Source organism: Bos indicus x Bos taurus, chromosome 9 (assembly GCF_003369695.1).
Source record: "Bos indicus x Bos taurus breed Angus x Brahman F1 hybrid chromosome 9, Bos_hybrid_MaternalHap_v2.0, whole genome shotgun sequence".
Classification (NCBI taxonomy): Eukaryota; Metazoa; Chordata; class Mammalia; order Artiodactyla; family Bovidae; genus Bos; species Bos indicus x Bos taurus.
Window position 1 is genome coordinate 50,279,659 of NC_040084.1, and position 235,276 is coordinate 50,514,934.

The 235,276-nt window shown below is 38.7% G+C and overlaps 6 protein-coding genes, 1 non-coding gene and 1 pseudogene across 18 annotated transcripts; 4 read left to right on the plus strand and 4 right to left on the minus strand.

Annotated features, from left to right (window-relative positions):
• Window positions 1-13,933: 13,933 nt before the first annotated feature.
• On the minus strand, window positions 13,934-22,441 carry PRDM13 (PR/SET domain 13). The gene is made up of 4 exons (XM_027552162.1): window positions 22,298-22,441; window positions 20,635-20,766; window positions 20,254-20,374; window positions 13,934-16,425 (listed from the first exon to the last, which is right to left on the minus strand). The coding sequence occupies exons 1-4, from the start codon at window positions 22,439-22,441 to the stop codon at window positions 14,699-14,701; spliced, it is 2,124 nt and encodes a 707-aa protein (XP_027407963.1). The 3' UTR covers window positions 13,934-14,698.
• Window positions 22,442-46,976: 24,535 nt separating this feature from the next.
• LOC113898800 lies at window positions 46,977-47,228 on the minus strand (annotated as a pseudogene).
• Window positions 47,229-48,663: 1,435 nt separating this feature from the next.
• On the minus strand, window positions 48,664-48,767 carry LOC113898942. The gene has a single exon (XR_003512797.1). It is a non-coding gene; the product is annotated as a U6 spliceosomal RNA (small nuclear RNA).
• A 12,470-nt stretch (window positions 48,768-61,237) lies between these two features.
• CCNC (cyclin C) lies at window positions 61,238-87,174 on the plus strand. 2 transcript variants are annotated; one of them, XM_027551341.1, is made up of 12 exons: window positions 61,238-61,495; window positions 68,151-68,257; window positions 69,068-69,152; window positions 69,342-69,411; window positions 71,428-71,479; window positions 76,953-77,008; window positions 77,745-77,780; window positions 78,488-78,579; window positions 79,249-79,316; window positions 83,258-83,337; window positions 84,407-84,525; window positions 85,352-85,800. In XM_027551341.1, exons 1-12 carry the CDS (start codon window positions 61,464-61,466, stop codon window positions 85,404-85,406), a joined length of 852 nt encoding a protein of 283 aa, XP_027407142.1. In that variant the 5' UTR covers window positions 61,238-61,463; the 3' UTR covers window positions 85,407-85,800. The 2 variants fall into 2 exon arrangements, with proteins under 2 accessions (XP_027407142.1, XP_027407141.1); XM_027551340.1 differs by lacking the exon at window positions 85,352-85,800 and adding an exon at window positions 85,966-87,174 and having other exon boundaries at window positions 61,247-61,495.
• Window positions 69,073-99,816, minus strand: TSTD3 (thiosulfate sulfurtransferase like domain containing 3). Of its 2 annotated transcripts, none has more exons than XM_027551343.1 (6): window positions 99,785-99,816; window positions 98,168-98,232; window positions 95,260-95,470; window positions 92,719-92,892; window positions 92,462-92,621; window positions 69,073-69,487 (listed from the first exon to the last, which is right to left on the minus strand). In XM_027551343.1, the coding sequence occupies exons 3-6, from the start codon at window positions 95,330-95,332 to the stop codon at window positions 69,484-69,486; spliced, it is 411 nt and encodes a 136-aa protein (XP_027407144.1). In that variant the 5' UTR covers window positions 95,333-95,470; window positions 98,168-98,232; window positions 99,785-99,816; the 3' UTR covers window positions 69,073-69,483. The 2 variants fall into 2 exon arrangements, with proteins under 2 accessions (XP_027407144.1, XP_027407143.1); XM_027551342.1 differs by lacking the exon at window positions 69,073-69,487 and adding an exon at window positions 91,809-92,153 and having other exon boundaries at window positions 99,785-99,800.
• Window positions 99,817-99,929: 113 nt separating this feature from the next.
• USP45 (ubiquitin specific peptidase 45) lies at window positions 99,930-158,623 on the plus strand. Of its 5 annotated transcripts, none has more exons than XM_027551344.1 (18): window positions 99,930-99,992; window positions 104,579-104,688; window positions 108,046-108,218; window positions 110,313-110,416; window positions 111,423-111,523; window positions 123,934-124,076; window positions 124,692-124,787; window positions 127,209-127,339; window positions 128,616-128,703; window positions 138,128-138,209; window positions 140,098-140,189; window positions 141,962-142,018; window positions 142,350-142,493; window positions 143,795-144,467; window positions 146,257-146,354; window positions 149,575-149,661; window positions 153,376-153,529; window positions 154,382-158,623. In XM_027551344.1, exons 2-18 carry the CDS (start codon window positions 104,589-104,591, stop codon window positions 154,510-154,512), a joined length of 2,454 nt encoding a protein of 817 aa, XP_027407145.1. In that variant the 5' UTR covers window positions 99,930-99,992; window positions 104,579-104,588; the 3' UTR covers window positions 154,513-158,623. The 5 variants fall into 5 exon arrangements, with proteins under 5 accessions (XP_027407145.1, XP_027407146.1, XP_027407147.1 ...); XM_027551345.1 differs by having other exon boundaries at window positions 108,049-108,218; window positions 154,382-155,360; XM_027551346.1 differs by lacking the exon at window positions 154,382-158,623 and adding an exon at window positions 153,637-153,730.
• Window positions 158,624-163,606: 4,983 nt separating this feature from the next.
• On the plus strand, window positions 163,607-192,410 carry PNISR (PNN interacting serine and arginine rich protein). 6 transcript variants are annotated; one of them, XM_027551351.1, is made up of 13 exons: window positions 163,612-163,724; window positions 172,870-172,950; window positions 175,093-175,211; window positions 176,859-177,047; window positions 177,279-178,629; window positions 180,103-180,274; window positions 181,360-181,550; window positions 183,946-184,083; window positions 185,426-185,525; window positions 186,255-186,308; window positions 187,387-187,557; window positions 188,829-189,915; window positions 190,162-192,410. In XM_027551351.1, exons 5-13 carry the CDS (start codon window positions 178,414-178,416, stop codon window positions 190,190-190,192), a joined length of 2,160 nt encoding a protein of 719 aa, XP_027407152.1. In that variant the 5' UTR covers window positions 163,612-163,724; window positions 172,870-172,950; window positions 175,093-175,211; window positions 176,859-177,047; window positions 177,279-178,413; the 3' UTR covers window positions 190,193-192,410. The 6 variants fall into 6 exon arrangements, 5 of the variants coding, with proteins under 5 accessions (XP_027407154.1, XP_027407152.1, XP_027407150.1 ...); XM_027551349.1 differs by having other exon boundaries at window positions 178,406-178,629; XM_027551352.1 differs by having other exon boundaries at window positions 175,097-175,211.
• Window positions 192,411-194,377: 1,967 nt separating this feature from the next.
• On the plus strand, window positions 194,378-219,412 carry COQ3 (coenzyme Q3, methyltransferase). Its single transcript, XM_027551354.1, has 7 exons — window positions 194,378-194,700; window positions 204,432-204,558; window positions 206,089-206,241; window positions 208,546-208,645; window positions 213,383-213,625; window positions 216,824-216,983; window positions 218,259-219,412. The coding sequence occupies exons 1-7, from the start codon at window positions 194,592-194,594 to the stop codon at window positions 218,477-218,479; spliced, it is 1,113 nt and encodes a 370-aa protein (XP_027407155.1). The 5' UTR covers window positions 194,378-194,591; the 3' UTR covers window positions 218,480-219,412.
• Window positions 219,413-235,276: the final 15,864 nt, after the last annotated feature.

The following is a 235,276-nucleotide window of genomic DNA, read 5'->3' on the forward strand; positions in this document are numbered from 1 at the left end:
CCATATAGATTTCCACTGGTTTGCCCATATTCTGTTTTCCTGCTCTAGGTCTGAAGGGCAGAGAACACAGGCAGCTGGTTTCCAGAGCACTGTGCTCCCCATCTGAGGAAGGCCTGGGCGACGACATGTCACAGAACAGCTGCCTCTAGTCTCCCCAACCAGCCAGGAGTAAGCTGAGCAGAACAAACCCAGGAAAAAAAAAACCTCGACTTTTCATGCAAGGACAAAAGGTGGTTATTAGGCATACCAGGAAGCTTCTTTTATAGCTGGTAATTACATATAAATTGGGGACATATAACAAGAAAAAATCATTTCCCTCTTCATTTACTTAAAAATGTGATTTCTGCAGTCATTATATAATTACTGGTATTTTTCAGTAACATTATTAGGAATAAACGGGCTACTGTTTCTGAAATTATCATAAAGATAAAAATACTGAAACTTCCTTATGAAAACTGGTTGTCGAGTAGGTGGAAAGCAGAAAATGGTCCAGTTCTCTAAAACAGAAAACTGAACTTTCTTCTATGACAAAAGGGATCAATCTGCCATTTTTCATCTTTAAAAAAGCAATTCCTCCTATTTCTCACATATTCACCCAAGCCCTCCATCTTGCCTAATTCCACCCACAAACTTCCTATTCTCTTTTACTGCTGATCTGTTAGAAAAACTTCCCTAGGCCTTAGCATCCCTCTGTTTCATGCTTTCTGGACTACATGGTAGTCAAGAAAATAGGAAACAGGGCTTCCCTAGTGGCTCAGTGGTAAAGAATCCGCCTATCAATGAGGGAGACGTAGGTTTGGTCCCTGGTCCAGGAAGGCCACAGAGCAAGTAAGCCCATGTGCCACAACTACCAAGTCTGTGCTCTAGAGCCCAGGAACCACAATTGAATGCACGTGCCGCAACTACTGAAGCCCCCGCACCCTAGAGCCTGTGCTTCACAACAAGAAAAGCCACAGAAACGAGAAGCCCACGCATAACTAGAGAACAGTATACCTCCTCCCTTGCTGGAGGTATCAGACACTAAGGCCAGAAAAGGGGAGAATATTTTCATTGAGTCAACCTTTCAGCTCTTCTCAAATCACACCACACAAACATAAAAAGTATGCCAAGGCATAAAGCATGACACTGTTTATAGCTGTCATTACTTCAAAAGTTTACAGCTTTCCAGGAGAAAGGAAGAAGGGGGGAAATCTCCCTCTGGGTCCAGGCTATTTCTCAAAGCAGAATCAGGATTACAACAGCCAGCTTACAGCTGTGCCAAGAATTAAGCCATAGCTCCTAGGAGAAGTGTGAGTGAATTGACTAATGCTACAGAGACCAGAGGTTGAAAAGGTAACACAACAAATACCAAATGCAGAAGTAACGATAGAACTAGAAAACCACAATTCTGCACCCCCAATGAAGGAACAGATCTAAGCAAGTTTCATCAATGGCTGCTAAAACCATTAGTTGAGATGACCACATCTAAATCCAATCATCAATTTTCACATCACTAGAAATGGGACACACATACTCCACAATTCCTTAATAAAATAAGATGTAGCATCACCTATGAATTATTCTTGCTCCCTTCCCCAAATAAAAACCCTGAGCCCTAATCTAATCATTCCTCTAGCTGTAACCTCCAGAAAATGTGAAGGGTAAAGGAATGTGTTAAATCACATCGTGGGGAAACAATCTGAAGAAGGCAAATTGAGAATGTGGGCAAAGGACAAATGACCTGATTTCTTCAACAAATGAAAGTGGTAGGGTGGGTGTGAGAAAGAGAGAGGGAGAGCTGTTATAATAGGACTTTAAAAACATACGTCAGTGCAATGAGTAGACCTGTTCAGATCCCAGTTCAAATATTGGTTTTCATTGTTAAGTCTTTAAGTAGTGTCTGACTCTTTTGTGACCCATGGACTAGGGGATACTCCTCACCCAGGAATCAAACCCACATCGTCTGCATTGGCAAGTGGATTCTTTACCACTGGGAAGCCCAATTCAAACATACTCAAATATATTCAACCTTAAAAAGACATCTTTCAGAAAACTTGATAAATTTGAACATGGACTGGGTATTAGATGATACTATGGGAAAACTGAAAATTCTGGTGGGTGCTGAGTATTAATGGGCTTTCTAGATGGCGCTAGTGGTAAAAAAAATCCACCTGCCAATGCAGGAGACCCAGTAGACACGCATTCAGTTCATGGGTTGGGAGGATCCCTTGGAGAAGGAAATGGCAACCCACTCCAGTATTCTTGCCTGGAAAATCCCATAGAGAGAGGAGCCTAGCGGGCTATAGCCCATGAGGTCAAAAAAGTGTCGGACACGACTGAGCAACTAAACAACAATGACAGAGTATTAACAGGTGAGATGACACAATGCTTGGAATTTAAAATAGTAAAAGCAAAAGCAAATGAAACAAGGTTGGTAAAACACTGGTGGGGGGTGCTCAATTTTCTGTTCTCTCAACTTTGGGAATATTTAGAAAACTTCCATAGTAAAATGTTTTTTGGTTGTTTGGTGTTTTTTAAGTTAATGAGCATTCATGTACAGTAGTCATAATAGGTAGTCGTATCCCTCCTCCTCATTTTTTTAAGGCCTGATTTAATTCAGAAGATCCAGATAAGCAAAGGAAGAGACAGTTCTTTGCACAAATCATAAAGAAGGTAAATTGGCAGCTCAGCCAGGTGTTTAGAAGCCAGCAGCAGCAAGCAGAATAGGGAGGGTTGTGTGAAACTTTGGGATCTTCCACAACTGGCTTGACAAAGACAATGTTCCCAAGTTCCCCACCCTGAGCACAGACCTGCTGGCCAGTTTCCCACTCCTCAATGCCAGCTGGCTGCAAGGGTCTCAGAGCCTGTGCCCCCGGCTCCCAGGAGCAGAGGGCAGGAAAAAAGAGGCGGCTCTACTTGCAGATGGAGTCGACCATCTCTGAGCCAGCTGGCCTCCTCCTAGAGCTCCACACAGAGAGGCCCTAGGGGCTGATGCTCCTCACCCCAAGCCTGCCAGCCTGCAGACACTCACTGCCACGGTACCAGGGGCCTGGGACCCAGCCACTCTCCGCCCACAGTGAACAATTCTACGGAATGGAGCAGACTGATCAAGTTATTTATTCCTAAAAAAGAAAATGTAAATTGGGAAAATGAATGTGTCTAAGTACTAGATATTAAGGAATAGTTAAATTTGCTTGATATGATAGTACAACTATGGAGGAAAATAATCTTGGTGCCCACTAAACTATGAAGGGGTAATATGTCATGATAACTCTAATGGACTTTAAAATACTTCAGCAATGAAAAATGCCAACATGTTAACAATTACTAAATATTAATAACATCATAGAACTAGACTTAAAGTAAAATTATGAAAGGCAGCATGGTGCATGTGAGAATATGCGAAAGCCTACCACAACTACTTTCACATTTTATGTATTACTTCCAGTCTTTAATCTAAAAAAATGTATATTCTGGAATAACTGCAATCATAATTGTATTCAGCTTTTTCCAGTTAATATTTTCATAGAGTTTTCCACTGTGTTATCTTAATAATTATTTTTAACATCACTTCATAATGTGCCATAATACTGATATTCCCCTAAATAAAACTATACCTTGTTTACGGCCATATCACCCTGAACCTGCCAGGTCTCATCTAAATAGCCATATCTTAATTTTTAATACTTCACTGTTTTTTTCTATAGGATTTATTGCTGCAGTGAAAAACCATGTGCATACAGCTTTATGCTTTTGTTAAAATGTTTCTCTAGAATAAATCCTCAGAAATGTGAGTTCTGAGCCTATATATATATAGCCCTGGAAAATTATCCATGTTGCTGGACAGATGACTTTAGACCATTCGGCAAAATGTATTTGCATCGATTTCAGAAGATTACTATTGTTTTCTTAAATTTAAGGATCTTTTCATGTGCATGTCTTTGATTTCTATGAAAAAGAATATGTTCGTACATCTCTGTTTACCAGAAGCTTGGTTAATATATGCCATTTAGCCATTGGAACCATGAAGCTTTCTCATAAATTTCAATGAGCTATTTATATACTGCTATTACCCTTTGTTATTGGGAAAACTAATATCTTCCTTGGATGACAGCTGTGTTCTTTATTTAATTTTGATATTCAAATGCATCAGGCTTTATTTCTCAACAAAACAGAGTATCTCTAAGATCATCTTGACCTAAACTGCATTTGCCAAAAGCCCACTGACAGTGTGATACTACTGAACACTTTGTAACTGACCTACCAGGAGTACACTTGACTCTCACTCTTGCTTACAAAATCCTCCCAATGGTACCTCCTAACTATTCAACGCGATCCTCTCCTCTCCATCCCTGTAACCAAAGTACCACATCATATGTCACCTGAAATGTTGACTACAACTGCCTCCTAGCTGGTCTCTCTGCCTTCAACACAAATAAATGTCTTGCAATACAAACTGTTTGTCCACATGGCTTACATCTTCCAGAGACCCTCCCTTTATGGCCCCTGCACAACTGTTGGATCTCTCAAAAACAATTAGTAAATATTCTTTGAATATTTACCCGTGCTAAGCACTTTGCAAACAGTACTTCAATTAACATTCACAAGAATGCCTTAAATACAATACCATTGTTCCCATTTTACAGATGAGTATGCCAAGGCATATAGAAGTAACATCATTTGACTAAGTTCCCACAATTGGGAAGATGCAGAGCCAGTATTATAAACGGTGGTGGTGGTGGAGGTCAGTCGCTCAGTTGTGTCCTGCTCTTGGCGACCCCATGGACAGCAGCACACCAAGTTTCCCTGTCCTTCACCAACTCCCGGAGTTTACTCAAACTCATGTTCATTGAGTCGGTGATGTCATCCAACCATCTTGCCCTCTGTCATCCCCTTCTCCTCCTGCCTTCAATCTTTCCCAGCATCAGGGTCTTTTCTAGAGTCTGCTCTTCGCTGACTCATATGCTGAGACATATAGAAGTGACATCATTTGACCAAGTTTGCACAACTGGGAAGATGCAGAGCCAGGATTATAAACATAGCTCTGCCTAACTCCCAAGCCCAGAAATATCGTCTTAACCACTGTGCCACACTTCCTCAGAGATAGATCCTCACCTTTCAGCAGACTGTGTGCTTGCCACTCTGCCCACCAGCAGCACAGAACTGCCTCGAATTTCTCTCATACATCTGTGCTGCTTCTCCACTCAGTCTCTTCCCTCAAGCTATCCTGTCTGCTGGAAATGTCCTTCCATCTCTCTTGACACTTGCCCTGTATGACTCCTACCCATCTTTTAAGACTCAGTTCAGATGTCACCTCCTCTGAGCAGCTTTTCCCTATTTTAACTCCTTCCCCACCCTTCCCCTCTTCTTTATCTGACCAAAGAGGTATCCTTCTTCTGTGCTTATCTCCATCATTACACCCAGCACATTGTGTTGTCAATATCTGTTCCCATGTTTGCTTCCTCCACTAGACCACAAGCAGCTGGAGACCATCTGAACCATCCTGCGACCCCAGCCAGTACAATGCCCGGCATGTAGCAGGCCCTCGGTGCTTCAGCACAGTGTCCAGAAGACTGAGAAATTCAAAGAGCATTTAATCAATTAGTTCTTGAATTCTTGCTGAATATCTAAGTATTGTACCAGGGATATTATAAATGCAAATAACATATTTCATGTGCAATATGACAAAATAACTAAGTGACCAAAAAGTCCCACAAACTATCTGCTGTGGAAATTCAAGGAGGAAAAGACCACCTTGGGAGGGGACAGTCAGAGAAAACTACAGAGAACAAGAGAGATTTTAAATGAGGGCTGAAAGATGAATGAGGCTCAGAAAGCAAAGCCACAGAGCAATCATCTAAGTCTAATGTTTGAGGAAATGTCTAGGCTGAGGACCATGGCAAGCGATGAGAGTCAAAGATGAATAGATGCTCTTCTTCCTCTTGATCTTGTAAATTCATCTTTGTAAATTCAGCCATTCCCTTATCTAAGTGCAAGATGCCAGATTTAAGTTTTATTCCCAAGCACTTAGCCTTCCAATGATAAGCATCTCAGAACTCTCGGATTACATCCTAGGACAGAAAATCATGGAAATGTTTCTATATAAATTAAAAACCTAGAGACTGTTAGATCATGAAATGCATAATAATGATAAAATGTCAGAAACATGTGCAATCCCAGGTAATGAATTCAATGACTATCCTAAGGTCACAGAGGTCTTCCTACAAAATTCATGTCATTCTGTTTACATCAAACACAGAAAACTCATTTACAAGTGAATGTCATTTTTATCTTTGTTCCATGGCCAAGTGCATCTCATTTGCATTCGTTTGTTTCCTTGCTGGAGTGCCTGCCACTGTTCCACAGCTGGTACGGGTTGTGCTCTGTACCTGCTACTTACCATAGACCCACACTCCAATCACCCAGTTACAGATCTGAGTCATAATCCCAAAGCTGGTTCTGCATAAGGTATTTTTAAGTAATACATATCATAGGGAAATCAAAACTTGATGTAGTATAGATAGAAAAGAACTTTAAAGATTCAAATACATGCACCCACAAACATATGCTTCCATGTTAGTCTAGGATTAGGATTTCCCTGTTGCCTGGCCTAAAGAAGTACAGTCCTATAGCTGAGTCTCCCTAAGGATTCTTTGCCAAGTTCCCAAGAGAACACAAGAATGGGGTGGAGGCCCCATTTTTATCTCCCTTTGCACAATATGGTCAAGAGGTAAAAGTGCTCTGAGTTTTCTAACCACAGAGAAAGGGAACAAGCTGAGCAGTCAGCCAGTCATCCATATCCTAGTGGTTGGTCTGGTTCAGATACTATCCTGGCCAGCTCAGTCTTCACTGACGGCCTCCCCACTATAATCAGAGTAGTGACACCTTCTGAAAAATAATCTGGTCCCACCTACAGAATCACTTAGTACAAGTTATTCATTGAATCATTCTTTATAGAAAACAACGCATTTGTCCATCAACAGAACAACGGTTAAATAATCTATGTATGTTTACATTCTAGAATACTACACAGTAGAAAAGGAAAGAGAATGAGGAAGCTCTCTTTGGACTGTTATGGAACTACATCCAGAGTATATTCTTAGAGGAAAAAAAAATCCAAAAGGTACACGGGAAAAAACTCCAGCTTAAGAAAGGGAGGAAAATAAAAATGCATCCATTTTTGGGTGTTTATATTTATAAAATAAACACTGGAAGTATACAAGAAACTAAAATAAATGTTTATGTAGTAAAGATCCAGAATTTGTACTTTCTGAAACTCACAGTCTTTTTTTTTTTTTTTTTGTCGGGGGACCACTTTAAGAAAAGACAAAATTAGATACAAGTCTTAGAACAAGCTTGCTCCAGGGAGCTTCATAATAAATCTTCCCCTGAAATGACTTCTAGAACTGGAGTGTACAGAAATGAGGGAGGACTAAGAGGTCTAAATATAAACCTGTTTATACCTATTTATCTTTGAACATGTGAACATATCATCCATTTAAAAAGCAAAATTAACATTTTAAAAAATACCTATATCCAGGCTTCAGTCATTCAAAGTCTCACTCCTTCTTCACCTCCTTCATTATTTCCCAATCTTCTTGTTCTAGTTTGGCTTCATTGTGCTGCCTTGCATCTACTGAGATTCTGCCTCAGCCTGGCCCTTTCCAGATGGTAACGTACCTGGCATTCTATTTTGATTGCGCCCTTGTGTTTCTCTCTTTCTGATCACCCTTGGCTCTACCATCAGTAGAGCAGCTTCAAGGAAGCCCAGTTCCACCCCTGCACCCTGCATGGTGGCCCAAACTCCCAGGAATCCAGCCTGCTGCTCATGAAAAGAGTTTGAAAATTGACTGAACTACACCACAGGTAATCAGTCCCAAGGGATGCTATGACACTGGGGGAAATTTTTAGGTATTTACTCAGGAATTGGGTGCTTCTCTGGCAGTACACAATTTGTCCTGAAATACTCAACAGAATAAACTATCATATCTTCCTTTTTAGGGTCCTCAGGATAACAGGTGGGCCACTCTACACTCATCCCTAGACACACATCTTTGTGTTTAATAAGACAAAGTCAGGCTAGACTAAACTGAGCCCAGACTTATATTTGCCAAAATTCAAATAATTTCAAGTATATAATGAGGCAAAGATGGTCACTAACTTAACTCTGGTTCCAGCTTAAAAAGTCTAGGAACCATTGTTCTTTCAGTCCACCTCATCACTGTCCTGTAAAACATTCACTTGATCCAGTTATAAAGTATTCAGACTGAATTTCTGAACACTTCCTATGGCAGATGATAGTGTTTTAAAGAGGATATATAGTATGTTAAGAGTCAGGCTTGGATTTGACAAGCCTAGGAATGAATTCTGGAACTATTTCTAGCTGGCTAGCTGGCTGAGCAACATAAACTTCATTTCCCTTATCTGTAAAGTAGGTTGTTACAAAGATTAGATGAGACAGTGAAGATTTAATAAACTGAGTTATGTCCCAAAAATACACTCAAGGCAAAGCTAATTTTTTTCTCACTTTATAAGAACATTGGCCAGTATGTGTAACAGGACGTTCCAAACTATCAAGTTACATCAATATCAGTAATATACACTTTGATTTTGGAAACAAACCCAAGATGCAATATATATACAAGCACCTATAGATGCAAAGTTAGTACCCTGAATTCATGCTGAATTCACATTTCAGCATGTTAGCTTTAAATAATTAAGAAAGCCTACCCTATGAAACCCCTCATGGATTTTCTTTTCTCTGTGTCTTCTTGGTTGTTAGGGCCTTTCTTTCTCCAGCTTTCTGAAAATCACAAATAAACTTATAAAATACGACATCCTGTATTGACTCATTTCTCATTGGACTGACTTTTAGCATACCTGAAAGCATTTTGTTGCTCACAGATGTGTTCTGCTATGGTTCAATGCACTCAAGTAAGCTTAAACCTGACCTGGTCATGTCTCATTTTACCTTAAGGTGATAATTCAGGAATCAACTGCTCAGTGTCAAGTACAGAATCTTATCTTTCTGCCTGTTGTCAGGGATATTAAAAAAAAAAAAGATTAAAAATTATCTTTGACCTTCACCATGTTTTTATGTAAAGCCATCTGCTATTGCATCTCTCCTCACTGTATCTCCTGTCACATAAAACATTTCCACCTAAGGCTTTCTACTCAAATCACTGGAATTGAGTGCCTCCCATTCAAATACAACTTGCCATGGAACATTGGATCTTATATCATTCTCTACTTAAACTAACCTCCAGGAACATTACTGTACTGCCAACATCAAAAATAGGAAATAGTATAGGAAACCATCTCCTACAATACTGAATTATGCACAAGTGTATGTGGATAACAAAAAGAGAGAGAGAGAGAATATTCATGATATTTAGATATTGACTATATTTTATTTTTAATAAAGTTTCCTCTATGTGAAAACGTTCCTTTCAATCTATTTCATTCGAATCACCAAAAAAAAAAAAAACAAAACCCTCTTTTATGCTATCACATATTCTTTAACCAATTTGTGCTTTAATTTTTATTTACATGAAACGCTTAAAACGGAAATCATTAAAACATATTAAAATAAAATCGGTGTCTTTAAAAGGTTTACACGCATACACAGAATCTACCCCCTCTTGATCCCTTTTTGAAGGGCCCTCGTATCGTTTGCAAGCCAAAGGCATTGACAAGTTGTCTGTCGTACATCGGTTACACCTAATTTGAATTAAACTACAGTCGCAGATGACAGAAGCGCTCCTTTCATCTTTTGTAGGAAGGTCACCCAGCGCAGAACGAGCGCCACGCTCCTTCTGGAACTAAACACGTTGGCCCCGCCGTCTGTTGAGTCCTCCCTTCACAACCCACACCTGGGTGGCCAAGGGTCACGTCTGACCTCCCAATGGCGCCAACGCCTCTGCACTCTTCCCTTTGAGGAAGCAGCAGATGGCAAGGGCGCGCAGCGCTGGTGCCGCAGCTCTCAGCCACAGCGGGCCAGGACCACCGAAACAAGGACTAGTCCGGCGCCTGGAACTCTCTCGGTCGCCTGCTGGATGCCACGGGGGTGCCTCATCTCTCTGGCTTCCGGGCTCTCGAAATGTACACCGAAACGTGGCGAGACTCCCACACTTCTGCCCGGAACCCAGCCCCGGAAACCCTCGTTTCCAGGGAAAACTAAGCTGCAAGCAACACACGCAGAATGACACCTCGACACTCACCCAAGTGATACGGTCCCTGGGCCTGGGGTTCTCGCGAGGCAGCCCCTACCCCGAGCTTCGCGCGCGATCAGCCCGCCACCAATAGCGACCCCAGCTCCAAGGGATGAGCCAATGGGAGCGCTCGAACTCAACGGGAGTAGCCAATCACCGCCCTCTCGGCTCTGGAACCCCGCAGCCAGTTCTACTACTGTTCCTCCAGCTCCCCGGAACTGCAGTTCTAAACTGGAAGACCACCGCCGTCCACCTTCCTCCATCAGAGTCTGCTGCTGCTGCTGCTAAGTCGCTTCAGGCGTGCCCGACTCTGTGCGACCCCATAGACGGCAGCCCACCAGGATCCCCCGTCCCTGGGATTCTCCAGGCAAGAACACTGGAGTGGATTGCCATTTCCTTCTCCTCCATCAGAGTCTAGTCAGTAAATAAACTTTCCCTAGAGTAGGGCCTTAGGAAGTTGCAGCTCCTGCTGTATGCTCCGTATAGGCAGGACCTCATCTCTTGTGCATTCTTCTGCTAAAATTCATGGCTCACCTCAAGCACAACCAAGCTTTCCAAAAATTAGTGAAAAATGAGCATTCTTCTTCCCGTTCACGTAACCGCTATGAACCATTTAAACCGGTGTCTGAATTCAAAATAGAAAGATGAATTAATAAGGAGCTTGAAGAAATTTCTCTTCAGCAAAAGTGTGAAAGGCCTTTATTTACTGAAGTTGGCAAGTATTTGTCTGGGGCTAGAAGTGAACCCAAGAGAGCGAGTGCCCTGCAGAAAAATGCTGATGAAAGGGCGTCTCCCCTTATCTCATTCGTTGATGTCTTCGAAATGAAACCACGAAGAGTTGTTGCTGCTGCTGCTGCTAAGTCACTTCAGTCGTGTCCGACTCTGTGCAACCCCATAGATGGCTAGAGGTTTGTCAATACTGTTTGAGAGCTCACTGCGTGTCAGCCTTGATTCTAAAAGCAGTTTACCTAAATTAACTCTCATTCAGTCTTCACAACGACTTTATTGCTTATTTCAACCTGTTTTACAGATGAGGAAATTGAGAAAGATTGGCCCAAGATGTCCAGCAAGTGAGAAGCGGCAGCAAGCCTACAACCTATGTATGGATGATTTATTCAGTTAGCAAAACATTTTAATGTCCAAATTAACTAGGCCTAAACAACCCAGAGTCTTTCACTTCTAAGAGGTATGAATTCTATTTTAAAAAATCTTTTGGTACAAAACATTCAGTTAAAATCTCAGAAACTTCCAGTGTCCTTAGTGTAATTTTCACAGTTAGCTGCGGTCATCAGGATGAGGATTGAGGGTTGGGGTGGTGAGAGTGGAGAGAAAGAGATAAAAGACTGAAAGAAGTAACCTGAGAAACACTAAGACGACTAAGCCACTTAAAATTAGTAGTGGCTTTACTGATTGGATGTCACCAATTTGATTTCATCATTAAAATAAATAATTGCATTAATTATGTATGATAGTGTGCACACATATGGACAGATATATAGGTTATCTGAGGTAACCTATGGAGAATTACGAATGATCTATGATTAAGAGTTTTTTTAATCTATGTTCAATTTTCATTTTTATATTGGAATTTATTTTAATAACATCAGTTAGTAAAGAGGAAAGTGGAAGTCTGGAAATTGTTTTATTAAGTATTTATCAATTCTAAAATGTGTTTCCTTTCCAAACTATTTTTTTTAAGGCTATTTCACACAGAACAAGTTGTAGAACTTAGTAATGAGCTAGGTAATTGGTGAAGGAAACATGGCTTTTATAGCAGATAAAAATTCCTATGTCTCAAATCTGGGCAACCTTTCTCAATTTCCTTGAGGACTTACACAACCTGATTTCAGAAAATTTTGCAGTATTTCTGTATAAGTGTGGATTTGGTTTTAAGCTTTGCTTCAGAGGGCAGGACCACCAAGTAGGCAGTGATAAGCAGATGAACTAGCAGATGCTTGGGTTCACTTCCAGTTCTGTGTGGCAGGGCCATCACTAAACCTGGTAGCTCTGCAGAAAAGAAAGAATTTGCAAATAGCATAAGAATCCTTAATAAATAGTAGTATCATTGCCACCATATGTAAATGTTAATCCACGCATTTTTTTGGTTCCTCTTTGGGCTTTCTTTTACAAAGCAAAACATTTTCAGGTCAGCTGACACTTAAGTGAGATAGTGTGAAACTTAAGTGAAAATCACTTAAGTGAAAGTCACTTAAGCTGACACTTAAGTGAAAGTTCAGTGTGTCTGACTCTGTGACCTCATGGACTATACAGACTATGGCATTCTCTAGGCCAGAATACTGGAGTGGGTAGCCTTTCCCTTCTCCAGGGGATCTTCCCAACCCAGGGATTGAACCCAGGTCTCCCACATTGTGGCAGATTCTATACCATCTGAGCCATAAGGGAAGCCCAAGAATATTGGAGTGGGTAGCCTATCCCTTCTCCAGCGGATCTTTTTGACCCAGGGATTGAACCAGGGTTTCCTGCATTGCAGGCAGATTCTTTACCAACTGAGCTATCAGGGAAGCCCAGCTGACACTAAAAAAAAGCTTGTAATTCGAAGCATAAATTTTCCCATAGAAGAATTTTTTTTTGCTGATCACAACGCGCAGAACTTATATGCCCTTCATCTCCCAGCCATGCCTCCTGCTGTGATGGGTTAGAAAAAGTCCCTGCCAGCCACCCAGTGATTGAGGCTGCGTTCCCAAATGGAAGACTGCAGGTTGAAGACTGCCAAAGTACTAGGATGCAGAAAATAAAGCACATTTTTAACTGAGTTAAATCATCAAGGTCATATCCAAGACCCTTTGGTGACCCACTAGAATTTTCCTGCCAATCTCAGGGAGGAGCGCTGCAGACCGGGGCTCTTAGGGTACCTACCCTTAGCCAAGGGGTGTGACTAATCCTCCTCTTCCTACATAACTGCAGTGAAACCCCAGAGAGCATGTGGAGAAAGGAATGGGAGGTAGGGGAGAAGGTGTTTTCCAGTTTTAGCCCACAAAATTATATTCTTTATGATATCCTTCCATTAGTTAGCATTAATTTTGTATAACCATAAATAAAGTCACTGCTCCAAGTTTGCCTAATTATGGGCCTCCCAGTAGTGACCTTGAAGAGTATTATTTCCTCTTCTGTAAAATGGGACCCATTCAGACAGCAGGAGATTGTTGAAAGATGTACTTCGGATAGGGGGAACCTGGGAACCTACATAAAACAAATAGATCAGCCCTTCCAATAAAATAGATCCTTCTTTAATATTTGTTGAATGAATATGAAAATGTACGAATCATAAAAAGCACTATTCAAGTTTCCTTTTTTTGCTTTTGAGGTTCTGTCAAAATGGTACATAACAAAAAATAGTGATTCTAAGGTTGCACAGTTCTTTTTGATGAGGAATATTGTGTGTGGGTGTGTTTTTTCTTGAAGGTCATTAGCTTCTTTCCATAAAGATGAAAACACAGCATGATTAACAATGGTTTCAGCAAACAATTATTTTGCCTGCTATCTGGGAGCCTGTGAAATGCACGTATTGAAAATGATGTTTCCCTATTATAACAGTACTTATAATTTATTTCATGAATAATCAAAGTATTCATGTCCCCTGATTTATTGTATTATGGAGTCGCCTCAAAAACCACTTTCAAATTAAATTATTTCATTAAAAGATCTGCTGAACCTGCCAAGTGAACAAACTCTTGTTTTTAATCTTTATTTTTATTAAAGATTGCACAAACTGGAACCAAGACCAAAATACTGAATCCACTTTACATCATTCATTATAAAACAACATACATCACATTTGTTCTCTACCAAATAGGGCATTTTCTTTAAAATTATATATTGCGTGCTCTCAAGACTCATGCTTTAGATATTTTACATTTGTCATCATTCTCTTATAAATAATTGCAACTTGACCAATTTGTACACCTGCTACCACTATATATTCATTGCGTCAAGGCGGAGTCTTTGACACGAGAACAGATGAAATGGAAACAAGTGTTTGGATGTCACATCTACCGAATTGCGGCTACTATTTTGCCTATGCAGTGAAATGCTAATGTAAAATACACACAAAAAAACGTCGTTTCAAAAGGCACAATTTTCTTCACAAAAAAAGAACAATTTAAAAATACGCGGCAGTTAAAATCGACGCCCTCGAGGGCGCTGTGGCTTCCCATTCATGTGATCTTAAACCTGGAGAGCCAACCACCTGGGTTGGCGAAAGGGTAGCCTATTCGCGGTGCTCAGGGGCCTGGAGTGTGCTGGAACCCGCCGCCCTGGGGATGCTCGAAAGGCAAAATTTCTTTAAGACGCCTCTAAACCTTTGCTCAGACTTTCAGCTTCTGACCTGGGACCGCTCACTGTTCCAAATCTGGCGGGCGACCAAAACCAAACCGGTTTTGTCCGCCGGGTCTTTCTCACCACCAGCAGCTCCTCTTCTCCCACAGCAGAAGCCCCTCTTCTCTCTGTCCACGCCCCCACACTCCCCGCCTTCCCTGAAAGACACGTTACTAGTCGCGCTCGCCACCGCCCCCGGCCTCGGGGTCGCTCTGGTCGTCGGTGAAGCAGACGTCCACGTCGCTGTCGTTGTCGCTCTTGGGCTCTCCCGGCTCCGGGGGATAGTGAGGCTCGGCGCCCGGGCCGTCGGACGCCTTGGGGAGCAGGTTCTGGCCGGGGTGGCGAGACTTGACGTGGCGCTCCAGGTCCCGGCGGCGCACCAGCACCTTGCCGCAGAACTCGCAGCGGTATGGCGTGTTGCCCTCGGCATGCAGCCGGATGTGCTTGTTGAGATTGCTGGGGTCGCCGAAGGGCCGCAGGCACACTTTGCACTTGAGCGGCTTGTAGCCCGTGTGCGTCCGCATGTGGATCTTGAGCCCGTACTTGCGCGAGTACAGCTTGCCGCAGTAGAGGCACAGGTGACCCGTCTTGGGCTTGCCCGCGCCGCTGCCGCCCCCGCTGCCGCCTCCCCCGGCGCCGCCAGCGGCCACGACGGCCGGGGGCAGCGTCCCCGCGTCCAGGCGGCTGCGGCCTTTCCCGGCTGCCATCTCCGACAACTGCTGCGTGTGCATGGCGATCTCTCGGTCAATGCTAGCCAGGGAGCCCAGCTCGGCCGGGCTCAGAGCGGCCGCCGCCGCGGGCCCACTGAAGTAAGAGATGGACTCCGGATACTTGAGCAGCCCGCCGAAGTGCAGTTTGAGCGGGTAATAAGCGGCGGCGGCTGGTGAGCCGTACAGGAGCTCCCCGTTGTAGACGGTAAAGGCCGGCATGACGGCCGGCAGGTGGCTGCACTCGCCACCCGGGTAGCCTTTGAGGCCGCCCGCGTCGAGGGGTGGCAGCGAGCAGCGCTCGAGGGGCAGCCCGGCTGCCGGGGGCAGCTGCGCATAACGCACTCCTGGTACGTCGGCGGCGGCGGGCGGGGCGCGCTCCACGTGCTTGAAGGCGGACGCCTCTTCCGGGGGCCCGGAGAGCAGAGGGAAGCCGCGCAGAGCGCCAGAGCAGGGCAGGCCAGGAGGCGGCGGCGGGTCCCCCGCGAGTAGGCACTTGGGATGGTGATGGTGGTGCGCATGGTGGTGATGGTGGTGGCCAGCGCCGCCAGCCGCCGGGTTCTCCCCGCTTCTCGGGTGTCCGCCTGCCCGTCCCCCACCCAGCAGCCTGCTTAAAGCCAGGCCGGCCCCGGGTTTGCCGCCGCCCTCGTCCCGGTAGGGGTCGCCGTGCGCGGCGGCGGCTGCCCTGGCCAAGCCAGTAGGCTTGAAAGCCGAGCGCACGCCCGGGTAGAAAGCGAGGCCGCCGCCCCCCGCTGGGGAACCGCCCACGATGCCAAGGAAGTGGCCGTGTCCTCGGGCGGGACCACTCATGTCCAGAGCGCGGTCCGGCTGCTCCTTTCCCTTCTTGGACGGCCCCCACTTGGCCAGGGTCGGTGACGTGGCGGAGGGCGCGGAGGAGGCCTCGCGCTTGATGCTCTCCCGCGCTCCGCAAGCCTGAGGGGCCGGTGGGACCTGCGGGTGCGGTCGAAGAGTGCTCGCCGGGGCGGCCGCAGCGAAATCTGATGCCGGGGGTTTCGGGGAAAGGCGAAGGCCATCCGCGGCCGGGGCAGCGCCTTGGCGAGCCGCGTGCTCGTGGTGCAGGTAGGCGCGGCCCCCGCCGCTGCTGAGCACGCAGTGGAAACGTAGATGTGCTTTAAGGCTGTTGGGATATCTAAACGTCCTCCAGCAGTACCAGCAAATGTAGCGCTCCTCCCCTGGGCGAGAAACAGTGAAAAGGAGACCCGGTGAGAAGCAAACAAGCGAGAGAAAGAAAGCGCCAGCGCGCCGAAGGCAGAGCCCAGGTTTTGACCAGAGGTATGGGGTGAAGCATAAGTTTTCTTGGGTACCGGCGAATAAGTGAGTTCGGTAGACCCATTGTAGCAAGGACGCCGAGAAGCCCCAAAAGGCCAACTTTGTCAGCATCTGCATTCTCTGGGACTACTCAGAGACCGAGAGGTGTGACCTGGGCCTTTCCAACGAAGACTTTCTCCGGGCCATCCGAGCATATCTTCATTGGAAGGGCAGTGCTCAGGGAGGCTGGCTTGAAAGAGCCGGGGAAGAGCCGAGAGCAGCTGTTGCTTTAAATCAAGTGTGGGGCTGTGCTTTGCCTGCGCCCATCTGTTGGTGTTTGCAGAATAGGTGGCGTATGTCAAGGAGTTTGGATAAACTGAACAAAGGCCAATCTAATGGTCGTGAGCGCCTCATTACCAGGCGAGACAATATCCTGTATGTATGGGCCATATGTAATCATTCCTTTTCACAGAACAATGTCTTTTATGTCCACTACCCACCCTCCCCAACGCCTCCCAGTCTTAAACACTTTGCTTGAGATTTTCCTGGAGCGTGACCAACTGAAGGACCACATCGGGACTATGATTTGCTATTCTTCAAAATTATTTGCATCTTTATTTCCTCTTTAACCCCATTTAATTTGATGGGAGAAAAGAAAAAGTCTTAGGTCTTCATATTCTAAAAACAGAAGGATTATATGCATTGTCTTGTCATTTGTTCCACCTGGTTATTAATTAACTCTTAGATAGCTGCACAAATCCAAGCTTAGTAAAATTCTTGGAAAATATCAATGTATGTGCGTGTGTGTGTGTGTGTGTGAGAGAGAGAGAATAATATAGATACTCAGCTTTCGAAAAGTACACGGTTCTCTGTCAGGGACTACACACATGCTTTTGGCATCAAACCTTGTGTGTTTAATACTATTAACATTAGTTGTTTAATTTTGCTAGGGTCTGGGAACACAGTCAAAAGACATGTGTATGAAACAGATTTTGATCACATGGTAGAAGTTAATTTTCACTTTAAAACGTCATGTTATATCGCTTCCGAGAAAGCAAGCTTGTAGTGGGGTTTCTTCTTAAATGTTGTGGTTGATTGATAATACTTGGATTATTGATTATTGGTTTATTAATAACCAATTATTATTGATAATAATTGGTTGATTGAAGGGAAGGATGTCCATAAGAAAGAAGTTAGTTGAGCCACAAGAAAGTGTACAAAGTAAACATCAGTTTCATTAAATGTAATGGGAAAGTTAAATTTTTCCTCCTTGCACACCAGCAGCTTAAACTTCTGAAACATTACTACAGAAACAACAATGGGAGAAATTTTCAGATATGCCTCTCTTCATGTATTTCACTCCTGAATCTGGATAAAGCAAGTCATCCTTCCTTCCAGATAACTAAGGTGGAAGTTCAAGGAGCAGATTATTGTAGCTGAAGTTAAGGTACAGCAGAAAGAAAACGGAGAAAGGAAGATGATTTGCCTATGTGACCTATCCTCATTGTTTATGGAAGACAGATAAAAGTCATTCCAATGATTTCAATGATAAAAATCATGTCTGTTGTACTGAACAGCCATGTAAAATAAGTCTTCATAGAGAGGGAAGACTTTCTCAGTTCTCTTGGTGGGTGTGTTGATTTAATATCTTAAGTAACCTCCTTTCTGCTAAGTTCAGAACCTCCCTCTCGTCACCCCTTTTTAAAGAGGGCGTTTTCAGAGGCTACCCCAAAGTGACTCAGCTCTGTTCCTAAAACAAAGAGTCAGTATTTTCCTTAATCTTACTATGGAATTGAAACCCACTAGGGTTAGCCAATATTGGAAGAATTGCAGCCATCTCTACTTATTTCTTCCTCTTTTCAGGGTTTAAGCCAATGTATGTTTTGTTTCATTATGTGTTTTTAGTTTATCCTAATGAGTTGATCTGTTCTCTTGATTCTGAAATCCAACCTGTGCCAAACATATCAACACACCTTGTAAGTGATTTTGCCTCCTCTCTCAGATGCATCTCCAAGGTTATCAAGATTTCAAGCATCTGAAAGCTGGAGAAATCAGGGTTCAAAATAACCTACAGATTCCCCAAAAGGGAAATGGTGTCTGTTCTGACATCTGTGACCATATGATGTTTATAGGCTCTATTGACTGAAATGAAAACATGAGGGCCACCACTCAAACAAATTGCTTTTGTACTATTTGAGAGTGTCTAAGAAAGGGTGTCCTTTGCAAAAATTCCTGGCCCCCAAAGGCCAGTAGTCCTTGGAATTGTTCTATAGTGACAGATTTGAGAGTTCTCCACTATGGGGCTTTTGTCATGTTTCTCTCTTACTGGAAGAAGTTGACAAGAGAATGTAATATAATGTGATAGAAGGAAAAATCTAGGGAAACTTTTATGAATACTGTACATACAGGCGATGGCACCCCCACTCCAGTACTCTTGCCTGGAAAATCCCATGGACTGAGGAGCTTGGTGGGCTGCAGTCCATGGGGTCGCTAAGAATCGGACACGACTGAGCGACTTCACTTTCACTTTTCACTTTCATGCATTGGAGAAGGAAATGGCAACCCACTCCAGTGTTCTTGCCTGGAGAATCCCAGGGACGGGGGAGCCTGGTGGGCTGCCATCTATGGAGTCGCACAGAGTTGGACACAACTGAAGCGACTTAGCAGCAGACTTAGCAGCAACAGTACATACAGGTCTACCCACAAAATCAATAGAATTAATTTACAGAGGACAAGGATACTCTGAAGTGAAGTGATTCATCATTTTGAATTAATTTCATTCTGTCTTATTCATGAAGTGTTTCTTAAATCCCACACTTGTATTAAGTTCTTTAACTCTGTTTCTAAAGGAATGAGATTAAGCAGGTGATTCAGGAGAATGTGTCAAAATATTTCACAGCATCTGTGATGTTGACTTTAAATATAACTATGTCTTTAGAAGAAATTACAAACTAAAACAACTGGTGAAGAAAAAAGAAAATCACAGAAGCATTGTGCAATAAAAGGGAGTCTGGAGATCTTAACTATTTTAGCACCTTCCAGCTTTTTTCCACAGAAAGTGTTTCTCAGTGTCCTAGAGGAGGTTTGAAACTGTTTCTTTCTTTAGTTACTTGCTGCACCTTAATTTGCATGAATCCGCTCTGGGCTTTGGAAGGGATCAAATAAATCTGAGAAGAAACTGGGATACATCCCAGTTTCGATTCAAGTAGGGAGAGGGAAATGAATAAATACCATTTAAACGGAAGGGCCTCAGTACCTGCCAACTGACCAGCTGTAAGTACCATAATGCTTCTAAAACTCTGTAGAAATACATTACTCTCCTCCAAACCCGATGAAGAGATCCCCATCACCTTCTAAAAGCATTCCAGGTTTGAGTTACATTTTTTGGAGCTCATGATGTAGTTACCCTTATAATATGTTAAGGCATCTTTATGGATTCTTAAGTAAGTAAATAATTGTCTCTTTGGATATGCTATCGGAAAGGACGACCCGCATGAAATTTATGAGTATTTTTTCCCTGACATCAAGAGCGAGATTACTATGGTCTGTTAGCATTTACTGTTGATTTAAAGGCAGTAGTGGTGACGTCGCCTCTGCCCATTCCGACTGGGAGTATGAATTCAGTTTTACACAGAGCAAGAAAAAGGCCTTTCAGGTCTAGGGTTGCCCGCCCCCCCGCCCAAAGACCAGAGGAGGAGGACTGGACTCTCACCCACCCGCGCTGGCCCTGGGGGCTCTCTTAGCGGCGGTACCTTTCTCGTCGTGCGTTGGAGTAGCAATGATGGGTATGTCGAACCACTGCGCCAAGGAGTTGGAATACCACACGGTCAGCTCCTCCCCTGGCTGGACGTCTCGCAGTGCTCGATAGAAGATCTGGGACGCAAGGAACAGGACAGCTTGCAGTCATTTCCTGGGTAACTGGTCAAAAAACAACTGAGAAGAAAGACTGCATTCCCAGCCCCGACGCTGTGTGACGCTGGAAAAACTATTATGGGGAAAATAATAGTATCTACCTTATAGGGTTGTTGGGATGTTTAAACGAGACCTCTAGCTGAAGTGCTTTGCTCTTAACATCAGTGACAGTTTGGTAGATAGAATTGGCGGGGGGGGGGGGGGGGGGGAGCCCACAGTACCTGTCCTCCGGGTAAGTCTGCAATAGCTTCCAGAGTCTGTTCCTGGGGGTTCCTGGCTGCTCGGATTAACCCTATCCACTCCAGGGGGGAGCCCCCCGACTCGTCCACCAGCTCCCCTCTCACCATGCGCACCTGCAACACAAGCAGTGGTCGTTCTCCCCGGTGCCACGGCCAGACCCGCAACTGGAGGGAAAGGGTATCCCCCCACCACCCGACGTAGGAATGGTTGCGTTCGCTTTGGCCAGACCGCCGTGCACTGCTGGGAGGAGGGTTAAGTCCTTAGGACCCTTGCTTGGGGGAGGGAGGAAAAGGGGAGGCTGGCTAGTATAACAGTTCCCCGTCTTGTTCCACCTTGACAGCGCGAGTGAAAGCATTCCGCCCGAGCGAGTCACATATACCCTGGGCGCACCTCGTACCCAGAAGTTTCTCACCCCGACCCTAGCTCTACTGAGAGCAGTCCTGATGCCAGGCAAGAGACGTTTCACAATCAATCCCTGGACACAGGGCATCCCGGGCCTCCTTTCGTGTCTCCTCATTCCCGCGGCACCGCACCCAAGTGCGGAGATGCCTGCAAGCCCCGCGGCGAAAGTGTCTGAACAAAGCGGCCGCGGGCTGACTGGTCATTTAAAAGCAATTAAAGCGCGTTTAAAGCAGAAGGCGTGGTTGGCGACGAGCTAGGCTTTACTCCGCCGGGAAGAGGATGATTGCGAGAAGAACCAGGTACTGGTCCGGCCGGCGAGCCCCCGAGCAGCGCCCTTCAAGAAAGCTGTAGTCCCGGGTCCTCTTCCCAGTTCCCCCTCCCCAAGTCACCGGACTTCTGTCTTCATTCCCGGTCGCAGTTGACCGACCGTCCCGCTGGGACGCCTCAGGGCGGCCGGCCGGGCGGGAGCCTGTTAGTACCCCTCTCAGGTCAGGGGTCGCGACGCTGTTTGGGAAGTCGGAGCTGGCAGGTTGACCCTGAAGCCTCCCATCTGCGATCCTAGCCCCTCCGAGCCCGGCTACAATCGCCGGGCCCAGGTGACCCCTGGGTGGACGTTCCTGGTCCTCGGAACCGGCGTCAGAGTCACTGCCTGGCGCATCCTCTCTCTACCCGCCCCAAATCCACAAGCAGACATCCGCAGAAGGAAACACCTGGGGAGGTTCTAGGAACTAAGAGTGTCCAAGGATAAAATTTTCGGAGACGATGAGATTAAATTATCTGAAGCTAAATTTAAGCCTCAAATTAGCTTATTGAAGGGCAGAAGATTAAAAAAAGAAAAAGTCCTCAACGCATGTGTGTTGTATAAAAGAGAAAAGGCACGTTTGCCAAGAGAGGCTGGATAGGGCGGGGAGGAGGGTTGGGGGGGTTGCGCCTCTGCGACAGAGACCCCAGCGCTCCGGGGAAATCGGGAGTTCCTAGTGGTCCCAGCACGTAAAGACCCTACTGCACCCCACCCAGGGGCTGTCCCCTCTCAGCCATATCTTCTCCCCTAGCCTGGCCCAAGTCCAGCTCTTGGTTAACGCGACTTGTGGGAAATGATCGGAGTCCCCTTCCACCTGGCAGAATTGGCAGGTAACGGCTCAGTCACCCGTTTCCTCCCCTAACCCTATCCACCCCTTTCCTAGGCTGGAAAGAAGGGGAGACGAACGAGCGGCAGAGAGCGGAGGTCGGACTGGCTAATACCTTTTTCTTGGGCCCGGGTTCCCTGCGATCTGACAGGTACTTGCCCAGCTTGAAGGTTCCGGGCACCGGCCCGAGGCGCAGGCCGGCTGGGATGCAGCAGTCGGCACTCACGCTGGTGGCCGGAGCGCGGGCAGCTCCGTGCATTGCTGCCGCCGCCCCCAGGCAGGCGCTCGGGTGCGCGGCGTCCTCGGCAGGGCACGAGTGACAGAGCCGGAGCCGCGCGCGAGCGGGCGAGCTGCGCCCCGACGTGCGTCCTGCACCCGCAGAGTGACGCGGCCGGGCATGCACTGCGCCTTTTCAATCTGGGCGTGCGCCTTTTGGCACCGCGAGCGGAAGGGCGCGGAGTTTGGTGAGAGAGTTGCGCTGCGGAGCAGCTGCAGAGTCCCACCCGAGAGGGTCACATGGAGTGGTTCCCTCAGCCCCCTGCATAATCGAGGCCTCTGAATGGCTGGCGCACAATGGTCCAGGCGACCTTCCCATTCCTAAAAATCCAATTTGTCAAGGGCGAAGAAAAGGCGCTGGTGAATCAAAGGTCCGGCGGGACCATTAATCCTCAGCATGGGGTATTGTCCTCGAGACAGTTACGATATTTTAAGTGACAAATCCACTGTATAATTTCTCCATAAATTTTACTTCCTTTTATTGTTCGCCGACAAACCAGTTTTGGGAAATAAGTGACTACTTTAAGTCTACTTGGCTGATTCCTTTGAGCCTTGGTCTACTTCAAAGATTTTTAATTCTCTACCCTTTGGCTTTATTGTAAAGGAGATTAAACAAAGAGATGGGGACTGTTTGGAGGACTTGTTAACTTCTATTGATTTCTGGCGTGTGCCATACAGAAATTAGGCAGGTACTTGATGGGAAAACACCAGAAAATACCTACACTTTTTAAATAACGGCCATATTACCATTTCAGGGGATTGGGTTCAGGCCAGTCGTCTATTTAGAACCACTTTATCGTTCCCTCTGTCCAGTTTGAAGAGTCCGAACTAGTTTTGGGAGACGACGTCAGTTGCACCTTTGCTCCCCGGTGGCCCCCAGGCTTGCCCTTTCTCTGGAGAATGGGAAGAGGCCGTGGGACTAGACGTGGGGATCGCGTGCCCTGACTACACCCGAGGATTGAAGAAGGGTTCTGCTGGCTGGGTTTTTAATCATTTCTCCCCTGCAGGCCAAACGAAGACTCAAGCCCTGAACGCTTTTAAGTTTAAAACGAGGACGAATTTCTTGGGGCGAATTTCCCCAGAACCAACAAGCCAGACATTTCTTTTAAAGGCACTCTAGCAAAGGTCACAGGAAAGGGGCGCGAGGTGGGCGTTAATAACAGTGCATGCGGGCTCAGTCGCTTGGTCGTGTCTGACTCTTTGCAATCCCATGGACCATAGCCTCCAACCCACCCCCAACCCAGGCTCCTCTGTCCATGGAATTCTCCAGGCAAGAATACTGGAGTAGATAGCCATTCACTTCTCCAGGAGATCTTCCTCACCCAGGGATCGAACCCGCCTCTCCTGCATTACTTCGCAGTTCAACCAGAATGTTCCTCCTTTTCTTTTAGAGAAGCCTCCGATTTGTGTGGGGACAATTACCGTATTATTGTCGAATGATAGCCGAGTGATTGAGCTCATTAGATATTTGTGACAGTTCTGCCGGCACCTGCGGGGTGCTAATCATCCTGAGCACTGCTCCCCGAACGCAATGCCCAGGAGTCGGTATTCCAAAGAGGAACCTGAGTGACTCTGTGCTCCGGCCTGCTGTTGGAGGCCCAACCTCTGCGCAGATGCAGGAGGACTCCCCGCTGTCGCCACGCCGAAATCTCCACTCGGCTCTGCCGGCCGAACATGTGTTTCTTAGGCCACTGGTGGGGATATTTGTGATTAACAGCAGCAGCAGGACGCAAGGTGGCGACACCTGTAACTTAGCAGTTCGTCCCACCAGGCCCTACCTGCGGGACCCTTCGTTGGAGATCTGCGTTCGCAGTACTGGACAAGGTCAAGAGACTCAGGCTCATGCAGTCTGTGCTCCGTCACTCAAGGTTCGAGGAAACTTCGGGAAGTTGCTTCAGAGCCTCAGTCTCGTAATCCGTAAAATGGGAATAATGATGCAGCCTCTTGGTTTCCATTCTGCAATTCACTAGGGTTTATGTGAAGGTCAACAGCAGTGATCTGTAGAGTGAATAAATTTAGGGCGTTCCAAAATTCGCGGCTCCAAGCCAAGTCAAGGGTCTTAAGTGTAAGTATCACAAGTCTGGAGAGGTGGTGAAACACGGATGACCGCTAGGTGGCAACCCCAAGGCCAGTGTAGACGCTGCAGCTGGGACGGAAAAGAGGCAGTAGGCGGATCCGAGCGACCATACGCTGCGGTTCCTCTATCCCTGCAGCCACACGGTGCCCAGGGCTCCTTTCTAAGGGAACTGCCGCTGATTTTTTATTCTTAACCCTCCAATTGCCCCCTCTTCGGGCCGCGAAGGCTGGCCGCGACAGAGAGGAGGGAGCCTTTGATCCAGGGGCCCATGAATGGCAAAAGTCAGGGGAGGGGAGGAGAAGAGGAAGCGGCTCCGAAGAGCGGAGGGCAATAAATTTAAGCCATGAACATGTCCCTCTAACCTCTGGCCTGGCGACTCCGGGATGACACCCAGTTTAAATTACCAGTACTGTGAGCGGGAAGGGGCGAGCGCGGGGCCTGGGTTCGGGGCTCCTCCCCGGCCCTCCTTAATGAGTGAAAAAGCGTGAACGACACGCGAACAATTTTATCAATAGAACCATGTAAAGGCCGACTGTGAGGAAAGTTATTTATTAATATAGCCAATTGTGGCTGGTTCCCAGCCCCGCGAGAAGAAAGAGACTGCGCCAGAGGCATTCAAACCCGCTCGCCCAGTTTTATTCTGTCCTGTGGCTCAGAGTTGAAGTTCCCCAAGTGAAATAAATTGTCCACAAAGGAGGAAAGGAACACATTTTCTTTTATTTTTCCTCCCCTAAAAAGCAAGGGTGAAACCAATCTAATGTGCCCAGTGGAGCAAGATGGGCCGTGAAAGGCTGGGTGTTAAAAGTAAAAGCGGGCTGTGCAGCAAATGGGATGGAAAATTAAATGAAATTAAATAGCTTGAACGGCCGTATTGTCCCTTATTAAAAAGACACATTAATTACATGGTCTCAGCCTTATTCAAAGACAATGTTGAGACTCAATCAAAACATTCCACTCGGCTTTTTTATGGACTGAAAATGGGCGTCCAGAGGCCCCGTTAAAGCGAAATTCCTTCTACGCCGAGGTGCGGGACCAGGCAGGTTTGTGGGCGGCCCCGCTCGCTGCCCACCGCGGAACTGCGCGGCCAACACCTTAGTCCCGGTAACAGGTTGCCCCTAATCAGGCGTGGGCGCCGGAGAGCAGCGGCCCTCCAGCCACGGCACCAGCCCACCCCGAGCCGAGCCCCACCGCGCCGCGGTGCTCTGCCGGGCAGCACTAGGGGGCGGCCCCGCCCGCGCCTGGTGGCGTCGGAGCGCCGGGCTGGATACGCTGCCCGCGCCGCGCACGTGTAACCCGGCTCCACTCCGCTTCTAGGGAAAGAGCCCCAGCAAGACTTCGCGCTGAGCTGGGGTCTCCGCGGCTCAAAGCCCTGGTGCCTCAGATCCTAGTGGGGCCCAGGTGGCTACTCCCCGTTCACCGCGGGCCTTGACCTTGAGGCCCCGGGTGGTGGGGAGTCACCAACGCCACCACCCTTTCGGTGCGCAGAGTCCCGAAACCCCGGGATGGAGGGAGGGGCGCGGGGTCCAGGATCGCTGGCGAGACCGCGGCGAGGCAGAGGCCTGGGGACTCCGCCGAGCTGGGGCCAGAGGTGACACGGGGCGCGGCCCCCGAGGGTGTCCGCACCGGCCGGGTGGGCGGGTCAGTGCGGACCAGCTGCGCTGCCCCCGAGGCGCGGGTGGGACATTAAGGCCGGGTCTGAATAGCGCGGCGGAGACGGGCTCTGGGAACGCCACCAGATGACACGCCAGCGACTGGGCCATTTTCCCCTAATTGCGAGGCCGGTGGGTGCGCAGCGGCCGGAGACTCCAAACGCGCGCCGAGGACGCAGCCCGGACGCCGCTGGTGGGTTTTGTGGTGCCTTTTTTGTTGTGTTTTAAGTCCTTCATTGGAAGCGGCTCAATAAAAGTATTCAGAGTTCCTCTCAAGTTGCCTTTTAACCGGAGTTCCCCCAACTTATTTCTTGGTTCTTTCGGTTGACATGGTGCAAAGAAAAGTCAGCGAGCGTGTTGCTGAATTGCAATGTCTCGGGGCACCTCCACATTCAACGCTCCTCTGCCGGCCGCTGCCGAATGAGCCCGCACTCAATTCGATTTTCCTTGCTGTTGGACACATTTAGGAGCGCCTCTATTTGTGAAGTTCATTTCTAGGCAAATGTATTCAAGAGCTGATGGGAATGAATAGGACCGTGTGTCAGCCGCCCCTAATTGGGATTAAAGCACTTAGGAGCATATGCAGAGAGTGACAGAAATTCTCAGGTTGCATTGTGTTCAGACTTCCACCCGCTTGGACACTCCTCCTCCAAGGGAGATTTATAAAGCTTGCAGGGAGAAACTGAGGAAAGAAAAGCGAAACGGAAAAGAGACGGGCTAATGGCTCAGGATGGGGCTGTGGTTCAGCAAGTGGTGGTGACAGCTTCTGAGAAAAGATGTTGGGGATAATTGAACGCGGGCGGGGGAGCGGGTCTGAACTCTTTAATCAGAAAGGCGGAGAGTTAAAAGGCGAAATAAAGATGTTCTTGAGATTCCCAGACGGTTTTTCTCCCCCTCCCCACCCCCCTTGAAGAGCTCGGCTTTCTTTCTCTTAATTTCTGCCTCCCATCCCCACCGCCAAAGAACATACCCTCTCTTGGGGCAATAATAAGAACAATTTGGTATTTGAATTGGGGAGAAAAAGTCAAAAGAAACAAAAGTATCTTCTTGTGTATGTTAAAGAGAACTTCACACCCAAATAACTTCACACACACTCCTTCCCTGAGGAGCAGGGAAGCCAGAAATGACATATGAAAACTGAAGAATAGTAAGGGGAACACAGATTATCTGGATTTCCTTGTTTGTTTCTAAGCTTGGGGCCAAATGGAGACGTCTCACTTTTGGTGTCATTTTGGTACCATAAGAATGTATTTCCCACCTCCCTTCAATTGGAATGTATTTTGAGATTTAATTCTGTTTTAAAATCTACATGCAGCAAGAGAAAAAAGAGGAAGAGAAAAGGCAGTTGATGTGTGGATCTGGAGAAGGAATAATATAACCAGTGTTTTTTGTAGTAAATTTCTATTCAAAATTGGTTCCCAGACTGAGTGTATCTAGAGACACTTCCCCCTCCTTGCCTGATGGGAAGGTGAGTTCTCCAATGACAAGGAGGATTTTAGGTCAGAGAAGATGACCATGTGACAGATGGACAATCCCCATTGGTGAGCCATGAGTCAAACATTTTTTTCTCTCTTCAGTTCCTCCACGGGCCTAAAGCCTTCCTTTCTTCCCAATCAAGCCTACCTCCTGAAGAAAAAAACATGTAAATCTATATTCAGGAAGCACAGAATTTTCCTTTAACCCATGATCCAGTTGTGCATATGGGGCGGGGCGGGGGTGGGGGGAGGGGGGAAGCTGCATAGCAGGCACTGTGTAATTCCTAGGACAACCTGTGAGCATGGAAGTTCATTAAATGGCCATTATGATAGCAATAGAAATAGAACAATTAAAAAAGAAACACCCAGCTGAATGTCACAACTAAGAATCAAGTTCAGGTTCATAACCAGCATCTCTGAATAACAATTAGTAGATTCACTAGTAGGAGTAGCATCCTGTGTACTCTCCTAATTCACCAGTAGGTATGTGTTTGTCCAGTTGAAAAGTCAATTTCATCACTCATCTTATTCATGCTTGTGCTATTATGTCCATGACCAAATGATGATATGTTTTAGCTTCCTGAAAGCATGTTTGAATTTTATAGTAGGGACTTTACATTCAGAAAAGCTTTCCAAATAGATATATGATCACAACATAAAAAATTAGGTGCAGTTACAAAAGTACGTTTTTATACATACATACACAATATTTTCTTAAACAGTTTTATTGAGGTATAATTTACTTACCATACAATTCACCCATTTTAAACTGTACAATTCAATGTTGATAGGTTTTATTTATTTATTTTTAGTATATTCACAGGATTTTGCAGCCATCACCAACAGTCTGATTTTAGAATATTTTTATCTCCTTTCCCCAGAAGAAAGCCTATACCCACTTGCTATCACTCCCCATATGTTCCCAAACTCCCTAGTTATAGGCAAGCATCAGTGCATTTTCTATCTCTAAAAGTTTGCTTACACTGCACATTATATATAGATTGAACCATACAATACATGGTCTTTTGCAACTGAATTCTTTCACTTAGCATAATTTATCAAGGTTCATCCATGCTGTAGCATATGTCAGTATCTCATTTATTATTGTGGATGGATAATCTTTTATTGCATAGATATCATATTTTGTTTATCCATTTATCAGCTAATAGACCTTTAGTTTGCTTCTACCTTGCTATTATGTATAATGCCACTGGGAACATTTGCACACAACTTTCTGTGTGCATATATATTTTCACTTATTTTGGATGCATACTCATGAGTGAAATTGCTGGGTCTGTATTAAACTGTTTGAACAACAGTCAAACTGCTTTCCAAAGTGCTGCACCATTTTACATCCTACCAGTGGTTTACGAGTGTTTAAGTTTCTTCATTTCCTCCAACATTTCTTATTATCTGCCTTTTTTTCTTCGTTTTTTACTATACCCATCTTAGCAGGGGTGAGAATCTCATTGTAATCTTATCTACATTTATCTAATGACTAAATGGCTAATGCCCAAGCATCTTTTCCTACCCTTCCTGCAATTTGTTTATCTTCTTTGGAGAAATGTTTATTCAAATCTTTTCCACATTGTTAACTTTCCTGTCTTTTTATTATTGAGCACAGATACATTTTTATAACTTTTAAAATACTCAACAAAAAAACAAGCTATTAAGTTTAACCATCATAACACCACTATGAGGTAGATTTTATTATTTATCTTTTACCAATGAGAAATGTTCAGAGGGGTTAGTAAGCTTGCTTAGAGTCACACAGCAAATAATAGAATTCCTCTCACACCTTCTGAGAACCAAGCCCAGGCTATTTTCACCTGACCACATTATATTCAGAACTTTTAACTGACTTCACATATCTTCACATGCTCCTTTTGTGAGATGTCCTAGTGGTTGAGAGAGTGGGCTCTAGAGGCAGACTGCCTGGATTCAAATCCTACCTCTGATAGTTACTACCCATGTGACCTTTAGCAAAGGTAACCTTTCTATTCTTCAGTTTCTTCATCTGTAAAATATGCATAATAAGCAGACCTTCTTCATAGGATTGTTGAGAGGATTATGAGATGTTGATGAAAAGTGTTTAGCATTAGAACTCAGGACAGAGGATATACTCAAGAATGTGAGTTATTAATATTTTTGATACCTATGCTTACCATTCACTGAGTCCTATGATAATGTATTGTACTACTAGGCTGGAAATTGTACATGATAAGTTAAATGGAGCAGGATTTTTGACACCAAGGACCACTTGCTAAGGCAGTCACATAAGATATAGTCATGTGTGTCTCAGGGCAACAAATAATTCATGAGGGGAAGCCTCATTTTATAGACACATTCTAGCTAACAAATGAAGGAAGAGTTCAAGAATTCAAATATTATGGCAACCCTTCATAGAATAATAGATGAAGTCAGTGATCTTCAGTGATGACTAGCATCACAAAGAGCAAGCCTCTGAATGGAAATACACAACACTGCCCATGAAATAGACTTGTCAAAACAAGCAAGCAAACAAAACTGAACCTGAATCTGATTCCTCCGATAATAGGAAATAGGACAGATGAACTTGATAAACAAACCCATGAGGATACAGTCAGAGAAACAGACAGACTGTGGAACCCTCTACTGGACAAACAACCTGTGTCACAAGTAGGTTGCAGGGGGGAGTAGGAAAGAGAGGGGAAAGCAAAAGATTTAAAGAGGCTTAAAGGATGTCGTGGTTTTAAAATATGTGCACAGATTCTTTGACAATCCTCCCCTCTAAAGGTGGAGCCTTGAGTGTGAGTCAGACTTAGTGATTGGTCACGAAGTTGCAAATGTGTGATTTTTGAGACTAGGCCATAAAAGGCATCGAAGAGTCCACCCTGATAATTCTAGAACTGATTAGATATTTAATGATAATTAAATAATGTTAACTACAAGAGGAATAATTGTGATTATTAATAATATAATTGTAATTGTAGTATAATTTTTAATCCTTATCTTTCAGAAATACACGCTGAAATATTTAAAGATTTAACACGACGTCTAGGGTTTGCTTCAAGTAATTCTAAGGTGGGGGGCCGCGGGTACAGGTATAGATCAGGGTTTCTCAGCCTCAGAGCTATTGACCTTCTACATGACAATTCTTTGCTGTGGGAGCCATCCTGTGCATTGTAGGACATTTAGCATCATCCCTGACCTCTACCCACTAGACGACCAATAGAACCCCTCCCCTAATTATGACACCAGACATTGCCAAAATGTCTGACAATGTCTAAGGGTAAAAATCACCTCCAGTGGAGAACCACTGAGTATGTTGAAACAAAATTGGCCATAAACTGATAGTTGTTGGATTTGAGTGATAGAAGCATGGAGTTGATTACACTATTCTCTCTACTTTTCTATGTGCTGAAAATTTACCAAATGTTATTTTAAAATAAGACTAGGACTTCCCTGGTGGTCCAGTGGTTAAGACTCCGCACTTCCATTGCAGGTTTGATCCCTGATTAGAGAACTAAGATCCCACATGTCGCCTGGCTCAGCCAAAAAATAAGCAAATAAATGAGTAATAAAATAAGATTTAACTTTTAAAAAATAGTAGGGCAGAATAGATCTGAAGCAAGCAATAGGTATGAATATGTTGCTTATATCCCACTGAAATGCATGAAAAAAAAATAGATTCTTCTGTGACTTTTCAAGAAGCTATATGAGGCTTGCTTCTTCTTAAAAGGTCACAGAACAAAGAACCTTTTTTTTTTTTTCATGGATTTCAGTGGGATATAACAAAGGATGGAGAAGGCAATGGCACCCCACTCCAGTACTCTTGCCTGGAAAATCCCGTGGATGGAGGAGCCTGGTAGGCTGCAGTCCATGGGGTCTCTAAGAGTCGGACACGACTGAGCGACTTCACTTTCACTTTTCACTTTCATGCATTGGAGAAGGAAATGGCAACCCACTCCAGTGTTCTTGCCTGGAGAATCCCAGGGACGGCAGAGCCTGGTGGGCTCACATCTATGGGGTCACACAGAGTCGGACACGACTGAAGTGAGTTAGCATAGCATAGCATAGCATAACAAGGGATGGGGCTTCCCTGGTGGCTCAGACAGTAAAGAATCCACCTGCAATCTGGGAGAGCTGGATTCAGTCCCTGGGTTGGCAAGATCCCATGGAGGAGGGCATGACAACCCACTCCCGTATTCTTGCCTGGAGAATCCCCATAGACAGAGGAGCCTGGTGGGCTAGCTACAGTCCATGGGATCGCAAAGAGTCAGACACGACTAAGCAACTAAGCACAGCACAGCACAAGGGACATGTCAGAGGGAATGTGTTGAGTTACAGAGTCTGTGATCTAAACGGCCATTTGGAATCTTCACAGCTACAGTGGTACCCCACCAGGCCTAAGGAGTCCACAGGCACAGCGTCCAAAGCTCTCACAATCAGAAATGCTAATCCGGTGGCATTAAATAAAGCTTGCTCTCCTTTTCTCAGTTGTAAACAGAAACCACCAAACATGCTCTGCTCTTAAGTCAGTTATAAATGGCCTACATTTATTGCATTTGTACAAATAGCTTCCTTTAAAAGAAATCAGTAAAGTTAGTCTACATCCATCCTTGACATTTCAAATCCTGCAGTTCTGTTTTGGAGACCAATAGAAGAGGAGGCAGCAGTGAGGAGCAGAGTCTTCTGTATTACTGCTGAGTTTGGGGTTCTGTGCCCCTGACTTGATGCCCCTGACTTAAGACATACATTCCTCAGGGAGGGTTCTTATGTATTGTTATGTGTTAAATTGTGCCTGTCAAAGTTCATACATTGAAGTTCTAACCCCTAGTACCTTATCTGGAGATAGGGAATTTACAGAAATAATCAAGTTAAAATGAGGCCATTAGGGTGGGCTCTAACCCAATATGACTAGTGTCCTTATAAGAAAATGAAATTTGGTCACAGACAGAAATATAGGGAAAACATATGAACATAAAGACAACTGTCTATTAACACAAGCCAAAGAATTAAGACCTGAAAAAAGAATGGAGCCACAAAGTAGGATATTCCCATCACAGGTCTTAATAGATTCTGGTAGCCAAAAATTGTAATAATAATATGCAATTTCACTATATTACCTTATTTATTGTAGTAAAGTTTCCTATTTGCCTCCCAAGTATCAATTTTCTCCATCTTCTAACAGAACTCTAATTATATCACATTTCAGTTGGTTACATTGCTATGGCAGCAAGGCTGTGTATCCCAGCTTTTTTGTAGCTGCTGCTGCTGCTGCTAAGTCACTTCAGTCGTGTCCGACTCTGTGTAACCCCATAGACGGTAGCCCACTAGGCTCCCCCATCTCTGGGATTCTCCAGGCAAGAACACTAGAGTGGGTTGCCAGTTCCTTCTCCAATGCGTGAAGGTGAAAAGTGAAAGTGAAGTCGCTCAGTCGTGTCCGACTCTTTGACACCCCATGGACTGCAGCCTACCAGGCTCCTCTGTCCATGGGATTTTCCAGGCAAGAGTACTGGAGTGGGGTGCCATTGCCTTCTCCGTTTTTGTAGCTAGATCTGGTTAATGTGATACAAGCAGAGTGCTGTCTGAGACTAAGAAGACAACTCAGTTCCCTTTGCCTTTCTCCATTCCTGAGTGCAGACGCGATGGCTGGCACTACAATAGGCTTTTTGTCTATGAAATGACCCTGGGTATGGAAGCCATATTAAAAAGCAAAGACATCACTTTGCTGACAACAGTTCATTTAGTCAAAGCTATGGTTTTTGCAGTAGTCATGCAGGGATGTGAGTTAGACCATAAGATGACCGATTGCCAAATTGATGCTTTCCAACTGTGGTGCTGGAGAAAACTCTTGAGAATCTCTTGGACAGCAAGAAGATCAAACCAGTCAATCTTAAAGGAAATCAACCCTGAATATTCATTGGAAGGACTGATGCTGAAGTTGAGGCTCCAATACTTCGGCCACCTGATGCCAAGAGCTGCCTCACTGGAAAAGACCCTGATGCTGGGAAAGACTGAATGCAAGAGGAGAAGTGGGTGGCAGAGGATGAGATGGTTAGAAAGCATCACTGGACATGAATTTGAGAAAACTCTGGGAGATAATGAAGGACAGGGAAGCCTGGTGTGCTGAAGTTCATGGGGATGCAAAGAGTTGGACACAACTTAGCAATTGGACAACAATGGCAACTTTTAGTTTTTTAAGAAACCTCCGTACTGATTTTCATAGTGGCTGCACCAATGTTGATTCCCACCAACAGTGGAGGAGGGTTCCCTTTTATCTGCACCCTCTCCAGCATTTATTGTTTGTAGACTTTTTAATGATGGCCACTCTGATTGGTGTGAAGTGGTACCTCATGGTAGTTTTGAACTGCATTTCTCTAATAATTAGTGATGTTGAGCATATTTTCATGTGCCTATTGATCATCTGTATGTCTTCTCTGGAGAAATATCTATTTAGGTCTTCTGACCTTTTTCATTGGGTTGTTTGTTTTTTGTGTATTGAGTTGTATGTGCTGTTTGAAGATTCTGGCGATTAAGCCCTTGTCAGTTGCATTGTTTGTAAATATTTTCTCCCAGTCCCTATGTTGTCCTTTCTTTTTGTTTAGTTTCCTTTCTGTGCAAACACTTGTCAGTTTGATTAGGCCCAATTTGTTTCTTTTTGCTTTTATTTCTATTGCCTTGTGAGACCCAGTGGTCAAGTTCTTTGGAGAATGCTAATCCCTCCAAATCCCAGGAACTGGAATTTGTTTATACCAAATCTTTATGTGAGTCGAGATTAGCTTAAAACAAATATGAGAGTTTGTTTTCTCTTACTGGGATTGGTTTAGAACTGTGCATGTGAAACAATTCTGGCCAAAATTACATGAGGGTAAGTTTTCTAGAGATATACAGGAAAGGTTTATATTGATCTCGGAAAGGGTGTACAAAAGGAAAGTAAGAGTGAGAATGTTAGTTGCTCAGTCGTGTCTGACTTTTGTCACCCCATGGACTGTAGGTTGCCAGGCTCCTCTGTCTATGGGATTTCCCAGGCAAGAATACTGGAGTGGGTTGCAATTTCCTTCTCCAGGGGATCTTCCTGACCCAGGCACTGAACCCAGGTCTGCACTGCAGGCAGACTCTTCACCATCTGAGCCACTAGGGAAGCCCCCCATTAATTCTGTCTTTGAATATGCAAGGATGAGATTCTCACATATTCTAGATTGTTACTAGAATAGTAACAATCAATCATGAGGAACAAACCAGAGGACAGAAATCAACATACTAATGAGACTAGACACTTGTCATTGAGCCATTCTGAGGCATTGAATTAACCAATCTTACAGTGGCTCAGATAGTAAAAAATCTGCTGGCAGTGCAGAAGACCCGGGTTCAATCCCTGGGTCAAGAAGATTACATGGAAAAGGGAATGGTAACCCACTCCAGTATTCTTGCCTGGAGAATGTCATGGACAGAAGAGCCTGGCAGGCTACAGTCTATGGTGTCACAAAGAGTTGGACACAACTGAACAACTAACACTTTCACTTTCACAGCAGTTCTGTCTTTAGATAAATAAATCATATCTGAAATTATAAGTGCTATGAAAGAAAATAAAGCAAAGCAAATGGTAAAAAGATTTATGAAGGAAGATGCTGCTGCTGTGTTGCTTCAGTCGTGTCCGACTCTGTGCAACCCCATAGATGGCAGCCCACCAGGCTCCCCGTCCCTGGGATTCTCCAGGCAAGAACACTGGAGTGGGTTGCCATTTCCTTCTCCAATGCATGAAAGTGAAAAGTGAAAGTGAAGTCGCTCACTTGTGTCCAACCCTTAGCGACCGCATGGACTGCAGCCCACCAGGCTCCTCCGTCCATGGGATTTTCCAGGCAAGATAATGGAGTGGAGTGCCATTGCCTTCTCCAAGGAAGATGCTAGTTTATATGAAATGGCTAGGAAAGGTCTGTCGGATAAGATGATTTTTGAGACTCAAAGGAAGTAACAGAGAAGGCCATGTGAGATATCTGGGGGATGTGCAAAGGCCCTGAGGTAGAGGTGTGCCTAGTAATCTGTAGGTACAGTGAGGAGGGCAGCGTGACTGGAACACAGTGTGTGAGGAGAAGGTGGTAGGAGATGAGATTAGAGAGAAAATAATGGGGCCTATTCATCGAGGGCCTTTTGAATCATTTTAAGGACTGTGTTTTTTTTCCTTCTGATGATATGGGTAATCATTATAGAATTTTGAACAGGGGTGTGACACAATTGGAATTTTACTTTAGAAGAATCACACTGGCTACAATATGGACAACAAAGTAAAGGGGAAAAGGTAAAGTAGAGACCATTTATGAGACTAACAATATCCGGGGAGAGATGATGGTGGTTTGGACCGGGATGGTAGTGATGATAAGGAAAGGCAAACTTAGGGAGATGTTTCCAAGGCACAGCCACCCAGATTGGATTGGGATGTGAAAGAAAAAGAAATCAAGGGTATCTCCTAGGTTTGGGGCATAATCAAATGGTTAGGATGGATTTGTTATTTACTAAGATGACAAAGACTGAAGAAGCAGCAACTAGGGGAAACACAAGTTTGTATTAAATTTGAGACATCTATTAGCATCCAAATGGAGAAATTCATAAGAAAGTTGAAATATATGAATTTACAATTTAGAGAAGCAGTCAAGCTGGAGATGTAAATTGGGAAGTCATCAGTATATGTATGTATACATGTATGTATACTCTGTCATGACTATATATATAGCCATGATAATGGACGAGCTTATTAAAGGAATGAGTATATACAGAGATGAAAATCCAAAGACTGATCAATGGGGCATTTCAACTTCAGAAGTCAAAGAGGTGAGGAGGAAACAGCAGAGAAAACTGAAGGAGCAACCCATGAAATAGGAGAACTAAAAGAGAAGTGTCCTGGAAGTCAAGTGAAGTTTCTAGAAAATGGAATTATGATCTCTGTCAAATGCTGCTGAGAGATCAGGTAAGCTAAGGATTTAGAAGTTGACCACTAGATGTGGCAACATGGTGGTCAGTGCTGACTTTTCCAGGAAAAGTTTCCATTGGACTGATGAGGGTGAAAATCTGATGGGGTGGGGTTCAAAAAAGGATGGGAGAAGAGGAAGTAGGGACAGCAACTATAAGCTACTTTTAGAATGATTCTTGCTATAAAGGGAATCAGAGAAATATGGTAGTAACTGGAAGAGAATATGGGATCAAAGACTTTTTAATGGTTGGAAGATACTAGAGTCGGAGAAGGCAATGGCACCCCACTCCAGTACTCTTGCCTGGAAAATCCCATGGATGGAGGAGCCTGGTGGGCTGCAGTCCATGGGGTCGCTAAGGGTTGGACACGACTGAACGACTTCACTTTCACTTTTCACTTTCATGCATTGGAGAAGGAAATGGCAACCCACTCCAGTGTTCTTGCCTGAAGAATCCCAGGGACAGGGGAGCCTGGTGGGCTGCCATCTATGGGGTCACACAGAGTCGGACATGACTGAAGTGACTTAGCAGCAGTAGCAGCAGATACGATGCTAATAATTTGCAAATGAGGAAATATTAATGGTGCAAGAAAAAGGAGGGGACAACTGCTGAGTTAATTGAGTTAAATCAGAATGGTTGATAATATATCCCTGAAAACTTGTAGTGTATTGGGAGATAGGCTCAACAATTCAATCTCTAATGCTATTCTACCTCACCAGGCTTCTTTTTATGCTTGTGCTCAGTTGCTCAGTCTTGTCTGATTCTTTGTGTCCCTGTGGACTATAGCTCATCAGGCTCCACTGTCCATGGGATTTTCCAGGCAAGAATACTGGAGTGGGTTGCCATTTCTAGTGTAGGTTAAAAGGGAAAAGGTGACAGAAGCAATGTCCCCCTTTCATCTTGGTCCTCTCAGGCCTCTTCTTGGAAGTCAGAGGGGTTGACCCTATCACCTGTAGTCCCTCTGCTGCAGGCAGGGAGGCCTGCAGGACCGGCTTGGCCCACCAGCTCTCCTGCAAGCAGCCTTGGGGGCCCAGAAATTGGGGAAACCAGGATCTAAATGGGGTTTTAGATGTATTCATATAATGAGTTTTTTTAAATATTTATTTCTTTGGCTGCACTGGGTCATAGTCGGGGCACTCAGGATCTTCAATCTTCATTGTGGTTTGACGGCTCTTAGCTGTGGCATGTGGGATCTAGTTTTCTAACCAGGGATCAAACTCAGGCCCCCTGCCTGGGGAGCTCAGAATCTTAGACAATGGACCACCAGGGAAGTCCCAATATAAAGAGTTTGATTCTGGGTCTGAAACCAAGATAGTTTATGGTCTAGTTTGAATTCATCATTTCCTCTGAGTAATCATTAATTTTTCTCCCAAATCTTGCTGAATCCCCAACCTTTAACACAGCTTTACAAAAACACTGCCATTACTTAGTTATTAGGCAACTCCTAAAAACCATTTGTATTGTGGTTCATGAAGCCGAGGATCTCAGAACCAAAAAGACATCTAGGGCTTCCAGGTCCCAATCTTCATATACCTTTATAAAGTAAAATCTGTGCGTGCGTGTGTGTGTGTGTGTGTGTGTGTGTGTGTAATGAAACAAATAGGTCTCTTCTAGGTTCTAGGTTACTGAATTAAATAAAATCCCACAAGATATCTTGAATTTATACTTACTGGAACAGGTGGCCATCTGAGACATACAGATTCTTACTTATGTTCCCTTCTTCATTTCTCTACTCTCAGTTCAGCTCAGCTCAGTCACTCAGTTGTGTCCGACTCTTTGCGACCCCATGAACAGCAGCACACCAGGCCTCCCTGTCCATCACCAACTGCCGGAGTCCACCCAAACCCATGTCCATTGAGTCAGTGATGCCATCCAACCATCTCATCCTCTGTCATCCCCTTCTCCTCCTGCCCTCAATCTTTCCCAGCATCACGGTCTTTTCAAATGAGTCAGCGGTGGCCAAAGTAGTGGAGTTTCAGGTTCAACGTCAGTCTTTCCAATGAACACCCAGGACTGATCTCCTTTAGGATGAACTGGTTGGATCTCCTTGCAGTCCAAGGGACTCTCAAGAGTCTTCTCCAACACCACAGTTCAAAAGCATCAATTCTTTGGCACTCAGCTTTCTTTATAGTCCAACTCTCACATCCATACATGACCACTGGAAAAAACCATAGCCTTGACTAGATGGACCTTTGTTGACAAAGTAATGTCTCTACTATATGCTGTCTAGGTTGGTCATAACTTTCCTTCCAAGGGGCAAGCGTCTTTTAATTTCATGGCTGCAGTCACCATCTGCAGTGATTTTGGAGCCCAGAAAAATAAAACCAGCCACTGTTTCTACTGTTTACCCATCTATTTGCCATGAAGTGATGGGACCAGAGGCCATGATCTTAGTTTTCAGAATGTTGAGCCAACATCTTTAAGCCAACTTTTTCACTCTCCTCTTTCACTTTCATCAAGAGGCTTTTTAATTCTTCTTCACTTTCTGCCCTAAGGGTGGTGTCATCTGCATATCTGAGGTTATTGATATTTCTCCCAGTAATCTTGATTCCAGCTTGTGCTTCTTCCAGCCCAGCATTTCTCATGATGTTCCTCTACTCTAGTTACATCTAATCTTCTTTGGTCTCAATATTTTATGGTCCAAAAGAGATACTTCCTTTCTCATTATAACATATAAATTATACCAAAAATGGGGGAACCCCATGCAAAGTCACTTTAAAGTCATGAAGGAGTAGGCATAAATTCAGGGAAGGTTATTATATCCAATAATATCCTTCTGTAGAAACACCTCAAAATCTTGGCATGTTTAAGAGAAAAAAAAAAAGGCTTAACTTGAAAACAACTGAAATATCTAAAGAGTTATAAAAAGTGAGCAAATGTTTATTTAATAATAAGAATACTGAAGATACAAGCTACATTTTCTTGAATTTTATTCCATTTTAAGGAACCATAGCTACTCAGTCAAGACTAAATGACCCAGATATCCAAAATTGTTTTTTGAATTATTCTTGTTTAATGGCTGGATAGTATTACCCTCAAAATTCTAATTCTGAATATTTTACATAATGAAGATGATGAGGATGGAGAATTTACTAAACTCCATATATTTACAGAGAAAGTAAATTCAGTATGTGTATACTGAATTTGACCTCTGAAACCATTCTTACCTCTTTCATACTGTCTATATAATGAAGAATGAATTTTCAAGGCTTCTTTGTTATTAGAATGGAAGGCCAAGGAGATAACATATGAAAAAGAAGAGTAAATATTGTTTGATCTCAGGAAGAAAGTTATACCCTCTTCCCAGCTGAAAAAAAAATCTGTGAACTAAGGATGGTTGTGATTTATTCAAAGTACTAACCTATTCTCAGCACCCAAGACAATAAACATGGGAGAAAATGAAAATTAAGAATGTTATCAATTTATTAATAAGTTTATTACCAAATAAACTTAAGACTAAAGATATTTGGATCTGTCTAACTGAAATATTCATTTTAAAAGAAGGTATTTGCAGAACATGGTGTTACTTAGAAGAGGAAAGACCTTTTATTCTCAGCATGGTAAACTTATTCTTTCAAAACACATTTTGGGTTAGGCAGTACTTTCTGTTTTGCTTGGTAGAATTGTTCCATGTGAAATCAAGGAAGGTTTAGCTTAAATATATAAATTTTAAAGAACCCATGTTTCAACTATTGAAAAGTCCCACCCTAAGGAAAGTTTCTGCCCAGCTTTTTAAGCATAGGCAGTTAGACTCCATATCAAATGATAAAGAAATGTGGGGTGTTTGAATAAGTTAACAATATCTGTAATCTAAATGTGAGATGTGGGTATTTTGCTTTGCTGCTTCTTCTTGCAATTTGGGCAAGATATTTGAAATAGAAGAAAGAAAATTGCTGGGAGAAGATATATGAAGGGGGACCAGTTTCTATTTGCTGTTTTAACTAATTTTTCTAACTAATATTTCCCCTCCTGTGCTTGCAACTAATTTACCTTTAAGCATTGGTTGGTCTTTTAAAAACTGGTTACAAACTGTGACAAAATTGCAAGTCTTAGAAAATATTAATACATTCAGTCAATTCTACATTCTGGGGATAACAAACGTTGCAGTGAATGCTGGAATCTTAAAAAGATTTTTCTTTCTGGAGCAATGCTTTTAGCCGGATTTCCGGTGACTAAATGGGTCATCTCCAACAAGAAATGATTGATTGCTCGGGGCATGAGATTCTATTCTATTCCATCAAAGTGACGTTCAGGTGCAGAAAGCTCCACACATGTGACAAACAGAAGTGAGAAAGGAATGAAATGTGAGACACCATCGATCTCCCCATGTGGTCCTTCAGCCCCCTGGAAAAACTGACCTCCGGCGTCGCAGAAGCCCAGCAGAGAGAGCAACATTGGGGATCTTTGAGGGTTCGGCCGAGGCCTGCCCCCTGCCGCCGAGGAAGGACGTCCCAAGCGCTGGTGACCCGAAGAGCTCCACGGGACAGCCGGACTCAGGCGCAGAAGAGCGCGAGGTCTGGCCTCTGCCCTACGGCCGGCGCCCCGGGGATAAGGAGGGCCCGCGTCTCCTGAGGGCTTGGAAGCGTCGGGACACTGGATTCCTTTGGCTCTCCTCCTGGGATTGGACCCACTGGCGAGCCAGGCTGTTTTCCTGTGCAGACGGAGAGAAAAGGCTCCCCCTAGACCTCGTGGGACCTATACCTCTCTTTTCCCGTGGATGTCTCATGCCGCCCTCACACCTTCTTAGTGGTGGGCTTGCGTCGCGGTGGCCCGGGAACTACGAGCTCTTGGAAAGCAGGACGCGTGACCACGAAGTGCCGGGTTCCTGGAGCTGCGGGTAGAGGGCGGGCGGAGCAGGGCGGCTGGTCTAGCTGGCCGATTCTCTCCCTGCGTGAACTTCTCCAGATGCTCGCGCCCCACGTCCTGCTCCGCGCCGGGGCCCCACCTTCTCCCTAGCCTCGAGCGCCGCTAACCTGCAGGATGCAGGGCAAAGCTAGCCGGGCCTTGGGGCCCCAAGGCCGTGCAGCTCAAGGAAAGCTCAAAGAGGTTAGGGGCTGGGGCGGGGGAGGGTACGTGGGTACCAAAATCGGAGCGAGGCCGGGGCAGCCATGACTGTACTGGGCTGGCATGGGACTCCCAAGGCAGGAAGCCTTTTATAATAATTCCTTTAAATGCTTTTTACTGATAAAGACATACATGATAATAAAAGAGAAGGAGGAGCTCACATTTGTCAGCCAAAGTTAGAGTAACCAGCCTTTTGGCCTGAGCATCCTAGGTTAAGTCTTGCATCATCGTCCATGACAGGTAATGAGCACTTACTGTGCGGCAGCTCTACTGATGCTTGACACGCATCATGCTAAGCCCACGCAGGCCCTTCAAAGGTGATCTTTCCCCCACGTTTTCAGGAACACTGCAAGGTAACTGTTACATAGATGGTTTTCAAAAAGTCTGGAGAGCTTAGTGACCATTACAAAGGCATGATCTCGCACAGAAAAAGGTTATACAATTCCACCTGCATGTCTGGAGTCAGATCTAGGTTTTGAAACTTAGGGAAAAAATGGACCAAAGTCAAAGGCTTGGTGCTGCCTGTGGAAAGACCAGGAAGACTCCAAAGGCCATTTCTATCATGATTATTGTTCACTTAAAAAAAAAAAAAAAAAAAAGCTTGAAAATTATTTCCATTTAGTCAAAGAATTACAACTACAGCTGAATAAACCCGTAGTTTATTTCATATCCTAAGGAAAAATACAGAAAATCCGTCAAACAGTGATTGTGAAAGGTAATGAGTGGTTTCCTGTGCCGGTAGTGAGTAGCCAGCATGGGTCTGTGTATTGGAAAGCACAAGAAAGCATGCTTAACAAGAAGGAAGACTTTACTTTCGGAAATGTTTGTAGGTGAAAATGTTGAAATTGTGAGATGAAGTCTAGCATTATCCTCAAGGAAGACACGGAACAAGAGGATACAGATGCAATAATATTCCCCGTGTAAGTTTAACTCTTCTTCTAGTAATCCTGCCTCCCACCCCCACCCCCAAATTCACTACACTACAGTGGCAGCTGACAGTGTTTGGGGTTGTCAGGCAGAGGTAATCGAGCTTCAGAGCTCTTTGCTTAAATAAAAATTGATTAGTAGATTCCCGAGGGTCCGAGGATGGGCACCTTGGCAAAAAGCTGGGAGGAGAGGGAGACTCGCACACTACCCAGCTTTCCGCTGCTTCTACTGCTTTTACTGTCGCCCTGCCAGCTCCAACGCGGCAGCCGCACTCCCATCTCCAGAGCTCCTGCAGCTGTTGCAGGGTTTAAGACAGGAGGAATTTCAAGTCCCTGAGCACTGAGAGTTTCCCTGGCTCCAGCTAAACCTGGCTGGGAGAGAAACAACACAGCCGCAATTTGACCCTGCCCGAACCGAAGTGAAAGCACATCTTGCAACCACCACCACCCCCATCCCCCTCCCCCAACACACACACACGGTTCTCGTTAGGGGAAGATGCAGGAGCTGCCCTACAGGCTGCGCCCCACACACTTCCCCCGGCTGGGGCAGGTGAAGTCTCAGTGAAGAATTTGGAGATTGTTGCGACCCCGCTGCTGTTCTGGCCCGCAGCCGGCGGATGGGGGCGTATCGCTCCCTGGAGTCCCGCAGGCCTGAGCCGCAGCTGGGCCGACGCTGGGAAGACAGGTGTGTGCTGTCCAACCCCGGAGCACCGGGAAGCGTCTGGGAACGAGATAGGAATGCCCGGGGGCTAGTCCGTCGGGAGGAATCATCTGGCATTCAAACAGCTCCCGGGTCTGTTGCTGCAGATTGGTCCGCGCCGCGGGACCCAGAGGAGAGCCAGGCCAGACCCGGCAGACGGGCAGGCCACCCAGCGCCGCCTGGCGCAGGTCTCAGCCCGGCGTTCCTTCCCTCTACTAGGCAGAACACTTAGCGCGTCTGTTTTTGTTCTCTAGTGTGGGCCTCCCCAGGAACCGCAATGCGGTCCTTACCTCCCTTTTCTCAGCTCCTGGAGCGGTACCCGGCACACAGAAGTTCAGTAAAATAATGGTTCATTCATTTAACAAGTATTTGTTGAGCGCCCACTATGTGTCGATGTGCCAATTAAGGATACAGAAGTGAACAACACAGACAAGGCATCTGGCCTTAGCAAGGTTATTTCCAGTTGGTCGAATTAATGAAAAAAGGATCAAGTATCAAGAGCAGCTGCAGCAAAGATTCTGCCTCTGAACAGCCTTTCCATTGATCACCTCAAAAAGGACAGGAAAGGAAAACAGGACAAAAGAGATAAAACTAGAACCATCCCCTCCCTCTTAGGGTGTCTAGGGATGATTGAAGAGATCTTCTTGAATGTATTCTGTGGGCAAATTAACCTACTTTCTTGTATTTAGTGCTAAGGTCTTTATCTTTGCCTCCTCCAGAACTTATATATTGAAACCTAATGACCAATGTGATGGGTGGAGCCTTAAGAAAGTGGTAGGTCATAAGGGTGGAGCTCTCCTGAATGGGGTTGGTGCTCTTATAAAAGACACTCCAGAGACCACCTTCCCCTTCTGCCATGTGAAGACAGAGAAAAACTGCCTATGACCCAAGAAAAGGGTTCTCAACAGACATAATTCTGTCTGTAGTCTTGATCATGGACTTCTCAGTTTCTAGAACTGCAAGAAGTAAATGTTCTGTTTTTAGGCCACCCAGTTTATGGTATTTTGTTACAGCAGCCCAAATGGACTAAGAATTTCAGTATATTTTCCATACTGAAGACAGAGCTCTGTCTTTAAGTTTTAAACAAAATCTATCATTTTAGTCTCAAGGAAGAAAACTCAAAGAAGACAAAGAATAAATAAGGTGAATAAAAAGGGAGATGAGTATTCAAGCAGTCCAATGATTAGAAACAAACAAAAAGAATGGTGGGGTTAATTTACACCAAGTCTCATTTTCCCTTCTCACAAAGAAATATTTTGAATTTAAGTCATGTGAACTAGGGGCTTCCCTGGTGGCTCAGACAGTACAAAATCTGCCTGCAGTGCAGGAAACCAGGGTTCAATCCCTGGGTCTGGAAGATCTGGAGAAAGGAATGGCTACCCACTCCAGTATTCTTGCTTGGAGAATTCCATGGACAGAGGAGTCTGGCGGGCTACAGTCCATGGGCTCGCAGAGTCGGATGCAACTGAGCAACTAACACACACATGTGAACTATCCACTGTTTGTTTTTTTTTAAACATAAATCAAGATCTGCCAAGTAAAGGAATTAGAATCATAAAATAAGTACATCCTGATAAGCTTGCCCTGAAGGGCAAGTCATTATTTAATAATACTCAGTACTCTTCTCCCTCTTAAGCTTCTTTAGCTTTGAAAAGACCTGCTGGTCTGTGTTCTGTGTGTAAGTCTTATTTATAAAGGAGACTGAGTGACAACACGGAGAGGTCAGTGCCACTGTAAGAAAAGTTTAACGTTTCTCACAATTCCCCTAGAAACAAAAGGGACAGCTCATCACACAGCCACAGAACAAACACCAGATTTTGATCATGAAGCAAAGGCAGGAGTGTGCAATATATTTAGGCCAGACTTTTTATTAGGGTTCCTATGGGAAAGGTAAGGCCGGGCAGCATGAACAATTTAGGAATGGCTAGTTTGAAGAGTGTCCTTGAGTTTTAGGCTATAGCTGAAACGGGAGAAAGCATTTCAGGACACAGCCAAGCATAGGCTTTTCTGTGTTGGCACAGAAAGAATTCAGCAAGAGGCAGTGACAGGTAAGGAAAAAGTTTAGTAGTGTAGGGAAGCATGTGAGATTTACAAGCAGGCAGGTGAGGGAGTGCTGCCCAAGAGCTTAGTGGGCTACAGTTTTACAGTCAAAGGAAAAATGAGGAGGTGGAGAAGACCAGCTTGCTCATTCTTAAGTAGATATCACGCTCCATCATTAGTTCCCCCTCCACATCAGGTGGGGAAGTGTTCTTGTCCCTACATGGTCAAAATGGGGACTGTCATGGCACAATCAAAATAAGCAAAAAAGTGGTGACATATACTAAAATATGGTAAGTCATCTCAGGTTTCCATATAATGTATTTTTGTTTTTAGTGTATGCAGAGGAGCACGTCCTAGGAATCATTAACTTACTGCCCTTGCTGGGCAGGATATGGGTCTCATTCCACCATTGTTTTATTGCTTTGGGCCATAACTTATGGTTCCCTGGCATGGTTTTGTTAAGCAAACATGCTTTCTTGAGTGATCCTTAACTTACGGGGGTCTATCATACATTTTTTTCTTTTTCAAAAATAATATTTACTTATTTACCTATTTGGCTGTGCTGGGTCTTAGTTCCAGCACGTATTATAGATCTTCAGTTGCAGCATGTGGAATCTTTAGTTGCAGCATGCAAACTCTTAGTGATGGCATGTAAGATCTACTTCCCTGAACAGGGATCAAACCTAGGCTTTCTGCTTTGGGAATTCAGAGTCTTAGCCACTGGACCACCAGGGAAGTCCCATCCCATACTTTTTTCTTTACTTATGTTTCCCCAGTGGGATTACTTATTGAATTGCTGTACTTTGTCCCTTTATTCTGTTCCTATGATGTGGTGGTCCTTATTGCCTGGCACCTAACCCTGTGGTGATTAAGGCAGAGGAATATGGGCCAGATAGCAAAGGTATGATGGCTCTGGATTCATCAGTTTATATATCAAGGGCATACATCTTGTTGGATCCTTTGCACTCCCTAAGAATTAGCTAGCCCTGATGGAACAGTCTTTCCACAGCCACAAAGATTATGTAAGATGTCAAAATGTCATACAGAAAAATTTTAAATATGATTAACGCAACTGGGGTAAGAAGAAGGGGCAGAAGTTTCCTGTGGTCTTTTGAACAGTTTGCCCCTGTGATCTGGGCAGCATACTTTCTTCTCTTTGGTGCCAGAAAATTACTTTGGAAACTGATTGGTTTGGGTGAAGGAGAGATGGAATCAAATGATAAATGCCAAAGAATAGGTTCAGAGAAGTAGAATCCAATGAAAGGATGAAATTATCAGCCAGACTTATGGTGGGCTGTTGAGCTAGGTTTACACCATAATCAATTCAGTCAGTATAGCAGAGGTTAAATGGACTTCTTGAGCTTAGAATTTGAGACTGTAAAGCCTTTCATTTGTTCAACAAATCATGTTTTCCAAAGATCACCTCCATATGTTGTCCGACATTGGAAAGCAGGCCCAGCTGGTATTGTTGTTCTGACTTTACTTGTATTTTTCATGGTAAAGACTGCTTTATTGATGGCAGTTAGTTCAAGTCAATAAATACTGATCCCCAAAGAACCCAGTTGTGTATCAGATTTACTGGTCCACAGACAGCTAAATGGAATTGAACCAAATGATTGCTGCGAAGATAAACTGAAGTCAATCCTGCTTTTTGGGAAGTGAAACCACAGCCAGCTGATATATGGCACATGCTGTTCCACCAACTGTAAGAACCATGGTGGCTCTATACAGGAGGGCATCAGCTATCCTACCCTTCAGATGCACTGGAATTCCATTATCCTCCTGAAACAGCTTTTGTTTTGCTGGAACCTTATTTTCAAACTGCCTGCGTAAAGCAGTACTTATGGTCCTCTTAGTAATCTGATGGGGAGACAGAAGATTCCATAGCATCTTGGCTCAGCTACTACTCACCAACCGTGACAACTGACCACCGAGAACCATTATTCTGACTTTGAAGCTGAGCCTCAGACAAGTAATTTGTCCAAGGCCACGTAGTAACTAGTGAATAGAAGAGCCCTTGTTAACATCTGGGTCTATTGCTCTATTCAGTGCTCTGCCCACTATTCATGAACAGTATAGTTCTGTTTCAACAAGGTCATTTAAAAATTAATCATAAGTATTTATTGAGGAATCATTAGTAAAGTGTTCAGTACTGTGTGAGGGCCTGTGGGAGTGTGATATTTGCTGGTCCTTAGATTGCCGGGAGAAATATCAATAACCTCAGATATGCAGATGACACCACCCTTATGGCAGAAAATGAAGAGAAACTAAAAAGCCTCTTGATGAAAGTGAAAGTGGAGAGTGAAAAAGTTGGCTTAAAGCTCAACATTCAGAAAATGAAGATTATGGCATCCAGTCCCATCACTTCATGGCAAATAGATGGGGAACCAGTGTCAGACTTTATTTTTCTGGGCTCCAAAATCACTGCAGATGGTCACTGCAGCCATGAAATTAAAAGATGCTTACTCCTTGGAAGGAAAGTTATGACCAACCTAGATAGCATAATCAAAAGCAGAGACATTACTTTGCCAACAAAGGTCCGTCTGGTCAAGGCTATGGTTTTTCCAGTGGTCATGTATGGATATGAGTGTTGGACTGTGAAGAAGGCTGAGCGCCAAAGAATTGATGCTTTTGAACTGTGGTGTTAGACTCTTGAGAGTCCCTTGGACTGCAAGGAGATCCAACCAATCCATTCTGAAGGAGATCAGCCCTGGGATTTCTTTGGAAGGAATGATGCTGAGGCTGAAACTCCAGTACTTTGGCCACCTCATGCGAAGAGTTGACTCATTGGAAAAGACTCTGATGCTGGGAGGGATTGGGGGCAGGAGGAGAAGGGGACGACAGAGGATGAGATGGCTGGATGGCATCACTGACTCGATGGACGTGAGTCTGAGTGAACTCCGGGAGTTGGTGAAGGACAGGGAGGCCTGGCGTGCTGCAATTCATGGGGTCGCAAAGAGTCGGACACGACTGAGCAACTGAATTGAACTGAACTGAATATGTTCAATGTTGACAAGTACTTGGTTTGTCCCTTCATGGCACTATTGATACAATACAGAAGTCATACCCACTCCAGACATGCAGACTGGTGTTGCCTTCTGGCTCCACCATACTACATTTATAGACCTGAGCTGGTTGTTTAACTTTTCAGCCTATTTATTTATCCATAAAAAGAGCCTAATGATACCACTTAATAGTCATGTCAATAGGATTAGGTAAAATATATACATGTAATTATTATTAACTATAGTTTTGGGTAGCTGAATTTGATTTCACGAGATAGAAGATCAAGAATTGATTACCCAGCAGTTGAATGGGATTTTTTTTTAAAATGTGAATATTCACAAATTTTCATGTTATCCTTGCACAGGGACCATGCTAATCTCTATATCATTCCAATTTTAGTATATGTGCTGCTGAAGCAAGCACTAAATAAGGATTTCTGTATTAAAAATTGTGCATTTAGAAGACTGCTCATATTAAAAATGTTTCTAATCATTATTAAATGTACAATGTGTAATGAGAGAGCATTAGAGTATGAACTCACCAAATTCAAGTATTTTACAATATTGTGTTAATTTCTACTGAACAAAAACAACACATGTATATATATGTGTGTCTTAGTCGCTCAGTTGTGTCTGACTTTTTGCGACCCCATGGACTGTAGCCCACCAGGTTCCTCTGTCCATGGCATTCTCCAGACAAGAATACTGGAGTTCATAGCCATTCCCTTCTCCAGGGGATCTTTCTGACCCAGGTATCGAACTTGGGTCTCCTGCATTGCAGGTAGATTCTTTCTTGTCTGAGCCACCAAGGAAGCCCTATATACATACACCTATATATATTATTTTAAAATATTTGTTTATATTTTTATTTATTTATATAAATATATTTTATATTCTTTTCCACTATGATTTATCACAAGGAAAACTTTTAAATCAGATTATACAAGGCATTTTTCTTACTGGCCATGGATCCCTGAATCTCTTGCCCCCAGTGTTGCCTTAATCATCTCTTATTAAATAAATAGCTCCCATAAGATCATTTAAAGTTTTTCACTATGCTCTGTATTCCATGATTTCCTCCCTTGTATCACATTAGAGAGGAAAAAGAAAAAGTAAAATACAGTAATGTTTTTCTTTCTCCATTTTTTCCTATCCCCATTTATCCATTGGTTTATAATTAACATAAAAATCATTTTTCAAGTTCAGTTCCAGAGGATGAGATGATTGGATGGCATCAGCAACTCAATGGACATAAGTTTGAGCAAACTCCAGGAGACAGTGAATGACAGGGAAGCCTGGCATGCTGTAGTCCATGAGGTCATAAAAAAGTCAGACACGACTTAGCGACTGAATAACAACAAAGTTCAGTTCCAACCATTTTTCTAAGTTGCAAATTTAAAGAGATCATGCTATTTCCCCCCTTTTCAGCATTTTAAAGTCTTTGAAAAGTTTTGAGGCTGTTTCCTCAAAGAATATATAAAAAGTATAATTTATGCTTCCTGATTTCAACTCACAGATAGTTTTTATTCAATTTTCTGAGAAGAACAAATAAAATCAGTGTGGTTTAATGTGATGGAAGTGTCTAGCTGAGAATTTCAACAACAGAACTTATTTTGGAGAGCTTCCCAGAGCAAATAACACTTCAGAGAGTCAGTACCAGATTGGCCATTTCCTCTTGCCCTGGGACACCCTGTGCTTATAGAGCATGCTTACCATATTTTGTCCTAATCCTTCTTCTCTCTCCTTTTCAGTTAGGATGATCTTGTCCGTGGGTATTAGAAGTGGCAACTGAAAGTTATTTAAACAATAAAGGGACATTATTTCCACATAACAGGAAGTCTGGAGGCAGTTTTTTGAGGGTGGGTTAATTCCACAATGAACCAGTTTTTTCCCCGTCTTTTAGTTTTGTCATCCTTGTCCTTATAATCATAACACACCCCTCTCACCACATATATCACAGACAGAAGTTTCTCAGACTTGGCACTGTTGGCACTTTGGGATGGATAATTCAGTGTTTTTGCATGTACAGCATCGCAGGATATTTAACAGCATCCCTGGCCTCTACCTAATAGATGCCCTTAGCACCCACCTCATAGTTGTGACAAGCAAAAACGTCTGCTGTTGCTGCTAAGCCGCTTCAGTCGTGTCCGACTCTGTGCGACCCCATAGATGGCAGCCCACCAGGCTCCTCCGTCCACGGGATTTCCTAGTTAAGAGTGCTGGAGTGTTTGCTGTGGGTTTGTCATATATAGCTTTTATTATGTTGAGGTATGTTCCTTCTATTCCTGCTTTCTGGAGAGTTTTTATCATAAATGGATGTTGAATTTTGTCAAAGGCTTTCTCTGCATCTATTGAGATAATCATATAGTTTTTATTTTTCAATTTGTTAATGTGGTGTATTACATTGATTGATTTGCGGATATTGAAGAATCCTTGCATCCCTGGGATAAAGCCCACTTGGTCATGGTGTATGATTTTTTTAATGTGTTGTTGGATTCTGATTGCTAGAATTTTGTTAAGGATTTTTGCATCTATGTTCATCAGTGATATTGGCCTGTAGTTTTCTTTTTTTGTGGGATCTTTGTCAGGTTTTGGTTATTAGGGTGATGGTGGCCTCATAGAATGAGTTTGGAAATTTACCTTCCTCTGCAATTTTCTGGAAGAGTTTGAGTAGGATAGGTGTTAGCTCTTCTCTAAATTTTTGGTAGAATTCAGCTGTGAAGCCGTCTGGACCTGGGCTTTTGTTTGCTGGAAGATTTTTTATTACAGTTTCAATTTCCGTGCTTGTGATGGGTCTATTAAGATTTTCTATTTCTTCCTGGTCCAGTTTTGGAAAGTTGTACTTTTCTAAGAATTTGTCCATTTCTTCCATGTTGTCCATTTTATTGGCATATAATTGCTGTTAGTAGTCTCTTATGATCCTTGGTATTTCTGTGTTGTCTGTTGTGATCTCTCCATTTTCATTTCTAATTTTATTGATTTGATTTTTCTCCCTTTGTTTCTTGATGAGTCTGGCTAATGGTTTGTCAATTTTATGTATCCTTTCAAAGAACTAGCTTTTGGCTTTGTTGATTTTTGCTATGGTCTCTTTTGTTTCTTTTGCATTTATTTCTGCTCTAATTTTTAAGATTTCTTTCCTTCTACTAACCCTGGGGTTCTTCATTTCTTCCTTTTCTAGTTGCTTTAGGTGTAGAGCTAGGTTATTTATTTGACTTTTTTCTTGTTTCTTGAGGTATGCCTGTATTGCTATGAACTTTCCCCTGAGGACTGCTTTTACAGTGTCCCACGGGTTTTGGGTTGTTGTGTTTTCATTTTCATTTGTTTCTATGCAAATTTTGATTTCTTTTTTGATTTCTTCTGTGATTTGTTGGTTATTCAGCAGCGTGTTGTTCAGCCTCCATATGTTGGAATTTTTAATAGTTTTTCTCCTGTTATTGAGATCTAATCTTACTGCATTGTGGTCAGAAAAGATGCTTGGATGATTTCAATTTTTTTGAATTTACCAAGGCTAGATTATGACCCAGGATGTGATCTATCCTGGAGAAGGTTCCATGTGCACTTGAAAAAAGGTGAAATTCATTGGAAAAGAAGAAGTAAAACTCTCACTGTTTGCAGATGACATGATCCTCTACATAGAAAACCCTAAAGACTCCACCAGAAAATTACTAGAACTAATCAATGATTATAGTAAAGTTGCAGGATATAAAATCAACACACAGAAATCCCTTGCATTCCTATACACTAATAATGAGAAAACAGAGAAATTAAGGAAACAATTCCATTCACCATTGCAACTAAAAGAATAAAATACTTAGCAATATATCTACCTAAAGAAACTAAAGACCTATGTATAGAAAACTATAAAACACTGGTGAAAGAAATCAAAGAGGACACTAATAGATGGAGAAATATACCATGTTCATGGATTGGAAGAATCAATATAGTGAAAATTAATATACTACCCAAAGCAATTTATAGATTCAATGCAATCCCTATCAAGCTACCAACGGTATTCTTCACAGAGCTAGAACAAATAATTTCACAATTTGTATGGAAATACAAAAAACCTCGAATAGCCAAAGCGATCTTGAGAAAGAAGAATGGAACTGGAGGAATCAACCTGCCTGACTTCAGGCTCTACTACAAAGCCACAGTCATCAAGACAGTATGGTACTGGCACAAAGACAGAAATATAGATCAATGGAACAAAATAGAAAGCCCAGAGATAAATCCACGCACATATGGACACCTTATCTTTGACAAAGGAGGCGAGAATATACAATGGATTAAAGACAATCTCTTTAACAAGTGGTGCTGGGAAAGCTGGTCAACCACTTGTAAAAGAATGAAACTAGACCACTTTCTAACACCATACACAAAAATAAACTCAAAATGGATTAAAGATCTAAATGTAAGACCAGAAACTATAAAACTCCTAGAGGAGAACATGGGCAAAACACTCTCCGACATACATCACAGCAGGATCTTCTATGACCCACCTCCAAGAATATTGGAAACAAAAGCAAAAATAAACAATTGGGACCTAATTAAACTTAAAAGCTTCAGCACAACAAAGGAAACTATAAGCAAGGTGAAAAGACAGCCTTCATAATGGGAGAAAATAATAGCAAATGAAGCAACTGACAAACAACTAATCTCAAAAATATACAAGCAACCCCTACAGCTCAATTCCAGAAAAATAAATGACCCAATCAAAAAATGGGCCAAAGAACTAAATAGACATTTCTCCAAAGAAGACATACAGATGGCTAACAAACACATGAAAAGATGCTCAACACACTCATTATCAGAGAAATGCAAATCAAAACCACTATGAGGTACCATTTCACGCCAGTCAGAATGGCTGCGATCCAAAAGTCTACAAGTAATAAATGCTGGAGAGGATGTGGAGAAAAGGGAACCCTCTTACACTGTTGGTGGGAATGCAAACTAGTACAGCCACTATGGAGAACAGTGTGGAGATTCCTTAAAAAACTGGAAATAGAACTGCCTTATGATCCAGCAATCCCACTGCTGGGCACACACACTGAGGAAACCAGAATTGAAAGAGACATGTGTACCCCAATGTTCATCACAGCACTGTTTATAATAGCCAGGACATGGAAGCAACCTAGATGTCCATCAGCAGATGAATGGATAAGAAAGCTATGGTACATATACACAATGGAGTATTACTCAGCCATTAAAAAGAATACATTTGAATCGGTTCTAATGAGGTGGATGAAACTGGAGCCTATTATACAGAGTGAAGTAAGCCAGAAAGAAAGACACCGATACAGTATACTAACGCATATATATGGAATTTAGAAAGATGCTAACAATAACCCTGTATATGAGACACCAAAAGAGACACTGATGTATAGAACAGTCTTTTGGACTCTGTGGGAGAGGGAGAGGGTGAGATGATTTGGGAGAATGGCATTGAAATATGTATAATATCATATATGAAACGAGTCGCCAGTCCAGGTTCGATGCACAATACTGGATGCTTGGGGCTGGTGCACTGGGATGACCCAGAGGGATGGTATGGGGAGGGAGGAGGGAGGAAGGTTCAGGATGAGGAACACATGTATGCCTGTGGCGGATTCATGTCGATATATGGCAGAACCAATACAATATTGTAAAGTTTAAAAATAAAATAAAATTAAATTAAAAAAAAAAGAGTGCTGGAGTGGGGTGCCATTGCCTTCTCCGATATAATGAGCTAAACAGAGTTAAACAGAGTTAATTCTCTGATCTCTAACTCTAATTCATTACCATAGAGTTCAGTCTATCCTTTCTCTGTTGATTATCTGTAACTTCTTTATTTGATAGTAAGAAATCTGGCTCCTATTAGCTACTATCCATTTACTTATTTGTTCAACCTCAGCATACATGCAAAGCATATTCAGAATTGTTAGCCAATATTCTTATGAAAAATGAATGTACAAACCAGAGTACAATGTTTCTACAGTTCTTTTTGGTTTTAACTTTACCGTCTCCAGTGGAGTACATTTTTAGTCAGAATGTTAATACAGAAAGAGAGCCCACAAAAATTTTTGCCCAAGAATCCATATCTTAGCAGTAGCCTTGTTCTATCTCACTAATCCCATTACAACTTTGTGTGCATATTCTTCCAGTATTTCCTTGTTCGAACTTAAATACATATACAGTCATATAAATACATGTATATGTACATTAGTTCTACAGAAGATTTTGGTCTGGAAGTAAAGCTTGAGAAATACAATGTTTTAGGAACCCTCCTGATCCCAATCCCCGCCACAAGTAAACTCTAAAACAGTCAAGGTTAAGGATCATCCCCTTAGCCAGTCATGGTAATTCTAATCAGAACTGCCCCTAGCTGTATGGTGTGGAATCCCTGAAAAATATTTTTTGTGTGTGTGACCTGTACATATATGAATAAACCAGAATAGCAATGATGAATGAAATAGAGTGGAAGCTAAATTCAAAGTTCACGATGTAAAGAAAAGCTGAAGAGCACAAAAATTACAGTGAGCAGAGACTATGAAGTAGACACAGAATGGGGGGAACTACACAGGCTAGCCAAAAACAAGAAAACATACAGAAAGAAGTATGCCTCCATGAAAAGATGCTCAAGTTTGCTAATTATTAGAGAAACTACTGCAATGAAGTACCACCTCACACCAATCAGAATGGCCATCATTAAAATGTCTACAAATAAAATATGCTGGAAAGGGTGTGAAGAAAAGGGAACCCTCCTACACTGTTGGTGGGAATGTACGTTGGTGAAGCCATGATGGAAAACAGTACAGAGGGTCCTCAGAAAACTGAAAATAGAATTACCATATGACCCAGCAATCCCACTCCTTGGCATATATCCAGACAAAATTTTAAAAGATACAATTTAAAAAATTTAAAAAGATACAGGCACTCCTATGTTCATAGCAGCACTATTCACAACAGCCAAGATGCGGAAACAACCTAAATGTCCATCAACAGATAAATGGATGAAGAAGATGTGGTCCATATTTACAATGGAGTACTACTCAGCCATAAAAAGAATAAAATATCTGCAGCAACATGGTTGCAACTAGAGACTGTCATGTTAAGTGATGTAAGTCAGAGAAAGACAAACACTATATGATATCACTTATATGTGGAATCTAAAATATAACACAAATGAACCTATCTATGAAACAGAAACAGATTCTGTTGCCAAGGGGGATGGAGCTGGGGAGGAGGATTTAGTGGGAGGTTGGGGTTAGCAGATGAAAGCTATTACATATAGAGTGGACAAATAACATGGTCCTACTGTATAGCAGAGGGAAATATATTCAATATCCTATAATAAACCATAATGGAAAAGTATTTTTTAAAAAAGAAGGTATGTATATGTATAACTAAATCACTCTGCTGTACAGCAGAAATTAACATAAATTGTAAATCACCTATATTTCAACTTTTTAAGCAAGTCTAAAATGAAACCTAGTTCAAAAAGATAATTAAAAAAAGAAGTATGCCTCAATCTTGCATAGTTTTCTAGTTACAGTTATATTGTCAATTCATGTGTCTTTGTATTGTGAACTGTACATTTCTGAAAGGAACATTAGCAATCAAAAGAGTCTAATTAAAACACACAAATTTGAAAAAAGAATGAATGAAAAGATTCATTCATTGAAGGAAATTAGCCAGTGTTCCAGGAGTAAAGGATGTGATGGGAGCAATTAGGAGAGCCTTTCAGTCCACAGCCAGACTGTGAGATCCATTCTGAGTATGAGTTTGGAAAATATATTAAAGTCAGATTTCAATCATTTGGGAAGATTACTGAGACAGATGGATTTCTTCAGAGTCTTACAATCTGGCTTTTATTCTCACAGATTCAAAAACCTGAGCTGCCAGTCTACCAAGTCTAGACCATCTCTTAGGTGTGGAAACACATTAACCAAACACACAGGAATTCATATGTTAAAAAGCCAGTATAAATTTGTTAATCTATGAGGATAATAATAATTGCCAAATTGACTAAATACTTTTGTTCATTATTCAGAGCATTATGTTTCTATAGGCAAATCCATGTGAAAAGCCAAATTATTACTGGAGGATTACTTAGTAAGTACACAGTTAAAAATCAGTAGGAGCCAGGGCTATTAAGCTATATCACTCTGAAGCATCACTTGCATTCTAAGACCATATCTGTTGAAGAGCCTCAATACTTAAGTCCGTGAGCCAGAGCCATTGAATAATTGGAAGGCATTACAGAAGTCAGAATAGCGCACCCCATCCAAAGATGTCCACATCCTAATCCTCAACACCTGTGAATAAGTTAGGTCTAGGGTCCTCCACCCCATGTTATGAACCAGGCACACAATAGGAGGTGAGTGGGTGGGCCAGCGATCAAATCTTGAGTTTCAGGGCAAAGGAAAATTGAGTCTGAAGATGGAGTTGAGGTTGCTAATAGGTTGAAATTAAAATAAAGAATCCAGCTTATTCAGCTGCACCCAACGTAGTAATCACAGAGTATTTTAAATGCAGAAAAGGGAGGCAGAAGAGTCACTGTCAGAGTGATGCTATGTGAGTTAATTGGCCATTGCTGGCTTTGAAAATGAAAGGGGGCTGTAAGCCAAGGGATGTGGGCAACCTTTAGAAGTTGGAAAAGACAAGAAAAAATTCTCCTCTAGAGCTTTTTAGGCAGGAACACAGTCCTGGGGACTCTGTGACTTTAGCCTCAGTGAGAGACCCATGAATTCAGGACTTCTGACCATCAGAACTGTAAAATAGTAAATGTGTGCTGTTTCACATCACCAAATTTATGGTCATTTGTTATAGCAATAGTAAACTCAAACACACACCTTGCCAAATTTGATCTTTCTGATCTCCATTTATATATTTCAGAAATTTCCCTTCCTTAAATACCGTCTTTCTTAAGCAAAATAATACAGTAACTTGGTGTAAACTTTTAGTTAAAATCACAGTTCAGACAGGCTTCTGTAATTGGTTCACGCTGCCTAGGCTTAGGATGTTTATTATTTAGACATTTTTTTGTTCTGGAGGATATTCTTGGGAATGTTCTGTTTCTTGGTCCTGGGTGTAGGGTAAGGGAGTTAGAGAAGGGGAGGTTCGGAAAAAGGATACCAGCACTTTACAGGAACAGATCACCTTTAATAAGGCGAGAAGGGGCAGCAGTCAGATTAGTGAGCTACTGTACTAACCCAAGAAAAGAGTAAATGTATACAGGCTGCTGCTGCTGCTAAGTCACTTCAGTTGTGTCCGACTCTGTGCAACCCCACAGATAGCAGCCCACCAGGCTCCTCCATCCCAGGGATTCTCCAGGCAAGAACACTGGAGTGGGTTGCCATTTCCTTCTCCAGTGCATGAAAGTGAAAATTGAAAGTGAAGTTGGACACGCTCAGTCGTGTCCAACTCTTCGTGACCACATGGACTGCAGCCTACCAGGCTCCTCTATCCATGGGATTTTCCAGGCAAGAACACTGGAGTGGGTTGCCATTTCCTTCTCCAATATACAGGCATATATGTGGAAATCTACTGTCTTAAGGGGGCCTGTTCTTCTCCAAGGTTGTTCAGAGTTCTCTCTTAAATGTCTGGGGCAAGGAATTCTGGAGATTGGCCAGAGGCTGGTACCAGCTGGGAGCTGGGCATAATCAACCTTTCTGTAAATTTTTTTTCTTTTGGTGTGAGTTCTTTGTTTTGCATAGAATGGTGGGGAGGACCCAGAGGGGAGTTTTGAGCTGTGTAACTTTCCTTCACTGGGAATCTTCAGACTGATTTAATATCAGTGAGTTCAAATTATATGTGTAGTAAGGACTGAGAAAGAATATTCCTAAACTTATAAAGGAAGTTTAAGTATCAGAGGAAAAAAAAATGCCAGCAAACTACATGGCTCATTACCTTTTGCATCCAGATAAGCTGAGGTATTTAGACATTTTAACAGCTTTTGAAATTTGCTGCATTCCACCAGAGATATCCTAAACTAGTTTTTCAATTCAGTTCAGTCGCTCAGTCGTGTCCAACTCCTTGCAACCCCATGAATCACAGCACACCAGGCCTCCCTGTCCATCACCAACTCCTGGAGTTCACTCAAACTCATGTCCATTGAGTCAGTGATGCCATCCAGCCATCTCATCCTCTGTCATCCCCTTCTCCTCCTGCCCTCAATCCCTCCCAGCATCAGGGTCTTTTCCAATGAGTCAACTCTTCGCATGAGGTGGCCAAAGTATTGGAGTTTCAGCTTCAGCATCAGTCCTTCCAATGAACACCCAGGACTGATCTCCTTTAGGATGGACTGGTTGGATCTCCTTGCAGTCCAAGGGACTCTCAAGAGTCTTCTCCAACACCACAGTTCAAAAGCATCAATTCTTTGGTGCTCAGCTTTCTTCACAGTCCAACTTTCACATCCATACGTGACCACTGGAAAAACCATAGGCTTGACTAGATGGACCTTTGTTGGCAAAGTAATATCTCTGCTTTTCAATATACTACCTAGGTTGGTCATAACTTTCCTTTCAAGGAGTAAGCGTCTTTTAATTTCATGGCTGCAATCACCATCTGCACCATTTGATTTTGACCAAAATCAAATCCCTTATGATTATACAGTGGAAGTGAAAAATAGATTTAAGGGACTATATCTGATAGACAGAGTGCCTGATGAACTATGGACAGAGGTTCGTGACATTGTACAGGAGACAGGGATCAAGACCGTCCCCATGGAAAAGAAATGCAAAAAAGCAAAATGGCTGTCTGGGGAGGCCTTACAAATAGCTGTGAAAAGAAGAGAAGCGAAAAGCAAAGGAGAAAAGGAAAGATATATGCATCTGAATGCAGAGTTCTAAAGAATAGCAAGGAGAGATAAGAAAGCCTTAGCAATCAATGCAAAGAAATAGAGGAAAACAACAGAATGGGAAAGACTAGAGATCTCTTTGAAAATTAGAGATACCAAGGGAACATTTCATGCAAAGATGGGCTCGATAAAGGACAGAAATGGTATGGACCTAACAGAAGCAGAAGATATTAAGAAGAGGTGCCAAGAAAACACAGAAGAACTGTACAAAAAAGATCTTCACGACTCAGATAATCACGATGGTGTGATCACTCACCTAGAGCCAGACATCCTGGAATGTGAAGTCAAGTGGGTCTTAGAAAGCATCTCTACAAACAAAGCTAGCGGAGGTAATGGAATTCCAGTTGAGCTCTTTCAGATCCTGAAAGATGATGCTATGAAAGTGCTGCACTCAATATGCCAGCAAATTTGGAAAACTCAGCAGTGGTCACAGGACTGGAAAAGGTCAGTTTTCATTCCAATCCCTAAGAAATGCAATGCCAAAGAATGCTCAAACTACTGCACAATTGCACTCATCTCACATGCTAGTAAAGTAATGCTCAAAATTCTCCAAGCCAGGCTTCAGCAGTACATGAACTGTGAACTTCCAGATGTTCAAGCTGGTTTTAGAAAGGCAGAGGAACCAGAGATCAAATTGCCAACATCCGCTGGATCATGGAAAAAGCAAGAGAGTTCCAGAGAAACAACTATTTCTGCTTTATTGACTATGCCAAAGCCTTTGACTGTGTGGATCACCACAAACTGTGGAAAATTCTGAAAGAGATGGGAATACCAGATCACCTGACCTACCTGTCTCTTGAGAAACCTATATGCAGGTCAGGAAGCAACAGTTAGAACTGGACATGGAACAACAGACTGGTTCCAAATAGGAAAATGAGTATGTCAAGGCTGTATATTGTCACCTTGCTTATTTAACTTCTATGCAGAGTACATCATGAGAAACGCTGGGCTGGAAGAAGCACAGGCTGGAATCAAGATTGCACGGAGAAATATCAATAACCTCAGATATGCAGATGATACCACCCTTATGGCAGAAAGTGAAGAAGAACTAAAGAGCCTCTTGATTAAAGTGAAAGAGGAGAGTGAAAAAGTTGGTTTAAAGCTCAACATTCAGAAAACGAAAATCATGGCATCTGGTCCCATCACTTCATGGCAAATAGATGGGGAAAGAGTGGAAACTAGTTTTTGGTTCAAGCCAATTCAATTTAACCTACATTTATGGGGTCCCTCAAAGATGATTTACCCTTGAACTAATGAAGCCTAAGCTGTATGCCCCTTACTTGCATGGCCACTGAGAAAACTGAGGGATGCTGGACATTTAGACGCTGGAGTTCTGGGTAGGAAGCAGAAACCAGGTTGCACACAGCAAGTATTTCTATGTGGTATTCTGGTAAACTGCCTAAAAGTTCACAGAAGGAAGGGACCTGAGTCTCCTAGCCTCTAATCGTACCTCTTTTTGCATTGTTTCGCAGTCACTTCATTCCAAAAGAACTCCATTAAGAACCTATTTGGCTTGGTAGGTTTTGAGGCCAAGTGAAACTGTCGTGTCCGACTCCTTGCGATCCCGTGGACTATACAGTCCATAGAATTCTCCGGGCCAGAATACTGGAGTGGGTAGCCTTTCCCTTCTCCAGGGGATCTTCCAAACACAGGGATCGAACCCAGGTCTCCCGCATTGCGGCTGGCTCCGTTACCAGCTGAGTCACAAGGGAAGCCCTTTGAGGCCAAAATTAACTTTATTTCTCTTTCCAAACACAGAAGAAAGAACAGAAGTCAGGAAGTCGTATACTTTAATACAAAGCCACTGTGCTGCTTCGGAAGCCTGTAAGATGGAGTAACGTTAACCCGAACAAGGCACGGTTTCGCTATCCCAACCCTTCTCCGTCAGTCGGAATTACCACAGACGCCCGAGCCGCGCGGGCTCTAGGCCGGAAATGACGAAAAACTCTCGCGATACTCTCCCAACTGCCGCGAGACTTCGTGAGAGTCAGTTCCCGTCTTCTTTCTCAGTGTGCGCAAGAGCTATCTCCTCCCCGCCTCCTTCCTCCGCTACGGCGGGGCGGGCCGGAACTTTTGTCCGTAGGAACTGGTTTATACTGCACAGTGTTGCCGGCCGGCGTCAAGGAGAATAGGGTGCTATCTTCTTCCTCTCACCGTCGCCGCCGCGGAGCGGAGCTGAGTCTATCAGATCAAGGAGCGCGGTGACCGGGAGTGTTGGGTCTATGGTCGCTCCTCGCGCCGCTCCGCCGGCTGGTGCTTTTTTATCAGGGCAAGCTGTGTTCCATGGCAGGGAACTTTTGGCAGAGCTCCCACTAGTAAGTGACTTTCCTTTTTCTCCGGTCCTGGCTCTTGGAGGTGCTGGGTGTACGGGGCCTGCGACTCCTTTTGGCCTGGATCTCGGCCCCTGTCCGGAGCGCTGCGGAGGCTCCCGGGAGGCGGCGGCCGGAGGCGGGATGTGCTTTTTCTTCGGCGACTCCCGTCACCGCGCCCCCTTGGCCGGGTTTCGGAGTGGTAGAAATTTTCTTGGCGGCGGTGGGTAAAGAGGGATTGCGTCTCCGGGGAAAGAAGGTTCGAGAGTTTTAGCTTCTGATTTTTGGTTTAGCTAGGCCGAGGTTGGGGGCAGGGGAGAGGCGGGGCTGGAGAGGGTTGGGATATGGGATGGGCACAGGTATGGGAAATGTGACACAGTTCAGAACTGTGAGGCTGGCTTCTCAGGACAGTTGTGGTTCGCTCTCGCCTGATATTTGTAAAGTAGGTTGGCATCAGTAGTCTTGTCATTTTTCTTCTGTGTTGAGCGGATTAATATTACTCCAGGGAAAGGAGGGAGTCAGGCTTGTTTCTGCTCATGAACCGCATTCTGCCACTGTCTTTAAGCCTATATGGTATTTATGTTTGTAAGATATAGATCAAGTGCTCTCAACATTTGTCCATTTTGTTAGTCTGTGTCTCTTGTTTTGTTTTAAAAGTGTATTTTCTAGAGACTTTACCAATATCTTTAACGTGTTTTCATGAATAAGTTTTTGTTGACGTCTGTACCGTGGAATAACTAGAGTAATATTGAAAACATTTCTCCCTAAATACATTTGTGTAAGCAGATAGGACGATAGTGGTGGGACTAATTGAACTTTGGGTAGGCTATACAGTGTATAGTTGAAAGACGAACAGAACCTGATGGTATCTTAGTGTAAATAGTTTTTCGTGCCAAGAGAGCATAAGTAACTAAATTTTGAGTGTGAGGATGGATTCCTATATTATTCAATTGGTATTTTAGCAGTTTGCACTAGAAAAAAGAAACAATGGGCTTTAAAACCTACTTTCAGAAAAGCAGGTTTTCTTGCTATAAGTGGTTCTCTGGAGATGAAAGGCTATAGAAGCTTTACGATCATATTTAATTTGCACTGTGTTCACTGACTGAAATATTTGCTTGGGCAAAATTAAAATTTGGGAAATTTCGGTAGTGAAGCAGTAGTATTCTGGTAAACTTTGAAAGAAGCTGAAAAACTTGACAGATAGCCAGCTCTTGTTTATCAGAAGTTACAGCCCTTTTTCAACTTAAAAAAAAAGAAGTTCGACCCTTTGATAAGTCTTTTCATTATGCTTTCATTTACTGTTGGCTTATTAAAAGGGGGGCAGGATCTATTTTATAAAATCAATTCACTTTTTCACTTTTCAAATATAAAATTATTATAATGTTAAATGTGCTGTTTTGAAAACTATCCTTGCCTCCCTATTCAAATAGTCCTGAAGGAAGGGGCCACTTTATCTTACTCAGATCCCTTGGGAATCATGGAGTCCCTGATCTTTATCTTACTCAGATCCCTTGGGAATCATGGAGTCCCTGATCTGCAAAAGGTAACAAATATGAAAGACAAGACAGTCAATTCAGGAAAAACAAAAACATGAAAGCCACTGTTTTAGGTGATTTTGGTGAAAGAGGAAGATTGATATGAGTTTTCATGGCTTTAAATTGCCCTTTAACGTTAACTGCTGCCAGCAGCAGTTAAAAAATGGATAACATTGCTGCTATCAGCATGGCAGTTTTTTTTTTTCCTTAGTAACACAGGAAATAATGGTGAATCATGTGTAATTTTAAATTTGAGAATATGTGGTGTTAACTGGTGAAGAAAAACTTGAAAATAGTTGTTTGTGGAATTTATCTTTTTAAATATTTGAAATGACTGTGGAGAAGAAATTGATGATTTTGAAACAGAGACACTGGTAGTATTTTTCAGGAAGTTAAGTAGAACATGATACATTCTTTGACCATGGTGCAGTAAAACTAGAAGGACACTAGACATTTGCTGGTTGACTGAAATAATGAACAGGTAACAAAAAATAAAAGTACAAAACCAACTCTGGATATTTTATTGTATCAAAGAGAACATTTAAAATACAGTTACATATTATCTAGGAAATGGTATAACGAGATTAATATATATTCGTGTCTATGGAATGTGGCCAAAGCCAAATTTATAAGAAAGTTAACATCTTGAATAACTGAAAAAGAATAAAAATTATATATTTTACTTCAGAATATTAAAAAGGAAACAGTGAAATAAATCTAAGAAAAAAACAGGCATAATAAAGGTAACACTGATATTGAAAAGGAAAAAACAGTCAAATTATAAAAGCTGCCTCTTTGGAAGGGAAAACCAAAACAGTAGACTAAACTATGCTGCTGAATTTAGGGGAAAAGGAATGATCAGTTCAGTCCCTCAGTCGTGTCCGACTCTTTGTGACCCCATGGGCTATAGCACTACTAGGGTTCCCTGTCCATCACCAACTCCTGGAGCTTGCTCAAACTCATGTCCATCTAGTCGGTGATGCAGAAATACAGAATTATGTATGAGAAAAGTAAGTAATCACAGATGTACCTTTGGGTTATCTCCATTTTCAAAGTAAATTGTAAAGCCAGAACAAAGTTATCAGAGAGCTACTTCTTTAAAAATTGCTCCAGGCCCACATTATTTCATAGGTAAATTTTTACCCACTTTCAAGAGGATCTGCCATTAAAGTTGTTCCAATTCACATGAAAAGTTTTCCAGTTCTCTTGAGGCCATGGTAACACAGATAAAAATCTAGCAAATGTAGCACCAACAATGGTCACTTTCAAATATTGATATAAATGTAAATTACTATCAGAGTCCCACATTACATTACAAGTATAAAAAATGACACTGGTTTTATTGTAGAAATTAGTCAATATTAGGAAATCTGTTAGTAAACAGTGAAGGCATTAAAAAGACACCTAATAAAATTCATTCTTTTCTTTTTCCAACATTCATTCTTGAGTAAAGCTCTTACTAAAAGAGAAATGGGATGGTAATGTCGTGAATACATATCAGAGCATTAATGGTGAAACATTAGGAGATATATAATGGTGAAACATTAGAAAAATTAGGATGCCTCTTTAAGGTTGGTCTGAATATGCTACTACTAATGTAATTAGTAGGATGCTCGTGCTTGTACGTAGTGACTTCAGTCGTGACTCTTTGCGACCCCATGGACTGTAGCCTGCCAAGCTTCTCTGTCCATGAGATTGTCCATGGACAGTTCATTCATTCTTCAAGAATACTGGAATGGGTTGCCATGCCCTTCTCCAGGGGATCTTCCGCCACTCAGGGATGGAACCTGGGTCTCCTGAGTGTTCTGCATTGCAGGTGGATTCTTTACTCCTGAGCCACTGGGGAGGCCCAATTAGTAGGATAATGAAACATGACAAAATTATAAATACAAGGAGATAAAATTAACCAGAAAATTTAATTAATTGAAACATTATTAGAAATAATAAAGGTTTGATAAAATGACCAGTTAACAAAATTTAAAAATTGAAAACTTTTTTTAATGTTGATGGAAAAAAATAATTTACAGTGTAACAAAGTATAAACTATTCAAAAATAAATTTAAATGTGGAAGACCTATAGAAGTAGAACATAAAGATTTTAATAAATGAAGTTTGAATGCTATCATTGTAAGGGCATAATTTCTCCCTAATTGACCTTTAAATATAATGCAGTCCCAAACAAAATTTTGTATGAATTTCCTTTTTGGGGACGTGATATAATGATTCTAAAGTTTGTGTTTTAGAATAATATATAATTATAATAGAACTGCCAGAAATTTTCTAAAGAATAGTAGCAAGAGGTTTTTTCCATACCAGATTTTAATTACTTGATTTTGTATGTTTTAAATTTGGAGAAGTGACTGACAACCCATTCCAGTATTCTTGCGTGGAGAGCCCCATGGACAGAGGAGCCTGGTGGGCTACACAGTCCATGGGGTTGCAAAGAGTCAGACATGACTGGGCAACTAAGCATATATGTTTTAAAATAACATGGCTTCCCCTGTGGCTCAGAGGGTAAAGAATCCACCAGCAATGCAGGAGACAGGAGATGCGGGTTCAATCCCTGAGTTGGGAAGATCCTTTGGAGGAGGAAATGGCATCCCACTCCAGTATTCTTGCCTGAAAAATCCCATGGACAGAGGAGCCTATCAGGCTAAAATCCATGGATTGCAAAGTCAGAAATGACTGAATGACTAAGCACAATGCATAAGAACAAGAAAAACAAATTAAAAATAAGAAATTATAAAGAAGATCCAAATATGATGATAGAATTATACACTGTGAAATTCTGATGACATTTGAATAACCATTTAACAAAACATTTAGTGGGATCCTTGCTTTATACCCCATATCAGTTTCCAGATGGATCACAAAAACTGAAAGAAAAAAGCCTTAGGGATATTAGAAAATATGTGGAAATGATGTTGAAGCTGAAACTCCAGTACTTTGGCCACCTGATGCGAAGGGGTGACTCATTTGAAAAGACCTGGATCCTGGGAAAGATTGAGGGTGGGAAGAGAAGGGGACGACAGAAGATGAGATGGTTGGATGGCATCACCGACTCAGTGGACATGAGTTTGGGTAAACTCTGGGAGTTGGTGATGGACAGGGAGGCCTGGTGTTCTACAGTTCACGGGGTTGCAAAGAGTTGGACATGACTGAGCGACTGAACTGAACTGGAAATTTTTTTGTAAGTCATTTTGTGTCAGGGAAGGCCTTCCCATGTGTGACAAACATAAAATCAAAGTAAAATGTAAATAAATTTGAATAAATACATGATTCAAATTTCTGTATCACAAATCATTAAATACTGAGAAATCATGTATTGGGGAATGTATAGAGCATATTTGACAAAGAAATGATTTTTTAATCCATAATATACAAATTTTAGATCATAAGACTATCTGAATCATAAAAAAGATGACCATACTATTAGAAAAATGGTCATGTAAGAATTCAGTTCAGTTCAGTCGCTCAGTTTTAGAATTACAGTGTACCAAAGAACTTTATTAAAACAATAAAGGTTTTACCTTAGAAGTAAATTTAAATAAAATAGTGAAATGCTAATTTGCCTTAAAATTGTAAATTATTTAAAACATAGGTAGTGGGAAGAAAGGACAACAGAAGACTGTCTAAAGGATGCCTGGACTCCTTATTATCTCAGGACTCTAATACTCTTAACAGCCGTCCAGTGCTGGGGATTCCAGTGGACTGTATCTCTGTGAAAAACACAATTTTGCCTTTTTGTAATTGTTTGAGAAAGTTGGAAGTTTAATTAGCTTTCCAACCAAACAAATTTCTGCATTTGAGTCTTAACCATATTTAAGTGTTAATGTGGCTTCAAAGAAGTTATTGATTCTGAAGTAGTGGGTTTTGATTGAGTTGACTGTTTTAAAAAAACTGTTTGGATTTTAATTGTGATGCAAACATTTGGTTTGGTACAGACATTATTTCCACTCTGGTGGATAAGCTCAAGAAAGGTCATATCCCAAACTAGTTGTGTATAAAATTTGCTTGATTATAGTAGGAACAGCTTGTTTTGAATAGGTATCTTACCTAGCAATATCTTAAGCACATTTCTTCCCTTAAAATTAACTGTTAATTCTCTCTGTAGATCAACAAAGTTAAAAGGCCCAAGTATTTTTTTTTTTAAATACTGTGTAATGAACTATTAAAAGATTTTAAAACTTAAAAAAAAAAAAAAAGGTAGTAACCTGTTGGGTCAAGTATTTCATGACACACTCATGTCACTCGTGTGAATGGAAACTGCTGTGGGAGGCAAGCCGACAACGCATATCAAAATTACCAGCAAAACTGACCCATTAGTTCTACTTTTAAGAAGTTGTTCCATATATTAATCAGATATACAAGGGTGAATTACAGATGTTCATTAAAGCATTACTTGTAATAGTGAAAAAAATAACTTACATGCCTATCAATAAGGATTAACAAAATAATGATCCATCATAATAACATGCATCAGTTTAAAGGGATGCTGAATAACAAATTCACTGACATAAAACTTTCAAGACACACTGAGTGACAAAAGCATGTTGTAGAGTATTTTGTGGGATCATGTCAATTGCCTTGTCTATTTACAAATAGACTAGGCAGGAGGAGGAGACTACTGGTAAAATAAATTCTGAAGCAGCTTTTAACATGAATGGAATTTGTGAAGTAGGATACTCTAGTTACTCATGAACAACTGAGAAAAGATATACTTCAAATCTTAGGCACCATCAATTGGTATCAAATAATTTCTGTGTCACTAAGAAAGTGTAGATATTACTGCCTATTAAAATGCTAGGCATCACTGAAGATGCATCTTGATCTCAGTCTTAGGATCAATGAAACACACCAGAATAGTGACGAGGTTGGGGTGGGGAGAGACAGATCAATAGACTGAGAAGGAAGGAATAAAACAGCCGATTTTTTTAGGGCATATTTACATTTATTAGTGAGATCATTCTCAGTGTCAATGTTCCGAGAAATGTGAAAAACTGTATTTAAAGGTTACATGTATTCTGTACTTCTCACAATATTAGCAGCCTGTTCAATCTTAGAATATTTTATATAACTTTGTTAGTGAATTTTCTATAGAATGTCTGAATCTTTGCCTTTTTTAGCTTACAATGGATTTTGGATAAACAAGATCTGTTGAAGGAACGCCAGAAAGATTTAAAGTTTCTCTCGGAAGAAGAGTATTGGAAATTACAGATATTTTTTACAAATGGTAAACTTTTCTTTTAATTGGTTGAAATGGTGCGGTTGGTTACCTCTGAATTAAATGTTTTTCTGTAGTAATTTGTGATGTACTGTTTTAGTCCCTATTTTATACTTTTATTTGCATGTATGTTCTTTTTTATAATTTATATATCATTTTAAAAGTGATTTAAAGTCTTTTGTGAATTTTACATGTTAGAGACCCTCAAGACAGCCCAAAAGTATTAATTTCCCAAAGCTTTTATAATGTATCATTAAACTTAAGATTGGCTAAATCATTTGAGGATAAATGATTATTTGGATTGGCATCCTGTATTGGTCATTCCTATCTTACAGGTGTGCTTTAGGATTTAGAGTCAGAAGATCCTTGTTCTGCCACATGATAGCTTTGTCACAGAATCTTTATTACTCTCTGTCCACTTTCATTGCAATACTACCTCTCTGTTGTTTTGAGGATTCATTTTGGGTTTTTTATCAGCTTTATTAAGTAGTTGTTATAATGCTGATCGGTGTCTAATAATATGAAAAGCATTGAAAATGCTTAGCAGGTAGAAGGGAAATAATCATTCAGTCTCCTTGATTCAAGAATAGTTTTTACTGTGAGACAATTTCTGTTTTTTTGTTATTGTTTATGTGGATCTATGTATTTTTAAACAAATTTGCAGCCCTAGTACTAGACCACTGTGATCCAAGTAGAGCTGTACAGCATGTATAGGTTTTTCTCTGTGTTAAAATGAATATAGTCATCATTTAACCACATAGAAACTATTGTTAAATGTTAATTATATCAGAAATACATTTAACTTTATTTCTCTTTTAGTTATCCAAGCATTAGGTGAACATCTTAAATTAAGACAACAAGTTATTGCCACTGCTACGGTCTATTTCAAGAGATTCTATGCAAGGTAGGGATGTGTTATTTTGGAAATATTTTATGCGTATTTTAAACCCTTATCTAATGTTGATGACCTTGTATAAGTGAATCATGTGTTTGCCAGAGTTATTCTTTTTTCTCATATAAATATTTTCTATATGAAATGTTTTCGTATATGTTTTCTGTATGAATGACATTTAACTATTTAATCATATTTTAGGTATTCTCTGAAAAGTATAGATCCTGTATTAATGGCTCCTACATGTGTGTTTTTGGCATCCAAAGTAGAGGTATGAATTCCTTTTCTGTTCTTCATCAAAGTACAGTCAACGTATATTGGTTCATCTGTTCCAGTTTTCACATTACCTGTGTAAAAATAATAACAGATGGCGATTTATATAAAATATTGAAATTTGTACAGGATCAAAGAAATATCTTTGGCCTCTAAGACATTTGTTGTTTGGCACTAAGGAGTATTGCATAGATGGTACAGCTTGTCCACTGTAAGCTGAGAATGTTTTCCCTTTTCCTCTGCATGCTTCCTGTGTTCTGCTGGCTTCCCTTCTTGCCTCCTGATTGGCTGCCTAGTGGGCTGTGGAAAAGCAAGTGGGAAAGCAAGCACTGGGGAGGTTATAGCTATTATATGCTTTCCAGCAAAGAATGGTTTGGGTGAGGGAAAGAGAAAGATGGGAACTTTCAGCTAAGACCAAATCTCTGTTTACCTTACTTAACCTTTACAGTATTTTTGAGAGAGCTCAGCTAAAATCCAGACAACAAAGCAGATATAATTAACTGGTCTTTATAATAATCCATTGTAATCTTTAGTAATATGAATCCTTTATATTATGTTTCTATTTTTAGATGCTGTGTTTAGAATAGTAATTGTATTTCTGAATACTGAATGGAATTTAATTGTAAGTGGTAATTTAAGGAGGTAGAACCAACTTTGTTTTTAAGTTCTTTAATGGAAAAGAAGGTGTTTATAAAAGGCCTGTGTTATGGGGTGGCTTGTCCAAATATTACCATGTAATTGTATGTATCTGAAGGACAACCAGTATGGGAAACCAAGACAAAAATCTTTATAAACTTCTTGTAGATTAACTTAGAGTTTTAATTTGTCTTCTTTGTTAGATATCTTTTGTTACATGATTTACTGAATAGAACTCTTATAATTTACTAAGTGAAAGTATTTGCTTGAAGAATTTTGGGTAGAATTATCCTGGAAGATGATGTATTCTTTCATATTTGGTTATAGCATTTTAAAAAAATCTTTTAACTTTGACCAAATCTTTCTGTGTTTTATCCAGTTGTGTGAAAACTATATTGAAATGTCATTTAAGAAAATGTCTGAGCCGTTTAAATTTCAGTTTCATTTATTATGGCTTGAAGTTTATATGAAATATAAATATATACTACAGGCATACATGGGTTCAAACACAATTAGATAAGGATGTAGGTTGAAGGTTTTTGGACAGGCTCTAGTAATTAGTTTCTTTTTTTGACTAAGGAACCAATTCTTGATTTTTCAGTTTTAAAATGAAGCTTTGGGAAAATCCCTGGTGGTCCAGTGGTTTGGACTCCATACTGTCACTGCCGAGGGCCTGGGTTGGATCCCTGGTCAGGGAACTAAGATCCCGCAGGCTGTACTGTGCAGCCAGAAAAAAAAAGAATACAACCTTTTAACTTTATAAGGTTAGCTACAAATTAATTAAGACTATGTAAGGTAGATCACCTCATAAATTTGTTATTTTTACAGCAGTGGTATGTTAAGTTCAAAGAAGAAATAGGAACTGATGTCCAAAGCCTTAATGCCATACCATGGAAATGAATTTGAGTACAGAAAACTGGCACTGTCACTTGAGGGCTTGGTTTCTACTTTGGTGGTGTGGTGGTTTATTTGCTAAGTCCTGTCTGCCTCTTGCAACCTCGTGGACTGTAGCCTGTCAGGCTCCTCCGTCCATAGGATTCTCCAGGCAAGAATCCTGGAGTGGGTTGCCATTTCCTTCTCCACGGGATCTTCCCGACCCAGGAATCGAACCCGGGTCTCCTGCATTGCAGGCAGATGATTTACCAACTGAGCTATCTACTTTGGTACCTTCCAATAATAATAAATTATAAAATTACTTAAGCATTTGTGTTTACAGTAATTTTAAGGAAAGGTCATAAATTTAGATATTTAAGAACATCATTCTTTTGCAAACATCGGAGAAACATAGGAAATACTCTGTTTTAATAGACTTCAGATATACTTAGGTTCATTGGGTTACTGTGTACTTATTTAGTCTCATTTACTTTTCTTTGTCTAGGAATTTGGAGTAGTTTCAAATACAAGATTGATTGCTGCTGCTACTTCTGTATGTAAGTGCAAAAATTATATCCTGCTTTAAAATTGTAATTCTGAAGAAGGCTCCATAGGACATAGATGTTTTGCAGTTTATGAGAGCTATGAGAGATTAGTTTGGTCTGTTAAATCTCTTGAGGTGAGGTTATTACTTTGACTACTAAAAATGGATAGTTACTATTGATCAAAAAACATCAGTTCTATGGCTCTTAATTTTGTAATTAGGGTAAAGAAAATTTTTGTTTTTCAATTTTATTATACTTTATTGCTCCATAATGACTAGCTATTGTGTTACTCTTGTGGGTGAAGTAAACTATTTCTTCAGCAATTGTAATTACGTCTTTGATGGAGATATGTATTTTTCCTCCATATGGAAAAATACGGTGCAGGAAAATATGCTGACTCTTTAGTCCTAGAGCTGATTCTAAGCACCAGTTTGGGTCTAGGCAGCAGCTATGTAACTTTGAGCAAGTTGTTTTACCTTTTGGACTTAGTCTTTTATCTAAAAAGATGGGGTTTATCTACCTGTGAATGATGGAATTAAAGGAAATAACACTGTAAAGTACTGTACACAAGGTAATAACAATATTATCTTATGCTCCGTCTTCCTAGGTTAAGCCAAAAGATATCGCCTAACAAAAGATAATTTTTTTTTTTCCTCCTGTGATCTTACACAGAAGAGACAGAAGGTGTTTTAAGTTTATGAGCCAAGGTTTCATATTATGGGGTCATTCCCCTTTCTGAAAAGAGTGTATTAATAAAATTGAATCTTTATCATGTCATGTCTTATTTTGAGGATAGAAGAGTAATAATCAGTGTTGCCATAGAATTTAATATACCAAATGTATCCCAGTGATGAAGTATTAAATTGTCATCTGGAAAATCAGTATTATTAAAAAATTGAAAAATGACTACAAGGAAATCTACCAGAATATTAGCAGTGCTCATCTCTGAGAAGATTATAGGTGCCTTATTTTCTTCTTACTTTAGTTAGTCTCTGTTATCCAGATTTTTTAGAAGGTGTATATTTTAAAAAATGTAAAATACCTGTTTTGAAGCTTTTTTTTTTATAGTGTATTATATGGCCCAGACAGCTTAGGTTTCAGATTTCAGCTCCAGTGCTTTTGACATGCAAATTAAGCAAAATTAACCTCTCTGTTATATGAGTATATTAACATCTATGTCATAGGGTTGTTGAGAGGATCAAATAAGTTAATATTAATAAAGCTCTTAGAACCATGCTTTGCTCAGTGTGTTATTAGCAATTTGCTAGGGCAGACATAACAAAATGCCAGAGCCTGCACAGTTTAAATATTTATTTATTTTCTCAGGATTTTGGAAGCTGGAAATCTAAGATGAGGGTGTCAACAAGTTAGTTTCTGTTAAGGCCTCTTCCTGGCTGGGAGATGCCTACGTTATTGCAGTGTCCTCACATGCCCCTTTCTCTGTGTGTGTACATCCCTAGTATTTCTTCCTTTGTAAGGATACCGCTCTTATAGAATTAAGGCCCCATGCTTATGATCTCATTTAACCTTAATTGCCTCTTTGAATGCCCTGTCTCAACATCTAGTCAGACTGAGGGTTAGGGCTTCAAAATGTAATTTGGGGGGAAGGGACATTATTCACCCCATAGTACTCAGTAAACTTGTGACTATCATCAAGTTCATCAGTAGCAGCATCAGTTATCACTGGAAAACACTATACTGGATGCAGTGGTGGATAGAAAAATAAGTACAAAGAATTAAAGGACAAGAAAATAAGACATCAATATAGAGATACTAATACAGAAGAAAGTAAGTGGCATAAAAGAGTAATAGAGGATGCAGTGAATGTTTTACACGGGCAAAGATGATTTGTTAGATGAATCCAAAAAGACTTAAATAGAATTTGATAAAGAATTTGTACCAAAGGAAATGCAGGGGAAAGACACCCTAGGAACATTGAACAGTTCAGTTAATAAATATATGGAAAAGCTAATGAGTTACATTCGGCAAATGGTGAGTAAAGAAATAGTGGGAAAATAGCACTACCTGACTAAGGCCAGATAATAGATGGCCTTCAGTGAGGAATCTGTAGCTTGTTCTGTTGTCAGTGGTGGTACCTTTCATAGCTTTTTTTCAACATGAGGGTGATTCCAGAATTGTGTGTTGGGAAGTGATTCTGGCAGAATTACGTAAGATGAATTGGAGGAGAGTTTGAGTGTAAGTCGATGGACAAATTTTGAAGTTTTTTATGTGATACGGCATGGATGAACCTTGAGGATACTATGATAGGTGAAATAAGCCAGTCACAAAAATGTAAATCTGTGTGATTCCACTTCAGTTCAGTTCAGTTCAGTCGAGTCGCTTAGTCGTGTCCGACTCTTTGTGACCCCATGAATCGCAGCACGCCAGGCCTCCCTGTACATCACCAACTCCCGGAGTTCACCCAGACTCACGTCCATCGAGTCAGTGATGCCATCCAGCCATCTCATCCTCTGTTGTCCCCTTCTCCTCCTGCCCCCAATCCCTCCCAGCATCAGAGTCTTTTCCAGTGAGTCAACTCTTCTCATGAGGTGGCCAAAGTACTGGAGTTTCAGCTTTAGCATCATTCCTTCCAAAGAAATCCCAGGGCTGATCTCCTTCAGAATGGACTGGTTGGATCTCCTTGCAGTCCAGGGGACTCTCAAGAGTCTTCTCCAACACCACAGTTCAAAAGCATCAATTGTTTGGTGCTCAGCCTTCTTCACAGTCCAACTCTCAGGAAAAACCATAGCCTTGACTAGACGGACCTTAGTTGGCAAAGTAATGTCTGCTTTTGAATATGCTATCTAGGTTGGTCATAACTTTCCTTCCAAGGAGCAAGTGTCTTTTAATTTCATGGCTGCAGTCACCATCTTCAGTGATTTTGGAGCCCAAAAAAATAAAGTCTGACACTGTTTCCCCACCTATTTCCCATGAAGTGATGGGACCAGATGCCATGATCTTCGTTTTCTGAATGTTGAGCTTTAAGCCAACTTTTTCACTCTCCACTTTCACTTTCATCAAGAGGTTCTTTAGTTCCTCTTCCCTTTCTGCCATAAGGGTGGTGTCATCTGCATCTCTGAGGTTATTGAGATTTCTCCCGGCAATCTTGATTCCAGCTTGTGTTTCTTCCAGTCCAGCGTTTCTCATGATGTACTCTGCATGTAAGTTAAATAAGCAGGGTGACAATATCCAGCCTTGACGTACTCCTTTTCCTTTGGAACCAGTCTGTTGTTCCGTGTCCAGTTCTAACTGTTGCTTCCTGACCTGCATACACATTTCTCAAGAGGCAGGTCAGGTGGTCTGGTATTCCCATCTCTTTCAGAATTTTCCACAGTTTATTGTGAGCCACACAGTCAAAGGCTTTGGCATAGTCAATAAAGCAGAAATAGATGTTTTTCTGGAACTCTCTTGCTTTGTCCATGATCCAGCGGATGTTGGCAATTTGATCTCTGGTTCCTCTGCCTTTTCTAAAACCAGCTTGAACGTCAGGAAGTTCACGGTTCACATATTGCTGAAGCCTGACTTGGAGAATTTTGAGCATTACTTTACTAGCGTGTGAGATGAGTGCAATTGTGCGGTAGTTTGAGCATTCTTTGGCATTGCCTTTTTTGGGATTGGAGTGAAAACTGATCTTTTCCAGTCCTGTGGCCACTGCTGAGTTACATGAGGTAATTATAATAATCAAATTAATAGAGATGGAAAGTAGAATAGTGACTGCCAGGGACTGGAGGGAGGGAGAGAAAGGGGGCATTTTCAGTTTTGCAGGAGAAAGAATTTTGGAGATGAAGTGTACCTGCATGCATGCTCAGTCACTTCAGTCATGTCCAACTCTTTGTGACTCTGTTGACTGTAGCCTGCCAGGCTCCTCTGTCCGTGGGATTCTCTAGGCAAGAATACTGGAGTGGGTTGCCATGTCCTCCAGGGGATCTTCCCAACCCAGGGATTGAACCCTTGTCTCTTATGTCTTTGGTCCTGGGAGACAGTTTCTTTACCACTAGCGCCACTGGGGAAGCCCATACACTATTGCAAATGTAATTAATACTACTGAACTATATACTTAAAAAGAGTTAAAGATGATAAATTTTATGTAATGTATATTTTATCATAATTCAAAAGCCACCAGGAGTTTCCTGGAGGACCAGTGGTTAGGACTTGGAGCTTTCACTGCTGGGGCCCAGGTTCAGTCCCTGGTCAGGGAAGTACGATTCCACATGGCATGCAGCCTGGCCAAAAAATTTATTTAAAAACAAAAAAAGCAGAGGGAGATTTATAAATCTTAGAAACTTTAATAGGTGATCATTTTTAAGTTACTAATAACTAAAAGGAGAGGAATGGAAAGGTTAAGTAGACAGTTCCTAATGTCAAGTTTAAGTGGTTTAAGATTTCAAATCTTGACAGATGTTACCTATCTAAATGAGCTGTTAGAATACTCAATTCCTACCTTTTTTGAGGAGATAAGAGGATTGATTAACAGTGTTTTCATTTGTACTTTTTTGGTGACTAAGTAGTAACTGTGTGTATGTGTGTGTGTAGTTTTGAAGAAAATCCTAGAGCCCTTTGCATGTATATTCATGATTTTATTAAAATGTATCATTTGATAAAAAAAATACATATTATAAAATGTTTAGAATGTTCAGATCAGTAAAAACCCTTAAATCTCAGAGATAACCACTGTTAACATTTTTTGGTTGTATTATCCTTCTAATATTTATATATATAGTTTACCTTGAATAACACAGGATCGGGACACCAACTCTGCTAAGTTGAGAAATCTGCATATAGAACTTTGGCTCATATAGTACTTACTTATTGGGAGAATCCATGTATGTGTAGACACAGTTCATATCTGTGTTGTTCAAGGATCAGCTGTGCTTTGCTTAGTTGCTCAGTTGTATCCAACTCTTTGTGACTCCATGGACTGTAGCCCACCAGGCTCCTCTGTCCATGAGGATTCTCCAGGGCCCTCCTCCAAGGGATCTTCCCAATTCAGGGATTAAACCCATGTCTCCCACATTGCAGGCAGATTCTTTACCGTCTGAACCACCAGGGAAGCCCAAGGTCAAATGTGTATATTTACAAATAGATAGATACTTGTAAACACATATATAACCCGTGTTCCTTTTAAGCTAAATTACTAAAGAATAAAGCAATACCATTCTAGAGCTGAACAGATTTTAGAAATGATAAAAGCCATTGATTTTTTTCCCATTTCCTGTATTTTTTAAGCAGCAGAATCCTGTCTTAATATATTAAATATATCATTGAAACTCTCTAATTGTAATTTGGATGGGGTCCTAGAGCTTTCTTCCACTCAGTCTTTCCCATTGCCTGAGAAAGGAAGAAAAATCTTCATCTCTAAGCTTCCTCAAGAGTTCTTACTAAAAATGATTTAGCTTTACCATGAATATTTTACACTGTATTAAAAAAGTTTGTGTTAATGATCTCCCCATTTTCTCAGTTTAAGTTTTTTTGTTTGTTTTCTCAGTGAAAACTAGATTTTCATATGCCTTTCCAAAGGAATTTCCTTATAAGATGAACCATGTAAGTATATTGTATAAAATAAAACTTACTTGTCAAAGCTGTGTATATAAACTATATCTCCATTTTATATTAAAATAAACTGAATAGTCTCCTAGAAATGGCAATTTAAAACTGTACAAGAATGTGGACTTTATTTCTAAATTAAAGGTAACCTGCTTCTATCATAAAAAAAAATAATTTATAGCTGTGGTTATTAACCCTGGGTGCCCATTAAATCACATTGGGAGCTTTTTTAATAATACTGATGTCAGGGGCGCTCTGGAAAAGATGAATTTCTATTGCCATTTTAATAGACATATTCTTTTTCCACCTTGCAAGGGTTTTTTTTTTTTCTCTTTAAATTGTATTTTTGTTTCATTTTAGTACTCTTCTATTATTGATTTGTAACAAGAATGATATTTAAGTGGAGATAATTGTGTTTTTGCATTTGTTGAGTGGAAAGTGTATTGTAAAATCTGAAGTTTATACAGGATATTTTAAATAAAAACAAGTAATAAGAATGCTTATATGAGACGGGCTTTTCCTTACAAGAATTAAAATGTCTCATAATCACAGTTGCATGCATTGTGTAAAAAGTAATTTTTTATAGCATACGTTCATTTTGACATAAGCTGTTGTTTTCTTGATTTAAAAACATTTTAGAACTTTTGATAAATAGCTATATATTCTTATGTTAACCTAAGTAGACTCAATTTAATTTGCTTTCATGTTGACATTTATAATCTTTTTAAAACAGGTATTAGAATGTGAATTCTATCTTTTAGAATTAATGGTAAGTATATTTCTTCCTTATGGTTAATAGAGTAAAACTTACTTTCAAATTTAGTGAAGTCATAAATTTAAAGAAATAATTGTAGGGAGGTGCATTTTAAAACCATCCGAGTAATATGTGATGGTAAACCATAGTTCGTAGTGGCATCATCACCTGTATGCTCTTGGAAGCCTGTAAAATTGTATATCTTACTTAGGATGGGAAGTGTTTTCTGTTCTATAGTAACTATAATAGGATTACAATCAAACCAGTCAGGACAGTAAACCACTGTAAATTATTTGCACAATTTGTGTATATGTGTGGGATTATTTAAAGATAGATTATGTCTTTGGCAGAATTCTGCTCCACCAGTTGGGAATTACGGATTTATAGGCTAATAAGAGGTTTCAGTGTGTTGCAGATGTGACACTTTGAGTCTCTAAGGGAATGGATGCTGACTGACTGCCAACCGATTTACCAAGGTATATTCCAGAGAGAGCACTGCCTTCACTGTTACAGTAGAGTTTAGGGCTGCCATGCTGCTTGCTTAAGAGAACAAGAGGGAAGCAAGCATGAGTTAGAAAAAAAATACATTTTGAAATACACTATTAAAAATAGAAAAAAATACATTTTGAAATATACAATTAAAAATCAGTTGGGTAATGATAAGGTTTTTGTGCTATAATAAATCTGTTTTTATACATACACATTTTTTAAACTGTTTCTAGGATTGTTGCTTGATAGTGTATCATCCTTATAGACCTTTGCTCCAGTATGTGCAGGACATGGGCCAAGAAGACATGTTGCTTCCCCTTGCATGGTAATTAGAACAGAAGTTATTCATAGTGTGACATGTTATTAGTTAGGAAGGTTGACAATTAAATATAAGTTTAGCATTTTTAAAGTAAACAGTGCCCCAAGATATTTTATGTTCAGTGAAATATCTGCTTATTGAATTTTAATAACTATATGGGAATAAATGCTAAAATGATAAAGATCTATTTGATGGATATTTCCATTAAAATTTGATTCTTATGAAAAACAGTTTACATGAAAATTAAGATTTTATCTTTAAACAATAATGGAATGTATAACTGAATCACTGTGCTGTAAGCAGAAATGAACACTGATTTCAACTATACTTCAGTAAAATAAATTTAAAAATGTTATCTTTATTAATATTTTGTATAATTTCTAGTTTCCTAACTGATTTTCTAATTTTAGAAAAAACTTTCTTATATTAAAATATATTATGAAGTTTTAAAAATTTAAATATATTTAGCTGTAATTTTATTCAATAAATTGGCTTATTGTCACATTCATGTATCCATCTTTTTCCTTTGATGTTTTCACCTTTATGTCTGTTAAAGTAATATAAAAGAGATATAAATATATACAGATAGGGAAAATCTGGCCCTCTCTGGAGGGAAATGTACAATCATATGAAGTAGTTCTGCTTTCAGTAATAACATGATTTACATTTCTATAGGAGGATAGTGAATGATACCTACAGAACGGATCTTTGCCTACTGTATCCTCCTTTCATGATAGCTTTAGGTATGTAAATGTGGTGTATCTTTATTAGCTAAATTATTATAAACCTATTTAGCTCATCCTAAAAGAAATTTCACCCTATTGTGCTTTATGTTTTTATGTTCCTTGAAGTAATAGACTATTCCTTGCATGTGAACTTTCAATAATATGAACTGCAACTGTCACAAATCAGGATTATTTCCCCCCCACCCCCCTTTTTTGGTAAGTTTTTTTTTTTAATCGCTTAAAATAATTTTAACCAGTATCTGAGTTTTTTGGCAGAGAAGTTTGGAATTAAGACTTTTAACATTAGTTGATATTTATATAAAATTAAGTCTTTCATTTCCTGAGCCCAGTTAAGTCCTCAGAGGTCAAATAAAGGAGCCTTTTGTGGTCCTTAGTGCCTTGCTGGAGGGAAAGTTAGCCACTATTCTGTCAGTTTTATCTGTGAAAGGCAGTACTGTCATGAATTACTAATAGAACAGATGGTTTTAGGTTTAAACTTCCTTTAATTTACATTTGTGGGAAAATTACCTAACCCTTTTTGAGTTTGTTTCCTTAATTATAAAATGTGGGCGGTACTAAAACTCTGTATAAATTTGTTACAGGAATTAAGCTTTCTTTTAAATAATGCCTGCCATATATTAGGCACTTGTTAGTTTCTGTTTCCTTTCTGTCTTCATTTCCATAACTCTTGTCTTCTTGATTTCCTCCGTATTCTTTTACCAGTTCAGACTTATTTTCATTGGTTTCTCTGTATTCAGTTACCCCTTTAATGTTTATGTTTCTCAGCCTTCTTACATGAGGGATGGCAAATAGGTTATACTTTTATAGTACTGGAGGCTCGCTGGAGTCCTGTGTTTGGAAGGATTCTGAAGTGGCATCTGGGTTCAGTGGGGAGGAATGCTGAGATCTGCATGGGTAGGAAGGCTGTGTGCCACATCTCTGTCATCCATGCTGTTTTTGTTCTTCCCCTGGCAGGCTCATCGATTCTGCTGTCTCTATGTGTTGAAACATTTAAATTTCTTTATTCAACCAAGATGTGCTCCTGAACTGGTCTTTATATCAATCTGTGCCTTTTGGATAGCTTCCTTTGGCATCTCACTGGCCCTCAGACTCTTAATTAGGACGGAACTCAACAGTTTGCTCCAAAATATACTTTTAAATGTCTTTGTTATGTTGATGAATAGGACTAGTTAGTTGGAAACCCAGTAGTTAGGCTCTTTTATCTCCCTTGATAACCTACTTCTAGCTGGTAACCAACACCTGTTGTATCTCTCTTTAGTAATCTCATAGCTATCTTCTCATTTTTATCCAGATTATTACAGCTATCTCCTTCCTGACTAATTGGCTTCCAGCATCCCTGTTCTCGTGAGCCAGTCTGTCCTCCACACTTGAGCAGGGCTAGAGGTTCTCAACCAGGGATGATGTTTCTCCCCACAGGATGTGTGGCAGTGTCTGGAGATGGTTTTGGTCATGACAGCTGGGATGGGATGCTCCTGGCTTCTAGTGAATAGAAGCCAGGGATGCCGCTAAGCATCCTGCACTGCATAGTGCAGTCTTAAAGAATTGTCCAGTTCATAATGTCAGTAGTGCTGAGATTTAGAATCTGAGCTGGAAAGAACTTTTTAAAATGCAGAATTTGTGCCCCAATTAAATCTTTAAGTGCTTCTCCCAGTTCAATTCAGTTCAGTCGCTTAGTTGTGTCTGACTCTTTGCGACCCCATGGACTGTAGCACGCCAGCCCTGCCTGTCGATTGCCAACTCCCAGAGTTTACTCAAATTCATGTCCATTGAGTTGGTGATGCCATCCAACCATCTCATCCTCTGTCATCCCCTTCTCCTCCTGCCCTCAATCTTTCCCAGCATCAGAGTCTTTTCGAATGAGTCAGTTCTTTGCATCAGGTGGCCAAAGTATTGGAGTTTCAGCTTCATCATCAGTCCTTCCAATGAATATTCAGGACTGATATCCTTTAGGATGGACTGGTTGGATCTCCTTGCAGTCCAAGGGACTCTCAAGAGTCTTCTCCAACACCACAGTTTAAAAGCATCAGTTCTTCAGTGCTCAGCTTTCTTTGTAGACCCAACTCTCATCCATACATGACTACTGGAAAAACCATAGCTTTGACTAGACGGACCTCTGTTGTCAAAGTAATGTCTGCTTATTAATATGCTGTCTAGGTTGGTCATAACTTTTCTTCCAAGGAGCAAGTATCTTTTAATTTCATGGCTGCAGTCACCATCTGCAGTGATTTTGGAGCCCAAAAATATAAAGTCTGTCATTGTTTCTACTGTTTTCCCATCTATTTGCCATGAAGTGATGGGACCAGATGCCATGATCTTAGTTTTCTGAATGTTGTTTTAAGCCAACTTTTTCACTCTCCTCTTTTCACTTTCATCAAGAGGTTCTTTAGTTCTTCACTTTCTGCCATAAGGGTGGTATCATCTGCATATCTGAGGTTATTGATATTTCTCCTGACAAATTTGATTCCAGCTTGTGCTTCATCCAGCCCAGTGTTTCTCATGATGTACTCTGCATATAAGTTCAGTAAGCAGGGTGACAGTATACAGCCTTGATGTACTCCTTTCCCTATTCGGAACCAGTCTGTTGTTCCTTGTCCAGTTCTAACTGCTGCTTCCTGACCTGCATATAGGTTTCTCAAGAGGCAGTTCAGGTGGTCTGGTATTCCCATTTCTTTCAGAATTTTCCACAGTTTGTTGTGATCCACACAGTCAAAGGCTTTGGCATAGTCAATAAAGCAGAAATAGATGTTTTTCTAGAACTCTCTTGCTTTTTCGATGATCCAGTGGATGTTGGTAGTTTGATCCCAATTTCTGGATAAAATCCATAGCTTTGTTTTAGCATTTATATACCTGTCACTGTCTGCTCCACTTCTACCTTTTGTAAAAACTCAGCTTAGATATCATCTCTTTAGTGACATGCTCCTCAACTTCGTACTCCCTGAATCACCTGAGTCTTTGTTTAGGATGTCTCTGTCCCTAGTATACTCTGTGTATGCCCTGAAATGGCATTTTCCACTGTATTTTTATTACCTATTTTTATAATTCTGACCTTTGGCCTTTCAGTTCATCTTGGACAAGCCCTACTTTGTAACTTTGTTTAACTTGGGGCAACCAGTATGTTGTTTCACATTTGAGTTACTCTTTGCCTAGAATGTCACTCTTAACAAAGTCATATGGTCACATTCCCTGACCAGGGAATATAATATTTAATAAGCCTGTGGGATCAGGGTAGGCAGGCTGCTTGGGAAAAATTATAGTAGGCAAAGTTAAGATGTAGATTGTCATCCTTGGGCTCTTTCATTATCTTTGTTAGTTTGTATTGTAAGTAATGTATATAAATACATTGTTATAGTTCATTACATTTTTTTTTCTTCCGCTCTGTTGGATTACAACACTAAATTCTGTATAGAATGCCCAGTTTTCACCTAACTTGATCATATGCTAATGACTTGAAAAAGCAGAAGCAACACTGCTTTTAATTGAAATACCAAAACAGAGTAGTGTTGAAATTTATCATTGCATAGATTGGCTGGTTTTTCTGGTTTGTTTTTTTGTCACTCTGACTTTTGGGTGCATTTTGACCACTACTTTGTACTGCTGTTCAGGGATTCTTCCCCTGTGCTAATTTTCTCAGTGGACTTTTTCCTCTCTGACATGCCCTAACCCTTAAGGCAGCTGCACCATGACTAGCTCACCTCATGCTCACCATGAGGAGCAGATGTCAAAAACCTTAAAAAAAAAATTATATATATATCACCCAGTAATTTTTCCTCCCTGTAAGATTAAATTGATGGGATGGTCATATAATTCATAAATTATATGAATCTGTATAATTTTTAAAAAGAATATAATAAAATACACATAAGTGAATGAATATCTTTGTGACTCCATAAATTCCATGTGCAATTAAACATGTAATTTGTGTCTCATTTTCTCTCCAGCTTGCCTGCATGTAGCCTGTGTTGTACAGCAGAAAGATGCCAGACAGTGGTTTGCTGAGCTTTCTGTGGATATGGAGAAGGTAATCTTTAGAATTCCCTTAACTGAATATAAACTTGAACATTTTGAAGTTAATGTCGTATTTATTTACCATGTGCCTAAAATTTCATGATGTCAGCCAGGCAGTGAGTACTTCTTGGTTAAAAAAAAAAATGTTAAGAAATACGTTGGCAAGAAGAATTGATTTTGACCATTTAGGTTATATTTCTCTTCAGTTTAGGATTACATACAATGGTAAACTTAGAGGTTGCAAAGCAGTCTCTAATTGCCAAAATTGTTTTAAAAGCTACCTAGTGACTACTGTAATACTACTCTGAACTCCAGTAACACAACCTGTCTCCTGACATTGGATTGTTGCCCTTTTTTCTACCTTTTTTTGCTGAAGTGTTCTAGAATCAGTCCAGGGATAGATTTACTCAGGGGAAAAAAAAAAGATCTAATTTGGAAACTGGACTTGATAGATTTGTAGCTGCTGGTTTTTGAGTACCTTAATTCATGTATAGAGTAGTTAGTAGAGAATCAAAATCTTTTGTGCACTACCTCTCATTAAATTTTTTGAAACAATGATTTTAGAGGAGTGTACTTTGTAGTGGTAGCACTTCCCAGGTGGCTCAGTAGTAAGAAATCTGCCTGCCAATGCAGGAGACACTGGTTCGATCCCTGGGTCAGGAAGATCCCCTGGAGAAGGAAATGGCAACCCACTCCAGTATGCTTGCTTGGAGAATCCCATGGACATAGGAGCCTGGCAGGTTACAGTCCATTGGGTGGCAAAGAATTGGATATGACGGAGAACACACATGCTCTATAGTGGTATTCTTTTTAATGATTTAGACTTTTGTTCCTCGTACCTCACTGTTTTGTTTTGGTTTAAGATATCAGTAGATAGAAGGAAACCAACTGCAGAGATGGATAAGGATAAGACCTAGCATACATGTGCTTTCACATTTACTGGGATTGACTAACCTAATCTGAAGGATAGAGACTGTCTTTTCACTGTTTCCTAAATGATGTCTAGGATGTGATGTGTGGTCTTTATATACCAAATGTTGCTTGATATTGCCACTGAGAACTTTTCAAATATTTTCTTCTAGATTTTGGAAATAATCAGGGTTATTTTAAAGTTGTATGAGCAATGGAAAAATTTTGATGAGAGAAAAGAGATGGCAACTATTCTTAGTAAGATGCCGAAACCAAAACCTCCTCCAAACAGGTACTTTGTAGAGTTTAATTATTGCTTTTATTTAATTATATATATCATAGGCATTATCATATTTTTAATAAGAGTATGCTATTTTGTTTTTATAAAATGTCTTCTAAAACTTCATGATACATGTTTTTTTGTGACTTAATATTTTGAAGACATCTCATTTTAAAAAATACATTAATCTGATCATCTGTTAAGTAACTTTTCTTGATATAATGGCAGGTCTATTACAGGTATCCCTCAACATATGGCTATATACTTACATAAGTTTAAACAGAACAGAGATAGGCAAGTCCATCTAAAATTCAGGGATAAAGAATTTTGTAGTAGTTCCATGTCAGTTTCACTCTGTGTCATCTTTTTTCCCCCCAGTAGTGGCTGTTACCCTGTTGATAAAGTTCAGTATCATTTTTCAAAAACTTAGATGATTGATCTGATACTGTAAAGATAAATAATTTTGACTTTCGAGTGACTCAGAGATCCATTGCACATAATAACATAATTTTGCTAAGTATGAGTTACTTGTGCTAAAAGGGTTTTTTTGTTGTGGGGTTTTTTATGTGTTTTATTGTTTTTTAACTGGATCTATTCATTTACGTTCAGTGGTTCTCAGCTGTCAATGTACATCAGATCATTTCGTTTAGGGGGAAAAGGTCAGAAGGGAAACTACCCATCTTAATCATTTATCAAGAAAAATAAATAAGTTATATAACGTTAAGATTGATTTGTAGATATGGTATGTTAAGGTTACCATTTGGAAAAATTAATACTTTTACAAGGAGCTGTTTAAAGCAGCCATTCAAACAGCTGCCTTTGGATGCATTTTTTGCAGAAATTCCCTGAGTGATTCTTCACTAGTTGCAGGGCCTGAAGCTGCAAGATGCTGATGGACAAGATAAGGCAGTTATCCTATTGCCACAGTTACTGGTATTTTCAGTTTCAGTGTTTAAATATTCAGTGCTTTCCAGGAAATTACCATATTTCTTTCTGACTTTTAAAGGTTTGCTGTATTCACGTATGGTTTTATTATGCTTTTGGACAATGATTTTTTGGAAGAACACTTCTTGATTTTTATTATTAGTAGGAATAAGATTTTCCATGTATAATTTAATTTCATAGGAAATTTGTCTAGAAGAATCTCTATGTTGAGTGATACCTGTAATGACAACAAAATACCCTAATTTAAATTTTTGAGTGTGTATGGACACTAACTTCCAGAATGCTTGCTATATGTATGAGGGCACCAAGTTACATAAGAATAAAAACATAAAACCAAATGTAGTCTTCTGGATTTTAATTTTTCCACATCTGTATCTTATGATTGGAAATGTCTTTGTTTTGTAGAGCCTATAGCAAAGAATAACTTTAAAAATTAGTAGCCTTACTAGGGTTTTGAAAATGAGTCTTTTAATTGGTGTAAAATCTCTTTCTTCCCCACTTGAACAGTGAAGGAGAGCAGGGTCCAAATGGAAGTCAGAACTCTAGCTACAGCCAATCTTAAAACATTCCGAAGAATTTCATAGTGGACCAGTTGGAAATAAACCATTGGACAGATTTCAGTAATGTCTTCAGTGGAACACAAATGAAAATGAATAGCTTGTTTCTGTCAAGCATATTGGGAAGTGATTTTATTTTTGCAAAATGTTTTCCTTACCTAATTTGATTCTAATACATAATTGATTAAAATCTATTGTTTATGAAAGTTTGGAAAGGTTCTAAGAGGACCTACAGACAGACATACAGACTTTTGAAAATTAATAGCTTCTGATTAGTATAATTTTTCTTAATTTGGATAATAGAAATTTTAACTTTTTATTAAGCCAGAAAACATGAAACATAATTTGTTTAAAATTCTCTTTGGTCACTGAATGACCAAAAAAAGGAAATAAGTCAAATATATGAGGGTCTTTTTTTTTTTCCCTCCTTAAGTTAAACTTTAAAATTGTATTTAAGGAATCAAATCTTACAAAATCCTGGAAGGTGTTGGTGATGATGATGATTTCAGGGAAATGAATCAATTACCTATGATTTTAAAGTGTATTTTATTCAGTAGTTTTGGTATCTTGCCATGGAGGATACTAGCCCAGCCTAGCAGAAGAGTGCAATATGTACAGCATACTTTGACATTTTAAAAGTTATACTCCATAACCATTTTGAAATGCTGGGCAAACATTTAAAAAACGTGCATTTAATTCAGTTAATCAGGCATTTTGAAAGCTAATTGGATGAAAACTGTAATATGGTTGAAATTTGGTAACATTTTTGTTATTTTTACTGTGAAGTTTTTATATGATGTACACACTCTAGTTTATTTTTGTGTCTTAGTGTGGACTTACAGATTTACTACAGGAATCCTGAGCCAGGAACACAGTCAGGTTTCAGGCCAGTTAGATACTGGCTGTTCTTAATTCTTATCTGAGTGTAGGACTTCAGACTAAATGTTATATCAGTGGGACTTTGCTGTCTGTAGAAGTTACTAAATTACATGATCGTTTTCTTCAGACTTGAAGGAGAGTGATAAAATTTGGAGTCATAGGATATTGATGTACAATTTAAGGATTAAAAATTTTTATAATTCAGTTGTGAATAATGGATTATTAAATGTTGACTTCCTAGTATAAACCTACAAGAATAAAAATACATTCTCCAGCTATATTGGCTAGTGTCTTGAATTTATCTTTTTTGACTCTTCTTTCTGTTGTTTTTGGAGTCTTTCTTCCTTTGGATAAGTATTAAAGCCTTCTATGGTTTATCAAGTAGTAATTTCATATAGTTTATAAACAGACTTAGAATTCTGCTTCCTTGTGGAGAGTATCACATAAGCTGGAAAAAGATTATAAAGTCAGTACCATTGATAAACATTGGTCTCCTAGGATTATGAAATAAGAAAAAAAAGCTCTCCTCAGGTCTGAAGGAATTAAGATTGGGCTTGGGTTGGAAGGGCAGAATGATTATATATATCACAATCATTGATTTAACCCTAATTTTTTTTTAAGCCTACCTATATTTCTAAAAAGTTTTTAGTTTGAAAATACATATGCCTGGTACTTTTATTTTCAACCTCTTAAGTAGAAAATGTAAAAAACATAAATAAGAGTAGATAAAATGTTATAATGAGCCTCAATACCTGTCAACTCATGGCCAATTTCATTTTAAACTCCCACCACTTCCTTCAATATGCATATTATTTTGAAGCAAATCCAAAATATTTTGTCCATAATTTTCTTAGTATGTAACCCTAAGAGTAAAATACCTAGAAGAGAATGTCAAAATAATTTTGTAATAATCAAATATCTAGCGTTTATATTTTTAGTTGTTTCCTTAATATCATAAAAATTATTAAATAATTCTACTTAGGATCTAAATATAGACCATATGTGTAATTCATTGATAAATCTTTTAAAATTCTTGGATTCTTCCTTTATTTCATTTCAGAAGTTCCCCATTTTGGTTTGCTTGTTCACTAAGAATTTCCCACCATATGTACTTTGCTGATTGTATCTTTGAGGTGCTACTTAACGTGTTCTTTTCTCTGTATTTCTATATATTGGTAATGGAATGCAAAAGCTTGATCAGGTTCAGGCTCAATTTTTCTTTTTTTTCTTTATAAACTACTGTATAAAGTATGGATATTTTCCCTCAGGAGGCATATAATGGCTGGTTGTCTCTTCCTTTATTTAGCAGCCATTGAGGATGTGTATTGTTAAGTATTAGCGTAGGCTGCATTATTTAGTAAGACAGCCGCTAGCCACGTGTGGCTACTGAACACTCAAAATGTGGCTAGTCTGAATTGAAATGTGCTATATATGTTGAATTTTAATACTCGGTACAAAAGAATGTAAGATATCAACTTTGTTTATAATGATTATATGTTTTAAATGATTTTTTAGATACCTAGGAGTAAATACAAATATTAAGATTAATTTCACCTCTTTTATCTCTTTTTAAATGTAAGCAAATTAAAAATCACATAATGGCTTGCATCATAATTCTTTTGGACAGTGTTGCTATAAGACATAAGGAAAATGTCAGATCCAGTTCCATTTTCTCTGCTTTTTATTCCTGCTCTCAGAGCAACTTATAGTCATTTCTTTGCTGTTGTGTTACTTCCACATTTTCAAGTAACATGCTTATCGCATTTATTGAGCACTTACTTACTATGTAACAAGTATATTCTAAGCTCTCTACCTTATGAAGTCATTTAATTCTCAGGCAGTCTTTTCAGAGATGTTCTTGTCCTCAGGAACAGAAAGTTAAATAATTTACCTAATCACAAGTCAAGAGCTTGGATTTAGTTCAGTTCAGGTCCTCACTCGTGTCCAACTCTTTGCGACCCCATGGACTGCAGCATGCTAGGCCTCCCTGTCCATCGCCACTTCCAGAGTTTACTCAAACTCATGTCCCCAAAAATTGAGTAGGTGATGCCATCCAGCCATCTCATCCTCTGTCATCCCCTTCTCTCGCCTTCAGTCTTTCCTAGCATCAGGGCCTTTTCCAGTGAGTCACTTCTTCAAATCAGGTGGCCAAATACTGGAGTTTCAGCTTCATCATCAATCCTTCCAGTGAATATTCAGGACTGATTTCCTTTAGGATGGACTGGTTGGATCTCCTTGCAGTCCAAGGGACATTGAAGAGTCTTCTCCAACACCACAGTTCAAAAGCATCAGTTCTTCAGCACTCAGCTTTCTTTGTAGTCCAACTCTCACATCCATGCATGACTACTGGAAAAACCATAGCTTTGACTAGATGGACTTTTGTTGGCAAAGTAATGTCTCTGCTTATTAATATGCTGTCTAGGTTGGTCATAACTTTCCTCCCAAGGAGTAAGCATCTTTTAATTTCATGGCTGCAATCACCATCTGTGGTGATTTTGGAGCCCCAAAAGTTAAGTGTATAACTGTTTTTATTGTTTTCCCATCTATTTGCCATGAAGTGATGGGACCAGATGCCATGATCCTAGTTTTCTGAATGTTGAGTTTTAAGCCAACTTTTTCACACTCCTCTTTCACTTTCATCAAGGAGCTCTTTAGTTCTTCTTTGCTTTCTGCCATAAGGGTGGTATCATCTGCATATCTGAGGTTATTGATATTTCTCCCAGCGAGCTTGGATTAGATTTTTATTAAAATTTGGGCAGTGGACTCCAAGGCCCAGGCTCTTAAACACTTCACTTTACTGCCTGCTCTGCTTACCCTCCAGTTTCTTTTAATTTTTTTCAGTTGTAAATATCATTGCAACTTCCTACTATTGAAGATTTAATTTTTCCTGCATACCTCCTATTCTCCATTCCAACTCCCATCTACCCCACCACCACCCTGCCTGGGACTTCTACTCCCATCATCCTCCCAGGTAAACTGCATAATTGTTGTTAAACTTATATTCAGTATATATTAAGTATACACAGATAATTTTGTGTTCTGTAGTATTTCCTTTCTATTTGAATATTTTTTGCCTTCTGGGAGTAGGGGTTTTAACTAAAAGCCTGGTATGTTTATGCAGACTCTTTACCCTGACGTATTTACCTATTCCTTGTTGGGTCAAGTAGTTCAACTGCAGTTCACTCTCTATAGTTTTTCTTCTCTGTGAGCTTGTGGCTCTTAATATACTCACTTTGTTAATATATATGCCCTAGTAATATTTGTTTATATAATTTGCTTAAAGGCAGCAAGGATTTGAAGAGTCATGATCTGGGGAGAAGGAAAGCTGAGGAGGATGAGCCAACATTGAAAAGTGTATCTGTGTGTGTGTGTATTACATGTATTTTCCATCTTTTCTAGTTCTTGTAGGGAGTTTGCTCTGCTAGAAACTAGACTGATGTGTCAGAAATAGAAGTTCAAGGTGATAACATCACATCTCTACCCCAGATTCTCCAATAGCTTAATAAATTATTTAGGACAAAAACCAGGTCTTTACAGTTTACTTTCCAGGCCTTGCATGTTCTGAGTGACTATATAAATGAGACTAAAAACAGATGGGTCTGAAGAGACAGATGGAAGAAAGCACAAAGTTGTTTTACCACTCACCAGTATATGAACAAGTATAAGACCTAACATTCTAAAGGAATATACTCATGCTAGTGGGAATCATTTGCATTTAAACTTTCTTCTAATATTTTCATTATTTTTAATTGAGATATAATTACAGATAGTTATAGTTTAAAAATGTTTGCTTCAGTGAGTTTTGGCAAATGATTATACCTGTGTCCCAGCACCTCAATCAAGATAGAAAGTGCTTCCATCACCCTAGAAATTTTCCTCCTCGTTTTTCTAGTTAATCTCTTATCCTCAATGGAGGCAACCACTGTTCTGATTACTATCTCTATAGATCATATTACCTTTTTAGATTCCAAATTGTATCACTACCATGTTGGTCATAGTGCCATAAGTCTTTGCATATTGTTAATATATTTTCATTGTTCATATTTCACCTAGTTTTCATCCCAGATTCTTGGTATTTTAAGGTTAAGTCTGTTTGGTAATCTACTGGTCTAGCTCATAGCCTCTTTGATGAAGAGTATAGAAGCTATGCTGAACACCTGGTCACACATTATGATTAAGTAATACAAGTAACCGGGTATTTTGGAATATACTTAAAGCTCAACATTCAGAAAACGAAGATCATGGCATCTGGTCCCATCACTTCATGGGAAATAGATGGGGAAACAGTGTCAGACTTTATTTTTTTGGTCTCCAAAATCACGGCAGATTGTGACTGCAGCCATGAAATTAAAAGACGCTTACTCCTTGGAAGGAAAGTTATGACCAACCTAGAAAGCATATTCAAAAGCAGAGACATTACTTTGCCAACAAAGGTCCGTCTCATCAAGGCAATGGTTTTTCCAGTGGTCGTGTATGGATGTGAGAGTTGGACTGTGAAGAAAGCTGAGCACCAAACAATTGATGCTTTTGAACTGTGGTGTTGGAGAAGACTCTTGAGAGTCCCTTGGACTGCAAGGAGATCCAACCAGTCCATTCTGAAGGAGATCAGCCCTGGGATTTCTTTGGAAGGAATGATGCTAAAGCTGAAACTCCAGTACTTTGGCCACCTCATGCGAAGAGTTGACTCATTGGAAAAGACTCTGATGCTGGGAGGGATTGGGGGCAGGAGGAGAAGGGGACGACAGAGGATGAGATGGCTGGATGGCATCATTGACTCAATGGACGTGAGTCTGAGTGAACTCCAGGAGTTGGTGATGGACAGGGAGGCCTGGCGTGCTGCGATTCATGGGGTCACAAAGAGTCGGACACGACTGAGCGACTGAACTGATTGAATACTACTAAAATATTTAAAAATTAATTTTAGAATCCCTTTACTTTAGAAGCCTTTATGTTTACATGGTGAGTCACATACATTACCTTAATCATCATTAGCCTTTGGAAATAGGCTGGGGGAGGTGGTATTCCCCATTTATAGGTGAGAAAAAGATTCAACAAAAAATAATTGACATATACAAACTCCCTTTCCCATTAACCAGTGGTTCCAGGGCTACATTTTTATTCTTTTGCCTATTCCACTATTCTGGGCTGCATGTACACAAGGAAAGGGTCAGCTTATATTCCAAAAATCAATTTCCTTGTTTCTTCTCTGAAATTTCATAGGTTGCCCATTCCTTCCATCCTCCAGCATAGTGTTGAGCACTAAAAACATACATCAGATAATTAGTGCTGTAACCATTTTTCCTGCTTTACAGCACAAGGTTCACAGGAACTTTAGAGATAAGATGACTTTAGAGATTTAGCAGTGCATTGACTTTTCACCATAATATTTACACTTGAAGCATATTTAAAGGATCATAGAATGAAAAGTACAGCCAGTCAATAATAATCTGTACTCTATACTTCTGTTAATATAGTAAGTATAAAATTCTTCAGTAGACCAATAAAAATATGCCTATGAAACACTGCAGTACATATCCTAAACCCATTTTTATCCTTAAGCTACTTACTTGTTAAAGCCCAGAGATATTGCTGTGACCATAGCCACCTTGCTTCTCACTCCAGCTAAACAAGAAAACACTAGACTGTCAGATTTGGATGGCTTTACTTCTTTGTACTTCTCTTTGAAGTCCTTTGGGTTCATCTGTAGAGCTTCACCTACATCATCCACTGAAAGAAAATGTTAAGAATTTCATTTAAATTTTAGATACAGTCAATTAGTGGATGTATGTTTTCCTAACAAATCAGGTTAAAACACATCTCTTACATGGTATATTGACAGACCCAGGGATTTTTCCAGACTCATAAATTTCCCATGGCTCTCTAACATCAATTAACATAATTTTTTTAGACTTCAGGAGGTTTTTAAGTTCCTTATAAGTGACACCTTCACAAATAGCAGTACAAAAATTGAGGCAGCTTCTTTTTATTGACTTCAAACCTGGAAAGAATAAAATAAATTAGCTATCTTCAAAATGACACTGTTATTATCTGGAAAGAGTAAGTCAAAGGAGTTTTCCTCATGTTCAAGTCAGCTCACCATATCAATCTTTTGACTTCTTATATAAAGTTTCATTTTCATAGTGGAAAGAACAGGGGTTTTAGAGTCAGATAAATCAAGGTTCAAATCCTGGCCTGCCCATTTAGCTCTGTGACCCTGGGCAGATTACTTAAACTCTCTGGGAGAGTAAAATCAAATAATATTATTTAACTTTTAGAGTTGCTGTGAGGTTTAAATAATCTATACAGTACACAATAATCTCTTTTCACCTTTCCTTCATGATTTATGCACATTGTTCCCTTCTGAAGGGAACACCTTTCTCTCTCGTCTCTACCAGGCACTCTAAGCCTCCTTTACAACCCTGTTAAATGTCACTTACCACTTCCCCTTTGATCAAACACTTCCACTTCTACGTATCCATTTCCGTAAAATACTTATACACAAAGAAGGGTGTACATATACAAAAAGAAGCGTGTACAATGATAATTTTTGAAGAACTTTTAATAATAGCAAAGAAATTGGAAACTAAAATATCCATCAATAAGGGACTAGCTTTAGGGTAATTCATAGTTATGGGATATATGCAGTGGTTAAAAGAGTTTTATGTACTGCCATGAATACCTAAGCTTCTGAATACCTAAGTGAGAAAAAAAATTACAGAAGAGTAAGTGCAGAAGATCACACTATATATTAAATATTCCCCAGTGGCTCAGCTGGTAAAGAACCTGCCTGCCAATGCAGGACATGCAAGAGACACATGATCCCTGGGTTGGGAAGATTCCTGGAGAAGGAAATGGCCACCCACTCCAGTATTCTTGTGTAGAAAATTCCATGGACAGAGGAGACTAGTGAGTTACAGTCCATGGTGTCACAAAAAGTCAGGCATAACTGAGTGTGCACACACACAGATTTGTTGTTTAGTTGCTAAGTCATATCCGAGTCTTGTGACCCCATTGACTGTAGCCCACCAGGCTACTCAGTCCGTGGGATTTCCCAGGCAAGAATACCCAGATTAACATTTCCTACTCTGGGGGATCTTCCAGACCCAGGGATTTAACCCTTATCTCTTGCTTGGCAGGCAGATTTTTTTTACTGCTGAGCCACCTGGGAAGCACATACATTTATATAGGTATACTCCTATCTGGGGAGAGTATATAAAGGAGTGTGCTTTATTTGTTTTAATATAATTTTTGCTTTATTGTTTAATGAATATAATCATGTATTACAAGTATTTTTAAAAAAATGAAACAGGCACCTTTTCTCTAACACCTCCAACTCCATCCTTTCCAATGCAGTCTCACTTGACTGGGTTGTGTATGGTGATGGTTTATTTGTGTCTGTCTTACCCCCAAATGGGCTTCCCTGGTGGCTCAGATGGTAAAGAATTTTCCTGCAATGCTAGAGACCTAGGTTTAATCCCTGGGTTGGGAAGATCCCCTGGACAAGGGAAAGGTACCTACTCCAGTATTCTGGCCTGGAGAATTCCATGGACCCATGGGGTCACAGAGTCAGACATGACTGAGCTACTTTCACCTTCACCCCCAACTGGTGAAGTAAACTGTATCCCAGAAGGATGTCTGTCAGATTAGGAGCTCAATAAATGATTGCAGACTAAAGGTAAAACCAAATAACAGAATTTGTATGAATGACACATCTTCAACTACACAGGCTGTACCGAGTTACAAGGGAATAACTGGGGCGGGGAAGTGTTACACTGGCGCCCCTGTATCTTTATCCACAAAAGTTGTTGCTAAAGGAGAGGCAGCATATTAAACAGAGATAAGGGACAGGAGGTCTGCTCTGAGTTCTAGACCACCTCTTCCACTAACCACCTTCGCTTCTCTGGCTTCTGTTCGGCCAGTTGTGGTACTATTACAGGCCGAACGAGGTATCTGGGTTTGATCAACCCGTGAGTGCTGCTCTCTAGTGGGTCACAAGTAAAACTCGCAAGACGGCTTCTCATTGCCACTCTCCAAGGCAGGAACTGGCCACTCGGCTCATTTCCCTGAGTCGCGAATTGACCTTCATTGCTCAAGTCAAGCACCAAAGCTTTCTAACTGTTCCCACGAGAGCCCCCTGAAGTCATGTTTACCTCTCTGCGTCTGCCGAGAGCAACCCCAGACCCCAGTAGCCCGGAATCTGAAGAAACAAGGACTGTAAGTGGGTGTTACATTCCCAGGGCTCAAGTGTACTGGGTCTGACTTTTAACTGGAAGCCTTAAAGAAGCAAACACGGTCACGAACGCCATCCTTTCCCAGGGGCTCGTGGTTAGGCGTCCTCCCTTTCCTCGGGGACCACTGAACTCACCCCAGAGCACAGCCTCCGCAGACCCGAAGATCGTCCGGCAAGTACTCCAGGGCAGCAGGCGCTGCAGCACCATCGCTGCTAACCACTTCGTTCTCCTGCTCCTTCACTTCCGGCCGCGCGGCGAGCGGTGCCGGGCTCTCGAGCGCCCTCCAACTAGGCGCTGGCCGAACCCGGTAGTGCCACTAGGAGTAATCGCGAACAGAAACGTGCCCTGTTTTAAAATTTAAAATATTAATGGGAAAGAAATTTAGGGTTGGGAAGAAACTGAGGTATGGGCTTTTTTTTTAAATTTTTAATTATTTTTTTTTAAGGAGAGGCAAAGTTTAAAAGTGAAAAGAAAATAGAAGGCAATATTTAAAGGTATAAAGTAAGAAATTCCTCCGGTTTACTTCAAAACAAGGATTCTTATGTATTGGATTAAAGCAAACTTTAATACATGGACACTTTGCTAAGAATCACTCTTAACTCCCATAGCTGACTCCAACTGATGTCAGTATTAAGATAATCTCATCTTTTCCTCACTCATGATGATAGTTGACTATATTTGATGATAACATGAATGTGTTGGATGGTTGGATTGCATCACCGACTTGATGGACGTTGGTTTGAGCAAACTCTGGGAGTTGGTGATGGCCAGGGAAGCCTGGTGTGCTGCAGTCCTTGGGATTGCAAAGAGTAGGACAAGACTGAGTGACTGAACTGAACTAAGTGTGTTAGTTTGCAATTGCTAATGTAACAATTATCAAATTTATTGACTAAACACAATTTTATTATGTACAGTTTTATAGGTCAGAAGTCACTTGGTGAAAATTAAGGTGTCAGCAAGTCTGTGGTCCTTCTGAAGGTCCTTCTGAAGGTCCTTCTGAAGGTCTGAAGGTGTCAGCAAATCTGAAGGTCCTTCTGAAGGGGAGCATTTCTGTACTTAACTTTTACATCTACTGAAGGTTGCCTGAATTCCTTGGCTATTTTTCCCTTTCTCCATCTTCAAAGCCAGCAGTTTGTCATCTCCACATCTCTCTCTGACTCTGATCTCTGCTTTTGTTGTCACGTCCACTTCTCCTAACCTTTTTGCCTCTCTTTCACAAGGAACTTTGATTACAGTGAGACCATTGGGATAATCTTAATCATATGTGCAAAATCTTTTTGCCGTGTAAGCTAATATAATAATAGGTTCTTGGAATTAGAACACATTGTATGTAGTTGTGGGGAGAGCATATTAAGCCTGTTAGATAAAGTTTATTACCTTGTTTTAAATTTGTTTTCAACTTGGTTTATTACCTTATTTTTATTCTCAATTTTGTTTCCCAAGGATAATGAAAGCCATATTAACTGCAAATTGATTCACAGTGAAAATTTTAAAAATAAGCTTCCAACTGGCATTATTAAAGTATGAATCCAATGAATAATTTCATGAAGGGTGTAGTTTTAAATTATTCAGTTTTAATATTTTAATAATAAAACCACTTCAGATTTCTATACCAATGACATCAGTTACAATTATGTTTTTTCCAAGTCATTTGGAGTTTAACCGTAGTCTCTGTGAAATCTACTTTGTGGCCTAACTTTGAACTAAGATATCATTAAATACTGTAGATTCAAGTACTCTCTGTAGGATCCCCATCATAAACCACAAGTAGAAAGGACACAAATATGAAAACGATGTACTTCAATGAGTCACATTTAATCTAATTTATACTTTTGCAAGAGCATTTATTACTAAACAATTCTTTTTCAAGTGTTCATGGCTACTTATTTGAGAAATATTTTTCTGTGTTTTTTTAATTTTTTTCCTGAAGAGATGAATTTGTCCTTCTGTAACCAGCAGAATGCCAAACTTAGTTTATTTAAGAGGCTTAGAGCAAAAAGATCTTGTCAAACAGAAGTACTGATCATTGCTCCTTGAATAAATGTCCCAAGTTCTTCGTTCAGAGTTAGTTTGAGGGAAGGAAATAAGGCTTAAAGTGGGATGCAAGGGAGAGAAATCACGTAACTTTTCTGGGAGAGGTCTACTAGTGCTGAGTTGATATCAATCATTCATTCTCAAACAACTCATTCTATTTTTTGCCACAATGCAGGTGAAAGACAATTGGAAAGGAGGGGATTCTTAAGAGACTTAGCACTTTTTCCATTTCTTTCTAAATCCACATCAAGCCCCCACATTTTAGATAATTCAATGAAAAATTAGGAAATTTATTGCCTTTCATGCAACATTTTTTTCAAGAGTTTCTGTCAAAACTTCTTTTGATGCAGCATTTTCACTGCCAATCACTTATTGAAAATACCTGCACAAGTACTCACAGATAAATGTACACCAAGAGGGGGCTGATTGGGAAAAAAAGATGCATCCAGTGGAATTTTAAACAACCAGTGAAAAGAATAAGGTTAGTATGGTGATAAGTTCAAAATATATAATCAAGTGAAAAAGAAAAATCAAGTTGTAGAATAGAAGGTAGACCGTAATCTAACCTGACCATGATCTCTTTTAACAAATGGTAATCATATAAAAATGTAGTACAAATGCATATCATGTGCAAAGACAATTCCTGAAACTATACACAAGAAACAGCAAATAGAGGAGAGGAAATGTTACCTCTGAGGAAGAGAATGGGAATGTGGAAAGGCAGAAAAGATGAGGAACGTTATACCAAACTCTCATGTATTACTTTTATAATAAAGGATGTACCTCTTAAAACACATGATAAAAGCTTAATATATGTATAGCCTATAGCTTAGCAAAGTACTCCATACATTTCCAGACAACAGTGATGGTAATATTAAGATATTTAACATTATTTGAAATGTATATACAGCTGACCTTAAGCACACTTATATTTCTGTTTGATGTTTTGTCATAATGTCTTTTTTTTTTTCCATAATGTCTTGACAATAGCAATAAAAGTATACTTACTAGGTATTATTGAAAAATAATTTCCCTCCTTTGAAGCATCCATCGAATAATAAATTTCACTTTAACTGAAAAGATAAATAATTTGAAGAACATCAGAAACAAAATCTGTTAGACAATTTCCCTTAACTCATGTAAATTTTGAAATGGAAATTGCAGTCTCTGGAGATTTGGGTACATCTGCTGGAAATCAAAATAACTTTGGAAATTCATCATTTTCAAGAAAAATTTAAGTATTGTATCATGATTTGCATAATTCATAAGTTTCTTTTTATGAGAGAGAACTTAAAATTTCATATTCTGATTCAGTCCCCTCCTTTTTTCCTGGTAAATTGGATTCCAGTACATGATATATTTAAAAAACTCCTTTGATTATAGTGTCCTTTATTTATTTATTTTTAATTTTGGCTGTGCTGAGTCTTTGTTGCTGTGGCTTTTCTCTTGCAGTGAGCCAGGGCTACTCTTTAGTTGGGGTTAGTGGGTTTCTCATTGAGGTGTCTTCTCTTGCTGCCAAGCAGGGGCTCTAGGGCACATGGGGTTCTGGTTCAAGCTGCTCCTGGTTAAAAAGCACAGGTTCAATAGTTGTGGTTAGTTGTGGTTAGTTCAAGGTGCTTAGTTGCTCTGTGGCACGTTGGAGCTTCTCTGATCAGGGATAGAACCAATATCTCTTTTATTGGCAGGCAGATTCTTTACCACTGAGCTATCAGGGAAGCCCCTATAATGCAATTTAGTATTCAAATTATTTAGATTTGCTCATTTTCATGTCCTTTTTTCCTCCATGTTCTGTTTCCAATCCAATGTTAAATCATTTATGAAGCAGACATTTTTTACTTTAAAATTACAACACAACCTGGGCTTATTTGTGGAGTATTTTCTTTTTCCCTAGGGGAATACATGATTCCCTACCCTAATACATGATTATGTACCCCAATACTTAGCACAATGACTCACATATTTGTATTCAGTTGTATTTGTTGAATGAATGGTTTCCATACACAGAATGCCAAAGTCTAATAACTTCCTTTGCCAAGTTCTCTATGTGTAAATAATTGTAAATAATTTAAACTATTTCTTAAGAAATGAACCAAAGTTTTTAAAAGAGAAAATCAGTTTTGGGGGGGTTTATTTGTAGTAACTTTTGACTCGTAATCCAAAACTCTCTCCATAAGCCCACATCTGTCCCTTGTCTTAAGAACTGCTAAAGATTACGAATCTAAAGACATTACGAAATGTCTCGTAGCATTTATCCATAACTAGGGTGGATGTTTGCTATATCATTCAAACAAAATATTTTTCAACCAACTACTTTTACTAAACATATGCAAAGTGCAAACACTTTGAATAATCGAGCTTCAAAGAGGTTTAGGTATAGGTCAGGAAATTTTCAAATAAAGAAGAACGGCAGGTAAAGCAACAATAATGAAAAAAGGCAAGAAAACGTATGATGTCAGATGTGACTTAACAGCACGGAAGTCGGAGGCAGTCTGGGCAGGGTGTCCAGCCACAAGTGGGACTTAAACCCCACTCCGAGAACTCGGGAGGTGGGCAAACTCCAAGCTCTATCGGGATCCAATGAGGAGTCTATTTAGGTTACCCTAAGATTAGCTGGGGTCTACCTACTCCTGTGTAAGTACGGGAAGCAGTTGCGACTGCAGCCAGCAGAGCCGGGTGTCCACGCCCAACTCCGGGTAAGCCGCCACGCGAGGGGCGGTCCCAACTTGTCCGGACATTGGGGCGGGCACACGAGGCCCTGCCCCTGCCGACGGGAGGGGCAGCTGCGCAGGCGCAGTCTGATGGGGTTGTGGACGCGGCTGCTCGGCCTGTCAGGGTGAGTTGCGGGTCCGGTGCTGGATTGCCTCATTTTGTCCAACTTCGTTTATGTAACCCTGGCCCTTTGTGGCTTGAAGGGCTTGGGAGAGAACCCTCTCCCCGCCTTTCTCGGTCCTTGGGGGCTCCAGGCGGTCACCGAGGGCCACGAAAGAGTGGCGGAACCGGCAGGGTGTCGGGGCGGCAGCGGGAGGAGCCGGGGAGGCGGGACGGGGCCGCCTCACCTTGACCTAGCGGGGCGGCGACCCAGCAACCTTCCGGCCGCCCTTCCGCGTTCAGCCTCGCGGCGCATTTTCTTTTCGGGAATTTGGGATGTTTTTGTTAGAGACCAGAGAAAGCGTGTCTTACCAAGGTCTTCTGGAAGCATCGTGTAGTATTAGGAACCCTGGAGATGGACTGCCTGGGTCCAGATCACCATCCACCACTTACTGGCTCTTGGCCTGTGCAAATCACCTAACGCCTGGCTGTCTTTCTTCAAGTGTAAAATGGGGGAAATAATAGCAACCTACCTCATAAAGTGATTGGTGGTTGGGAGAATGAAGTGGGTTAATATCATTGAAGTCCTTAGAACCGAGTGTGATGCACGAAAAAGTGAGTGCTGGTCATCTTTTTGAGCCTGGTACCCTTTTAAACCTCTGAAAGAATTTTTGTCCCTTTCTTCTCTCCCCTCGCACCCTTGCAGAAAATAATGGCCCAAGCGTAGGAAAATAATTTTTTTTTTCTTTCTTGAGAATATGGGCTTCTACATGCATGGCCTTAAAAAAAAAAAAAAAAACACAACTTATAAACAGTTTAGTTGCACATCCTACATTATGGACAGATATTAGGGTAATGCAGAAGTTGGAAGTTGGAAAGTTTTATTAGGAAACCACCTGAGAAAAATGGCCATAATTTATTTGTGCTGAAAAGACTTAACATAGCAGGCCTGAGACTGCTGTCCTTAAAAAGGTCTGCTTGCAAGGTTAGCCCTTGCTTGGCTTGCCTGGGAACAATATGGTTTATTCTGTAAGACATGGTTTATCCAGAAGTTACTAGCCCCATAAAAATCCTGCACCCGTGAGTGTGTAATGGGCTTCTGTGAGCAGAAACGTTGCACAGACATTACTTATTGGGGGAAGGATGTAGGGTATTTGACCAGTCTTGGGAGGGAGAGAATGGTAAGGAAGCCTGCATTTGGATTGCTCTAGACTTCACCTGTGTGTTTTTCATTATGCTAGTCTGTGTGTTCACACTACATTGCTGCAATAAACGTTAGCCGTGAGTACACCTCTATGCTAGGTCTTGTGAGTCCTTGCAGTAAACCTCCACATGTGAGAGTGATCTCGAACTCCCCAGACACATTATTGATGATATGCAATGTGTGAAGCTCTAATAATTGGAATTTTTTGTAATAATTGGACTTTAATTTTGTCTCTTTTTACGTGAACGGGGAATTGAAAAAGAAAGCTATACAGATGAGTGACTGCTTAATAGTAGGTTACTGTCCAAAATGACTCTATGTTTAGACATATTGCATGTGTCAGAAAAATCACTGGAAATTGACTACATTGCCACATTTGAGTCAGTGTTTTTGAGAAAAGGCATAAGTCTTTTATAGATTCTAAGTATCTGGTTCTTTTGGTTCCTCTGCCAGGATTAGCTATGTATTAATGCTCGTCTTTATCAAGAGTTTACCAGTGTGTGCACATGTTAGTTGCTCAGTCATGTCTGACTCTGCAATCCCAAGGACAGTAGTCTGCCAGACTCCTCTGTCCGTGGGATTCTCCAGGCAGAAATACTGGAGTGGGTTGCCATTTCCTTCTCCAGGAGATCTTCCCCACTCAGGGATTGAACCTGGGTCTCTTAAATTGCAGGCAGATTCTTTACCATCTGAGCCACCATTGGAAGTTTCAAGTTTAGCTGTGTGGGGGGTGTAAAAATATGACCAGTTTCTTATGGACCATATTTCTTGGATGCTCTTAGTCATGCCCATCTCTTTTTCAGGACATCAAGTTACAATAGTTGTAACAATAGTTACAATGGTAAGTGTGTAAGTTTAAGGGTGGAAATATCTGATTTGCAATCTCTTTTGTGTCCTTTCTGTCAGTAAAGTAGAAGACCAGATGATATTTGAAAGAGTAGGGAGAGGAGTTGGAGATTGGGAGAGTGAAAACAATTTCAGATTGCTGTGTAATAAGTTGACCAGAAGTTGTAGTAGATAATGGGATGTCTTGATCTGTTTGCAGTTGTGGTTGTTAATTTAGTAGACCCAGTCGCCTTTCGTACAAGACTTTTTCTCCAGCCTCTTTGGATACTGTCATGGAGAACGTGGTTAATTGGCTCATCTAGGATTGAGATTGTTAGTGGGGTGACATACTAGCCATTAGGCTGTGTACACGTATTCTGTTCTTGCTAGGTACATGATAAGGTTGTACTCTTTGTACACCTGCCCTTACCCTCACCCCTCCCTTTCCCCACGATGTCTATTTGAAATTAAATGTGGCTATATGACTTGCCCGTAAAACATAAGCAGACTTGCACCATTTGCAAGTAAAGCTTGAAGAACCAGCGCTAGATTTTCTGCTTCTCTTCCTCCCTTCCCTGCTAAGGGCTTGTTGAGATGTAGCCTCTTCTCAACCTGGGCATTAAAAGAGAATAGGAGTGGCTGATCAAGCAAGCTGGCAGAATTTGAAGTTGTGGTCAGAGAATGGAATACTTGAATTAGTGATTTTGTGAGGTTGAAATGTAGCCATAAGTTAATGAAGTAGTCTGGAGGGTGAAGGCAGAAAGAAATGAAGTGGTCAGAAACTTGGAGGCCTTCTTCATCTCTGTAACCTTGAAGGCATTAATTTATTGCAGTGTTGTTCAATAGTGATGACCCTTGGGCCTAAGGAAATGGCTTTTAAAATGGTAAACTCAAAAGCTTCCTTATGTGGAACTTGGTACAACTAAATCAGGATTCAGAATTTATTATTGAATTGAGTGATTGTTCTACCTTGATCAACCAAAGCATATACACAACCACAAAAATTACAGTATAGCTTAGCCAGGTAGCACCATGATATTAGGTAGGATTTAGGATATGTGTGTGCTTAGTTGCTCAGTTTTGTCCAACTCTGCGATCCCCGTGGACTGTAGCCCTCCAGACTCCCTCTGTCCTTGGGGATTCTCCAGGCAAGAATACTGGAGTGGGTTGCTGTGCCCTCCTGCAGGGGATCTTCCCAATCCAGGGATTGAACCCAGGTCTCTAGCATTGCAGGTGGATTCCCATCAGGGAAGCCCATGAATACTGGAGTGGGTAGCCTCTTCCTTCTCCAGGGGAACTTCCTGACCCAAGAATCAAACTGGGGTCTCTTGCATTGCAGACAGATTCTTTACCAGCTGAGCTACCAGGGATATAGTGGTTTTTAAAAAATGCATTAACTTCTATCTAAAACCTTTAGAATTAACTTTGAATTTTTATGAAATATAAGAGATTTCTTAAAAATATATTTAGAGGTAAATAACAGCATGAACAAAAAATTAAATTCTGTGTGAGACATTATACAACTTTGCTGTTGAAAGTGTGGTCTGTGGACCCAGCAGTGGCTTCCTGCTGGGAACTTTTTAGACAGGCAGACTCTCAGGTCCTGTGCTAGACTTGAATCAAAATCCACACTTTGAGAGGCTCTCCAATGTGACTCATATGCACTGTCCTGATCTCTTAAAAAAGCCAGGGTCTTAGGGAGGTGAAACACTATTCTCCCATTTCTTGCAGGAAGAACAGCTGTCGATTTAAGATACTGCTGTAACCAATTGAATCATTATTCAAAAAAGCAGATGTTTTGGGTTAGCTGAAGAAATTAGAATATGATAAGATATGATATTAGGGAATTACTCTTAATTTTCTTAGAAATAATGATGTGACTGTATAGGAGAATCTCCTTAAGGAATATATGTTGTCTGCAACTTCTAAATAGTTCAGCAAAAAAGGATGTACTCACATACATGTGTAGATATGTCTATATACACATTGATATTTAGATAAAACAGATATGGCAGAATGTTCCAGATGTGGACTCTAGATAGTCTATGGTGTTCGTTATACTGCTGTTTCAACTTGTGTGATAGTTTTAAATTTTTCATAACTAAAAAATGGGGAAAAAACACACAAAAAAGGCAAGAGCTTAAAAAGTTGGAAATGTATTTCTCTCTCTGTAGTCCACTGGGTCGTACAGTGCAGGAAGGGTGTCTGTACTGTGCTTGGCACTTGGCATCCATCCCTGGCTTGTTGAGGCTTTTCCAGCTCCCACTGTTTCCTAGCTGGTGAAAAAAGAGAAAGGGCGAGGCGAGCACAGGAATCAGAGGTGGCATAAAGTTTATTTTTTTTAATTCACCTGGACATCATACATGTAGGGAACTGTTGGTTAAAGTCAGATGTAATGTGGCCTTTGTGTGTTGGTATAATAAAAATTTCTTTAGTTTCAGCTGATGTTTCCCTCTTTCTCCTCTGTTAATTTACGAGGCTCGTTAAACTTGAAGTCATTTTAATATGCATTAAGTCAAATACATACAATTTTTAATTTTGAGGATTAATGTGTATTTCCCCCCAACCCCCAATCTTTTCAGTAAATAACAGATGCGGGTGAAAGAGCCATCCAAAGCTTCACCTGAGAAAGCTAAGAGAAGTAAAAGGCCTCCTATACCTCACGATGAAGACTCGTCAGATGACGTTGCTGGTAAGTTATGATGTCTCGCATCCTGAACAGTGTTGCAGAGGACGAATCATATGTGCTTTTAATGAATAAATCCTTTGCTCTTTATTTTAGCCATTTTCTGCATTACTTCAAAATCAGCTTGTCGATTTCCAAAATACCCTGTTGGCATTTTTGCTGAGATTTTGTTTATTTTATAAAGTAACTTAGAACTGGCATCTTCTCTTGTTGTTTCTCATGACTATTAGAACCGAGCCCTCAAGCCAGTGAGGTTGGTTGATGACCTTGAGGGGCTTCCTGGTTTGTCTTTCTCTTTAGCCTCATGCCTTGGGTTTTAGCCTCTGAGGATTTTCCTTACTGACTTTACCAGTTCAGTTCTCCATTTAAAAAAGATGTTTTTAATCTGTTATTTCCATTTTGAGTGTTTTTAACTTGGACAGTGTTTCAGGACAGATTGTTGAATTGAGGGAAGTCTGAACTATGTCTTTAAATATTTGTTCTGTTAATACGGTGTTCTTCAGGGGTTTGATTATTCTTATAACTCTTTTGCCTATCTACCCTAGTTACCGTATTTTCTTAAAGCCTCTAAAACTCCTGTTTTCCTTTTCTTTTTGTCTGCTGTTCATTTTTATTTTTTTTTTAGTGTGTTCAGCAGTGTCTCTTTCATCTTCTTTTTGGTTTTACCTTCATTTTATTTATTTTTCCTGAACTCTCTGGTCCCTTCCCTTTGTGTTGCCACTTGAGCCTCAAGTGTTCACTTTTTTGTGTGTGTTTTCCTCTCATGGCAGTGATAGTGCTGCCATTTTTGCTTTTCCTTCCTTCCTTTTTCTTACTATCTTAGCACACAAGCTTTGATTTTCTTTGATTACCTATTCTTTCATGTAGAGTTGCCTTTCTTGGGCCAGTTTGGTTTAGAATATTTGTGTAAGAAGGAGGGCCAGAGCACTGTTGAGACCTAACTGTTGAGTTTGAGCCCAGTTAGCCTTTACTTCTTTCCAACTACCAGGATTATTCAGTCCTGGGCTTTTTCAGAACCCAAATTCTCTCGCTTCTTTCCAACTGCCGTAGGAATAAGGCTGTTCTCTGCCGTTATGGCTTGCTTTTTTATTTTCACTTAGTGAATGAGAAATCCCCTTCTTTCATTTCTTCTGAAAACAAAATTGGATAAAGGGGAGCTCCTGCCACTGTTGTTGCAGCACAGAGATGTAGGTTTTGTTCTGTAAGCGCAAAGCACGCGTGGTTCTCTGAATCCACTGCTGTGGTGGTCTCTGCACTTCCTTCTGTGCGCACTCCTGTTTGATCTCCACTGCTTTGAGGTGGAAGTCTTCCCATTTAATTTGTGACTTTGGGCTTCAGCTATGTCCTGGTTGCTCTGAGAATGAACTTTGCATTTCTGCTTTCTGTTCTTTTTGCCCTTGGATAGTTTTGGGGAGGAGAAAGGGGAAGTGTTGATTTTATGTCACCATTCGCACGCTGGAAGCCCTCCTTGTAAAATTTTTATTAATATTTTTAAAATGTGAAGATTTTGATTATTGCTTTTGATTTATGAATGTGAAACAACTATTTGCTTTTAATACATTTTTATATTTTTATTCAGGAATCTCTAGAGGACCTGTTTGTCAAATGAAAATTTGACAATTATATGATTAAACAAATTGCAGGAAACTGAGGAAATTTACTTATTAATGTAGAAGGATATTTTTCACATTTCCCCTCCTCACAGAAGGTAGTAAATACTGTTTAAACACTTATAGGAAAACCTCAGACTTTTAAATTTGTTTATACTTATAAAAAGTATATACAGTTGAGATATTTAAAAGCTAGTAAGTTTAATTGAAGAACCTGGAACCTTTTTATCTTGCATTCACTTATCTCTGAATTCATTAACAATTTCAGTTTTGTATGTCTGAATTGTAGAGTCAGAGACGGTTAAGTTGTACCTTGGCTACATTTTATGCTAGAGATGATTCAAAAGGAGTGTGGAATGATTTTTCCCTTAGAATTTTAAAATATAAAAACTCAAAAAGTGATGACTTTTGGTAAACCATTTCTAGTTCTTGTGTGGTCATTTTTATCAGTCTTTGTCTAAACAGAGAGAGATGCATTTTTTCAATGGCATGCATCTTTGCTGTTCAACCAAAGGACTTCAGAATTACTTCTTTTATGCCAATTCTTACAACTTGCTCTTGGTGTAAAATTAGAAGTTTTAATCTTTTATCAGATTTACATTTTACTTTTGTTGAAATTATGTATTTTAATTTGTCACATTCTTTGTCTTCAGAATGAAATGGAAGTAATATTTAGTCTCATTAACCAGTAGATAAAAAGGAATGCTTTATGTTCAGAAAGGAAAGTAGAGAAAATTGAAATGTACGTACTCCTGTTTCCCTCTTCAAGGTATTCAGTCTCTGCCTTTGTTGTTTGATTTTGGCAGATAGCTGTAGGTTTGGTATTTTGGACATTTGAGGTGGAGAAATTGAAGAGTTCGGTTATTTAGGAAAAATGGAAGTGTACTGAGCCCTTGGGAGACAAATATGGTTATTTGAAGAATTAAGAACATATTTGCTCATTTTGGCCTTTTGTCTCCACACAGTGCACATAGTTGGAATCTGTTATAAAGGACAATTAATGGCCATGCAAAATATATTCATTATTCGGGAATATTCATTGAGAAGAATTCTTGTTCCTGCAAACTATGCCGTTGTTTGTTCCTCTCTTTTCTTTCTTTCAGCAGTGGTGAAAATAGTATCACAGCAGGGCTAGCCCATGGGAAAAATTTTTACTTGTGTATCTTAGTGGAAAGAAAATATGTTCAAAATGCTTGAGGCATAGTAGCTGCTCAATAAATAATCTTCTTAATTTATTTATTAAACTTTAATTTTTGAACTAATTTTAGATTCACAGGAAGGTACGAAACATATGCAAGGAGGCCCCATTCACTCTTCATCCAATCTCTTCTGATTTAATATCTTGTATTTCTATCGCACAGCATCAAAACCGGGAAACTGAAATGGGTACAGTGCTTAGAGCTAATTCAGGTTTCACCAGTTGTACATACATGTGTATGTATGTGTGTGTATAGCTTAATAACACGTATAGCTTTCTATAACCAGCAGTGTCAAGATACTTGACTACACTCTGGCCACTCCGAGTTCTGCTTATGTATAGCCACACCACTGCTCTCCATCGAAAGTCCCTGGCAACTGCTAATGTGTTCTCCAACTCTATAATTATGTTATTTCACAGATGTTTTATAAATGGAATCATTTGTATTCTTTTAAGTTATTTTGTCTTTTGAATCTTTGTGCTTTTTAGTTAATAGTATTTTAATATTGTTGACTTTTGCTTGCTGATGTTCAAATTTTGTTTTGCCTCTTTCAGTAGGTTTCACTTGCCAACATATAAGTCATGCTGTCAGTGTGCACCATGTAAAAAAAGCAATAGCTGAGAACCTGTGGTCAGTTTGCTTGGAATGTGTAAAAGAAAGAAGATTCTGTGATGGACAGCCAGTACTTCTTCCTGATATCTGGTTGTGCCTCAAGTGTGGTTTTCAGGTGAGAAAAGTCTCTTTTCTGTGACAGTTTGTCTTAAATATTTTCCTTAATTGCTCGCTGTGAGTTGGACTGTTGGTAGTGCTTAGAATTTAAGATAAATTTATTCTGTGTTTAGATAGAACTCTCCAAGGCCAAGCTTAGAAATGTTTAAGGTAAAGTAAAATGTACATTGTGTTCAGAAAGTTATAGTGCATGGTTTATAAGTATTTTGAAAGGGAATCCAACCTACTTGCAGTAGTTCTCATATGTGGACCCTCCTTTACCTATTTGTATTTACTTAGGAAATGGATCCAAGCCTTTTTAAGAAATCTTTTGGGATTCATTTTCTTTTCTACGTGAAGTGGTTTTTCTTTTTTTTTTTGCAGAGTATCTTCTCTTAAGAGCTTAGACGCAACTGATATTATTAACAAGGAAATTTTTAAAGAAAATTAAAAGTATATATGTATATTTTTCAATAAGAGTTATCTTTATTATCTCATATAGAAAGCCAGAAGTAGGGTCACTCTTGAGTCAGTTACTTCAGTGGAAAAAACATTAAAAACTGAGATGTCTTCCATTTTTCTGCTGTGCTATCCTATTCCACGGTTTCAGGATGGTCGAAGATGTTTCATGCATTATGTATCATACAGCAATCCCCAAAGGTCAGAAGGAGGGCAAAAAGTACATCCCTTCCCATATGTAAAACTTTTTCAGAAACATACATTAGACTGCCCCTCATGGCACATTGACAGAAATTGAATCTCATTTCTTTACTTACCTGGTGATGGGAGTTACTGTGATTGGTCTGAGTCTCAGTAGTTTTCAGTGGAGTTGGGTGAAGTGTGTAGAGTATTAGAAGTGTGTGTACAGGGGACGGGCACTGCTGCCCTGTGAAGATGCTCAGTGTTCCACTGTGCATCAGAGAAATGGTATGGAAATTAACTTGGCTCATGCCTGTTTTTACTGTATGACAAGAAGTAAATTAAATTAGCCTCTCTGCAAGAAGTTGAGTTTAATGAGAATCTAAATTGCTTTCTGAAACTTTTTTAAAAAGTTTAAAACAAAACCCCCCCTGCCAAATTTCAGCCATTTGTTTTTTTTTTAATCTTTTAATTCCTGTGGGGTTCATTAGTTGTGTATCAGTTAACATTCTTATTTACAAAGACCAATTTACATTCAGTTCAGTTCAGTTCAGTCGCTCGGTTGTGTCCGACTCTTTGTGACCCCATGAATCGCAGCACGCCAGGCCTCCCTGTCCATCACCAACTCCTGGAGTTCGCCCAGACTCACGTCCATTGAGTCAGTGATGCCATCCAGCCATCTCATCCTCTGTCGTCCCCTTCTCCTCCTGCCCCCAATCCCTCCCAGCATCAGAGTCTTTTCCAATGAGTCAACTCTTCGCATGAGGTGGCCAAAGTACTGGAGTTTCAGCCTCAGCATCATTCCTTCCAAAGAAATCCCAGGGGTGATCTCCTTCAGAATGGACTGGTTGGATCTCCTTGCAGTCCAGGGGACTCTCAAGAGTCTAACACCACAGTTCAAAAGCATCAATTCTTCGGCACTCAGCCTTCTTCACAGTCCAACTCATATCCATACATGACCACAGGAAAAACCATAGCCTTGACTAGGTGAACCTTTGTTGGCAAAGTAATGTCTCTGCTTTTGAATATGCTATCTAGGTTGGTCATAACTTTCCTTCCAAGGAATAAGCGTCTTTTAATTTCATGGCTGCAGTCACCATCTGCAGTGATTTTGGAGCCCAAAAAAATAAAGTCTGACACTGTTTCCACTGTTTCCCCATCTATTTCCCATGAAGTGATGGGACAGGATGCCATGATCTTCGTTTTCTGAACGTTGAGCTTTAAGCCAACTTTTTCACTCTCCACTTTCACTTTCATATCTGACATATCAAGAGTGTGCTGCGTGCTGCTGCATGCTCAGTCCTGTCCAACTGTTCGTGACCCCACGGACTGTAGCCTGCCACGCTCTTTTGTCTGTGGGAGTTCCCAGGTGAGAATACTGGAGTGGGTTGCCATTTAAGGATAATTTAGGTTTTGATTAATTTGAAATGAACTTATATGGAAGTCATACAAAGAGTGTTCTATTTATCTTTAGGGATGTGGTAAAAACTCAGAAGGCCAGCATTCATTGAAGCATTTCAAGAGTTGGAGAGCAGAGCTTCACTGTATTATAATTAATCTGAGCACATGGATCATATGGTAAGTTAGATTTGGTTAGTACTTGTGTCTACTATAAAAAGTATCTGAGTTTTATAAGGTAATATATCTAAAGCTATTATATCAGCTTGTGCTTTTAAGCCTGAACACAATCTGTAAAATAAGAAAATTAACATCCATGAATATAAAATTTAAGTAAGAAAGAAATTTAGTCATACCTCTAGTTTTCTTTAACATTTTCTCTGTACATTAAAGAAAAATTCTTGCTAGTTGATTTTGCTAAATTAGAATTCCAGAGGAGGAAAGTATCAGTTCTTCAATAGTCAACTGGTTTGGTAATTCTCTACAGGGGATAGCCTAAGCATATATGGTTTGTGAAAACTTAAGGATCTCTCAGTTTCAGTACTGTTGTCATTTGGGTTGATAATTCTTCATTGTGAAGGGGCCTGTCTCATGAGAGGACAGAGTTAGCCCTGGCCTCTAACCACTGGGTGCCAAGAGCAGCTCTGCCAGTTGTGATAATCAAAACTGTCTCACAGCTTTGCCAAATGTCCCCAGGGGTGTGGGTGGGGCAGAATTGCTCCTGTTCGAGAGTCACTTGACATACCCACATCAGCTTCTCCCTTGTCTCTTTCATGTCCAGTTCGTTCCTGCCTGTACCTGAAAGTATATAAATCTGTTCATTTCTCTCTCGAGCCATTGCATCTACCCTGATCTCCGGCTATTCCTGATGCCATCCAATCTGCCATTACACAGAGTGATGTTTTTAAAATGTAAATCAGATCATGGCAACCCTTGCTTAAAAACTTCTCATGGCACTCCATTACACTTAGGATAAGTGACCCAAACTCTTAAATTTGAATACTAGGCTCTGTATGAACTGTCCCCAGTTTTGTCTGTAGATGTATCTCATTGCTTTTGCCTCACCCTATGTATTTCCCTTACCCCTTAATTTAAAGACAAAAGTGGATAAATACTAACTATTTCTTGATGTGCAAAACTACTGAACATGTTTTCATAATATTTGCTTAAATTTATTTCTTTTTAGGTGTTATGAGTGTGATGAAAAATTATCAACACATTGTAATAAGAAGGTTTTGGCTCAGATAGTTGATTTTCTCCAGAAACATGTTTCTAAAACACAAACAAGTAAGTTCACAGCAGTTGCTAAAGAAATTTGTATTAAGGTATAATATTTTATAATTCTTATAAAGAAATGATACATTTATAAAGAGTACTTTGAGTTTTAGTGTGACCTCTCAGTATGAGTGCTGTGAATTCTTAGGTAGCGATTTTGTGATGTTATCTTACATAACTAATAATGAGAAGATGGAAAGGATAAGTTACTGGATTGTGGGCTTTGGAGTCAGATGGTGCTGAATTTGAATTTCGGTTCCACCTAAATAATTTAATTATCTATGTGACTTTAACTTCTTATTTATATGATACTTCTATCAAGTGGGATTGTTGTAACGCTTAGACGTGTTCTCTAAAGATTAGGAAGTAATGTGTATAAAAATACTTACATAAACCTTGACACATATTTATGAAATGACGTCTGTTATTTGTTATCATTGTAATGCCATCCTGACATTCACTACCTGGAGTTAGGCTAACCTGCCAGATTAAGGGCTCAGTTCCCAAAAGATTGCCCTCACATCAGACACCATTCTCAGGCTAGGAGTTCTCAGGCCCCCTGCATTTCTGACCAACTGGCTATCAGGGTGCCCACTATCTTCTTAGTTCAATAATTTATTGGAATGACCCAGAACATAGGAAAGTGCTATACTTAAAATTATAGTTTCAATATAGCAGCAACAACAAAAAAAAACACAAATCAGGACCCGCCAAAAGAAAAGATATAGGCTGAGATGTGGGAAGGTACCAGACATGAAGCTTTGTATCTTCTTCCTGTGGGATCAGGATGCATCACCTTCCCAGTGCAGTGATGTGTCAGTACACCCAGGGTATTGTTAACCAGGGAAGCTCACTGGAGCTTTGGTGTCTGGAGTTTTTAGTAGGGTTTCATTGTATAGGCGTGGTTGATTGAATCACTGGCCACAGGATTTAACTGAGCCTCCAGTATCCCAACCCTCTAATCACACGTTTGCTCTTTCTGGTATGGCTGGCCCCCATCCCGAGTCATCTCATTAGTGTACACCCTCTAAAGTCCCACATGAATAAAAAAGATACTTTGCTAACATAAACTATCAAGAGTGATGTGAGGGGCCCACCATAAGTAGAATAGATTCTCCAGTCACTCTGGTAATCCAAGGATTTAGAGAGGTCTTCTCAGGAACTTGGAACAAAGAGCAGCCAAATTCTTTATTATGGAAGTGATGTATATGTTGTATTTTCTTATCTAACATACAAGTAATATGTAATACATGTTAATATATATTAAGAATACATAGAGAAGCAGTTTATTCAATCAAAAATGTTAAGTGCCTACCACTTAATACTTTATTTGATATGAAGTGGTAAAACAAAAGCAGGTTTAACTTGTCCTCATGGAGTTTAGAGCATAGGGAGAGAGACAAACGTAACACACATGTAACTTCTGATAAGTGCTACAAAGGAAAGGAACAGATTGCCATGATAGGTGGTCTCATGGTCATAGTGATCAAGAAAGGCTTACGTGGCTGGAGTGTGGTTTGCTGGCAGAGAGCAGAATGTGATGAAGTTAAGATACGGTTATCAGGTTATGAAGAATACCATAGGGAATTCCATGGTAAAGAATTTTTATTTTATTGGAAAAGTCATGGAAACTGTTGAAGTGCTTTAAGTAGAAATGTAGTAGTCATTCCATCTTTTTTAAAAATAAAGATTACTCTGCCAAATGGAGAATGGACTGTTGTGCGTGAAGAGTGGAGGTGGGGAGATCCTTAAGGAGGTTATTGGGGTAGAGCAGGTAAGAGATGAGGAGGGGTTCTGGTGGAGAGTGGTGGACTAGGTGTAATGAGTGAGGGAGAGTAGGAGGCATCAAGTACGGATCTCAGGATTTTGGTTAACAAGGCAAATGGGGATAAATGGCCATGATAATTTTGAAATGCCTTTGGAGCAGGAATTGAACTGCTTAGTAGGTGGCATCAGAAACTGAAAAATTATGTAAAAGTATAGTTTTCAGCTGTGTTTTCTGTAGCCCAGTAGAGAATGATTTTTATTAGCTATTGCTCTGAGACAGTAATAGTGAAAACACTAGAGGAGGAGCTAGAGGAGGTAAACTCAGGTTCTTGGACAGCAGAAGAAACGATTAATTTTATCACTCACTCATTGGAAAATATGGTGGTTGTAGATATTTAATACTTAGAGAGCAGATGTTGGTCTTGATGGCTGTCTCCTGAAGGCTGCACATTACTTTCGTTGGCCAAAAGAAGAAATGCAGGGACAGGATGGCATGGGTGCCAAAAATACAGTTGTAGAAATTATTCCCTCTGGATTTTTTACATTAGAGTTTCCTTGAGGTTAAGAATAAAGACAGTCTGATTCCATTGAATTTTACAGATTTCTTGTATATTTATTATCACAAAGGATATTGTAAGGTAGGGAGTGTAGAATGGGACAAAAATCGTGGGGGGATTTGACATTCAATTCTGACTCTTTTCAGTCACTAGCTCTGTGACCTGGAACAGATTATTGTTTATCTGAGTCTCAGGTTCTTTTATTTCTTTTCTTTTTTTTTTAAATATTAAATTTATTTATTTATTTGGCTGTGCCAGGTCTTAGTTGCTACATGTGGGGTCTTTAGTTGCAGCATATGAAGTCTAGTTCCCTGACCAAGGATCAAACCCAGGCCCCCTGCATTGAGAGTGTGGAGTCTTAACCACTGGGCCACCAGGGAAGTCTTGTCTGAGCCTCATTTTCCTCAGCACTTTATCCATCTTTCCCATGAGAATAGAGGTTGACAAGACCTTTCTTAAGGTTTAAGGTGTGAAATAAAAAATATAATGATGTAATTCGAATAGAATTTATATTTTGAGTGATATTCACATAGAGTCCTTCAGAAATTCAAAGAGGAATACAGTGTTCAATTGAGCTCAGTAGGAATCACGCATGAGTGGATGAGCTGGCTTCCAAGTTGGTCCTTAAAGGATAAACTTTGGACAGGTAGAAGACATCATTTCAGGTGGTGAGAAGGAAGTGCTAATGTAAGCTTTAACTGTTTATGAAACCAGGGTAGCACTTGGAATGGGGAAACAGGTTCTTGAAGGAGTTTGAGAGTGTGTAGAACCTTTAAAGTCAGGGAGAGACATAGTTCTGAATTCAGGGTTTCCAGAAGGTCTAGGTCAAAATGTTATTATCTCTGTGTTCCAAGTTTCAGTAGCTCTTGGGCAAGTTTGATTCAAAATAAGATCCCATGGTATTCTAGAAGTAAGTTTTTTGGGATAGTAATATTATTATAAAATGCTTTACAGATCAAATATGGAAGTTGCTATTGAGGTTTGTAAGAATGCTGGATATGATTATATAGTTATTTTAAATGATAATCATGAAGATTGTGGAAATATAAAAACGTCTGTATATGGGAACTCAAAAAGACTATTAAACCGTATTCACTGTGTTCAAGTGAAAGGATAAGAGTGACTTAAAAGGAGCCTTTTTATATGTTAAGTAAAAATAACTACTGAGAGGAAAGCCTGTACCTGTACGTTAAACATGTTTTTAAGTTACATGATGCCTGGTCTCATTTCACATCTGATGCATCTAGTTTAGCCTCTCTGCTCAGTGAATCTCAACTTTTGTTCCCAGTAGCTCTTTAGACTCTATCAATATTTCTCATATTAGATATTAAAACTAAAAAAATTAGAATGTTTTTTAATTTTACTGGAAAATAGTAGTAATTCCATGACATGTTAACACAAATATCATATTTTTAGGACAGAGAACTGTTTCCAGAACAACACAAACCTAATCAGTGGCATTGTTTTACATTTTTACAACTCTCTTGAATGTCTGGCTTAATAGAAACAGCTGGATTCTCATAGCTACTTATGCATCCAGTCTGTTCTGATATCACATGGCATGTAGCTGCTGGAAAACTGCTTCGTATAATTGAGAATGAATGAAAGTTAAAAAACCAAATAACATCTTGGGCTTGTTACGAAAATACTGTTGAGCTTAAGGACGCTCAAGAGATGGAGGTCATCTTCAGATCCACTTTGAGAACTGCTGAACTAGCACATTTCTATCCTTGTAGTTTCTGTCTTCCATCTTTCTTGCCTGAAGGCTCGGCTTATATCCTACTTCAGTGACACTTTCCCAGTCCTTTGTTTTATCTCTCTGTGTAACCTACATTATAATCTTAACACTCGGATTTGTGGTGTTCAGCTTTTGTGTGTATCTGTGTCTGATTTATACAACTGTACGTGTCTTGAGGAATGTACCCTGGCTTATGTTCTTTCTGATTCTCATAGAACTAGGCAGTAAATACTGTTGAACTGAATTGCATTTTCACCAAAACACCCCTGAATATTATCAAATTATTTGTTCATTCAGTCTTCTAATATAGCTGAGTTTCTACCTTGTGCCAGAAACTGCTAGATGTTGGAGATACAGTAGTGCATGAGACAGATCTGTTTCTCAGTTCCTGCCATTATTGATCTTTTAGTCAGTGAGGGATATTGACAAGTCATAATTATAATTGCTGCTTAAATAGTGCTGTGATGGAGCAAGTACAGTGGACTATGAGAACAGTTTGGAGTGGTATCTAACCTAGAGGATCCAGGAAATTTTTATTTAGAGTAAGAGATTTCTAAGCTGGGAGCTGAAGGACAGCTAAATGTTAGCTAAGCAGGGAGCTGAAGGACAGCTAAATATTAGCTAAGCAGAAAGGGAAGGGGAGATAGCTTAGTGATGAAGGATCTGTTTAGGGATTGTATAGCTGCAAGATTGAGTTTTGTGATGATGGCCATGGTGAGAGGTGAGAATCTGGAGGTAAGTGGAAGTACCAATTGAAGGGCCTTGTAAGTTTAGAGTTTATCTTGCAGGCAGTATTGAGCCACTTATAGGTTCTAAGCAGAGAAGTGGATGATCAGTTACGTAGTTTAGAAAGACCACTTACTGTGCAATGGAGTTAGATAGGAATGCCCTTGTATGTATACCTGCCCACTCATATGGCAGTGTCATTTTATTATATGACTCAATCCAGACTTCTAAGGACAGTGGTTAGCCAGGAGGTAGAGGAATGTGGAGAACAAACAGGTGAAGTCATTGTTATTTGATTCCAAGGTAGAGGAATAGTGGGATAGCAAGTTTTTCCTTTTTATTCTTTAAAGATTAATCTTTTCAGCTGTAGAAATGGGCAAATTACATTAATACTACATGACTGGTTTAGGTAATTGCATTAAGCAGTTGAGGGAACCCTAGTGCTGGTTCCCAGAAGAATGCTTACAGCTGTGTAGATCTCACATCTGATGCTAGGATTTGCTTTAAAAAAAAAAAAAAAAAAAACTCTCCACAATCTCCACCTCAAACACATATCAGAAAACTAAAAACAACAAATAAAATCTCCTTATAATGAAAAGGTCATATATAACACAAGATTGGAAAAAGAGCAAGAAAACTTTCTTGTGAGACCCACCCAGAAAACCAGAAATATGTGGGCCAGTTTTCCCAGAGGGCTTATTGCTCATTTTGGTAGTCTTGTAAATGTCACAGAAGTATTCTACAAACACAGGAATTCCCGTCGAAATTGTGTCATTGCATATATGTGAACTAGGCAGATGATAGAGAACCCCACATTCTTTTCTAAACCAGTAAATTTGAGTAATATTGATGGGATGCCATTTTCAAAGAACTTAAAGAGAGCATGAAATATTATATTCTGTTCATCAAGCTTATGCTCCTGATGTTAAAAGACATGTTGGTTCTTTGGTTTTATTAAGTTTGTTGTACCTGTTTTTGAAATAATAAAGTATATACATTTGGAATCTGAAATAATATATCTGAGTATAAATAATATTGTACCCTTTTACAATAACAATATATAATGTAATACTTTTTAAAATAAATAATACAGTTCTGCTATAAAGTGACAGTCGTATGCCTAAAATTTGCGTTTTCAAAAAATAAGTACTAAAAATAGTTATTCCCATATATGAACGGGGTTAGGGACAAAAAAAATGTTGAACATTTAAAAAAACAACTTATTACCTGTAGGGATTTAAATCTGGAGTTCCTCTTCCGAATTACAGAACACAGAAAACCACTTGAATGAATTTACTCAGTTCTCCCCAAAATGGTGCTAACTTGTACCCTTCTGGGTATAGAGGAAGATGTTAAATTGCATACAGTGGGTACGTAGAGTATTAGGGCTTAATATTTTTTGATGAACCCTTTGAGAAGGGCTGCTATAACTTTAATAAAGGTATAAATTCATACACCAAAGACAACCAGCAATTGATTATATACAACTTTTGCTTGAAAGCAGTAGTCTTTTCTATCACCACTAGCATTTCATCAGTGTCTCAAGTTGTTACACTTAGAAACCTTATCATCCATTGTTAGACAGATAGCAGATCATAATGGATGTGTGGATTCTGAACCCAGATTGCCCAGGTTTGAATCTACTCTGTACAATTAGCTGTGTGCCTTCGTTTGATCATGATCTTTACAATGAGGAAAGTTAACAGAGGAGATGATGCTTTCAGATTCTTTCTTTAAATAAGCAAACTGCAAAATAAGTTTGCTTTCCTCATGCCTATGGGACACTCAGGATGCACTAGTGTTCCAGCTCTGGTTTAACCAAGACAGTTCACAAATATTTATGCCTTTGCGAAAAGAGCGACGTTTGATATTATTTGGCAACAAATCCACTGTTGGTTGTTTTCAGTTTTCTCCTGCTAAGTCACTTCAGTCGTGTCCGACTCTGTGTGACCCCATAGACGGCAGCCCACCAGGCTCCCCCATCCCTGGAATTCTCCAGGCAAGAACACTGGAGTGGGTTGCCATTTCCTTCTCCAATGCATGAAAGTGAAAAGTGAAAGTGAAGTCGCTCAGTCATGTCCTACTCTTATCGACCCCATGAACTGCAGCCTGCCAGGCTCCCCAGTCCATGGGATTTTCCAGGCAAGAGTACTGGAGTAGGTTGCCATTGCCTTCTCCCATGATGAACAAAACTGCATCTTTGGTCCTGTGATGAGCAAAACTGCATCTCTGTATTTGCTTCTCTGTTTCTGTAGGTTAAATTTTTTGGAATTTCTGGCCAATTTATAAGCACATCTTGAATTTTGATTACTGTTGTTAAGCTGCCCTCTAGAAAGACTATGCAAAGGATATAGTTGGCAAGAATACTCTTTTTTCTGTGTCTAACTTTCTTTATAGTTTTTAGCGATTTTTTTGGTTTTGTTTTTGGGGGTTTGGAGGGAGCAGTAATGAAATTTTTAGTCATTGTTACTAAGTCCACCAGTCTTTTCTGTAACGGTTTTTTAGCCTTTGAGATCATGCTTTGAAAGTCTTTTTATTCTAAGGTTATAAACATATTCACTCACAATTTTCTGGTACATTAAGGATTTTTTAAAGTTTATAATTTAATATCTGCTGCTGCTACGTCGCTTCAGTCGTGTCCGACTCTGTGTGACCCCAGAGACGGCAGCCCACCAGGCTCCCCTGTCCCTGGGATTCTCCAGGCAAGAACACTGGAGTGGGTTGCCATTTCCTTCTCCAATGCATGAGAGTGAAAAGTGAAAGTGAAGTCGCTCAGTCGTGTCCGACTCTTCGAGACCCCATGGACTGCAGCCTACCAGGCTCCTCCGACCATGGGTTTTCCAGGCAAGAGTACTGGAGTGGGGTGCAGTTGCCTTCTTCTGATTTAATATCTAGAGTTGGTTTAAACGGTAGGGAATCTTTGTGTTGGACTCATTTTTATTGTAGCAAAATTTGAGGTGCTTAAGATTACTTTTTAGATAATCTTAGCCAAATTTTGAAAACATTTTCTTTTCTCTTTATTTTGGCTCTGCTGGTGCTTCAGCCAGAAAGTGAAGACTTTGTCTGGTTTATTTTGTTGTTGTTGTTGTAGCAGCTTTGTCCTTTTAATTATACCATCCTTCAAAACATCTTGAAGTTCAGCCCTTAGTTGCATTCATTCTGTGTTCATAAAGGAAGAGTTCTTAAAGTGAATATGATCTAAAATTGCTGCCAGATTGAGAAAGCTTTGTTGTCTCTAAAAGCAAAATGATCAGTAATTATTCTACGTTGGAAGTAACAAATTGCATTTTATTAAAATGCATACCTGTCTGTAGGTCAGATAACTGTGAGACTGATTCAAACACCCTTGTTTTCAACTAGAAACTTAAACTCGCAGCTGACAGTTTCAGTAAGCAAATGTACATGAATACTTAGTTTCTAAAAGTTTTACTATGATGTAATCATGAATTTCAGGCTAAATTTCTCTATGCTATTCACTGTGTGTCAATTCCTTATACTCCAGTCATAAATCATAGGCAATTATAAATAATTATAGATAGTGGTACATACAGTATCTGGTACACAGTGGACATTTAATAAAGCAATTTTATTTGAACTGTTACCTTTTACATTTATAGTTTACATATATTTATATAAACTATTTCATATATAACTGTTTCATTGTAACCATGCTGCTTAGTAAAATGAAAAACGTGCACTTTAAATAAGATACATATAAATAGTTCTTAGAAAATGTCAGTCCATTTTCTAGTCCTATTATTGGATCTATTTAATATTCAAGCCTAATAACATAATTAATTTTGAACGTGTTCTCACAGAGTTACATGTATAAGTCAACAAAACAGACTCTTGCCACTTATGTGAAGTAGCTATTTAACCATGAAATAAACTATTTTTATTGCCATTGCCCCGTGGATATGTTCTTCCTGGCAGTGCTGTCCATATTTGGTGGCTCTGCATGGAGAGCCAGGTGGTGCTGAAAAGCATCGCACAGTGAAGCGTGGATATATCTAGGTTTGACATTTGTCATCCCTTACTGCTGAAGGGAAGGGTAAAATCTGGTTTTCCATATGCTTATGCTTTTTTTTGCCTGCAGTTTTGACCAGATGGTCTTATGAACATTGTTTACTTTAAGATGCTATCCCAGATGTTTTGAAAACTGATGGGTAAATGTGATATACAGATACATAAATCATTTGCACTGTATGGTTTAACAAATACTATTTGGCCTTATAAGATTAAAATATAAGTTACTTCTGGAAGTATTTTCCCAAGTGATAATAAATATAATTTATAGATATATAGTATATATTTATATGGAGTTAATAGTTTATTTCCCCCAGCCACTCTGTTTTCATAATAAGCTAAAACATGGCAACATTTATTAAGAACGTTAACTAAAGGGAATACTTGTGAGAAGTCATATTTGTTAGGGGTTGAGAACAGTCAAATCTGTACGAATCTTGCCTGCTATTTTTTTGTAATTCTTCTCATTGAGCATAAATCACTGAAGAGAAATTACCTGGCAAAATGACAATGGATTTATAATCAAAAGATTATCATTTTTATTCTGGGCAAATCACTTAACCAGTTGGAGAATGAGTTTTGTAAAATCACAGCAACAACCTTGCCCCAAAAGACGGGACACTGCTTGGATTTAATTATTCTTTTGTCCTAAATCTCTTAAAAATCACTGTGAAGCCATCCAGTGGCAATAGCTACAATGAGAGCCTGAAATCTGCCAATTCTGGACTTCAGTTGGAATATCAGATGTAATTAAGAGGTGGACTGCTCCCGTTTGCAAGCCAGGATCAGCATGGGGCTTCCTCTTGTTTGTGCAGTGCTTCTTCAGCACTGGCTGGCTTTTTTCATTTGCTTTTGCATTTCCTTGCAAGTTTGAATACTGTCTGGCCTTTTCCCGCTTTTCCTTTTCTCTACGCCTGGCCTCTGTACTTCAGTGACCCTCTCCATTGATTGTACCGAGCTTTGTCTCCAGGCTCTAGTATGGGGTATAATTCTTATCATTTATTTTTAATATCTGGAGGACAGGAGGAGAGGTCTATTTTTCTAGTTCTTTTCTGTGTTAATTCAGAATTCTAGGGTTGGGATTTAAAAACAACTCCTCGTTATCTGGATAACAAATATCCAGTAACAACCAATAGTGTTTAACGTAGGAATAAAGGGGGGAAAACAGGTAATAGAGTTAATGATAAAATGTTGTGTCACAGGGTAAAAGTTGAGTTGAAGGAAAAATCTTTTCTTTGTAATAGATTTGGTTAGTGAAAGAAACATCTGAGAATCCACAGATCTATTTTTCTCCCTAAGATGTTTCCACATGAGGAAAAAAAGCAGGATCACAAAAACCATGAAGTCAATGTAAAAGGCAAAACTCACATTAGCAATTTAGGAAATCCAGTTAGAAATGAGATAAACTTGAGGGGAAAATCCCCAGAAAATACCGGAAATGATTAAAGAGAAGAAAGTGAGAGCAGACAAACAATGGACATGACAAATAGCTCATGAAGATGTGGATGTTGGCATGAATAGCAATTTCGGGGGGCTCTCTGGGCTGTTTTTCACACACTTACAAAGTGCTTAGCATGCCCGATACTTTGCAAAGCAAGTTTAGCTCATTTAATCCTTATAAAAACTATATAAGAAAATATGTTAATCATCCCACTTGATTGATAGTGGAACCCTATGGCTAGAAGCCTTTCCTTTGGCAAAAGTCACAGGTCGTTCCTTTGACCAACAAGGTGTGCATGATATCAGTCTGCCAGTACCTGAGACTGAGGTTTCTCTTGATGGTGTTTGTTTTCCACTCCTGTCCATGAGAAAAGGGCCGCCTCAGCGCCTTTATATCTCCCATAATGCTTTTGTACAGAAGGCTGGGGAGGAGATGTCTTAATTTATTTCCTCTTAAGAAGTCATTGGAAGCATATAAAGCTAAAATTTGACAGTATTTGCTGTTTAATGTTGTTGGTTTTAATTTATATTGAGCTTTTAAAATATGTATGTTCTCTTCAACATCACACCCCTGTGGAGGATAGAGCAGTCATAAGAGACATTCTCTTATCTCCATGAATCTGGTTGGAGAAGCAGACAGCCACTTAAAAGTTAATTAGCAATGCAGGACAGCATATCAGTATTGCATGCGTGCATGCTAAGTCACTTCAGCTGTATCCAACTCTTTGAAACTCCCAATGGACCACAGCCTGCCAGGCTCCTCTGTCCATGGGATTCTCCAGGCAAGATACTGGAAGGGGTTGGTTGCCATTTCCCTCTCCATTGTCAGTATTAAGTAAATAAAAATATAATTGTAAATACTGTAAAATCTGAGAGTTGAAAGGAATATAAAAGAACATCCCTTTAAAATCAGAAGATTTGAGAACTTCGCAGTTTCATGTCAAACTTCAAATTATAATGATTTAGAAATCTGTTAAATAGATAATAATCAATAATACCAGTTCATAAATGTTAGAAATTTTTCTTCATTTTCATAGTTATTAAACATGATGAATTGATATAATTTGCAAATCAGTGTTAATTATGCAAGTCAGTAAGCCCAAAACATGCACTTTACCATACTCTTAAGTATTAGATATTTTACTTTTTATATTATGCTGTGGGATTCCCCACCCCCTAGCCCCAGGTTCTGCATCCTTGGATTCAGCCAACCACAGATCAGAAATATTCCCCCCAAAATTCCAGATACTTCCTAAAAGGAAAACCTGAATTTGCTGTTCACTGGCAACTATTTATTTACATAGCATTTTTATTGTATTAGGTATTATAAGTGATCTAGAGATGATTTAAAGTATATGGGTGGATGTGTGTATGTTACATACAAATACTGTGCCATTTTATATAAGAGACTTGAGCATCCATGGATTTTATTTTGACAGTTTCTAATTTATAGAAAGTAAGAACTATACCATCCCCAAATTACTACTGTATGGTGTTTTTAAAATTCCATCACATTTCTTCTGTTTATTAATTGGCATTCTTTTGTCAGGAAACGTTTTTTCTTTTATCCTCATTTAAAAAGTCTATTATCAATTCAGACCCATTCTCATTTTGTTCATTGAGTAATACTCTTATCAGTACTCTTCTTTATTTTGATATACAAATTGTTCCAAATTGGACCACTGGAAACCTGTTCAAAATGATGCCTGTGTATTTTGACATACTCATCTTTTTTTCTTCTTTGGAGCACTTATTTTCTGGAATAACAAAAATGGTAGAGGCTCATTTTGCCTCTTTTGCTGCCCCAGGTTTAGAATCAGCCTTTTCTTCAAAGAGTCTTCATTTGTTTTAATGGACAATGGTATTTAGAAACCAAGATCTTTTCTACTTGCTTGTTTAAAATTCATTTTAAACTACTTTATTTTTAAATTCACCTGGAATTCTACAGGGAGGTTTGAAGAATGGATGTGTATGTATTAGGATGAATTAAAATGAATTACTTTAGCTGTAAGATACAAAACAAGAACTACTTATTTCCATTTGTATTCTTGCCTCTCAGAAACACTGATTCAGAGGAAAAATCTTATTTAATTTTAAATAATATATTTAAATTGTATCAAATGATATGTATTTAAAATCTCATATCCATTGTGTTTTCTCTAACTTAGGTGCATTTTCTAGAATCATAAAACTTTGTGAAGAAAAATGTGAAACAGGTGAAAAAAATAAGGGAAGAAAAGGTGGCAGTGTAACATCTGTAAAGGGAATTACAAATTTAGGAAATACTTGCTTCTTTAATGCGGTCATGCAGGTAAGAGCCATGAGAAAGCTTTGTAAAATGTAAAAGTTTGTTTTAATTAATTTGTGTTTTTTGGCACACCTTGGACGTCAAATAGCAAGCACACCTTGGACTGCTAAATGTTCATCTAGAAGTTTATCTGTTTTCTTTTTGATTGTTTTTGGCTGTTTTTAGCCATTGGGCTTCCCTTGTGGCTCAGCTGATAAAGAATCCGCCTGCCATGTGTGAGACCTGGGTTCGATCCCTGGGTTGCGAAGATCCCCTGGTGAAGGGAAAGGCTACTCACTCCAGTATTCTCCCTGGAGAATTCCATGGACTGTATAGGCCATGGGGTTGCAAAAAGTCAGATATGACTGAGCGACTTTCATTTTCACTTTAGCCATTGTCATATAGTACATATGCCTTCTTTTTCCACATTGATTCTGAAAGACCTCTGTATTTTACCATGGCTCTGTCAGTAATAGTGATATTTATTAAATGTAAAATGTATTTAGTTAAATTTTCTTAAAACCTAAAGACATTTTTGCTATATCAGATGATATTTGAAACTTGGAGAGAGTATTTATTCTGTGAAATTGGAGGCATATTATAACTGAATCAGAAGATAATACTTTTATTTTCTTTCAGAACTTGGCACAGTCTTACATTCTTACTGAATTGATGAATGAAATCAAAGAACATGGTACAAAACTCAAGATTGTTCCTTCCTCTGACTCTCAACTGGTAAGAATTATAATTATCTGGATAATAGCTCTTTTTAGATAAGCTGGTGATGTTGCCAAAATCTATTTTTCTTACTTCTCAGAGCTATCCATTGAGATGGTAGTCAGAGAATTTGAAAAAATAATTCAAAAGCATTTTGTGAAAATAAATAATAAGACTTAAAACTTCTAAGATCAGAGCTTTAAGATATGTTATGCTTCAAACATCTCATAAGTCAAACAACAGAAAAAATACTGACGCAGCTTTTGAGTAGACATACTAGAAAAGACTAAAGCATTTTGATTTTTGTTGAATGAAACATCTAGGATTCTTGTTCTATATTATAAAATCTGTATTATAAAATTGATAGTTAATGGTAACATTTACTTAAATACAGCATTTTTATCCTTTAAAGGTAGATTTAATTTTAATAGTGATCATCTGAAGGTTTTCTGGAGCCTAGTTTGATATTGAGTTTTTAAACTAGTGAGAAAGGGGAAAAGGCAGCCTCTGACATTTGGAAGCTATCCTGATACCCACTGTTAGGCCATGTTGTTCACGTAACCTCACAGAATACCAGCCTCAAGCAAGGTTACTCCAAGACTGTTAAATGAGACAAAACAAGTCCGCTTAATACTTTTGTCTAAACCAAGATTACTCTTCCAGTGAGAAAATCCCAGTCACCTTCTCTTGGCCAAAAGGAGTCACTGTGACTTTTTTTTTCACTTGTTACAGCTTTATCTTCATTCTAGTTTCCTTTTATTGAGATATTTCATCGTAGAAATACCCCCACTTTATTACAGCATCCAACTGAGAACAGACCTTTTCTAAAATTATTTTCCTTAATTTCTTCCCTAAACCACCCACCTGAAACCCAAATCCTCCATTGGTTCTTTTGAATACCTCTGATTGAGACACTCCATGGTTCCCTGTTGTGTGTGTTCCCCCTCAAACCAACAAGTAATGAACCCATCTTGTTCTGCTCCAAGTGTGTTCCTGGTGGTCTTGGAGGGTATTACACTAATAATTAAGAGTCCAGTTAGAAATTGATTTGGAGAAGGTGATGGCACCCCACTCCAGTACTCTTGCCGGGAAAATCCCATGGACAGAGGAGCCTGGTAGGCTGCAGTCCATGGGGTCGCGAAGAGTCGGACACGACTGAGTGACTTCCTTTTCACTTTTCACTTTCATGCATTGGAGAAGGAAATGGCAACCCACTCCAGTGTTCTTGCCTGGAGAATCCCAGGGATAGGGGAGCCTGGTGGGCTGCCGTCTATGGGGTCACACAGAGTCGGACACAACTGAAGTGACTTAGCAGCAGCAGCAGAAATTGATTTGTCTATGTGTGTTTTAGAGGAACAAAGAGTGAAGGTATAGCTCATAATCTGGCTGTTGAAATTCTTAAAAAAGAGGAATTCTAAAACTTCTTAGCCCAATGTAGTAACCTTAGATTTTTCTTCGAAGGAAGCAATTTTGAAAGACACTATGGTTGTATTTTTTGTTAAAAAGTCAGTCTGTAAACTCACTGCCCTTTCATTCTCTTGAGATTTTTATGGTGAAGCCCAGTTGCCACCTTGGGAGCTAGTGAAGACTGCTTTACAAAATAATGATAGGGTTTGAAAAGATTTCTGACTAACTGTGATCTGATGTTAGATTTAAGTATTTCACACTTGAAGCTGTGAAATTAGTATATGGCAATCAGATATTATAGCTGATCACTGTAGGTTTGTCATTCTAAGAGGGAAATTTTCAATCTTAGGTCTTAGTTTTTTAGGACATAATAGTTGACCTGAGTTGTGGGACTATCAGTATAGATCACTGCTCTTTCACCACCTGTTTTCTTTGGGCCTTTGTAATCTGTATGCCTTTTCTTTCTTTTCCGTACCTTATTGTGGTTCAAACCACCAGTAATATGTTGAACAGAAGTGATAAATGTTTTAGTCCCCGAATTAGGGAGAAAACACTCAGTACTTCATTATTAATATGAGTAGGTATAAAATAAGTACAAGGTAATGTATTTTGTGACATAATTCCCATTCCTTATTTTATTAGTAAAATATTTGGAAAAAAGAAGAATATGGGGTTTTGCTAATAAATGTTTATGATTATTTGTGAATATGTACAAATAACAAGTCAATGAATAATTTTAGGAGAGTACATGAAGGGACAGTTAAAAGCAATGAAATATTGGTTTTTCACTCTTGAGCTAATAGTTATATAAAATAAAGGGCAGAAGATATGAGAATACCTATATTTTTTCAAGGTAAGGCATTTAATTTCATTTTTTATATAGTTTTCTTGTATATGAGGGAATAAAGCTTTTTAATACACTTGAGATGGTTTAGTCATCATTTAAACAATATAACTCTCTCTTAGATTTTTTAATGACATTTTATTTTAAAATTGTTTATTTCTGACAAAGAATTGATCCTGTTTTTAAAGGACCCGTTAGTGGTGGAACTTTCAAGCCCAGGACCATTGACCTCAGCCTTGTTCCTGTTTCTTCACAGCATGAAGGAGACTGAAAGAGGACCACTTTCTCCCAAAGTTCTTTTTAATCAGCTTTGTCAGAAGTGGGTACATCTACTGTCTTAATATGAATGATCATGAGTTACGAAGCACTAATATGCTTGTCTGGGCTTCCCTGGTGGCTCTGACAGTTAAGAGTCTGCCTATGATGCAGGAGACCTGGTTCGATTCCTGGGTAGGGAAGATCTCCTAGAGCTTAATATGAGTAGTTTGACACTTACTGTGACTTTGCTGTTATGTCTTGGACTACCAAGAGAAAGGGACTTTCCAGGTGTCAGTAGTGGTAAAGAACCCACCTGCCAATGCAGAAGACATAAGAGACGCAGGTTTGATCCCCAGGTTGGGAAGATCCCCTGGAGAAGGGAATGGCAACCCACACCAGTATTCTTGCCTGGAGAATCCCATGGACAAGAAGAGCCTGGTGGGCTATAGTCCATAGGGTCAGCGAAGAGTTGGACACGACTGAAAGCTACTTAGCACACATGCAGAGAAGGAACTAACGTTTGTTTAGTTGCAGCTGTGTGCTGTATGTAAATTGTGTCTCATAATGCTCTGAAGACGTGATTGTTTTCCCCCATTTTATGTATAAGAAAACTGAGACTGCCAGAAGTTGAGTAGCTTCCCGTGTTTCATGAGAACAAGGCAGGGTTTAAATAGATGTCTGTCCTGACTCAGAAGCCCATTATGTAATAGCATAAAGTAAGAAAATTATAGAATTGTAAAATCTAAAAGTGCCGTTATAGATCATCTAGCTTAGTTTTCTTATTTTTTAAGATGAGTTTTGAGGCATGCAGAGTTTAAGTAAATTTCCCAAGATATTGCCAATATGGTTAAAAACAAAACCCTTATGTGCCTAGAAATAAACACGTTCATAAAGGACCTGGCTTAACTTTAAAGCATTCATTTATTCTTTCATAGAAATTTGGAAAAAAAAATGTGTGTGTGTGTGTGTATATATATATATATATTCCTAGTTTTGTGATATTCTGTGGTGTATCATGTACCTTAAGGGTGTCCCCAAATTCTCAAAAGTTCAGTGTACTGTACTGTGAAGCTTGACACATTTACAGTACTTGATGTGTAGTCATTGCTTAATAAATGTTAGCTATATTGTTTTCAGTGTCCTGAAGATCTCATCCTCATGTGAACAGTAACCATATTTTGTGCTTCTATTTATAGAAAAAAGAGTAAATTGAACCTTGGAATATATGAATACTGAATATATGTTATTTCGAGGTGATTTTAAATAATAGTAATATATTATTGATATAATTACTTTATTTCTTTATTTTTCTTTCCTGTTTTGTTTTTAAATCATAGGGCCCCTGCATTTAAAAGTTTTCAACAACAGGACAGTCAGGAACTTCTTCATTATTTGCTGGATGCAGTGAGGACAGAAGAAACAAAGGTCAGATTTCTCAATGTTTATCACATATACTCTTTAAGAAGAAGGTACAAAATTGAAGGAATTTTACCAAAATTTTAACGTACAGTTGAAAGTAATTTGACTTTTCTTTAAACTATTCTGTTTATCCTCCTCCTCTTTTTTGCCCTGCCTACCACAAGATTATTTTTTTTATCACTTTACAGCTCTATTATCCTTTATTAGTTTATATACTTTGACTATAAATAACAAATTAATTAAAACTAGCTTAAATAAAGAAAAAGGAATCTAATATTCCAGATAAATGGGGATACAGGACAGGAAGTTTTTCAGAAATCCAGAAAGTATTCTCCTTTTCCTCCTGGTCTCTCTGGCTCTGTAGATTTTCTTTATGCATGTCTCTGCAGACTGAGTAGCTTCTTTGCTTCCCTGTCTGAATGGTAGCTCCTAACTGCCATGGCTTGCATGTTGGAGTTCCACGGCTTGCATGTTGCAGTTCCACATGTATAAAGATGAACTGGCTGCTTGTGAATCCTAATTTTAAATTCCCAAAAGAGAGAAACCTCATTGTCCCATGTTGGATTACAATTCACTCAGGGATTAGAGGACTGGGGTCCCAGCCTCCTGAGTCAGGGTCTATTGAGTAAAGAAGATCTAGATAGATTTCCCAAACAGTATTTACTATAACCCTGTCCCTTAATTTAGTGGCTGTTCATTGACTCTAATATTAAATTAGTTATTTACACCTTTTTTGGTGGGGTCCTATGCAAACAGGATACAGTTTTTCGGAAAAAATGCCAGACATTAAAGATGTCCAGTATAAAGCACATATCCCCCACTTCCTCCTTTCTCACTTGGAGCAGACCCTGCTAATCATTTCATCGCCGTTCCACTGAGTCAGGATTCAGTCTCAGAATCGTTCTTGACATAGCACTCTGGACAGCCCCTGCCAATCCTAATTGTCGTAACAGGTGAAAACCCTGTTTCCTGTTCAAGGTGAATATATTTCTTAATCTATATGTTAATATTCAGTAGAACAACCAGGTGCAAGTGAAGTGCTGATGTGCTTGTGGTAGGTGTTTCTTTTGTTACTATGAAGGGTGGTATCTTTTCTTTTTTAATTCGGTTTTTTTGAATTGTACATGGCATTGTAGTGTTTCTTTATTCTGTATGGCCAGTTTTCAGTGAAGAGACAGTAATGGTTCTAATAATTTCTCATAAATTATCTTAAAGAATGAGTCAGTTACCAAACAGTGTTTATTACAGTTCTATCCTTAATTGGCTGTTTATAGGGTATCATATTAAATGAGTTGAATTTCCACTTCATTTTAATGGGGCTTCCCTGGTGGTTCAGATGGTAAAGCATCTGTCTGCGATGCTGGAGACCTGGGGTTCGATCCCTGGGTCGGGAAAATCCCCTGGAGAAGGCAATGGCAACCCGCTCCAGTACTCTTGCCTGGAAAATCCCATGAACAGAGGAGCCTGGTAGGCTACAGTCCAGGGGTCGCAAAGAGTCAGACACGACTGAGCGACTTTACTTTTTACTCACCTACTGTTTAAAATCAGGTCTGTTGTCTCTGAACAGATTGTGATCTCCTCAAGGAATGGTATTCTATGTGCCTTGCACTTAGTAGGTGCTCATTTAATGTTTGTTCAATATGTTGTCTGTGTTTACTCTAAATGGACAATTTCATTTACGTATTGAATTGGGAAGAAAACAGTTTCTTAAATGAATAAACTAGCTAGTTTTGGGGGGCATTTGCACTTATTTTGAATATGTTATAATTTGAATAAACTGTTAAATTGAAGGGTATTTCGCATTATATTTTATCTGTAATTTGTTTTGAAGAAATCAGTTAAGAGTAAGTTTTGGGAACATTAGCACAGTCCCCCTGAGCTAATAATTCATTACATTTTCTTAGATCTAGAAACTGATACCAAGAATGGAGATACGAACTTAAGTGTTTCAGACTACCAAACTAATGATCTAATTCTATACAATACTGCTGATTAAACTTTAATTTTAGGGACTTCCCCTGCAGTTCCATTGCAAGGGATACGAGTTTGATCCCTAGTTGGGAGGCTAAGATCCCACATGCTGCACAGTGTGGCCAAAAAAAAAAGTTTAATATTAATGCTTGATCATCAGTGACTAGTATGAATATACATTTTAAAGCTTGCTATTTAAAATGTAACCATAATTATTTCACTATTTGAAAAAGTATTGAATCTGATTTACTAATTGATATTCTTATTGAAGGGATTGATACAATAAGAATTGATATTCTTATTGAAGGGATTGATACAAGGTAGCAAAGTAGAAAGAGATGCTCTGTGTTAGGAATAGTAAATGCATTTTGACCTTCTGAGCCTACAGATGACACAGTAGTTACTTTAGGATTAATTGAAGCCATCAGTTGCTAGAAAGATTTTTTTTCTTTTCCCCTGAGATTTACAGGAATATGTTTACTACATGGTGGTCATGTATCATTGTAAATGGAATTAAAAGTCACCTTTTTACAATATTTTTCTCTGTTGATATTACAAGTAAAACAATAAAATCTATCGTAATTTTTTTTCCGATTTTGCTTTCATTGATGGCATTCTTTGTTGTAATTATTCTTTTGTCGTAATGATGCATTGGGATTCACAGTATCTTGAAAACTCAGGCAGTACAGCAGGAAACATTAGTTTTTGAAAGCTCTTATCTTTCTTCCTCTACGTGAGGCTTTTAGATGGAGTGGCAGAATTAAAATGTCAAGTCTTGGATCTCTTCTATCTCGTAAGCAAGGACAGTCATGCTGGTTGGGTACAGTGAGTACCCGGGCAGGAGCTGCATTGTCTGGCCTGGGAACTCCACAGCTGTTAGTCTGGCTGCTGTTGTGGTTTGTCAGCGCCATGTGTTCTTTGATTGAAGGAAGGCTACAGCGGTATGTCTGCCACCAGACCCTTCTAGTGATGCTTAAAAAATGGCTGACCTCCTTTCATCTTGTTTCACTAAGGTCTTTTTCTTGTGACTATGAAGTTGAGGAATATGACTCCTTCTTGCTAAGTAGAGAGATAAAAGGGATCATTTGTGGAAAATTTGTAAATTTTTTATATGTGAAATAAAGTCAAATTCACAATAAGGGCTTCTTTTATAGGCAGTCTTTTCAGCTTAGAAATATATGCTTCTTGACTTTTTTTCCTTTTAGTTTGAGCTATCACTAAATTAATGGTATTATTACATTTTTATTATCAAAGATTTATCACTTTAATCCATTATTAGGTAACATGATTTTAAAGGTAGAATAGCTCTGCTAACTTAAATTATGTGTTTTGCATTCTTATTTTTAAAAAGAGTTTAACAAGGAGGTTTGAACTGGTTGAACCTTGATACTGTGAATTGATTAATGTGCTGCAGTTGTTAGTAGCTCTCTGACCAGTCTTTTTTTAAAATCTAAATGGCTCAAAGCACAACTCTTAACAATGAAGGTTGTAGATGGACCTAAACCCATTTATTTTATTCAACTTGATGAACTACCTTTTAACTAAGTTTAACAGTTTAGAGCAGAGAATGTAAATTTGTGGCTAGGATACAATGAAAAAAGCAAATATCTAATAGTTTAATAAAAGTTAAGAATTTAAACAGCTTCATTGTTTTTACTCTTTTAAAAAAGAGTGATATTGCAGCTTACATATCAGAGTATGGTAAAGGCTCATTAAAAGTCATGTCTGAAATGGTAAAATGTTCAAATTGTAGAATAAATTTGTAGACTTGTAAGTTGAATTAGAGGTCTTTAGTTGCTGGATAGACTTTTTACAGTTTTATCTATAGATGATATTTATAGGTGAACATGGGTATTTATTGGCATCTTTCATTTAAGTCCATTGAATATTTCTCTTGCATGGAATTTGCACCGTTCTAATTTGCTTCTTTTTTCAGTGTTCAGTGTTCTCTTTTCAAGGTAAAAAAGTCAAGTTTTTACCTCAGTATCAAAATTATATCAATTTTCAAGTTTATTGAGTCTGAATTAGAGATTATTTCAATATTTAATAGCTTCTGGGACACATATTTCAATTTCTTTCACATGTAAGTATATTTTAGGAGTGAGTAACATGGTATGAATTGTTGTATGTTTACTTTTATATCCTACTTTGTATATATTTAAATTTTTGAATCTTGCATTAACTTTCAAAATAAAGAGAATAGCGAGCAGTTCTAGGAAATATAATGTGCTGATCATAGGCTAGTTAATAAATAGAGCCTACTTTCATAATTATTGGGGAGGAATATTAAAAACTAATTATAAAACATATCATCATATAAAAGAACATGTACAGATATAGTTTAAAGCATACTATAAATACTATTAGCACTCCTCCCTACCACCACCCCCAGAGTTAAAAAATAGATTATTAGTACCATAAAAGCTACCTGTTTCTTTTTTTCAAATACTTCTTCCTCAGCACAGGTAACCACTATTTTGACTTTTACAGAAATCATTCCATAGTTTTGAGAGCTACTTCTATATGCTTAAACAATATGTTGTTTAGTTTTATTGGGTAGCAAGCACAAACTTAACTGCCTTTATTGGATGGTTCCCAAAAGATGAGTTGAGAGAATCTCTGGAACGTAGTCTGGCTTTGGCTCCCCAATTTAGAAGACCTCTTTCTGGGAAAGTCAGTAGGCAAGGTCATGAATGTGTTCTGAGTCACACCTGTCAAAATCAAGGTCAATTGACAGAGATTAGAAGAGACCAGGTACTAGTTCTCATCCCGGAAGGTTGGAGACTGCTCCATGTTTTCTGCTTCTGAGTTCATCATGGCCCACTTCATGACTCTCGGGAATAGGCCCAAGCAGAACAATTCTGGGGTGGTAGTTTGTTTCCTCTCCTGATCAAGGTAGCAGAGCAGAGAGGGGAGATGTAACATTAGCAGCTCATTCCCTGTACATTCTGTTCTCAGAGAAAAACATGGTAGAATGGCAGAAGGGATCTTGGTGTCAACAATATATCCTTCTTGTAAGTCTCACTGCCCCAGTCTAGATTGGTTGCCTCCCACATTAGATGTGTAAGCATCATTGTGAAATTCTTCCTAACTGTCCTCCTGGGCATTCCCTTACATGATGCCCCTGCTGTTGCCTGTAAACCACTTTGTTGTCTTTGTTTGTGTTCTCATTTGGTGGTGTGTGTGTATACATATGTATGTTTTTCCTTTTGATTAAGGTAACATATTATAGCAACTTTCCATAGCAGAAGATAAAAAGTTTCCTTTTTTTAAAAAAACAAACTTGTTCCTTTATAACCAATTCTAACCATTTCCTTATTGATTGTTCCTTATATGTGGTTTCCAGTGTTTTTGCCTTTATGAACAATGCTCGATGAATAATGTATGTGTGTTATTTCACATGTCTGTAAGAATATCTATATAAATACAGAAGTGAGCTTTCTGGGTCAAATGATGCACGCATTTGGAATTTTGATAACTGTTACCAAATTGTCCTCCATAGGCATACAGTTTTCACTCTGTCAGCAACATAACATATATGGAGAGGGTTTTTCCATAACCTCACCAAAAGACTGTTATACCAAACTTTAACATTTTTGTCAATCTGATAGGTAGCAAATGGTATCTCAGAGTAATTTTAGTGTATGTTTTTCTCTTTTTGAATAAAGCCCAGTATCTTTTCATTTGTTCTTATTTTTTTGCCCATTTTTCTACTGGGTTTTGATCTTTTGCTGATTTCTAAAAGCTTTTTGTGTACTAGAGAGGAAATATGTTACCAAGTTTATCATTTGTGATGTGATTTTGCCTATAATGTGACAATAGCTTTTTTTTTAAATGTAATGCTAAACATTTTTTTGTTTTTGAATTTAAAAATCTTAAATTTTTTTTTAATTTTTATATGGCTTCTGGATATTGAGTCTTGGTTGAAAAGGCAAATTTTTTAATTTACTTCAAGGTTATAAAAGAATTTCCCCATGTTTTCTTCTGGTACTTTTATGATTGACTTTTATCTAAAGCTTGATCTATTGAAATTTACCCTGTTCCATGATATTTTCATTTTTCCCATTTGGCTATCCTATAGTTACCCAAACTATATAGTATGTTTTCCCCACTAAATTGGTAGCACTCTAATTATACTAACTTTTCATATTATTTGGGTTTTTTCTCAACTTGCCCTTGGTTGTGTTTGCTTATATGTTTAAGTACTGGATTTAACCTTTCAGTTATGAAGATTTTAATGCATTTAGTCAGTCATCTCTTACTACACTTTGCTCTCTGCCCCCAGGTTTTCATTGCTATTCTTATTTATTTTTTCCATACCTGGGTAGAACCTACCTCTCCCTTCAACCTCTCACATTAAAAAGAGAAAAAGAAAACTCTAAAATCTATATACTATTGCCATTCTCACTGGAATTATGTTAAATAAATAAATTGGGTGGAAGGTGAATTGAAATGTTCATAATGATAGGACTTATCCAAGAACGTGCTGTGTATTTCCATTTGATCAAATTTTCTTTTGTATCTTTCAGTAGTGTTCCTTTTTTAGATGTTACACATTTGTTTAGTTTATTCCTAGTTATTTTATATTTTCAGTTGCGATTATTGTTTATTTTCTTCTATATCTTCTAACAGTTCTGTTTGTGTGAAGGCGATTGACTTCATTATATACTCCCTATTAAATTCTCATTATTATAGTAGCTTTTTATCTCATTTAGTTCCTCTGGCTTTTCGAAGTAAAAAGTCATGTCATCTGCAAATAATTTTCTCTCTTTTATACTTTTATATCTCTGAGATTTATTTTTTGTCAAATACATCAGTAAAACTTTACAGTGTTAAATAGTAGTAGTGAATGGGGGTATCGAGGGATTTGATCTTATTTTTTCTCAGTGTATATGATGGCTTATATTAATTAATGTTATTAGAGTTCCCTAATATCCCTGTACTACTAGAATAAAGGCCTCTTGGTCATACTATAATCTTTGTGGGGTTTTTTTTTACTGTGCAGCTAGCTCTATTCTGTCGCTGATATTTTATTTAGAATTTTTTTAGGTAATATTATATCTGTGTGTACACTCTTGTCAGCTTTTGGTACCAATATTATGCTTCATGAAGATAATTTGATAGCTTTCCTTTTTCTGTGCCCTGGGACATAGGTTTACTGTTTCTGTGAAATTATTAGGTACTGGAGGTTTGTGTAGGGATTATGTAATTCAGTGACTTTAATGATATTTTTTTCCTTCCTTGAAAGCTGGAAAATTTTCTAATTTTTTGAAAAATTATCTGGTTTTCTTTTTCCTGAAATTTCAAATATAATTACCTAAGAGTTGAGCAAAGTAGTCTCTCATGATTATTTGCAATATCTTTCATTTAGGTAGTGATTCTCCATCTTTGTTATATGTGATGTTATGCTTTTCATGCTTATCTTTTTTTTTCACGCTTGTCTTGATTTAGGTTAGTTGGTGGGTTTATTCCCTGCTGCCCAGAAAATCAGCTTTTGATTCATTTATTTATTCTCGTCAATTTCTACTTCTATCCTCTTAACTCTTTCCTTATACTTGTGTTCAGTTTAATGTCCTTTTCTAAATGTATAAGTTAGCTGCTTAATTTGTTTTTAATTCTTTTCAATCGATTTACATATATAAAGCTGTTCTGAAGAGTGAAAAGTATCTTGGATTCTGACATATAGAGTTTTCTTACTCTCTGAGAAGATTGCAATTCTGCTTAATTTCTCTTTGACATGATAATTTTTTGACAAAAGATTTATGTATCATTTTCATACCAAGAAATCTAAGTCAAACAGTGGTTTCACATATATGAAAACCTGTAATTAAGACTTTGCTTACTACCTTTCCCCTCACCCCACTGTTAAAATGTGAATTAGAGAAGATTAAATTTATCCACTAAAAGGGCTGCAATTAGTGTAAAAGATGATAATTTATTAGCTTAAATAAATCTTTATTTTTGGAATATATGTAGTTTTATTCTGAGAGTTTTTCGTGAGGTTAGATCTTTTCTAAGCCATATGTAAGAGGTGTAGAACCATAAAACTTATTTACTAAGAGCTGCTGAGGACTTGAACACATGATTTTCATTGACAACTAAATTCAAATAAAATAACAATTAAGTTCTGAAGTTGTCTTCTTGTTGTGGACAATATTCTGGACTTTAGTCATGTGTATGTGTATATATATATATATATACATATATGTTTATGGGAAATAGATGGGGAAACAGTGGAAACAGTGTCAGGCTTTTTCTGGGCTCCAAAATCACTGCAGATGGTGACTGCAGCTATGAAATTAAAAGACGCTTACTCCTTGGAAGGAAAGTTATGACCAACCTAGATAGCATATTCAGAAGCAGAGACATTACTTTGCCAGCAAAGGTTCGTCTAGTCAAGGCTATGGTTTTCCCTGTGGTCATGTATGGATGTGAGAGTTGGACTGTGAAGAAGACTGAGCACCGAAGAATTGATGCTTTTGAACTGTGGTGTTGGAGAAGACTCTTGAGAGTCCTTTGGACTGCAAGGAGATCCAACCAGTCCATTCTGAAGGAGATCAGCCCTGGGATTTCTTTGGAAGGAATGATGCTAAAGCTGAAACTCCAGTACTTTGGCCACCTCATGAGAAGAGTTGACTCATTGGAAAAGACTCTGATGCTGGGAGGGATTGGGGGCAGGAGGAGAAGGGAACAACGGAGGATGAGATGGCTGGATGGCATCACTGACTCGATAGACGTGAGTCTGGGCGAACTCCGGGAGTTGGTGATGGACAGGGAGGCCCGGCGTGCTGCGATTCATGGGGTCGCAAAGAGTCGGACACGATTGAGCGACTGATCTGATCTGATCTGATACATGTGTGTGTGTATATATATCTATATGGAGGTCATAGTGACCAGTTTAATAGCTGCTTATGTATTACTACTTTCTTCGTAGATAAGAAATTTCATATGATCTACTTGTTACTTTTTGTCCTGGTTAAGGAGTAAATCATCTTAGGGACAGAGTTGGCGAGAGGGAGGGAGGAAGCAAGAGATGGGGAAAGATGAGGGATAGAAGAAAAAAGGAGAACTTATTCTAAACCTGTAAAAAAAAAAAAATGGGACTAGGCTGCTTGCTTTTTGTTGACTGTGAAAAATACTTTAAACACAAGAGAACCTGTATGTAGGAACCTTGACTTATTTGGGGGAGAATCTGGCAACACAAAATTATTCATGCATGGAGTTTTAGAACTGGACTAAAGGACACATTTAACTTTCTAAAAATTCAGTCATTTTAATTTACAGACTAGGGAACTGAGATCCAGTGTATGTTGCTGTTTGAAAATCCTCTTTTAAGAGGATGAAGTTTGAGTCAGTTGTCACTGAAACCAGATTCTAGTCACGGGAACACAGAATAATGCTTTGAAAGGATACATTCTAGTATACATTCTTAAGAAATTCTTATTGTTTTGTTTTATAGCGAATACAAGCTGGCATTCTAAAAGCATTCAACAACCCAACTACTAAAACTGCTGATGATGAAACTAGAAAAAAAGTCAAAGGTATGTTGACAGTTTCACTGTTAAAAGTTTTTTCTAGAAGAAAATATTGTAAATTTCTTTTTAGCGGGGAAGTGGGAGAGGAACTGAACATTATGTAAACTAATTCTCTGAAGTAATGCTGCTGCTGCTGCTAAGAGTTTACTTATTCCTGTGGTGGCAAGACAGTCTAATGGGTCATAGAAAGAAAATATTAGAATCTATGTGAATTAAAAAAAAAACTAATATCAAATATACAGTTTGACTGATGCACTTAAGAGAAGTATCCTGTGGGAGATTTGAAAGGTTGTTAAAAGTAGCAACCTCACTTGGAAGTTCACTTTTATCATACTGTGTCATTTTTCATTTGAAGTGTGCTTATTAGATAGTGGATTTATGGATATTGTCTAGTCTTAGCTAGACAAAATGCTTCAGTGTTCCAGAGATTCCTACAAGGAAATCATTATTTAAGAGGGTACTGTTACGTCAAGCATACATGTCTACTCCTAGTGTTGACTCTTGATCAGCCAAAATATGAGGCAGAAACAATGATTAACTAACTGATCAAAGCTGATAATTTATAATGATCAGTATTTAAATGTAGGTTTATATCCCATGTTATTAACAATTTACTGTGTCCTATAAATATATTCTTCCTTGAGGTAGTAACTCATTTTTAGAAAATGTTTAAAAATATTATTTATTTTATTTATTCTCTTTTCTAATTCTGTTTTTATAGCATTATATATAAAGGGTGTCTATATAAACAAATATAAATACATTAAGCTTGTATATAACAAAACTGTGTGCAGTTGAAGGTTCAAGATTTTAAAAAATAATAGGGTCTCAAGTATGCTCTGTTTTGTTTTGAGATAGTGCCATCTAGTGCATGTTTAGAATAACTGTTCGTTTTTTCTTTCACTTCTTTTCAGTTTTGTAATCTTACTTACTTTCAATCCCTTGTACAGTTTTCCTTAATGAAACATCTTAGTTAAACATAACTTCTAAATAGTTACCATCGTAATTAAAAGGTATTTCTTGATATGTCCAGATAAAAATCTGCTCTGTCATTCAGTGCTTCAAGTAATGTTTTAAAATGATTTCAATTGTTTGCATGAAATTTGAGGATAGCGATCCAAAAAGGATGGAAGAGAAATTTGAAAGAGGAGTGAGTAGGTTTGAGAAAAAATTTTTTAATATATTTTCCCCCGTGGTTTACTGTGAGAAATTTCAAACTTCCATTAGAATAGTGTGAAGCCCATGTGCCTGTGTGCCCATAATCATGCTTAAATTACACTTGATTCATGTTTCATCTGTTCTCCCCCAATTCCATATTATTTTGAATCAAACCATAGGCATCATTTTCTTTTACTTATAAATATATAAATATGTAGTATATAATATAGAAATAGAAATAGAATGATTTTAACATTTTTATGTAACAGGAATTAAATATATAGCTAAGTTATTAATTTCCATGTTAGTTCGTATGCTTTGCAGTGTTTACTTGTCTTTTACTGCCCTGTTGTGTCCATAGTTATGGTCCTGGCATTTGTAGCCCTAAATCATAATCTCTTTTTCCATCCCTCTGTCTACCTCTAGGTTAGGCACAGAGGCTTTTTAAAGGGTTTAGTGGGAGCAGTTGAGTGTGGTATGAATAGTGGTGATTACTCTACTTATTTTACTTCTTAAAGTTTAAGAATAATCAGTTTGTTATTTGAGACTACAGTAGTTGATAGTCACATTTTCTCTATAGAATTGTAAAGAAAATTATAAGATCATATAGTAAAATATAGTATTAAATATGGTCCCAGATTATTCAGATTTCTTTTGATTCAACAGGAAAAAAGCCTGTTACATTGTTAGGTTGATGGTTGATATGTTTTTTTCATTAAAAGTATTATTTTTACAGCATATGGAAGAGAAGGTGTGAAAATGAACTTCATAGATCGTATCTTTATTGGTGAATTAACTAGCACGGTCATGTGTGAAGAATGTTCAAATGTAGGTACTTTGTAATTCTCTTCAACATGGACTAGATTATAGTCATATTGTTTTTATTGTTTTCTTTCACATGTAATCATTAGCAGTCATTTTTATTTGTGACAGATGACTATGTAGTAGTTTTTGAAAGTCTTTAAAAAATATATCCTTCACTGTTAGAAAATAAACATAATGTATAATTTTTTTAAGTAAATGTTATCTAAATTTTCCTCTTGACACACCTGTGAAGTTCATTTAGCCTATTTTAGTATAATCCTATGTGCTAGCTACTCATTTGGATTGAAAATGAAAGAGAAACTTCTGTGAAGAGAGTAACTACGTTAATATCATTATGCATTGCCCTAAATTATAATCCCAAAAGAAATAATTCAATAACATAATTTAGGCTGATCTTCTTTAAAAATTTATATTTATATTACTTGTTCAATTTTTTTTAAAAAAGCAGACTTGACTCATTTTTGAATTTAGTGATAATTTCATTTTGAATGCCATCTGTACTGTAACAGCTTCTTAAGTGAAGTAGCTCAGTCGTGTCCGACTCTTTGCGACCCCGTGGACTGTAGCCTACCAGGCTCCTCCGTCCCTGGGATTCTCCAGGCAAGAATACTGGAGTGGGTTGCCATTCCTTCTCCAGGGGATCTTTCCAGCCCAGGGATTGAACCCAGGTCTCCCGCATTGTGGGCAGACGCTTTAACCTCTAAGCCACCAGGAAAGCACAATAGCTTCTTAAGGACTGTATAAATTTTTACAGGTTTTTCAATTGCTTGGTAAGGAATATTTCTGGAACTGTATGGCATATAATAGGTTTAAATTTCTGTCAGATTTTAATCATAAAAGAGAGAGTCTTTATATCTGTCTTCCTATCCCAGATTATAGAGTATCTTTCCTCTCTAATCTTATAAAATCAGGATTATATATTGTATCTCCTTCAAGCCTATCATAGTGAAGCACAGAATGTGTCATCATGATATTATGATTGACCCTTGAACAGCATGGGTTTGAATTGCATGGGTTTGAACTGCAAGGGCTCCCTTATACACAAATTTTTTCAGTAAATACTGCTAAAGTCCTACACAATCTCTGCATTTGGTTGAATCTGCAGACACAGAATCCCAGATACAAAGCGCCAACTGTGAAGTTATGCTCTAATTTTTGACTATTCAGTGGGATGGGGGTCAGCATTTTTAACCCCCACATTGTTCAATAGTCAGCTCCACTTAGGTTTCTAATATATTCAACATAGAAGTTGATTTCTTTTTTCACAAACTATAGAGTATCTTTTAAAATAGAATTATCCTGAAGAATCTTCAAAACACCGTCAAGTTCTCTAGCTTTTCTCATGGCTTTTTCTTAACATTTCATATTTTATTTATGTATGTCATATGTTATGGCCCCAATTTCACCAAAAATATGCTTATATAGTTAATCAGTTTTATTAAACACTGTTTATTTTAAAAGTTACTTTAAATATTCCACATTAGTCATATTAACAGTATTATAAAATTCAACTGTGTTGCATTTACTTAAGCTTTGGATTATCTTATTTTGATTAACCGCATATGTGTTGCCATGGGGTCACAAAGAGTTGGATACGACTGAGCGACTGAACAAATGTGTTGCTATACCCAATTAAATTACTGTTTCTTCCAAGAATGCTTTTTAACTTAAGATTTTAAGTTTCCTGGGAAGTTTGATTTCTTTAAGGAGTTTACAAAACTACATTGTCTACATTAGAATTCTAACTGAAGTTTTCAATGTGTTTTCTTTTTAAGATCTCCACGGTGAAAGATCCTTTTATTGATATTTCACTTCCTATAATAGAAGAAAGGGTAAGGAGAAAAACCTTAAGTCTTTTTGTGAAGGACATTTATAAATTCAAAACGTAGGCATTTTTGAGTATATTATCAAGTATCTGAGAGTCATTACTCTTTATATACAGTAATTGAGTTTGTGCAGTGTATTTGATATTGGAGTTTGTATATGGATGAGTGAAGGACGATATAGTTCCTAATCTCAAGGAATTTAAATGCTTATGCTTTATATTTTGAGAATTATCATTTAGGAAATTATATTTCAAGTGTTACAAATATTAAAAAGTAGATGATATCCAGAATTCATTTCCTAAAGAAATTTTGTATTATGTACATGTTATCTATATAGGTTTCAAAACCTGTACTTTTGGGAAGAATAAGTAAATATGGACGTTTACAAGAGACAGATAATGGTCAATACAGTGGCACTGTTCCTGTAGAAAATACTCATCAACCCAGAGCAATCAGGAAGCATTCTTTATCTAAAGATATGGTAAGATTATATGCATTTGTGAAACATCCTGCTTTTTGAAACATTTTAGTAAGAAAAATTTTTTAAAGTATACAAAAATCGAGAAAAAGGTATAATAACCCCCCAGGTACCCTCAGTGTCATAGTTGTCATCTCACAACTGGTCATGTTTTATCTGTCTGTCTCACATTTTCCTCCTCCTCATCCTAGATTATTCTGAAATAAATCCCAACATATATCTAAATGTATTTCTCTAAAAGATGCTTTTTAAAGACATAACCATTGTATCATTATTGTACCTAAAAATATTTAAAACTTAATAGGACAAACATCTAGTCATAATTTTAATTTCTGTAATTGTCTCATAAAATATTTGTTTTTGCTTTTTCAAGCATATTTGAATTTAGCATCTTAAAAAGATCTATAGCTTCCCACGTGTCTTAAATGTCTTTTAATCCACAGATTCCACCTTTTGTTTTCTTTGCAATTTATTTGTTGAAGACATGAAATCTTTTTTTTCAGCAGTCTCACCTTCCTATATCAATAGTAATTCATTTTGCATATTGTGGTAGTTCGTTTTGCAAGCAGTAATTCATCTACATGTTCTTAAGAGATGCCTCTGTTCCCTTTGTTTCCTCTTTAAGGCAGTTAGAACTAAAGGCCTAAATAGGTTTAAGTTTGATTATTTAATTTTTTGCAAGAAAACTTTTTCAAGTGATGGTATGTATTTCTATCAGGAGGTACATATTATGTTTGATATTTCTTTTCCTGTGATGTTATCAGTAATTGATGACCATTATCTGATCCACTGTTTCCCCAGGGACTCACTAGGGAGGGTGACCATGGTGATTGATGAATAAAGCCAGATTAATTTAAAGACATCCATTTGAATTTGCACCTTGTTAAAAAACAAAAAGCAAAAAACAATTTTTTTACATGATATGATTTATACTAACTTGGCAAATTGATGTATTACCAGATTTCACTTACTCTGTTCAAAAGTCCTTTAAGGGACAAAACTACATAAATTGTGCAGAGGTTTACACTTGAAAAGCCTCCAGCATAGCACTGTTCCACAAAAGTGCTGTTCCCCACCCATAAATAGGTAACCATTAAGTTGGTTCCTTGTGTAAACGTTTATTTTTAAATTAGAGCTTTTTGTTAGCATACTGTTCATTGTAGTTTGGGTAGATTTAGTAAATGGATTTCAGAGGTACTAGAAATATTATTTTAATAATTGTGAAATGTTTAAGTAAGACTTACTAGCATTTATTTTCAGTAAGGTCACAGATTCTTTTCTCTGAAAACACTATCAACTTACAGAATCAGCTAATTCATGGCAGAAAATGTACAAGAAAATCATCATCTGGAGAAGATAAAGCTGCTGTCATATACCAGGAAAATGAAAGCCTTGAGGTGAATAGAGACTCTTCATTGTTTGCAAGCATCATGAACACTGAGTTGACTCTGACTGAAAGCCCCACCGATGGCAGTGAGAAAGAAGACAGCCTTTCTGAAAGTAGCGTTGATGCTGACAGCGAGGCTTCGGAGTCTGAGAGTGCTCCGAAACAGACTTTGTTGTTGAGATCCAGAAGCGGATACTACACGCACACAAATGGACACCCTCACTACCCGTCCAAGAGTGAACCACTCACTAGGGAGGGCGACCATGGTGATGAGGGAGTGGCGGAAGCTATTTCTGAACTTCATTTGAGCAGCACTATAATTCGAGCTAGGGATTTTGACAGAGAAAATCAGCCACTAAGTGTTTCAAATAATTTGTGTTTTTCAGAGGACAAGCATATGGTGTCTCAGAGCCCCCAAAATGCTTTTCAGACCCTTTCTCAGAGCTATATAACCACTTCTAAAGAATGTTCAGTTCAGTCTTGTCTCTATCAGTTTACATCTATGGAATTGCTAATGGGGAATAACAAGCTTCTGTGTGAGAACTGTACTGAGAAGAAACAGAAGTACCAAAAGGAAACCACTTCTGCAGGTAAGTATTTAGCTTAACTTTTTTTTTTAAGTATTCATGGATTATCTGATAATCAGTGACTAGTGGGTAATAGATCCCACATGGAGGAACCTAAGAACCTGTCACCATACATTAGCTGCTTGGAGTCAGGGCTTGTCTTATTCATATCTGTACCTTAGCATTGAAGACACTGACTGGGCAGGGGAAATTTTCAATAGAATTTTGTCCAAATAAGTTGAAGAATAGGAAGTATCCATCTTTGCCTTGAAAATGCAAATTCACATAATCTTATTTCAGGGAACTAGCTATCTGAAGTCTTTCCAGAAATAATTTCTGTAAAACTTAATTGCAACACCAGTGAGATTAATGTCCTTCACAAAAGTCATATCATGAGATATAAATTTGAAGATTTTAAGTAATTGTATATTATAAAGCTAGCTATATACTAACTATGTTTTGTTGACAAGAGAAAAGTAGAAAAGGTTGATTTGTCAAGTAGGAAATTTTTGGTGTACCTCTAGCCTTGATTAAATGAATAAAAAATTCTGATTCTTAATGACTGTTTTAAAATGTACGTTTTATTATTCAGGTATAATGAGCCTAACAGATGAGATGATTGCCACTGAAAAGGTAGTTTATTACTTAAGTGAAGTTCCCAAGAGGAGGAGACACACTAAGACATGCCGCCCAGGGCCACAAGGGAAGCACCAGGGTTGGTCAGGAGACGGGGAGCAAGGGGGAAAGTGCAGTCAAGTGCGTTTATTGTGGTTGCCGAGGGAAGGAATGAATGAAGGAGGGCAGAAAGGTTTAGAAGTGAATAATCTGAGGTATAGAGGCTGTCTCTAGAGGTCTGGTACCTGGCTCTGGTGTGAGTAGGGCAGGTGAATAGTGACCTAGAGTATCTGAGCCCAGTAAAGGAGGTGGTTGGGTAAGGGCTTTGGAAATACATATGAAAGGCACGCTTAATTTATTTACTATCTAGGAATTAGGCTCTGGAAAAGGCCCTTTCCAGTGTCAGCAAGGCCCCAGATGTCAAAGCATCAGAATGAAAATATGATTAATACATTAAAATTAATGTCTAGATGGGAGAGGAAGAAATGCCAGCTTATACTAATCCAAGTTAAGTATGCAATTGGCCATATTCAAATCCTATCACAAGTCATTTCTAACAACCTCTTATTTTTTTATTAATTTAATTGGAAGATAATTGCTTTATAATGTTGTGTTGGTTTCTGCCATGCATCAACATGAGTCAGACATAGATATACATATGTCCCTTCCCTCTTAAACCTCCCTCCCACCTCCTACCCTGCCCCACCCCTCTATATTGTCACACAACCCCAGGTTGAGTTCCCTGCATCAAAGAGCAAATTCCCACTGGCTATCTATTTTACATATGTAACAACCTTTTATGGAAATATCCCATCGTTCCCATGATAGGTGATCTTCTTTCACTGCAGTGAGTAATGACCCAGTTTTTTCAATTACAGGTATGTTTCTGGTGGTGTTTGACTGGAAGGCATTGACATAAGTCACTTCTGGTCTATCAGCTTTCCAGCTTCCAGAGTTGTGTTGCAAGTGTCACCTCTCCTATTCTTTGTCCTTATAACTGTATGCCTTAAAAAAAAAATCCCTTTCATATTGTTGGAGTTTTAGGGTTGAGTTGAGGCTCCCAGTAATCAGAAATCTAATTTCTTTTCTAACATTTTCAAAAATGTGGTATAATGATTCTATTTAAATGTTTACTATACTATATGGGCAATAATGTATAAGATGTAATTTATAAATAAATTTATTGTATCTTATGCAGAAAAGAAAGCAGAGGGGGTTTATACTAATGCCAGGAAGCAATTGCTCATTTCTGCTGTTCCAGCTATCCTGATTCTCCATCTTAAAAGATTTCATCAGGTAAAATTCTCTTTAGTAGCACTACACATATTTTCATCATATGTTTTGCGGAGCCTTAGTCTTGTAAGGCTTCCCAGGTGGTGCAGTGGTAAGGTATCCACCTGCTAATGCAGGAGATGCAAGAGACACGGGTTTGATCCCTGGGTCAAGAAGATCCCCGGAGGAGGAAATGGAAGCCCCCTCCAGTATTCTTGCCTAGAAAATTCCATAGACAGAGGAGTCTGGCAGGTTACAGTTGATGGGTTGCAAAGAGCTGGACACAACTGAGCAACTAAGCATACACACACAAGTCTTGTACTGTCAAGGATTAGACAGTAATTTATTGAATTTAAAAATTTTCTCATGAGATTTACTGCTTTTTCAGCCATGATAGCTTATAAGACTTTTCTAAATAAGATTGTCTAATTCACAATATTTGAACATTTAGTTGGTATGATAGGAACCTCAGTGGTGTGTGTCTGTGAGAGAGAGAGTGTGGTGTGTGTAGGTTTGTGTCAGTGGAAAATAGAATTTTTAAGGAACCCTTAGAAGCAGGGAAATAACAAGGTACACATAGCTTTCTAAGGTTTTATCCCAATGGAGAAGAGTGCTTGGGCTGAGTGTGATTGGCTGGGACTAATTGCAAAAAGGGCTACAAGGCAGGCCTCACTTTTTTAGGACTCTAATGGGAAAGAACCTATTTTTAAACGTTTTTCTCCAGTTGGTTATACTTTAATGTCCTATCTCTCTCTCTCTCTCTTTTTTTTTTTTTTTTTGCATTTGATAAAATGATTTTAAAGTTTCTCCTGAAGAAACTTTAGTAATTAAATACTATGGTCAGAATTGTCAGTGAATTTAGTACAATTTAAAGTCTGTTGTTATGATATAGGATGAATCTCAAATCAGTTGGAAAGGAGGCTAGGTTATTCTCTAAAGGACTTAAGAAAGATGTTTGAAATAAAAATTTAGAGCTTCCTTCTAGACCAGATATGTTGATATCAGTACTGTTTTCAGACAGATTTTTTTAATTCTATGAAACATTATTGAAAGACTAGAAGAAAACTTCAGGAAAATTACTAACCTGATCCTTGTGTGAACAATTTTCTAAATATAAAACCTTTGAAAGAAATCTCAAGAGATGGAAAGCTTTGATGATATATCTGCAACATTTCAGGTGGGCCACAGATGGCCTGGAAGAGATTTTTCTCTGTATCTCCATCCCTACCCACAGAAATTAGATGAAGTTCTTGATTTTCTATAGCCAACATTACAGAAACTCTGTGGAAATGGCCATGGAAAGCAGAAGCAGATGTGTTGTGTCTCATTACAGTACATCAGAATGCTAAATGGAAGGTGTATATCTGCAGGGACTTGGTGTGAACTTGCTAGGGTCATGCCGGACTTGAGAATGATATACCACGGTTATTTTATATTCGATACTTGCATCCCTTTTAGGAATAACCTACAGAAGGAGTTCATGCCCTTACAGGGAAATTTTTATAGATGTCTAGGCCCCTTCTTGATCTCAGGCTAGATGTAATGTCTGCAAAGCCACATTCTCATTCCCTGGAACTGAAATAAAGGGATCAGAATCTCTAAGCAGTGTCTCTGCTTCTGGCTTTCTTGTGTCCCTGAAAACCTATTTCCCCATACTAATTTTAGAGTTCTATTAGAAACATCCACAGTACCTGAGAGATCTCAACAAGATAGAGCTCTTTGTCATAAATATAGCAAGTGATTAATATTGAAAATAAATAAAGAGCCCTTAAAGACTTGATGGACATGAGTTTGAGTGAACTCCGGGAGTTGATGATGGACAGGGAGGCCTGGCGTGCTGTGATTCAGTGGGTCACAAGGAGTCAGACACGACTGAGCGACTGAACTGAACTGAACTGAAAGATCAATAATAAAAAGATCAAGACTCTAATAGTAAAAGGGTAAAGAACATGAATTGACAGTTCATAGAAGTAAAGAATTCAAAGAAAATGTGAAAGGAAGTTCCATTCTTTCTAGCAAAACAAATACAAAATACAATGACAGTGAGATTCCTCTTTTAGCCTGTCCAAAATGGCAAAGATTATAACAGTGCTGATAGAAGTCTCTTCTCTTAAGGGGTAATTTTTCAACAGCAAAGTACTGTTTGGGGAGGACACATAAGCCTGACATGATCTCAGACATTGCTGGTATCAGCTGCTTTGTAGATGTCACCTGATAAGAAAAAAAGGAGGCAAACAAATTGAATACAGATTAATTTTTCCTGATATGACTTCATAATTTCATGTCTGATATCAGGTTAAGACTCCTAAAGATTACTTGAAAATACAAATCACTGGCAATATTTTGGTCAAAAAATAAGTTGTTTTTTTTTCTTTAAAGAAAGATAAGAAATAGGCAACGATCTGTAGTGTTATGTGATTAGTATGCAAATAAAAAGACTAGTCATTGAAGTAAGTCATGAAAGCTTTTCATGAAAGGTTGCATCTATATTAATTTTGTCTACCCAAACATCTCAGATTCAAGTATCTTCTTATTCTAAAAAGAGTCCATTTTTATTTTTGAGTTTCCTATCCAATATATTTGATGGTCTGTCAATAAATTTTTATTATTACTTAATGTAAATATATGTTTTTCAAGGCCTGCCTTTGGATACTAAAAATAGAGAAAGAAGTAGAGTTTCTTAACATGAAGATTCATTTTGATTTATATAATATGTAATGTTTACTTTTATTGATAAAATGATTTGGGTGTTCAGGCTTTTTTCTTTTTAATGAATGAATATCACTGAATTTTAGAACTGAAAATGACCTAATCTAACCCATTTATACCCATTTTCTGCCTTGATCTAGATAAGGTTGTCTAGAGTCAAGTTAACTGTTAACCAGTCACTGAGTCAGGCCTGTAACACCAGACTCCTGACTCTTCAGTTGAGTACATTTTTAGGTAGCATATGTATCAGTAGCTTAGCTTCAATCACATTGAGTTTATTTTTCAGTGTTGTAATGCACAGTGAAAGTAATTATTTTCATATTGTCTGTGGTAAAAATACCCATGTAAATGAATGATCTTTGCAATAAGTTTATGAAACCTAATTGAGAACTTAGTCATATATCAGTTTTGGATTGTTGATGTTTTAATAGCTATGAAGAAACGAACCTTTTGTATTTCTCTTTTGGTTTTAATTAAAATTAACAAACCCATTGATCTATAAATTAAGTTTGTTACTTTTTTTTTTTTTTTTGAGGCTGGTTTGAGTCTTCGCAAAGTAAACAGACATGTAGATTTTCCACTTATGCTTGACTTAGCACCATTCTGTTCTGCTACTTGTAAGGTATAGTATATTATTAAGATATTTAATTGTCTTGCAAATAATATGCTTTAGAATATCCTATGTATTGTTTATTAGACCATGTCTTTCTCCCTACCTCCTACCCTCTGTCTCTCATGTCCCCTTCCTCCCTTTCTTCTTCCATCCAGCATTTAACACAGAAAATGACTTTTGTCCTTTGGGAGACAGAATAAGTTGAAAAGATGCATAAAGCATAAGTGAGGCATGATGTTCATGATCAAAGCTGCTTGTAAATGCTGCTAGCGTCGGATAGTTGCTGAGAGAAATAAGCAGATTTTGTGCCCTCTCCTGTTTCTTGTGAATGATGTGCTTAATTGGCAGTGGTTTTAGCATTTGGAGAGTTTTCTCCTCTTTTGTGAGCAACTGATCTGATCTGATCTCCTCTTTTGTAAACCAGTGTACTAGTGCGTTGTCTTTCATGCCATTTCACGTACGTAACTGAGACTAGTATACTTGCCAGCTGAGCACAAACTTAAAATTACTAATATTTTAATAATCAGGCATAGAAAGCAAGCTGGTTTATAATTGCTTGTGCTTATATGTGAGAACTAACTGTAGGTGAAATTGATGACTTTGCTTTCCATGTGGACACCACACAGTTCTGGGGTAACTCACATATTGTCCTGCTCGCCATTTCTGGTTAGCAGTCTAGGTTTTCTGGTACATAAACTTACTGAACTTAATAATTTCAATACATTGATCAGTCAAGACAAAAATATCTTAAATGCAGTTTTTCAGTGAATCCAGTTCATCTACTGTGGAATACCAGCACTTTCTGCCAGATGTTTACATTCAGTCTTCATAGAATTTGATATATTCATAGAATTTGATAATGTGGCAAACAAAATGTCTAGCAAGCTGTGTATTAAACTTACAGAAACATATTTTTTAAAAGTACCTATTATGGAGAATTTCCAACAAACACCAAAGAGAACAGTACAAATAAACCTCTTGCCCCCAGACCCTACATATATGGCCAGTCCCACCCCATCCACATACTCATCTACCTCTTCCTTCTATATTAATTTTTTTTCTTACATTATTTTGAAGCAAGTATTAGGTATCCTTTCATTCATAAATCTTTTCCTCTATGTGTCTCTAAAAGATAAGAATTACCCGCCCCCCCTGCCCTTTTAAACATAACCACAATACCACTTTCACGCTAAAAGAATTAGCATTACTTTTTAAATCTTTTGGGCTTCCCTAGTGGCTCAGATGGTAGAGTCTGCCTGCAGTACGGGAGACCTGGGTTCAATCCCTGGGTTGGGAAGATCCCCTGGAAAACGAAATGGCAATCCATTCCAGTATTCTTGCCTGGAAAATCCCATGGACAGAGGAGCCTGGCAGGCTACAGTCCATGGGGTCGCAAAGAGTCAGACATGACTGAGGGACTTCACTTCCACTTTCTATCCTCTAGCATACATATTTCCAATTGTCTAATAAATTTTTAAATGAATTAATATCCAAGTAAGGACTACATGTCATGATTGAAAAATATCTCTCTTAATACATAGTTTCCCTCTCCCATCTCTGCTTCTTGGAATTTATTTGTTGAAGAAACTGGATCATCTTTCTGGTAGTTTCACAGAGTTTAGATTTTGATGATTATTCCTTTATCCTCTTGATTTCCTACAAATAGGTAGTTGGATCAACAGAAGCTTGAATAGATCCTCACCCCACCCCCCAACTCCCATCCCAACCCCTGATAAGGCTGTTTCATAGGGAGTGTTCTGTTGTTTCATCAGGTGGCACATAATGCGAGTTTCTTTTCCGTGATGTTAGCAACCAGTGTTGCTCAATGAGTTCATTAACAGTTACAGAATGGTGGTATCCTGTTATTCTTTCTTCATTTATTTACTGGAATACTTCTATATAAAGAGAAATTCCTTTCATCTCTTTAGGTATTTTACATTATAGTTCTTTTAGAAAAGGCAGGATAAATGCTCAGTTCTTTCCCCATCCCCCTTTTAAGCCAGTTTTCAGAATAATGAATTTACTATCATTCTCAAACTGTGATCAGTAAATTTATCATTATGATTTCATGGATTTTAACACACTAAATATGTTTGAATTTACTACACTCTTCTTTTAATTCATAGTCTAATATGTCTAGTGGGTCCATTGTTAGCCACTGAGAGCCTCTTCAGGTTGGCTCCTCGGTTCTTTTGATATGACCCCTGTGGTTGCTCACAGAATGATTATGCCACCAACTGGATGTTCATTTGCTTATTTTAAATTTTCATTTTTAGGGATTGTTACTTAAATTTTGTTGTTTAATAATTACATAAAGTATTTATGTAGTTTTAAAGTCAAATGTATAAATCAAGGTAAATTCAAACAAGTGTAGGTTTTCTCCATGTCTGTTCTACCTGTTTCCTTCCTTTAGAGATAACCATTTTTTCAAATTATTATTTATTCATCTATAATTTTCCCCCTTTGTTTTTATTTTATTTCTTTTTTTTAATATAAATTTATTTAATTGGAGGCCAATTACAATATTGTATTGGTTTTGCCATACATCAACATGAATCCACCACAGGTATATACGTGTTCCCCGTCCTGAACCGCCTTCCCTCGTCCCTCCCCGTACCATCCCTCTGGGTCATCCCAGTGTACCAGCCCCAAGCATCCAGTATCATGCATCGAACCTGGACTGGCAATTCATTTCATATATGATATTATACATGTTTCAATGCCATTCTCCCTAATCATCCCACCCTCTCCCTCTCAAATGTATAGAACAGTATAGACATCTGTGTCTCTTTTGCTGTCTCGCATACAGGGTTATCATTACCATCTTTCTAAATTCTATATATATGTGTTAGTATACTGTATTGGTGTTTTTCTTTCTGGCTTACTTCACTCTGTATAATAGGCTCCAGTTTCATCCACCTCATTAGAACTGATTCAAATGTAGTCTTTTTAATGGCTGGGTAATACTCCATTGTGTATATTTACCACAGCTTTCTTATCCATTCATCTGCTGATGGACATCTAGGTTGCTTCCATGTCCTGGCTATTATAAACAGTGCTGCGATGAACATTGGGGTACACGTGTAATTTTTAAAAATATAAACAAATAAATACATATCTATTTTATATATATATATAATATCTCACCTCTTTAATAATCATAGCTTATAAGATGTATCCTTTTTTTCTACCGTATTAACATTGTATCCTGGAGAATATTTCATAGCAGTGTTTAGAGATAATCTGCACTCCATTTTTCAAGCAGCATAATACTGTATTCTATGGATGCATTATAGCTTATTCAAGCCGTCCCCAGTTTATGTGCACTTTTGAGTCTATGGTTTTTTGGTATTACAAATAATCCTTCAATCACTTGTCTGGTGCATGTGTTTTTACATATTGCTCATGGTACCTATGAGAAATAGTCCTAGAAAAGGGATTGATAAACCCAAGAGTAATGCACGTATAGCTTAGCTAAATAACATGAAATTTTTCTGAATAGAGCTACCCTTTTTCATTCCCATATGTGAGCACTCTTTTTCCTGACAGGCTAGGCAACAGAAAAGGTCAAGTTTTTGCATTTTGCTAGTCTAGTACAGGTGGGCAGGTACCCCAGTGTAGTGTTAATTGCCCTTATTTTAAGTAGGATGTGCATTTAATTTTCCGTATAATAAGATTTCACTAAATATTACTAATTGACTTTTTTTTTTCTTTGTGTAAAAGAATGTAAGTGTGGGAGGTAAAGTTCTCTATGGTCTCTATGGCGTAGTGGAACATAGCGGCTCAATGAAAGGAGGTCACTACACCGCTTACGTGAAAGTGAGAACACCCTCCAGGAAATTACTGGAATACATCACTGGAAAGAAAAATGTACCTGGTATGCCACCCTAAGTTTATTTTATTCTTAGAAACAAATGAATTTATTCTTTTTCTGGAAGAAGTAAGTTTTTTAATGGGTACTTTGTGTGGATTCACTTTGTTAAGTGAGAAATACCTTAAAGAGTACCTGTTGCTGCTGCTGCTAAGTCGCTTCAGTCGTGTCCGACTCTGTTCGACCCCATAGACGGCAGCCCACCAGGCTCCCCCGTCCCTGGGATTCTCCAGGCAAGAACACTGGAGTGGGTTGCCATTTCCTTCTCCAATGCAAGAAAGTGAAAAGTGAAAAGTGAAAGTGAAGTCGCTCAGTCATGTCTGACTCTAGCGACCCCATGGACTGCAGCCTACCAGGCTCCTCCATCCATGGGATTTTCCAGACAAGAGTACTGGAGTGGGGTGCCATTGCCTTCTCCGAAGGAGTACCTAGATAATCTTAAATATCATAAAACTGTACCCTTCACATCATGTGAAGTGGCACCCAGTTTTTCAAGGTATTAAGTCATCGTGTATTGCAGTGGAATAGCATTTTATTTAACAGTATCAGTAGTTTTTGAAGATATACCAGGTCCTCAGAATAGAGCTGGAGTTAAAAATTTGCTTCAGTCGTCTATGTATTTCTTTCTTTCTCTTTTAGTGTAAATGCACTTTTCCTTAAATAAGGCTATCTGGTATTCTACTAGATATTTAAATGCTCTTAATATTAATGCTTTGAAAGAGTTCATTTTGGAAGATGTTTAACTCCAAACAGCCTTATGCAATAAAGTCTAACATTAGATACGTGTAGTTAATGATAACTTTAGTGTAAAGTCAGAACATACTTCTTGTAAAATTATACTTCTTTTTGTTTTGTTAGGTTTGAAAGAACCTGATAGTGAATCAGCAAGCCAGTGGGTCCATGTTAGTGACACTTATGTGCAGGTGGTTCCAGAATCAAGAGCGCTTAGTGCACAAGCGTACCTTCTTTTTTATGAAAGAATATTATAACTATTTGTTAATTAGTAGTGATAATGATTATAGAGGTCACTTTTATTTACATGCTGCAGTGTTAACCACAATATGCAATGTGCCTTTGTAGTCTTTTCTGTAGGAATAGCATGTCCCTCAAATGTTCCTGAACATTGTTACCATTTTGGCGAATCCTTTTAAAGTAAATTTACTAAATGCTTTCAGGGACTTCCCCAGTGGTTCAGTGGATAAGACTCAGCTTCCACTGCAGGGTTGGGTCCCTGGGTAAAGGAACTTAAAATTCTGCATACCTTGTGGGATGCAGCCAAAAAGGAAACAAAGTAAAACAAAACTAAATGCTTTCAAACTTATATCCTTAAAATAAACATAAACACATGTTTTTAAAAACTTATTTGTCCTGGGAAAAAATAAGAGAATTCACAATAGTTAACTCCTTTATAATGTGACTTATTGCAGGCATTCAGAAATGATGCTGGCTAAGTCAAATCATTCCTTAGACAGTGTTTCCCAAATGTGAGTTACATACCACTTTACTGTTTTCATGTGTGTGTGTATATTTCTCTTATGCCATTGTTTATTATTCTTAACCTTATTTTTTAGCCTTTTTAAACCATAGTGTTATTTTGATCATATTCCACATTTTATGTGCTAGTTATATTTTTTCTAATAAGTATTAAAATAAATGTATAACTATTAAAGAAAGACTGTTCACTCATGTAGCACTCCACTTAAAATCATCTCAGGGTTATCCAGTGGTGTATTACCTGGCTGTGTGGGAAACATTGCTATAACATGTGCTGTGCTGTGCTTAGTCACTCAGTTGAGTCCAGCTCTTTGTGAACCCCATGAACTGTAGCCTGCCAGGCCCCTCAGTCCATAGGTATTCTCCAGGCAAGAATACTAGAGTGGGTTGCCATGCCCTTCTTCAGAGATCTTCCCAACCCAGGGATCGAACCCAGGTCTCTCGCATTGTAGGTGGATTTCTTTACTGTCTGAGCCACCAGGGAAGCCCAAGAATACCAGAGTGGGTAGCCTAACCCTTATCCAGGGGATCTCCCTGACCCAGGAATTGAACCAGGATCTCCTGCATTGCAAGGGATTCTTTACCAGCTGAGCTATCAGGGAAAGAAGCCCTTTTTGTAACATATACTTACACAATTGGCATAGTGACTTTATCATTTTTTATATGACAACTATATAAAAAAGTAACACTGTAACTTCAGTAATATGGATTTACAAATAACATTGATTAGCTTATTGCTTTGAGGTTTTGAGAACTAGAAAAATACTAAAATATTTTATCAACATACTATTTTCAGCCTATTCATGATGGAGTTGAGAATAATTTACAGGTGATTAACCAAGATCAAAATGTATTTATAGATAAATGTTACATGCAGAATTGGTAAATAGAAGTTGTTAATTCATATGGAACCATAGGATACTTTTGAAATGTAAATTACCAAATCATATTTGTAAATGATAGAGAATTATATTCTTATACTTAACAGGAAAATATAATGCATTTTCTAGTTCTGTAGAGCAATAAATATTATGATTTTGGGGTTTTGAGATCACTTTTTGTCTTTAGTAAGCATCATTAGTAAGTTCAGCTAGGTTTTGTTTTTATTTTAATGGACCGTTAAGTTGGCATTTCTGATTTTCTTTTAAAATAATTAATATCAAAATGATGGTATTTTCCCCTTACTCCTAGAAAACAAATTATTAAGCTGTCAAAACTTGCCATGAAAATGTTACTATTCCTTAGGCTTAAATGTTTAAAAAATGACTACTTTGGTGTTACATTATTAAATCAAAACATAACTGCATGGTTCAAGCATCCTCATCATTAGTGCTCACAAATGATAGTACAGGCAGGTGCTGGATAAGTGCCTGGTCCTAGTTCATTATCCTCTTGTTAAGGAAGTGGCTATAGATAATGTGTGGAAATATTTACCCAAGATTCTGACCCTTCTTAATATTTAAGTGTATATAATATTATCAAGGTTATTAGTGCTGCCTTTTGCTATATGGATGAATGGAATTGTGATGAGTGTTAAAGACAGTAATATATGAAATTCAGAGCTTTAAAAAGTTATTGCATAAACTCTATTTTTTTTTCATAAATTCTATTTTTAAGCTGTCAAAATTTCAGTAGTTGTGATTTCCTTGATTTTTAACAGTGAAATGATGGAAAAATATATCTTTATATGTTAACCTGTAAACTCAGGTTGTATCCTGTAAAAGGTAAACAGTGTTTAAAGGTTTTCTCTTTAACTTTAATCCATTAACATTGAAGAGTTCAGCACCAGAGCAGTGAAATTTTTTGGAAAACTATTAGTTAAATCTCTTTATTCAAGTCAGCCATCTAGGTCATGACAGTTACCAAGATGTAATTGTCACTCGCCCAAATGTAAATGTTAAGTTGCCTCATTTTTCTTCTAGAAAAGATACCATTAAGAGGCATGCAGATTTCATTGGATGTCACCTGCTTCTTATTTCATTGATAGGTAGATGGATAGATGAAAAAGAGAAGGAAAGAAACAGGGAAAGGAAAGAAAAGAAGAAAGAAGGGGAAGACATGAGCATTCTTTTCTGTTTCCTCTTAGCTTACCCATTACACAGTTAAGTAGAGATGGTGAATAATTCCTGAGGACAAGCATCAAGGAAAGTGCCTAGTTCCTATTTTCATTGATAGCATGCTAGGACATGAACTAGGGCTATATTTGTTAATTAGGAAATCTGTTAAACTTTATTCTGAATACCAGTTAAGAGTGACTTTTCATTGAGTGATACATTGTAGCTTCAGAATATTAACTCAGTACTCAAGTACTACAGTAGTTTTTATGCTTAACTTCATGTTTATTCATTAAGTATATATTTTATTTAACATCATCCAGGAGTCAGGCACTGGACTGGCACTATTTTAGCATGTTTTAAAATGAGGCCTGTGTAAATTTTAGACATTATTCTAGAGGTAATGAGATACTTTTATTTTCATTTCCACAGTGTTAAATGAGTTAATTCTGAAATTTTTTTTAATGGCCTGAGGTTTATGAATGCTTTATTTTTCCAGGTCTGCTAGTAATGGAATAAATTTAATTTTGAGATCTAAGAATTGACTAAAAATAGCTTTTGTAATAGAGAAAGTATGTTAAGTTACACATGGACCTACATTTAAATTTTTGCTTTTATTTTGAATATTTTCAAAGCACATTTGCAGGGGTATTAAATTGTGAAGCTAATTTAGTAACAGTAGCTTCCAGATGACCTCAGGAAATAGTACAAATCAGTGAGAATGTTTACAGATCCTCAAAACAACTACCATAGTGTTTGGCCAGATGAATTTAAGAAATAAGACGAGAGTTTAGCTTTATTTAGAAACTGGCTTACAGTGTATATATAACCTCGGTTTTCCATTGTTATTCCATATTTAAAATGATAAATTTTTGACTATATATAAATTATGTGAATATTTTTGACATAACCAAAGTATGTTTATATTTAAGATTTTGTCATGTAATGTTTTTAAAACTGATGTAAAGGCCACTGTTTTGAATGGCCATGGAGAGTGGCGTCAGTTCAAAGAGTAGGTGATACCTGTTTTCTTACTGTAAATATGCCAACAAAGCTATTTTACTATGATATATTTAAGAGCTCTTAGTTCGCATGTGTGACTTTAGTCAATGATTTTATATGGCTTCTGAATAAAATTTCCTGAGGATTAAGCTGTGAAATGTATCAACTTCACCTTATTTTTGAGGTATAAAATAGTATCTTGCCTACTTTTATTAAATTCATCCTCATAATTTGTCTGCATGTTACCTGAAGAAATAAGGCTAAGCCAGATGTGTACAATAAATGTGATTCTTTATTATCTATTGCATTAAGAAAGACTATTTTTAGATATTTAAAATACTCTGTTTCATGTAGAAATGCATCAATTCAAATCTATTTAAAAGATAGATAACTATATTTTTAATTTTGAGTAATAATGATTATATATCATTCCTACTATTTTATCTTTTTCCGCAGTGTTTTTGGAAAATAGCTATGTAACTTATGGAACATTATTTTGATGTTACTATATAAACATGCAAAATAAATATTAAATTCATATTTATGTTTAAAGACTGGTTCTGGAGTCTTTTCAATGCACATTATTGACAGAATATTTTGTGTATCAACACTATATCAGCTTACTTAGCTATATTTAAAATATCCTTCATATTTCAGAAGTTTATTATTTCAAAATAAAATATCTCAGGGGCCTCTTTCATTTTGACTGCAGTATGTAACAAGTGTAAGTCTGCATCCTTTCAAGTGTTTCTCAAACTGTTTGAGTTATTTAGGCAGAATAATTCATTAGGAAATATTTTGTCTACCTTTTTTCATTTAACTGTTTTTAGGACACGAAGCTCTTTGAGATTATATTGAATGTTATAGACCATCCTTCATAAGTATTGAATATCTGTTGTGTGGTAGGCATTGGGGATACAGTACTGACCACAGGAGATAGAAATCTCTTCAAAAAGTGAGGAAATAGACATTCTAAGGAGTGAAAATTAAGGAAAAGAATTTCCAATGTTAAATGATACAGAGAACAATCAAGCAGCGTTACCCACAGAGCCATATGGGAATTGAGTTCCATGGGACGAAGGATGTTCTAGGGATAAAAGATGGATGATATTAGTTCTGATAGTCCCAAAGAGAAGCAATGAGTGTTGGAGGAAGTGGAAGGTTTTAATTCTGGGGCCATTTCTTCACTCCTGCTGATGGCAATAGAGAGGGTAGGAAGGGAAATTTGACGTTTATATTTTATTAGAAAAATATATGCCCCAGATTTTTGAATGTAATTTCTGAGGTTCGTGGACCCCATGAAGCCATTTTAAAACCATTTTTTATATGAGATGTTTAATTAATTAAACATTGGCTATGCCACACGGCTTGTGGGATCTTAGTCCCCAGGGATTGAACCCACATCCTCAGCAGTGAAAGTGTGGAGTCCTCACCATGGCACCACCAGGGAATTCCCTGAAGCCATTTTCATACATTTTTAAAGTTGTACTCAAGCAGAAATATCTAAAACTTCTGCATCCCCATATGTATTAGAATAGACTGGGTTATGCTGTAGTAACAATGACATCACAATAAAAGTTTATTTCTAACTTAATAAATCCAGGTGCACTGAGGGGGGGAAAATAGTTATCATCCAAAGTCCACTTGAGAGTCTGAGAGTCTGGACAATCTGCAGAAGCAACTGTTTGCCAACTGGTGACTATCATCCTCACTCACTGCGTTCTGGCTCTGTCATTTGAACACCAGGCCTCTTCACTGTGGCAGGGGAAGAGAACACCAAAGCTCTTACACCAGCAATTAAATTCTTCACTTTAGATGTGTTTCACACACCCTGGTGACCAGAAAGGAGTAGTCACATAGCCCTGTCTGATCGCAAGGAAGAATGGGAAGAGAAGAGTTAAGTCTCCAGGGCTCTGAAGAAAAGGAGAATGGGATTGTGAGTGCACTAAAAGTCTCTCAGAATCTGCCCTCTGGTCACCAAATACTCAGCTCTTTCTGCATGTGGAGCACAGTGACTGTCTTTTCAAGAGATAAGCCCCAGAGTACCATCTACCTTTCCAAAACCAGGCTCTTTGGAAGTGCTATGTCAGGTCTGAACGCTGCTCCCACTGGTCAGGCTGGAGACCCAGGAAACGAGTATATTCTGTTTTCCACACACTTACTGTACAGTGGTGAAACCAGTGGAACTAGTACCACAATAAACATCCTCGTTCAGAAAGGGGAAGAAGAATGGAGACATTGTCATTACCCTGGGTATGGGAAATGTTCATTATCAGCCCTTTCCTCTATTCTCTTAAGAATTCCCTTCTCCATTGTTCTCTGTGACTCAGACGTCACCGTTTGGCTACATTTGAATGGCTGTTGAGGAGTATGACATCCTTGGAAGTTGCACGGCTTTTTTTCCAGTCTTTTCCTAGATAATTGGGAGCTGAAGTTTTAAAGTTTGGAATAGTCACAAGTTCTGTTAGCTAAGGTTTTTGGTTTCTTTTTTCACTACAACTCTTAAAAGCTTAGTAAACCTCTTTGTTCCTGGTCAGATTTATATGCCAATACCACTTTTTTTTTTTTTTTTTTTTTTGAGACAAGTAGTTCTTGGGTTGGGTGTATTTCTTTGATTTCCTACCTCCATACATCTCTCCTGACATTATGGCAGGTACCTTCTGTCTATAAGCTTTGATGGAAGAGCCATCCTCTTAACCACATTTTCATCCTTAGGTATTTTTTTTCCCAAGTGAGAAAAAAAAATTAGATTACCCTAATTAACCCATTGAAAATTTCTAAAATAACTATGATGTTTACACCCTCAGGTATGATCTTTGCTGCAAGGCTGAGTTTTAATGATCCTTTGTCATTTAACAGGCTTACTAAAGTTTATCTCCTGCTTGGAGTTGAAAATCATAAACATATAAGGCTCAAATTCTGGTTGCCTCTGTTCCCTCATTTCAGCTTTAGAAATTAAGCATTGCTCTCTGAGCTCCACTCGTTTTTAATAATAGCTTGCCAAATGCATCCAGTAGTACCCAACATACACTTATTTTTCAACTTCTTCTGTTCAGTTCACCCTGCTCAAATTTCAGTAAGTATATTTTCTGCCTCCCAGGTTACTGTGTGTGATAGTTACATTAAATGTTTTACCATTGCATAAAAATCCCATGTTTCTAGTCTCCAATATTAGTTTCCTATGTATACCAAATAACCTGTAAGCTGATGTCCCATATTTTCAATATGCCTGTTGTCTTCTTCAGATCATAAAATGACAGGGAAATCCTCGATGAAACTGGTGAGGGAAATGTAAAACTCATTTCCTGGTCTGGCAAACTGTTTGCATAGGGTGCCTCATTAAACTGGCAGAAGGCCATGAGGTATTTAATAATTCTCTCATTGGACAAATGGAGAACTTTCTATATGCTAAGCAGTATGTTGGCCAATTGGAGAACAGAATTCAAAGGAAACAACAAAAACCTACCAGAAAATTGTTTTAGCGTTACGGAAAACAAGCAAACAAATATAATTACAGAAAGTAGGAACTTAAGAAAGTTTCTCTAGGGCAATCAGGTTTCACATGGAAGATAGGATGTTTCTCTGATTAGAATGTTTCTCAGAGAAATAAACCTGAAAATCAGGGCCTAGGCAAAAAACTTGGAAAATGATCAGAGAGCAAAATCAGAGACAACCACTGATAATATGTGGTACATATGCTTCTAGTTTTTATTTCATAAAGTGGTTTTAAAAATCACACTAAGGGGACCTCCCTGTGGTACAGTGGATAAGAATTTGCCTGCCAGCACAGGGGACATGGGTTGGATCCTTGGTCCAAGAAGATTCCACATGCCTGTGGAACAACAAAGTCTGTGCACTGCTATTAGTGAACCTTCAGTGCGGCAACTCCTGAAGCCCACGACCTAAAGCCTGTGCTCCTCTCAAGAAGAGAAGCCACTGCAATAGCTGTTCACCACAATGAAGATCCAGCACAGCCAAAAATAATATTTTTTAGAATAAAATATTTTTTTAAATAAAATATTTTTTAAAATTCTCTTAAAAAATCACACCAGGGAAGCTTCAGGGCAGTCCAGTGATTAGGATTCTGTGCTTTCCCGGCCCAGGGCTGGAGTTCAAGCCCTGGTGAGGGAACTAAGATCCCACAGGACACAACCAAAACAACATAATCACACTAAACTGTTGTGTAGTCTTTTTGTGTGTGTGAAATTAGGGCAAGGATCAAAGGAACCACATTTTCCTTTTGCCTCCAGTAATATTATGTACTCACTTCATGGTGTTGGTAGGTGTACTTAGTGAATGTTTCTCCCAGGATGAAGTTGTATTTTGTGGCTGGTTTTGATTTGAGGACCAAGCAGATCTTTACTTATTGAGGACTTTGTTCTAACACTGATTCAGGAACATCTGGGTGTCAAGTATTTTCACAAGAAGGCTGAATTTCATGCAAACGATATCTATTCACCTGTCTGATCTTTATCATTTTTTTTTATCCTTCTAGGTATATTCTTAACATTTATTTTACTGTTAGTTGCTATTTCTTTTGCACAATTCCCAGTGAAACAATTTAGATACTTGGTGCACTCTGTTCAGTCATACAAAAGTTTACTCTCTAGAAAGACACTTTCCAACATTTAGTTGAGAAATACTGTATCTTATCTTCAGAACATTTTTGTTTTCTTTGTAGTTCCTAGTCTAGAAATGGGTACTTTTGATACCTGAACGTAATTCCTATTAAAAACATCATGGAATCAAAGTATTCCATTTGAAGAATCGCATTGCATAAGTCCTTTCGGGAGGCCATCTTGTGGTTGAAATAAAGGAGCAGCGGGACGGAAACTGGACTTCGAGGCCGCTTTTCCCTAAAGGTCGCGGAGAAGGAACGAAACATCGGGACTAGCCGAGTGAGGAAGAGCTAAGCAAGTGTCCCCCGGAAGGGGGCGCGATGTTTTCGAGGTTAACAAAGCTGCGGGGTCAGCTAAGGTCTCCGCTCTCTCTCCATCCAGACCAGTCATTTCACCAACGTCCGGTCTCCCTGGAGGCGGAGCCCTTGGAGGCGCTCGGTGAGACACAAGCTGGGAGTATTGTGGAAGTTCGGGCTAGACTCTGGTGGCCCTAAAATACGGCTCAGGGTGCACCGAGCAACCCGCCAGTTGGTTCATTTGACCCTGGGGCCCCTCCGTAGTCTGAAAAGTAGTGCCGCGAACTCAACCTTTATGGAACCCAACACACATCCCCTTGAAATAGGATCACGCTGCTAAAGTAAAAATTTTGAGCGCACTCTGTCCAGGATACTTAAAGTCTTGGTTTTCTGTTCACTGTGAAGATAAAAATGGGTCAGGCATGGCGCTGGATACTTCAAACGGTAAAGTACAAGAACGTCCAGATATTTGCATTGTGTTCTTTACAAAGTCGAGGTGGTTTTGCCCATAACAAAAATGGCGTCGCAACTTGTTAACCTGGTACAGTCATGTGCCCAAAGACCTGGATGGGGGACAGTATGGCTTCAGGTGACTAACGGATGTTATTATTATTCACTTCCGGGTGAGACTAATCGGGCGCCATCTTGTCTTGTTCGTGGAGAAGTAGAAGCATCGAAAGGGTTGGAGAGGTATTACAGGAACGGTGGCGACAGCGGTGTTCCGGAAACAGAGTGGGTAAGTGGTGCTGAACGATTAGGCGTGGGGACTTGCCAGGCCATTACAGCTTTCTTGGTTTCTGTGGCGAAGGTAGCATAACTTAAACACGTAGCCTGCGTACGCTGCTTGGCGCGACCGCTGGAACCTCTTCTCCCTTAAAGCGGTGGCGTCCGCCTGACTTGATGAATCACGGCGATGCTCCCGGTGAAAAGGAAATGTTCTTAAGTTGAAAGAGAGTGCTCACGAGCTCCCCTTCTAACTACGAGAGTTCCCTCTCCGATGAGAAGGGAGTGATTGTTGGGCTCCCGACCGGCCGTTAAGCACTGCGCGTGCGCAATGGGAACCCTCTTATGGGGAGGGGGTGCAGAGCGGAGGAGGCGGGGGCTAGGCCCTGGACCTTCTCTGTCTCGTAGCTGAGACTACGCAGGCGCAGCCAAGGGCAACTGTGTTCTTTTAAGAACAGTTAGGGCACAGAGTCGGACACGACTGAAGCGACTTAGCAGCAGCAGCAGGTTCCTTATAGTTTGTATTATCCTTGTATTTTTAAAGTCATAGAGACTATGTGTTAAACTTCGGGCAAGAAAGGTAGCATCCAACATTTCAGTTTCATTATCCTGTAGAGGATACTATTGTCGTCTGAACCTCGCGGGTCCTCTACAGATTCTGATTGTTGGTGGTTAATTTATAGAACAGCAAAATAAACTTGGAGTTTCTGGTTGGGGTGCAGCAAGGCAAAGGCAACAAAAACGGTTTTGCAAGGTGTTGTGGGCTGTGGGTAAAGTAAATCTGTTCTTTTAAGGTGTTCTTGAGACTTTAGAACAGTTTTTGATTTACAGAAAAATTGAGCAGGTAGTACAGTTACCGTATAAACTACTCCCTCTCCCCAACCCCGCACACACAGTTTCTCCTGTTAACTTTAGTGTGGTACGTTTGTTACATTGAATGGACCAATATTGGTACATTATTACATAAAGTCCCTAGTTTATTCACATTGCCTAAGTTTAAACCTAATATCCTTTTTCCAGCTCAGGATTCTATTTAGAATATCATATAAATTTAATGGTTATATGTCCTTAGTTTTCTTTGGTTGTGACAGTTTTTTAGGCCTGCTTTGTTTTCTCTGGCTTTTACAGGCTGAAAATTCATACAGTGATGTCCTAACTTCAGTGCCTCAAAATATGACTATATTTGGAGATAGGATCTTTAAAGAAGTAAAATGAGGTCATTAACATGGGCCCTACATGTTATAATGAAACTTCCCTCTGTGTACTGCTCTTTTGGAAAAAGAAAAACTTAGCCTCCAGAACAATGAGAAAATAAATTTCTGTTGTTTGAATTATCCAGTCTTTGGTACTTTGTTATGGCAGCCCTAGCAAAGTAACACAGTGATCTTGACAATTTCTAGGGGTACTGGCCAGATATTTTGTAGGGTGACCTGCTATTGGAATTTGTTGTTTTTCTCACGATAAGACTGGTATTAGGGTTTTTTGAGGAGGAAGATCACAGAGGTTCAGTGCCTTTTTCATCACATTGCATCTAGGCTACATACTATGAACATGACTTACCATGTTGATATTGACCTTGATCACCTGCTTGAGGTAGTGTTTGTCAAATTGCTCTGGAGTATACTCTCCCCTGTCCACTTTCTCCTTTCCATACTGTACTCTTTGGGAGTCCCTTTGCACAGTCCATACTTAAGGAGAAGAGAGTTAAGTTCTCCCTCCTTTATGATCTACATAATTTATTTGGAATGCCTCTGCATAGAAGATTTGTCTCTTCCCCTCCAATTTATTTTAATCATTTATTTATGTCAGGATTCATAAATTTTTATGTCATATTTGTGTTGTAATCCAGTACTACTTTATTTTATTCCCCAAATTATTCCACCTTTGGACATGGGTAGCTCTTTGAGTTGTCTACTCTGCACCTTTGACATCCTCCCATCTTCCCCACCCCTTTTTGAGCAATCATCATACTTCCTGGCACTGCAAGATGCTCCAGACTCATTTTGTATATTTCTTGCCCCAGTTCTAAGAATCAGCTATTGCTTTACCAATCCCTGATTACTTTCCTTAATTGGAGAATAGTAGTAGAACAAAGGTAAGTGTTTTTGTTGCTACTGGGGGTTGTTTCCTTTAGATTTTCTACAATTTTTTTCTTCCAAATTTATTTTTCAATGATCACTTGTTTTTGTTGTCTATAATCAAGGGATTCAATTCTCCAGTATTTAAGTAGCAAAAAAAGTTTACGACATTTCAAATGATTACAAGGTTAACTTTGTTAGTGCCATTTCTAAATAATCTGACTTGATCTAAATATATTCTTTTTGACTTTGAGGTCAGTTACCATGAGTGTAAGACTGAAATGGCAGGGGATAAGAAGGTTGTTGCATTTTGTGGTTTGTGTTTGATATGAGGAACTTCATTATACACACCAAAGGATGGGTATATTTCTATATTTCTTTGATTTTCCAATTGGTGCATTAAGGGCTTTAAAACAAACACTACATTTTCATTCTCATTCATCTGTAATACAGTCTATAAGATGATTTTTGCAAATATTAATGATTGTCATTTAAACGAGTAATTTTAAGAACCTCATAGCAATGATTGTTCTAATATAGAGTCATCTAAGAAATAAATAAGATAATTTATGGTCATTTCTGGTTGCGTTAGTTTCATAGAGATACTGTACCAAATTGCCGCAGACTGACTTTAAAGCAACAGAAATTTGTTTTTACAGTTCTCCAGCCTACAAGTGTGTGACTGAAATTAAAGGTTTTGACAGGGTCATGCATGTGTGTTCAAGAGTCCTCCCTACCAGTCTCCTCCTTTTCTTTCTTCTCTTTCTCTCTGCTCTAGGGGAGGATGTTTTCTTGCCTCTTCCAAGTCTATTGGTTCCCAGCAGTCTTTGGCTTTCCTTGGCTGTAGACAATTTACTCCAGTCTCTGCTGCTGTGATCACATGACATTTTCCCAATGTCTGTCTCTCTTTTTTCTTAAGACGCCAGTCATACTGGCTTAGGACCCACTTTAATCCAGTATGACATCATTTTAATATGTTTGCCAAGACCCTATTTCCAAATAAGGCCATGTTCACAGTGAATGGAAGTGGGGGTAGGACTTCAACGTATCTTCTCAGTTCAGTTCAGTCGCTCAGTTGTGTCTGACTCTTTGCGACCCCATGAATCGCAGCATGCCAGGCCTCCCTGTCCATCACCAACTCTTGGAGTTTACCCAGACTCATGTCCATCGAGTCAGTGATGCCATCCAGCCATCTCATCCTCTGTCGTCCCCTTCTCCTCCTGCCCCCAATCCCTCCCAGCATCAGAATCTTTTCCAATGAGTCAACTCTTCGCATGAGGTAGCCAAAGTATTGGACCTTCAGCTTCAGCATCAGTCCTTCCAATGAACACCCAGGACTGATCTCCTTTAGGATGGACTGGTTGGATCTCCTTGCAGTCCAAGGGACTCTCAAGAGTCTTCTCCAACACCACAGTTCCCAAGCATCAATTCTTCGGTGCTCAGCTTTCTTTTAGTCCAACTCTCATATCCATACATGACTACTAGAAAAACCATAGCCTTGACTAGACGGACCTTTGTTGGCAAAGTACTGTCTCTGCTTTTGAATATGCCATCTAGGTTGGTCATAACTTTCCTTCCAAGGAATAATATATCTTCTAGCAGAACACAATTCAGTCCATAACACTGGGCATATCCATAAACTAGATTTTTGTAGCTGTGTGTGATAATGTGCATGATCTGATGCAAACCATGGTTGTTGATCTTTCTGGTCTTTCCAAATCCCAGTTGTTTCCAAGGAAATAGCAGTTAATTTAATCCTGTGAAGGGAAAGTCTTGCAGCCCAGCTCATCAATGATCACATTTCTCTAAACTTGAGAAATTGAGCTTATGGATCTTTAAAATTAAAGCTAAGCGAAGAATGAATAGATTGAAATTGATTTTTGATGTTACAAAGTCAGAGACGTAGTACTAGAATGTCATCCTCATCAATGAATATTAATATATTTACTTGATAATAAATATCAGTGACTGAGTAAAATATTTTACCAGTAAATATGGGCAAAGCACTTTGGAGAATTCAGAATAATTATAAGATATTTCCTATGCCCTCAAGATTCTTGAGTCAAGGCAAAACACATAAAAATTTTGATGCTCAGCTTCTTGGTTCTTTGTATCTTAAAAAATCTATAGTAGCTTTGTTTTTTAAGATGCATCCTCATAATTAAATAATTCAAAGAATACAGAAAGAAAATAAAAAAATTAACTGATACCTCTTTTCCCTCTCCAGAGCTTACCAGTTTTAAGAACTTTTTGGTAATTTAGGAATTTTCTATACTAAATTGCATCCTTAAAAAAAAAAAAAAAACTTTGAGTGGCATCATTATTGATCCTGTATCATAATTTTTTCCTCTATACAATTCATAATACAATTTGTACATCAGTGTATGTCAGCATATAAAAATCTGCCTTATTCATTTTAATGGCTAAATAGCAGTCCACTGTATGGTTCACTCTTAACTCACCTATTGCCTTTTGAGTGTTACTGAAAGCAGATGTTCACTGTTACAGACACGCTACAGGTTTTTGAGTTAGATGGTGAGTGTACTCATCCATGGTTCTAAGTCCCTGAAGTGGGATTGCTGGCTCAAAGGGATGAGCATTTAAAATTGTGATAAAATACTCTACTGTTAACTTGCCTTCCAAAAAGACTGAAACTTTGGTGTTCTACCAGCATGCTTGTTCAACATTCATTTTCTGTAGCCAAGTAAAGTTTCTCAACTGCAGGTTTAACTGAAGCATTTTATTATTGTTGTTCAGTCACTCAGTCATGTCCGACTCTTTGTGACCCCATGGACTGCAGCATTCTAGGCTTTCCTGTCCTTCACCATCTCTTGGAGCTTGCTCAAACTCATGTCCATTGAGTTGGTGATACTTTCTAACCATCTCGTCTTCTGTCATCTCCTTCTCCTGCCTTCGATCTTTCCCATCATCAAGGTCTTTTCTAATGAGTCAGTTCTTCACATCAGGTGGCCAAAGTATTGGAGCTTTAGCATCAGTCATTCCAATGACTATTCAGGATTGATTTCCTTTAGGACTGACTGGTTTGATCTCCTTGCAGTCCAAGGGACCCTCAAGAGTCTTCTCCAAAAACACCACAGTTCAGAAACATCAATTCTTCAGCACTCAGCTTTCGTTATATATAGTCTAACTCTCATGTCCGTGCATGACTACTGGAAAAACCATAGCTTTGGCTATACGGACCTTTGCTGGCAAAGTAATGTCTCTGCTTTTTAATACGCTGTCTAGGTTTGTCATAGCTTTCCTTCCAAGGAGCAAGTGTCTTTCAATTTCATGGCTACACTCACCATCTCCAGTGATTTTGGAACAAAAGAAAATAAGGTCTCTCACTGTTTCCATTTTTTCCTCATGTATTTTCAATGAAGTGATGGGACCAGAGGCCATGATCTTCGTTTTTTGAACGTTGAGTTTTAAGCCAGCTTTTTCTCTACTATTTCAATTTCATCAGGAGGCTCTTTAGTTCCTCTTCACTTTCTGCCATAATGGTGGTAACATCTACATATCTGAGTTTATTGACATGGGATTTAGCATGATGTACTCTGCACATAAGTTAAATAAACAGGGTGACAAGATACAGCCTTGATGTACTCCTTTCCCAAATTGGAACCAGTCCGTTGTTCCTTGTCCAATTCTAACTTGTTTCTTGATCTGTGTACAGAATTCTCAGGAGGCAGGTAAGGTGGTCTGGTATTCCCATCTCTTTAAGAATTTTTCCACAGTTTGTTGTGATCCATACAATCAAAGGCTTTAGTGTAGTCAGTGAAGCAGAAGTAGATGTTTTTGTACTGCTCTTGTCACAATTTCACATTGTTTCCATATTTTTCTCAGCCTAAGTGTATCAAACACTGTATTTGAATAATAGCTTTTACAAAAACTTGGGAGGGAACAAAGCTTTGGAAAGTATAGTAAAAATAGAAATGATTGGTTTTAACGAACAGAAATGGTACAAGTAATACAAATCACTTTTGAAAATATGCACATAAAATCTGTTTATAGGAAAACTTGAAAAATTTTGCTTTGTTTTGTTTTAATAGAAGCTTCAGCTTATGATATTGTGAGAAATGGGAGCAAAAAGTCCCCCCCCCCCAAAGATAAAATGAAATCTGGGTAACTCTTAGATTGCTTTAAGGTAAGAAAATGGAATTGAGGAGAAATGGATTGGCTTGATCACCCCTCCCTGTCCCCAGTTGTAAACTTGAGTGCTATCAGAAACATCATGAGAAAGTCTTGGTGGTGATATTAACTACTACTAATTGAAGCTTTTTGTGCCCAGTTTTTATATATTTCCCACTTAATCTTCACAATAACTCTATGAGGTAGACATTTATTATGTCTACCATTTTAGAGTTGAGAAAACCAAGGATTAGAGAATAGTTAATTTCCCCATATTCACACAGCTCGTGAGTGGTGTAGATAGGCATCATCAGCTTGTGTTCTGAAGTCTAGGTGACAAGTGATAATCAGAAAACTTAAAAAGCGGAATTGAAAAAATTGGCCGTGACAACCATTAAACATGTGTAAGTAAAAGAAACTTTTTAGAGCGGTTTCCAGAAAAGTAAACGTGTGTATTGGCAATGATGATAGTCAACATGCATCATTGATATGTTAAAGTGATTTTATTATTTGCACATCTATTTGCAACCCCAGCAGACACTGCTGCTGCTGCTACTAAGTTGCTTCAGTCGTGTCTGACTCTGTGCGACCCCATAGACGGTAGCCCACCAGGCTCCCCCGTCCCTGGGATTCTCCAGGCAAGGACACTGGAGTGGGTTGCCATTTCCTTCTCCAATGCATGAAAGTGAGACGTGAAAGTGAAGTCTCTCAGTCGTGTCCGACTCTTAGCGACCCCATGGACTGCAGCCCACCAGGCTCCTCCATCCATGGGATTTTCCAGGCAGCAGTACTGAAGTGGGGTGCCAATGCCTTCTCCGCAGCAGGCACTATATAGAGCTTATTATAGTCCCTGCAATGTATGAGTTTACAACCTACCACCGAAAAATCTATGCATTAACTCTGATGTGCTGTTAGAGCTTTGTAAAACATAGCAAGCTGTGCTTAAACACCAGCCTTTTGGTTCTCATGTATGTTAAGTCAACAATTTTCTTATCATTAAGAGGGTAAACAATAAAAGTAAACACAGGGAAAGAAGAAGCTATAGACTTATTTATTCATTTGTTGTTTAGTGACTGCAGGGTAATAGGCTTTAGGACAGCAAGAAGATGACTGGAACCTTTGGAAGGTCTATCAGCTTTAAAAAGGTATTAATGTAATGGGAAGAAGATGAAACTATTTGAAGGACAAATTGTTCTCACCTTGCTGATGTAATTTTTAAACTTAGAATTCCATGGAAGACTGAATTTATTACCTTATTTGTATCATTAAGTTCATATCAGATAGACGAGATCTTTTAAAATGTTCCTTTTTTTTTCTTGGCATATATGACAGTTGCAGCTTTCATTACAATCCCAAAGGATGACAATGCCAAAATGTTCAAACTGCCATACAGCTGCACTCATTTCACATGCTAGCAAGGTACTGCTCGTAATCTTTTAAGCTAGGCTTCAGCAATATGTGAACAGAACTTCCAGATGTACAAGCTGAATTTAGAAGAGGCAGAGGAAACAGAGATCAAATTGCCAACATCCATTGGATTGTAGAAAAAGCAAGAGAATTCCAGAAAAATACCTACTTCTGCTTCATTGACTACACTAAAGCCTTCTACTGTGTGGATCACAACAAACTGGAAAATTCTTCAAGAGATAGGAATATCAGACCACCTGACCTGTTTCCTGAGAAACCTGGAGGCAAGTCAGGAAGCAACAGTTAGAACCGGACAAGGAACAACAGACTCGTTCCAAATTGGGAAAGGAGTACGTCAAGGCTGTATCTTGGCATCCTGCTTATTTAACTTGTATGCAAAATGCATCATGTGAAATGCTGGGCTGGGTGAAGCACAAGCTGGAATCAGGATTGCCAGGAGAAATAACAACCTCAGATATGCAGATGAAGCCACCTTATGGCAGAAAATGGAGAGGAACTAAAGAGCCTCTTGATGAAAGTGAAATAGTAGAGAGAAAAAACTGGCTTAAAACTCAACATTCAGAAAACGAAGAGCATGGCCTCCAGTCCCATCACTTCATGGAAAATAGATGGGAAAAAATTTGAAACTGTGACAGATTTTGCTTTCTTGGGCTCCAGAATCACTGCAGACAATGACTGTAGCCAAGCAATTGAAAGATGCTTGCTCCTTGGAAGGAAAGCTATGGCAAACTTAGTGTGTTAAAAAGCACTTTGCGGACAAAAGGCCATATAGTCAAAGCTGTGGTTTTTCCAGTAGTCATGTATGGATGTGAGAGTTGGGCCATAAAGAAGGCTGAGTGCCAAAGAATTGATGCTTTCGAGTTGTGACACTGGAGAAGACTCTTAAGAGTCCCTTGGACAGCAAGGAGATCAAACCAGTCAATCCTAAAGGAAATCAACCCTGAATAGTCATTGGAAGGACTGATGCTGAGGCTGAAGCGCCAATCCTTGGGCCACCTGATGGAAAGAGCCGACTGGTTGGAAAAGACTCTGATGCTGGGAAAGATTGAGGGCAAAGAGGAGAAGGGGGCGACAGAGAATGAGATAATTGGATAGCATCATTGACTCAATATATGTGAGTTTGAGCAAAGTGTGGAAAATAGTGAAGCACAGGGAAGCCTAGCCTACTGCAGCCCATGGGGTGGAAAAGAGCCAGACACCACTTAGTGACTGAACAACAACGAATGACAGTTCCTAAATTGCTTGACATGTTTTATATTGTTAGTGAGTTGTTCAAGTAAATAAAGAAATTTTGAAAGAAAAATGTTTTAAAAGCTTTGCTTTCTCATTTTTGATGTACTGGTTTCCTTTAAATTTACAGTGGTAAATCTTTTCTCATAAAATTAATGGAAGAAAAAGTTTCAGATTAATTTAGAGATGATCACACTTTTGTGTTGCATCTCTAGAATTGATTTTTATTAATTCTAATAGCTCTTTATTATTTAAGTGCAAACATTCACTTTTTTTTTTTTTTTTTTCCAGGACATAAGTAATCTTGCTGCTATGCTTCCAAGTTGTAGTTCTGAATCATCCTAAATTTTAAACAGAAGGTGAACCTCTGAGGTTAGTCCAAATAGCAGTTGGTGTTTCTTCTGGCTGTTCCTCTATTTATTTGTTTCCTTTTAGCTAAAGTTATTTAAAGTTTTCAAGAGTGCTAATGAGTCATTAGCTTTTAAAGAACTTTAAAGGTATAGTTGGAAAAGAGGAAATTGGAAGAAAGATCAGAAAAAGAAATTTGGAATTGATACCTGGTCCAGTTATTGGCCTCAAGTGCAGTACTATTTAGTGCCTGTTTTGCCTTATTCTAATAACACCATTATAATATAACATGTAATACAATTAGAAGACAAGTAAGTGCACTTGACTCATGAGTAAATAAGGTATAACAAAGGAATGCATCTTCCCTAATTCAGTGTTCAACTGAGAGGTCAGGATCTGCCACTGATAGAAGGATTTAACATTCTGAGAATGCAGCAAAGACTAGTTGCAAGTTCTAAAAGCCTGGATTGTAATAGCCCATTGTTGTATTTAAGTTGGTGTCTATTGCTTCCATAGTATCTGGCTTTCATACTTTTTGTGATCCTGCAATACTAAGAAATAGTTTTGTTCTTAGAATAGAGGAAAGGGTCTGAAAGGATGCATTTAGTAAACATTTATTTAATGCCTGCTATATGCTAAGGCCCTGGGGTACAAAAATGAAGAAACATCTGCCAACTATGCGTGTCATTGATTCTTGAACAGGGTTGTATATCTGAGTTGGAGAAAGTATAAAAATGACTTGTAGGCGTTTAAAACTTTTTACTGTGAAAGTTTTCAAGCTAGTTTATAGTTGACTAAACTGTCCCCATACCCATCACCTAGATTTAATAGTTATTAACATTTGTCTTTTCCCCCTACTTTTCCATCTTAATTATATATTAAGAAACCTGGTCTTAGGGGATTCCAGGTGACCTAGTGGTTAGGATTCTAGGCTACATCGGTTCAGTCCCTGGTCAGGGAACTGAGATCCCGCAAGCTGCGTGATGTGGCAAAAAAAAAAAAGAAACCTTGTCTTGTGGGCTGTCTCTCTCACCTTGTAGATTTGTCTGATTGTTTCTTTTGATACTGTTTGGCCAATACCTTTGTCCCATTGTAATTCCTTCACACTGGAAAGTGAAAGTCGCTTAGTCGTGTCCAACTCTTTGCAACCCCAATGGACTGTACAGTCCATGGAATCTCTAGGCCAGAATACTGGAGTGGGTAGCCTTTTCCTTCTTCAGGGGATCTTCCCAACCCAGGAATTGAACCCAGGTCTTCCACATTCCAGGGTTGGGAAGATCCCCTGGAGGAGGGAAAGGCTACCCACTCCCAATATTTTGGGCTTCCCTTGTGGCTCATCTGGTAAAGAATCCGCCTGCAATGTGGGAGACCTGGGTTCGATTCCTGGGTTGGAAAGATCCCCTGGAGAAGGGAAAGGCTACCCACTCCAGTATTCTGACCTGGAGAATGCCATGGACTGCATAGGCCATGGGGTCACAAAGAGTCAGACACAACTGAATGACTTTTACTTTCGCACTGCAAGTGAGAGCCAAAAGCTCAGTTGGATTCAGGTAAACATTTTTGGTGAAAATAGTAATTATAGGGACATAATATTGTGTCTCATAAGACATTTAATAATTTGTGGGGGTGATATTTTGGTAACCTTTGAATTTTTGATTTCCCATGAACTTTTCTTCTAAGGTTGCGTGAATCAGCTGTTTTTATTAGGTTTGACAATATGACAGTTTTCTAAATCTATTCTACCTTCTGCGCCCATGATTTTCTTTCATTAACTAGAGCTATTTGATTACCCTCTTCAGTAAGTCTTGGATTATGGGAGGCTAAATAGAAAACTTTTTTTCTTATAATCTTCAAAATAATTACATTCCACAGGTTTATATGAGATTTTACATTAAATTAGAATTAGAAAAAATTGGAAAATTAGATTTTTCCCCCTTTGAGAAGTTGATTAGAGCTATGCTTTCCTCCAAACTCTTGACACCAGCATTAACATGAAATTTTCTATTCTTGCTTGCTAACCAAAAAATTCCAGTTGCTTCTGGCAACCTTTTGAGCAGAATTTTAAAGCTCTGATGACATAAATGTAAAATCATGTAATAATTTCTGGTGTGTGAGCTTTTTTAACATTAACACTCATTCTCTCTTTTTTAAACTATTTTTTTGAAGACAGAAAAACAGATATATTTTAAAAGTCAGGATGTGGGATCAAGGAGGACAACCTTGGCAGCAGTGGCCTTTGAACCAACAACAATGGATGCAGTCATTCCAGCACCAGCAGGATCCAAGTAAGGAAACAAATTGAATTTTGGGGAGTGGAGTTTGGAAGTATATAGAAATGGGTGGAAGATAGGCACAAGGATTAAGGGAGGTAGAATTGAGATTGGTTTATTGGATCATTTTATGGTTGAATTTTAATTTTTTCTCTTGAATCATCTTACCTAGGATATATAGCAGGGAGTGGATTTCCCTTAGGAATATTGCTTCAAAGGGTAGAAAGTTTTGTATAGATTTTATATTTCTAAAACTGATTTAGTTCTTGTTTTCTGAAGAAAGTCTTTCTTAAATGTGTTGCTTAAATTAATCATATTTCTGCTGTTAATTCTGAGTCTTAAGATTCTATGTAGATCATAATCAACTGATGGTATACTATATAATTTTAAAACCTCTCTTTAATATGGAGTATCTCAAGCTTACATAGATGCATAAAAGGGTATAGGGATCCCCCATTTATTACTGAGTTCTACTGCTGCTACTACTGAGTTCTAACAGTGGTTAATTAATAGCCAATTTTGCTTAATTGGTATGACCCCTTCTACTGCCCTGTGTTTACTGAGTTAATGCTTTCCTATTTCTTTTTTTTTAATAGCTACATATCATTCTGTTATAGACTGTACTGTAATAAATCCACTTTTAGATGATTGATTGTCTGACTTGACTTTTTGAAGACATTCCCCTAATTTTGTACACATACCATTATTACTTGTCCAATTATTTTCTTAGGAAAAAAAGCTAAGAAATAGGTTTGATAGCTCACAGTTGTGCATTTAAAGTTTTAGATATACATTACCAAGTTTAACTTCACCTTCGTCAAAATGTATGAGAATATTTAATCTCAGCTAAACTGAGATGTAAAAACCTGTGTCTTAGTCTACATTGTTTACTTTATTAATACTGTTAGATCTTAAAATGTTAGCTATAGTTTTTTTTATGATTTTTAAACCTTTTATTATGAAATTATAAATTTATAGGAAGTTGCAAAGGGATTACAGGGAATCTCATGTAATCTTTATCTTGTTTCCTTGAGTGGTTACATTTTACATGTTTATGTTATAACACGAAAACCAGGAAATGGACGTGGGTAGTACCGCATGTATGTACAATTCCAGTCACTTTAATCACATGAATAAAAGCTATAGATTTTTGATGGAGATAGAGGAAACAATGAATTTTGAATAAAAATAAGAAGTTGTTGAGATATATTTTGACTAGAGAAAGGAGTTAAAGATGCTAAACAAACGTGACTGAGAAGGAACAGAAATAGCTAGCTATACTCACCTGAGGTGTATAGGATCCAGTGTAGACCTGAATGGGACCTGTCTGAGAAAGAGTGAGTTTAATCATTTGTTCTTATAGTGATTTTTTAAAAAGAGTAAGAGTTTTTAAAAATTCAATGAACCTAAGGTACAGGGAATACATTTTCTTATGAGTAATACTAGAAATTGGTTATTTTGTAAAGTCCTTTTCTGAATGTCTTAAGTCATTTATTTTGTAACCTGCATATGCATTATTTTTAAGCATTTTTTCCACTATAACATTCTATAATATTTAAAATCTCTAGTAAGGATTAACTGAAATGCTTGTTTTACATAGAAGCACATTCTTTTAGCTCCTACATTCTGAATGTTAAATTCTGCTATGTTAAATTTTGTTAGGCCAGATTGACTGGGCTGCATTGGCTCAAGCTTGGATTGCCCAAAGAGAAGCTTCAGGACAGCAAAGCATGGTAGAACAACCACCAGGAATGATGCCAAATGGACAGGATATGTCTACAATGGAGTCTGGTCCAAATAATCATGGGAATTTCCAAGGGGATTCAAACTTTAACAGAATGTGGCAACCAGGTTTGTTGTTTATGTTTTCCAAATTTTAGGACTCAATTTTAAAATAAAATGAGGATTAAAATTAAACTTTAATTTGCTTAATTTTATGACTTCTTGAAATTAATGCTTCTTGAAGACTAGGCAGTTTCAGTTAGATTTGACCTTGAAATTTTATGGTTAAAATTATTCTGTACTCATTCTCCTAGCATTGTGGCACTCAGTTTGATTCTTTTCTTGGTTCTTCATTCCTAGGCTGACAGGGGCTGGGAACACTGGAAACCTCACTTGGCATCTAGGGAAGAGAGCATTCTATGTCTCTCTGTTGCAACCTCTGGCCTTTCAGCAGCAGCACTGGCAGAGCAAAACATGTCTAGTCTCTAATTAAAGAAAAATTGTGTCATTTTGTGACAGATTAGTCTGTCAAATATACTCTGCCCCTACCATCTGCTCATTTTTCTCTTCCCTTTTTTTCAGATAGTAAAGATCTTCCATAAGTTTTTGTCTGTATATTTTTTTTGTTTGTTTGCTTTTTTTACTTTATAGTGTGATTTAGGTTCCTTGATGCTAGTTCACTTCTGACTTGTGTTATTTTTAACAGTCACTTCAAATTATTTATAGACAAATCTTACATTTGAGTATGCTAACAGTGAAGTCATAGCTCCATTTTCTTACTAATACTTATTGTTTCTCAGTGTGAGAATGGAAAACTCAAGAAGTAATCCTCTGATACCACTTTAAAAATAATAATGAATATTCTAATCTTTAATATTGAGAGAGAGTTCATTTCTAGTTTTCTTGAGTGTGTGCCAAATTTTCTCACATTTGAAAATGTTTTGGTTCCTAAGTTTATTGATGATTGATCTTGGCATCCTCATTCCCCAACTTTACTGTGCTGGCTTTGTGTCCCAGGCAAGTGATTTAAAAACCTCTATGTGCCTCAGTTTCCCCTCCTGAAATTGGCAAAAATAGTACCTGATTTCTCCCTACCTCACAGGGATGTTGTGAGGATAAATGTGTTCATGGAAGAAAGAAATTATATAAAAATCTGAAGGTATTATTTTTATGGTATTGTTACTGAACACAAATAGAAAAATTGAACAAAAATTTGCTTTGGATTTTGTTATGTTCATTAAAAGTAATTTGGGGTATTTGGTTTCCATTTGTTTAGAATATAAATTAGAGTAGTAGTTAGCACGTTTGAATTATTTATTAGATTCATTGCTTATTTTTAAGATATACAAAAGGAATTTGACCAAGAAGTCATAGATTTTTTAATCTGTTTCTTTACTGAAAAATCTAGCTTTCTTGAGATCTTAAAAATTTGTGTTGATTTTGTTATAACCCCCTGTTGAATGTTTTTATGCCTGAATCCTAAATAGAATGGGGAATGCATCAGCAGCCCCCACACCCCCCTCCAGATCAGCCATGGATGCCACCAACACCAGGCCCAATGGACATTGTTCCTCCTTCCGAAGACAGCAACAGTCAGGACAGTGGGGAATTTGCCCCTGACAACAGGCATATATTTAACCAGAACAATCACAACTTTGGTGGACCACCCGATAATTTTGCAGTGGGGCCAGTGAACCAGTTTGACTATCAGGTGAAAGATATTTTGTTGCTTTAATATTGTAGATGTGCACGTAATCCATTCTTTGGAAGTGTCTCATCAAGAGTATCTAAGATATGCGTTTCACTTTTCAGTCTTGTACAGATAAGCACGTATGTGTCCAAAAAGTTACGAGTTTTTGAGTATTAAAATCATTAGGTTTTTGTTTTCTGGTTTTTGATTTGCTTAGGAAAATGGTATAAAGGACTGTTAGGGAAAAAATTGGATAAAATGAGAAATGTGTAAGTGCAATAGCTATATGATGTTTTGTTTTCTAATTTATAATTTCAAGATGGTACCTTTAAATATTAAATAAAGTTTAGAAAATGCACAGTAGTTGAATATATTATTTATCAAAAGTAGATTATGGTTAAGACATGAATAAAATACATGAAGAACATAGATCATCTTCCTAAATGCAATTCCTTCTGCTGTGTAGAGTAAGACTTTTTCTAGTGTTGTCATTTTTTTTTTCCCATTCTAACATGACATGTTAATGGAATTGTACATACTTCCTTTGTAGCATCTGATTCATTCCTAGGGACATAGAACTCTATGGGGAATAGTGTCATGTGGGGTTTTATTTTCTCTAATCACTTTGCCAGAGTCTACCCTAAATTATAGTGCTAGGTGTTATTGTGAAATAATTGATTGCCATTTGTTATCTTTAAGCTATCATTTAAAATTTTGGAAAAAAACCCATATGTTGTTTCACAAATTATATGGATAATGGGCATAAACGTGAACAATATTAACCTTGAGACAGTACTCCCTTATTCGTACATACTTAGATACCTTTTGTATAAGAATATTTGATATACAGATATGACAGCTTTTGTTTGTTTTGAAAAAATGTAGTCATGGGGAGCTTCTCCTCACACAGCATTTGCTCATAGATCCCCATGCTAACAAGATAAAAAGCTCTGTTGGCATCTGGCTTAGAAAAGCCTCTGAAAATGGCAAAATTGCAACAACAAAAAAATTAATAGAATGATTCAGTAGCTTTTATCTTTGATTAAAATAGTTATTTCTTGCAAAATTATAGAAATAACAAGTTCATAATTAGGAAGTTGTAGTTGATATAAATTTTTTTTCCTGTAATTTTCTAGTTACAGAAAAATTGACATTTATTTGATTTCTTGGTAGTGGAAGTAGTAGTTGATAAATGGATTCAGAATGAAAAAGCTCATATTAATTTATATCCTTTTCTATACTTCTTGAATGTAGTATATTAAAAGCTGGATTTTATATGGCTCTTTGATTTACATAGGCAGAAAATCTTTATCTTTCTTAAGAAAAGTAGGCCTAGGTTCTTAGGGCTACAGAAATATCGGTGGATATTAGAACCATGGAAATCTTGGATTTGCTGCACACATGGATTTCTACTGTCCCAGTTCATAACACACGTGTGTCCCAGAGAGTATATTGTATTAATGTGAAGAAAAATAAACTGCAATACTCTTTCAGCATGGGGCTGCTTTTGGTCCACCGCAAGGTGGATTTCATCCTCCTTATTGGCAACCAGGACCTCCAGGACCTCCGGCGCCTCCCCAGAATCGAAGAGAAAGACCATCGTCATTCAGGGATCGGCAGCGTTCACCTATTGCACTTCCTGTGAAGCAGGAGCCGCCACAAATTGGTAGCTATTTAAGTTTAGGGAACCACAATTGGCATGATTTCTTGATGATGTAAAAAAGGATGCTTGTTTTCTTAAATTGTTCTAATACTCTTATATGTTAGGAATTGATACTTTAAAGTCCTATCATTTTATAGTCATAAATCTTAAAATTATAAAAAGGATACTAACTGAAATACTGTTTTCAATAATTTTCTTTAAATCTTTTGTTATAAAATTTAAATTTATCATAAGCATAACATGTTGATATTTCTTTGATGTTGATAGATACATTTTGCCAATATATGATCAGTTCCCCCTTTTAAAACCTATTCATTCTCTCTTTATGGACTCTTTCCACTCTCAGTTCATTGGATATACTGCTGTCAGATTGATTTCTTTGATTTATTTCATTCACTTTCCATAGTATTTTGGCAAAATTAATTTTTAAATAACATAATAGAACTATTTTATGCCATCAGGAAGTTACATATATATGTTCCTTTTTATCTGGAAATCCAAATCCAGCACTTAATGGACATTTAAGTCTTTGTTTTTTTAATCACAAAGTAGACATTTTATTAATAGAAAGATTCTAACTTTTTTAACTTAAGGAATAATACTCAAATGAATTCTTAAAGTGAAGGCTTATGGTTTTGTAATTTTTTCAATATTTTAGGAAACCGCATAGTGTAACAGTTGGCTCTGAATTAGCCCACATCACTACTTACTGTCTTTATAAACTGGAACACAACACTTAATCTCTTTGAGCATCAGTTGCATCACTTAAAAAAGATGAAGTGCTCTTGTAGGGCTTTTGTAGTATGTGAGATGATGGACTCTCCCAGTGCCCTGGCACATTATAAGTGTTAAAGCCATATTTACTTTTGCTATTAAAAGTGATGATTTTAAAGAAAAGCATAATGTTTAGTGAATTGTTTTTATTACCACTGCCTTGCTAAAGAATGATAGTATTTTCCACAAGCACTTAAAGGGCACCAACATGTTTTTTTTTAACCTACAAGGATTATAGAAATTTAAGAATAAAGAACTCATGCATTTATGATTTTTACTTAACTGACACGAATATTTTGTCCCATGTGAAACAGATGCAGTAAAACGCAGGACTCTTCCAGCTTGGATTCGAGAAGGTCTTGAAAAAATGGAACGTGAAAAGCAGAAGAAGTTGGAGAAAGAAAGAATGGAGCAACAACGTTCACAATTGTCCAAAAAAGAAAAGAAGGCCACAGATGATGCTGAAGGAGGAGATGGCCCTCGTTTACCTCAGAGAAGTAAATTTGTAAGTAGACATTCTTGATCTGAAACTCCTTGTGACATCTATGTGAAAAAGTTAACTGACTATCTGACTTAATTCATTTGGTATGATAATCTCTAGGTCCATCCATGTTACTGTAAATGGCATTATTTCATTCCTTTTTATAGCTGAGTAATATTCCTTTGTATGTATATATGTATATACACACACATACCACATCTTTATCCATTCGTCTGTCAATGGACCTTTAGGTTGCTTCCACATCTTGGGTATTGTAGATGGTTTCCACAGTGGCTGCACCAGTTTACCATTTACAAATACCATATATCATTTGTATGTGGAAATGATATATGAAATAAAAGAATACGTATGGAGAATTTAAAAAGATACAAATGAACGTACTTATAAAACAGAATAGACTCACAGACATAGAAAACAAACTTATGTTTACCAAAGGGAAAAGATAGAGGGAGGGATAAATTGGGAATTTGGGATTAACAGATGTACACTACTATATATAAAATTAAAAAACAAAGACCTATTGTGTAGCACAGAAACTGTGTTCAGTATCAGTAACCTATAATGGAAAAGAATCTGAAAAAAAAATGTCTACTAAAGCACTTGCTGTATACCTGAAACATTGTAAATCAAATATATTTCAATTTTAAAAAGTTTATCAAAATAAATAGGTACTAATTTAGTCTTTGAAAAAGTACTGGAGTAGTATCCTTGAGATTAACTTTCAGTTAAGTATATTGGACTTTATTTTTATATATGTGTTACTGAGGGTAGTAAGGAGAAAAGAGGGCAGCAAATATATAAAATGTTTCATTTCAGAGAGAAATTACTCAGATGCTAGATAACGGGTTTTATCTTGACAAACAAATCTCTGTTCCTTTATTGTAGTACAGTGAACTCCCCAGTGATGGCCTATAAAACAGCTATACTTACACTCGAGGATATAATAACGTAGTTTTTGATACTGAAAGTTTTAGGTACTGAAAGTAACATAAGCTTTTAACTCTTTAAATCTCTATCAGTTAGATGGCATGAATGGCTTGAGAATTTTTTTGTCTTTAGCAGCAGTATGCTTCTAGCTAGTATGACAGCCACAGCAGTGGCCAGTGTGCAATTCAGGAAATAATTCTTCCTCCCAAGGCCATTTTTTTCCTTCAGAAGTAAGTTTCAAGGACAGCCAATTAACTGTTGGCTCAGCTGGTAAAAAATCCACCTGCAATGTGGGAGACCTGGGTTTGATCCCTGGGTTGGGAAGATCGCCTAGAGAAGGGAAAGACTACCCACTCCAGTGTTCTGGCCTAGAGAATTCCATGGACTGTTATAGTCCTTGGGGTCGCAAAGAGTCGGACACGACTGACCGACTTTCACTTCACTTCAAGCAGGTACTGGCTTTGCTTCAATTCCATGAGTGCCATAAGCTACTTTTTTTTTTTTTAACAAAATAACAATACCAAAGATGTGATTTTGTTCTGGGTGTTATGCAGATAAGAAACAACAGGCTGCCACTTTTAAATTTTATCTTTAAAAAGATAAAAAATTTTTAAAATCTCTACATTAAATAGTAGATTTCCCAGTTTGATTTTTTTTTTAAAGTGTCCCCCCCGCAAAAAAAAATCTCAAAACTGGAGATTGTCCTCCCTTTTCTCCCAGAGGCTTTGGACTTGTTTTTACATGTAGTCTTCCTTTGGTTCGAACAGTCTTTCCGTAGTATTTTTTAGGTGATCACCTTGGCTTTTACTTAGTATGGTTGCTAAGAGTGACTATGGAGTATTTCTTTGCCTAAAGAAGAATCTACCTTTTAAGGTGTGCCATCTGAATACTGAAAACCTAACGCTATACAGAGACAAAACTGGTATTTCTTCTATCTGAAGTAAGCCTCATTTCTTGCTTATCTGTCCATTTTGTAGCTAAAAAAAAAAAAAGCAAATTTCAGTAACCAGTTTAGATCTGGAAACTGACTTTAGTTTTTTTTTTTTTAAGTCAAATGATTTTAGGTAAAAAGCTTAAATTTACAGCTATGAAAGTTATACTGAGTATATGAGTGTGGCCCATTTATCCAAAATTCTACATACCACTCATCTCAGGACCATTAATATAATGTATATTAATTAAATCAATCTCTGGGCATGATGTGCTTCTAGTTATTTATCTTAGGAAAACTTAACTAAGGGAAAAAATTGAAATTGATTCTCAAAAGCCATCTTGTAATCTTGTATTTCCTCTCTTTAAATTACCAAATGAGATCTGTAGCACAAAAGTGTTATTTAGAGAGAAATTTCATTTTTCTGTATCTGTTTCATAGACTTTAATTTGGGGTTTTAAAATAGAATATTTAAGATAATTATTTTATGACATAAACATGAATTTGGGTGGCCCAAAAAGTGCTGTTACTTTTTTTTAGGATAGTGATGAGGAAGATGAAGACACTGAAAACGTTGAGGCTGCAAGCAGTGGAAAAGTCACCAGAAGTCCATCTCCAGTTCCTCAAGAAGAGCAAAGTGAACCAGAGATGACTGAAGAAGAGAAAGAGTATCAAATGGTAGAATGTTAAATTTCTTCCCTTTACCATGTACAGGCTTAAAAAAATTTTATTTGAGATATAATGACATTCAGCATTATATTATAGGATTTATCTTGTTAATAATTCAAAAAAATTTTTTGGTTGGCTATCTTAAACTTGAGAACTTGTAAAACAATTATAAGATGTATATTTGCTAGGTACTATTGTCTGCAAAATCCAAGTAACTCATAATATATGAAATCACAGCTTATAAAGCAGTTATTAAGCACATTTTCTAATATCGACAGCTTGATTAAATAGTGTTTTATTAATACTACATGAGACCCAAGAGAACATTTCCCTGGTGGCTCAGATGGTAACGAATTTGTCTGCAATGTAGGAGACCTAGGTTCGGTCCTTGGGTTTAGAAGATCACCTGGAGGGGAGGGCATGGCAACCTACTCCAGTATTCTTGCCTGGAAAATCCCCATGGATAGAGGAGTCTGGTGGACTACAGTCCATGGATGGGGTCACAGAGAGTCAGACATGACTGAGTGACTAAGCACAACATTATTTTCTAAAGTGTGTTTTTTGTATACTGTAGAAGATTAAAAGAATGTATAGAAAAATTTAGGAAGCTCTAGGTTTAACACAGTTAAAGATGTTTCATTGAAAGATTTCACAGCCTTCAGTGTCTATAATGTGTACTGTACATTTCTGAGATTGGGTATATAATATGCTGTGTTTCTCATGTTGGTTGGTCAGTGATCTTTGGAATGTCCTTAGATGATGCTGATTCGATGTACTCTTATTTTAGTAGATGAGTAATCTGGATCCCAGAGAGGTCCACATTTGAAACAGCTGTGGGTAGCCAAACAAGTGCTAGAATGCAGCTCTTACTTCAAGTCTATTGTATGCTATACGATGGTAATAAAGAAAAAAAGGATTTCATTTCACAAAATGCAGTAATTGCTGTTTCCTTATTTTCCTTGTTTTTTCCCTACATAAGAAACTAGTATTTTGGTGCTTACTAATAATATTATTAAGTGAAAGGATATTCCTCTCAATTTAAAACACTTCTGGAAACTTTTATTAATAGGGACTTAAAAAAAAATGTTTGTCTCCAGAATTAGACTTCAGTGTTTCTACTTTACAGATAAATTCTTATATATATTTTAATCCATATGATTTAAAATGTTTTTAAAGTTCTGATAATTTACAATAATTTTCAAGATACTCTGTTCCTTAGAATAGCTAATCTGATCTTTAAAAATGTTTTATAAAATGGCTTTGCCTTTTAATTTTTTTGAAAATTTCAAACTGTGTTAGTAACTGTAATAATTAGGAATAAAAAACAAACGTATAAAATATCCTTCCTTAGATGTTGCTGACAAAAATGCTTCTGACTGAAATTCTACTAGATGTCACAGATGAAGAAATTTATTACATAGCCAAAGATGCACACCGGAAAGCAACGAAAGGTATATTGTGGGTGTTCTTGGTTTTCTTTTTCTGGGGCTCTTTGGTTTTGGTGGCTACTCTGGACTTTTTTGTTGTCCTTGTTGAATTACTAGCAGATTATGGATCCTCTTGCATGTTCTAACTCTTTGGGAAATATTAGATTTGTAGACACCATATTAAAACTATACATATATTTTTGTTTTATCCAGCCTACCTAAGCACAAATTAGCAATTTTGCTATTGTTCTATAACATGTACTGTGGAAAATTCTTGATGTTCAATTTTACCTGATTTTTTTTTTTTTTTACTATATAGATACCATGGTATTAGGTGTATGATTTCTAATGCATTTAGTTTGACTACTGAATTATGAACCTTCAGAATTTTCACAGTTACCACTTGTAATTCTTACAGAAGCAAGTAATATGTCCCACCCCCCCATAATTTTAGTAACACTTAAAAAGTATATTGAAAGAATATTTTAGTTATGGTCCATACCTCAAAAATAAAAATACCGGTGTATTGGTCAACATTTTCCCTCATTATCAACCAGTTTCAGCTCACATCAGAGTTATAGTTTCAAGGCCAGACATACTACTGGTTTAAAATGAATGTTATGTTTTTAATGTTTCTTCTCTCCCCAAAAAGCAGCAATAGTAGTAGATTTAACAATACCGTAGACTCTCATGACTATGAAATCGTGGCTATTTGTGTTAACATGTTGTTCCTGTTGTTGATGTGATACAAAGCTCCTGCAAAACAGCTGGCACAGTCCAGTGCACTGGCTTCCCTCACTGGACTCGGTAAGTATTCTCCTTACTTGTGAGAGGGCCTTAAAGGGAAAATCACACTTACCTTGTCTCTCTACATGTTCTGTTTAGAAACTGTACTGGGCCTACTCAGTGTATAAAATTTAGGTCTTAGGGTTATATCAGTCTCTAGAAGGTTTGCTTTTTTTTTTTTTTTAAACTAAAGCATTCACAGTGAGATTATTACAAATGTGGTGACTAATTCATAGTTTATTAGTACAAGTTGTAATAGTACATAATTTAGCCATGATAGCATTTAAGCTCACTTTCATAATTATTGAATACGTGCCTTAGGGAAGAACCTATCCATAAATGCTTTTAAGGACCTTTATTTAGATTGTATTGTAGCAAGTCAAGTTTTACCATAGAGGAAAGGGTTTATCTTAGAGCGTGATAGTAGTGATGTTCATAATTTGCCATTTGCATGATACAGTATCAAGTGTATAAAAGCTTGAACTTGCCTTTTCCGAATCTGCATTTCAAATTAATATTTGTGAGGATCAGCAGAAATGGGTAAAACCAAACGCCCATATGATTTTGTTACGACTACTATCTAGATCACTTCAGGGTGGGGAGCAGTTATATAGCACCTTGCCATTTCTGTACCATTGAGAATTACAGTATTCTAATATTGTTAGGAAAAAAAAATATTTAGCATCCCTTGGATTTTTGAACTTTGAACAATGAAACAGTTAATTTTAGAAATATTTTCAGGATCATCATAAATTTGTGTAAGGTAGTTTGAATTGATTATGCTTTAGTAAGGCTTTGTTACTGCCCTATTAAATAGTTTTGTTGGTTAGCAGGGACAATAAGACAGTCATTTTCAAGATTCCCTATGGTGAGCAATATATGAAATATTCTTGAAAGAATAAGATATTAAGTATCAGTTTTCTTGAGGATTCTGTATACTCCTTAAGCATTGTAATTTATACTCCTCCCCACCCCGAATAAGCATATTCTTCCAAGAAAAGGCAATGAAAAAAGAAATGAGCTTTCTTCTCGGACCTTAAAAAGTTTTTAGTGCATACAATAATGTTTACATGTGATAGACTGGGCTTTATGCACACAGGTGGACTGGGTGGTTATGGATCAGGAGACAGTGAAGATGAGAGGAGCAACCGAGGTTCTGAATCATCTGACACTGATGATGAGGAATTACGGCATCGAATCCGGCAAAAACAGGAAGCTTTTTGGAGAAAAGAAAAAGAACAGCAGCTGTTACATGATAAACAGATGGAAGGTATATCTTTTAGACTCACTTAGTGTTTGTACAGTTCAGTTTGTATTTCTTTTTATTATTTTTTAATGAACCTAAAAATAACAGGATAGAATCAAAGCTAGATTATAAATACTATATGATGTAATTGAAACTAAGGTTTTTGACTCATTTTCAATTTTTATCAAACTTAAAAGTCAAAATTAATTATATTATTCAAAGTATGTAGTTTCTAAAAATTAAACTTTTTTTGTTTTGGGAGACATTAATTCTATTGACTGTAAGTTAAACTATTTGGTGTCTTTTTATTTCTCATTGAAGTTCCTAAAATGAAAAGACCTTTGAAAGGAATACATTATAAACTATTGAAGAGTAATTTGTAGCTAACATATTTAAGGACAGTAGAGGACTTTTTAGAATTCAGTTGAGCTTCCCTGGTGGCTCAGAGGGTCTGCCTGCAATGTGGGAGACCCAGGTTCAATCCCCAGGTCAGGATGATCCCCTGGAGAAGGAAACGGCAACCCACTCCAGTATTCTTGTCTGGAAAATTTTGTGGACAGAGGAGCCTGGTAAGCTACAGTCCATGGAATCGCAAAGAGTCACACACATCTCAGCAACTTCACTGTAGAATTTAATTATGTAAAATGTTATTCATGTGTACAGCTCTTAGTTTATATAATGATACTAGGAATAGTGAAAGAATATTTACATAGACTTTATTGTTTGAAAAATCTTACTGGACAATTTCAGAAGTAATTATTGAGCTAACAACCAAAAATTTCCTATAAATTACTAATTACCTTCAGGTTGCTTTACTGTGTAAGAGGGAAATGTTTTCTTACCTGCTTTACTGTACCTCTGCACTTTGGTGCTCCATTGTTGTACTGTCCAGACAGGTAACTAACTGCATGTAGCTACTGAGCATTTCAGATGGAGCCAGCTTAAACTGAAATGTGCTGTAGGTATAAAATACACACTAGACTTCAAAGACTTTACAATACACAAAAAAAGAGCAGAATATTTTGATTTTCTTTTTAACTCATTGGATGTTGAAATGATTTTTTATATATTGGGTTAATAAAATATGAAGATTAATTTCAAACCTGTTTCTTTTTAGTAGCTGTTAAAAAACTGTTTAGTAGCTGTTAAAAAACCCTGAATTGCTTACTGCATTTTATTTCTGTTGAACAGTGCTGCTCTATTTTTATAGTCTTACGGCTTGAAATTTGCTAGTATGGAAGTTTTTTTCATTGTATGTTTGCCTGTCTTACTATTTTTGTCTTTTTCTGTTTCAGAAGAAAAGCAACAATCAGAAAGGGTTACAAAAGAGATGAATGAATTTATCCATAAAGAGCAAAATAGTTTATCACTACTAGAAGCAAGAGAAGCAGATGGTGATGTGGTTAATGAAAAGAAAAGAACTTCAAATGAAACTACGTCAGTTTTAGAACCAAAAAGAGAACATAAAGAAAAAGAGAAACAAGGAAGGAGTAGATCAGGAAGTTCTAGTAGTGGTAGTTCCAGTAGCAATAGCCGAAGTAGTAGTACTAGTAGTTCTGTCTCTAGCTCTTCATACAGTTCTAGCTCAGGTAGTAGTCGCACTTCTTCCCGATCTTCTTCTCCTAAAAGAAAAAAGAGACATAGTAGGAGTAGATCTCCAACAATTAAAGCTAGGCGTAGTAGGAGTAGAAGTTACTCTCGAAGAATTAAAATAGAGAGCAATAGGGCTAGAGTGAAGATTAGAGATAGGAGGAGATCTAACAGAAATAGCATTGAAAGGGAAAGACGACGAAATCGAAGTCCTTCCCGAGAGAGACGTAGAAGTAGAAGTCGCTCAAGGGATAGGCGAACCAATCGGTCCAGTCGTAGTAGGAGTCGAGATAGACGTAAAATTGATGATCAACGTGGAAGTCTTAGTGGAAGCAGTCATAAGCATAAAGGTGAGGTTAAAGAACAAGAGAGGAGAAAGGAGAGGAGTCGAAGTATAGATAAAGATAGAAAAAAGAAAGACAAAGAAAGGGAACGTGAACAGGATAAAAGAAAAGAGAAACAAAAAAGGGAAGAAAAAGACTTTAAGTTCAGTAGTCAGGATGATAGGTTAAAAAGGAAACGAGAAAGTGAAAGAACGTTCTCTAGGAGTGGTTCTATATCTGTTAAAATCATAAGACATGATTCTAGACAGGATAGTAAGAAAAGCACTACCAAAGATAGTAAAAAACATTCAGGCTCTGATTCTAGTGGAAGGAGCAGTTCTGAATCTCCAGGAAGTAGCAAAGAAAAGAAGGTTAAGAAGCCTAAACATAGTCGATCGCGATCCATGGAGAAATCTCAAAGGTCTGGTAAGAAGGCAAGCCGCAAACACAAGTCTAAGTCCCGATCAAGGTAGTATACTTTTTAAAGTATTTTGTCTGATTTAAAAAAAAAAAAATTTGACTGAATTTATTCAAAGTTGAAAGTGTCCTTTCTCTCTCTCTCTTTAATAAACTCAGTTTGGTACTTGATAAATGATCATAATCATAAGTAATTTTAGAAATCCTATATAATAATATTTATTTGAAAATTGCAGATTCTTTAGTATAAAATACATTTTTATTTTTAAATTTTATCTTTTCCCTTTCTTTTTTTCAGATCAACAACCCCTCCCCGTCGTAAACGCTGAGGAATGATGTGGCAACAATGCCATGATGTTTAAAAAATTCCATGAGTTTTAAGGGCTTGTCTCATTATAGAGGCATATTGTGGCTGTGTAGGTGAAACCAGAATTTTTTTTTTTAATCTGTAAATAGGTGTACTTTTTTCAAATGCTGCTCCAAGTTACTTAATAGGATTTCTTTCTATTACATTTTTTTCAAAACATAGTGCATAATAAGACTATAAACATGCCATTCTCTTTCAGCTGTAATGTTCTTAAAATTATTCTTGAATGTACTGTGATGTCAATAAAGCTCTTTAGTTCATTTTTGTTAAACTCTTGCACCTTAATTTTATGATTTTAGTCTAAGGAACGTACTTTTATAAAAAGGCAGCTGGAATTTTGTATAACAGGTTTTAAAGGTACTTCCTCTCATCTCCCCCAAAGAAAATGGTTTTAACTTAATAGTTTGTCAAAGTTTGTAAATTGTACCCGTGGATTTTTGTCAGATTCCAACTATAAAGATGTAGAAGAGGGCCAGAAACAGATCTTTACTTTTCATTTGGAGGCATTTGACAGCTTTCTAAATTTTTCCTGTTTGGGGGATTTTCAAGTAATATATTCTCTGTGTATAAAATATGGTTCACTCCTGTTAATGAAATTGCTAGAATCAATCAGACCAGTGCACCACTAGAATTATTTATAAGGAATGATTGTGTTTGACACTAATAGCAATTCAAGTCCGGAACTATATCCTGTAGTTACCACTTCTATTTTAAAGTGTATTTTAAACACTTTGGGATTACTATAGAACTAAAACTCACAATTGAATATGTTTGTTTATATTTTTAAAGTATAATATAACCTCAGCACAGTGGAAGAATACTGTGTTATGCAGGTTTGTGTCAATTTCATAACATTAAAATGATTTGGTTTTGTCACTTTCTTAAAATTATGATCAGTGAGTGGTCTAGCAACTTAAGGCAGTCATAACTTAGGAATAAAATGAGGCTCTGCAGGCACTGAAATGCTGAACTGCTTCTAGGGTCCATTTTATATGATTACTCACTTGTGCCACAATAGATAAACCTCTGGAAACCAATGCTTTTACATCTTAATTTAAAAAGGAAAGAGCAGGTGCAGATCACAGAAAAGTTTTAAAGTATGCCTTCTTACCAGCAATAGTTCATTTGAAAGTAAGCCAGGTTTTTGCCAAGATCAGTGTTTGCTCAAAATGAAGGTAGAAATAGACTTGTAATAGTGTGCTCTTGTACCTCTACATAGGTTCTTAAATAATTTTGAGCAGTTATGCATTTATCTTGAAGAAACAAGTCAACTGTGAATAAATGCATGTTTACCAAAATGATTGTTTTACAGTGCAGTTCTGATATTTATAAAGTTGACATTTCACACAGTAACTTTTAAATAGTTTGGAATTCTATATAGTTTAGACATCAGTCACATCTGGAGACAAAATAAAGGAAAATGTGCAATATTTTTTATGTAGATGAGCTTAACACCGTGTACCTAATTACAGAACTAATTATCTGATTAATTTGTAATAAATAAGTTGTATAACATTTTCATATCTTAAAATGTTTTTTAGAACAATCTTCAAGTGAAATAATATTTTCAAAATAAAATTCTACAGAAAAATTCTGGCTACGATATGCACATTTTTGTTCATTTAAGATATGAACTAGAGCCAAAAGTAGTATTTGACAGTTTGGTTTACTCTGCCATAATATACCAGCTTATCATTTAAAATCTGTAGATAGTTTTAAAAGCATAGTCTTAATGTATATGATTACTAGTAAATATATCAGTGTTAGATATTTGGGTTTTCAGTTTAGAAAATTCATCATTTCATTGACATGTAATGAAGTATGTTTACCTTGAGTCGTAAGATTTTATAAAAAATAGGGCTTCCATGATTTGGGATGTGAATGCTAAAACATATAAATTAATTAGATGTGTAATTTGGTTATGAAATCTTTTCTAAAATGACACCACCAGAAAATTAATAGATTAATTTTTTGAGATAATTATTTGTCTGGATTGGTTAATAAAAATCTGTCTTAAGAGGTTTTCTTTTAAAATATTTCTAGTGTATTAATAATCATACTTGTTTTTGTGTAATGGGGATAAACCACACCATTAAGAGAATAAAATGTAATTTGGAAGAGGTAATTATAAGATTTGTTTCAGGCCCCTAAGTATAAATAAAGACTGGTGTGGAATTTCAGTGTACATGTTTCCTACCCTTGTAAAATGTCTTTTTTTAAAAGCATCTATTTCTAATGGTATAATACATAATAGTTAAACTTTCCAAAAATTATCTATTTTTTAATGTCTGAGTTACTCTTTTTCTTCGAAGAAAGACATGAACTATAAATAGTAGTTATAAATTATTAAAGTTTCTAACCTGTACAAAGCATGGTGTAGTGGAAATAGATTCATTTGGATTGTCCTGGCTCTGCTTCTTGATGGTTTTGGGCAAATCACTTAATCACTGTGGAACTCATTTTTTTAAACTATATAAGGTCTTAAACACTTCTAGTCCTTAAGTTCTTCAGTTTTAAGTAGAATTTGTAATGTCTAAACCTAAAGGAGAAGATGGGCTTAAAATAACTTAATAGCCCTTAAAATAACTCATGTGTGATGAGTTACATTTATACCCTAAAGGTTTATTAGGTGTCACCCACAGGGTTTTCCTATTTCCTATTTTGATTTTGGTAATATGAAGATAAAATTACCCTGAATTACCAATTTGTATGGAAATTTATAAATACAGAAATTTACCAATTAAACCTGAGTGGATGTAGTAGAGTTATTTCAAAGAGATAAAGCTGTTCCCTGTAAGGGAGAACTTTACCCTTAACTTGAGTTTTAAAAGTTTATATAAAGTTATAAAATTGAATTTCAAACTATTAAATAGATTTTTAGTTTTATAGCAAAATAAACTGTAGATTCTAGTTTACAGTATGGGTGAGACCATGGAGATGATCTGGGAAATAACTCCAAGGACAACCATACATCACATAGCTGCTAGTCCTTCCAGCACAACTTGTGTTTAAGCATCATTGGAAAAGCCTTTTGTTGATACTTGTAGAGGAAAATTCTGTAAGCTAGTTTTGCTTAACTGAAGCAAACCAGTGGGTGCTCAAGAGACTTTGTTTCCTCTTGGTATTAAGGCAAATCACTCTTTGTTGTCGAACTGATGTGAAAGCAAACTCACTTTACTTTTTCCTGGGATCTCACTCCAGCAAATAAAACACATGCTAATAAATGTTCTTTTGTGCAGAGCTTTCTGCCTTCAGTTGGGAGAGAGATTGAGAAGGGAGCTCTGAAGACAACTGATAAATTTGCAACCACTTAGGAGGTAGTCAATATTTTAGTAAGAAGCCATAAGGAAAAGGCCATTACTGAGCAGTAGATTTCACTAATTCACCAATCTGACTCTGTCGGTAAAAAATGTGCAGTGATTTTTTTTTTTGCCTTTAATGTTGGAAATTTAGCATTGTTCTTACCCAAGGAAAGGCTGTTGCTGCTGCTGCTAAGTCGCTTCAGTCGTGTCTGACTCTCTGCGACCCCATAGACGGCAGCCCACCAGGGTCCCCCGTCCCTGGGATTCTCCAGGCAAGAACACTGGAGTGGGTTGTCATTTCCTTTTCCAATGCATGAAAGTGAAAAGTGAAAGTGAAGTCGCTCAGTCGTGTCCGACTCTTAGCGACCCCATGGACTGCAGCCCACCAGGCTCCTCCATCCATGGGATTTTCCAGGCAAGAGTACTGGAGTGGGGTGCCATTGCCTCCTCCGAGGAAAGGCTGTTACACAGAAGTAAAATGTAAATGATTGCCTGTTCTAATTCTTAAGTGAAGTTGCCTAGCCTGAGTGACTTAACCGTTCCCTGCTACATACTGTGTGCCCTGTCTGGAATATTATCAGGTCACTCACGGAAAATAAAATTTTCAATTTAGATTTCGGGCCCTCTGACATTTGAGTGCCTTGAAAGGGGGAACAATATTCCCCTTAAGAAAGAAATGCTTCGGACCTTTTGTGATTCTCTTAGGGTCAGTGTCTTCTGGATAGGAGTATAAATGTCCTTGGGAGACATCTGTTAAGTATGAAATAATTAGAGCTATACAGGAATAAAAGCTAGCTCATGCAGCTCTAAGTGGCTGCTTGAAGGTGGTCTGATGGCTGCTTTGAGAGGTCATATAGGATTAGGCATAGTGAAACATGAGAATGCAAGCGTTCTATAGTCTAACTGAAAGCCTAGTTTGACATTGAACGTGAACACTAATTACAGCCACACATCTATAATATCCACCACAGTGACCATGACTAAGATGCCTCTCGGAACCTTTCTGTTGAGGATCTTTTGTGGGAGGGACCGGAAGAGAGGCGAATCCGTTCTGTCGTGATGTGGGGAGGAAGCAAGCTAAGCTCCTCCGGGAGTCGATTTTTAGGAGCACTTCGATCGGGATTCCAGAGCACACAGGTTGACTCTTCTCGCTTAACTACGTCGGCGGGTGAGTGTGTGTATGTTTGTGTGTGTGTCGCGCTCACGAAGCCCTTGGAGCGGACAGATTGTTCTGCGCAGACGCGGTAGAGGACGGCCCGCTGGGTTCCACACGGGTTGCGCCAAAAATCTGTGTCTTCGGTGGTAGTCCTTCTTGTGTGTTGAACGCCCGGCCTAGGCTCTTACCCTCCCTTTCCCAGAGGCTGGGAAAAGTAGCTGAAGACTAGTGGTCCTGGCGGAGGCGAGCGAAGGCCACGCGGTCTGCCGCCGTATATTCAGTGACCTTTGTCTTATTTTCATTGAGCTCCTTCCCTAGTAGCCGGCGACAACTGTGTTGCTGGAGTCGCAGGGTCTTTTGCTTTTTTTCTTTTGCCTCAGCGGGAAAGGACACCAACTGTGTTATAGTTATTGATCGTCTTGTATTTGTGTTTTATTTGCACATATCTTGCCCCTCCCCCTTTTTTCCCAGAGTATAAGGCAGCTATTCTGTTTTTTGATGAATAGGTTAATTCAACAAACTGCGAAAATAAGATAAAAAAAATACCTCACTGAACCTGATGCTTGTAGAAGACAGTTTGATTATTTAACTCCCAGTATTAACCAGAAGGTTAAGTTCATCCTTTGCATGAAACTCATTTAACAAATAGCCTATGCGAGGCACTGAATTTTAAAGAAGTGATAGCTAAAGGTCATTTTAATAAAATGTTAGTTGGAGCTAAGATCAGGTTATAAAGAACAAAAACTGGGAAACTTAAAGGCCTCCAGCAGAATTGAAAAGTTGTGGGAGTTCTCTGGTGGCCTAGTGATTAGGATCCCAGTGTTTCACTGCCGTGGACAGGGTTCAATCCCTGGTAGAGGACTGAAATTCCACAAGCTGTGACCCAAGCAGTTTAAAAAAAAAAAAGAAAAGGTGTTACTGTCAATACAGTGAAAAGTAATGCTGCCTCAATAAAAATCATAGTTCAAATCAAAGTGAAGCCACGTGGTAAATGATTAAATGTAGTGTTAAAAAGGTGAAGACCTAAATAGATGTTTCTCTGAGGAAGACATTTGGGTGACCCACCATATGAAAAGCTCAGTATTGCTAATTATTCAGTTCAGTTCTATCGCTCAGTTGTGTGCGACTCTTCCCGACCCCATGAACCACAGCACACCCCGCCTCCCTGTCCATCACCAACTCCTGGAGTTCACCCAAACTCATGTCCATTGAGTTGGTGATGCCATCCAACCATCTCATCCTCTGTCGTCCCCTTCTCCTCCTGCCCTCCATCTTTCCCAGCATCAGGGTCTTTTCCAGTGAATCAGCTCTTCACATCAGGTGGACAAAGTGTTGGAGTTTCAGCTTCAGCATCAGTCCTTCCAATCAATATTCAGGACTGATTTTCTTTAGGATGGACTGGTTGGATCTTGCAGTCCAAGGGACTCTAAACAACACCACAGTTCAAAAGCAACAATTCTTCAGTGCTCAGCTTTTTTTATAGTCCAACTATCACATCCATACATGACCACTGGAAAAACCATAACCTTGACTAGACAGACCTTTGTTGGCAAAGTAATGTCTCTGCTTTTTAATATGCTGTCTAGGTTGGTCATAACTTTCCTTCCAAGGAGTAAGCGTCTTTTAATTTCATGGCTGCAGTCACTATCTGCAGTGATTTTGGGACCCTAAAAAATAAGATCAGCCACTGTTTCCACTGTTTCCTCATCTATCTGCCATGAAGTGATGGGACTGGATGCCATGATCTTCGTTTTCTGAATGTTGAGCTTTAAGCCAACTTTTTCACTCTCCTCTTTCACTTTCATCAAGAGGCTCTTTAGTTCTTCACTTTCTGCCCTAAGGGTGGTGTCATCTGCATATCTGAGGTTATTAATATTTCTCCCAGCAATCTTGATTCCAGCTTGTGCTTATTCCAGCCCAGCGTTTCTCATGATGTACTCTGCATATAAGTTAAATAAACAGGGTGACAATATACAGCCTTGACGTACTCCTTTTCCTATTTGGAACCAGTCTGTTGTTCCATATGATCTTGCATATGGGTTGAGGGGTTTCAGTGTCAGCAGGATGATCAGGGATGAAATGATGTACTTGAACGTGGACGAGATGAAGGAGTGAGGTGTGTTGATAACCTGGAAAAGATATGCGACAGCAGCAGTTGTAAAGACCCTGAGGTGGAGGCATGTCTGTTGTGTTCAAAGAGCAACAAGGACCCTGCAATTCCACTTCTGGGCATTTATATGGAGAAAAACTTGATCTGAAAAGAAACATGCACCCTATTTTTCATAGCAGCACTGTTTCAATAGCTAAGATGTGGAAACAGACTAAGTGTCCTTTGACAGATGAACAGAAAAAGATGTGGTATATATACACAATGCAGTGTTATTCAGCCTTTAAAAAAATAATGCCATTTGCAGAAACATAGATGGACCTAGAGATTGTCAAACAGTGAAGTAAGTCAGACAGAGAGACAAACATCACATGATACTATTTATATGTGGAATCTGAAAAATTATATAAATGAAACTTATTTACAATACAGAAATAGACTCACAGACATAGAAAACAAACTTACAGTTACCAAAAGGGATAGCAGGAGTGGGGTAGGAGGGAATCAGTAATGAGTTTGGAATTAACATATACACACTAATATATGTTTTATATATATATAAAAAATAGAAAAACAATAGGAACCTACTGTATACCACAGAGAACTATATTCAGTATCTTGTAATAACCTATAATGGAAAAGAATCTGTAAAAGAATGTGTATATGTTCATATGTGTGTATATATACATACATCTGAGTCACTGTCTGTACACCTGAAACGAAGACAATGTGGTAAATTAACTACATGTCAATTTTAAAAACAGTAAAAAAAAAACAACTACAAATCAGCTTGTATTATGAACTTGGAGATATACAGCAAGAATAGAGATATATTAAAATTTTAGCAGTGATTATGTGAAGTGGAGTTGGTGATCTATGATTTTATCATTCTTTATATACTTTTTGTAATTTTTCAGTAAGTATGTCTTTTATAATCAGAAATTTAGAAAACATACAGTGTAAACATTTCCAATTTGGGGGGTTGGACATAAAAGAAATAGATATTTGGGGTCAGGGAAACTTCTTAAACGAGGTATTTAAGAAGCTGTCTTAAAGTTGTCCAGTTGTAGGAGTTGGAGTGGCCAGAAGACCAGCTTGACTATCTGTGAGGAGGTTTCTCAGAAACTGCAAGGTGTTGCTTGAGAAGTATGGTGTGGATAAAGGGCTACAAGTGAGGGCAGAGAATGGCCAGGGATAAGACAGGAGACATTGTAGGTCATGACAAGTACATGAAAGACCACACACACCTCCTGGGATTGACTTTATCTTGAAGAAGTGGGAAATTACTAAAGGAATAACATAATCAGACTTGTTTTTAAGAAATAACACTTGGCATCTGTGTAGAAAGTGGAGTGGAGGCTCAGGGAGGCCTAAGAGTAATCTAGACAGTGACAAATGCTGGAACTACAGCATTGGCAGGTAAAGGGCTTCTGCACTGTTAGCTAAGTACCCGAGAAGTGCTGATAAATGACTTTTTGAATAAATAAAATAAAAATTTCCCTATTCCTTTGAAATTTCAAATACCAGAATGTCACAGTTTCAAGATAAAGAAGGAATTGATACGGGACTTCCCTGGTGGTCCAATGGCCAAGACTCCAAGCTCCTAGTGCAGGGGGCCTGGGTTTGATCCCTGGTCAAGGAACTAGATCCTGCAGGCTGCAACTAAAGATTACTCATGCCATGATTAAGACTCAGCACAGCCAAATAACTTTGAAGGAATTGTTAGCATCTGTTAATACAAACTTGATTAGTTTCTCTCAGTTATGGCTAAGCGATTTTTAAGGCTGTTAAGAATTCTGGCCATACTGATGACTGAAGGCCTAATTATCTAGAAATGAGATGGGGTGAGAGGGAGATAGGGGTCATCACTGGCTAGAGAGCAAGGACTACATTAAAGTCTTTGAGGGTCAGTTTCATGATAATACCTTATACAGTTGACCCTTGAACAATACAAGTTTGAATTGCACCAGTTTTCTTAAATGCAGATTTTTTTTCCAGCAAATATGTACTCCAGTTACCACACTGTCTGAGGTTGGTTAAATTCAGGCATGTAGGATGGCAGATACAGAAGGCTGTCAACAAAGTTATACCTGGGTTTTTGACTGCGTGCATGCCTTGACACCCATAACCCCCAAGTTGTTCAAGGGTCAACTGGAAATTCTTATCTATGTATCACAGTTTACATAATTCTCTTCTTTTTTAAAAATATTTTTGTGATGTGGACCACTTTTAAAGTCTTTATTGAATTTGTTACAATGTTGCTGCTGCTTTTTTTTTTTTTTTTTAAACTTTGGTTTTTTGGTATTCCTTCCCCAACCAGGGATTGAACCCACGCCCCCTACGTTGGAAGGCAAAGTCTTAACCTCTGGACCATCAGGAAAGTTCCACTTAATTCTCTAATAGCTCATTTACCTACCTAAAGAAATAAAGGAGTTGATAGTTGACCTGGGTCTTAAAAAGTAATACAGCTAGCAATGATGGAAGAGAGAATAACATGAGCAAAAGCCTAGAAACACAAACTTTTTTTTTGAGAACACTGAAGTTAATTTGGGCCAGACTGTAAAGTCCTATAAGACAAAATTTGAAAAACATAAAAATCTCAGGAGAAGAATGTTCGAGACTATGAAAAGGCAAGACATGAAATATAAATAACCATTTGTCTTAGTTCCACTACTACAACAAAATACCACAAACTAGGCGACTTATAAACAACAATATTATTTTTCACAGCCCTGGGGACGGCAGAGTCCAAAGTTTGGTGTCTGGTGAGTGCTCACACCCCTGGTTCATAGGTAGATCCTTTTTACTCTTTGCAGTCTTTTTATATAAGGGCACTAAATCTAGTCATGAAAGTTCCATCCTTAAGACCTAATCCTGCCCAAAGACCACCACCTAATACCATCACCTTGGGGGTCAGGATTTCAACATATGTATTTGGAGGGACTATTCAGCCTGTAGCACTACTGGGGGCTTCCCTGGTGGCTCAGATGGTAAAGAATCTACCTGCAATGTAGAAGACCCAGGTTCAATCCCTGCGTCGGGGAGATCTCCTGGAGAAGGGAATGGCAACCCACACCAGTATTCTTACCTGGAGAATGCTATGGACAGAGGAACATGGCAAGCTATAGAGCCAGCACAACTAAGTGACTAACCCTTTGCCTGTAGCACCATTAAACTTAAAAAAAAGACACTTAACTTCACTCATGATAAAATGAAACTCTACTGAGATACCATTTTCACCTATTGGATTAGCAGAGATAAAAAAGTTTGATAATACATTGCATAGGTGGCTATCAACATATAATCAGTGTGGGAAAACCATCCCTAGTATCTCATATTACCCATGCAATTGCATTGGTTCAACATCTGTGAAGGAAATTACAAATTTATAAATACACATGCCAGTTGACACAACAATTCTTGGGGTTTTATATGCAGGTAGTCTCAAAAATGTATGAAGTTACCTGTGTAATTCAATCTTATGTTTTTGGAGTAGCACAAAATTAGAAATAGCCTAAACAAACATCCATTAGTAGAGCACTGCTTAAATACATGATGAAATATAGCCATACAGTGGATTACTGTGTAACTCTAAAAAAAGGAAGTTCTTATACGCTATTGTATAAAAAATCTTCAAGATACATCAGTACCTGAAAAGAGCAAGGTACAGAAGAATGAGTATACTGTGCTACAGTATTTTGTATAAAAGGAGAGAAGTTGATATACAAAGATAAACTATGTATAGAGTATCTGGATGCTTACAAGCAAATCTAGTAACATTGGTTGCCTCTGGAGAGGAAAATTGGATAGATATATAGTCAGGAGTAGGAGAGTCATTTTGTAGCTTTTTAATTAAATTTTATTTTGAAATAATTAGACTCAGAAGAAGTTACAAAAATAATACAGAGAATTTCCGTATGCCCTTCACCCATTTCCTCAGTGATAACATCTTACACAACCATATTATTGGGCTGGCAAAAAAAGTTTGTTAGGACTTCTACTACATTGTATGGAAAAATCCAAATGAACTTTTTGGCCAATACAATACGTTGTCAGAGCCAGGAAATTGACATTGGTATGATACCATTAACTAAACTACAGTCCTTATTTGGATTTCACCACCTTAACATGTACTCCTTGGGTCTGTGTGTGTTTGTGTCACTATGCATAGAGATTTGTGTAATAATCACCACAATCAGGATATGGAACTGTCCCATAATCACAACAAAAGTCCTGGTACTGCTACATTATAGTCAGATCCTACCAGCAGCCTTAAACCTTGATCTGTTTTCTGTTACATTATATTATTTCCATTATAATTTAGCCATTTCAAGAGTTTTATATGAATGGAATCATACAATATATGCATTTGGAAAAAATTGTTCTGTACTCAGCATAAATACCCTTGAAATCCATCCAACTTTCTGCATATATCTATAGTTAACTCCTCTTGATTTCTTAGTAGTATTTCATGATATGAATATGCCACAGTTTGTTTAACCATTCACCTACTATATGATATTTTGATTGTTTCCAGTTTGGGGCTGTTATGGATTAAGTTTGGAGAAGGCAATGGCACCCCACTCCAGTACTCCTGCCTGGAAAATCTCATGGACGGAGGAGCCTGGTAGGCTGCAGTCCATGGGGTCGTTAAGAGTCGGACACGACTGCTCGACTTCACTTTCACTTTTCACTTCCATGCATTGGAGAAGGAAATGGCAACTCACTCCAGTGTTCTTGCCTGGAGAATCACAGGGACGGGTGGGCTGCCGTCTCTGGGGTTGCACAGAGTCGGACACGACTGAAGTGACTTAGCAGCAGCAGCAGCAGCATGGATTAAGTTGCTATGAGAACTGATGTACAGGTTTTTGTGTGGATTAAATTTTTACTTCTCTGGGATAAATGCGCAGGAATGCAATTGCTAAGCTGCAAGATAAATATGTTTAACTTTATTGAAAACTGCTAAACTCCTTTTCATGGTGTCTGTACCATTTTACATTCCTACTAGCAATATATAAGAGATCCAGTTTTTCATATCTTTGTCCACACCTGGTCATATCAAGGATGGTTAAATTTTAGCCAATTTGAGAGGTATGTAGTGGCTTTCATTTGTATTATTCTAATGGCTATTGATACTTAATATCTCTTTATGTGCTTATTTGCATCTGTATATCCTCTTCTAAGCACAGAAGAATTGATGCTTTTGAACTGTGGTGTTGGAGAAGACTCTTGAGAGTCCCTTGGACTGCAAGGAGATCCAGCCAGTCCATCCTAAAGGAGATCAGTCCTGGGTGTTCATTGGAGGGACTGATGTTAAAGCTGAAACTCCAATACTTTCGCCACCTGATGCGGAGAGCTGACTCATTTGAAAAGACCCTGATGCTGGGAAAGACTGAGGGCAGGAGGAGAAGGGGACGACACAGGATGAGATGGTTGGATGGCATCACGGACTCAATGGACATGAGTTTGAGTAAACTCTGGGAGTTGGTGATGGACAGGGAGGCCTGGTGTGCTGCAGTCCATGGGGTCACAAAGAGTTGGACACGACTGAGCTACTGAACTAACTGACTGATCCTCTTTAATGAAATGTCTTTTTATACCCATTTTATAATACCCACACCCATTTTTTAACTGTATTGCTTATTGTGTTTTGTTTTTTCTGTGGGAGATTTTTGTTTGTTGTTTTTGTTGCATTTTACTGTTTACTGTTGAGTTTAGAGTATATATTCCAGATACCAGTTCTTTATGAGATATATGTTTTGCAAATATTTTCTCCCATTCTGTTGACTTGACTTTTCTTTTTCTTAACAAGGTGTTTTGCAGAGCATAAGTTTTGAATTTTGCTTAAATCCAATTTAATCAATATTTTCTTTTATGGATTGTGATTTTGGTGTGAGATATGAGAACTCTGTGTGTAACTCTAAGTCATGAAGATCTTAAAAGTTTTATAATTTTGCATTTATATCATTTTGAGTTCAGGTTTGTGTAAGATGTGAGATTTAGGTCAAAATTTTCTTTTTTGTTGATGAAATTTAATTGTTTCAACATCATTTATTGAAAAGACCATTATTCCTCCTTTAAACTGCTTTTGCACTGTTGTAAAAAAATCAGTTGGGTAAACTTTTTTTGGGGGGTGGGTCTGTCTTTGGACATTCTTTTCTTGCACTGATATTTGAGTCTGTGTCTCCTCCAATACCTCACTTCCTTGGTTACTGTAGCTCTATGATAAGTCCTAAAATTAGGTATTTGATTCTTGCAATTTTATTCACCTTTTCCAATATTGTTTTAGTTATTCTGTCTCTTTTGCCTTTTTATATAAATTTTAGAATCAGCTTGTTTATAACTACCAAAAAAAGACTGTTGGAATTATGATAGAAATTGTGTTGAACATATAGATGAATTTGGGGAGGATTTATGTTGAATCTTCCACTCCATGAACATCATATGTTTCATCATTTATTAGGTTATCTTTGGTTACAGACCTCTGAACATGTTTTGCTGGATTTATACAGCAATGGAAGTATTCTTTTTTGGGCTGATTTTAAATGAAAGAACATTTTGAATTGTGCTTTCCAGTTGTTCATTGTTAATGTGTAGAAACCATTGACTTTTTTTGTTAAATTTGTAATGTCCTAGTAGTTTTCTTTGCTCTAAGGTCTATTTTGTTTAAATGTTTATTGAACAACTGTATGTTTTGCTGCAGAGTAATTCATGAAGTAGGCGCTTGTGTAAATTGGAACTTGTAAACTGGATAACTATTTATTTTCAGATATATATATATACATTATACATTATGTATATATTATATATATAATATGTATACATTATATATATATATATGCACATTTTTTTCCTCTGTAAAGAGTATTGAGCATATGTATAAATCAATTTCATGTAGCTAATGTGAAAGTGAGAGAATTTGAATTAGTTTTGATAAATAATCTCAAAATTAATATTGGGGCTTCCCTGGTGGCTCAGAGGTTAAAGAGTCTGCCTGCAATGCAGGAGACCTGGGTTCAATCCCTGGGTCAGGAAGATCCCCTGGAGAAGGAAATGGCAAACCACTCCAGTATTCTTGCCTGGAGAATCCCATGGACGGAGGAGCCTGGTGGGCCACAATCCACGGGGTTGCAAAGAGTTGGACATGACTGAGCGACTATATATACATATGTATACATTATATATATGTGCACATTTTTTTCCTCTGTAAAGAGTATTGAGCATATGTATAAATCAATTTCATGTAGCTAACATGAAAGTGAGATAATTTGAACTAGTTTTGATAAATAATCTCAAAATTAATATTACTCTAGCTTAAAAGGTAATGTAGTTTTAATTTGAATGTAATTTTTAATAATTTTTTACAGCATTATGTGGATATAAAAGCAAATGCATGAAAAACTTTAACACAAGCATTACTTATTTTTGCTAATTATAATTTCAGGAATGTCTGATTAGAGTTAGATAGCAGACTGCAAGATTTTTTTTTATATAATTTAGAATAAAATACAAAATTAAGAAAAAACCCCTTTTGTTTGTCAATTGTAATACAAGATTGCCATATAAAATCGTTTCTTCAGTTACACACATATCAGGGATTCACACTGTACAATGACATATAGTTTTCTTTTTTCAGTTTATCCAAAGAATCAGCTCAGTTGGATTCTACAAATCAAACCATGGGTTTTCAATGAAAACAGAATCATGTGGTTCAAATCCTATAGCATAACTTTTGCCTGCCTGAATTGGATGAAAAGTTATAGGTAAGTTTATTCATTACTGTGGCAAATATTTACACAATTATGTATAATAATAGTTTTGTATTGATTGTGTTTAATAAACTGTCAGTATAGCTCATGTGGTTTGATTAAGGTTGATTAAGATGCTTAGTCACTCAGAGGTGTCCAACCCTTTGCAACCCTATGGACTTAGCCCACCAGGCTCCTCCGTCCGTGGGATTCTCCAGGCAAGAATACTGGAGTGGGTTGTCACGTCCTTCTCCAAGGGATCTTCCCAACCCAGGGATCGAACCCAGGTCTCCTGCGTTGCAGGTGGATTCTTTACCATCTGAGCCACCAGGAAAGGCCTTAAGGTAGCTTTTGTTTATTTAAATATTCTTATTTTTCCAACAAATTTTAAATTTGAAAAATTTCAAACCCGCAGAAAATTTGGATATAGTATAAATCCAGTGCTCACTTTTCATCCATATTCAGTGATAGCTTTCATTTTTAATTTAAGACTATATTACTTGGAGAACTACTTTTACTTCCTCGTAATATCCTTATGACAAGACACAAATAACACATTGCTTAAATCATAAATGTTTTGGGTGCAACATAAATATATAGTGGTTAAGTATACATTCTAGATAGTAAGATTGAATCAAAGTAATACCTTCATGTATTCATATATTATAAACCAGTTTCTAACCTTGTGAAAAATATTGCTTAGAGTTAAGGTATGAGCTCTGTTTTCCAAATGCATGCTTCTACTTCTCATAAATGAATGAGTTCCTTTGAGATTGGATGTCTGTAAAATCATTCTTGATCAACTGAGCAACCACCTGCTGTTCTCTATTGTAAGTTAGTCCTTCACTACCCAGGCTTTGCATGAAGCATGAAAAAGAGGGTAATATTCATAAGATAATGTTAAAGAAAAGTGACATTTAATTCTTAAAAGGATAGTGAGTAATCAGTATAGAATGTACTCTGTGTAGCTAAGAAAAACAAAGTACAAATTTAAATGTCATTACCAATGCTAACCTAACAACCTATTCTGTTACCCAAGAACCTCTGGGGGATTTTTCTATCATGTGCTTTGATATGGGACCTGGTGTAGTGTCTGTGTGATCCCTATTTAGTCCCTATTTGATCCCATTTGATTTAAAAAAAATTTAGGTGAACTGTATATTCTTCTAGCCCTTCCCCTTCAGATTATTTGTTTGACAGATGTTTCCTGAGCACCCACTATGTTTCAGAAACTGTGATCAGTAAATAGTTACTACTACTACTCCACTACTACAGCTGCTACTATTATGTGACCCAAAAGTCCAAGTTTTATAAAGTTTCATTTTTGTTGTAACTTACTTTGAAAGCAAAGTAATTTGTTTTATATATATATATATATATGCACTGTAATTATAAGAAAACTTGTTTTGAAATATCAGAAAATGAACAATATATGTGTTTAGAATCTAATAAATTATAAATTAGAGTATCTTTCTACTTAATATATCCCATGCTGCATCTTTTTAAATGGTAATTTTTGCCTGGCTCTTCTTAATGACCTCTTAGGCTCCCTTGGACAAGACCATACAGTACTTCACGAACCACTGTAGACAAGAATGAGATGAAGACCTTCCTGGCCCTGGCTCACAGGTGGTGGGACGAGCAAGGAGTATATGCACCTCTTCATTCTATGAATGACCTGAGGGTGCCGTTCATTAGGTAACAATCCAGAAATTCTAGGCCTTTTAAAATACAGCTCTTTTCAATAATTCATTTTCTTTCAAGTTCATTTTTCTCTTGGTTTATGCCTAGGTTCAAAGAACATTGCATTTTACGTTTGCTTTGGAAATTAGGAGGATTCTCTTCAGTGTCCATTATTCAAAACTATTAATTTTTTTTATAACACCACTTAAATTCTAGACTACTTTCATAAATTAACTAGAAGTATTTTTGGTTATTATCAAATTAATTAGAATTAAATCCATATGAAAAGGAATTATGATCCTATGGCATCAAGGTCATTTTATAGCATCTTTGACATTTAGGAAGTTTGATAAAAGGAATGCTACTTAGAAAGTTCAATTCAACAAATTTTTTGAGAACTTAACCTTGTACAGAGCTTGGGGTCTAGACTCTGTAAGAGTATAAGAGCTGCTGAGGTATTCATCATTCAAAACATAGTTCATGTATTTCAGGAACTTAGAGTTTGCTAGGGCAAGGGTTCATCAGAACCCACCTATCACAAAATTGCTTATTCGTTCTTCTGTCCATGCCTTTATTCATTCATTAAACATTTTTCAGTAGCCGATAGGGCAAAGCTCTGTGATCGACCCAGAATATCAGATCAGACTGCCCTTAAGGAACTTCCTGACTGGTTTTGCTGGTTGATATTAGTGCAGCAAGAAGGAAACTACTGGCGTGTTTTTGCTACCACTGAATTAGCGGATCCAGAAACACTAAGGCAGAGAAAAGCAGAAATGTCATTCTGTTAAGCTCAATCAGTGGTTCTCAAGATTAGCCCTGGACTAGCAACATCAGTATCACCTGTGATTTTGTTACAAATACAAAATTCTCAGGTCTCATGAGGGACCTACTGCTTTGGGGGTCAGCAGTCTGTGTTTTTGGAGAAGGCAATGGCACCCCACTCCAGTACTCTTGCCTGGAAAATCCCATAGATGGAGGAGCCTGGTGGGCTGCAGTCCATGGGGTCGCTAAGAGTAGGACACAACTGAGCGACTTCACTTTGACTTTTCATTTTCATGCATTGGAAAAGGAAATGGCAACCCACTCCAGTATTCTTGCCTAGAGAATCCTAGGGACGGGGCAGCCTGGTGGGCTGCTGTCTGTGGGGTCGCACAGAGTCGGACATGACTGAGGTGACTTAGCAGCAGCAGTAGTCTGTGTTTTAGGAAACTTTCCAGGTGATTCTGATGCATACTTAGCTTGAGAACCACTCTATTCCAACCACTGTGACTCTCTTAGTGAAGACATCACACTAAATAAGACCATCCAGGGCAGTCCAAATTATGGTTAGAAGTGTATATTTTGTTCTAATCATAATTAAAACCATTGAAAGGGAGCAGTATGATTTGAATTATGATGTAAAGAAGTCATTTTGTCCAATGTGTGAAGAATAGATTGGACTTCATTTGAAATGGGTCCTTTCTTTTCTAACATTCCGGAGTTATCTCCTTAACCACTATGTAGGTTTTTCTTAGAAATCAACTAATTTGAATAGCAATAAAAGATATCCTAAGATGTCCTTATTACATAAAATATTTATTTTAATATAAGTATAATTAGAATTCCAACTATAAGTATAATTAGAATTCCAAGTGTAATTAGTAGTCCAACTTAAAAGTTTAGTTTATGATATTTTGGCTATATGTATCTGTGTGTGTGTATGGGTGTATATATGTGTGTGCTTACATTTGTGTATATGGGAAAGTATTATTATGATTATCTTAGAATTAAGTTTACTTGATTTGGATGCCTGTTTATGTGATCATAAAAACACCACTAACTTAGAAGATTAAAGGAGACTCAATTTAGAAGAGAATATAGACAAATTCTGAAAATACCTATCTCCAGTCTGCTGCTTCTCAGCCCTGTAAAAATAGCCTATTTGTTGCTAATATGAAATGAATCTAGCAAATACTAACAGTGTAGCTAGTAAATGTCTCAGGTGACATGATATCTCAAGTGAATAAAATTAGGTTAATCTAAATGAGATTGTTTTTAAAGGTTTTCTTTAGATTATTACTAAAGTAATAATTGAGTCATAATTATTACTAGATTATTTCAAGAGCTTTACTTTAAACCTCCTGCTTTTGATTACTAAAAATGTTTTATAAATTAAGCATAATATCATTTTATGCTGAAAATAAAAGATTTTTTACCCCCCAAATCAATAGTCTTAAATAGATTAAAAACAGTTTAATATTTCTTTGAAAATTATACACTTTTAAGACTTTATTGATAAAATTAATAATCTGTTTTTATGTATTTTGAATTTTTTTAAAGAGACAATCTTTTAAGAACAGTTGCTACTCACCAGCCAGGAAAACCTTTGTCTGGGATGAAGATTCTTGATGTTGGTTGTGGTGGTGGATTGTTAACAGAAGTAAGTGATTTACGGCTTTCTTGCCATTTTTAACTGGGAAAAAAATTGAGATGTGGGTTTATGCCTCTTTTATCCTTTTTTTTCCCCACTTACTTTATTTATTCATTTTTGGCTGCACTGGGTCTTCACTGCTGCATGGGTTTTTCTCTAGTCGTGGTGAGCAGGGGCTACTCTCTAGTGCTGTGCAGGCTTCTCCCTGTGGTGGCTTCTCTTGTTGCAGAGCACGGGCTCTAGGGCATGCGGGCCTCAGTAGTTGTGGTATGGGGGCTCCATAGCTGCAACTCCCTGGCTCTAGAGCGCAGGTTATGGCCCTCAGGCTTAGTCGTTCCAGGCCATGTGGGATTTTCCCAGATCAGGGATTGAACCCATGTCTCTTGCATTGGCAGGTAGATTCTTTCCCACTTAGCCACCAGGAAAGCCCCTCTTTTATCCTTTTAAGAAATAATATTGTTCATTTTTTAAAAATGGAAAAGTATAATGTTTTTAATATTTTTATGATTATAAAAGTAATACATGCTTTTTTTTTTTTTTTAATACATGCTTTTTACTTCCTTAAAAGTATATAAATATTTCAGAAAAGTGTAGTGAGGAATTTTTTTTTTTACACAAAAATGAAGCACTGATGAAAATAAATAAATGGGACCTAATTAAACTTAAAAGGTTTTTTACAACAAGGGAAACTATCATCAAGGCAAAAAGATAACCTACTAAACCTACTAAATGGGAGAAAGTATTTGCAAATGATATGATTGATATGGGTTTAGTATCTGGTCCCATCACTTCATGGCAAATAGTTGGGGAAACAGTGGCTGACATTTTTTTTTCTGGGCTCCAAAATCACTGCAGATGGTGATTACAGCCATGAAATTAAAAGATGCTTACTCCTTGGAAGGAAAGTTATGACCAACCTAGACAGCATATTAAAGAGCAGAGACATTACTGTGCCAACAACGGTCTGTCTAGTCAAGGCTATGGTTTTTCCAGTGGTCATGTACGGATGTGAGAGTTGGACTATAAAGAAAGCTGAGCACTGAAGAATTGATGCTTTTGAACTGTGGTGTTGGAGAAGACTCTTGAGGGTCCCTTGGACTGCAAGGAGATCCAGCCAGTCCATCCTAAAGGAGATCAGTCCTGGGTGTTCATTGGAGGGACTGATGTTGAAGCTGAAACTCCAATACTTTGGCCACCTGATGCGAAGAGCTGACTCATTTGAAAAGACCCTGATGCTGGGAAAGATTGAGGGCAGGAGGAGAAAGGGATGACAGAGGATGAGATGGTTTCATGGCATCACCGACTCAATGGACATGGGTTTGGGTGGACTCCAGGAGTTGGTGATGGACAAGGAGCCTGGCATGCTGCAGTTCATGGGGTCGCAGAGAGTTGGACACAACTGAGCGACTGAACTGAACTGAACCAAAATACATTAAAGCTCATACACCTCAACATCAACAAATAAACAACTTGACTGAAAAACTAGCAGAAGACCTGATAGACATTTTCCCAAAGAAGACATTCAGATGGCCAACAGGCACATGAGAAGATGCTCAACATCCCTAATCTTCAGAGAAATGCAAATCAAGACCACATTGACATATCACCTCAAACCAGTCTGAATGGCTATCATTAAAAAGTCTACAAATAACAGATGTTGGTGAGGATATGGGAAAAGGGAAACCCTAGGACACTGCTGTTGGGAATGTAAATTGATGCGACCAATACAGGAAACAGTGGGGAAGTTCCTCAAAACACTAAAAATAGAACTGCCAAATGACTGAGCAGCTCTCCTCCTGGGCATACATCTGAAGAAATGGAAAACTAATTAGAAAGGATACAGACAGACCAGTGTTCAGAGCAACATTGTTTACAAGAGCCAAGATACGGAAGCAACCTAAGTATCCATCAATAGATGAATGGATAAAGAAGGTGTGATACACAACACACATAAACACACACACTGTAGTATTATTCAGCCATAAAAAAGAATGAAAATTTTGCCATTTACAACAACATGGATGGACCTAGAGGCTATTACACTTAGTAAAATAAGTCAGAGACAAATACTGTATGTGGAGTCTTAAAAATAAACAAATGCATATAACAAGACAGAAACAGATTCACAGATATAGAGAACTAGTAGTTGCCAGTGAGAAAAAGGAAGTGGGGAGGGGCGAGATAGGTATAAGAGGATTAAGAGGTACAAACTAGTGGATATAAAGCAAATAAACAACAAGGATATATTATATAGCACAGGAAAATATAGCTACTATTTTATAATAACCTTAAATGGAGTGTACTCTATAAAACTATTGAATCACTGTATGATTATATACCTGAAATTAATATAATATTGTAAATCAACTATACTTCAATTTATAAAGAAAGAAAAAAAGCACTGGTCATTCAAATAGTTTTGAAAATTTTGTTGTCTCTTTCCTCCCAGGATATTAGTCAGTTGCCACTGGTTTAAATGTACTGATAAGCTGTCCTTTTGCACTTGCTTCAGTATCAAAATGTTTGAGTCTTGCAGGCTTTGGGGGCTCTCCCCTTTTTAGGTGCTCTAGAGTTCTTGGAAGAATACTTATTCTCCCTGTGAACAATATTTGCTTTCAGTTCAGTTCAGTTCAGTCGCTCAGTCGTGTCCAACTCTTTGCGACCCCATGAATCGCAGCACGCCAGGCCTCCCTGTCCATCACCAACTCCCGGAGTTCACTCAAACTCATGTCCATTGAGTCATTGATGCCATCCAGCCATCTCATCCTCTGTCGTCCCCTTCTCCTCCTGCCCCCAATCCCTCCCAGCGTCAGAGTCTTTTCCAATGAGTCAACTCTTCGCATGAGGTGGCCAAAGTACTGGAATTTCAGCTTTAGCATCATTCCTTCCAAAGAAATCCCAGGGCTGATCTCCTTCAGAATAGACTGGTTGGATCTCCTTGCAGTCCAAGGGACCCTCAAGAGTCTTCTCCAACACCACAGTTCAAAAGCATCAATTCTTCGGCGCTCAGCTTTCTTCATAGTCCAACTCTCACATCCATACATGACCACTGGAAAAACCATAGCCTTGACTAGACGGACCTTTGTTGGCAAAGTAATGTCTCTGCTTTTCAATACGCTGTCTAGCTTGGTCATAACTTTTCTTCCAAGGAGTAAGTGTCTTAATTTCCTGGCTGCAGTCACCATCTGCAGTGATTTTGGAGCCCAAAAATATAAAGTCTGACACTGTTTCCCCATCTATTTCCCATGAAGTGATGGGACCAGATGCCATGATCTTCGTTTTCTGAATGTTGAGTTTCAAGCCAACTTTTTCACTCTCCTCTTTCACCCTCATCAAGAGGCTTTTTAGTTCCTCTTCACTGTCTGCCATAATGGTGGTGTCATCTGCATATCTGAGGTTATTGATATTTCTCCCGGCAATCTTGATTCCAGCTTGTGCTTCTTCCAGCCCGGCGTTTCTCATAATGTACTCTGCATAGAAGTTAAATAAGCAGGGTGACTATACACAGCCTTGACGTACTCCTTTTCCTGTTTGGAACCAGTCTGTTGTTCCATGTCCACTTCTAACTGTTGCTTCCTGACCTGCATACAAATTTCTCAAGAGGCAGGTCAGGTGGTCTGGAATTCCCATCTCTTTCAGAATTTTCCACAGTTTATTGTGATCCACATAGTCAAAGGCTTTGGCATAGTCAATAAAACAGAAATAGATGTTTCTCTGGAACTCTCTTGCTTTTTCGATTAGCTTAGAGTAAATTTTGTAATCTTCTATTAGCACAATAACTTTTTGTTTCAATGCTGCATGGTAAGCAGACCTTTGAAAGGTATTTTAAGTAACAGTGTAGGTAGGAGTCAAATATCAGTGAGGATCTAGGGGTGTGTCTTACTGTCAAGGTCATAACAGGCAAGTTGACAGTGAGGTTAACAGAGACCTTTGATGCATAACTAAGTTTCCATATGCATAGAACATGTGTTCTTCATATGGCAGTGGGCTGGTTTCTTTTGACATCAATTATAAAATTTCAGGAAATGTAAAATATGTGAAAATACATCCCTTAGAATCAAGAATATGAGGTGTATCAAATGGTAAGTGAGTACACTTTTACTGTATGTGTTCTCTGGCTTTTTCAGTGTATTATTACAGATCTTATGTCTCCAAGTTAAAATAATTTGATTTTCACTTTTAATTTGTTAACTAAGGACTTATAAAATAAATGCTGTGCAGTGTTTTGGTCAAAATTAAGGCTGTGTTTAAAAACTTAGGCATGTCATGGACGTGATCAAATGTCCATGGTTGAAAGAGGTTGAAAGAATTGGCTGTGAAGAGTCGTTTCTAGTCAGTCACAGGAGAAACTATGGAGAGAAAATGTTCCTTAGAGAATTTGAATACTACAAAATTTTGCTCTTTTTACAATGACATGTTTCATTTATTGCACTTCGTAAATATTTTAATGTTGTACTATATGCCTATAAATATATCTAGAGAATGTAGACAAAAATTTCCTTACTATTCGTAAGTAGTTCTTAATAAGTTTTTTGTTGTTGAGATTATTGTTCTCACTTTTAAGCTTTTTATTATGGAAATTATCAAACATATAAACTAGAGAAAATGGTATATTGAACTTCCACATACCCATAAACGATCTCCAATAATTCCCCTCATGCTTAATCTTGTCTCCTTTTTGAGAAGGTTTTTATTGCTAACGTGTTCTGTTTTCTTCCTGAGGGTAACGGTTTTTTATGCCATTAGCCTCTAGGGCGGCTTGGGGCTTCAGTCATTGGAATCGATCCTGTGGATGAGAACATTAAAACAGCACAGCACCATAAATCATTCGACCCAGTCCTGGATAAGAGGATAGAATACAGAACGTGTTCCCTGGAGGAGATTGTGAAAGACACTGTAGAAACGTTTGATGCTGTCATAGCTTCTGAAGTTGTAGAACATGTGATTGATCTAGAAACATTTATACAGTGCTGCTTTCAAGTGTTAAAGGTAAGACTTGCAGAGTTTACTTGTTTGTTTTTTCTTTTGAGTATATGTATGTATCCATAGCAATAAATGTTTTATAATACTTGAAGCCAGGAAGACAGAATTTGGGGACAACATCTCTACTAGAGATTATTTCTGCCTCTCAGCTTGCCCTGAGTCCTGGGGTTTTCCAGATTCAGTATCTTGATGTCCAGGGATCCTGAAAACTCATGGTATTGAACACTGTAATACAAACAATAGATTTACAGTGGTATTTTTCCCTTGGTATAATTTGGATTAAATACCTAATAGGCATTGAATGACAATTACTAAGAAACTAATTTGGATTAATACTTTAAAATAAAAAACATAATTAGCATAAACTGGTTAGCCAGCATTTGTTAAGTCACTCTATATACATGACATGTGTAATAGTTACCAGCTTTAAAAGAAGGAAAGAAAAGTGAAAGTGTTAGTCGCTCAGTTGTCTCTGACTCTCTGTCATGGACTATACCCTGCCAAGCTCCTCTGTCCATGGAATTCTCTAGGCAGGAATACTAGAGTGGGTAGCCTCTCATTTCTCCAGGGGATTTTCCTGACCCAGGGATGGAACCTCAGTCAATTGCATTGCAGGCAGATTCTTTACCATCTGAGCCACCAGGGAAGCACTTGATACAAATAATCTCATTTGATCTTACCTACAACCAGGTGAAGAGGGTAAGGCAGGCATTCTGAACTCCTTTGACCTGGAGAAGATCAGAATTCGAGAGATGTCAAAGGTCACATGGTCTTTAAGTCAAAGTCACTAGGCACTTACGTGGGACATAAGGCTACATCTTTTTATTTCAAGTCTGGTTCTTTCCATTACATTATTTTGCTTATGTAACTTGCCACAGACTTAGTCCTCTGAAGGTGGTTCCAGTTCTGTTGTTTATATATTCAAGAGGTAACCCCCTAAGTTCAAGAGCTCAAAGGATTAAATGCTTAGCCTTTATCTAAATTTGTTGCTGTTGTTCAGTCTCTAAGTTGTGTCTGACTGTAGTGACCCCATGGAAGGCAGCACGCCAGGCTTCTCTGTCCTCCACTGTATCCATGATTTTGTTCAAATTCATGTCCATTGAGTTGGTGATACTATCTACTGTGTCATCCTCTGCTGCCCCCTTCTCTAAACAGAGCTTTTAAAATATACTTTTCCTTTTAAAATAATTTTACATTTATAGATGTTGCAAAGACAGTACACAGGGTTCCTATTCCCATGTGTCCTACTGTTAGCATCCTACATAGTAAGGGTAGGAATTGGTAAGAGCAAGTGTGGTACCCAGGGCATGATGTCCGGGGCAGCACTCACTAGTCAGTGCCAATCCTGCATTTGACACCCCGGAGAGGGAGCACCCCCTTGGGTTTTGTGCTCTAGGCATCTCACTTGCCTCACCACAGTCCTAGCCCTGAATATAGCCCATGGTATATTTTTCAAAGCTACAAAATTAATATTGATGTTATACTATTAACTACACTACAGACCCTGTTCAATTTCATTCATGTTTGCACTAATGTCGTTTTTCTGTTGCAGGGTCCAATCCAGGATTCTGTGTTGCATTTAGTTACCATGTATCCGTAGTCTCCTTCAGTGTGTGTTGTTTCTTGATGGTGTTCCCTCTTAAATGAGCCTTATTAGGCATAGGTCCTATTTTCCAAGCAAAACTCCTGAATTATTTCTTTTTGTGTAGTGCCTCAGTCAGTATGTATGGATGGAGAGTCTTTCACATATACTAGGAATACTGGCAATGTGGAATTTCAAACTAATTTTTGCTTTAATGGAAAGCTTATTTTTTAAAAAAAATAAATAACCAATACTCACCACTGTTTCCTTAGAATAAGATTTTATGAAACACAGATTGCTACTGCTAAGTCGCTTCAGTCGTGTCCAACTCTGTGCGACCCCATAGACGGCAGCCCACCTGTCCCTGGGATTGCCGTCCCTGGGATTCTCCAGGCAAGAACACTGGAGTGGGTTGCCATTTCCTTCTCCAATGCATGAAAGGGAAAAGTGAAAGTGAAGTCGCTCAGTTATGTCCGACTCAACGACCCCATGGACTGTAGCCCACCAGGCTCCTCCGTCCATGGGATTTCTGGAGTGGGGTGCCATCTCCTTCTCCAGAAACACAGATTAGATATTTATAATTGATTTTTCCCTTAGCTCTATTGAGATATAATTGACATATAAGTGATTTTGAATGATATTTTAGAATACTAAAGTTTTACAGAGAAGTGTTACAATGTGTCATGAAATAGTGTCTGATATTTTAGTTTTAAGGGTACATCCCAATATTTCAGGGCCTTTTCTCATCATTTTTATTTTTGGTTTGGAGTGGTATTTGAGATATTTTCATATATATATATATATATATATATATGTATCTTAATATGATTATCTTGGAGGGGCATTTTATCTCCATCAGATGCTAATTAGAATGTTTAAAAGAGCCATTAATGTTTTTGCCATTTGTGGGAGTAAATATGCACGTGTGCGTGCTAAGTATGAACTATAGCCTGCCAGGCTCCTCTGTCCCTGGGATTTCCCAGCCAAGAATCCTGGAGATGGTTCCCATTTCCTTCTCCAGGGGATCTTCTGGACCAGAGATTGAACTCTTCTCTTGTTTGGCAGGTGGATTCTTTACCACTGAGCCACTTGGGAAGCCCAAACACTTTTCATACCTTAATCATTAATGCTTTTGTCAGAGAACACTCACCGGCCTTGCTGGCCTGCTCAAGCTGTGGGGCTGTGTGCTGTGCCAAACAGTTCAGGCAGGCTTGGCTTCCCCCGAAGAGAAGGCAGTGTTGACACGTTAAAGCATCAGTGTGGACATGTAACAAGGACGAGCAGCCTCATCTCATTTCTGTACTTTTATTATAAAGTGCTTGGTATGTACAAAAGAGTGTATTTAATATAAACATAAGTCATAGTAACATATGATTTTAGGACTTAGTTGTAAGCACTGTTGCATAAACTCAGTAAGTGCATCTATAGAGGACTGCCTATAACAACGAATTTCCCAAGAGGAAAATAAATATTATTTTGGTAAATTATATTTTATTTACACTTGTGTATCTTAACTGCACTTAAATTATTTGGAAGGGAGGAGGAGGGCGAGGGAAGCCAAGCTTTTATCTAGCTGATACTCCTGACATATAAAATTTTACTTCTGTTCATATTGTTTTTAGCCTGATGGTTCTTTATTCATTACTACAATCAACAAAACCCAGCTGTCCTATGCCTTGGGAATTGTTTTTTCAGAGCAAATTGCAGGTATTGTACCAAAAGGTACTCATACCTGGGAGAAGTTTGTTTCACCTGAAAAGCTAGAGAGCATTCTGGAATCAAGTAAGTATTAAAAATATTTCCAATTTTCAAGGCCTAACTGTACTTTTGAAAGTGAAAGTCACTCAGTTGTGTCCAACTCTCTGTAACCCCATGGACTATACAGTCCATGGAATTCTCCAGGCCAGAATACTGGAGTGCATAGCCATTACCGTCTCCAGGGGATCTTTCTGACCCATGAATCAAATCGAGGTCTCCTGCATGGCAGGTGGATTCTTTACCAGCTGAGCTCCCAGGGAAGCCTTTTAATGTGCCAATGATTATTAATCACAGAACCTAGTACTGAATGAACTAGGCCACTCTTCTTTGGATGTTGGTTATCTCTCCTCAACTAGATCATAATTCCTTAAAGTTAGGATTAGGTATTACATACCTCTTCTCTCTCACCTGTGGCACCTAACCCAGGGTCAAGCAAATCATAGACGATCAATGAATCCTTTTTGGCTATTTAGCTCTCTCTTGTTTAAGGATTAGGTACAAATGTCTTTTATTTACATATCCTCAGTTTGTCCTGTTGAGGTCATTCTTGAATCAGCTTACCTTACATATTATCTGTCCTGATTCCTTCCAGTGTGTGCGTGCAGGTGTGCGCGCGTCAGTCGCTCAGTCGCATCCAACTCTTTGCCATGTCAGTTATATTTTGAACTTGTCCCTTTTTATGTAGTGTTTCATACCAGTTACAACATGCCTTGTAGCATGGTTATTTTGGTATCTGTAATATCTTTCTGGCTATAAGTTCCTTGAAGACAAGACTGTGAATCCATTTTTGTGCTCCCTGTAATTCCTAGCCCTACTTTACACCTCCTGAGGACTTGATTTATCTGTTGAATTCCTGTCAAGTAACAACATTGGTCTGTTCATTTATTTGGCATTTAGTATTCCTCTGGAGTATTTAGACTCATGTGTGTTTCATGCTTTTTGTTCATATAACAGTATATCAATAAACTTGATTTTACTATTTGTTCAATGAAATGTAGTAATTTCTGCAAGTTAACATTGTTGGAAATGAAGCTGAAAAAATATTTTAAAGGTGCTTGATTGGAATAGTCACTTGTTGGCAAGTATTTTCTAATAACAGCCAACATTTATCGAGCACTTACCCAATTCCAAATATCATGTTCTGTTGCAGTAAAGAATGAGCTGTAATGGTTACAAAATATTTGTGTCTGTTGAGTTAGAAATCCCCCCTTTTTTTTAATATGGAGAGTTGTATGAAACTCTTGGCATGTAGAAGGTAAATATTTGTTAAATATACTCTGTTTGATATATATTTTTTAGATGGTCTGTCAGTTCAAACTGTGGTGGGAATGCTCTACAACCCCTTCTCAGGTTACTGGCATTGGAGTGAAAACACTAGCCTTAACTATGCAGCTCATGCCCTGAAATCCAGCCTTCAGGAACAACCAGCACCTGCCGAGTTTGCTTTAAAGGGGGAAGCAGAAGAGCTCCAAGCTGAAGCCTCCACCAACTCAGGTGTGCAGGAAGACCTGAAGAAATGAAGTGTTTCTAAGGACTATAGTATAATGGCTTGAAAGTCTGATGTTTACAAATACACAGAATATATACTGTTTGTTTTTTGAGACAGGATCATAAAGAAAAAGTCAATAAAAAGGGCTAAAACCTTGGATAAAAGCTTTTGCTGTTTCATCTAATAACTACCTTCAAGGGATTATTCTGTGGATAAAAAAATGTTTTGATGAGGTGTTATGTGATCTAGAAGTTTAAGTTCCTCACCCTTTGTTACATGATGATTATTTAGTTGCTAAGTTGTGTCCGACTCTTGCGACTCCATGGACTGTAGCCCTCCAGGCTCCTCTTGTCCATGGGATTTCCCAGGCAAGAATACTGGAGTAGGTTGCCATTTCCTTTTCCAGGGGATCTTCCTAATCCAGGATTCAAACCTGTCTCCTGCATTGCAAGCAGATTCTTTACTGCTGAGCAACCCTGGGAAGGCTTTGTCATATAATTAGGGTATACATGTTTCACTTCATCTTACAGATTATATAACATCTTTCCCACATGTATACACACACACACATATATATATATATACTGTAATATGTTTTAATTTAACCAATCTGTATCATCTATATTCTTCTTTATTTTGTTTTAGTTAAAGGCAGTTATGCTTCTGACCGGTGAAAACCAAATATCATTTTATACCACTAATATTTGGGAAGATAAAATGTATTTTTTCTTATAAATTTTTGTTTTTTGAAAAACAAATTGTTAAATATATACTGAGTTTTATCAAACATTAGAATCAGGAAATTCAGATTATGCTGGGCATATTTCTCTGTACAGTTCTATAAATGTGTCGTGGTGCCTTTTTTTTTTAAGTAGAAAGGAATTTTAAACAATTTAAAAGTTCATTTATAGGATTTTCTTCTTCAGCTAACATTTTATAATTAAAGTTACTGACTTGAAATATATTTTTATGCTCCTTGAAGTATGATTCTTTGGCTTTTTCTGAAAGCCCAGAATGTATAAGGACTTTGACCAAAAATGACGTAGACCGAGTGCATGCTACTCATGTAGGAAGTCAGCTTTTACTTTCTAGCCTTTTTCATGTTCTTTTTTTGGTGTATGTGTTTTATTTATTTATTGGCTGCACTGCACAGCTTTCAGGAATCTTAATTCCCTGAATAGGGTTTAAACCTGGGCCCCATGAGTGAAAGTGCAAAGTCCTAACTGCTGGACCACCAGGCAATTCCCTAGCCTTTCTCACTTTTAAGCTCATATGTCTTCTGTAATTCTTTGTCAATGCCTGTTGTATTGGGCTTACCAGACAAACACTTCCCAGTCACCTTAGCTTATCATTTGCTTGTTCTCAGTGGCGTTTCAGGGAGGAAACTGAAACTTAAAGTGTTAAAAGGAATTTTAACTTCAATTTCTAATGTCTAATTAGGATACTAAAAATCAGGAGTGCCCATTGGATTTCATTTAAAAGTTTGACTCCTACTCTGAATTCTACTAGTTTTATTACTAAACAAAGTCTCCTCATTCTGTGTGTCGGGGGAGAAGAAGTATGGGTATTAGAGATTAATTTAAATATAAAATCAATAACCCTGGAAGAAAACATAGGTGGAATACTCTTTGACATAAATTACAGCAGTGTTTTTTTTTTTTTTTTTTGGGGGGGGGGTCTCCTAAAACAAAGAAAGCGAAAGCAAAACTGAATGAAACCCAATTAAACTTAAAAACTTTTGTGCAACAAAACAAACCATCAACAAAACAAAAAGACAGTATACAGAATAGGAGAAAGTATTTGCAAATGATATGACTGATAAGGGGTTAATATCCAAAATATATAAATAACTCATACACCTCAACATCAAAAAAACAACCAGGTTAAAAGATAGGCAGATGACCCGAACAGACATTTTTCCAAAGAAGGTATGTAAATAGCCAACAGACACATGAAAACATGCTCAACATCACTAATTACCAGGGAAAAGAAATCAAAACTACTTGAGATACCATCTGACATCAGTCAGAATGGCTATCATCAAAAAGTCTACAAAGAAATGTTGGCAAGGATGTGGAGAAAAGGGAACCCTAGTATACTGTTGGTGGGAATGTGAATTGGTACAGTCAATATGGAAAATGGAATGGAGAGTCCTCAAAAAACTAGAAATAGAACTACCATGTGACCCAGTAGTTTTATGCCTGGGCATATATCCAGAGAAAATGAGAACACTCATTAAGGTACAGGCCCCCCAGTGTCAGAACAGCATTATTTACAATAGATATGGAAGCCTCTAAGTGTCCATCAACAGATGAGTGGACAAAGATGTTTTTATACACACACACACATGCACACACACAGAAATACTACTCAGCCATAAAAAAGAATGAAAATTTGCCATTTGCAACACCATGGATGGTCTAGGTGAAATAAGTAAGAAAGGCAAATACTATACATCATATGTAGAATCTAAAAAATAAAATTATTGAATATAAGAACCATTTCCGATTCTAACTGTTGCTTCTTGACCTAAATATAGGTTTCTCAGGACACAGGTAAGGTGGTCTGATATTCCTATCTCTTTAAGAATTTTCCACAGTTTGTTGTGATCCACACAGTCAAAGGCTTTGGCATAGTCAATAAAGCAGAAATAGATGTTTTTCTGGAATTCCTTTACTTTTTCTATGATCCAACGAATGTTGGCAACTTGATCTCTGGTTCTTCTGCCTTTTCTAAATCCAGCTTGTACATAAATGGAGTATAACCTGTAAAAACTGAATCACTGTGTTGTACACCTGAAAATTAGGTGATTTAATATACTGTTATAATTAATATATATAATATAGTAGATCAACTATACCTCAATAAAGTTTTTTAAAAAGATTAACCTAAAAGGCTAAAATCGATTAAAAAGCCGCCCCCAGAGGCTTCCCTGGTTGCCCAGTGGTTAAAGACTCTGTGCTCCCAATGCAGGGGCACAATTGAAGTCCTGGTCAGTGAACTAAAAATCCCTTAGGCCATATGGCAGGGACTATGGGGTAAAAAAAAAACAGCCCCCAAACAAAATATATTTATTTTGGAAAAAACACTCTAACTTTCAGATATTGAAAATATACATTGCAAAGTGATGGAAATTCAGGATGACTCAGTTAGCCCTGTGAGGTAGGGACCATCGTCCCCACTCCATTTCACAGAGATATCAAGTGTGCTGAGCCTCACACAAGTAGTAAGACGCAGGTCCAGGCAGTCTGATCGCTGAGCCTGTGCACTTCACCACTTTGATACTTACACCTGTGCCATTGTATGGTCATCGTAGCATAATCACACATGACTGGACTATTATCACTTATTTGAATTGTCTGTATGCAAGGTAATACCTTCAGAAACATGTAAATCAACAGTGTCACAAAGTCTAGAGTCTCGGTTATTTGCTTAGAGCTTCAGTGCCTTTCTGTGAGTAAAACAACTACATGCCATTGATGGGAACTTAATGAAATGCTTTAATGACACAATAAATTTATAACCTTATTTTGTATAATATAGTTACATGTTTTACTATTGTATTAATGATAAATTGAAGAAAAGTGTTGATTTAAAGTACTACACAACAAAAATAGTCAAGCAAAAACGTTAAAAATTTTGACATTATTTGAAATGTCTTTTTGATGTGTGCCAGGGACACACACACGGGTTTCTATGCTACTGTTGACCTGGAAAACACAATGTTGCTGCTGCTGCTAAGTCGCTTCAGTCCTGTCTGACTTTGTGCGACCCCAGAGACGGCAGCCCACCAAGCTCCCCGCTCCCTGGGATTCTCCAGGCAAGAATACTGGAGTGGGTTGCCATTTCCTTCTCCAAAACACAATGTTACGAGGCACCAAGTAAAGATTTAGAGAGACTGCTCAGTAACCAGGCACAGGGGTAAGTCATGCTTGCTGGAAATATTTTTAAAATCTGGATTGTCAAGAGTCCCTGCAATTCCTTAAAATGTATTTGCATCGTTACAGACTTACAGATGTAAATACAAAAATCTAAGAATCCTGAGAAAATGTCAGTGGAGAAATAATAAAGATGGAAACAAAACCAAATGAAAGTGTTAGTATAGCCAAAACATAATTGCTTTTATTAACTTACAATGTGACTCTATTAGAAGGGAGATTCTTACTTGACTATTAGAGATGCAAATGACATGCAAGCCTTCTCTGTATCAAAAAAAACCATCCTGACACTGATGGTTTGTACGCAAATCAAACAAGAGAATGTATTGTGAGATCAATAAACCTCTTGTATCTCTCAGCAAGAAAAGGATGCAGTTCATATAATGAACCACTGTATAGGAGCTAAAAGACACCAGTTGAAGCCAAATTTTAAAATATGTTCTCGAGATGATGTGAGCAGAGCTGAGAATTGGGGTGGAGAGTTACAAGGTAAGTATGGACACAAAATGTTTCCCCTCTGATAGATTTCAAGCTTTGTTTCCTGTTGACAGGTGGGATGTAAGGATCATAAAAGTCACTGACATCACGTAAGATCTCCACTTGTTTTTCTGACTCTGAAACTGGCTCTGTATCTGGGGTCCTAATGTAGGCTTCTGAGGTTCCAGGAACCCCCTGAAATAGGGAAAAAAATTGTGAGTGTGTGTGTATTTTTCTGCTGAGAATGTTCCATAGCTTTCATCAGAGTCTCAAGAGCATTCACTTCAGTTCAGTCACTCAGTCGTGTCTGACTCTTTGCAACCCCATGAACTGCAGCACACCAGGCCTCCCTGTCCATCACCAACTCCTGGAGTTCACTCAAACTCACGTCCATCGAGTCAGTGATGCCATCCAGCCATCTCATCCTCTGTCGTCCCCCTCTCCTCCTGCCCCCAATCCCTCCCAGCATCAGAATCTTTTCCAATGAGTCAACTCTTTGCATGAGGTTGCCAAAGTACTGGAGTTTTAGCATCATTCCTTCTAAAGAACACCCAGGACTGATCTCCTTCAGAATGGACTGGTTGGATCTCCTTGTAGTCCAAGGGACTCTAAAGAGTCTTCTCCAACACCACACTTCAAAAGCATCAATTCTTTGGCGCTCAGCTTTCTTGACAGTCCAACTCTCACATCCATACATGACTACTGGAAAAACTATAGCCTTGACTAGATGGACCTTTGTTGGCAAAGTAATGTCTCTGCTTTTGAATATGCTATCTAGGCTGGTCATAACCTTCCTTCTAAGGAGTAAGCGTCTTTTAATTTCATGGCTGCAATCACCATCTGCAGTGATTTTGGAGCCCAAAAATATAAAGTCTGACACTGTTTCCCCATCTATTTCCCATGAAGTGATGGGACCAGATGCCATGATCTTCGTTTTCTGAATGTTGAGCTTTAAGTCAACTTTTTCACTCTCCACTTTCACTTTCATCAAAAGACTCTTTAGTTTCTCTTCGCTTTCTGCCATAATGGTGGTGTCATCTGCATATCTGATGTTATTGATATTTCTCCCAGCAATCTGGATTCCAGCTTGTGCTTCTTCCAGCCCAGTGTTTCTCATGATGTACTCTGCATATAAGTTAAATAAGCGGGATGACAATATATATTCTTGACGTACTCCTTTTCCTATTTGGAACCAGTCTGTTGTTCCATGTCCAGTTCTAACTGTTGCTTCCTGACCTGCACACAGGTTTCTCAAGAGGCAGGTCAAGTAGTCTGGTATTCCCATCTCTTTCAGAATTTTCCACAGTTTATTGTGATCCACACAGTCAAAGGCTTTGGCGTAGTCAATAAAGCAGAAATAGATGTTTTTCTGGAACTCTCTTGATTTTTAGATGATCCAGCAGATGTTGGCAATTTGACCTCTGGTTCCTCTGCCTTTTCTAAAACCAGCTTGACCATCTGGAAGTTCACGGTTCATGTACTGCTGAAGCCTAGCTTGGAGAATTTTGAGCATTACTTTACTAGCGTGTGAGATGAGTGTAATTGTGCGGTAGTTTGAGCATTCTTTGGCATTGCCTTTCTTTGGGATTGGAATGAAAACTGACCTTTTCCAGTCCTGTGGCCACTGCTGATTTTCCCAAATTTGCTGGCATATTGAGTGTAGCACTTTCACAGCATCATCCTTCAGAATTTGAAATAGCTCAGCTGGAATTCCATCACCTCCACTAGCTTTGTTCGTAGTGATGCTTTGTAAGGCTCACTTGACTTCATATTCCAGGGTGTCTGGCTGTAGGTGAGTGATCAAGAGCATTCATGACCCCCCCAAAAGGTTAAAGATGACTGTGCTAACATACTGCAGTAGGGAAATACATCCTTTGCTTGACAAAGTATGTCAGGAAAAGAAATAAATGATCATTCTATCTTTTGCTTATATTTTGTAAAAATGAACATGAAGGCTGTCAATAGTTGTGAAAGGTGAAAACTGGAATATGATTTAAGTTGTCTTTTTCTGGTCATTCTTTTGATATTAAATTGAAAAGACATTCTGAGATTGTTTTTAGACTTAGTTTGTCAGGATGAGATGGTAGAAGACCAGACTGGATTAATTAACAATCAGATTTATCCAGTGGTTAAAGAATTTCAACTCACAAGAAAAAAGATTTATTTTATTTATTTGTTTTTGGCCGTGCCATGCATCTTGCGGGATCTTAGTTCCCCAACCAGGGATTGAACCTGGGGCCTAAGCAATGAAACACAAAGTCCTAACCATTGGACTGCCAGGGTATTCCTAAAAGATTAATTTTTAAATAGAGATAAATAGTTGGATTAGTCACCTAAGTGGATGGCTAGGTGAATGAACAGAAATGGATGGATGAGAAATACTCAACCCAATGTTACTAGAGAGCCTATGGGAACTACAGTGGGCTATCCCAGCAGCTCTCCCCCTCACCCCATCCTCACACACGCCACCATGTGGCACCCAGACCCACCACACGTAACCAGGGCTTTGCCCTTTCAGGCCTCTGCTTATTTCCCTGAGCACCCATAGACCTGGCGGTTTTGTGCCTGTTTTTCCCTGAGAACCAATCAGTGGATGCTCTCTGTGTTCTTGAGATGACATCTTCCTCTGAGATCAATCACGCTAGTAAAGTAATGCTCAAAATTCTCCAAGCCAGGCTTCAGCAATACACGAACCGTGAACTTCCAGATGGTCAAGCTGGTTTTAGAAAAGGCAGAGGAACCAGAGGTCAAATTGCCAACATCCACTGGATCATCGAAAAAACAAGAGAGTTCCAGAAAAACATCTATTTCTGCTTTATTGACTATGCCAAAGCCTTTGACTGTGTGGATCACAATAAACTGTGGAAAATTCTGAAAGAGATGGGAATACCAGACCACTTGACCTGTCTCTTGAGAAACCTGTGTGCAGGTCAGGAAGCAACAGTTAGAACTGGACATGGAACAACAGACTGGTTCCAAATAGGAAAAGGAGTACGTCAAGGCTATATATTGTCATCCCGCTTATTTAACTTATATGCAGAGTACATCATGAGAAACACTGGGCTGGAAGAAGCACAAGCTGGAATCAAGATTGCCAGGAGAAATATCAATAACCTCAGATATGCAGATGACACCATCCTTATGGCAGAAAGTGAAGAGGAACTAAAAAGCCTCTTGATGAAAGTGAAAGTGGAGAGTGAAAAAGTTGGCTTAAAGCTCAACATTCAGAAAACTAAGAACATGGCATCTGGTCCCATCACTTCATGGGAAATAGATGGGGAAACAGTGGAAACAGTGTCAGACTTTATATTTTTGGGCTCCAAAATCACTGCAGATGGTGATTGCAGCCATGAAATTAAAAGACACTTACTCCTTGGAAGGAAAGTTATGACCAACCTAGACAGCATATTCGTAGAAGGCAATGGCACCCCACTCCAGTACTCTTGCCTAGAAAATCCCATGGACGGAGGAGCCTGGTAGGCTGCAGTCCATGAGTTCGCTAAGAGTCGGGCATGACTGAGCGACTTCACTTTTCACTTCCATGCATTGGAGAAGGAAATGGCAACCCACTCCAGTGTTCTTGCCTGGAGAATCCCAGGGACAAAGGAGCCTGGTAGGAGGCCATCTATGGGGTTGCACAGAGTTGGACACGACTGAAGCGACTTAGCAGCAGCAGCAGACAGCATATTGAAAAGCAGAGACATTACTTTGTCAGCAAGGTCCGTCTAGTCAAGACTATGGTTTTTCCAGTGGTCATGTATGGATGTGAGAGTTGGACTATAAAGAAAGCTGAGCGCTGAAGAATTGTTGCTTTTGAACTGTGGTGTTGGAGAAGACTCTTGAGTCTTCTTGGACTGCAAGGAGATCCAACCAGTCCATCCTAAAGGAGATCAGTCCTGGGTGTTCATTGGAGGGACTGATGTTGAAGCTGAAACTCCAATACTTTATCCACTTAATGTGAAGAACTGACTCATTGGAAAAGACTCTGATGCTGGGAAAGATTGAGGGCAGGAGGAGAAGGGGATGACAGAGGATGAGATGGTTGGATGGCATCACCAACTCAATGGACATGGCTTTGGGTAGACTCTCAGAGTTGGTGATGGACAGGGAGGTCTGGCATGCTGCAGTTCATGGGGTTGCAAAGAATCAGACACAACTGAGCAACTGAACTGAACTGAACTCTGAGATCAATCAGCTCAGGCCTCAGTGACTGGCACTCCAGGGATCTGCTGTGGCCAAATGTTTCTGCCACTCTTGTAGCCTGAGAAGACCCTCACAACCCTGAATCGTTGCCCAAGATTCAGACACCTCATACCATTTCTTTTCTACAATCTCTCCATGAGACTCTTCCTTGAATTGGTCTTCCCTGACTTTACCTTCCTCCGCTCCCTTCTACACTTTTCTGTTGCATTTCATTATCTGTCAGTTCCCTACTTCTGAAGTCTGTGTCCAAGTTTCCTTTGCTTCCTACCTTACTTGAAACCTGGCTTTCCTCTGAGGATATGGTTTCACCTGGAGCCATTTTGAGAGGAAGTTTCACATTTTCTATGAACCTCAGAGTTGGGAGATGAAATTTGGGTCCCTTTCACTCACCATCATTACTCTTGAACAAAAGCTCGGTGTCTCCAAGCCTCAAGTCCAGCTCTGCTGTCTTCTACTTCCCCTTTATTGCCAAGCCTTGCTTCTGGCCACTCCCCTCAATCATAGGGTCTTTATTCTTCCCTACATCCTCCCGGCTTCCCAAGTAACTCCACCGTCTATGTGGATGGCGTGTGTCCTACATCATTTGCAGCTGGACCTTGTCTAAAGAGGCCTCTACCTTTATGGTCATCACTTGGAGTCACCTAACATCTGAAGCCATAGGCTGGAACATCCCACTCAGAAGAGAAGCCCTCTCTGAAACCACCATAGAGAACTAAGGAGCCATAGAAGAAAACATTGAAAAATAGCAAGCTGGGGAAATACCCGCAAGTTAATTTACAGAAAAAGAATTACTTTCCTCAATTAGGACCTCATATAAATCAATAAGGGCTTCCCTGGTGGCTCAGACGGTAATGTAATTAATGCAGGAGACACAAGTTCAATCCCTTGGTCGGGGAGATCCCACATGCCGTGGAGCAACTAAGCCAGTCCACAACTATTGAGCCTGTGCTCTAGAGCCCGAGAGCAACAACTCCTGAGCACTCACACTGCAGCTACTAAAGCCTGTGTGCCCTAGAGCCTGTGCTCTGCAACAAGAGAAGCTGCAGCAATGAGAAGCCCTCGCACCACGACTAGAGAAAGCCCGAGTACAGCAATGAAGACCCAGCACAGCCAAAAAGAAAGAAAGAAAGAAAACTACAACGAGACCCTGCTTTCTCACTGACAATTAGGAAAGATCAAAATACTTAAGAATATGTGTGATTAGGCTAAGTATGAGGAAAGAGACACTTTCAAAACTATGGAGAGTGTGTATTGCCCCTTATGGAGAGCAATATGGCAACATCTATCACAGTTACAATGCATGGCTCTTTTGACCTAGAAATTCCACTGTAAATATGTACATATTTTTAATATATATATATTTATATATGTATACATATGGTATTCCATGAAGAATAACAGAAAACAAGAGGGACTTCTTTGGTGGTCCAGTGATTAAGACTGTGCTCCCACTGCAGGGTTTGATTCCTGGTTGGGGAAATAAGATCCTGCATGCAAAAAAAAGAAGAAAGATGCAGGACAGGCAGTTAAACAATACAATTTGTATAAAAATAACATAAAACAATATATATGCCCATATATATTAATACAAGTCCATGTATATATAGAAGATGCTTTTATAATACATAGAATATCTCTGGGAATAAACACAGAAGCTGACAGTTGTATTTGTCCCTGGGGAGGGGGCTAGGAGCAGAGTTTGGAGGAGACGGTATCCTTTAGTATCCCAGCAGGAAACTGAAGGCACATGCAAAGCAGATATTTTGAGGACCATTTAATAAAACGACTATTTACAAAAGTGCAGAACCTTAGGGTTAGCAATGGCAGAAAGCCATTACCAGCCCTCCTGCAGAAGGAGAAATGTGAGCTTAGCTTCTGAAACCCACAAAGGGAGCCATGTAGAGAGAGACACAGTGTGGGTGGACTCTGCAGGAAAAGATACTGAGGGTTTGTCATTCCTTCCTTTCTCCCTCTGGTCCTCCCCTCTCCGTCACCAGCAAGCCTCATGGGCAACTTGGGTGCCCACAGCCACCGCTGTCCTTCAGGCAGGTCAGCCTCTGGGGCAGGGAGGAGGGGTGTATCTGGATGTGAGGAAACTGAGTAGAGACTGACTTTTCATTGTACTCTCCTCTGTAACTTTTGAACTTTGTACTATGTTTGTGTATTGAACTGAAAATGAGACTTCCAAAATAGGAAAAAAAAAAAAAAAGGACTTCCCTGGCGGTCTAGTAATAAGACTCTGCTTCCAGTGCAGGGTGTGCCAGTTTGATCCTACTTGGGAACTAAGATCCCACATGCCTCCCAGCATGGCCAAAAAAAAAATTACATATATGTGTGAGAGAGAGATATATATATATATATATATATATATATATATATTACATGTAATCCCTTTTTAAAAAAGATTCAAGAAATATTTATTCCCCTCTTCAACTATAAATAAATAAATAAAATGATCAACTTTTACTTCCTTCTTTCACACCCAAATTCATTTTGGGTGTTTTCTACTATCGTGACTTCAGTTTTCAAGCCTCACTTCTGATCCCCTGACACTTGAATGTGCTTGTCTGCCAAGGTCAGTAATGTCTGTGCTCTGAGCTGCTGCTAATTTACTTGACTTGTTGGGAGCAGATGATGCAATTGATTCCATCTCATTCTTTCTTGAGACACCCTCTTCCCCTGGCTCCTCTGGCCCTCCCCTCTGGCTCCTCTTTCCTTCTCAGTTTCCTGGAAGGGCCTCTCTTCCTCTGGCCATCCTCTCACTGTGGTGTTCTCAGGGCTCTGTCCTTGGCCCCATCTCTTCTCTCACTTAGCGTTCACCCTCATCTTCTCATGTCTACCCCTTTCAACACCTTTAGTGATCCCCACCCATCTCAATCCCAGGCCCAAAACTCTTTTCTAAACTCACACATTCAGTCACCACTGGTCATCTCCACTTAGACATTCAATAGGCCATCTGACTCAATGGACATGGGTTTGGGTGGACTCTGGGAGTTGGTGATGGATAGGGAGGCCTGGCGTGCTGCAGTCCATGGGGTCGCAAAGAGTCAGACACTACTGAGCGACTGAACTGAATTGAGGCCATCTGTTAGAGTCTGCATTGTGTCCCTCTAAAATCCGTATGAGTTGAAGTCCTAATGTCTAGTGGGCAAAAACGTGACTGTATTTGGAGGCAGTGCTTGCAAAGGGTAAAAAGAGGTCACTAGAGTGGTTGCAGTCTAATGCCCTGATGAGAAGAGGAGATTTTGGAAAGACCATGTAAAGACACAGGGAGAAGCTGGCCATTAATAAGCTAAGGAGAGAGGCCTCAGAAGAAATCAACCCTCCCAACAACTTGATCTCAGATATCTAGCCTCCAAATACTGTTAGGAAATAAATTTCTATTGTTTAAGCCACTCAGTCTGTGGTGCTTTGTTAGAGTACCCCCAGCACACTAATGCACCGCCCAAGCTAAAAACCTTCCAAACCCTTTCATGACCCATCTTCTCAATTGCCCCTCACTTATCTGAGCCTGGTTGTTATTTGCATATCCTTTCTCAGTATCAAGTCAATCTTGTAGGAAATGTTTTCTTAGAGTTACATACTGAGTAATAAAATGCCCAAGTCCAGTGGATCCGAAAGTAGACAGGTAAAGTCAACTTGTGGTGACAAGTGGCTTCCAGCTATAATGTTGGATACCTGGGTAGGGGAGTATTAGACCTCTTCTCCACAGGTCGAGCCAAGAAAGCAGAAGCTTTCTTGTTCTGTACCTGTCCCTCCTCAAGATTGAGGAGTATCAAAGAAAAGGGGGGGATTGAAACAGAGCAGGACCATATGGTCCTTGCCCCCCTCCTCCGCCACCCCACCATGTCCTCTACCTGTCTGCTGCCTGAGGAAAACTTTAGTCAAAAAATAAGTTTAATCTGAGAAGTGAGATAATAATAATGTAGTCATTAAGCATAGTCAAGGACCTTCAGTTCTTTCTCAAGGGCTGTAGATAATTCTGAACCATATCCTATGAGCTATCTTATAGATACCAAAGCACCAGATGATGTTAACTACATGATAACCAGACTAGTACCCAGGACTTGAGCTGCCACAATTCCGAGAACTGACAACAGAGAAATGGGAACAAGCGCACCCTGCAACTGAAGAATGCTGCTGCGGCTGCTGCTAAGTCGCTTCAGTCGTGTCCGACTCTGTGCGACACCATAGACGGCAGCCCACCAGGCTCCCCCATCCCTGGGATTCTCCAGGCAAGAACACTGGAGTGGGTTGCCATTTCCTTCTCCAATGCATGAAAGTGAAAAGTGAAGTTGCTCAGTCGTGTCCGACTCTTAGCGACCCCATGGACTGCAGCCCACCAGGCTCCTCTGTCCATGGGATTTTCCAGGCAAGAGTACTGCAGTGGGGTGCCATTGCCTTCTCCACAACTGAAGATTAACTGTACCTAAAACAACCAAGATGATGCTAGTCAGACCACTGATGACCAATTTTAAGATGACTATTAGAGATGACTGTGTTGTTTCTGCATGTTGCCCTCTCCCACCCCTCCCCCGCCAACTCTGCCTATAAATGTTCTCACCCCCTGCTTATCAGGGGGGGGAGTCAGCCTTTGGACGGATATCCGCCACCCTCCCCCCACACAGTTGCCAGCATCTGAAATAAAGCAAACTTTCTTTTCCACCGACCTGGCCTGTTCACTGGCTTTTGAGTGGGCGAGTAGCCAGAACCCCCATGCATACCTTTCGATAACAGCTTTACAATAAAATACAAGGTAACGTTATCGAGTAAACTATTTATTTTTTTTAAATAATACAGATAGTTAAAAAAATAGCATACTAAATTTCATTACGTAAATCCAGCAATAATGCTAACATCACATCCTACTCAACAGCAGAATCTTAAATCTCTTAAGCTATATTTTGAAGCGTGAAGTATAAAATCTTGTGAAAATGTTTTCAGGGACAAAAAAAAACATATAAAATATTTTACTCATTTGTTTATGCTCTTTGTGTTGGTTCCTATAAAAAGGTGCCGTGATACCACTAGTCCCTCCAGGACACCCTGGTTTCTCCCTCTTCTCCTCCTAACACCTCACCCCCACCTCTCCTTCCACGTGGCTTCCATCAGATTATCTTCTCACAAGGAATATGCATTTCTCACTGTTCTAAATGCTTTTCTTGAGTCTTGATTCATTTTCTTTCCATTTCTGATTCTACTACTCCACCAACCCTTTTATCTATGTGTCTGGTGTCCAAACTCATCAAGAATCGTGACTTAATGGGTTGGTTAGGAACCATTCAATATGGGGTTCTGTCTCTTTGGGGCAGAGTTTTCAATGCTACTTGTAAGCTAGTGTTACAGATACAGTATGGTCTGGTTTCACCTGGAAGCTTGTTAGAAATGCAGAATCTCAGACCTCTCCCCAGAACTCCTGAGTCAGAATTTGCATGTTAACAAGATCCCCAGTGACTCATATACACGGTAATGTTTGAGAAACACTGACCTAATTGCCCCTTTTGATCACTGTGGCAGATTCCCAGATGACTCGTATACAAGGTTTGGGAAGCACTGATTGAGTTGTCCCTTGTCATATTGTTATGACCAGGCTGCAGAGTCACATGATAGGGACATAGCACTGGCTGTGCAAGGAACTAAGTCTACCTTTCTCAAAAGGTGATAGCACAACAGGAAGGCATGTTTGAGGCTTTGTAGCCATCGGATTTAGACGTGGTTCAGAAGACTGAGACACAGCTGCTAAGCTGCTGCTAAGTCACTTCAGTTGTGTCCGACTCTGTGCGACCCCATAGACAGCAGCCCACCAGGCTCCCCCGTCCCTGGGATTCTCCAGGCAAGAACACTGGAGTGGGGTTGCCATTTCCTTCTCCAATGCATGAAAGTGAAAAGTGAAAGTGAAGTCGCTCAGTCGTGTCCGACTCTTAGCGACCCCCTGGACTGCAGCCTACCAGGCTCCTCCATCCATGGGATTTTCTAGGCAAGAGTACTGGAGTGGGGTGCCATTGCCTTCTCCGACTGAGACACAGACTAATGTCTTAAAGAAGAAATACCATGGACAGCGCTCGACCACTGGTCCTTGGGATGAGAGCCTTTGTAGGCGGTGGAAAGCCCAAACAAAAGGCAGCTGGTGTGAGACATACTGGGTTTGTCTCTATCATTACTGGGCTCTGGGAATTGAAATTGTTACTTTACCTCTCTGAGCCTCAGTTTTCTCATTTGTAAAACAGGGATGCCAGTACTCCTTTAATACATAGTTTTGGCAAGTTACTGAAAAATGTATCATTAGACAAATAGGTGTTCAATAAATGTTAGCCCCTTCCTCTTTTTTTTTTCTTTTTTGTCTTGTAATAACTTAGTAGTTAGTAAAATAAGGTCTTTGAAAAAGTAAAAATAAAAAGATGCCTATAGCTTGGAGTTAATGTCCATAGTTATGATGCCAAGGCTGTCAGAATTGGTACTGGTGGTGGGGGTGTGGAGTAAAGAGTGTGCCCACTCTCGCTGTCAAGGTCTTCATATTGTATCATTACCTGAAGGAGCTCTGGAAGGGGAGCTGGAGGACAGATGTGCTCAGATCACCTCTCTATATCTTCACCCTGCAGTGCGGGGAGTGGGAGGCTGCACAGGCACTTGGGCTTGAGCCTGGGATCTGGCTTCACACAGGGGCCTCTGAGGAGCCCTTGACTGGGAATCAGTCTCCTCAGTTAACCCAGCTGTGTTCACTCCCCCGCTGGGTGTTAATTATACTACCACCCTGGGGGCTGAGGCACTGCCCCTGAGACACAGGCTCCCTTCTCTCTTTGACTGGATTGCACCCCTTTGTGGTGCAGCCTTTCCATCTACAGCCCTGTCTGATTTTGCACAAAGAGCTGGCTAAGGCTTGCATCGCTGCTGAGACTTTAACTCTAGCGGGTTTTCTTGTTTCTTCAAGCTTTGTTCTACATACTTATGCCAAACTTTTGCTCAACTTAGGTCTGTTGACTTCTTAGATCCTACTCTACCTTCTTTCACCTTTATTTGAGCCTGAATTCCAATACTCTTTTCTATGCTATGAATCTAAAAGCTAATTTTAATCTGCATCAGATCATTTAAGATTATATTTTAACTTCTGTTACAGGATTTTATTTTACCTGCACTTGCTTTTAGTGGTTTCCCTTGTGGTTTAGTTGGTAAAGAGTCTGCTGTAGGAGACCTGGGTTTGATCCCTGGGTCAGGAAGATCCCCTGGACAAGGAAGTGGCAACCCACTCCTTGCCTGGAGAATTTCATGGACAGAGGAGCCTGGTGGGCTACACTCCATGGGGTCACAAAGAGTGACTAATTTTCACTTTCACACCTGCTTTTTAAAGATATTCATGTCAGGGAATTCCCTGGTGGTCCAGGGCTTAGGAATCCACACTTCTACTGCTGAGGGCTCAGGTTCAACCTCTGGTTGGAGAACTAAGATCCCACAAGCTATGTGACTCAGCAGGCCCCCGCCCCCCCCTCCCCCTGCAAAAAAAGACATTTACTTCAGAGTAGCTCTGAAAATTTAAACCATACTTGAACCAAAGGCCAGATAATGCTCATAATTATCTGGTACTCCCAGGACCACAGCAGTGGCCAGCGGCCTCCATGAGTGGGTGTGTAGGTCTGCTGACAAGAGCAGCTGTGAGAGTGCAATGCATTCTGTGGATCCCAATATTAAATTTCATCTAGTTTCTAACTTGCTTTCCGGGTACAGGGTTTGCCAGTGCTGATTCTCTCTTTTGCCTTCCATATTCCTCCCTTCAAGGTAATTTACCCCCATCCTTGTGGCTGGACTCAGACTCAGGCGAATAATTAGGGGGATATTAAATGTTGGCCCAACATGTAAAGAGAGCAAAGGCTGAGTGCCACGTGAGAAGGACACAGAAAAACAATGGAGAATCCCTGATGCCAGAGCTCCTTGTCCCGTCTCTGCACCCGAGCTTTTCTGCCCTGATCCCACTGCTCCCCATTCTGCTTCCTAGGCAGCCAGCCTCCTGGTCCTCTCCTAGAATGTGGTCTGGTGACAACTTCTGTCTCTCCAGCAGGCCCTTGACTCCCACTCCTTGCAACCTGTTCATGAAAGGTTCCACCTCCAACCACACGTTCTGCTTCTTTCTGAGAGGTCACCTAAATGGCTACCTCGGTGATCTGTTCCAGTCCTTCCTGTGCAAGTGTGCTTGGGCCCCAGCCTAGCCAGCCCCTCCC

Bases quoted from the DNA above. Each gene is read 5' to 3' on its own strand.
- PNISR (XM_027551349.1), top strand. From the start codon at position 175,124: ATGTGGGATCAAGGAGGACAACCTTGGCAGCAGTGGCCTTTGAACCAA. The intron at 175,212-176,858 runs GTAAGGAAACAA...AAATTTTGTTAG, and splicing joins CCAGCACCAGCAGGATCCAA to GCCAGATTGACTGGGCTGCA. The intron at 177,048-178,405 runs GTTTGTTGTTTA...AATCCTAAATAG, and splicing joins TAACAGAATGTGGCAACCAG to AATGGGGAATGCATCAGCAG.
- TSTD3 (XM_027551342.1), bottom strand. From the start codon at position 95,332: ATGGTGCTGCAGCGCCTGCTGCCCTGGAGTACTTGCCGGACGATCTTC. The intron at 92,622-92,718 runs GTAAGAGATGTG...ATTTTCTTTCAG, and splicing joins TGGGTCTGTCAATATACCAT to TGGATGATGTAGGTGAAGCT. The intron at 92,154-92,461 runs GTAAGTAGCTTA...GTATGTTTTTAG, and splicing joins ATATCTCTGGGCTTTAACAA to TGCTCAACACTATGCTGGAG.
- PRDM13 (XM_027552162.1), bottom strand. From the start codon at position 22,441: ATGCACGGAGCTGCCCGCGCTCCGGCCACCAGCGTGAGTGCCGACTGC. The intron at 20,767-22,297 runs GTATTAGCCAGT...CTTGTGTTGCAG, and splicing joins AACCCGGGCCCAAGAAAAAG to GTGCGCATGGTGAGAGGGGA. The intron at 20,375-20,634 runs GTACTGTGGGCT...CTTGCGTCCCAG, and splicing joins CAGACTTACCCGGAGGACAG to ATCTTCTATCGAGCACTGCG.
- USP45 (XM_027551344.1), top strand. From the start codon at position 104,589: ATGCGGGTGAAAGAGCCATCCAAAGCTTCACCTGAGAAAGCTAAGAGA. The intron at 142,494-143,794 runs GTAAGATTATAT...ATCAACTTACAG, and splicing joins ATTCTTTATCTAAAGATATG to AATCAGCTAATTCATGGCAG. The intron at 149,662-153,375 runs GTATAGTATATT...TTTGTGTAAAAG, and splicing joins TCTGTTCTGCTACTTGTAAG to AATGTAAGTGTGGGAGGTAA.
- CCNC (XM_027551341.1), top strand. From the start codon at position 61,464: ATGGCAGGGAACTTTTGGCAGAGCTCCCACTA. The intron at 68,258-69,067 runs GTAAACTTTTCT...TTTCTCTTTTAG, and splicing joins ACAGATATTTTTTACAAATG to TTATCCAAGCATTAGGTGAA. The intron at 69,412-71,427 runs GTATGAATTCCT...TTCTTTGTCTAG, and splicing joins TTTTGGCATCCAAAGTAGAG to GAATTTGGAGTAGTTTCAAA.
- COQ3 (XM_027551354.1), top strand. From the start codon at position 194,592: ATGTGGGGAGGAAGCAAGCTAAGCTCCTCCGGGAGTCGATTTTTAGGA. The intron at 206,242-208,545 runs GTAACAATCCAG...ATTTTTTTAAAG, and splicing joins CTGAGGGTGCCGTTCATTAG to AGACAATCTTTTAAGAACAG. The intron at 213,626-216,823 runs GTAAGACTTGCA...TATTGTTTTTAG, and splicing joins GCTGCTTTCAAGTGTTAAAG to CCTGATGGTTCTTTATTCAT.